Source organism: Pleurodeles waltl, chromosome 2_1 (assembly GCF_031143425.1).
Source record: "Pleurodeles waltl isolate 20211129_DDA chromosome 2_1, aPleWal1.hap1.20221129, whole genome shotgun sequence".
In the NCBI taxonomy this organism is placed as follows: Eukaryota; Metazoa; Chordata; class Amphibia; order Caudata; family Salamandridae; genus Pleurodeles; species Pleurodeles waltl.
The window spans coordinates 691,010,053-691,298,410 of NC_090438.1; the positions used below are offsets into that span (position 1 = coordinate 691,010,053).

At 44.2% G+C, this 288,358-nt stretch overlaps 1 protein-coding gene across 1 annotated transcript; it reads right to left on the bottom strand.

Annotated features, from left to right (window-relative positions):
* Positions 1 to 8,569: 8,569 nt before the first annotated feature.
* Positions 8,570 to 198,343, bottom strand: SPMIP7 (sperm microtubule inner protein 7). The gene is made up of 9 exons (XM_069216922.1): positions 197,424 to 198,343; positions 172,950 to 173,047; positions 120,663 to 120,739; positions 95,322 to 95,460; positions 88,178 to 88,245; positions 61,863 to 61,904; positions 53,165 to 53,269; positions 14,740 to 14,847; positions 8,570 to 8,821 (listed from the first exon to the last, which is right to left on the bottom strand). Exons 1-9 carry the CDS (start codon positions 197,926 to 197,928, stop codon positions 8,671 to 8,673), a joined length of 1,293 nt encoding a protein of 430 aa, XP_069073023.1. The 5' UTR covers positions 197,929 to 198,343; the 3' UTR covers positions 8,570 to 8,670.
* Positions 198,344 to 288,358: the final 90,015 nt, after the last annotated feature.

A 288,358-nucleotide genomic window follows, 5' to 3' on the forward strand; every position in this document is an offset into this window, starting at 1 on the left:
CAAACCTGGAGCCTCGGGGAGGGGACCTACTGTAACGCTGCGCTCTGACGCGGCGTCTCTTTCTGTCCTCGCGGGTGGAACGCGCTAACGATATTCGGAGCGCCGTTCTCCGCGTTTTTTGCCTATGCTTTCTGGGAAGCATATATTTTGTTCCCGGTCGCGCTACACTTACTTGTAGCCTTTTTTCTTCCTTATTGTTGGTGGTGGGTTTTTTGTTGGGCCTTTTGCCTGTCTCTATCCATGTTGTGTCCATCTTGTCTTCTTCGTGTTTTTGTCCCAGCATGCTCTGTTTTTCTTTTATACTACTTCCTTTTTCCTATACTGGTCTAAGGGCTTTTCCCAATCCATGATGGTGTTACTTCCCTTTCCTGTGATGTCACTTCCCTTTTCTCAGTATATAAGTCAGTCAGTCTTGTTCCTCCTTGCGTTGCAAACACTTCCTTCTGGTTGTGCTGTTCGCTCCTGTTCTTTGTTCCTGATTTTTTGCCTTGGGAGATTTTTGCCTGTTCTTTGTTCCTGCTTTTGCCTTGGGAGATTTTTGCCTGTTCTTTGTTCCTGCTTTTGCCTTGGGATATTTTTGCCTGTTCCTTTTTTCCTGCCTTGTACCCTGGATATTGCCTATTTTTGTTTCCTGTTGTCTAGTCCTGTTTTTTCTTGTTTTCCTTCAGGAGTTCCTGTTAGAGGTTTTTTTCCCCAGTGTTGGGGTTTTTTCCCCTCTGGGACTCCTTCTGGAGGATACGGTCTGCTTTGGCGTAGCCTGTCAAGCGGCACCATGGCTACTAGAAGGGGTCGCCCTTATCTGGGAGCATCCAGGACCTGTAGAAGACTTGGTGTATTCGCCAATCCGAAATCCAGAGGTGAGAAGTCCAGCGCAGTACGTGACACTTCGACGCCTCGTCAGGGATAGTAAGTGCTATATAAATACAATTACAATACAATACAATACATTACCCAAGTCTGATGCTTCCACAATATGTGATACAGTGCACACTGCATATGCTGCTCGCAATCTTCCATTATAGTTTGTCAAACAAGAACCCTCTACAAATAAAATCGAATTAGCCAGTTCAAATGGTACATCTCGTACATCTGGTCTTGGCTTGTTGTACAATTCAGTCACATCAATACAATTGTGATCACTATCATCCTCATCATCTTTGCTTGCAAATGGCAAAAATGTAGCAGTATTAAGGGTATTGATTCTCCCAACTTAAACATTGCCTGCTGCTAGGATTCTTTGTTCATATTTGGTTAGTCGGCTGCATGTCAAATGCTAAATTTGAGTACATGTCAGCAAAATCTTAACTAAGTGAGGAACAAGCACAATAAACTAATAAACCATCACAGTCTGTTCACTGTGTTCAATTGCAAGACAGTCTGATAAAATCAATGTTAAACAACCAGGAAGTGATGCGACTACTGGATCTAATGTGGCAGATAAGTTAGCCAAAGGCTGTATCACTTCTCTGTGCTTTTGGGTGAGTGCTGACAATGTACACGTGTCTCTCTCACGATAGAAGTGATAAAAATCTTTCTCCTAAGTTGGCATTCACCGAGTAGGTATGGTACAGAGTGTAAACCTTAGCTTGAGGAAGGTACTCATGCATTTGTCATTGAATTACACCAGATCACCTATATCACTGTGAGTAAGCCTCAATAAAGGAAAGGTTTGGAATTCACACTCTACAGTAGCCAACCATTCCCAGAAACATTCTCACTTCTGGCATGTTTGGAGTATTCATTCTTGAAGAACAGCATTCTTTATAGGCTTTTCTTGCTCATTCCACAATATGGTGTCCTAAATTGATAACTTCTTTTACACAGTACTGCATTTGTGTATGCAGCATCTTATGCCCATATTCTGCAACATGGTTCAAGAGAACAATTGTATCGAACTTACAATCTTCTTTTGTTATAGATGCTAGAATTTTTTTTTTTATGTACTAAACTTGCCCTGAGCTACAAGGAAACTGCAAGCCCTCCAGACTTTTCTTTAGAATCTGACTAAGTATTGATGGACTCCCTGTTTAGCCTTGTGGGATACAACCGCAAACAAGAACTTTATTCAAAAATGAAAATGGCGATCCTCATGAAGAGGAGTAGAATAGGAGGCTTGTCACAATTAAATGACATTGGATGGAGAACCAAATATCAACATACAAAACTACTGTTACAGGAATATCAAAAATATAGTGAGAATAAGTATAGAAGGTAAGTATTTCATTTTTAATCTTGCTTTTACTATTGTTGTAAAATATATAATTTACGGAAATATCACTGAATATAATGTTTTTGATTATATTTTTGATAAACATTCATGACACTTGTGAAATTTAGTTTATGTTTTTAATTTTAAAATAGTTTTATGTCATGTATATTTGATTTTTTTTATATTTATTGTATTCAATTTTAAATGTACTTATATTTACATTTTTAAATAAAAGGATATTTTTAATAAACTTTTTCGTAGCAGGATTTTGGGTTTATGGTGAAGAGGGTGAGGAGATTTCTAAAGTGTACTTCTGTAAATATTTGTTTTTATTTAAAATGTATTTCTTTATATATTTAGTTAAAAAAAATTGTAATATATATGTGAGTTTTTTTACAATGTTTAAATTCTGATATTTTAAGTTCGTTTTTAATTTGTTTTATTTCTAACATTTATTACATACAGTTATTATTTGTTTAATGTTTTGTTTATGTTATGTTATTTTATGCACATTTTGTGTTTATGGTAACTAAGACAGAAATATAAAAAATGTATGAATCAATTACTTTAATAGTCACAATAGAGTGCAGAGAATGAGTATTGAAGATGTATTATATTTAAGGTTTTACTTTTTAAGTATTATTTAATAAATTAATCCTTATGTTACATTAGACTGAGCCTAATACTAATTCCCTAAACATGATTTGTTCCTGAGGATAACACCATACCCGGTTTGCACTTTATCTTTTATCTAATCAGGTTATCAAATATAGTGTTAGCAATAGTAAAGCACCACTGGATCAAGTCCTGAAGAAGACCCTATCTAAATTGGCAAATGGGTCGAAACAGCAACTTTTTGGCATCCTTTTACTCACTCACCACCATGTCGCTATATGGATTACTAGGCCTTCTCTTAGGTTGGACCTTCCTGTAACTGTATCTGCCTCGCAGAGCCCTATCCAGCTATAGGATATTGAGAACTGAAGAAGCCACTTAGTCCAAAGGTAAAACCTTGCATCAGGGAGAGGTGACAAATCATTCAGTCATGCAAAGTATCTTTGGCTGCTGAGTAACCCAGCTTTGTCTGGCTCTGATCTTTTGAAGCAAAAACTAATTGCTTTAAGTTGGTATGTATGATCTGCGTAGTACACTGACACCTGTGTTCTGTGAATCCACTCACTGAGCTGAATTATTCAGAATGGAACATGTGAATTCAAATTGATCTTGGTTACCTGGCCAGTTGCTGAATGAATAGAAAGCTCTGTAGGATAACATGGAGGACAACAGAGGCCTCGTCATTGTAGGAATGAGCCCCAGACTATAGAGACATATAATAATAAAAACATCAAGGGCTAAGAGTTACCCTCCCCATAAAAAAAACACTCATAGCAAATGAAGGCTTACAGAAAGTGCACTGAGTTCTTTCATGAAACATTCCATGCAAACAATCCAACAATAGTTCTCATGCTAACCATATTCACAATCAAAGGATAGAAAAAAGATACACATGCTCACAAAATAAAAGCATTTCACGATAATACACACAATCTATTGCTTTTGTCCTTACTTATTCTCTGTCAGAGGACTTGAGATCTGGTTCAGTCACTTCGTTTAAGTGTATGAAATGAATGTGTTTCAAAGCATATATAGAAATATTCCAGTGAGTGTGAACATGCTGTTGTCAATTTACATGTAGGTACAGATTGGAAGAATATGTAGGGTGGATGTAATTTGCATTGCCTTGCTAAACTACTCTATTTCTTTATCACTTTCTAACAGTTAAGAGCAATGAGAGGCAAGTGCCAGTACCATCACACTTTGCAAAGGCAAAACCCTTGCAATGCTAAAAGATGAAGATCATATTTGCACAAGACTTTGAAAGATACGCGTGACTATGCAAGGTGCACATGGATGGTAATTCTATGACAGCAGTAATATAGGAAATGAAGACACAAAAAAAAGAAAGATAAAGACTTGACTAAAATATATCCATTGGTGAAGGAAATGACTTCAAGATTTTGAAAGCTAAATTAAAAGAAGCCCCAAAATTAGAGGGGAGGCATGGGATAAAAATATTATAAGTATTACTAAAATTAGAGTAAGGCTAAATACAAATACCTGAAATGAGACAATTGGATGTGAGTAGAGGAGTGGAAAGGATAAAGGATGCCAATACCAACAGGAGAATTTGTACAAAAGGCCCCACCCAAGTACTGAATGTGGGTGTGGTGAGTTATGACTCAACTAGGAGTATTGTGAGGGCATTAAGATGGTGTGTAGATTGGCACCTGAAAGAAAGAGGTGGGAAATATATTCTAACAGGGAGTAATATTTTGATATATTTTGTTTAACATTCATTTATATTGCTTTATATGTTTAACTTTTTTAAATAATGTAATGTTATTCAGCATTTTTTCTTATGAGGTTTCATTTTGATTCCCTACCTCTATTTCTCATGAGGTTTCATTTTGATCCCCTAGCTCTCTTATGTTTTTTTGGCAGGCTGTTGCAGTAGCAGTGGTTGGTCTTGTGTAGTGCTGTGCATACTACAAAAGAGTAAGGGCCTCATTACGACTTTGGCGGTCCTGCAGGAAGGACGCCACCATCATTCCGGTGGCGCCCCCCCCCAACATATTTCAATGCTCCTGCCGGGCTGACCGGCAGGAACATTGCACTACGACATTCCCGCTGGGGTGACCGGCCGGAACACTGCTATGGTATTGGCCTCGGCTCCCTTAAGGCACCGTAGCACTACAGCAACCTCAAACTATGCACTGCAAACCACACAGTGCACTTCCTGATGGTGCTGGGCAAGGGGGCCCTTGCACTGCCCATGACATAGGCATTGGCACTGCAGGAGTTCCCTTGTGGCCCCCGCACCAGCTTCCTGCCAGCCTTTCCATGGCAGAGTCCACGCTATGGAAAGGCTGGAGGTAAGTGGGGTTGTGATCAGCAGGGAGGCACTGAGTTCAGCGCCAATGTGGCTGAGCACAACCCCGACCGCTGTCAGCCTGTTGGGATCCATGTTCCCACAGTGACCGGGGTACCCTGGTGGTCCGACTGCCACGGTCATAATGTGGTGGTCAGACCGCCTGGAGTGGGGAAGTCCAACAGTCACTGCGAGTCTGGTGGCCCTGGTTGAGTGTGATATGGAAATATTACCGTGGGACTCCCAGTCGATGTTGGGGAATGATTCAAGCATGTAACATTATGGAAAATCCAATGCTGGAGAACAAGGGGTGGTGGTGGGTAAATCTGATTTACCTTCATACAAAGCAGGAAGAATAGCATGCCCCATCATTGCAAGTTCATATAGTGCATAACAAGGGAGAACAAAACACATTCAAGATTGATCACATGATTGGGAATATGGTCATATCGCAACATTCAAAGCAGTGAAGGAACTAAGGGGCATATTTATACTCTGTTTGCACCGGAATTGCGTCGTTTTTTTTTACGCAAATCCAACGCAAAGCTAACTCCATATTTATACTTTGGCGTTAGACCCGTCTAGCGCCAAAGATCTTGGAGTTAGCGTCATTTTTTAGCGTGGACACCTACCTTGCGTTAATGATATGCAAGGTAGGCGTTCCCGTCTAAAAAATGACTCCAAGGCATGTGCGCCTTATTTAAACTCCCGTGCAAAAATGGCGCACGGGAGTGGGCGGGTCAAAAAAAATTATGTCCAGCCGCTTTTGCGTCATTTTTTAGCGCCTGGTCAGGGCAGGCGTTAAGGGACCTGTGGGCTCAGAAGGAGCCCAGAGGTCCCCTCCCATGCCCCCAGGGACACCCCCTGCCACCCTTGCCCACCCCAGGAGGACGCCCAAGGATGGAGGGACCCATCATAGGGAACTTAAGGTAAGTTCAGGTAAGTATTTATTATTATTTTTTTGTGGCATAGGGGGGCCTGATTTGTGCCCCCCTACATGCCACTATGCCCAATGACCATGCCCAGGGGACATAAGTCCCCTGGGCATGGCCATTGGGCAAGGGGGCATGACTCCTGTCTGTGCTAAGACAGGAGTCATTTCAATGGGGGTTGGGAGTCAAAATAAATGGCGCAAATCGGGTTGAGGCCAATATTTTGCCTCAGACCTGACGCCCCATTTTTTGACGCCCAAGCTCCATTTTCCCCTACGCTGGCGCTGCCTGGTGTGGGTCATTTTTTTTTATGCACACCAGTCAGCTGCGCCGGCTAACGTCATTCCATAAATAAGGCGCCCGCATGGCGCTTTGGAATGGCGTTAGCCGGCGTTAACTTTTTTGATGCACAACTGCGTTGGCGCAGTTGTGCGTCAAAAAGTATAAATATCGCCCTAAGACTGAGATTCAGAGAAAACATTTATAATTTGGTTGGTTAGGGAAGGTATTGCATGAATAGGTTAGTCTTAAATTCCTTTCTAAAATCTATGTTCGGACGAAGAGGAGGTTCTTACTGTTGATAAACATTGCTCCAAAGTCTAAGAATGTATATTGCTAATGTTTAACTTCTTGCTCTTTATTTATTAACTTTCTAGATCACCAGTCTTGCTGAGTTGTGGCATAGCGTGTTCTGGGCAACGGAGGGCTATGGCCAGGGTTTAATAAGATAGCTTTTCCTGATTTTATAAATTGCATAGTGTATAATAAATTAGGTTTTGAAATGGCTGCAGCTGTCATGAGAAGATGCAACGCTCCCTCTGGGTGGAAGGACTGTGCTTGAATTCCTTTTGGTAGGCAGGCCAGCTGCAGGAATTATTGGTTTTAGTGTTACCTGCATCTTAATTGGTCATCCTGTAAGCAGTTCTTTGCTGACTCAATACAAATTAGTGTCAATAGTGTGGAGTTTGACTCAGGTAGATAGAGATTTATCTTTTAGAGGAAGCTCAGCTGTCATCATATCATGTGTTGCTTTTGATCTTGTTGTCTTCAAGGGAGAAATTGGTGTCCGCACTCTCAATATGGAACCAAAAACATTTGCAAAGTGGGTGAGCGGAGTGATGGACTGAAGCCATGCAAGGCCATGTCAGAAAGCCAGGATTAGATATGAGGTTCAAATGCTCCATCATGGGCACCTTAAACTTAGTTGAGGGTGAGTTCAAGTATATTTTGAACATCTTCTTTATATACAGTCATGACATGACATTGCTGAATGAATATCATTGACAGATTGCACTTTGCAGTACAGGTGGGTGTTGTTGGCATATTACTAAAGTGCAATACCTTGATGGGGGGATGGGATCAGGAATTCATGTAAAGATTAAGCACACCATGGGAGAAATTGGAGACATTTGGGACCCAGCACAGAAATGGAAGTGGGTAGAACTGGGCAGAATCAGTCTGGACAAAGTGTTGTCTTCCCAATAAAATTGGAAACTAGAATGTAAGGACAAATGTGTTTGTGCCTATGTGAGATGACAAGGTGTTCAAGAAGCTCCGTAAAAACTTTTGTTGGACTAAATTACGGCTCAATGAGTACCTGAACTAAAGTGTCTGCTTTAGTGTGATCAGTTTGACATTGCCAAAAAGATGAATGCAGTTTATAGCTTTAACTTGATTAGAACTCTGATTAGAAGGTCTGAAGTAGGAGGTAATGATAGAGAGAGCTGGAATTGGGTGTGAAACTGCAGCAATAGAGTGGTAACAGGAGGATTCTTTAAAATGTAATTTGTCAGCATCTTCAACTTTAAAGTCAAAACTATTGAAGCCTCACTTATGATACCTGACAATGTTTCTTGTACCATCTTACGAAGAAAATGAGCCAATAACTAGGCACTCTTTAAATAAGTATCTCGAAGGCCTCCTCTTAAGAGCACTTTGAAAATAAAATCTTCCAATTAATTTGGAGACTTCAATACCTGCCAATTTAGCAAACAATATGTACTGTCACCTTATTCCACATGGACAAACTTAATCACTCCATCGCTCCAGAAAGGCATGTTTGCAAAATACCTAAAAACTGGACAGTATCTCCTTTATTAAACAGAAACAATAACACTGACACAAGGGATGTAAGAGCTTCAATTCACTCACTGGTTTAAATTTTCTAAAGTCCTTGTAAGCAGTTTAAAAACTCAAATTAAATAGATTGGCAAAGATAATAATCTTTTAGACGCTTACCAAGCTGGCGTCAAAATAAGATACAGCACTGAAACATCAATCATAGAAATTACTGATACCTACATGTACATATTGCGCTGTGATGGCTACCCCAAATTAACTTCCGCTTACTTGTTCAGCTCATCACCCCTGGACAGCAAAGTAATAAATCCAAATATTTAATGATTACTAAAAATTAGTTGCCATATTTTTTTTACTGCTGTCTGTGGTCTGTGCGTGTAAGGTTTTTAGTGTAGTGAAATTCAGTAAATGACAAAAATATTATGCAATAATATTTAATAAACCATTTAATTTTATAAGTTCACCATATTTCATAGCACATTTTACAGATGTGGCTGTCTTGAGCACATGGGTTCCCAAGGTTATTTTTCAGTGTCTTCTGTCCATTTTGTGCACAGTCTTACTTCCGCTTTCTCCTTAGCTTTGAAAGGATTTGAAGGAGTAACATTGGTAATCATACGAGAGAATGGTCCCTGGTGTCTGTACCGATAAGAAGGAGACCACGTCCAAGCCCTACAACGAGAAGAGCAACTGCTAATACACATTGTTTCTAACATTCAGTTGAAAATGTATGAGCGTTACCCTTCTTAAACAGTATGAAGGACTGGGCGGAACTCGCAGAGTTTCACACTGTGGAATACTACAAAGTCACATAAAAACTGTGCAAGATTCCCCGGAGTTTCACCAGCAGACAGAAATATGCATGTCATGCTGCTTGCGCTGCAATTTTGCATCAGTAGCACAAGCAGCGCTGAAAAATCAGCACAAATGGCACGATGCAGTGCACAAGAGCATGGGGATATTCAAGTGGATTTTGCTGCACCTCAAGTAAAAAATCTACTCAAGCTGCAGCAAATCTCCTCAAGCAGCAGCCCTCTGGCCGCGCCACTGTTCATGACTGCCCACGACCACCCAAGTTAGAAATTGGCAACAGGAGAAGCCAAGTCTTTCTCACTCTTACATATCTGAACCCTCGCAGGAACAAATTCCACCATGCGGGGATTGGTGGTATTTTGCCTGAACTCCACCAAATCCACCAAGTCCATGGGAGGAATAGTATTAAATAGTGTATTGAAGGGGTTAGGAGGTTTCAGTAACTAGACAGTATTTCTGACACCCTTTTGTTTCAAGTAAAAAACAGCTAGAAATTGTGATGATTGACAATTCACTATGTTTGATGTGTCTTGCTTTATAACATGCACAGAAATATGGACTGTATGATGGGAAGCATGAATACAAAGAATTGGAAATCTCTTTAACACTCTGGTTAGCCCATCAAAATGTGGAAAGGAGTACGGAGCGAGTGGGCATTATTAAAACTGATTGCTTTCCACTATCCATCTTTTACCTCATGTTTATATGACTTAGCAAGAAACCCCATGTGCATCTATTGCATCAAAAACAAGTAATGATTTATTTCTTTTAGTGGGTTGTATTGAACCAACATGCCGCTGTTGAGGAACTTCGCAACACCATGCACATAAACCTGTTCATTTGGCTAACAATATGCTATACATATGGTTAGAGTTGACGGTGAGTTGATCATCTAAAGTGGGAGGGAAGAGTTCACTTACAACACTTGCAGCAGTGGCCTGGGCATGCAATGCTCCATTTTACTATGGTTGGAGACGTTGCTTCCAGTCAGCTTATCACTGCTCAGGATAGAAAGCCATCAGTCCATTTGAGGGGTGGGCTAGTGGTAGTAAGTGGGCAGAGTAGTACTGAGCATTAATAATTAATAATATTGTTACACTTATCCTTGTGATGACAGGTGGATTTCAAGCACTTTCTAGAGCTAACCCAGGACAAGAAAGGCAAAAAGGAAAGCAAAAGCTAAGGTCGTGGAGGCAAGGATACAGAATAATGAAAATGTTCTTAAAGAGTTCAGAGTTTTTATTGGACATAGGTGCTTTTTTGTCTGCCCCTGGTTGCAGAACATATTTATAAAATTGCAGATCCTGTACAGAAGGGTTTTAGCAACCATATCTCTACTGAGTTAACCTGGAAACTGCTAGTAAATTTGCATTTGAGGCTTATATAAGGCTGACCACAGTGCCCAGAAAAAAAGGCACTGGTTTAGGTCATCAACAAGATTACCTCAGATTCAGCTTTCCTTGAATATTTGGTACACTTGCAGCCATTGCTTAGACTTCCTCAACATGAATACATCAAACCCTTTTCATACTTCCCAGTCTCAGATGTCCTGATCAAGAGGAGTTTCAGTGGGAATTCTCGAAAGAGTGCTGAAATCCATGACCCAATCTGCTCTGACGGCTATTTCATATCTCTCTGGCAATCAATCTCAAATTATGACCCCTACAGTCAACGTTTGTTTTTCTTCACCCACATGAATTATCCCGAGCTATGAATATGATTGATACATTAATGTAAAGAAAGACATAAAATCGTTCTAAATTATTTTACATTTTACTGAGAATAGTTGCATATATTCACAATATTTACATTTTTGAAGTCTCTCCACAGCTTCAGCAGTGTGCTTCTGGTTTAGTACCATTTTGGTGACATCAGGAAACAGCACAATGTATTATAATACATGAGATTCTGCAATCCCTTTAGAAAAACTTGTCTATATTTTCTTTATAATAGTAGGTCGACTTTTAAAATGTGCAATCACCTATTATAAAGCAATGACATCAGAATTCATCTGTAATAACTTATTACAGTTGACTTCTGACATCACAATGCCTGATGCCAGAGCCAGCAGCCAAGGAGAAAGACAGGTCAGATCACAGCACTTAATTAAATCACTACTACTCCCTTTTTCTAGCTCTACAGTGACAAGCACAAATAAGATATTTATGGCAACATTTTTAATTATTGCACTTCTTAGGTATTTATAGACACATCAGGATCTTTCTGCATGTTTTTACACAGTACAAGGTATTGCACCTTTAAAAAAAAAAACAGACTTTCTAAAAACTGATTCTATATCTTCTTGCAACAAATACTTTTTTGATATCTTGTAATTGCGCATTAGAGATTCTATTTTAATTCTTAATATTTGCAAATATGCTCTCTCTGGCATATGAAAGAGCTACACACAACAAGGTTTTCAGTGGCGTGTGGTGTGACCATGTATTACAATGACTAAAGTATTCCCTGCCATTCATCAATCAATCAAACAATCAATCAATCAATCAGGATTTATAGAGCGCAGCTAATCACCCATTAGTGAATCCAGGCTCTTGCAGATCCTGGAGGCTTATTCGAACAGCCAGGTCTTGAGGGCCATTTGGAATTTTGGAAGTGAGGTGATGGTCCGGAGGTGCATGAGGCTGTTCCAGATTTTTGCTGCAATGTGAGAGAAGGTGCGTCCTCCACTTCTGCTTTGGTAGATGCAGGGAGTATGGGCAAGTGAAAGGGAGGCACAGTGTGGTCTTTTGTTGGCGGAAGTTCCAGCTGTGGTTAATGTACACAGTCCTTGGTTGTGTAGAGCCTTGCGTGAGTGGGTCAGCAGCTTGATTTGTCATCTCTTCTGTACTGAGAGCCAGTGAAGTTGCCTTTGGTGGGGTGTGATGTGGGTTCGTCGGCGAAGGCTGAGGATGTGTCGTGCTGCACCTTTCTGCATGGTCTGAAGTCTCTGTAGGAGGTGTGTGGTGATTCCTATGTAAAGGGTGTTGTCGTAGTCCAGTCGGCAAGTGATGAGGGCTTGTGTCATGGCACATCTCATGTGCAGGGGTAGCCAATTGAAGATCTTATGTAGCATGTGCAAAGTGAGAAAGCAGGCGGAGGAGATGGCGTTGATCTTTAATTTCATGGTGAGCTTGTTGTCAATGATGATTCTGAGGTTTCTGATGTGGTCGGAGGGAGTGGGTGTGGGTACTAGGTCTGATAGTCAGCAGGAGTCCTTGCATGTGTTGCTGCTGTTGCCAAAGATCAGTACTTGCGTGTTCAGCTGCAGACAGTTGTTCTTCATTTAGTCAGCGATGCTTTTCATGTATCTGTGAAAATAGTTCTGGTGGTGGAGGGGTTGTCAGTGAGTGAGAAGATGAGTTGGGTGTTGTCTGCATGGGAAATTATGTTGAAACTGTGGGATCTGACAATGTTGGCCAGATTGGTCATATATGAGATGAAGAGCATGGGGCCTGGCACTGGGGGACACAACAGGTGATCTCCTTGAGTTTAGAGGTGAAAGGTGGGAGGTGGATCCTCTGGGTTCTTCCGGCGAGGAAGGAGGTGATCCATCTGAGTGGTTCCCCTTGGATGCCGATGAGGTGGAGTCTTTCAATCAGCATGTGGTGGGATATGGTGTCAAAGGCTGCCGAGAGGTCGAGGAGGATCAAGGCTGCTGTTTTCCCTCGGTCAGGGAAGGTTCAGATGTCATCGGTGGCTGTGATCAGGTGATGTCCTGAGCGGAAAGGATGTTCCAGGTGGTCAGTGTGTGGTTGCTGTCAGTTACAGTGGTGGTGTATCTGTCAAGGAAGGGGTTGGGGTTTGAAGTTTCTGTGTATATCATTGCAATCTTGTGGAGCAAGAAGTGGGCAAGGTTGTTGCACAGCTCCTGTGAGTATGTAATGTTGTTTTTGCTGGTAGCTGTGTTGGGGAATCCCTTAACAATGTTGACAAGTTCCTTGCTGTTGTTGACTCTGCATTTAATGCATGTGACAAGGGCTGTCTTCTTTGTTGCCCTCAGCAGCTGGTGGTAGAGGTTCAGGTAGGTCTTGAAGGCTGCACTGTCGGAGGTTTCCCTGCTGGCGCGACATCTCCTCTCTAGCTCATTGCTGTCTCGTTTTGCTGTTCTGAATTCTTGGGTGAACCAGCAGGCCTTTTTGTATATGATTTTCTCTGGATGTTGCACTTGATGGGGATGATGCTGTTGGCGCAATTGATGTTGAGGGTGTCCGCCCAGCTGGTCTCTGAGATTTTGTTCCACCTCTAGTGGGGGTTGCTGGTCATCTTGTAGGTGGAGGTGCAGGGGCTTGAGACGCAGAAGTGAACAATGGAGTGACCGGTTCATGCGAGTACCTTAGAGTTCCATAACCTTATAAAGGACACAAGCCTTCTGCCTTGTTCTTGTATATAAGCATGGAGATCCACAGACAACATCCTTGTAATACACAGCAGAGAGTACTTTATCTCATATATTGTTAAATCAACTTGCCTTCTTCTCTTAGAGGCAGAGGAGACAGCTCCACCCTTTCTGAAAACTTTTATATTTTACAGAGGAATCCCGCACACAACAGGCTCCTTCAGGATTTCTTCTTGGTGTCAAAAGGATTATTTTGGAGGTCTTGGGGTTGGCTAACTAGGCGAACACATAGAACACATCCTTAGCCTATCAATGTTAGTCACACCGCTTGGCAGTATGAATATACATGAAGCTCAAAACATATTTTCTCCTTCCACTGAAATTGCAGTTTAAGATAACAAAGGCAAACAAGAAAGTTCTCTGCTTTTCTTGCATTTACTGTTATCCTTAAAAAACACATTTATAATATAATGAATTTATTTTGCAGTTTCACTTTTTTCTAGTTTTTCACCAAGCACTTCCAATGCATGTAAAAAATGTAAATTAGCACTTGTATAGCTTACTACTCACCCGTTAGGGTCTCAAGGCGCTGTACTCATACCGCTATGGAACCCCTCCTGGCTTTTCCCTGTGAGGCACCCACTCCTGAGCACCCCCAGGGTGAAGCCAGGCATCCAAGCGCTGTTGGGGCTGTTGGGGAGATTAAGCAAGCTATTGCCCAGAGTTGCAGAGTGGGACCCATGAATTAGATTAGGCACCGAGGCAAGAATTATCTGGTCAAGGGGAATTGAACCCAAGACCTGCCGAAGCGGGACTTGAACCCTGGTCTTGAGCCAGATCTCTGCTTCAGGGTCTGCCGCTCTAACCATTGAGCCACACTTCTCCACATGTGTTTACCCATTTATGATTTAGGTTTAACTAACTTTTTCTACAAATATGATGAAAGCATTTGATAGTTTGTAAAGTCATCCTTATCAAACAGGGAGCTAACATAGCTCTTTGAGGACATGTGTAAGAAATTAATCAACTACTTTCAAAATCCAAAGAGTCTCCTCATGTTTTTACATGTGATCTGTTGTACAAATTACATGATGGGTGTTTCAGCAACTTGGCTCTTTGTGTAACTCTTACAGTCCTAGTTGGATACCAAAGCTCATTACTTGCTCAGTCCTTCTTATGAATTTTGCCACTTGCCCATATATAGTAAATGGAGCTTATTTAATCTGTTAATGAGACATGCCTTGTGAGCAAGCATGACTGTGCTAACCTTGAAGGCATGGCAACTGTTTCCTGATGTTAGCAGTCCTGCAAATCAGGGCACTCTAGTGTTTCTTACACTCAAATGCATTTACTGCAATAAGTGTAACCTTATGAAGACAAGACAATTAGGATTCTTACTGAAATATGCATAAACATGTCCAATTATAAAAACAGCTCTTACCCATTTTCTTGCATAGAGACTGTTGCGGATGCTGATGGACGATTAGAATTTGTTGGTTCAGTGGCTAGCCAATGAACCTCACCAGCATATCCAGGAATGTTCGGCTTGCTGAAAAAAGGAAGTAAAAAGGGTGGGTTGGGGGGGTGAGAGTGAGGAACATGTGAGATTAGTAAGGAGCAGAGCAGACTACCCACACAAACCTGAAAAAAAATTGAGAAGATTTACATAAACACTATATGCAGATACATTGGATATAGTGGGGGACCTAGTTTTAGGAAGTGTCATCTAAGCAAATGTTATATGAACTAACCAAGCCCAGAAAATTAGCATAAGAAAAATTACAAAAATGGTTAGAAATCAGGAATTCCTAACCAGTACTTAGCTGCTTGATTCTTAAATCAGAAACCCCCTTTGGTTTTGTTTCTGGTTAAATGTAATGTAAGATGTTTAATCACAATGCAACAAAATTAAACACATTTACTCTTTAGTGACTAGCACATAATAGTTAAAGTCCTTCTAATGTCAACAAGCTGATCTTTTTGAAATGTAATCAGTAGGTCTTTTGTGTGTGAGTTTATAAAATCCACATTAAGGGCCTGATTTAGATCTCACCGGATAGAATACTCTGTCACAAACGTGACGGCTATCTCATCCGCTGTATTACGATCCCCATAGGATATAATGGGATTGTGATACGGCAGACGGGCTATCGTTCACATTTGTTATGGACTACTCCCCTCTGCCAGTATCTAAATCTGGCCCTGAGTGAGGTTTAGTTCAGCTATTTACTTGTTTACGATGGCAAAAGGTGTTTGTCATAACTTCACATTTAAGTTTTGTGTACGTGCAGTATTTACATATCGAGTCACAAACAGTTTCACAATCAGTCAGTTAATAAAATGTAGGGGCCTGAGTCACAAACTGTACTTTGCAGTATGTTCTGTAGTACTACAATAGTAGTACAAAACCTACTACAAAGTGCTATACACAAAGTACACTTTTGTAGTAACTTTCACTTTTGAGTAAATGTACTACTTTTTGGCACTCATAAACTGCACTTTTGTAGTAACTTACGCTTCCGGTGGTAAGTAATGTGTAATGCTGGACTTACTAATAGTGGTACAACGTAGACTGACATCAGCGCTAGAACACTCCAATGGTATGATAATTAGACACTGACACTGGGACAGAGTGAGTGGGACTGTAGCACTGGTCTTCGTATTAGAAGTCACTGACAATGGGACAGGTATTCTCAGAACCTTACATGGATATAAGGGCACATCAACAATATGGTGGAAGGCCAGAGCACTGACCCAAAGACAGACTGATAATTAAACATAGACTGATCGTTGGACAGGGACACTGTGGAGTCAGTGGACATGCTATGTTGACACCAGCAGAGTCACAGCAGGCTCCACCGACATAAAAAGTTGACCTGAGAGCCTGTCTGCAACAAGGTCTTCAAGTCAGAGTGACAGACACCCTCTGCTATTGTTATGCCTTGTCAAATGAGAACAAGTCTTTCCACTTACTCATTTGGAATAAGTAATGGGATCCACAGGTTCCACAAGCATCACACAAACAGGAACAGAAACAGAGGCCTTGCGATCAGCCCTTAGAAACACAACACTGGGAAACAGATATACTTAACACCATGTGACATTCTACCAAGACCACACATCTTTGTACAGTGGAAAAAGGGAATAGAGTTCCAACTGGTGTACATTTACCAGGTTTGGGGCATCTAGTGTTCGGAAGACAAATCAACATCAAGCTTAGTAACTTGAAGTATAATATATCCTATGTGTATACTGTTTCCTAGGTCTTTGGAAGAGGTGTCAGCACTGCTTTCCTATACAAGTGTTTGAAGCCTAAACCCCATACATCTCAACATCCCTCTTCATCACACTGCCCACTGCACCTCATTGCACCCTTGTTACTGCTATGTGTGTTCTAGTTAGTATTTTTGTGTCAGAATGTAGTTTTTTTTTTGTTTTTGCTAGAGTTGTTTCTGCAGTTAATTTGCTTTTTCCATGCATAGGAACCTCTTTATGCCTTTGTCATCCTGTTGGTGCCTTGGCATCATCTCACCTCCTTTTTAGTGAATCTGGTGGACAGTGGACAGTAGTGACACTTTGGAGGAAACCTGCTCTTGTCATTCCTCTTTCAAGGAGAAGGAAAAGGTAAAGGAAATGTGAATTCTTATTAACACCAACTGAAGCAAGGACAGCATCACTCTTTTTTTGCGTGGGATGGTAGTCCTAAACAGAGAAAATACACATCAGGCTCCCAGCATGTCAAGGCTGTTGCTTTTTTCTTTTCTAGAAACAAACTACTGCTTTTCAAGTTTGTTTCTTGAAAAATGAAAAAAAACTATGCCAAGCATATAAATTAAATATAGAACCTGCTTGGCAAAGACCAGAGTGGCAGCTCTACTGAAGGCATATGTGTCCTCACTACCTATGAGGCAACTCTAAATATGGCAGGCAGATCTCTGCCAGAAGAGGAGAGGTAATAGGCCACAGTCATAGTATCTGCTGAACTCACACAGAAACATACCAATATCAGGTCTAGTTATTCATACACTGGGGAGGGCGGGGACGGCCATATCCGAACCCACCAGGAGCTCTGCATCCTAGACATCTCTAGGGCAGGAAGTAGGCAATTGCAGAGAGGCATATACTTCGCTGGTTGAGCCTCAATACATAAGGCTTCTGAGCCAAGCAGACTTATGAGGAGGGGTCTTGGAACCCCAGTATAAGACTATCTCATGTTAGGCCAGCAGTAACGCTACAGCTGTGTAACACTGTGGGGCTTAGGTATGGACTTCATAAATCTAATAGAGGCAGCAGAGGATCCGGCAAGACCCGGACCTCGAGCATGGAGGACAAGGTGGTTAATACTTTGTGCCAATATGTAGAGACATAAGGGCAGCTCCATGTCATGTGTATGAAATCTGCATGTTCGGCAGGACATTTCGGGCAGGCGGAGGATCGCAGAGGATCGATTTTAGCTAGTGCAGCGGAGGTCATGTAAATTCTGCAAATCAATTTGTAATGGACCAATTTATCTCTATGATTTGGGGACACAGTGCGGGTCATAGAGAAACAGGCATACCACACCCTGTCCGACAATGGCCGCCCCACGTCCACCTCCCGGGCCCACTACACCACTTGGTCATGGACAAGCAGTAGAGCAAGACAGGTTCGGTACAGTTTGGAGACTAAGTTTCAGTTGGTGTCAGCTGTGATCAGGTAGGGTGAGGGGGTGAAATCGGCCGGCACAAGCGGATAAGTGGCAATTTGTTTGCACAGTGTACTCTGCAGTCAAGTCCATTGCAGTTGCACCATGAAACCGAGGTCCATCGTAGTTGCACCATGAAACCGAGCATCTCCTGTTTGCAAAAAGACTTGGGCGTCGGGAAACAGATTCCCCATATTGACCAACGTCAAGTATAGCGTGTACCAATTTTTCAAGTGAGAGTTGCAACCACAAGTTGTCCTTCAAGGGAAGTGCAGGGGAGTAGAGCATGATGCTCCCCAGGAGGAGCATCAGCCTGCGCCACACCCAGCAAGGCATAGCTAAGGGCTGAATGTCCATGGGGTCCAGTAGAACACTGTTCGGGAGCAGAGTTTTTAGACAAGTGGGGAATGCTGGGTCCCTTTCCGGGACTGTGTAGGGCTGTCGCGAATCAGGGTGATACCAGAAAGAAGCAAAGTGGCATTGAGCTATTGAATAATACAATTTGAAATGAGGAACACCGCAGCCCCCATGTTTGTATGGAAGCACCAAAACATCCCATAGGATGCGTGGGCGCCAGCCAGCTGAAACCAGTCACGTCAAGGAAGTCCACAAAGTCGCGAAGAAGGAATTTGAGAGGGGGACAGGAACATTTATGAATAAGTATAAGAATCGTGGGAGCACAACCATTTTAAATAATGCAAAGTGTCCCACCAAGGACGGGGGGCAAACCCAGTGTTCAATCTGGGCATTAAGCTTGTCCAGTGCTGGGCCATAATTAAGACATGTTACCTCCTCGCGATCTCTATTGATGTAAACTCCAAAGTATTTGAACTGTTCGTCACACCATGAGAGTAGGGATTTATTTGTGACAGGAGAAACAGCTGCGTTGAGGGGAAATAATTTGGATTTACCCCAGTTAAGCCTGAGGCCTGAGTATGTTCCAAAGTGCAATATTTCTCGAAGCACGGTCGAGGTTGACCGTAGGATTAGGAGGATATCGTCCCCATCTAGAGAGATCAGCAAGGGGCCTGTTTCGAACTGTAGCTCACGATGAAGATGTTTGTAGGTAAATGTCGTACGAGTGGATTCAGTGGTAGTACAAAGAGCAAGGGGGAAAGAGGGAAATCCTGTCTTGTCCCTCTGGAAATGGAGAATGGGGGCGTTAATGTGCCATTTATCTGAATGCGAGTGGTTGGGGAAGAATATAACAGCATAATTAAAGATGACAAGCCACAGGCCATACCTATTTTATGGAGTACAACATGTAGGAAGGGCAATTCTAGACAGTTGAATGCCTTCTCCACATCAAGCAGGGATATTGTTGCAGGGATGGTAGGCGAGACACTATGTAAGGTGGCAAAAACAATCTGAAGCTTAATGGATGTTGACTTATGCAGCACAAATTCCAATTGGGCCGGGGAGATTGTTTTTTTCTAGTAGTAAAGATAAATGGGTGGCTAGCACCATCGCCAGTATCTTAATATCAGAACTGAGGAGAGACAATGGTCTGTAACAGCTGCATAGTGTGGGATCTTTGCCTGGTTTCAGCATTAGGGTAATCACTGCTTCACGAAGAGTGAGTGGCAACTTTCCCACCTCCAAGGCCTCCTGGCACATCTCGAGGAGATGAGGAACTAAGAGCGTTTTAAGTGTCTTGTAAAAGATTCCCATTAATCTGTCCAGTCCTGGTGCTTTGGAGCCATCCAGCACGTCTTTTGCATAGTTGATCTCCTCTTCAGTGAAGGGTGCCCCAAGGAACTGCTGCTGTGGTGAGCACAGCCACACCTTGGCCACCTCTTCGAGGTAGCTCAGCAGGACAGGAGATCAAGAGGGGTTCTGGGCAGTGTAAAGACAGGAGTAGTTTTCAAGAAGTTGAGCGCTCACAGCTGTTGCCCCAGACGCTGTTCCACCCACTGGGAGCCATAGCTTGAGGATATAGGATAGTAACCTGAAGGGTCGAAAGACGCAGGCCAGTGTGCGACTGGGCCATTCGCATTCGACGTAGTTAAGTGCTCTTGCATACTTATCCATGAATTTAATTTCCTGATCCGCAATCTCCTGGAACTCATTTAGCAGCGGGATATGTCATGTAGTGCTATCCCTTCAGATCGGGCAGCATCCTCCCAATCCAGGGCGTCCAGTGCATCTTCGACCCGGCCCATGTAGTGATTGTAGAACACCTGAATGTGTAGATCTGATGATTCCCCTCATGTATGCTTTAAATGCCTCCCATAGTACTGCCCTAGAGGACGCTGTTGCAGTGTTTATGGTGAAGTATTCCACGATGACAGTACGAAGGTTCGCTCGAAAGGCGTAGTCATGGAGTGCCATGGCAGGGAATTGGCAAGGCAGCTCAATGTATTCCACACATGGTATTCAGGTAGGGTGCGCGAAAGATGGGCTGTGCTGCACAGCCAAGGCAGCAGCGATGACGATAATAGCCAAACATCTATCTGCGACCACACGTCGTGAGGGGCAGAGTAAAAAGTGCATAGGGGCACCAATGCCGGAGATAGCCGCCAGGGGTCTCGTAGAGAGTGCACCTCGCATTTGTCCCAAAGGATTCGCCCAGAGTGTGTTTAAGTGGTGGGGTGAGTGGATGTAGTATCTAGAGCCTCTCCCTGCAATAGGTTGAAATCCCCGCTGACTGTCGAATAGTCAGCTGGGTCTCTGTCTAGTTGTGCATGAAGGGTGTAAAAAAACACAGGTGAATAAGTGTTGGAAGTATACAGATTAAGCAAGGCCACCTGTCTGCCCACCAGCACCCCTCCAATAAGCAGGAATCTACCTTCTGGGTCGGTCCCAGTTCACTGATGGTAAGGGGGCAGGTTCCAATGAATCAAAGTGCATACTCCACAAGAATAGGAGCTATAGTTTGAAAAATAGCGGTCGGGTCCCCTATGTTTCGCAAAGCCGCAGTGTGACGTTGGTGGCGAAGCTATCTGCGATCCATTCCTGCTTAAGTCCATGAAGGACTAGCTTCCTTTTGCACTGGTTATTTTAGACCACGTATATTCCAGGATAAAAGCATCAAATCTAAGGTAGGATGTAAAGTTGGGTGGGTATCAGGCATGTAGTTGGTGGGCGAAGTATGAGGGGCATGGTGTAGGCAACAATATGGCGATGTACATATCAACAAAATGGAAAAGTAATGCTACAACAGGTGGTTTACTAACAGTTTTAATACCCCCACCCACACCCAACAAAAATGTTGTCGGTGATATCCCTGAGAATATAAAAAAAACAACAATAACCAATAAATGCCAAAATGCAGTAAGATATGGTGTCAACTATGCAGGGGTTACAACGCTTCAGTGGGAAGGGCCCAACAGTTATGTGTCTAATGCTAAATATACAATAAAGGAGTCCAGGATAGAACTATCAACCAGAGAAACAGTGAAAAGAACCTCCATATCCTTACAAGCAAGATGTGTCCGTCGGGAGGGACCCCTCTATCCACACCTTATGATATAGAAGGAAAGCGCTGCATGTATAGTGCGGGTGAGGTTTTCTTTCGGAACTCAGTACGAGGAGAACAGATCCTGAGTAGAGGCACCGCCTGGAGGGGCGGCCCGGTTCTGGGGGATCCACAGACGAAGATCATCTGTTGTATGTTTTGCAAAAGTCAAGCACATCTGAGGGTTTGTCAAAGAAACGTGGTTTGCCCTGCACATCCACATGGAGTTTGGCAAGCTGTAGCATGTCATATTTGAGCCTAGGTTTTCAGAGGGTGGATTTACCATCCTGGAACTTATGCCTGGCATCCTGCACTGCCACAGTATAATCAGGTTATATGGAAAGTGTGGAGTCCTGATACTGCAGGGGTCTCCTGGGTTCGGAGAATCACAGTGTTGAGGTCTCTGAAATTTATAAGGTGGGTGACAATGGGGCGCGGAGGGGCCACTGGAACAGGATGCACCATCAATGAGGGCAGGCACAGCCCATTCAGGTGTAAGTGACCACTCCTCCCTCCACTCTAGCCCAGATGGCTCAACAGGATATGCAGGCTACACCCCAGCTCCCTTTGTGTCACTGTCTAGAGGAAATTCACAAACAGCCCAACTGTCAGTCTGACCTAGACAGGGAATCCACAAACAGGAAGAGTCACAGAATGGTTAAAGCAGAAAAATGCCTTCTGAAAGTGGCATTTTCAAATGAGCAATCTAAAAACCAACTTCACTAAAAGATATATGTTTAAAGTGTGATTCCAGAGACCCCAAACTCAAAATCTCTATCTGCTCTCAAAGGGAAACTGCACTTTAAGAATATTCAATGGCAGCCCCCATGGAACCTATGACAGAGAGAGGTCTTGCAACAATGAAAAACAATGAAAACTGAATTTGGCAGTATTTCACTGTTAGGACACGCCAAATTCATCAGTACATGTCCCACCTTTAACATACACTGCGCCCTGTCCATGGGGCGACCTAGGGTCTACCTTAGGGGTGTCCTACATGTAAAAAGAGGTAAGGTTGGGGGCGTGGCCAGGGCGACCAGCAAGATGGCCGTCACCTTGTGAGGCTCTGCTGGGCTGGGGGCCTACTTTTCACATTTATCCTCAGAGTGGCATTTCTCAGTGTAGATCTTGGTGGTGGTGGCCCCTGGAGGCTCTGCTGAGGCCGCAGGCCGCCTGTGTGGAGCTGGCGGCGGCTGCTGGCTCTGTACAAGATCGGTAGAGAGGAGGTGGGACTGGTGGCGCACGCGCCTTGCTGGAGTCTGGGAGCTGGGCGTGGCCTGCGGAGCTGGGATCGCGATGTGCCGGGGAGTAGCGTATCTCCCCTGGTGGGCCCCGTTGCCGTCTGCTTGGATTGATGGCCGTGTGGCGGAGGTGAGTGGCGGGCTTGCTCCCCCGGGGCCGGATCAGCGGTCAGATCAGACCGCGGCCTAGAGGGGGGCGGGGCCTAAACTGGGCTCCGGTGCAGGTTCCCCTTCTTCTGTCAGCAGAGAGTGCCATGTGAGGGCTTGCCAGCTGCCTCTGGGGCCTCCTGGAGGTGTGGCTCTGGCCTCAGCTGGGGGTGTTTCTCTCGGCCCTTGAGGACGAGCCCGGCCACGCTGAAGGATATTTCTTGTTGTTGCTGCTAGATTGGGACGCTGGTGGCCCAGCAGCGTCAATGGAGCAAGATTCTGTCATTTGTGGCACAGAATCGCCGGCAGAATCGGCATTGAGTAGGGGGGCGACTCTTTTTACCCCAGCTGGGAGCTCCATTGGCAGTCAGGTCGGACCGCGGGTCCTCTGCTGTGTTGGGGGGCTGCGTGGATTCCACTTGCCTCTGGCACTATATTTGTTTTTTATTGCACCGGTGCTTGTGGCGCGGTGGCTGTCGCGCGGAGTCCGTAGTCGGGAATTGGCTCCCCAGCAGTTGGGGGCTCGGCTGCTGCAGGTCAGTGCATTGAGTGCTGTGCTGTGTCTGGGATTGCTAACTGAACAGGGGAGCTGGGACGCCTTGCTGATAGACGGAGTCTGGTGAAGTAACTGTACCTGTAGTCGGGGTGCAGCCTTTCGGTCTGGTGGTGCCTGGCGGCGCTGCTGCATTCGGTGAGTGGCTGGTGCTTCCTGCTGTGCGGACCCCATACTCTCTGCTTTCCCCTTGAGTCAGCTGTGGTGGGAGACCCAGGCTGTTGGATCTACATAGAGGTGGAGGATGGGAAAGGCGGACCAGAGACAGGCGAAGCCCACCTTTGATGGGGGCAGGAAGAAGGCTTGCTCCCAGTCTGAGGAGTTGCCTGCGGAGGAGAGGGCCCCAGATACTTCAGTCAAGGCTATGTTTCTGGACCTCCAGAATAGTCTTGCTGGTATTGACGCTAAGCTTGACCACTTGGCAGAGCAAATGGACCGGATTATGGCTAGGGTGGATGACCATGATCCTCAATTTGATCATCTGGAAGCGCGTACGTCGGAGCTGGAGGATCAGCGTCGTGATGATGGGGCTGCGTGTAGAGCTTTTTTGCAGATTAAAGGCACTTTCAGCCAGACGGACGCCAGATACTCACTTATTTATCCTGCGTAACAGAGAGTGCAACATGGGGGCAAACTGCATTTCTTCACGAACCCAAAACTGGCAGCTAAGTTTGCTAAAACAGTGCCCAAAATGACTACGACGGGAGGTCCTGAGGCCTCTGCAGCTGGGAGAGATACGCTAAGTGACAATGATTAAAATGATGCGGTGGTGCTGGTTGGGGTTCTCCCTCTGGTGGCTAAATGGGGGCATGTCACTGTGCTATTATTTCTATGTGCCTCTCTGATGTACGATCTGTTAATGGGCCCTGTGCCCCTTCTCCCCCCTCTATTCTGTTTGGGATGGTGGTTGGGTGGTCTGGCTCGCGCCCTTTGGATGAGTCCTTTTGGTATGTCTACTGCTGCGTTTGGGGCTACAGTTTTGAAGTGGGGTGGAATTTCTGCTTTGACCCTATTGGAGGGTCTGCGTGGGTGGGGGTGGGGAATGTTCTGGTCATGGTTTATTTTTCTTTGTTCTTTCTATTTGTTCGTTTGCATACCTCTGGTAGGCGATTATAATGAGATGGTGTGGATGCACGGTTTGTTTGAATGGAGAATGCTATGGTGTATGGACATGTGATACCGGTGCGCTGTCTCACTTGGAATGTGCGTGGTCTGAATGACGGGCGTAAGGTGCGACTACTGTCTGCGTATGTGAAGCGGCACGATATTGATATATGCATGTTGCAGGAGACACATTTAGTGGCGGCGACACAGAATCAGTTGTAGGCTAGTTTGATCGGAGAGTACCATGGGGCGGTGTTCTCTCGCTATGCAAGAGGGGGGCTATCCTGCTGCGGAAGGGACTGCAGTGACACACTCAGAGGGTGATAGTGGACCCCAATGGTCGATATGTCATGCTGAGTGGCACTTTATTAGAAAGAAAATGCAGACTTGTGTCAATTTACGGTCCTAACACCGATGACCCCAATTTTTTTTAGAGAAGTGTGGCAGCTGATTGAGTCGTTGGGGAGCGGCCAATTGATCTGGGGAGGGGACTTCGATGTGATCCTGGACCCTGGGGTGGACCGGGAGAGCCTCGCCAGGATACAACACGACGCTGCGGCCATGGCCCTCTCATTTGTAATGGATGAGGGTGCTCTGGTGGATATATGGTGGGTGAGACATGGGACTGCCAGAGATGTTTGGGTATGCGGGAGGTGGAGCTCTGGACGCAGTCGGTTGAACACATGGCACGTACCCTTTCGGATCACTCGCCAGTCAAGCTGGTGCTGGCAGTGTCAGGAGGTCCTGGACATGCATACTCATGGCGTCTACCGCATGGGACACTGCGGGACCAGGCGTTTCGGGAGAATGTTCATGAGGTAATTATTCATTATTTTGCTGAGAATAGCGGGTCGGTGAGTTCTGCTGGAACTCTTTGGGAGTGGTTATTTGTGGTATTTGCCTCTAAACAGCATGGCGTGTTGAAGATGCTGCGGCGGGATTTGGCTGAACTGGAGGCGCAGATAGTGGAACTGGAACAACGTTTGGTTGTTGATTGCTGTGGGGATACACTAGCGGCATTGAGAAGCACTGTATCACAATATGAGGGGGCTGCTTTGCGTGAGATCTGTTTTTTGGGGGAAACATGCTAAGGCATGGAGGTATGGGGAGGGAGAGAGGGTGAAGCGTACATTGGCGAGTATGCTGTGTAAACCATGGGCCTGTAACTACACTGTCGAACTGTACAGCGCGTCTGGTGAGCGGGTGGTGGTAACGGATGGAGTCCTGCGGGTCTTTACTGATTTTTTTGAGGAACTGTACGCAGAGCCTTCTGGACTGGACGTTGAAGCGGCACAGGACTACTTTTCCGAGATTGGCTTGCTCTAGCTTGATGATTCGCACAGGTCCTATCTAGATGTTCCCTTTTCTGTGGGAGATGTAAAACAGGCGATTCGCAGTCTGCCAGAGGATAAGGCTCCTGGCTTAGATGGCCTAACTCCGTCCTTTTATAAGGAATATGCGGACATCCTAGCACCACACCTTTTGGAGGTTTACGCGAAGTCTATGGAGACTGGGGTTCTTCCCGTCTCTCTCCGTGAGGCCTTGATTGTTACGGTTCTGAAACCTGTTAAGGATCCGTGCAGCTGTGACTCATATTGACCGCTCTCCATGATTAATATAGATAATTAAATCCTGGCTAAGATGACTGCGGCGAGATTGCAGCCCTTGCTCCCGAAGCTGGTGTTACCGGACTAGTCTGGTTTTGTACCGGGCCGGTCTACGCTATATAATCTACGTACGTACTTCGATGTTACGAGCACGGTTACACCTGAGGATGATGCAGTAGCAGTGTTTTTAGATGCTACTAAGGCTTTTGATTCTTTGGCGTGGAAGTACATGTTTTCGCTGCTTGCCAGAGTAGGAATGAGCGCGAGGTTTGTGCAATTGATTTGTTTGCTGTATTCGGAGCCTACTGTAAGTAAAATGAATTGTTTCTGACTCCTTCCGGGTGGCTCGCGGGACTCGACAGGGTTGCCCTCTGTCTCCACTGCTTTTCGCGATTGCAATGGAACCGCTGGCGGCGTATCTGAGACAGCACCATAACCGCAGAGGGCTGGCATTTCGCCAACGGCCCATATTAATATCCATGTTTGCGGCCGATATTGCGCTGTGTGTTCGCCAGCCGCAGAATCATCTTGATTTCCTGCTGGATGAGATAGTGCGGTTCGGCGCTTTCTCCGGAATTACGATTAACTGGTCGAAGTCGGTGGTGATGCCCCTCTCGGTCGGAACACTGCGCTTTTCCTCTAGATACCCTATTGTATGGGCTGATGGTCCGGTGCGTTACCTGGGCGTCTGGCTGAGTGGGGAGGTGGAGACACTCTGGCCTGCCAATTATGGTAAGGCAGTGGCATGGCTGCAGGACAGAGTAGAGGCGTGGCGCTCACTACCGCTCTCGCTAACCGGACATATCGCGATAGCTAAAATGGTGGTGCTACCTAAATTCTTATATTTATTCATGAACTTACCTCTTGTCCTTACTGCAAGCTTTTTCCAGAGGCTTCACTCCGCGCTGATACGGTTGGCTTGGGCGGGTGAGCAGCCCAGAATCTCCTGGGAGAAGATGACTATCCCATTTGAATTGGGTGGTCTTGCTGCTCCAGATTTGGAGCTTTATTATCACTGCACGCAGGCCCACTTTGCACATTTCTGGATACGCCCCATTCGATATTTACCGCATCTTGCACCAGAAAGCGATGCGTTGTGGCCGGACGGACTGTCGCAGGTGATTGGGAACCCGTCTCAGCCCAGGTTGCGTGGGGTGGACATGGTGGTCTATATGGCCCGGGCTTGGACAGCCTTGCTGCGTCAGGATGGTGTACGGGAGCCATTCGCCTAATCGATGACGGTACTTGAAGTAGCGGACGAGCAGATGTTCCGGGATTCTCGGCTGCACGAATTTCTCTGTGCAACAAACTTAACTGCATTGGGCGACTGGTTTGTGGAGAGGCGGTTTATCGCATCGGAGACGGTGCTGGGGGACGGCGGGATACTGCGTTGCATCAGCTGTATTTGCTGCACATTGGCGCGATGCTCCGTGCCCGCTTCCCTGGCTTCCCTGAAACCCCGTTGGCGTGTCAGGGTTTGGAGATGATGTATCGTGCTCAGTCTCCACGCAGGCTCATTACTAAGCTCTATTACTGCTTGCAGAGGGCGAAGATGGACTCTGAGATTACTGCTAAGGTGCAGTGGAAGGTGGACATAGGTGAGGCCATACTTACTGAGGAGTGGAGAAAATGCTGCACGCATATGAAAGTGCTGTCCCCCAATTATAGGCTGCGATTGATCCATTTCAAATTTCTACATTGCTTGCACTACACCCCCCGTAGTTTGCATGGTATGGGTCTGCGTGCGGATTCTTGTTGCGCTAGGTGTAGTGCCCCGGATGCTGATTTTCTACACCTGGCGTGGAGCTGGGTAGAGATGCGTGCCTACTGGATCGCAGTGCTGCCTATGATCGAGGAGATGACTGGTCTGGCTCTGCCATTTACTCCTAAACTTGCACTTCTTGGCTATGTGGAGGAGGTGCCTTTAGCTCATAGGCGGCTGGTGGATCTACTGTTGCTGCAGGCCAAGCACAGAGTGACGATGTGCTGGGGACGTGGGCTGCCCCCCCGAGGATCTGAATGTCTGCGGGATGCCTCTTATTGCCAAGATCAATTAATGATCTATTGGGAGTTGATGCCTGAGGGATCCCGGCCTAGGGACATATAGGCTCCTCTGTGTGCTTTCTTAGAGTCCAACATGTGAGACTGTGGGCGGTGAATTGTTTTCCGCTGCGTGTACCGTAGTTTAGGACCTCGCCTCTGGTTTCCATGTGCTTCAGCAGATGTTCTGGACTGGATGATTGTATTGGTTTTTTGCATCTCCTTTTATCCTTACCCTTTTTACCTTTTACCTTCTGTTGTGGGTAGTGTTTACAGCCCTATGGATGTATCTATTATTATTTTCCTTGCCTTTGGGAGAGTCAACTTTTTAACACTCCTGTGGGTGCCGACACTGGACTCCTTCGTAAGGATAACGGGACTGACTGGCCCATGTAAGTGATCTAAGATGTGTTGATATATGTATTTGTTCTTGGATTATTGGACGGGCATATATAAGGAATTGTTATTGTCCTTCCTGCAGGAGGGGGCTGTCTTTGTTGTCTGTTAAACCTAATAAAAATAAAATTAAAATAAAACAAAATAAAATAAAAAAAGAGGTATGGTTTGGGCCTGGCAAGTGGGTACACATGTCAGGTCGAATTGACAGTTTAAAACTGTACACACAGGCACTGAAGTGGCAGGTCTGAGTCATTTTTTACAGGGCTACTCATATGGGTGGCACAATCGGTGCTGCAGGCCCACCAGCAGCATTTGATGTACAGGCCCTCGGTACCTCTAGTGCACGTTACTAGGGACTTACTAGTAAATCAAATATGCCAAACATAGAAAAGCCAATTACACATACAATTTCACATAGGGAGCACTTGCACTTTAGCGCTGGTCAGCAGTGGTAAAGCGCCCAAAGTAACAAAAGTAACAAAAATAGCAAAAACAGAGTCCAGCACACAGCAACTTCCTGGGAAGCTGAGGCAAAAAGTTAGGGGAGACCATGACAAGGATGCCAGATCTAACATCTATGCTTTGCAACCGTGAAAGTTCCTTACAAGAAATCTAAATAAAAAAGTGTTATCAATGATAGGGAGTATATCAGGTAATAACAAAGTTCATATTCAATATATTGTCCATAACAATTATTACCAGTGAGCATGTCCACTACTGTTTTCTTTAATCTCCTTTCTACGAACCTCCCAGAGATTTATCAATACATTTCCTCTTTCAGTTTTACACTAGGCTTCATTAGCATCACTTTTTGTGTTGTTTGCAGGATGAAAGTCATGTGGATCACTTCATGGGATTCAGGGTCTAAAGCGATCCAATATCACTTCCTGTAATATTATTGAGGTCAAAGTGTGTGTGATGTCACTTCTCTTATCCCTGGCCTTTGATAAACAGGCACACATGGTGCTATGGGTTGTTCCTGATGACACTTACATATGAGTTCAGCCTTGCATTTTACCACTGTCACAAAATGATAAAGGTATGAGTCTTCCCGCACTTCTAGTAACTTAGCATGGACCTGAAAGTAGAACCTTTCTGCCTTGCAGGCTGACTTTTCTAAGGGCAGGGAGATTGATCATCAGGCAGGGGTCCCAGTCAAGCCACTACCACTGATCAAGGTTCTGTGTAAGGAATGAGGAAAGGACACTGTTGGTCCATTGGTCCTGCCTTACACTGCAGGCTTTCCTGTGTCAGTTTCCCAAAAATGTTATTTCAGACAAGGGAATCAACTTCACATGTACATGCCTGAAAGCAATATTTTTGAGGTGAACTACAAGTTGTACACAGTGTACCACCTCCAGTCTAATGTATTGGTGGAGTGTCTTAAAGCATGACGGGTGCTCTGGAAGCCTGATTGAGGAGGATGTGGGTCATTGTGCCTAAATATATGGTGCTAAGGACACTAACCTGTTGTTCCTGCTGCAGGACCAACAAGGACACTACCAGTCCCTCATTCTGTCATGCCAACAACATGCACATGATCAAGGTAGTGTGGCAAGAAGGGAAAATGGGATGAGAACTTCTGTTCTGGTATGTTCTTTAGTGCTATCCTGTTTCTTTGTTCATGGGTTTCAAAATCGACTTGTTGCTATAGTAACATCAATGTTTGATGGGATCCAGTTTTTACTTTAGAGTCTCTGTATGATCCTGAAAGGGTTCTTTCAAATTCTTCCACTCGTTTACTGGTTGTTCAGTCTTACAATATTGCCAATTCCATGGCACTTTGTCTCCAGGTTGTTCAGTCACAACCAATTATTGGATTGCATATCAAGTATTGTCACTTGTCCTTTCAATTCAAGCAGAAAATTGGGGCTTTTCCTATTGTCCTCAAAGTCTAACGTGCTTATGGGCACAGATTATATTGAGTTCTCAAACTACTCAAACTACTGATATCAAATTTCAGACTGCACTGATGTTTTTACATACAGTCGTGCATAAATGAATGACTGACTGTAATGTTTTGATTTCTGTCTTTCATGTAGTTCTTCTCAATATCTTCAGTACTCTAAATGCCTAATATTTCTTTCTTGCAGGTATCCCACAAATTAGTTGACAGGCTGGAGAAAGGAGCAAATTTTACTGGTGAATCCGAGAGAAGATTGCTTCGTTGAAGACAATGCTTTGGTTCCAAGAGAGGACCGAGGATCTCTACATACCTATCGCAGGTAAGGCCACAGCAGATTACACTGAAGCTAATCACTGAGTGCAGCTTTGGCTTTGGCAGCTCAAGGCAGTTGCTTACCATGGAAGGAGCTCCAGGTCTCATGGCAATCCAGCAAGATTAGCTAATCGCACAGGAATCAAGAAAAGAGCTCCCCTAGAAGCATCATGTGATGTGGAGGTTTATGTGGACAACACTGTCTGCTATGGAGCAACGAATTAAAGAGTCCTCAGACTTGATATTTGTATGGAAGGTAGCCCATAGGCAAACCTGTTGTATCTTTAAATGGGGTTTGAAAAATGGGTACAGGCAATGTGTTGATTCTTTGAAAGGAAATACCCAGTAGATCATAGATGAAGGCTATGGCAACACTAACATATACTCTGGCAGGGCTGGGCATGACAGCAAACCCCACAAAGGCCTTCCCACAGTATCCTTCTCTGGATATCAAACAGACCTGGCAGAACAACTGAGGTGCATGGACCTGCTCAGCTCATTCCCATGAGCTTTCTTCTGCCCAGTAGCCTTTACAGGCTATGGTACAGAATAGCTCAAACTGTTTTGTAGTCTAACAGTGTTTTACTTCACATTCGGCCTGACCTTCTATCATTATGATTTTAATAAAGACACAATAAACACTCGGTATACTGGGAGCTAGCATGGTAACTTTAACTCGACTGCTGCTAGATTAATAATCTGAGTGATAGAGAACAGTTTGACATAACAAACTTGGAATTTACTGGTTCCTTTCCAAAGGTGATACAGGAAGGGAGTCAGCTCACAAGGCATGGCCACAGTTTAGCCAGCAACCACTTGTAGTAGCTGCTGCATGGTGCAACTCTCCTTCAGTGTCTGGTGAGAGGTACAGAAGGCCAGCAAGCACTGTATCTACATTCATTGGCTCCTGTGAGCTTCAGCAGGGCTTCAGGCTTACTTCTAACCTCAAAGAGTTTTAAACTCCACATTCTAGAAGTTCTGCCGCACGGTCTGCGCAGGACAGTTTCAACATCAGTATTTAACATGCTGGTGGGAGATCCGCATTATATTTTCCAGTATTTGGCAATTGGGCATGCAGCAGCCACTCCCACCAACAATGCATTTCTTAAGTAAGTAATCTAAACCAACGAGTTAGAACAGTTTTTAGCTCCTCAGAGGAAGTAATGGGAATGCAGGTCAAGCCCTCCTCCCAGTCGGCAATGTGTGTCCTGTTGACAATGTGACACAGGCAGACAAAATCTCGAAAGCACTTTCTCTGAAAGGAAACCTTGTGTGAGCTGAAAAGCTGTAGAGCATAAACAGTGGGGAATCTGTCATCTATTGAAAGCAGCCATACTGATAATAAAAATAATGTTTGTGATCATCTGAGTATAACTGTAATGACACGTGCATCAAAAATGATTGTACACATACACATTTTTAATAAAGAAATGTTGGTAATGTTTTTGAACAACCACATTCTCATTTACTACATGTCACTTAACTTCATTTTGAAGCAGAGACTAGTAGTTATTCTTTCTGGGTGCAGCTACTGCACTCCAAAAGAGACTTTAAATATTTCCTACAGGCAGGATTTAATAAAAGTGGTCAAGAGGGATTTACATCATTGATATTATGGGCCTGAAAAATCAGTTGGGACTCCTCTTTTCTTGCCGCATATCAAGGGTGTTCCTAAGGAGCACCCGGTCTGCAGACAGAGAACTCTTTAGAAATAGGGGACCCATAAACTGTGCCAAAATGCTGAAAATCCACAGGAGTCTGAAGCAAAGAAAAACTGGTTGGGATGGACCTGCTAGATTGATGATTGTGGACTTTCATTGTTACAGCAAGGGTTGACAAGAGATCCTCTAAGTGCAAATGTTACATTGGTACTATCAATAACATTTCATTAATATGAGCATGCCGTGAAGAGTGTGAGTATTGATGGTGCACAACAACAGATTGGAAGGGTTGTTGGATTGTTTTTCAGGGGTTTCTATTTCGTGCATGAATAATTAAAATGAATATGACTTTTAACATTGGGTTCTGCATATATAGGTTGAATTCACAATGGCAGTTAAAACAAATTTTATATGCTGCTTAGACGTGTGTTTATTACTGCGTTATAATTATGCCACATTTTCTTCTTGAAGCCATCTTGAACAAGATGGAAGTCACTCACTCCTGCCTTCCCACCTGTCTGCATCTTCTCCCCACAAGCTCTATCCTGTTTTCTGTCATTTGAAATAGTGTCAAGTACTTGTCCTCTGCCTCCGCTTGTGAGTACTAGCCCATTCATTCACTGAAAGTTTGTGTTCAAGTTTTTCATATGTTAGAGTATCTCCAGGGGACACTGGTAAAGAGGATGCTAAATAAGTTGTTTGAAATGGGATGGTGCTTTTTTGTTAAGGTAATATTTTGTATTTTTCTCTAGATTCTGTTTGCCAATTAGATTATTATTTTTTTCTCAGACTATGAGAATTGTGTATGAGAACCCTTATATTTTGTGGGGGGAGGCAGAGGACTTTCCTCATTTGAGACTTAGAATAATTCTGATTTTGCATATTCTGTATGCTTTTGCATCTGAGAGCGTTTATGGCATTATTTCTGTTCTGCTTACTTTAAAAAAAATGTAATATAACCATTTAACTCTTTATTTATCTAGAACTCAATTACTGAGTAGGCCCCATTATAATTTTTAAACTCTGCTAGTGGATGTCTAAGGGGTGCCCTAACATGCCACTCAATCTGGGGAGAACCGGGTGAGGTAAAAGTTTTGCAGGTCAAAAGTTTCGGAGCGCCCAATTTAGGTGTACAGTTTTGCGTCTACAGTTCATGCCAGTGTCTGACACTCTTCCCCAACCACTACAGCAGCATGAATGGAAATATGCAGGTCATAGTAGATTCTACAAAAAACAAAAAGAGGGCCTAAGTAGTGGGAGATTTTAAAGAAAGCGAAACAATTGTTTTGTGCATGATATTCCCATATAAATCACAAACTCCTAGATGCACAGTTCCACAGAAAAGATAAAAAAGCTAAACCCAATGAGGGAAAAAGAAAAACAGGTCCCTGTGGATATCCAAATTTTTGAACAAGAGCCCACACTCACCAATTGATGACATGCTTCATCATCGGGCTTTGCTCCTCGCCGGACCGGCGCTGCAATGCCCGACGGGCCCCTCAAGGGGGCTCTTTGCCAGAGATCTTTTATTGCAGACATTTGCCGGTGTGTGAGTGCAATTATGTGGGGATTATTAAAAAAAAGATGTTAACAACAACTAGAGGGAAAAATCACAATGAAACAATTTATTGAAAAAAAATAAACCCTCTGTCATAGTTAAAAAACAATGAGTAAGGAGAAAATAGAATAATGTCTACTCTACCCTATTTATATACAATGTCTGGTAACCACAAACCCTATATTCTGGGGATGTAGTGAAGGCAGGATCGGTCACCCCAATACTGCCATCAAGTAGGTCAACTTGTTTCTTGCTCATGTAGTCAGTAAAGATCAGGTGCGATTCATCAGGACCTTAAATAACCTACCTAACCCTCACTCCACTAGTAGATTCTGCCTAACCTACTGTGTCTAAGAAGTGTACAGTGGACCTCCCCAATATCTCTATGCGCCACCATGATGTTGTGTATACATGGGGCATGCAAATGTTGCTGGTGACGTAACAGATCTTTGTGTCCTTCTGTGCTGTCCAAAGGTCACTACATCAGGACCGGTAAGCTATTACGTGGTTAACTACTGAGTTCAGGTTACCTAATAAACTAATCAGCTGTTTCTAGGATAAGGTCTGGGAGTCCTTCCCTTTCCACCCAATGTCAGGCACATTATGAAGAACTGAGTTGCTCGCTGCATGGGAGAAAGAAACCTCACTACTCCTTCCTCATGGGGGGTGCCTATGGAGTGGGGCAGTTGTTATTTGGTTTTGGTTTGGGAGTCAGTTTCAATGCAACAGTGTGCTCATATGTTACCTTCTTTATCCATTGCCCCTTCCATTGTATGAGCAGAAATATAATGTACTTAAATGTTATGTTATTGTTGAACTCGGAACAACAGATTAGTTAAAATTCTTAAATTGCAAGAACAGGAACACTGTCCTCCAATCTGGGGACTAATTGTCAAAAGACACTAGGGGAGAGAGCCACTGAAACCTCAAGGGAAATGTATGGCTCTTGCACACTTCGAGGTTCTCTTGAGCCCTTAATCCCAATGCGAGCCAAGCTTTCATGTTGCTTTTGCATGCCACCCATGCTCCAACCCCATGTGCCAGAAATGAAAGAAAAAGCAATAATCTGTGATGTGAAAAAGGCAAGAGAAAGAGATACCCATTTAGAGGCAAAATTGCACATTGTGAAACTAGAAAACCTGAGCTCAACCCTGATTTCCCTGCTTGACCAAGCTGTGTGATCCTAGGCAAATACGTTTTTGAACCTTCCCTTTCTTCATTATCACATATGAGAGCACCTTGAAATCTGTGACATCATGATGTGCGATGTACAAAAAACTCTCTTGTGTTTGATGTTAGAATATAATGTTGTTTTAAATGGAATGAGAGTCTAGGCCACAAATAGGATGCATTTGACAACTGGCTTGACTCTTATTTCACCAATGGCATTGTTTGTAGGTCAGAGGTGTATCAATGTTTCTAAATTCAAATTTAGAAACTAAGGCCCAGATTTATGAACATTGTGCACTGTGTTCCTGCGCAAAAAGGTTATTTTAGATTACATTTCAGCACAAAACCTGGTTTGTGTTACTTTTGGTCATTAGGCTTTTCATGGGTGGTGCATGGGTGTTTCCAGTTTATAAAGTTTGTTAGCAGAGTATCATATCTCCTAACCTATTCAACATCTCTTTTTTGGGATTTAGAGCGGTCAGTAAAAAAGGGAAGTGGTGAGTTTTCAAATGAGCAAGATTGGAATTGCCAGAGTAGGCGTGTCAATGGTGCAAGTAATGCATTGTGCATGTGATTCATAGTTCAAGTAGGCCTTCTCCAGTTAGAGAGGTAGTCTAAAGTATGTGAGAAGATAATACATTTTAGCTACAGCATTCTCAAATTGGTCACAATTAGTCATCTTGCTGAAAATATCATGTAGTGCAAAAAACAAAGTAAAAAAATATTAATTTGAAATGTATGTATTCGCTGATCTAAGATAAAAGGAATATCCTATCGAGTGCACAGACCATTCAAGTGTAGGACTTTAAAGTGGGTTGTGTGTTCGCATATTGAAAATGTCTACATTTATTACTTTATTCTAGGGATGGGCACAGGCTATGCAAAGTCAACAAGAATTCAATGAAAACATTGTTGGGGCCTAGAGATTCCAGGAGCTCAGAATCATTCTCACCAATTTTAGTTTTGTTCAAAGGCAATATGGATAATAATGATTTCACTATTATCTGGGATGAAGTGTTAGAAAGAGTTGCCAAGAAGTGTTCTCTCAAGATGATAGCCACAGAATCACCTCTATGGTCAGATGATCGATCTGTTAAGTTGGAGGGCAGTGTCTTCATAAAAGAGCCTAGAGCCACTCATTTATGAGGCAAGTGCTTTATTTTATGTTGGGCCCTTTGGTTACATAATAATCTGGTAGGTCTTGTCAAGGCTCTATTCTTCCAGCTTCCCCTCTGCACCAACATTGTATTACATCATTCACACTCAGCATTCCAGAAACCATCTAAGAAATACAGGGAGTGGGGACACACATGATACTACACGCCTCTCTTTCTTGCAAACAACAAAACAAAAAGAGTCATTTCCTTGCATATAAAGTACAGGGACATCCAGTCTTTAACATGTCCAGCTTACACATTCATCTAACCACAATCTGTTATACCCTCCAACACCCGCACAAACACACAAAGACAATAAATAGCAGTCTCAAAAACTCTGTGGTGGGGTCAAAACATAAGGCTCCACACATCAAACAAAGAAACAAAACAACAAACAGGTTGTGACTACTATTGCAAATGGACCAAAACGTTCACATCTTGCGACCTCCTCATATATGAGGACCCTTTTATTCTCTGTCCGCTTACATATAATGATACCATACAACAGACTATAGTCACGTGTCAGCCAGTGCACGAAAACTACGAGCTTCCTTCGACAAAGATTGTTCCCTATGTCTCTACAACTACACATTCAAGACATACTCAAGACATAAACAAATTAAAAATGGAAAGTTTATCCATACATCACCTTAACTCAAAACTCCTTTGACTAGACCTTAAATTAAAACCTGTCATCATGACTACAATCATACACAATAACCCCAGACATCGACTTCACGTTACTAAACAACGCAGGTGACACTGACATAATTCACAGGACTCAATCTTCCACAAACAACACACACAACCCCCGAAGGTCAACAAACACCACCACACACCCACACACAAAAGTCTAGCCCACCACTTCAATATACCCACACCCAGTCACAAAAGCTGGCCAAACCAGCATGCCTATGTAGCTTGCGGAAGAAATTACTTATGATCTGATTTACAGTTTGGTGGAGGGGGTTACTCCATCATAGACCTGATGGATATCCAGTCCGCCATATGACAATTCCATTATAGTACATGGAACTTATAATATGGTGTACGGGATATCCATCACGTTTGTGAGGGGGTTAACCCTCCGCCAAACTCTAAATCAGGCCATTAATCTGCACCCATTACCATTCACAATGGAAACTGCATGAGAAAAAGGTGGGACATCTTCCGAACACCATGATGACAGCCTCTAGTAGAATCATACTGAATAATGATTGCCACAACATTTAAACACAAAGGGCCTGAATTAGAACTCAATGGGCGAGTAAATCCCATTCTATCCTATGGGATTTCGTTTTCAGCAGATGGGATATCTGTCACCGTTGTGACAGAGTAACCCATCTTTTGTTCTAAATCAAGCCCTAAGGCTGTCCATCAGACCAGCATTGCCACTGACACAAGATCACAACACTGGGGAAAGGATGTCCTCCCCTATAACATACTAGAGCTACATTAAACACTATCTGTCAAACACAACACTGACCATCTCCATCATATGCAAACAGAATAACATTCATTATTAAACAATCACATAGGTACTCCACCTCCGTACTACACACCTGTCAAATCTTCCGTTCATACAAAATGATGGCTCAGGCAAAACTAGCTATCACCCACAACTCTCCACATTTTCACTCCATAGAGTACTACCCATTGCAACATCTTGCGTTGTAGTTATCACCCACAATACCACAGCAACTTGTGACAACAGGGTACTCCCTAGTTTTCCCCTACTAAGCAAACCATGGGCTACTCCCCCATGCAACGACTGATAACATGGTTTTACACTACCCCAACTTTGCACATCATGGAGTACTCCCACATATAACTTCTAGCGTCAGGGTACTACTCTTTCCCCAATTCGCACTGAAACACACACATGTGTACTACACACATATGTTTTGTAATGGTTGAACAGCTCTTCTCTACATCTACAACACTTAAACATGCACAACCAGCGTATAACTACACAACAAAACCATCTGCACTCTTTTCCCCAAACTGCTAACTAGACTCCATATAGAGTCGAATGAAAGTGCTCACATAGTACTGCCAAAACAACATGCAGGTGGGATATTTAAACTGCATAACCAATCTTGCAGCACTAATCATTCAGGAAACCACAGACAAATTATAAACTGTAATTTTCAAACAACAGAATTGAGCTTAAACAGAAATTTACAAACCCAACATGCAATTACAAATAAGGGGGAAGGTTTACAAATTTTTCACGCCATGCAAGACAGCAAGAAAAGTTGCTATGCTGTGTTGTGTGAAATGGAAGCAGCAGAAATGTGCCATATCAACTAAGGTATGGTGCATTTCTGATGCCTCCTACCACTGGAGCACTGTGTGTGTCCGGCGTCATCGTGCAAGGGTGTCTGCATTACAGGTTGGATTGTTTTGCGTAGGAAGACACGCCTTCCTGCACAAAAGTAATCTTAAATGATATTTTCCTTTGTCTATATGTGCTGGAAAATACAGCACACATGGAAAAAGGAAATAACGCTCACTGTCTACGCCTCACTGGGGAAGGTATAGCATTTTGACACATTCCCAGGTTTACAAGTCTTTGTAAATATAGGAATGTGACAAAATTCAAGGGTGAATGAATGGGAAAGGCCATACTCCACTCATGGAACGCTTACTTATTTGCCAAGTAATGCAAAGCTGCACTGTGCATTGCCCTGCTTTACTTTGGATTTACTAAACCACACAAAGTGGCTTTGTGGGGCTTAGTAAATAACAAAAATTATTTTGCATCAGTGCTGTGCAAAAAATGTGACGCAACTCGATGCACAGTCTTAGTAAATCAGCCCTAGCGTGTATATGGTTCATATCAATATGAAAAAATTACTAAGCAAACTTTTCCCAAATATAATGAATCTCACAGTTTATGGGAAACAGGGCACATTTCCTAACCAAACCACATCAAATATTATGAACTTCATGAATGCCAAACAATCCACCTAATGAATTAAATGAATGTAATGTGTTAACATCTCAATTGGGCAAATGCCAGGCAGAGGATAATTTGACTTCCTGTGATTTCAGAACACAGTATGCTCTCAAGCATCATATTCTCAAGTGAATCTCCAAAGTCCCTGGAGATAGTCCTATTTCTCTTTACAAATCAACCAAGAGGCCTTGGGTAGTCTTTCGTCAACGTTTCCATACCTGTGCCTATCAAACATCAGTTTACTACCCTCCTTCATGATACCAACGTTTACACAGCAGGCACATACACTCCAACACCCAGGACTGGAATCCAACATATTGCTGAGACTCTCCCACATGCAAGTTGCACTGCTATGCCTCGAAACACTACATGCACTTCTTCCAGTGCTGACTGACCCACAAGAGAAGAAAGTCTCCGTCGGACTTTGCCCTTTTTGCAGGGTCATCTCTAATCTTTTTGCCTCCTTCCTCCTATTTTTTCTGACCTGTTTTTGTTGGCTTTAGGACTCTGGGTAATTTACCAATGCTAACCAGTGCTAAAGTGCATATGCTCTCAGTGTAAATTGCATTGTTGATTGGTTTGACCATGATTGGCACATTTGATTTACAAGTAGGTCCCTAGTAAAGTGCACTAGTGGTGCCTTGGGCCTGTTAATCAAATGCTACTAGTGGGCCTGCAGCACTGGTTGTCCCACCTACCTTGGTAGCCCTGTAAACATGGCTCAGACCTGTCACTGCAGTGTCTGTGTGTGCACTTTTAAACTGCCAATTTGATTCAAACAGTTCTGCAAGGATCTTGCCTGTCCCGTTAAGAGCTCCACCAGCAAGGAGGAGCTGCTAAAGGCACTGAGGACCTGGGTGACAGTCAAGGAGGCTAGGGTGTACGCAGAGGAGGAGGATGAAGATGGGGAAGTGCAGAGTATACACAATGTTGTAGTTGAGGTACCTGTTATACCTGGGGGAGGGTCTCCAGGATAGGTAGCAGTAGGTCCTCTGAGGGTCTGACTCCTGAGGAGTTCCGGGACAGACAGGCAGAGAGGGCTCATAAGTTGGAATCAGAAAAGCTTAGGATGGAAATGGAGATGGAGCAGAGAAGCCTGGATTTAGAGGAGAAAAAGATAATCTTGGCTTAAGAGCTAAGATTGAGGAAGCTAGAAGCCATGAGGGCTGAATTCAGTTCAGATGGTGCAGCAACAATTTTATAATCAGTACTGATGAAGACGTGCACATGCCCACAGACTTGGTGCCCAACTTGAAGGAGGGGGTTTACAGACACCAGGAGGCTCAGGGGTATGAGGTAGCTCTAGTGATACGCAGGGTCCCTGAGGTGGATTGGGGAACTGGCATAGGGAGTCATATTCCTTGTAGTGGGAGGGACACTCTATTGGCTCTAGGTGAGAGCGACAGGGAGAGGAGTTCGCCCCAAGTAGAAGTCCTGGTTGTGGATTGTGGAGACATCCCAGAAGAGTGTGAGTTGAGTGTCAGGGATAGTCAGGTGCTGTCTTACCAGTCTCAGGAGGGTGACGTGGGGTACTTTTTCAAGGCTGAGTCACTGGATGGCTGGGTGAAGGGTAGTTTGGTTAATTCATTTGAGGGGCTTTGTGATGTAACTGCTGGAGAGCATATGTCCCGTCTTTATTACCCAGAGCTACACCAACATCAGGTGGAGTGTGAGTTCTCTGACTCCAGGGACCTTACACTGGAGGAAGACCTCTGGGTGAGTACCAGAGAGTCTGAAGAGGCATTTGGGGGTGCTCCTGAAGGTAGTGGCGTAGGTCTTTTCCAACCAGGTGAGGTGGGAAAAGCTTGCAGTGTCCCAGGTAGGTCCCAGTGTAGTGGAATGGGTGAGGGATCCCATGTCCTTTCTCAGAGGAGAGGGAATGGGTGTGGGCTGAGTCCCAGGGTGCCCAAGATCCAGTTCCAGGTCCTGGAGGGTTCCCCTGAGCGAACACCAGGAGGAAAGCCTAGCCTGTACCATAGGGCCATCTACTGAGGGAGACCCCATATTGTCAGTGGAACCTGGGGCGGGCGGCTGTAGCCAGCGTCCAACCAGTTCTGGTGTCTGGCAGTACCACTCCTAGTGATGGTGTGCAGAACTCCAGACAGAGGGTTGAGGGGGGTTGCGGTCCCCAGTGCAGAACCTGGAGGGTCAGGGGTTAGCTCTGAGGTCAGAGCCTCCCAGAAATGACCTTGGTGATACCATTTCTAGGCTGGGGGGAACCAAGCTCTGCCAGGTGGGCAGCGGTAAGGAGACCAGCACCAGTCTGACTCTCATGTGGCCCTTAGGGAAGGTGTTTCCTTTGTAGGGAGTAGGTGTTCTCCCCACGATGTCCTGGCTTGCCAGGCGGTGATCCAGCCTAAGGGTGGCGACTCTAGGTTGGATGGTCAGATTCAGGGGGTAAGCTCTGACCTGGTGGAGGGTAGGTGTGCTCCCCAGGAAGTCCTGGATTGCCAGGCAATAGTCCAATATGAGGGTACAGACCCAAGGCTGGAGGGTCAGGTTCAAGGTGTCCCCCCTGACCTGGAGGGATGGGCTCCCCTAGACCAGGAATTTAGATTGAACAGGAAGAAAGAAGACAGCACCAAAGAACCTGCCAGGACGAGAACCGAGGTACTGTTGCACCAGAGGCTCCAAGACCCCTGCTTGCTGCACCAGAGTCCCAACAATCGCCACTGCAGAGGAGCTGACCACTGGACTGACCTGAAAAGCCCCAGAGGACCTCCAGGCTTCGCAAATTGCCTAAATCTCCCTCCTGAGTGGAGGCCAATCTCAAGAAAATCAAGCAATCTGCAAAGGACCAACAAACCAATGAGGGTCACTTCAATGAATCACCGCTATCTCTGCGACCAGAAGTCACAGCTGGACCCGATGTACTCCGGCGATGACCAGGATGTGACCCGCATCTGTGCCAAGTTTGGTGGCACTACGCCCTCTAGTGGCCGAGATACAGCAATACCTTGGGTACTGGTCATCTGACGTCAGACCAGCAGAAATCCAGCTCCCCAAGAGCTGAAAAAGGATCAGGAGGAAGCCCCAGTCAAGGGACTTCAGGAACACCCCGAACCTCCAACCAGAGTGCCCCCCTTGTCCTGTAAGCTGCCCTCAAAAGACTCACCTCCGGCTCCAGTGGACTACGTTGCACACAGCATCCAAGACCTCCAAAACTCCCTGCACCTGGCCACGCTGGGCCTTGTATCGCGGGATCTGCTGTGTGCCTCGGGTCCCTAATCCCTTGCGACCTCACCAGCCCAAGGTGACCCCAAGGCACCATCTTTATATCTAAAACTTTTTGAAGTGGCACTTCCAGGTGGCCCTGTGCCAAGAACCTCTCCAACGCTGCTCCTGCTGGAACCGGGAGCTGCCCGACTCTCCAGCTGGCACAGTGTGCCCACCGTCCACTCCGGCCACCCTGCAAGAGAAGAGACTGGTAACTCAACTGTGTGATTTTCAATGCATTTTTAAAGGTGACTGTGCATTGATTCCAGTGGTGCGTAATTACGCACAGAGAGACTAACGTTGCTAAAACGGCAAAAAGTAATAACTTGAAAAGTACTTAACGTATTCTAAAGATCTTGGTCTTAAAATGTACATAACAGTCTGAAGTATTTTTATAAATTCTGCTCTCGAGTTATTCATTGAGTCTGTGTGGTGCATGATTGAATTTGTGAGTACAGCAAATACTTAGCACATCTTCTCGATTAGCCTAACTACTCGACCAGCTACCTTAAAAATTGGAGCATTAGGTGGTCTGATTTTGACCTCTGGAAGCCAACGCGTTGTTGCCTGAACCCTCTGTATAGTGTACCCGATTCTGCACACTACATAGAGGGCCAGCCTCCAACATTTGGTGTATCAGCGGTGTGTTTGTTGATACCACTTTTACAATTGTGTTAACACACAAATAACTCTTGAAATTGTCTTTTAGATAATTGTTTTTGATTTTTCTAACTGACTAACATCTTTTAGATTTTTTTTTAAAGTAATTGTTAGGGCCCTGGTTAGGTCCCTACAACTTAGAAAAAGTTCTTAAAAGTCTTTGCTTTAGTTGGTTATCCAAAAAGGGGAGTTCTAAATTCCAAAAGGGTCCCAACTTTAGTAAGAAATATAGGTGGTCATTCTGACCCTGGCGGTCTTTGACCGCCAGGGCGGAGGACCGCGGGAGCACCGCCGACAGGCCGGCGGTGCTCCAATGGGGATTCCGACCGCGGCGGTAAAGCCGCGGTCGGACCGGCACCACTGGCGGGGTCCCGCCAGTGTACCGCGGCCCCATTGAATCCTCCGCGGCGGCGCAGCTTGCTGCACCGCCGCGGGGATTCCGACCCCCCCCTACCGCCATCCAGATCCCGGCGGTCGGACCGCCGAGATCCGGATGGCGGTAGGGGGGGTCGCGGGGCCCCTGGGGGCCCCTGCAGTGCCCATGCCACTGGCATGGGCATTGCAGGGGCCCCCGTAAGAGGGCCCCTACATGTATTTCACTGTCTGCTGCGCAGACAGTGAAATACGCGACGGGTGCAACTGCACCCGTCGCGCAGCTTCCACTCCGCCGGCTCGATTCCGAGCCGGCTTCATCGTGGAAGCCTCTTTCCCGCTGGGCTGGCTGGCGGTCTGAAGGCGACCGCCCGCCAGCCCAGCGGGAAAGTCAGAATTACCGCCGCGGTCTTTCGACCGCGGAACGGTAACCTGACAGCGGGACTTTGGCGGGCGGCCTCCGCCGCCCGCCAAGGTCAGAATGAGGGCCATAATGTCTGATTCAGAGTCCAGAAACCAGGAGGTCAACCTGGAGCCTTATGAGGCATATAGCTATGACCAATTGAGTAAACTCTACAGACTATACAAAATTCAAACTGGAAAAAGCCCCAATACAGAGAAACTTAGGTTTCTGGTGACCCAGTATGAAACATTTGAGGTGGATGACGATCCTGTGATGAAAGGAGATGAGGGTAGCTCCTCTTACGACAAAAGCTCTATAGCACCCAAAGACACAGGCCTGGAACTTGTCAGGCTGAGCAAAAGACTGGTTTTAGAAAGTCAGCTTTTGGAGACAGAACAGAAGAGAAAAGAGTTGGGCTTAGCACCCATCTCTGGTGGCAGAATACAAGTGTTGAAAGAAAAAGCTTTTAACATCAAACTCCCAAAAGGAATTGTCCCTTCCTTCACTGAAGGGGATGCTATAGTGAAATTGTTTTCTGCCTTTGAAAGAGCCTGTATTGGGTGGGAAATTGAAAAGAAACACTGGGCCACACTGGCGTGGGAGTTATTCTCTGGAAAGTCGAGGTATAGGCTCCTGACACTGAATGGGGCAGATTCTAAGTCCTATGACTTTATGAAAGGTACCCTGATGGAGGCCTTTGAATTTTTCCCATGAAGAGTACAGGATAAAGTTCAGGGAGGTTCAAAAATCCCAGAGCCAAAACTGGGTTGACTTTGTGGACTGTTCAGTAAAAATGCTGGGTGGTTGGTTAGCTGGGAACAAGGTACAAGATTATGATGGGTTATATAATGTATTTATGAAAGAGCATATGTTGAGTAATTGTTCCAATGATAGACTAAATCAACATCTGGCAGATCTGGGTCCACTTTCCCCTCAAGAACTGGGGAGGAAGGCAAACCATTGGGTCAAAACAAAGGTTAGAAAAAACTACCACTGGTAGAGGAGACCAAAAGAAAGAGGCCAAAAAGCCCTCCTACGGGACAGATAGGAGCCAGGGTAAAAACAACAAAGAGTCTTCTCAAGGCCCCCAAAAATCTTCACAGGAGTGTGGGCCCAGAGACTACTCACAGTCCAGGGGAGGGTACAAAGGGAAACATGTTGAACCTAGCAAGGCTTGGTGCTGAGGCTGTAGAACAAAAGGGCACTGAACTGGAGACTCTGGCTGTAAAAACAAAAAGAATATTTAAAGTCAACCTGGAGTAACTGCAGGTGCCAATATCCAGATGGGGTCAGAGGTACGACCTAACCATGTCAATGTCCCCACAGAGGCAACATTAGTCACTGAGGGTGGGGTAGATTTATTCTGTGCTGCCTGGCCAAGTAATATAAACAAATACAGGCAGCACCCTTGATTAATGGGGAGAAAACAAAAGCCTTGAGGGATGAAGGGGCTACCATCACTATGGTGTCTCAGCACCTAGTTCCCTCATCTCAGTTCCTAGTAGGGAGGTCTTATCCTGTCACCAATGCTGACAATGAGACCAAGTTCCACCCCACGGCTATGTTAAACTTTGAATGGGGAGGAGTAGCAGGGCAAAAAGAAGTGGTTGTGGCCTCATCCATCCCTGTAGATTGCCTACTTGGTAATGATCTGGAGCATTCCCCCTGGGCAGAGGTAGAGCTAAAGACCCATGCAGCAATGCTTGGAATCCTTGAGTGGGCTTGTGTCAAGACTAGGGCACAGAGCAAAGTTCAGAGAGAAAAATGAGAGCTGGAGCCTGAAATAGTGGACCAGCCTCCCAAGAGAAAAGGCAAGATGACTGGGGGATCAGCTTCACAACAGATCACATGACAGGACCCCTCTCCTCAGGAGTCACCCACTTTAGAGGGAACTGAGTCTGAGGAGCTTGGGCCTTACCACCCAGAGCTCTTGGGCCCAGGGGGGCCCTCCAGGGAAGATATATGCCAGGGACAAAGAGAGTGTCTCACTCTTGAAGGCCTGAGACAGCAAACTGCTCAGGAGGAGCTAGGGAATGTCAGTGATACCCACAGGGTCTACTGGGAGGAGGGGCTCCTGTTCACTGAGACCAGAGACCTCAAGCCTGGTGCCACCAGGAGGGTGGTTGTGCCCCAGAGGTTCAGAGACTTCCTTCTCACTTTAGCCCATGACATCCCCCGAGGGGCACCTGGACCAGAACAAGACATGGAGTAGGTTGGTTAACCACTTCTACTGGCCAGGTATGTACCAAAAAGTGAAGGACTTTTACCAGTCCTGTCCCTCCTGCCAAGCTAGTGGCAAAGCAGGTGGTCACACTTTATGGTGCCTTTAATTCTACTGCCTGCATTGACATTGACATTGTTGGCACCCTTGACCCTCCTACAGCATCAGGACATAGATATATTATAGTGCTAGTGGATTATACCACTAGGTATCCTAAGGCTATTTCCCCTTAGGACCATCACTTCACCTGCAGTGGCCAAAGCCCTCCTGGGTGTCTTTACCAGGGTGGGGTTCTCTAAGGAGGTAATATCAGACAGGGGATCAAACTTCATGTCTGCACACTTCAAACATATGTGCAGGAATGTGGAGTGACTTATAAATTCACTACCGAATATCATCCACAAACCAATGGGCTGGTAGAAAGGTTCAGCCAGACCATAGAAGGCAAGATTGGAGGACTCCCTGAAAATCTCAGAAGGAGATGGGATGTCCTACTTCCTTGTCTTGAGTAGGTTTTTCACCCTTTGAACTTTTATTTTGGAATCCTGTTAGGGGGCCACTGTGTCTTGTAAGGGAAGGCTGGGAGAGACCTCTCAAAGAGCCCAAACAGGGCATTGTGGACTAAGTGCTTGGCCTACGTTCCAAGATGGCTGAGTACATGGAGAAAGCCAGTAAAAATCTTCAGGCCAGCCAATAGTTTCAAAAGCTTTGGTATGACCAAAAAGCTGCTATAGTGGAGTTCCAACCAGAGCAGAATGTTTGGGTGTTTGAGCCTGTTACTCCAAGGGCCCTCCAGGACAAATGGTCTGGGCCCTATCCCATTCTTGAAAGAAAAGGGGAGGTCACTTATCTAGTGGACCTGGGCAGTTGCAAAAACACCAAAAGGATCATCCATGTCAACCACCTAAAACCTGTGACAGAGCTAATGTGACTATGTTCATGGTCACACATAAGGGACAGGAAGATGAGAGTGAATCTCTTCCTGATCTCCTCTCCAGCAATCCCCAAGATGGTTGTGTGGATGGAGTGATCTTGTCAGATACCCTCTCAGTACAACAGCAGACGGATTGCAGGAAAGTGCTCAACAAGTATGCTGGGCTTTTTTCTCTGACTCCTGGAAAGACAACCTGGTGTGCCCATTATGTGGACACTGGTGACAGCCTGCCCACCAAAAACAAAATTTACAGACAGTCTGACCATGTCAGAGAAAGCATAGAAGGTGAAGTCAAGAAAATGATGGGTTTGGGTTTCATTGAACCATCAGAGAGCCCCCGGGCTAGCCCAGTGGTGTTGGTCCCCAAACCTCACTCCAAGGATGACAAGAAAGAAATTAGGTTTTGTGTGGTCAGATTTTTAACGTTTTGGTCTTGTTTTGCTTAGATAAATATTATCTATTTTTCTAAACCTGTGTTGTGTCATTTTGTAGTGGTTTCACTGAGTTACTGTGTGTGCTGGTAAAAATACTTTACACATTACTTATGAAGTTAAGCCTGGCTGCTTGTGCCAAGCGGTGGACGGGGGTTAACTGAGGGTGATTCTCCTTTACCCTGACTATAGTTAGGGTCCTTGCTTGGACATGGGGTAACCTGACTGCCACCCAAAGACCCCATTTCTAACAGTCTCCATCTATCTGGTGCTATACATTATCACAAGACCTTTGCCAATTTCTTAAGCACAGTAGTAGGGGAAACCACACCATCTCCTCTGGCCACTCAACAGAGGGTGCCATAAAATATGTAGAATGCACAAAGGAACCTCCAAGGAATGCACTAGCCGGTGCCACAGTCAACCAAATTGAGAAATCATATTGCACACTCACCAACAGTTGAATGTATCACTGCCTGAAGCTCCATGGGTGATTTCAGAGTTATGCTTATTGCAAAGGAAGTGTACTGGCTTATCTTATTGTCTCAACATCACTGCCTCCATAGTAGTGTCCTGATAAAACAATTTCCATAGCACCGCCCTTAATTCTAGAACCATTCTCTAGGCCACAACACCTCAGTTTATAACTCCCTTCAGCTGGCTTCTTGTCTTTGCTGGACCTTGCTCACCCTCCTCACTGGGATCTTTCTGCCCAGCAGCCTAAGCAGACAGCATTTGAGTGTGGCCCCAAATCAGTCCCCCATGGTCACAGGGCCATATTACTTCCCACAACAGGCCTCCTCTTCTGACAGAAATGGCTCCCAACTGCCATCACAGTCTTGCTGTATTTTCACACAAGTCCTGAAAAACGTGTTGCCAAAATGTTGACGCTGAAGGGCAGAGTTTTCATAAAAGACTCTGGATCCACTCAGGTAGGATGTAAAATCTTTATCTCATGTTATGACCTTAGGTTACAGCAATAGCAGGTAGGTTCCTTTCAGGACTCCATTCTCCCACCAACTGCCCCTCTCTCCTAGCCCCAACTCCACATCAACATTATATTACATTATTCATTCTCAGCATTCCAGATACAGCTAAGGCATACAGAGAATGGGCACACAAAGGATACTACACAAACCTTATAGAAAATGTTAATACAGGGCAGCACAACCTTAAAAATCACACATCCACGCCATTCAGTAAGCGAAGATTCTGTGATGCATAAGCTATTTGGGGATAGCTCTACAAGAAGCTCACATTCCTCCCAACTACAGGACAGGGCATTTATATCTCTGGTGGGTTGGAAAAGTCCCTTGCATGATGAAAAATGTGCACTAGTGCCATAAGTGGCCCAGCTGCAATGATGTTTAGATCTGATGCTAATGTTTTTTGTCATAGGCGAACACATATCATGCCCATGTGCTATGACACAGGTCTGTCTCATGGATTGCAGTCTTGTTGGACCGGGAGGGGTTCCCAAAGCACTACTGTCAAAGTGGTGAAAGGGTACTTTTTTGCTAGGACTTAAGTAGCATTAGTGTGGTGGTGGAAGCATAGCATGATCAGTGGGAGTGAACAGGCCTTTTCACCTGTGTCACTTGAGTGAGGCCTACAGGTTCACGCATCTAAAGTTCTGTTACTGTGTGTTTAACTCACCCTCGGCCTCATTAAGTTTGTAGATGTGCAGCACATGTGGCCATGCATCTGCTATGTGTATGTGGGCCTGTGACTGTGGGTTCTATTTTGGGAGACCTAAGCCTGACTGGAGGAGCATGTGGAGGTACAGGAATTCCCCCAGACAGATTTGTGGATTGCTGCATTTCTGTGAGCTGGGTGGGACACACATACTGGAGGAAGAAGAAACAGGCTCTTCAGTATACTTCAAAGCGTACTGTTTGATTCAGGAAGAGGCTAATGGACATGGACCTGGAAACATATTAGGAATGAGATGGGACTGATAAGAGAATCATAAAGAGAGGACTAGGGCCCTGGGGTAAGCTTTTGATGCTCATATCACTGTGGTTGACATCCAGTTTGAACCTCCAGTCATTCCCATGGCCTGTGTTGTTGGGCTATCACATCTGGAGTTGCTCCTGCTGTTACACACTGTTTTCTGGAGGAAGCGCAGAGGAATAGGCACTTCGAAAGGAAGTAGACTCTCAACACAGACTTCAAGGATTCAGCCCCAAATCACATTTGGTGTTAAGAAATGGACTATAAGAAGAGGTGCTTGAGGCCTTCAATATTGTCAACTCTCAAGCAGGCAGCTGGGCTGTGAGAGGAGAAGTTCTGCAAGACATCTGACTGTGACCAGGACTGTGAGCCAAGGCCTTCCAGTCTCCTAGCTGGATGAGGGGTCATCACCCAGGAAAATCCGGAAGGCCCATGGGGGAACTTGTTCTGCATATAGCATTTTGGGTGCTGCAACACTTTTGACTTTTTGACGTGTGCAAGTGGGTTGTCTGATAGAATATTAAAGTTAAAAATATTGTGCGGACAGAACATTGTGTCAAAAATACTGAGGACCAAAATACTGAAAAGGTAAGTGCAAATAGGTAAGAAAAGATTTACAATTCTTAACTCCACATCTAAGTACCTTGAAAAAAAAAAAAAAAAATATATATATATATATATATATATATATATATATATATCCAAGATACATATGTGGAGTTGAGTATAGTAAATCTTTGCTTACCCATGAAATCTTACCTTAACAATATTTATGTTCTCAATATTCTTGGCACAATATTTTTTCTACACCATATTTATTAATAGATATTCTGTCCAAACACTAACAGAATGGGACTTTAGAGACTGTCAGCTATAGTGAATGTGGGAAAATCACTACCAGTAGCGAGAAGGAAGTGGGTTTCAGGGATCTACTTACTGAATACTAGAGCCTCGTCCTCAGGGGACTGTGTTTGTTGTTTGTGTATGCTCTATTTTACTGTGTGGTTGCATATAAATAATCCTTTTTTTATAAAAGTAAATCTTTGACCGGACAATCATTATTGTTTTATTGCTTCCATTGATCGTTTTTTGAGGTGTGAGCCTATGTTAACCCCCTGCATCTACCCCCACACAATCAGGAAGCCTTAGACTGCTCAACCCACACACTACTGAAAGTCAACTGCTGACAGGGTACTTCGCCCTGTCGTATAGACCCACAATACAACAACCAATGTATATCCGGAGTAAAAGGCATCAACCTCCAAGGTTGGGCCCTGTAACTCCTGCCCACCCTGTGACCCTTTGAAAGGGGTTCTGACAATCCCTGATTTGGGAGTCACTGCCTGGATATTCACCCGCCAGCCACAGGTAAGCTGGCAATACACTTGCACTGTCTGGTGGACCTCTACCCGACACAGAGGACATGTGATGTATGAATGTGTTCGCTCACCTCTACTTGACACAGAGAAATAGTCCTAGCCACTATAGTGATTAGAAACACGTCACACTACCACCACCACTTAATGTGAAGTACCCCATTAATGGCCTGTAGCCCAAGGTCGACTATGAGGGAGGTCTTGGTGCACCCCTCAGGGTCGCAGCACAGGTTCTGAATCTCACATTGACGGGGACAGGCCTAGACCTTGAAGCATTAGATAGATCTGCGTGACACTAGGGCTAAAATAAAAGACAGGATACCAGTTTCAAATGCAATGAAGCACTCAGAACAGGGATATAAGCACATTTACCAAGCCTGCAATACATCACAAAAACGTTCTTTTGCCTTGTACGATGTTCTCGTGTTCTGTCCTACTATTTTGTTACTTTAGAAATGTACAGAAATACGGTTCAATTTCTGGTCAAAAGCAGTACATTCCTATTAAATGTCAGTGACAAGCATTTACCACTGCCTAATGGGGCTAATATACTGCTGCTCCAGCACCTCAACTACGTATGACACTGGTCAGCCCCAAGCTGTGGCAGAGACCTGACCTTAACAAATAGGCACAATAAGTCTATTACTTCAGATGTAACTGTTGTAGAAAAAAACCCATATCCTTGCCTGGAACGCTCACTTCTCTGCAGCAAAATTGTTAAACACATCTATTCTTCACAAAATTGTAAAACATTTTTCTTCATTGCTAAATTGTTCAAATACTTTATCTGCTTCAATCGGTTTCAAACTGGCACAGTTCTGGACATGCGATGTATGAATGTGCAGGCAGAAAGTCAATGCCTTATTTCCTCCAGCGTAAGGGCATGAGCCACTTTCTTCGGAACCTGAACTGGCTGGTGAGACGTGGCAGCAGTGCTTAATTTGAGCCTGCGGTTGCCGGTGGGGTCCACCGGCACTCATTTTTGGGCACCACCAATTCTTTTCTTTCAAAACTCTCTGATCCAGAACGAGAGAGAAAAACACAAAAGAGGAAAAGTAGGAAGGATAGAAAGAGAGCAAACAGTGACAAAAGAAGAAACCAGGGATCAAAAAGAAACTGCAAGAGTGGGGTAAAGTGCCAGGGAGGGTCTAGTAGTGAATTAAAGAGCCATGAGCGGAATCAAGACAACGCATTCTTAGTATTTAGCACCCCAAACATAGGCAGGCAGCATGTTTCGGAGTAAAACATTGGGCCCAAGCACTTATTTTTTACAAATTAAGGGGCATATTTATACTCCGTTTGCGCCGAATTTGCGTCGTTTTTTTTTACGCAAATTCGACGCAAAACTAACTCCATATTTATACTTTGGCGTTAGACGCGTCTAGCGCCAAAGTTCATGGAGTTAGCGTAATTTTTTTGCGTGAACACCTTCCTTGCGTTAATGATATGCAAGGTAGGCGTTCCCGTCTAAAAAAATGACTCCGATGCTATTGCGTCGGATTTATACTCCCGGGCAAAAATGACGCCCGGGAGTGGGCGGGACTAAAAAACCCGCATTTGCGCCGGATTTTAGCGCCTGGGTCAGGGCAGGCGTTAAGGGACCTGTGGGCTCAGAATGAGCCCAGAGGTGCCCTCCCAAGCCCCCAGGGACACCCCCTGCCACCCTTGCCCACCCCAGGAGGACACCCAAGGATGGAGGGACCCACCCCAGGGAAGAAAAGGTAAGTTGTGGTAAGTATTTTTTTTTTAATTTTATTTTGGCATAGGGGGGCCTGATTTGTGCCCCCCTACATGCCACTATGCCCAATGACCATGCCCAGAGGACAGAAGTCCCCTGGGCATGGCCATTGGGCAAGGGGGCATGACTCCTGTCTTTGCTAAGACAGGAGTCATGTTAATGGCGTCTGGGCGCCAAAAAAAAATGGTGCAAATCGGGTTAAGACGTTTTTTTTGCCTCAGCCTGACTTGCCCCATTTTTGGACGCCCAAACGCCATTTTTCCCCACGCCGGCGCTGCCTGGTGTACGTGGTTTTTTTTCACGCACACCAGGCAGCGCCGGTCGGCTAACGCCGGCTAACGCCATTCAATAAATACGGCGCCCGCATGGCGCTTCAGAATGGCGTTAGCCGGCGCTAATTTTTTTAGCGCTAAACTGCGTTAGCGCAGTTTTGCGTCAAAAAGTATAAATATGGGCCTAAGCACGGAGCAGCAGGCGCTCCCTACTGGAGAAGATGAGTTTAGTTTCATATCCTTTGTAAAAATGACAACTAACAATTCGTTCACAAAAAAATGAATAGATGGGTTAAGACATTCTTATTTTAATGACAAAAATTATAACTTACACGGATGTATTGGAATACAGAGCCGGGGTCCGCATTATTGTGAAAGGAGAGAACATTACGTTTGGATTGTCTATATCTTCTAAATTCTCTGCACCAATGGAACCACTGTAAAACAAAACACATGCAAAAATCATGGGATCGACAATGCCCCAAAATATGTATCATTAGCAGTAAGATGTGAATCGGCCTGTAATGGTCTGAGCACCACTACAATAAGCATTAAAGTGAAGACTCAGTTTGTTGTAAACTCATTTTGGAAATTGTAGTACACGTGAATGCTCGCTTCTATGATGCAGCCAAGATTTTGACATGTTTACTCATACATACATTCCATAAGATATGTCGAGTGTGCAAACAAGTCCTTAGATTGAGTCTATAGTTTCTATTTTAAAAGGTGGCCAATGTGAGATGAGTGTGTCCTAGCGGCAGGTGGCCGGCATAATTCATTCTAGGGAGGCAAAGCATCAGAATAAAACATTTTCAATATTGTTATTTGCCTTGGACTTCTTTCCGGAAATTGAACGCACTTCTACAAATAGCGGTGTTCTTTTGCCATGGTAGGAAAATAGATTTTAATCAATTTTGATTGCGAGGCGGTACTTTCATCACTTTTAGCTACTAATGCACACTTACCTGCGGCTTGCGCCGCTGGTGCGTAACGTTTTTGAAACATCTGCGGCTCAGACTGCAGGCCCGTATTTACAAGGCCTGGCAAAGCCACTTTGCTTGGCTTTTCATGGCTTTGTAGATATGGATTTAGGCAACATAGCGCAAGTCGCTGTGTTTTTTTTGGTTGAGTCTGTTTTACTATTTCAAATTTTTGTAGTTGAAATTACAGCGAACAGGTATACACATTGGTATCATCCGGTTTATGACATTTTTCATTATGATACATGTTTACATTATGCACACCATAAGTAAAAATTATTGAATCATCTTCAGCAAGAGTTATTTTTTACCTGGCAGGTGTACACCGCGTCTCTTCCAATTAATCACCATTCTATGCCTGTAACCTCAGTTAACAGATCTTACATTTCTATTTGCACATAATAACAAAGCAAACTGAAAGGGCAACAGGCCAGCTCTGGAGCAAACTAGTTTCTACCAGGTATGAAGGCATGTGATTACCTTGACCATTAAATAGCAGACTTCCAGTTTTACCAGTAAATCCAGTATGAGTGAAGCGGGGGTCCTAGTGATCCTACTCGAATGGCCCAATATCATGTGTAGTGTGTAGTTTGGGCGGTGCTATCTTATATTGACCAATAGCATCCATGTTTGCGTGTGGTCATGGGAGCATGAGTGAAAGCTTTCTTAGCCCCGACATTTTGTTTATTGAGGTAACTGATCCTCCTTGTGCATTGTCAGTGAGAGGTGTGTGTAAGTCTGCTAGTATTGTTTCTCACTGGCTTGCTATGGGCTATTTTCAGAGACCCAGCGCATCCTTCCTGTGAAGCGCTATGCTTCCCTCCTTTGCCCAAACCGTCACCGATCAGGACCAGGCTTCATAACATGGCACCTCAGTTTTCTTCCATTTTCGGGTAATTAATCTTTTGGCTACGATAAATCCTAGGACAAGAAATCTGGAGATGGCACGGTTATGTTTACTACGGTGGAGTAGTTCTTGTATGCATGTTTGCCAGGTGTTAGTGATTGTTCGGCCCGTACAATGACGTAGCCTATCCATCACTACCCACCAGTAGTCCTGTAGCATGGGGCAGGACCATAACATGTGCAGTATGTCTGCATCCAGCAACTGACATCAGGGGGAGCTCATGTCAGTTCTGCGGGAGAAGCAATTTATTTGCTGTGGTGTCAGGTAAGCTCGATGGATAATACAGTATTGAATGTGGCAGAATCTAGCATTATGTGGCACCCTCTGAAGGGCTCTCCAATAAAACATAACCATGTGAGTGGAGGGGAGGTGTGGTGTCTCAGGTATTCTGCTAGCCAATGCACCAGGTGTGTTCTTGCGCCAAGTACATGCAAATATTGTAATGTCAGGTATGTAGGAGGTTCTTGGTTAATGTCCCCCTAGGCCTGACGCAGTGCTCCAGTGAGAGAGCGGTGTAGGAGGAAGCCACCAGGGGGTATATTAGTACCTTCCCATAATGTGGCATAGGGGAGGAGAGTGCCATTATCGTATAGGTACCCAAGTGTATGTACCCCGGCTGCACTTCAAGTGGCCAGTTCTGATGTTGATGTGATATGTGTTCCACGTGGCATTCCCACTAGTGCTATCGCTGGTGTGTACAGGATCACTCCCTTCATAAGATATAGACTCTGGCGATAACAGCAATACGCTGTTCACAGTAGAGGGGCCTCTGGTGTACAATGTTTTGTACATGGGTGGAATAAGTGGAACAAGTCTGGAAGTGTCCATGCCGAGGTGAGGGTTGCCAAGTCTGCCAGATTCCTGCCAGCAAACCAGCGCGATACCCATTGAAGTTGGGGCGCGTGGTAATAAAGTTCAAAGTTAGGCAGCGCCCTGTAAAGTTTTGGGAGCGCTAAGCGGCAACGTGTACCATGCCATAGGAACTCCTGAAATAAACATTCCAGTGAACGAAAATATGATGCAGGGATATATATTGGGAGATTTGTAAAGTAATATAATAAGTGAGGTAGTGCAACCATTTTAATCAGTGCAACTCGACCTGCCACAGAGAGTGGAAGGGACTTACAGAAGGTCATTTGTGTCCTTAAAGAGGTCACCACCCGTATTATGTTGCCTTCCATCAGGTGATCATCCGTGCAGTATATCTGTAACCGAAATATCTAAATGTTTGCGGTTGCCATACCAATGGTGCCTCAACAGGGGGAGGGCCAGGATCTGGTGTGGTATACAAAAATGGAAAGATACAGGACTTGGTCCAATTTACACGGAGCCCCAATAGTTCCACAAAGGTAGTATGATAAAGATAGGCAAATGTGTGACATCCCGTAAGTAAATGAGGATGTCATCTGCATATAATCATAATGCATACATGCCATCTCCTTGGGGTAGTCCCCATTCCTGTCCCCGCTTCTTAAGTGCCACTGCTAAGGGTTCAAATGCTAGGGCAAAAAGGAGGGAGGAGAAGATTCATCCCAGGCGCGTGCTTCTCTCTGTAGTGATGGAAGGAGAGATCACAGATCCTGTGCGCACTCTGGTCATTGGTGATGTATAAAGTAGCCGCACCATATTTGTGAATCGGGTGCCCAACCCTATTCGCTGTAATTCCCAAAATAGGTACGACCATTCCAGGGAATGAAAGGCCCTCTACAAATCAAGCACTAGACAGACGGCTAATGGCCATCACGTCAGTACGTGTCTTAGGAGCCGAAAAAGCCTACGGATGTTGAACGATGTTGTTCGGGTTGGTACAAAGCCATTCTGATCTCTGTGGACCAGGCCTGGTATCAGTGGTGCTAATTGGTCAGCTATGATCCTAGCCAGGATCCTATAGTCGGTGTTGAGGAGCGCCAGTGGCCTATTGGAGCTGATTTGTGTTGGGTCCTTCAGCGGTTTTGGTAGAGTAATGACAAAGGCTTCTCGGAGTGTGGTGAGCAGCTGCACTAAGTCCAGCACTTCCCATAGAGAAGAAACAAGTGGGGCGTTAACTGTGGGGCATATGTCTTGTAAAATTCAGAGGGCAGCCCATCTAAGCCAGGGGTTTTATTGGTAGGCAGGGCTTTAATGGGAGACTGAATTTCAGATAATGAGATGGCTCTGTTCAACACTGCTCGGTGTTCTAATGACACCTGTGGTAATTGGAGACCCAGCAGGAACGAGTCTATGTCTCCCACAGGGAAAGTGCCAATAGTGCAATTTAGTGTATGGAATGCTAGGTCAACTCTACATGAATTTCATGTTGAGTATACAATAGGGTTCCTGTGGAATCACGCAGTGCTTCGATTGGGTGCTGGGGTCTATCTTGTTTTAGTAGCCAAGCCAGAAGGGAACCAGCCCTTTCTGCTGCAGTGTGAGTTCCAGCTGCATGTGCTGCATAGTTCAAGCAACTTAATTTTTCTAAGGGAGAGAACTGTTCCCTCTATGCAGCAATAAGTCTAGCTAGGTTCTCAGTGTTGTGAACAGCCTCATTTTCTAGGTGTATCAACTTTTGTTCTAACAGGTTCACCTCCTTAGCTTACTGCTTTCGCATGTTTCAGGTTAGCCCCATGCAATGACCATGCAGTGTTACTTTAAAGGCATCCCACTTTGTGGCAGTTGTGTTAACAGAGCCGCTCTGCTATTATTTGTTCAAGATCTGGGGCAGGACTCAGCGCACTTCCCTCATTCCCACGGGTTCCCCTGGGTGCACGCTGCTATTTCAGGGTAGTCCCTTTTTGACTGTCCATACCAGAGTCTTCCAACCATTTCCATGCATCGTCAGGGGGGTCAAAAAAGTGTGTAGTACCTTTTTCCATCACTAGTAGGCATGCTGGAAACAGTACTGAATATTTTAGATACAGTTCTTGGAGTCGCTGTTTAACTGCCATAAATTATCTCCTGTGTCATTGGACCGCTAGTGTATAGTCTGGGAAGAACATGATTTTTGCATTTTCCACCTGTACTTCTGAGCTTTTTTTGGTTTCCCTTTACACGGTGTCCCTGTCACAGTAGTGGAGAAAGCAAATCCCATGGGTCTGGGGTACGTTCCAGCCAGAGGTTTACGAGACGGAACCCTGTGCTTTTTTCAATGGAGAAGAAACTTGACAATGAATCTACAGCAGGTAAGTCACGCAACCAGGATTCTAGATACTGTACCGCATTTCGGCCCTCAAGACCTTCTGGAAGCCCACAACCCAAATATTAGTCCTCCGGGACCTCCCTTCTGCGTCCTCAATCCGCGATTCCAGAATCTGCACTCGATCAGTAAGCGCTTGTAGTGTAGTGTCTATGGAGAGGACTTTTGGTTGCAGTGAGACAAGTGCTTGTTCTGTTGCATTTACCTTGTTTGCAAGTTTCCGCTGGTCTGCGTGTAGCAGGTTAAGGTTGGATGCCACAGTGTCTATTTTAGATTCTAGCGAGGACCTGGTTTGTTCAATGGCAGACAGCACCGCATCTAGCCTACTCCAAAGAAGCCTGTCGCACTCCCTGGTCCTGCAGTGTCATCATTGCCGAGGATGTTGCTTCTCCATAAGGAGTCGCTTGAGAATCAGTAGTCCGGTTTTCCCCATCTTGCTCAGTGTGGTCACTGCACCACTGTCAAGAGGGGTCCACAGTAACAGTCCACACTCTGGGGCCCAGTCGGTCTATTCCCCACTTGTGGTGCCCGAGGGTTGGTTCTTCCCAAAAAGGCCACAGGGACCAGTTCGCACAATCATTCCCTTCCCAGTAGTTGCTTGGGCTATCACAGGGGGTGCTCCTATAGGTCAGGAAACAGCAATTTCTTAGCCCTTCGTTCAGGTCAATTATCGTCACTTATTACAATGTCTGAGCGGTACTGTCTTCGCCGTTGTTTAAATGAGATGTGGCAGCTATCGCGTTGGCCGCAGCCATTAGGGTGATCAGACATCCAGCACCATGAGTCCCCCTCTGTGGTTTTCGCATTTACTCTGTATCCCAGGACCACCGGGTATGTTTTCAATGCCTTCCTTATTCCCAGTGTCCAGGCCCCCTGCTAGGTTGTGATGCTTTCCCAATCTGCCCGTATCTCCTGCTGATTTCAGTTACCTGTAGTACGGCCTTACAGCGGTCGCACTGCGCCACACACCTCATACAGTATGGCAGGCAGTCCTTCGGCTTTAGGCCCCGGAGAATCGGCTCTCCACATCGCTCCCTGGGCCTGTTTCATGTTCCTTCCCTGCGGATGTGGTGACCTCTGCTGCGGCAGCTTCTTCCGGTGTGAGGCTGAGCCCTGTTTAGTCCTTGTCTGCTCGTCCCCCGTATGGGTGCACCACCCCCGTGACTCTGATACACTAGGCCTCAGGTCACAGCCGATCGGTCTCCCATGGTTGTCTCTGGTCGCTTGGGCTGCTACACGGGCCCCCGCCGTCTTGGAGCGACAGAGGATCGCGTTTCAGTGGTGGTCCATGATTATGAAATGTAATTGTGGCGGATAATGGGGTGGCTGAGCGGAGCTGATTTAACTCGTGGCCGCCATGTTTCCCCGCTGGCTACACCCCTGCGCAAGTCGCTGTGTTGCCTTACTCCGTGTCAATGAGGCTGTTCATGGGCGTTGCAGTGGGATTTCCCATGCAATATCCATGGATTTTGATGCATTCCCAGATTTAGAAGGGGAATGTGTCATAGGTCTACTCCTCCCCAGGGGAGGTGTAATGAGGAGAAATAACTTTATTTCTCCTTGTTCATTCCTCTTTCTATGTGTGCTACAATCTGTGGCACATAAAGAAGGAATAAAACACCTCCATGGATTGTTTTTGTGCAGGGAGGTGTCCCTTCCTGCACAAAAATAAATAATTCCTACAACATAGACACCCTTGCACAATGCTGCAAGGGTGCCTGCATTGGCGCATGGTAGCCAACTGTGCCCCAGCGCAGTTGAAAAGGACAGGAATGCACCCTATCTTATAGATACAGTGCATGCCTGTCCTTTTCTTTTGCCGCAGGGCAGCACAGAAAGAAGCCTTGTGGCGCTGCCTTGTGCCAAAATATTGTAAATCTGCCCCTCAAAATATGACAGTTGTAATATCACATTCCTTTGACAAACTGTGTGAAACAGGCAGTGTTAGTACTGAAATAAAGGCAGAGTGCAATACATAAGGGAATGGGGGCCAGATGTAGGTAGGTATCAGATTGCGACTTGCAATTTGCGAGTCATAGCGACTCGCAAATTGCAACTCACAATCCGAGATGCAGAAAGGTGTCTCAGACTCGCTATGGGGTCGCAAAGACCCACCTCATGAATATTAATGAGGTGGGTCGCAGCTTGCGACCCCATAGCGAGTCTAGGCACTCACAGGGATGGTGGCCTGCTGGAGACAGCAGACCACCATGTTCATGACTGCTTTTTTTAATAAAGCAGTTTTTTGTTTCTTTTTGCAGCCCGTTTTCCTTAAAGGAAAACGAGCTGCAAAAAGAAAAAATTCCGAAACCATTTGGTTTCGTTTTTTTTAGAGTAGGCAGTGGTCCATATGCTCTGAAAAAATATTTTTGTGGGCATTCACAAAGGGAAAGGGGTCCCATATGGATAAGGAATGGGAGAAAAGCGAGGACTGAAGATGGAAAGTGACAGGGGAGAAAACTTCAGAAGATCAGCTCCCAAGTAAGGGACAAGGATGGAAAAATGTTGAACATTCTTTCGAGAAAAAAGGCATTTTCAAAAATGTATTCTAAGATGTGACAATAGACATTTATTTCTAAATTTTGAAGAAACAATTTAGGTGAAAAGGATTCACAAATCCGTACTCAACAAATTTGTTTTTCTTGGTGACCACAGACAACCATTCAAGAGCACTAAAAGACACAAATTTCTCCCCATCAACCACCTGGAGCATGTGATCTTGAACCTACAAGGAAGTTGTTGAATCACACTCATGAGTCAGGCTGAGGATACTACACAAACTCTTTTCAGCCACAAGTTATTTAAGTTGCAAAGATAGACAAACATCCCTGTGCATCTTTATCAGGAACCACACCTGACCAACTTCAAATGAGTCTTGCAACCAAACCTACTATAGTATAATGATAAACAAGTGGACGTACTGGGGCAGAAAAACTGTGATGGTGAATTTCCTAGCTTGAGCTGAGTAAACATACTCAAGAACATTGGTAAGTATGAATCCATCGACATGAATTTGGTGCCCCAGCATCAGATTAAAGTTTAAATATTGAAATGCACTTGAACAGACTCCACAATTTTGGCTACTAACATGTCTTTATCTTTCATCATATTTATTTTCCACATTTATTTATTTAATTGTTGTCATGCCAACATGTCATCAAGGTAAATAGATGTGGACATAAAAATAGAAAAGCTAGACTTAACTGTCTATGTGTAGACGGACAATATGTTTGCAAAAAAAGGAGAAACCCTGAATGATAAAACAAGCATAAGGCAGCAGCTGGCTGGCACACTGATGAAGGGTGACTCGAGAATGAGGTTTTGCCCTGGAGACATGAGAATCTGAAGCCCAGGTAGCTATTCCCAAACCGAACACGTGCATCACATCAGGACTGAGGGCTCAGGAGCTACTTTGGTCTAGTTCTGACTCTCCCTGTGCTTTCTGAATTTGGCCACTGCTTGGGCTCTGCCTGGTGAGGCAACACCTAATTAAAAATGGCTTTTGGATACCAATGACTCTAAACCATACGATAATAGCTAACTAATTTTTACAGTCAATTTGAGCCAAATTTGATGTAAACTAAAGTAGAATCCTACATTGTGTAATCAACCATTGGTAGTAGTTTTGCTTGGCCATTCACGTAAGTCAATGTTCTGCTACTGAACATGTGAACTAGTCTTACCTTTGCATTACATTTTTTTTTTTGGGTCACAAAGACCGGACGATTTAGGTGTTTCTGGTTGATAAATGCTCTGCACCCGAACATATAATTGTAAGATAACATTAGGTATTCTATCCAATTCTTCAATCTACTGATAATGGGCTGCATACATCTTGAATGGTAACATTTAGGGTAAGAACTTTAAAGTCTGAGGCTTGTTACTGAAGAATTTGTGAGCACATATCAACAGTACAGAATAATGAGAACCCAGAGTTTAGATTCAGGTATCCTTTTGTTAAGAATACTTACGTGTACAATGGTATTTGATGAACTCGTGGGCAAGGGCTTACACTGTTAAAGAAGAGCAAAAGGGGAACAAAGAAACAGAGGGGAACATGTTAATGTTTGGATAAAATCAATATCCCATATGTAACCATCAAAACATATGTCGGATTATACATTATTACGTTGTAGCACTGCACGGGCAGGGAGACGTCATTTGCAGCATGTTAACGTGGCCTTTCATAAATATTACAAATGTTGTGTATAAATTATACCCATTAGAGGTCTTGCAGGAAAACCCATTAACAGAAAATATTTATAGCAAACCAAAAATAAAGTAAAAATATTAAACACAAAACAAGGCCTTTCTCGTTTCAGTATTTTATTCGGGGTAAAAATATGCTGTACTTAACAAAACTCACAAAATCGGAACTTTGCTCTTGGACTGCTGCCGGAAATGATTGAAGGCAACAGCATTGGAAACCCAAAATGAAATCAAAACAGACACGCAAATTGGTACCCATAATAAGAAACAAACAATGGAAAAGCCAGTAAGTTTGGCTATTTTATAAGTGAAAATAAAGCTATTCCTCAACGGTTGCCAGGTTTATGTTTGCTTTTGTTTGACCATGTGTGTAGGTAAACTGAGAATGGGTGGATGAGTGAGTGCATGCGTGGATGAATGAGTAAGTAACTGAGATAATGAATAAGCATAGAGTGAGTTCATAAATGGATGAACTGTTGAGTGCCCTGATGGATCAACCTTCAGACCGAAGCGTCAGATCGCAGTATTAATATCGTTATAAAACACTAAGGGCCATATTTATACTCCGTTTGCGCCGAAATTGCGTCGTTTTTTTCGACGCAATTTCGACGCAAAACTAACGCCAACTAACGCCATATTTATACTATGGCGTTAGAGGCGAATAGCGCCAAAGTTCCCGGAATGTGCGTCATTTTTTAGCGTGAACCCCTTCCTTGCGTTAATGATATGCAAGGGAGGCGTTCCCGTCTAAAAAATGACTCCCAGGCCTTTACGTGGTATTTATACTCCCGGGCAAAAGAGACGCCCGGGAGTTGGCGTGGCTAAAAACGGCGCATTTGCGCCACTTTTTAACGCCTGCTCAGGGCAGGCGTTAAGGGGCCTGTGGGCTCAAAATGAGCCCACAGGTGCCCTCCCATGCCCCCAGGGACCCCCCCTGCCACCCTTGCCCACCCCAGGAGGACCCCCAAGGATGGAGGGACCCACCCCAGGGACATTCAGGTAAGTTCAGGTAAGTATAATTTTTTATTTTTTATATTTTTTTTTGGTGGCATAGGGGGGCCTTATTTGTGCCCCCCTACATGCCACTATGCCCAATGACCATGCCCAGGGGACAGAAGTCCCCTGGGCATGGCCATTGGGCAAGGGGGCATGACTCCTATCTTTACAATGATAGGAGTCATGTTGATGGGGGATGGGCGTCGAAAATAAATGGCGCAAGTCGGGTTAAGACGATTTTTTCGACGTAACCTGACTTGCCCCATTTTAAGACGCCCATGCGCCATTTTCCCCCTACGCCGGCGCTGTCTGGTCTACGTGGTTTTTTCCCACGCAAACCAGGCAGCGCCGGTCTGATTGCGCCGTCTAACGCCATTCCATAAATACGGCGCCCGCATGGCGCTTCAGAATGGCGTTAGACGGCGCAAAACTTTTTGACGCTAAACTGCGTTAGCGCAGTTTAGCGTCAAAAAGTATAAATATGGGCCTAAGAATTACAACAGCACTGGGCACAGTAGTGCCACGCCAATTATGGGTACCAATATTCTAAAAGTGATTAAAATATATCCTATAATATATTCAGAACATTGCTCCAATGGTAGTCGAAATTACGCAGCAATGTGCACCACTGTATGAAGAGTGCAAGTCTTAACTCACAAATTCCCACCATACGTGTACATATTTGCACCGTCACTCCGTAAGAACTTGTATTGAGTTTTGCACCATCATTCATTAACCCAGCTGCATGATTTGATTGGCTCTAAACATGTGTGGCTTTACTTTTCCACATAATGAGATAATGAAACATGCAACACAGCCCTGGACGTCCATTTGTCGGTGTTTCGTGTGCTGAAGCGTGCCTCCATCATAAGTGCCCAAAGGATTGTTTATATCAGGAGCAGCCTTTAACGCTTGTTATCTGGAAAGCACGGCGCCCTGGGATCAAATCACATAGTGGTGCCATTTCTGTTTTTTCAGTTGTCATGTTGCCGCCCAAATTAGGTATGTTAGTGATGTGAGTGTATAGGCCAAAGCACACAAGTAGTGGGTCTACTATGCTCAGTGCCACTATATTGTTTTAAATATTTTGAGATTAGAGTTTTAAATACCACACCGTTCAGCAGCTTCCCAGTTTCTATTAACTCCTCTGTTAGATGATAGAAAGGGACTCCTTTTCCAGTCACCAATTCAAAATGTATAACTGTGAAATACTCCTCTGCACCAATGAAAATACGAAAGGGGGAAGCAATAAAGCCCGCTGTCTGTATTTATCTTTGTTAACAACCATGGCACACAGCTAAAGTATGGCTGTGGTGGAAAAAAGATAGTGGCTGGTTCCTCTATTAACAATTATAGGCAAAGTCAATAGGTCCGGTCTAAGCTAGATCTATTGGCTTTGTCGAACAAGTTACTTACCTTCGGTTACGCATTATCTGGTAGAGACTCTATCTAGCTGCAGATTCTTTACCTTTGAATTCCCTGGCGTTAGCTTTGAATCCAGAACCTTTTTGCTGAGCAGTACCCTGCACGCACCGTTAGGTGGCATGGTTCAGATCCGTGTGCGCCTTATGGCTCCGCGAGTCACAGTCGCCTATGTAGCCACCACCTTGGCACGCGTACGCCAGTTCTTTTAACCACAACAATTCCACGCCAGAAGCGCAGTCATGGATAGAACCAATATCTGTCTGTGCAAAACTATGGCCCTGAAAAGGGTAAACCCTAAACCTACGAGGCATGTCCGCAGAGCAGCTAGGCATGGACGGGTGGAAGGAATCTGCAGCTAGATTGAGTCTCCACCAGAAAATGTTTTATCGAAGGTAAGTAACTTGTTCATTTGATAGAGACTTCTAGCTGCAGATTCCTTACCTCTAAATAGATACCCAAGCCAGAACCTCCTGGCGGTGGGCTGCGGAATACTACTCCTTACACTAAAAAGGCCTGTAGGACTGAACGGGCAAAGTGCCTGCCTCTCTGAATCTGACTGTCCAGGCAGTAATGTCCAGGCAAACGTGTGCAAAGATGTCCACATTGCCGCCTGACAGATCTCCAGGACTAGTACGCTTCAAGCTAGTGCAGTGGTGGCATCTTTGCCCCTGGTAAAATGAGCCCTCAGGAGGCTGCTTCCTGGCCAATGCGTAGCATATCTTGATGCAGAGAATGACCCACCGTGAAATGGTTCGCTTCTGCACTTTCCAACCCTTCTTTGCTCCAACGTACCCCACAAAGAGTTGGTCATCCATCTGGAACTCTTTTGTATAGTCAAGGTAGAAGGACAATGCTCTTTTTGGGTCCAGTTAATGGAGTTGCTCCTCTTCTTTAGAAGGATGTGGTGGAGCAAAGAAGGTGGGCAGGGTGATGTTCTTACCCAGATGAAATGGGGTCACCACCTTGGGGAGGAAAGAGGCACGAGTTCTGAGAACCACCTTGTCTGGATGGATAGTGCAATATGGTGTCTTTGATGGCAGGGCTTGCATCTCATTCACCCTCCTAGCAGATGTTATTTCCACTAAGAAGGCTGTTTTGATGGTGAGCAGCCGGAGGGGACAGTTTTGCAAAGGCGCGAAAGGAGCACACATAAAAAATGTGAGTATGAGATTTAAGTCCCATTGAGGCATAACAAAGGGCATAGGGGGAAACATATGTACAAACCCTTTGAGGAATCTATGTACAATTGGAGATTTGAATACAGAAGGCTGATCAGGCAGCCAAGGAAATGTCAATAAGGCAGAAAGATAGCCCTTGAAAGTCCCCATGGCAGAATCTTGTTGGGCTAGAGAAAGAATGAAGAGAAGAATATCGGAAAGAGAAGCAGAAAGAGGGTCAATAGACCTTTCTGTACAATAAAATAAAAAGCGTTTCCAACCGCAGGCGTATACCGTTTTAGTGCAGGGCCGCCTGGCCGCCAAAATAACTTTACAGACTTCGACAGGAAGATCAAAAGCCATCAAATGGCGCACTCAATCTCCACGCATGAAGGCGCAGAGTTGACAGGGTTGGGTGGAGAACCTTCCCTTGCTGCTGCAACAGAAGATCCTCTCGAAGGGGCAGCCTGATAGGAGGATTGATGCTTATTTTAAGTAGCTCGGGATACCAGACTCTATGTGCCCAATCTGGAGCCACTAGGATTACTTGGGCCCGGTCGTTCTTGATCTTCTTGAGAACTCTGGGCAGAAATGGTATGGGCAGAAAAGCGTATAGAAGGCCTGAAATCCACTCACAACGAAAAGCATCGCTGAGTGATTGTCACCTTGGAAACTCCAACGCGCAATACTGCTGACATTGCGTGTTCTCTGTGGTGGCGAACTGATCTAAACAAGGCTCTCCCCACTGCTGAAAGAGTCCTTGTGCCATATCCGGATGGAGATACCATTCGTGATCCACTAGGCATCGACGGCAGAGTTCGTCCGCCCTGGCGTTCAGAGAACCTGCCAGGTGCTGAACCACCAGGGTTACACCCTGCTGTTCCAGCCATTTCCAGAGACGCAGAGCCTCTTGACAAAGGGTCCACGACCCCACACACCCCTGTTTGTTGCAGTACCACATTGCGGTGGTGTTTTCCGTGAACACCTGCACTACCTTCCCTTTCACAACAGGAACAAATGCTTTCAATGCTAGCCGGATCGCCTCAAGGTCCAATAAGTCGATATGGAGCTCGGATTCTGCTGGAGAGCAGAGGCCCCTGATCTCCGCCTCTTGCAGGTGTCTGCCCCATCCCAGAAGTAACGCACCTGTCACTAATGTGAGATCTGGTAGGGGAAGAGAGAGGAGTCTGCCTTTGACCCAATCGCAGTTCACTAACCACCACTGCAGGTCTTTTGCAGTTCCCTCCGAGATCTGAACCATGTCGAGGAGATTCAGGTCCTACTGGAGACCCCTCATATGCCATCAGGTATGCTTGACTAACAGGATGCAGGAAACCATGAGTCCTAACAGCCTCGGGGTCTATCTCACTGAAATCCAGGATAGAGGCCGAAACATAGGTATCATAACCTGAATATCCTGGACTCGCTGCTCGGGAGGATAAACCCGAAACTGCTTCGGAGAGGGAGTCAGGTGTGACTTAGGCACGTTTATTGTGAACCCCAGCGAATGCAGGAGGTCTTTCATAATCTGAAGGTGGGTGACTAGAGCCTGAGATGTAGCAGCCTTCAACAGCCAGTCATCGAGGTAGGGAAAGACTGAAATCCATAACCTGCGCAGATGAGCTGCCACCACCGCCATCACCTTAGTGAATACCCAAGGGGCACTGGTGAGGCCAAAGGGGAGCACGGTAAACTGAAAGGGCTCGTGGCCCAACTTGAACCGCAAGTAGACCCTGTAGGTGGGCAGGAAGGGGATATGAAAATACGCATCCTGCAAGTCCAACGCTACCATCCAGTCTCCTTGGTCTAGGGAAGACAAGACCTGAGTAAGAGTGAGCATCTTGAATTTCTCTTTTTTGAGGAAGAGATTGACGTCCCTTAAATTTAAGATAGGGCGAAGACCCTTGTTCTTTTTCGGAATAAGAAAGTTGCAGGAATAACAACTGCTGCCTACTTCTGACATCAGGACCATTTCTATGGCTCCCTTGGCCAAGAGAGACGTAACTTCCTCCCGGAGCAAGACTAAATGATCCTCCATCAGCTGTTCTTTCAATGGAGGGATAGAGGGAGTGAAAGACTGGAAGGGGAGGGAGTACCCCTTCTGTATGATCTGCAAGAACCATTTGTCCAATGTTATGGGCCGCCAGTGATGGAGATGAAACTGAATCCTCCCTCCAACTGGCATGGACTTGCAGAACATACTAGGAGGGCTTGGGCATTGCGGAAGAGGGGGACTGGGTGGTGGCTGACCTCTTGCTAGACCCTCTGGGCCTGAAGGTACCATGAACTCGTCCTCGCACTGGATGCTGTGAAGCTGAAAGACGGTGGCTAATCTATGGTTGGCGTGGTATTGTGCCCCTCCTGAAGCCTCGACAGGGGCAATAGGCAGACTGCTGGCGAACGGGCGCTGAGAAATCCAAGTATCTGGCTGTGGCTTAAGAGTCCTTAAACTGGCCAAGCGCAGAGTCTGCCTTCTCTCCAAAAAAGCATGAACCATCAAAAGGCATGTCCATCAAATTTGCGTGGCCGTCGACCGAAAAACCAGTGGTACTCAGCGAGGTGTGGCGTCAAAGGGCCACTGTCGAAGAAATCGCCCTGCCCAGAGAGTCAGTCGTGTCCAAGCCACACTGGATGGTAAACTCGGCTGCATCTCTCCCATCCTTGACAGCTTGGCTGTGAGTGTCCCGTACGCCCTTCAGGACCTGGGGCAGCACCTGTGCCACTGTATCCCATAAAGTATGGGAAAAACGGCCCAATAGGCAAGAGGTGTTTACCTATCTCAATGCCAGGTTTGAGGAAGAAAACATCTTCTTCCCAAGTTGGACCTGCCTCTTGGATACCCTATCTGGGCAAGCGGAAGGGAAGGCACCATGGGAAGTGGAGGCTAGGACCACCAAGCTCTCTAAGGTGGGGTGTTGGGTGAGGAAACTAGGGCTGTTAGGAGCTGGTTGATAGCGGCGCCCGATTGTCCTATTCACAGGAGCCCCTGTGCTGGGTTTGGACTACGTTCCCAGTAAGACATCTGTAAGGGCTTCATTGAAGGGTAACATTGGCTCCGACGTAGCTACCCCTGGCTGAAGCACCTATGTCAGGAGATTAGTCCTGACTAGCACCGTAGGCAAGTCTAGGCCCAAGACCTCAGCTACCCTATGCACCACCATAGCATACGTTGCTCTCTCCTACATACCAGCATCTGGAGAAGTATCCAGTCCACTGGCTTCTCCTAGATCCACATACCAGTCCTGTTGCTCCAAACCGTACTCTAAAGGGTCCTCAGACCCCTCCCACTCCTCACCTGTGCCTGGCTTTTCATAACAAGCCTCAGGCACTGATCTGGGCCTAATCGGCGCAGTCAAAGTCGGAATCGGCGTCGTACAACGTCTTTCCAGCTCTGGAACATCAGGAATGAGGATGGATCTTCCACCACCAGTGGGCACCGGTGGTGGAGGGATTGTCAACGTCAGGCCCGGCATTGGAGGAGGCCAACTGCGACAATCCGGCACCGGTCTGGAGCCAGTGTCGGATCCTGGGGTCCCCAACAGCACTGAGGCTGAAGCCGCTTGCTTCAAACCCGATGGGGCCCCTGCTGGGTCCATAGACCCACCTGCTGGGTCAGCCCGTTCAAAAACAGGGCGCATGGCTTCATAAAATTATTTTATTTGCACGAGGGTCGCTCCGGCTCCAAGGAAAGGGAGGGCACCAAGTCAGCCCTGGCAATGGCTCTGCAGAACTGTGCTCGGAACGTCGACATTACCGAGATGCCTCGTAGACCAACGGGTGTGACAAAGTTGAAAGTCGTCTGCCGGGCTGGCATGAGCATTAGGGACCGCTCCCTCAAAGCTTCAGGACCATGGCCCGGCAGTTGGAGCATGACTTTGAGTTGTGGCCCCTGTTGAGGCACCAGAGACATACCTGATGGAGGACGTCACCGACATGGCACGATGACAGGCGCGACACGGCTTGAATCCCATCTTCCTAGATGACATATTCCTCGCACAGACGACAAATATCTCCAACAAAATGTCGAAAAAAAGGGTTGCCAAAAAAGGCAAGGGGTAGCTTGATCCCGGACCCGCACTTAACCGGCGCGGAAGGAAAAGAACTGACTTAAGTATGCCATTGTGGTGCCTTTATAGGTGACTGTGACGTCACAGACTACTCTAATGACGCTGACAAAGCCACGCAGAGCCGGACAACGCATGCGGATCCAAACGACACCACCCGAAAGCGCGCGCAGGGTATTGCTCAGCAAAAATATTCCAGATTCGAAGCTAACACCAGAGAATTCAAAGGTAAGGAATCTGCAGCTAGAAGCCTCTATCAGATAATGTTGTTTAGTCATTATCCATCCATCAGCACGGCTGTTTTGCAGCTTGGCTGAAAGTAAATTTTTAAAAAACTCTATGCTGCAGTAAATGCTGGCCATGTCAAAGTGTTTTATTTTTACCTTCATGGTGTAAAGTGCAGTGTGGCCTGTAATTGTATCATATGGTATTGTGTGGTACAGTATGGTATGGCTTGGCATTGTATGATATGGTATGTATGGCCTGTCATTGTATGCCATTGTATGGTATGGTATGGTATGACATGATATGATATGGCAAGGTATGGTGAAGTATGGTATGGTATGGCTTGCCATTGTATGGTATGGTATTGTATGATATGACCTGTCATTGTAGGGTATGGTACGGTAGGTATGGTATGGTACGGTATGTCCTGTCAATATATAGTACGATATTGTATGGAAATCTTTTTTACAATGTACACATTCACCCAAGGGAGAAAGCATAATAGGAGAGGCCAGTCGAGCAAAAAAGCATGTTACAATATAATGTTATTTTCACACAAGAATGTGCTATCCAACATGTAATCGTACAAACATAAACTATAAAAACTTGTACCAAAAAAGCATGTTGTTACAAACTAAACAAGTGATTACTTAGTAGCGACAGTAGAAAACCATTAATATATTTTGAAATAATTCTGAAAAGCAACACTAGCAGCCTGGGGCCTGCTGATGTTGATATAGAGCATAAAAGAGTAGAAGGAAAGAGAATTACAAGGAAAAGGAAACAAACACGAACATGGGAAATAAGCAGGTGAAGGGAACAGTGCAGAGTAAAACCAGGAGCAAGACCACAACACACACACTCTTACTAAGTGCTACAAGTAGAAGAAAAAAGCAGGCCATAGAAGAAAGCACAAACAGTGGATAGACCCTCCCAAAAAAGGTAGCATTACTTGGTCCATGCTCCCGGGACAGAAGAAAAAGAATCACAGAAAGAAAAAGAAGCCAGCATCTCCTGACCAAATGAGACCTTGCAATTAAGACTGACAATGAAGCCAATAAACAGTAAACAATAGGCAGGCTTCAAGCCCCCTCAAGCCATCAAAATGTATTGCAAACAACAGGCATGTGCTGTCTCAGGTGAGACCTAGAAAGAGCCAACAGGTAAAAATAAAGAAAACATGAAAGGTCCCCGTCGACTCAAACCTACCCCCTTCTCTCTAATGAGGAAATAAAATTGATTAAGGTAATGTTAAAACACAGACACATTTTTCATCAGATTTCACCAAGTTTTTCAATACCTATAAAACTTGATAGTAGAGCTTTTAAAGTATGTATAGAGTTGCCTTGAAAATAAGTAGGAGGGCCTTCTATTAAAAAAAAAAGTTTCACAAAAATGCCACCTAATTATAACTTTCATCTGTGAAAAAGAATAAAACGAAACTCACTTGTTAAAAGCAGGAACGAATTGAAATAAAGAATGGAACTTGGGGGACGCAGAAAAACAGGTTTAGAAACCCAAACTAGTGAAATTACTTTGGAGGTTTGAGGGTGGAGAGCTGAGCTTCTCACATGGACTCAGTGAGATAAGTGTGGTGCATTTTTTCAAATATAATTATTAGATGAAATTAGATGGAACTAAATTATTTACCCGCCAGCCTTTTCAAAGAAAACGTTCATTGTGTACAATGCAAAAAAAAAATATATATATATATATATATATCTCACAAAAAAGTCTCGGAATGCAGGAACTCTACACAGCGGTCCTGGATGGGCTCCGAGAAGCCCTAATAAAGCTTCCAACACTCCTTCAAATAACAGGAGACCCAGGACACCTCCAAAGTGCAATTCAATTTATTTCAGCATTAACATGTTAATGCTGAAATAAATTGAATTGCACTTTGGAGGTGTCCTGGGTCTCCTGTTATTTGAAGGAGTGTTGGAAGCTATATGAACGAGTTACTTACCTTCGGTAACGACTTTTCTGGTGGATACATTAGCTACCTGTGGATTCCTCACCTCATGAATACTCCCATGGCGCCAGCATTCTACGGAAATCTTCTTACTAGTCTCTGCACGTCGACGAGGACGTCACTGTCTCGCACGCGACGCCGTCTGACGTCATACAGGCAATAAGAGGTCCTCGACGACGTGCGGACGTCAGTACCAATCATTTTTTACGTGCATGAGAACAACCAGGCAATGCAATGAAAGAACAAAGCAACATCCATTATATTGTAAAAATACACCACATTGTATGAATAACTGTAAATCTTTTTTATGTACATATATATATATATATATATATAAAACTCTTTCTTTTAAAAATATAAACACACAACAAGTATATACATAAAGATATATACACATATACCCATATATATATATAAATATATTATATATATACATCTATTGCACCCTCAAAGATCAAGAGGAGCGCACTCAAGGATTACTTGGCAAGACCATAAAGGCAACGGGGAGGCGGGTGGGACCGTGAGGAATCCACAGGTAGCTAATGTATCCACCAGAAAAGTCGTTACCGAAGGTAAGTAACTCGTTCTTCTGATGGATACAACTACCTGTGGATTCCTCACCTCATGAATAGAGTCCCAAAGCAGTACCACGCCCGGTGGTGGGTGCCTAAATGGTCAAACCAAGAAATCCTGCAGCACTGACCGTGCAAAATGGCCGTCCCTTCTAACCTCAGAATCTAAACAGTAATGTTTTGCAAAAGTGTGAAGGGACGACCAAGTTGCGGCCTTGCAGATGTCGACCACAGGAACACCTCTGGCTAAGGCCGAAGTGGCCGACTTAGCTCTGGTGGAATGAGCTCTAATGCCCTCAGGAGGATCCTTCTTTGCCAAAGAGTAACATATTTTAATGCAAAGAACAACCCACCTGGATAGTGTTCTCTTGTGGACTGCCTTTCCTCTCCTCTTGCCCACGTATCCAATAAACAGCTGATCCTCCAGCCTGAAATCCTTTGTTCTATTGATAAAGAAGCTCAACGCTCTCTTTGGATCCAGACGGTGCAGTCTTTCTTCCTCTTTGGAAGGATGAGGCGGAGGATAGAACGTGGACAAAGTAATTGCCTGAGCCAAATGGAAGGGTGAAACAACCTTCGGGAGGAAAGCAGCCTTGGTCCTCAACACCACCTTATCCCCATAAAAAGTTGTATAAGGGGGTTTTACTGATAAGGCCTGCAACTCACTCACTCTCCTTGCTGATGTTATAGCTATCAGGAAGACTGTTTTTAAAAACAAATACCTTAAGGGGCAAGAATGCATAGGTTCAAAAGGGGACCCCATAAGGAAAGTCAGGACTAAGGACAAATCCCATTGCGGCATAACGAATGGCTTTGGAGGATATTGATTTAGAAGACCTTTCAAGAATCTGATAACAATAGGGGATTTAAATAAAGATGGTTGGTCTGGAAGACATATGAAGGCTGACAAGGCCGATAAATAACCTTTAATGGTAGCCACTGCACAACCTTTCTGCGCCAGAGATAGAGCAAAAGACAAAACGTCCGATAGATGAGCTTGTAAAGGATCAATCTGCCTCTCTCCACACCACGCAACAAATTTAGACCACCTATTAGCGTAGATAGATTTAGTGGAGTGTCGCCTGGCCGCTAATATAACATCCACTACCTCAGGCGGGAGAGAGAAGGAACTCAGGTTGCCCCGTTCAATCTCCAGGCATGTAGGTGCAGACTCTGGAGGTTGGGGTGTAGAACCTGCCCCTGCGACTGCGAGAGGAGGTCTGCCCTGAAAGGGAGACGGAGCGGCGGGCACGTTGAGAGTTGGAGAAGGTCGGAGTACCACACCCTCCTTGGCCAATCCGGAGCTATTACGATTACTAGAGCCCGGTCTTGGCGAATCTTCCTCAATACTCGAGGAATCAAGGGTATGGGAGGAAACGCGTAAAGCAACTGGCCGCACCAGGTCATTTGAAACGCGTCCCCCAATGCTTCCTGCATCGGATACTGAAGGCTGCAGAACAACGGACAATGCGCGTTCTCTCGAGTGGCGAACAGATCTACCCGAGGAAACCCCCACTTCTGGAAGATTAAACTGACTTGATCTGGATGGAGACGCCACTCGTGGTCTGCCGAGAAGTGGCGACTGAGACTGTCCGCACGCACGTTCAAGACTCCGGCCAGATGGTTTGCTATCAAGCAAATCCGATGGTCCTTTGCCCAGGACCATAGTCGAAGAGCTTCTCTGCAGAGAAGGTACGACCCCACTCCTCCCTGCTTGTTTATGTACCACATCGTGGTAGTATTGTCCGTTAGGACCTGTACCGACTGACCACGAAGGGAAGGGAGGAAGGCCTTGAGAGCCAGACGTACAGCCCGTAACTCTAACAGATTGATGTGAAACATCTGTTCCTCTGGAGACCAAAGACCTTTGATCTCCAGATCCCCCAGATGAGCTCCCCACCCTAGAGTGGAAGCATCCGTTATGACTGTGGCCACTGGTGGCGACTGCTGGAACGGTTTTCCTTGTGAAAGATTGTTGCTTGCAATCCACCACTTCAAATCCACAGCAGCATCTCTGGAGATCTTGACAGTACCCTCTAGATCCCCTCTGTGTTGAGACCACTGCCTTCGGAGGCACCACTGAAGAGCCCTCATGTGCCAGCGAGCATGCGTGACCAACAGAATGCAGGAGGCAAAAAGACCGAGCAGACGAAGGACCTTGAGGACTGGAACTACCGCTCCGTTTCGAAACATTGGAACCAAATCCTGAATATCTTGAATCCGCTGAGGCGGAGGAAAGGCCCGACCCAATGTCGTATCCAGTACTGCCCCTATGAACAGGAGGCGCTGAGAGGGCTCCAGGTGAGATTTGGGCTCGTTCACCGAAAAGCCCAGGTCGAACAACAACTGGGTTGTTGACTGCAGATGACGCAACACAAGCTCCGGGGACTTGGCTTTGATCAACCAATCGTCCAAGTAAGGGAATACTGCTATCCCCTTCCTTCTGAGCTCTGCCGCAACCACCGACATCACCTTCGTGAAGACTCGAGGTGCTGAAGTAAGACCAAACGGAAGGACAGCAAACTGGTAGTGTTGCGATCCCACCACAAACCGGAGATACTTCCTGTGTGACTTGAGTATCGGGATATGAAAGTAAGCATCCTGCAAGTCAACAGACACCATCCAGTCTTCCATGTTCAACGCCAAAAGCACCTGTGCTAGGGTCAGCATCTTGAACTTTTCCTGCTTGAGGAACCAATTCAAGATCCTCAGGTCCAGAATTGGTCTCAAACGACCATCCTTCTTGGGAATCAGGAAATACCTTGAGTAAACTCCTTGACCCCTTTCCTGCTCCGGGACCAACTCCACCGCGCCCTTTAAAAGGAGGACTTCCACCTCCTGTTCTAGCAACAGGAGGTGTTCTTGTGAACAATACGAAGGGCGGGGCGGGATGAGGGGCGGAAACTCCTGAAAGGGAAGGGTGTAGCCTTTTCCCACAACACTGAGAACCCAAGTGTCCGACGTAACAGTCTCCCATTTGGTGAGAAAATGCTGTAATCTTCCCCCTACAGGAGAGGAGTGAGTGGGAAATGGTGGAAGCCTAAGGCTGCTTCCCCTGCTGCACCCCGCCAGAGGATGAGGAAGAGGCAGAGTGCTGCTGAGAGGCTCCCCTGGTGCGGACCCTACCCCTCCCCCTAAAAGATCTATAGGGGTGGGAAGAGGCAGGTTGCTGATATCTTCCCCGAAAGGAAGAGGAGGAAGAGCCACGCCCAAATCCACGAAACCTCCTGAAGAATCTGGAAGAGGCCGTGGAAGAAGGAGCTTGGAGTCCCAACGACTTAGCCGTGGCCCTGCTCTCCTTAAAACGTTCCAAGGCCGAATCAGCCTTAGCCCCAAACAGTTTGTCCCCATCAAACGGGAGATCCAACAATGTGGACTGTACATCTGCCGAAAAGCCCGAGTTACGTAGCCAGGCCTGTCTCCTTTCCACCACAGTTGTGCCCATTGCTCTGGCTACCGAGTCGGTGGTATCCAGTCCCGTCTGGATAATTTGGGTCGCAGCAGCCTGGGCATCAGAGACAAGATCCAAAAGACCCTGGGGAAGCTCTGTAAACGAAGAGGAGATGTCATCCATCAGAGCATGAATATACCTCCCCAGGATACAGGTCGCATTAGTGGCTTTTAACGCCAGACTGCAGGACGAAAAAATCTTCTTCGACTGCGCCTCTAGCTTTTTTGAGTCTCTGTCCCCAGGCACCGTCGGGAAAGAACCAGGCGCTGATTTGGACGAACAGGAGGCCTGCACAACCAAGCTCTCCGGCGTAGGGTGCCTAGATAGGAAACCAGGATCAGTTGGAGCCGTCCGATACCTTCTGGCCACGGCTCTGTGAACTGCTGGGGAAGATGCCGGCTTCTTCCACACCTCTAAAACCGGATCCAGCAGAGCGTCATTAAAAGGTAATAGAGGCTCCGCCGCGGCTGAGGCCGGATGCAACACCTCTGTCAAAAGGTTTTGTTTCGCCTCCACCACCGGCAAAGGCAGGTCCAAAAAACTAGCTGCCTTCCGTACCACTGTATGAAAGGAAGCAGCTTCCTCGGTATATTCCCCCGGGGACGAAAGGTCCCACTCAGGGGAAGTGTCCAGCCCACTGGCCGACTCCAGTCCACGCAGCCCATCACCCGAGTCCTCTAGCTCTCCTTCCTCTAGGGCTCGTTGGTACTCCTGCTCCTCTAGTACCCGGAGAGCACGCCTCCTTGAATGCAGTCGTTGCTCAATCCGCGGAGTCGACAACACCTCCGCCGAAGTCGGAGATCGGCGCCGATCTTCCGAAGCCACCGACGCCGCATCCGGCGCCACAGGTAACTTCGGCGCCGACTGAAGAGCAGATGAAACGGATGGACCCACCGGAGTCACAGGCCGAAATCTCGACGTCGACGGGATGGAAATCCCTGGGGCCAATCCCTCCGAAGCCATCGGAGCGGCCACCGGCGCCGACACTGGCGCCGAGCCCACGTTCCCAAACGGGAGAAAGGGCATAAAGGGTGCCGGCCGAAGAGGCGCAGGATCACCCAAAGAAAAGGCCAAAGGCCCAGCCGGAGCACCCCCTGGAGCCATCTGTTGGAAGATGGCATACATCGCATTCAAGAATGCGGAACTATCGGCTCCAGGGGTGGGAAAAGCCGGATACTGGGGTGCCTGACTCGGAGGCGACCCCGACGCCGGCCTCGGCGTCTGCGCCGGAGAAAACACCTGAGGCTCCAATACCTCAATCACCGACGCCTGTCCAGGCGAAGTTGGAGACGTCGGAGAGAGCAACGGCGTCGAAGGATGCGGCGTCACCGTGGGGCTGACCTCCCATGTCCTCCGGCGCCGATCCGGAGACCTGGAACGAGCCTCCCTTGAATGACGCCGAGATTCTCTACGGCGCCGGGAGTCTCGATGACGCCGATGTCTTGGAGAAGACTTTTTCTTGTGATGCTTCTCCTTTGACTTGGCCATAAACAGCTTCGCCTCGCGTTCTTTAATGGCCTTCGGATTCATGTGCTGACACGAATCACAAGTCGAGACGTCGTGGTCGGAGCTCAAACACCAAAGGCAATCGGAATGAGGATCCGTCACCGACATCTTGCCTCCACACTCACGACAAGGCTTAAATCCAGACTTTCTCTGCGACATTATTTCCACAGAGAAAGAGTACGCAGCAAGATATACACTGTAACCGCAAGAGTAACAGTTGCTCCCTCGAAGATAACCGTTTCGAATGCACGGAAAAAAGGGAACTGACGTCCGCACGTCGTCGAGGACCTCTTATTGCCTGTATGACGTCAGACGGCGTCGCGTGCGAGACAGTGACGTCCTCGTCGACGTGCAGAGACTAGTAAGAAGATTTCCGTAGAATGCTGGCGCCATGGGAGTATTCATGAGGTGAGGAATCCACAGGTAGTTGTATCCATCAGAAATATATATATATATATATATATATATATATATATATATATATATATATATGTAAAAGATAGACGTCCTGAGATTGTTAAAACACTTCAAATTGCAGAAAGATGAAAGTTCAAGTCATTAGGGGCCAGATGTAGGTAGGGTTCCTTTTGCGAGTTGCAAATTGCGAGTCCCAGCGACTCGCAATTTGCAACTCACAAAAGGAAATGCAGAAAGGTGTCTCAGACACCTTCTGCGACTCGCTATGGGGTTGCAAAGACCCACCTCATAAATATTTATGAGGTGGGTCGCAGTTTGCGACCCCATAGCGAGTCTAGGCACTAACGGGGATGGTGGCCTGCTGGAGACAGCAGACTACCATGTCTGTGACTGCTTTTAAATAAAGCAGTTTTTTTTTTCTCTTTGCAGCCCGTTTTCCTTAAAGGAAAACGAGCTGCAAATAGAAAGAATTACCAAAACCATTTTGTTTCGGGTTTTTTCAGAGTAGGCAGTGGTCCATAGGACCACTGCCTGCTCTGAAAAAATAATTTTGTGAGCATTCACAAAGGGGAAGGGGTCCCATGGGGACCCCTTCCCGTTTGCGAATGAGTTACCATCCACTTGAAGTGGATGTGATTTGCGACCGCTTTCACAGTCACAAATCAACTCTACATCGCGGTGCAAATCGCAAATAGGAAGGGAACACCCCTTCCTATTTGTGAGTCGGAAACACATTTTGCGAGTTGGTACCGACTCGCAAAATGTGTTTCTGCATCGCGTGAGGCCTTTTGCGCCTCGCAAACGGCGTTTTTCACCATTTGCGAGGCACAAAAAGCTACGTACATCTAGCCCTATGCTCTTCACGGTGTCCGTCCCTTCTTGCTTGTGGAACTATTCTCCCAACATCAACCTGTGAGACTGTTATATTCAACTAATTGATTAGCATTGTAAACTCAGTACAGCGAGCTCCATGGCCTCTCTCACCACTGTATAACCATTAAAGGTTGGACTCATGCAGTTCTCTCTTGTGTCTCTTATGGTGAACCGTATCGGTAAACAACAAGAGCCCATCAGGTGACAATAGTTTACACTCTAGTAAACATTCTGAGCACTAAGTGAAGACAACTAAAAAGGTTTTATTGTCAACACTGGTTTGAAAGTAACTTCTCTTGAGATACGAAATATTCATGTTTTTCAATTTTTTAAAATTCAAAAGTGAAGAAAACATTCAGGTATAAATGTGTGTTGTGGAGCATGCTCTATGAAAAACAAATAGTTGCTAATGTGAAGCAGGTATAGGCCTATAGGCCTTTCAATGGTTAGGAGATGCATTTGCAAGTGGCGCTAGAAACATATGCATGCACAAGTGCAAATAAGTGAAGTATAGACTTCTAATGGCACATTGCAGTGCGGGGTGTATTCCATTTCATACCGAATTTTCTAATTTACCATTCTGTAAAGGTCTTTAAACTCCTGCTGCAGGTGTGTGATTAGGTGGTGGGTGTGCCTATTGATATATGTCACCTATATCAAGTTGTCAATGCTGTTTGCAGCAATGGGGAGGGTCTGTATAAATAGACCTTGACATTACACTTATTTGCAGGATCTTTGTTAGGATCAGTGCCTCTAATCAAACAACTGTGCCAAAAATTAGGTAATATATATAGCAATGGTCTAAGGTGGTAGATCAGATTGGATGTGGTAAACATGACGCCAAAGTAAAACACAAAAAGTATATTGTTGATGATGAGCATGTATCTTGTCAAGAACATGATAAAAGGATGAGGCTATAGTTAATGGAGAACAGGCGTACATCATTTGGACCAAGTTATATACTTGGAACCTGATGCAGTTAGAGATCACTGCTGCTGCAGTGTCCACTAAGAGAAATGTGAATGATCTTACGAAAGGATGGCAGATATGAAGTTACTGATCCAGGAGCAGTTTTGGGTCTCCATCCTTGTTAACACATGTCAATTGGGGCATGGTAACTGATATGACCTGAACAGTATTATGTCAGGAGGCGCTAAATTAATGGTACATGTTATTTGTACAGGTGATTTGTATGGCTTTTGGGAGCCCTGCTCAGCTAAGAATGGATTGTTTAGCTGTCTCAGAACTACAGCTGGCATAAGTAAGCTTTCAGTTGTCAGGTGAAGTGTTTCAGAAATGCAGATGTGCAAAGTTAAAATAGTAAATAGATACTACATAAGTCCACTGCCAAACTTTTGCTCAAAACATTGCCATACAATTAATGGTTTCCTTAATCTAAATTTTGCTGAGTGGTCATAATGTTTTCAATGGTCCCAAGGAATTAGATTAAATATCAAGAGGACTCTTCTACACAACCAGGTGCCTAAACTGGAACCTTGTAGTGTGTCATGATAACAGCTCTATTTACTTGGTCATGGTAGGTGGGTGTGTTTAGACAGGTTCCTGCTGGGTTCCTGCAGGCTACGTTACCATTTTCACTCCATCATGTTTTCTCAGTAGGAGTTCTGAAGGGACTAAAATTCAGTACTCAACCTACTTGGACTATAGACCTTGAAATCCCTCTCACCTTTTCTAGTTTACTTGTCTATTTTAGGGTGCCAAAGCTGTCTCATATTATCCATGATGAGGTGAATGGTATGCTCCTTTAGAATATAAGGTTATGTAGTTATGTTTTATTTATAAAGTGCAGACATTCAAAGCATCATGGCTCAACAAGGCTGAAAATGATCTAAGGTTGCGTGTGTTCCCTTCCGGAGAGGGACTCGTCTGATTGATCAGGGAGCAGAATCAATACAGATTTGCATAAGGCAGGTCACTGTCTAGAGTGAAACAGTGGGCTAAAACGATGGGTGTGTATGATCCCTAACGTTAGTGCTAGCGGTTCAGACTACCTGCAAGCATCAACTTTTGAGTATTTGAGTCAACACCCTAAAAGATCAAGTGATTCGCTAGGTGTTAGTCCCTTGCTTTCTGTGCCATAGATTCCAATCTACACCTCCGTGACGAGGAATAGCAAAGCCGAAATCTTTCTGTAATTGCTTGTGTTCTTTTCTAGAGGGTGTCCTGTCTGGCAGTTTGGGATGGACTGTTTTCAGGGACAGCAGTGTCAGCACTATCAGCATGGTCGTTGAATGTCCTATCTGTAAACATTTGTAAGCATTCCTCCAATGGCCTTGTGTGTGTTTGAGTGTGAAGAATGTATAAGGACAGCACATGCAGTGCTTTTCAGTTTTCAGAGCAGTGTTTAGAAAAATGATGCAGCAGATTCCATTTTTACCTAGTGGAGAATGCATGGGAGCTCAAATACCAAAAAACTAAAATAAAAGCTCAATTGATTACAAACTCTGTCAGAGTTATACATTTCATGGAGGAAGTTGGCTGCCAATGATCAATTGAAAGGTAGCTATAATAGAACTGACACTGCTTTTCTGATATATCAAGGCAAAAATTACTTAATTTCTCCAAATATCATGGGTGTAAGGATCCACTTAATAACAAAAACTGAGTACCCGCCAGTCAAAGTTTTATGTCTGTAAGAAGTCTGCTATCACGGATGTTAGAAATGGGCATACAACAAACATTGCCTGAGGCTGGCAGTACTATTCAGTAAAGAGACCTAAGAGCACTGTTGTGTCAGACGCTGACAGTGATTACATTTCTTTCCTAATGTCTTCAGTCAAGTGTTCACTCTATTACTTTGTGGATGCACAGGTTTCAAGATAGCTCCAGATATGTCTTATTCATTTATTCAGACACAAAATAGCATTCTTCTTCCAGAAAGTAAACAGCCATGCGAGACTGAACCTATGATCATTACTTAAATCTCAAATCTCTTGATTTAATGTGGGGGCTTAGCTATAATCCGTCCTAAGAAATCAATATCGTGTTTTTCATGTCTTGTTCTAAAAAGGTAAACACAGTGCCTTATTAGTGTAGGTTAAAATAAGCACTGCACTAAAAGCAGCAGCAAGACACTGCCTTTTCGGTGGTTAGCCCTCCTCGAGCGCAGCGACCAAGTACAGAAAACATGCGAGGCTCGCTGCGTTTGTGGATTACTTTTTCTCTGTTTTCACAGCTCGATCTCGCTAGGCAGAAGTCCAGTGCTTCGCATACTATCGACCTTGTTACTCAGTTGATTGCACTTTTGCCAACAGGTATTATTAGTGTGAACTGTAGCAGCCCGATCACGCTGTTTTTTTTTATGCAAGAAAAATCCGGTTGGGAGTTTACAACTGTGAACAGCTGTAACTCTGACAAATGTGAGACCCTAGTGCATTGCAAATGCTTGTGTTAGCCTCTTAACAGTAAAGCGAAACCTACAGGTCCCAGAATGCTTTTGCATAACAGCCAATCGTGGCTGACAGTGTCACGTGGGTTGCTTAACCCTGCATGCTTTGAGAGATGTCATTAAAAACACCACCCATACGTGGAACAATAGGAGAAGCTCTATGTCCTCCCCTTCTTCAAAGCACGTGGGAGCGTGTAACATGCCTGCTGTGAAAGGACAAGCCAGGCCGACTTCAAAGAGGTGTTACGGTCACCCGCTGGGTTCAACCGGATGTTAATGTCTAGCACCAGCCTTTCCACTTTTGTGAGGGCAGTCAATAAAATGAAAAAATATATATATATATGTATTAATAAAAAAAATGTTAATAATGAGAAATACTTTGTTGACGCTAGGTGAAGGTCAGATGGTACGAATATATATATTTATTGCTTTAAAGATTGTCTTCTGGTGTGGTGCTGTAACATCAGCGCACATGCAGTTTCATTTAAATACGCGTTTCACCTCCGCACGCAGAGCAAGCCTGGGCAGGGTGAGCAGGTGCCCCTGTGCCAGAGCCACTCAGCACTTCCAGCTTTGCAGTTTGATTTAGCATCATGGAAAATCAAAGCTCAGCAATGAAACGTGCCGCGCCTGTGATGGTGTCACCTGGTCACCCCAAGCCTGGGAATGTTGAAGCCTCCCACATGAGATCTCCGGAGTCTGTTCTGGCCCCGAGAGCCTCTCCGACCAGGCTGCCTCCTTCGTCCTTCATCTGCTGAATGTGTCGGCTGGTTTTAAAGATGTGGCTACAGGAAAGAAGCATCTCTGCCACTTGCACAGGCTCCCAAGGAGCTATCCTTCCAATGTATGCGCATTAAGGCCCATATTTATACTTTTTGACGCAAAACTGCACCAACGCAGTTTTGCGTCAAAAAAATTAGCGCCGGCTAACGCCATTCTGAAGCGCCATGCGGGCGCCGTATTTATTGAATGACGTTAGCCGCCGGCGCCGTCTGGTGTGCGTTAAAAAAAACGACGTACACCAGGCAGCGCCGGCGTAGGGGAAAATGGACCTTGGGCGTCAAGAAATGGGGCAAGTCAGGTTTAGGCAATTTTTTCGCCTCAACCCGATTTGCGCCATTTTTTACGACTCCTAACCCCCATAGAAATGACTCCTGTCTTAGCAAAGACAGGAGTCATGCCCCCTTGCCCAATGGCCATGCCCAGGGGACTTATGTCCCCTGGGCATGGTCATTGGGCATAGTGGCATGTAGGGGGGCACAAATCAGGCCCCCCTATGCCACAAAAAAATAAAATAAAAATACTTACCTGAACTTACCTTAATGTCCCTGGGATGGGTCCCTCCAGCCTTGGGTGTCCTCCTGGGGTGGGCAAGGGTGACAGGGGGTGTCCCTGGGGGCATGGGAGGGCACCTCTGGGCTCCTTCAGAGCCCACAGGTCCCTTAACGCCTGCCTTTTGCAGGCGCTAAAAAACGGCGCAAAAGCGGCCGTACGTCATTTTTTTTGACCCGCCCACTCCCGGGCGTGATTTTTGCCCGGGAGTATAAATCCGGCGCACATGCCTCGGAGTCAATTTTTTAGACGGGAACGCCTACCTTGCATATAATTAACGCAAAGTAGGTGTCCACGCTAAAAAATGACGCTAACTCCATGGACTTTGGCGTTAGACGCGTCTAACGACAAAGTATAAATATGGAGTTAGTTTTACGTCTAAATTGCGTTAAAAAAAACGACGCAATTCCGGCGCAAACGGAGTATAAATATGCCCCTAACATTGCTACTGCAGTGGTACCCGATGCACGCATTCCCGCTGCGAGGCTTAAACTGCCCAGGACTTCTGGTTTGGAAATACAGAGAAGGAATTCTCTTCTTTAGTTTCCAAACGCATCGCCGCGTCGGGGTTACTGATGGCTAATTAAGTACAGATAAAATGAAGAAAGTAGACACAAGCTTCAGAAAGAAACTGGCCGACCCGTTATAGTTGGGGAAAAGTGTCTATGTACTCTGGCCAGGAGTCATAAACACAGCTTCGGGAGCAGGGAAGGACATGGAGCGTGACGCGAAGGGGAAGACAAAAGAAAACGACTTAGAACCATTAATGTTGTAAACTCCAGCCGGACTTTCTTACCACATAAATTGAAAATTAAACATAAAACGGGTTTCACAAGAGCAAGTCGATTCACAGCCCAGGGGCCGCAAATGAGCGTCTGTGTGAAGAGATACACAAAAAGAACAAGCATTTGTAGTGCAATGGGTCTCGCGTTTGCTTGAGTTAGAGCTATTAGCCTTGTAAATTCCTAACTGGACTTTTCTTGCCACTTACATTGAAAATGAAAAGTAAAACAGTTGGCATAAGCAAGACGATTCAAAGCGCCACAATACATTTCATTTCAGTGATACATTTCAGCGAAGTTCTGTTTCCTGTTGTGTGGTTGCTTTTCTCTCATGGTGGCCATCGGCTCACTTATGTGAAACTGTTTTACTTTTCAGTTTATGTGGCAAGAAAAGTCCGGTTAGGAGTTTACAAAGCTAATAGCTTTAACTCGAGTAAACGTGAGACCCATTGCATTGCAAATGCTTGTTTAAGAGTTGGGGCCACTTCCTGCTCTTAAAAAATGTTTGTATCAACATTTGTAAAGGGGAGGTTTCCTATAGTATTAATTCCCATTTGCAAATGATTACCACCTCCTCTGAGGTGTCAGTAAAAAATAAATGTTTTGCAACTGTAATTTGGTCGTGAAACATTCATACAAAACACTGCGAATAAGTATTCGGGGAGGACGCCCTAAACAAGCTCCTTCCAAATACCAATTTGCAAACCCAAAAAGAGGTTTTGTAGCCTGTTACCAAATCACAATTTTGCTTCTCTATATTTAAAAAAACTTTTTGCAGCCACAAATGGCCCGATTCTGCGATTCGGGTCATATGCGACCTCAAAAAAGATCGTGTACATATGGCCCCTAGAGTCATTTATTGACTTGTTATGCTATGCTATGTTTTCCTGCTTTTGAAAAGCACCATTAAAATTAACGGTTTGGTCTCTTGATTCTGTACTCACTAGGGTAAATCTGTCACCTTCTGCATTGTAGGGTTTATTTCGATCCTTAACCAAGCTGTGGAGTTGTAAGTGGCCACGCCTTTCCACATGTTCATGTGGAAGAAAAGTGCTAGCTGCATGGACGTAAATTCACTAAAATGACACGGGCAGTGTTAGAAATGGGGTCTCTAGTTGGCAGAGGTATACACCTTTGTCCAAATAGGGATCACAATCCTAGTCAGGGTAAGTCACACACAATCCAAATTATCCTGTGCCCACCCTCTGCTTGGCACTGAGCAGTGAGGCTTAACTTAGAAGGCAATGTGTAAAGTATTTGTGCAATAAATCAGGCAATAACACAGTGAAAACACCACAGAAAGACACCACACAGGTTTAGAAAAATATAGGAAATGTATCTGATTAAATGCAGGTCAAAACGCTCAAGATTTGATAAGTACTCGTAAAAATATCACTTTTGAAATGATAAAAAGAGTCTTTAGTTCTTAAAAGGAACAATGATCTCTTGCAAGCACAAAGTACCTGGTCTGCATCAAAATTACATGCACAAAGGCAAAAGAGGAGGAGATGCGTGGGAAACGAAGGGTATGCATTGAATTTCCAGGCGCACACAGACGATGTGTTGATTCCTTTCCACGCAGGAAGGGCTTTGTGTGGAATTCCACCGTGCAGGCTTGATTCCTCTTAGCGATGCGGGGTCTTTTGACGCCCAGGGACGATGCATGGAAATCCTGGGCATGCTGGACGAAGTCCCATGTGCTGCGTCGATCCGGTGGGCAATGAGGGGAAGTTTCTGCTGCATGGCTGGCACTGCGTCGATTCCTCACACAGGAAGTCAGGCTGCGTCGTTCCGGCTCGGCTATGCATCAATCTGGTGGGCTGTGCGTCGAAGTTCCAGTCGCAACACTGGTGCTGCGTCGATCTCCACTCAGGGAGCCGGGCTGTGTCATTCCGGTTCGGCAATGCAGTGATTTTCTCACTGCTGGGCAGGCTGTGCGTCGATTCCAGCAGGCTGTGTGCCGATTTTCACCGCACAAGGAGTTTCTTTGCAGAGATGAAGTCTTTTTGGCCCTGAGACTTCAGGAAACAGGAGGCAAGCTCAAACCAAGCCCTTGGAGAGCACTTCTCAGCAGAGCCAGAGGCCAGCATGGCAGAAGGGCAGCAGCAAGGCAGCAGTCCAATACAGCAAAGCAGTCCAAGTGAGTCCTTTGGGCAGTCAGGCAGCTTCTCTTGGAGTGTCTAGTTTGGTAGGGTCAAGGACCCAGTTTATATACCACATGTGCCTTTGAAGTGGGGGAGACTTCAAAGGGTGGCTTAGAAGCGCAGAAGGTCCCCTTTCAGTACAATCCTGTCTGCCAGGGTCCCAGTAGGGGGTTCAGCAGTCCACTGTATGAGGGCAGGCCACTGTCCTTTGAAATGTGTCATGCCCTCCACCCTTCCAGCCCAGGAAGACCCACTCAGTATGCCGATGTGTGCATCTGTGACTGAGCATCCTGTGCTTGTGGTTGTCTGGGTGAAATGCACAAGGGAGCTGTCAACCAGCCTAGCCCAGACATGGATTGAAGGATTTTAAGTGCAGAGAAATACTCACTTTCTAAAAGTGGCATTTCTAAAAATAGTTATATTAAATCCAACCTCACCAGTCAGCAGGATTTTGTATTACCATTCTGGCCATTCTAAATATGCCCTGCTTACCCCTTTCTAATAAGAATATTCCGCTCAAACAGTTTATGAGGGTAGCCCTAATGTTAGCCTATGAATGTAGTGCACTTTACTAGGGACTTACAAGTAAATTAAATATGCTAATTGGGTATGAGCCAATGTCACCATGTTTTAAGGGAGAGAGCATATGGACTTTAGCACTGGATAGCAATGGTAAAGTGCTCAGAGTCCTAAAACCAGCACAAACATGTCAGAAAAATGGAGGGAGGCAGGCAAAAAGTTAAGGGTGACCACCCTAAGGTTGTCAGGTCTAACCGGTAGCATAATTGACATTACCTGCTGAGTCTCTCTCATTACATCACACAATTGACACCTTGTCCTATCTTTCAGCCATCAATAGCCTCCAATTTATTGTTTTACTTATTTATCTGTGTTTTTGTTTATTTCAATTGATTTTATAGCATTTTCATCAAAGCACTTTTAAAAAGCTGAACAAGGTGGCACAATAACTAACGAAAAACTGAATACAAAAAAAAAACAAGAACCAGAAGAATATAAGCTGCGTGAATGAAAAAAGAAATGAATAATAAAAACGTTCAGGTATCAACAATGAAAAGAGATAGAGAAAATGCTCAACCTAAACTGTTGGAGTGAGTGGCCACATAGTAGAACTCCAATTCCCCGGGCAGAGTCCAGCAATTAGGTCATTTGTGAGCCAGACTGAGCAGTCAATCAGTTGGGGTAGCCGATGGAAGAAGCTGCAAGTTATCACTGCCATGTAGGACAAGTTAAGTCCAGCAGTGAAACGCCACCAGACTAAGGACTCACCCAGGTATCCGATGCTCAGTGGCCGAAGCTACAAAAGAAATATGGCTTATAAATGTCTTCCTGGTCTCTGGATCTTTTGATGTCTCTTCGATCTGTGAGAACAGGGGTAAAAAGAGAAGCTGCAGGGGTACCAAAGTCTTTGGAGCAACTGCACCCCAAATTGATGTCCTTGGCAGACTGCAACAGTGGATATGATATTGGTTGCACAGATGAAAACAACAATGAATTTGGAGTTGAACAAAGATAGGAAATGGATGTGGGCACAAAATAATATTTTATGTTAATCAGAGGAGTCACAAGGACAGCTCCCTGGATTTAAACACTGTTTCTTTAAAAAAATACGTTACAGAAAGTTTCTATTTGGTGACAGGGCATTAAGAAATCTTACTAATTGGTATGAAACATGGAAGATAAGATACGCGTTTGTAAAGCTAACAAATTAATATAGAAAGAAGTGCTACTTACAAAGTAACTGGTCTGATGGTTTTGAGAGGTCTTCTTGTTTGAAATCTGTCCCAGAGACCCCCGATTTCCTAAAAAAATTCAAACACGTGAGATAGTAATGATAAAATAGATGTGAACTTTTTTGCAATTCTGTCATGAAAAACACCAATAAAGAAAAATACCGTTCAGATGCACTGTGCTTACACGGTCCTCGATGTCTCTATTCAAATTGTAGCCATGGACGTCCACAGAGGGGGCAAGAAGGGGTGCTTGCCCCCACATGAATTTAGGTACAGCCTGGTGTGAAGGCTCACAGTGCAGCATAACATTACGGCCGACATAGTGTTATGCTGCGTGCACTGCTACGGCCGCGGACCCTGCCAAAAGCAGTTCGGGGCGCCGTAGACTATGCCCCTTCCCTTTTTGACATTGTCAAAAAAGGTCAAAAGATGGATGACATTAAAATTATGGCCCCCACTGAAAAAAGTTCTGCGGATGCCCATGATTGTCGCATTAACTGGGTATGTTCGTCCAACAGCACTTCATTAATGGTGTTTGAATGGATCAGTATTACAAAACAGTACACATCAACAACCACTGCCAGCCAGCCTTATAGCTATGAGAATGCCCCAATCTTTGGGAAAGGGGAAATACTACGGTGAGTAGCTTTAGTGATATTTGTAAATCACAAAAGAGAAGGAATATAGGTGTGGATCCTACAATACAAACAGCATATTTACACAAACGTGTCACTGGATCGACTGGTGTACATGTACGTAATTAGAACGGTACAGGACTTTGCTATGTACAATAATCATTCCGAATGCCTGGCTTCATAAATTTGAATTAGGGTCCTAGGATAAGGAGATACAGCGAATCTATATTGCTCAAGTGAGTTGCTTTTTACAGGTGAACGCAAAGCGCTCTGTCCATTCTGTAATCTCTCTTTGGGCTTCAAACCACGCCCATGTCACGTCAGTCACTTACATTGGTTTGTGGGCTTGTCTTTTAAAATCCGCTTGCTTTCATTTGTGAAGGACATGCATACGTCATGCCTTTTCCGGTGTTTAGCCCACCTCACAGCACCGGAAAACTACTAAAAACATACGAGGCTCGATGGCCTGGGGTCCGGATTACTCTATCTGTTTATTTTCCACGCAGCGAGATCGCGCTGCATTTTACATAGTGGGATCGGCTGCGTTTTTTTTTTCTTTACAACGCTAATAGCTCTAACTCGAGCAAATGCGAGACCTGTTGCACTGAAAATGCTTGTTTTAATTTGAGGACCAAGTACACCTTCCAGCTAAGATATAGGGAGCAGAATCTGTCCTGATTTCAGCCTGGTCTTTTAGTAATGCTGGCAAGCCTAAAAATGGATATTGTTAAAATCAACTTATGTTGTCATACATAATATAAGATAGGCACTGTCTCCTAATTTTAAACGTATTCATGAGAACTGTGCTATGTTGTATGCTTTTCTTAAGAAAGCAGGTGAAAAAGGCCCTTACTTTATAACAGACAAGAGATTACGCCATCTGATAAGATTAGTCCAATTGAATAACATATCAACATTCAATTGGAAGCATGAGGGGGAATTAATTTAACGTTCTTTGAAACTCATTGTTTGACAAAGAAAGAATATGTGATCAGAAATCTGAAACTCTTTACTGGGCTGTGTCCTAACAATTTATGAGTACATCAAATATGAAAGTAGGTGAAGGTCAAACCTTTGCTGAAGAAGCCATCAGCAGATCCTAAATTCTTATCTAACTATAGACCAATTTTTGTGCTTCCAGCCCCGGGCAAAATGTTGGAAAAGTTGCTAAATGCAGAACTCAAGGAATATCTCGATCGTTTAGTAATTTGCACACCATTCAATCAGGGTTTAGACCTCAGCATTCCACCAAGTCAGCCATTGTGGAAGTTTCTGAACCCATAAAGATAACGCCTAACAATGGTCAGAAGCCCATCCAGATAGTTCTGTCAGCAGCATTCAATACAGTGCCACATACTTTAATATTACAGGGCCTTGCCAAACTAGGAACCTGTTGCTGCGCTCTACCATAGTTTCAATCATTTCTTGCAGACAGGAAACAGTGGTATTTATTTCAGCTCAGCAGATAAATTGCTTAAAAACAGGGGTCTTCTAGGCTCATCTCTTAGACCAGCGCAGATTAATATTCACATGACCCCTTTGGTCTCTGTTAGAAATGGGGTCGTTGGTTGACAGTCAGGTTACCCCCTGTTCAAGCAAGGACCCTCACTCTAGTCAGGGATAAAGAGAATCACCCTCAGCTAACCCCTGCTTACCCCCTTGGTAGCTTGGCAGAGCAGTAGGCTTAACTTCAGAGTGCTACGTGTAAAGTATTGGTAACAACACACACAGTAAATTAATGAAAACACTACAAAATTACACAACACCAGTTTAGAAAAATAGAAAATATTTATCTAAACAAAACAAGACCAAATGACAAAAATCCCCAATACACAAGTCAAGTTATCAATAAAAATAAAAAAGAGTCTTTAAGTAGCTTCAAACACATACTAACACTGTTAGCGTGAAAATGAACTTTGGGTGCGTCAAAAATAACCGTGCACGGGCGTGTGTGCATCAAAAATGGCTTGCGATGCGTCGATTCCACTCACAGACAGGACCATGCGTCGTTTCTCAATTCGTCGGGCCAGGGCACGTCGTTTCTTCACCCGCAGGAGAGTGATGCATGGATCCGGTCAGCACTCACAGGTCTGGGCAGGCCTTGCGTTGTTTTTACACAACCAGCAGTACTTGCGTCGGAAATCCAGCCACATGATGATCCAAAAACCACGCAGCGGGGGTTGTGATCTCCCAGCCTCCGTCAGTGATGCTGCGTGTCGTTTCTCCTGCTCAGTGAGTCAATTCTTCAGTCGCGTTTCCGGCGAGCGTCGATTTTCAGCCGCGGAGCTGGCGGCGCATCGTTTCTTCAGCCGCAGATCGGAGTTGCGTTGATCTTTTCCCCACACGTTGCTCTGTGCGTGGATTTCCTCCTCTTAGGCTGCCAACTCCTCCTTTCAGGGTCCCAGGAACTGGATGGGCACCACAGGGCAGAGTAGGTGTCTCTCCAGAGACTGCAGGTGCTGGCAGAGAGAAGTCTTTGCTGTCCCTGAGACTTCAAACAACAGGAGGCAAGCTCTAAATCAAGCCCTTGGAGAGTTCTTCTCAAGATGGAAGGCACACAAAGTCCAGTCTTTGCCCTCTTACTCTGGCAGAAGCAGCAGCTGCAGGATATCTCCATAAAGCACAGTCACAGGAGGGCAGCTCTTCTTCTTCAGCTCTTCTCCAGGCAGAGGTTCCTCTTGTTTCCAGAAGAGCTTCTAAAAGTCTGTGGTTTTGGGTGCCCTTCTTATGCCCATTTTGCTCTTTGAAGTAGGCTTACTTCAAAGGAGATTCTCACTTGCTTGTGAAATCCTGCCTTGCCCAGACAAGGCCTCAGACACACACCAGGGGGTTGGAGACTGCATTGTGTGAGGGCAGGCACAGCCCTTTCAGGTGTGAGTGACCACACCTACCCTCCCTCCTAGCACAGATGGCTCATCAGGAAAAGCAGACTACACCCCAGCTCCCTTTGTGTCACTGTCTAGTGTGAGGTGTAAACAGCCCAACTGTCAAACTGACCCAGACAGGGAATCCACAAAATAAGGCAGAGTCACAAAATGGTTTAAGCAAGAAAATGCCCACTTTCTAAAAGTGGTATTTTCAAACACACAATCTCAAAATCAACTTTACTAAAAGATGTATTTTTAAATTGTGAGCTCAGAGACCCCAAACTCCACATGTTCATCTACTCCCAAAGGGAATCTACACTTTAATCATATTTAGAGGTAGCCCCCATGTTAACCTATGAGAGAGATGGGCCTTGCAACATTGAAAAATGAATTTAGCAGTATTTCACTGTCAGGACATATAAAACACATTACTATCCGTCCTACCTTAACCATACACTGCACCCTACCTTTGGAGCTACCTACGGCCTACCTTAGGAGTGCCTTACATGAAAGAAAAGGGAAGGTTTAGGCCTGGCAAGTGGGTACACTTGCCAACTCAAATTTACAGATTACAACTGCACACACAGACACTGCAGTGGCAGGTCTCGACATGATTACAGGGCTACTCATGTGGGTGGCACAACCAGTGCTGCAGGCCCACTAGTAGCATTTGATTTACAGGCCCTGGGCACCTCTAGTGCACTTTACTAGTAAATCAAATATGCCAATCATGGATAAACCAATCAACAGTACAATTTACACAGAGAGCATATGCACTTTAGCACTGGTTAGCAGTGGTAAAGTGCCCAGAGTCCTAAAGCCAACAGCAAAGGTCAGAAAAAAATAGGAGGCAGGAGGCAAAAGGATTGGGGATGACCCTGCAAAAGCAAAGAAGTCCAACAGTCTCCCTTACTGAATCGTTTTAGCATCACTGTCATTTTTTTAAGCAGGTGCTACTCAACTGAACCTTAGGTAAAGATTCCTTATGCCTTGAATTGAACATTAAGGCCGGTCTTACCCAAGTCATTTTTTGGCTTTAATCTAACCTTCTAAAGTGCAACACAACTGAAATTCTCCTATTTGAGAGAAACAACTCTTTCTCCACCATGAATTGGTGGCCTAATGGACATCCTCCCCCATCCTCCTCCGCCTATAGTGATATTAAGAAATGTAGGGGTTAAATTCAACAGGGATCTGTCATTTTGTCCACAACATTCAATGGTGTCTGCGGCTTGTTTCTCTCTTTTTAAATCACTGAAAAGTTCTCTGATTTTCTGCCTTTAGCAGTTCGTAAAAGAGTGGTTCACACAATAATATTCAAAATTGACTAATGCAATATAGTCTTTACTTAGACTTATTGAAATATTTAATCTATAGACTGTGGGTTGTGCAAAATGCTGCAGCTAGACTTTTGCTCAAGATACCTCATAGGAACTCTGTATGCGACCAATGGGATTAACTCCTCTGGTTGCCTGTGCAGGAAACATACAGGGCCTCATTAAGACAGCCAGCCTTGCAGTCGCAGTCAAGAGCGGCGCTGCTGTGTCGGTCTGACCATCACATTGAGACCCTGGTGGTCCGACCGCCAGGGTTCCGCCATCTCTGTCCGGAATGGTGATCCTGACGGGTTGATGGCGTGCAGAGATCGAACTCCGCAAAGGGGAGTGCTGCATGCAGCTCTGCCCTGTGGAGTACGACCTAGATTTATGCCAGCCTTTCATGGCGCTTTTATGGCGATAAAAAAGCTGGCGGAGAACAAGTGCAGTGGACCACAGGGGGGCCCTTGCACTGCCCATGGACTTGGCATGGGCAGTGCAGGGGTCGCCCTGCCCAGCACCGTCGCAATGTTCACTGTCTGCTGTGCAGATAGTGAACACTGTGAGGGTGCTGGTGCACCCTCAGGCAGCAAAATTACTGCCGGCTCGATAACAAGCTGGAGACAATGCTGCCGCCTGTTTTCCGCTAGGCCGGCGGGCGGAAACCGAGGTTTCCCCCTGCCAGCCTAGTGGGAAACTCCTAGCAGGTTAGGCGGGGAGGTCGCCAAGAAGGTGGCGGCCACCCTGTCAGGAATTTGATGGATGGGCTTTCCCTTCCATCAAAATCGTAATCGGACCCTTAATGTTAAAATCCTTGGCCATCGTCTTTAGAGTCTTTCATCAAACTGGCCCAAAGTCCTCTTTGACAGATTCATTGACTACGGTACACAGAGGGCTGTAATATTCACCAACACTAAGCTTCTGCATGTTCCTAATTTCGGTTGAGTACCTCAGGTGGAAGATCCTTTTCAGTTCTAGGTGCAAAGCCTGGAACTAGCTCCCTGCTTCCTTGGGACAGGAAGATAATGAGTACACCTTTGGAAAGTTATTAAAGTCTTGGGGGCATATTTATACTTGTTTTGTGCCGAATTTGCGTTATTTTTTTTACACAAATTTGGTGCAAAACTATCTACATATTTATACGTTGGCACTAGACCCGTCTAGCGCCAAAGTTATGAAGTTAAAGTCATTTTTTGGATGTGGAAAACTACCTTGCAACAATGAGATGCAAGGTAGGCGTTCCCATGCAAAAAATTACTCTATGTCCTTAGTGTCATATTTATCCCCCCATGCTAAAATCACGCATGGGGCGGAGGGGGTCAAATAATGATTAAAAGCTTGCTTTGTACCATTATTTAACGTCTGGGTCACGGCAGGCGTTAGGGGACCTGTGGGCCTATTCCATGGCCACAGTGACACCCCCACCCAGACCAGTGGGACAGTGGAGGATGGGGGACCCCATCCCAGGTAAGCATAGGTAAGTATAGGTAAGTATTTTATTTTTTCAATTGTTATTGCGGGCCCTGAAAAGGGCCCCCTACATGGCACTGGGTGCAATGGCCATGCCCAGGGGAAACTGGTCCCCTGTGGTGGCCATTGGGGAGGTGGGCATGACTCCTGTCTTTTCTAAGATAGGAGTCATGTAGTATGGATGGTATTGCGTCAGAAAATGACGCTAGGCTGGTTAGAGTAATTTTTTTTACTCTAGTGCCTAACGTCATTTTTTGGTGCAAAACCCCTTTCTCCCATACCACCACCCTCACCCGGCTAACGTCATTTTTTTTTTTTGCCAGCCCACCCTTTGCGCCGGCTTGCACCATTCCAGAAACATGGTGCCTGGTTGGTGCTCAGAAATGGTGCAAGCCGGTGCAGAACCTTTTGGTGCAAAACTGCGTTAGTGCAGTTTTGCACCAAAAAGTATAAATATGCCCTCGGATTGTTTTCCCTTGTGTAGGATTCCTTCATCCTGCCTCCTTTTGCCCAGCTTTCCTGCAGAAAGCAGTCATTATCGGTACTGTACTTGGTATCTCAGACTAGCGCTAGGATGTTTGAGGTAGCAGTGGACTTAATAAGTTTTATTTCATTCATTTTCATCACAGGGCATAAAAGCTACTTTTTGTCCATCAAGCCACTGCAGAATGACAAGTACTGTGTGTTACATTACAATGATCTGCATTACAATAATGTGATAGAGCTTTTAAAACCCCTCCTTGTGTCACTTCCCCACTTCTTCCCATAATCTAAAAAAATCTGAATTAAATATTTTAACAAAGGAAGTCGTGATACTCACCCTACAAGACTCTGAGCAGTATAAATGATTTACTCACTTGCCACATTTCCTTTTTTGAGCCATATTTCTCGACCATCTGGCTATGCCATACAGGATCAGCTGACTTCTCTAGTGTTGAAACAGGCGGTGTGATTTTTGGAGGCAGTTTATTGTCCCAAGAAACATCTGCATATGCCCTAGACAAAATTAACGGACAACTACTTTTATTACATCAAAACAGAAACCTACTTTAGAAACCATAAGACTTTTCTCCCAATGTATGGTTCAATGCTTGTTCACACAAAGTAAAACTTTCGAAGCCAGAAGCCATCTTTAAAATCAAGAGTTAAAGAGACAGACAATTTTGTTGCAACAAATCCGAATACACAAACAACAAAAACAAATCATCGAATAGGTACAATCCTAAGTAACTCACATTCCATAGTTGAGTAAATACAGATTACTTGAATGCCATAACTTACCATGATGCTCTCATGAGTGGTTTTATTCTCTAATACTTCGGATAGTGATATTTTGGGGTCTGTGCCTAGCCTGGTGATGGGCCCTGGTGATACCGTTCCTTTATCAGTTAGGTCAGTGAGGGCTGCACACTCTACATCTCAATCCTCTTTGTCACCATAGTGATGGGATTGCTGTTGAGTAATGACTCCTTCCAGAGACAACGAACTTACAAGTGGCAGTGAGTAAATAAATCCACACCCTAGCACGTTTGATACTGTTTTTAGTCCTAATTAATCTGCACAGAGCTTTGCAACCACAGTGAAAGATGCAGACTACCATCACAAAGTGGTATAATAGTTTAATTGGTGCTAGCAGACTACAATTAAAGCAGTTTTTGTACTGTCTCGTCTTCTATTTTTTATATCCATAAAGAGACTCACTGACACCTATACATTGGGAAAAGTGTTGGAGTGGCACCCCACAGTTTATTATTAGCCAGATATAGACAGATATGGACTCTGCTTTCTAAATCCTGCTTCCAAAGGTTCTCCAAAGGCTTGAATGGAGCTAGCTTCCTGTCAAAAAGACACATGGACATCAAAGACTTCACCTACCAGTGCCTTCGCTCGCTTGCTGAGAGTCCTGACTTGCCAAGAGGTGCCAAATCCAGTTCCTGGGCCCTTGGGAATGAAATCTGGTACATGCACTGAATGTAGTAATTTGTGAACACATGTAGGCCCTCTCCAGGGTTCAATCACTGCCAGCTTTTTGTTGTGTAATTTCACAATAATACAGAGGGTGCCACTTCACAAGCATAGTTCCCTATTTCTACTTTGTTCAGGTTTAAGGCCTTTGTACATAACATTCCATATACTCTTAGTCAAATAGGGGCTCTAATAACAGAACAAATAAAAAAGGGGGTACAGGATAACCATTTGTGTGTTGTTTCCATGTAAAATAAAGGGATATATTTCTCAATAAGAAATGTACACACCTTTGGTCAATCAATCATACAAGTCCGCTAATATCTCCCTATTCTAAAGCATTATTCATAAATATGCACTGTTACCAATATACCAGACACTTTTTCAGCATCTAACACACAAAAGGTAACTATAAATGTTGTAATCTTCTCTTTATAAAATCAGTGGCCTAATTTAGAGTTTGGAGGACAGGTTACTCCGTCACACAAACGTGACGGATATCCAATCCACCTTATTATGATCAGCATAAGATATAATGGAATCGTAATACGGCGGAGGAGATATCCCTCACGTTTGTGACAAAATAACCCCATCTGCCAAAGTCTAAATAAGGCCCATGTCTCATTAATTGCTGTATTGTTAGTGAATTTGACTCAATGAATAAGGCAGGGCTATCAATTGTACATACATTTGCGTCATTGCAAGTTAGTAGGAGAATGTACTGAGGTCACAGAATCCCTTAACTAGTACATGTAATTGTGATGTAACAATATTATAGGTGAACAAATAAATCAATTAGGGATCCACCTGGATCACGCGGTTCACCTTTTTAAAGTGATGTTCTACTCATTATATTTTATCTAACTCTCTACAGTCATGAGAGGATGATTGGTGTCTTCTTATTGAAGTAAAACTTGGCCTTGATGAAATCATTAAGACATACCATCAACTTATAAATGAAATATCTGTGGAACAATGATTTGGCTTTGAAGAAATCATTAAGAGAATCCAGCACCTCATGAGTTAAATATTTATGGCCCAACTTCTTAAAAAGTCCCCAGTCTCCTTTTGTGTAGACCTCTTCCTATAAGCAACAAACGCTTTAACCCCCTGGGTGCCACGGACGGAACGGTTACGTCCTCGGCTGCAGCGCTACTGTACCAAGGAAATAACCGTTACGTCCTGCACCCGGGCTACGGGGGAAGCGCTAGCACTCCCACCCGTGGGCCTCCCACCCACGCCCCCCAGGCAGGGATGGCAGTGGAATAGCTTCCGCTGCCACTCCCGAACCACCCCCAGCTACCCCACCGGGGCATCTGATGATGTCAGCACGCAATCGCACGCTGACCTCATCAGAGGTCACCCCTGACACCATGCTTCCAGCGTGTCTGAGGAGAAACTGATTTGTTTCTCCTCGGGATGGAGGAAGGGGAGGTAAGAGAGGCATGAAAAGGAAATGCTTTTCCTTTCCTTTTCATGTCTCTCTGAGCATTACTGTAGCACTATCGTATAGTGATCATGCTGCAGGAATTCCCACTAGACACCAGGGTGTTTGTTTACTTTTAGTAAACAAACAAGGGGAGCTGTCCCTAAGGCAGTGATCGCTCCCTCTGAGGGTTTAATTTTTTTATGGCCAATGCCACCCCTCCTTGGTAGCAGATCAGCCTATTTTAATTAGGCCCATCTGCTCCCAGGGAGGCAAAAACCTCTAGGCACCAGGGATCTTTTTTTTTTTTTTTTTTTTACAGGAGGGGAGCGACCCTTTAGGCAAGGTTCTCTCCCCTGGAGGGCAATATTTATTTAGGCCATTTAAGCCTCCCTTGGGCCAGATCGGCCTATTTTGGTTAGGTCAATCTGACCCCAGGGGGTGCAGAAACCACTAGAAAACAGGGATTTTTTATTTTTTATTTTACATATGGGGAGCGGGTCACTCCCCAGGATGGCATTATATATTAGGCCATTTCTGCCCCCCCTTGGCGGCATATCAGCCTACTTTAATTAGACCCATCTTGCCCCAAGGGGGGCAGACACCACTTAGGTACCAGGGATTGTTGTGTGTGTTTGTGGGTTTTGTTTGGGGTGGCCACCCCTTGAGCAAGGGTCACTCCCCATGGGGGTACATTACTGATGGCCATTGCTGCCCCCCCCAGGAGCAGATTAGCATATTTTTGTAAGGCCCACCTGCCCTCAAGGGGGGCAAAAAGCCCCCTAGACACCAGGTAAGATTGTTGTTAAAAAAGAGGGTGGGGGTATGGCCACGCCCCCACCCCAACTAAAATGGGGACAAAGTTGGGCAAATGGGGTAATTTCCTCCGATCCACTCCCCGGGGGGGAGGGGCAGGGGGCGGCAGAAAGCCTACTAGATACCAGGGAATAAAAATAAAATAGAGGGGTGGGGGCTGCCAAACAGCATGGGCATGGTTATGCCCCTCATCCCAAATGAAGAGGGTAACAGTCTTTCAGCCCCCCCTACAAATTAAAGCATCTTATCCCAATGGCAAGCAAGAGGACATTTGATTATTTTGGGTTTGACTTTACATTTGGGCTAAGAAAGCTTAACTAACTCCCAATATCATCCCACTTGGAAAGGTGAGCGGCTGCACTTTTTGGACTTTGGGATGCTGCCACCAAGAAAAATGTACCATACCTAAACACATCGGAAAGCTAAACATTTGGACCTGTCCAGGGTGGCGTGCTTCACATGCACCCCAAATTATTTTCTTACGCAGAATGCCCTGCAAACCTCCAACGTTTGTGATAGAACCTTCTGGAATCCGCAAGAATACACAACATTCCTACCACCAAGTATTGTTGCATCTATTCTGATAAAAATTCTGCCCCACTTGTCAGCCTAAAACCTTTTTTTTAACCTGTCATTTTGGACCCACTTTGGTTCCGTCTCAATTTTGACATGTTTATGGCCCTTCCCTGTCACAGGCGCTCGGCCCACCTACACAAGTGAGGTATCATTTTTATAGTGAGACTGAGGGGAACGTTGGGTGGTAGGAAATTTGTGCCGGTCTGGTGATCCCACACAGAAATGTGAGGGAAATTAGATTTTTTAGCTAAATTTGAGATTTGCAGGGGACTCTGAGTAGGAACACACTGAAGGATCCACACAAGTCACAACTTTGGTGTCTAGTTTTTAGAAATGTCTGGGTTTGGTATGTTTTCCTAGATGGTTGCTGAGCCCAGGACCAAAAGAAAGCAGGCCCCCGCAAAAATAGGTACTTTTGTAATAGATAATTTTGATGTGTCCATGTTGTGTTTTGGACCCTTTCCTGTCCCTGGCACTAGGCCTACGCACCCAAGTGAGGTATCATTTTTATTGGGAGGTGTGGGGGAATGCTGGGTGGAAGGAAGTTTGTGGCTTCCTTCAGATTCCAGAACTTTCCAGCACCGAAATGTGAGGAAAAAGTGTTTTTTTAGTCCCATTATGAGATTTGTAAAGGATTCTGGGTAAGTGAACCCAGGGAGAGCCCCACAAGTTACCCCAACCTGGATTCCCCTAGTTGTCTAGTTGTCAAATATGTATAGGTTTGCTAGGTTTCCCCTAGGTGCCGGCTAAGCTAGAGGCCAAAATCCACAGCGGGGCACTTTGCAAAAAACAGGTCAGTTTTCATTAGAAAAATGTGATGAATTCACGTTGTGTTTTGAGGCATTTACAGTCGCAGGCACTATACCTACCCACAGAAGTGAGGTACAATTTTTAACTCTTGAGACTTAGGGGAATGCTGGGTGGAAGGAAGTTTGTGGTTCTCCTCAAATTCCAGAACTTTCCAGCACCGAAAGTGTTTTTTTAGCCACATTTTGAGATTTGCAAAGGATTCTGGGTAACAGAACCCAGGGACAGCCCCACAAGTCACCCCATCCTGGATTTCCCTTGGTGTCTAATTTTTAAAAATGTATAGGTTTGCTGGATTTTCCTAGGTAGCGGCTGAGCTAGATGCCAAAATCCACAGCTAGGCACTTTGCAAAAAACAGGCCAGTTATTATTACAAAAAAAGTGATGTGTTCACGTTGTGTTTTGGGGCATTTTCTGTTGTGGGTACTGTGCCTACCCATACAAGTGAGTTACCGTTTGTATCAGGCAGAAAGCTGGTGGAAGGAAGTTTGTGGCTACTTTCAGATTCCAGAACTTTCCATCACCGAAATGTGAAGAAAAAGTGTTTTTTTCCCAAATGTTGAGGTTTGCAAAGGAATCTGGGTAACAGAACCACGTGAGAGCCCCACAAGTCACCCAGTCCTGGATTTCCATATGGGTTTAGTTTTTCAAAAGTGCACAGGTTTGCTAGATTTCCATAGGTGCCTGCTGAGCTAGAAGCCAAAATCCACAACTAGGCACTTTCCAAAAACACATCAGATTTCTATGTAAAATGTGATGTGTCCATGTTGCGTTTTGTGGCATTTCCTGTTGGGGCTCTAGGCCTAATCACACAAGTAAGGTACCATTTTTATGGGGAGACTTGAGGGAACACTGCATAGAAGAACAAGTGTTATTGCCAATTGTCTTTTTCTACATATTTTCCTTCCAAATGTAAGACAGTGTGTAAGAAAAAAGTCTATTTGAGAAATGCCCTGTAATTCACCTGCTAGTATGGGGATCCCCAAATTCGGAGATGCGGAAATAACCACTGCGACTCAACACCTTATCTTATGCCTATTTTGGAAATACAAAGGTTTCCTTGATACTTATTTTTCACTCTTTATATTTTACCAAATGAATTGCTGTATATCTGGTATATAATGAAAAACCATTGCAAGGTGCATCTCATTTATTGGCTCTGGGTATCTAGGGTTCTTGATGAACCTACAAGCCCTATACATCCCCGAACAAAGAGAGTCCAGCAGAAATAATGGTATACAGCTTTAAAAAATTAGCAATAGGTGGAAAAAGTTACAGAAGAAAACGTAGACAGAAATGGCTGGTTTTTTCAACTCAATTTTAAAATTGTTTTTTTATTTCAGCTGTTACTTTCTGTAGGAAAACCTTGAAGGATCTACACAAATGACCCCTTGCTGAATTGAAAATGTTGTGTCCTTTTCAGAAATGTTTAGCTGCCTGGGATCCACCATTGGTTTCACACCCATTTCTGTCACTAATTGGAAGGAGGCTGAAAGCACAAAAATAGTAAAAATGGGGTATGTCCCAGTAAAATGCCAAAACTGTGTTGAAAAATTGGGTTTTCTGATTCAAGTCTGCCGGTTCCAGAAAGCTGGTAAGATAGTGATTTTAGCACAGTAAACCATTTGCTAATGCCATTAGCAGGACAAAATACATGCTTTCTTCTGCAGCACTTTTTTCCCATTTTCCCCCCATAAAACACATTTTAGCTGTATTTTGGCTAATTTCTTGGGTTCCTCTAGGGGAACCCACAAACTCTGGGGACCCTTAGAATCTCTAGGATGTTGGAAAAGAAGGACGCAATTTTGGCAGGATAGCTTATGTGGACAAAAAGCTGTGAGGGCCTAAGCATGAACTACCCCAAATAGCCAAACAAAGGCTTGGCAGCGAAGGGGTTAATGAATATACTTCATGCCACCTTGAATATATCCCAAATAACACAAACATGTATATTTTCAGTATCTTGAGATGTGAAAGTCTAAAGGTCCACTTATTACTCCGTCTTTTACGTCGAAGTAAATCAAACACTGATGCTTTTCCAGTGTTTCTTTATTAACTTTTATTGTTTTTTCAAATAATGTTTCATATTCAGCATAGCATACATATATTTCACAACAATAAAGCCAGCATGCCATCTGGGTATGCTGACGGGGACAGATAACATTTGCACCATTCCATATTGTACTCCCTGGATGGGGCGATACATATACATGCAGCTGATACGTGTGCAAGCCTTCATTAATTAAATAGCAAGAAAAAGCTTTTTCTTTTCTTTCTTAAAAACTGAAATTGAAGGAAAACAAGAAAACAGCAAACCAAGTATCCCTATAGCAAGTAAGTGTCCACATTTCAAATGCATAGAAAGAGACTGCTATACCATGTCCATTGGTCATATACTTCGGTGCCCCCAACAATGTCTACCGGGTGACAGCTGGAAGCTCACCGTATAGCCTCAAGGTGGTTTGTCATCTGCTTTCCCGTAAAATTTCCAAGTAGTCAACCCATTTTTTGTATGGTGGGTCCCCACTGCTTCTATTCTGGGATTTTGACAACATATCACTTTCCTCATACACACTTAGCTCTCTTAACCATGCCCTCACCAATGGGGCAGAGCAGGACTTCAAAGACATGGTTATCGCCTCTTAGTAAGCACAAAGGAATGAATCTATAAATGTGTTTTGTCTTTTTCATAGGTATCATCAGTCCCAAAATAAGCTGCAAGGCCTCCCTTGGCACCAGTCCACTAGTCAGACAGGATGCACATTCCATAATCTCCTCCATGTAGCTACATATCACTGATTTTACAAAGTGGATTTGAAGTTGGGGTACATGGTAGTTAATCCCCGGTAATAAGGGAACTATTCAGGTTATGTTCAGTAAAGGTTTCAGTAACTTACCTGAGCTCAACCTTTATTTTGTGCCTTAACTACGTATGTTCTGAAGTACGAACATGCGTGGTTAAGGTACAAAGAAGGGAGTTGGCGAAGGAGGACGACGCAGGTGACAACGGGTCGACTAAGGTAAGTGGGGGGTTTTAGGTTTTGGGGAGGAGGTGGGGGGTCAGGGGGTTTTAGGTTTTGGGGTGGGGTGGGGGGCGGGGCGTTTTTGGTTTTGGGGAGGGAGTGGGGGGTCAGGGGGTTTTAGGTTTTGGGGCGGGGTTGGGGGGGGCGTTTTTGGTTTTGGGGAGGAGGTGGGGGGTCAGGGGGTTTTAGATTTTGGGGTGGGGTGGGGGGTGGGGCGTTTTTGGTTTTGAGGAGGGAGTGGGGGGTCAGGGGGTTTTAGGTTTTGGGGCAGGGTGGGGGGGTGGGGCGTTTTTGGTTTTGGGGAGGGGGTGGGGGGTCAGGGGGTTTTAGGTTTTGGGGCGGGGTTGGGGGGTGGGGCATTTTTGGTTTTGGGGAGGGGGTGGGGGGTCAGGGGTTTTTAGGTTTTGGGGCGGGGTTGGGGGGTGGGGAGTTTTTGGTTTTGGGGAGGGGAGGGGGTGGCGGGTGAGGGTGTTTTAGGTTTTGGGGCGGGGTTGGGGGGTGGGGTGTTTTTGGTATTGGGGAGGGTGTGGGGGGTCAGGGGGTTTTAGGTTTTGGGGCGGGGTTGGGGGGGTGGGGCGTTTTTGGTTTTGGGGAGGGTGTGGGGGGTCAGGGGCTTTTAGGTTTTGGGGCAAGGTTGGGGGGGTTGGGCATTTTTGGTTTTGGGGAGGGGGTCAGGGGGTTTTAGGTTTTGGGGCGGGGTTGGGGTGTTGGGGCGTTTTTGGTTTTGGGGAGGGGGTGGGGGGTCAGGGGGTTTTAGGTTTTGGGGTGGAGTTGGGGGTTGGGGCGTTTTTGGTTTTGGGGAGGGGGTGGGGGGTCAGGGGGTTTTAGGTTTTGGGGTGGGGTTGGGGGGTGGGACGTTTTTGGTTTTGGGGAGGGGGTGGGGGGTCAGGGGGTTTTAGGTTTTGGGGCGGGGTTGGGGCGTTTTTGGTTTTGTTAGGGGAGGGGGTGGGGGGTCAGGGGGTTTTAGGTTTTGGGGCGGGGTTGGGGGGTGGGGCGTTTTTGGTTTTGGAGAGGGGGTGGGGGGTCAGGGGGTTTTAGGTTTTGGGGCGGGGTTGGGGGGTGGGGCGTTTTTGGTTTTGGGGAGGGGGTGGGGGGTCAGGGGGTTTTAGGTTTTGGGGCGGGGTTGGGGGGTGGGGCGTTTTTGGTTTTGGGGAGGGGGTGGGAGGTCAGGGGGTTTTAGGTTTTGGGGCGGGGTTGGGGGGCGGAGCGTTTTTGGTTTTGGGGAGGGGGTCAGGGGGTTTTAGGTTTTGGGGTGGGGTTGGGGGGGTGGGGTGTTTTTGGTTTTGGGGAGGGGGTGGGGGTCAGGGGGTTTTAGGTTTTGGGGCGGGGTTGGGGGGGTGGGGCGTTTTTGGTTTTGGGGAGGGGGTGGAGGGGTGGGGTGCGGGATGTAGGGTCAATGGTGCCTATTAGTAATGATTTTATCAGGAATGCCTTCATAACGAAAATCGTTGTTAAGGCATTCGTGGTAAAATCATTAGTAGTAACAACGAGGTCGGTGTTCCGACCTCGTTGTTAAGGCACTAGTTGTTTAGGAAGTCGGTGTTCCGTCGTACAACCATCCCACTCTAGTTTATTACAATAGAGAGTAATTTAATAAACAAAATTAAATAAGTTGAAGCAGATAAAAGTTTAAAGATTTAAATAAAAACAGCACCAAAAAGTGTTATGCACTAACACGGGTCATCTGTTCGAGCTTACCCAGTACCATTGCCTGATTTAAGGCCAGCCATGATAGAGATGAATTTAGAAACCAGGCTTGACCCATTTGAAAGTTTGATTTCTGAAATGGAAGTCATAAATCTAGGCTGTGGCAGAGAAGGGCCCCATAAGACAGGAAAGCGGTCAAATGCAGTCCAGGTGAAACTGTTGACATTTGGCAGGATAGCTACCAGAATGAGAAGTTCAAAATTCACACTCAGGTCTCTCCCCAGATGGATAAGCTTGGCAGCTTCACTGGTGAAGATTTTAACGTTCAGACTTAGTCACTTTTTTGGAGCTCAGATTTCTCCTGTGGGGAAAGACTGCAAGCTGTACACAAACACAGCTCCACAAGGCCAGATACCTTCTCCACAACATCCCAATAAGACAGATTTACTGCTGTGGGAAAGTTAAGCGTGGGAGCAACCTCAATCTTTGGCCCACTGGCAACATGCCTTCGTCAGATTGACTTGGCAAAAAGTTTCTAAGTCCTAGGTTTTCAGGATGTTAGGAGGACTACACTTTGACACAGCTGATGGTCCCAGAACCTCAGGAACAGCACATGGGGGAAATGAGTCACTCCCACAGAAGCTAACAGCAGGATTCCGTGCTCCTGTGCCTAGCCTAAAGGTGTGGCAAAGAAAATGAACAACCTTTCCCCTGAGGTCACTTAAAAACTGGTTCTTTTTATATATATGGTTCTTGTTAAATACCCTTTGGGATTGGTACCTGGCTGACTACAGGAACAAAGGTAGAAGCAGTCCCAGATGTTAGCAACGTCTGTCTGTGACAGGGCAGGCCTCTTAAAGTTCATTATGTTAATTAGGCTCCTGGGCATTGCCGCGATGGATATTCTGACAAGAGAACAGAACATCTAACCCCCCTCATACTTCCCCCCAAGGGTCTTTGTTTCAGCTCTGGGAGCAAGTTCACACCTCATCAAGGTGGTCTTCAGATCCTGGGAGATAGTTGGAAGTTCATTCAAAATGGCTTAAGAGGCTTTAGAAAGGCAAAAGGTGACTTTTTAAAAGTACCTTTTTAGTTTAAATCCATTTCGCCCATTTAGTGTGCCAAGCTTTTATGCTTTGGATCACTTGGCTTTGGCACCTTTATTATATATTACCTATGTCTGACTGCAGTAAGATAAGGGCACTACAATACAGCTAGGGTAATGGGCAGTGGACTGCTTCCGTGTGAACATGTGTGCACATGAATGTGTGTATGTGTTGCAAGCTGCACATAACAGACTACCATTGTGCTCAGCCTGGTATGTGCTCATAGGTAACCTGTCTGTGGCAGTTTTAAACTGCAAATTAAACCTGTCAAAGTACCCCTTTGTGATAGGCCTAAACCTTCATTTTAAGTATTATTAAGTCACCTACATTTAGGCCTTATTGCCCATAAAAGATATTTAATCGTAGGACATGTTGAAATTAATATTGAGCATGTCCTTATAGTGAAATATCCCCAAGAACTATTTTCATTGTAGCACGACTGCCTGCTGCCATATGGAAACACTGGGCTATATTGTTAAATGCATTAAATGCTAAATAAGGATTGGTATCAGCGAGAAGAACAAGTTACTTACCTTTGGTAGCGCTTTTTCTGGTGGATACAATATCTACTTGTCGATTCCTCACCTTTTGAATACTACAATGTACGAGTATTCAACTGACATTTTTTCTTTTTAGCTCTCCACATCGACGAGGATGTCAAAATGGTACAGTTCTGCACACAACTCCATCTAACGTCATCAGAGCCATATGAAATGCTTGCCGGCGTGCTGATGTCAGTTTCACCCACTTTTTTTTACAGTGCCTTTGAGGCGAACGAGTGAACACCAACATCAGAAGCACAACATGTGCAAACACATTACAAAAATGTTATATATATATATATACATACATCCCTATATACACTTACATTCTGAATATAGAACTTTCCAGAAACACATACATATATACTTCATTCTTGGCATAAGCAGACAGGCAACTGGAGGCTGGTTGGACTGACAGAAATCCATAGATAGATAATTTATCCATTAGAAAAAGCGTTACCAAAAGTAAGTAACTTGTTCTTCTGATGGATACATCTACCTGTGGATTCCTCTCCTTTTGAATAGAATCCCAAAGCAGTACCGCACTCAGAGGTGGGTGACTATCTGGCTATTCCAAGAAATCCTGCAGCACAGAACGGGCAAAATGGCCGTCCCTCCTCACTTCTGAGTCCAAGCACTAATGTTTGGCGAAAGTGTGGAGGGAAGCCCAAGTTGCTGCCTTGCAAATATCAACAACTGGCACACCTCCTGCCAAAGCAGAAGTAGTAGACTTAGCTCTGGTCGAATGAGCTCTAATGTCCTTGGGGAGATCTTTCTTTGCCAATGAATAACATATCTTAATGCAAAGAATGACCCACATTGATAATGTTCTTCTGTGGACGGCTTTGCCCTTCATTTTGCCCACGTAGCCAATGAATAACTGATCATCTGTCCTGAACTCTTTTGTCTTGTCCACATAAAAGCTTAGCGCTTGCTGTGGATCCAGGCGATGCAGACTTTCCTCCTCTTTAGAGGGATGGGGATGAGGGTAAAAGGATGGAAGTATGATGGACTGCCCTATATGAAAAGGAATCACCACCTTTGCAGGAAAGCCGTCCTGGTGTTAGCATGGAAAGTGATAAAAGGCGGTTTCACACTTAGAGTTTGAAGCTCACTAACTTGCCTAGCCTTCGTGTTCTCTGTAATAAAAACAGTTTTAAACATAAGGAACCTTAATAGGCAACTATGCAATGGTTCAAACGGTATACCCATCAGGTACTTTAAAACCAAACTGAAAGCCCACTGGGGCATTATTAATGGAGTCGGAGGAAAACTATTAGTCAATCCCTTAAGAAACCTTAGGACTTAAGGGTACTTAAATAAAGAGGGTTGATCAGGTAAACAAATAATGCCGACAGTAGGGACAGATAACCCTTCACTGTCGCAACTGCGCAACCTTGCTGTGCTAAGGAGAGAGCAAATTATAAAACATTGGACAAATGGGCCTTTAAAGGATCAATGTGTCTCTCCTCACACCATTTAACAAATTATACCAGCATAGACATTTGATATAACATCCACCACATCTGGAGGGGAGGGAAAAATAATTCAGATTGCCCAGTTGAATCTCCAGGCTCTAGGGGTGGGGGTGTAGAACCTGATCCTGAAACTGCGAGAGGAGGTCTGCCCTGTGAGGGAGACAGAGCAAAGAGCACAGTGAGAGCTGGAGGAGGTCTGTGTTCCACACCCTTCTTGGCCAATCCGGGGCTATTAATATGACTTGAGCCGAATCTTGGTGAATCCTCCTCAGAACCCAAGGAATCAAGGGTATGGAAGGAAACGCGTAAAGCAGCTGGTTGTTCCAGCTCAACTGAAGTGCGTCCCCCAATGCTCCCTGCATCGGATACTGGAGGTTGCAGAACGACGGGCAGTGCGCGCTCTTGTGAGCGGCAAAAAAGTATATATGAGGCATCCCCTACAACTGGAAGACGTGATGAACCACTTCTGGGGGGGCGTGGCTAGACTGCCGGCAAGATGGCCGTCACTATGTGAGGCTCTGCTGGGCTTAGGGCATAAATCCTGCATTTCCTCTGTCAGAGCGGCAGCAGCCGTGCTCCGCTGACGGGGCGAGTCCTCGCTGGCGGTGGTGCTCCCGTTTCTTCCCGGGCTGATGGAGGCTCTGCGGCGGGCGGCTGCATGCGGCTGAGGGGCGGGCTTGGGCCTGCTCTTGGCCCGTGGCGCTGGGGACGCGCCCCTGCGTTGATGCCGGCTGATTGCCGGCCGAGTCTCCAGAGGAAGAGCTGCCGCTGGCTGTGTACTGGGGCCAGCCGGGGCTGAGGTAAACATTTGCAGCACGCCTTGGCGGTTATTTCGAACCGTGACCCTGCGGCCCTGTGCATTTGCAGGCATAGGCCTTTGCGGACCTGCAGGGGCGCCGCTTTCCCATGCTTGGTGCCGGTGGGCTGTGCGGCTCTGCTGAGCCCGGGCATCTTGGCTGCCGGCGAGGGCATGCCTGTCCCTCGAGGATTTCGTCTGGGGCAGCCGCCCCAATACTATGTGACTGACGGGCCCCTTCTGTTCTACTGGGGGCCCGGACACGACCCTGCTCTGGGACTGGGACTTTCTTTGCCCTCTCTGGCGAGGGTGCTTAGTGAAGGGCCTCTGGGCAGCCCCATCGCCGGTCAGATCGGACCGGGGGGTCGTTTAGGCCCTTTGGAGGCAGGAAGAGCCGGCTTGCACCCTGAGGGGGCCTGATCTGGGGCTGGCCTTGGCCCCACTGGCAGACTAGTGGTAGGCTCCCTATCTTAGTGGTGGACGGAGACTGCCAGTAACGGAGGGGAGGCAAGCTACCTGAGGGACATCGCGCTATTATTGGAGCCTCATATTTGTGGTGCTGCCCTCCTGCGTGTACCTGGTGAGCTGGTTTCCTCTTTTCAGCAATTGGAGGGGAGTTTTCCTTGGTGGGCTCATGGCGGCTGCCAGCATGGGAAAGACGGAGCAAAGGCAGGCGAAAATCTCCTTTGACTGAGGTAGGAGGAAGGGAGGCGTTTCTGCCTCTCAGTCGGGAGATCTTCCTTCGGAGGATGGACCTTCGGACACATCGGTCAAAGCCTTGATATGGATCTTAAAAACAGTTTAGCTGGCATAGATCCTAAATTAGATCACCTAACTGAACAGATGGACTGCATCAAGACCAGAGTGGATGATCATGATGCCCGCTTTGACCAGTTAGAGATGTGCACTTCGGAGCTGGAGGATCAATGACACGGAGAGCAGGAACAACTGCTGCGGATGGAACGGGTGCTGGAGGTTATTCGCAATAAAAATGAAGATTTGGAAGCTCGGTCGCGCCATAACAACATTAGAATGATTGGTCTCCCGGAATCCACGGATATGGGCAGGATGGAGGATTTTGTGGAGAAAATGCTTGCAGACCTATTTCCTGGAGAGCTTTCCAGGATGCTCATGGTGGAGAGAGCCCACAGATCTCTTGGCCCTCGGCCTCCGCCAGGGACTTCGCAGCGACCCATTATTATTCGCCTGCTGAACTACCATGATAGAGATGCTGTGCTGCGGCTAGCCAGAGAGAGGCACCCAGTGATTTATAAGAACTCTGAGCTGAACTTCTTTCCAGATTACACCCCTAGTGTGCAGGCGGTGCAAAGGGCCTTCCTGCCAATTAAACGCTTGTTAAGTTTGACTGATGCCAGATTTTCTTTTATTTACCCTGCGAAGTTCCGAATACAACATGGGGACACATTACATTTCTTTACGGACCCGAATCTGTCGGCTAGGTTTGTTAAGAAGATTCCCCGAGGCCTGCAGCTATGGGGGCGACTGACGCTGGAGTTGAGCGAGCAGACCTAAGTGACAATGATTAACTGATTATGAGTGCTGGAGGACCAGTAGGTCTTGATGATTATCTGGGAGCTTTGTATCTTTGTTTTTCACATTTGACGCTCTGACGCTACACCTGTTACCTGGGCCCTCTGCCCTCCCCTTCCTGCCCTGGTATGGTTGGCGGGTTGGGTGGCTAGTCTACGGCCCTTGGATGAGTCCTGTCACTATGTTGTGGGTCTTTAATTGCGTTCCTTCGAGTTTGGGGGGTGGGTTCTGGTATTGACCTGGTTGGGGGGTCTGTGTGGGTGGGGGGTGGGTCTGTTTGCAATTTGTTCCCTTTCTGTTCTTTGGTCTTTTATCTCTGCTTCCTTTTCCTATGTGCGGCTGGTGGGGTAGGGGGAGTGGTGTGGTGGCATGGAATTTTGGTATTGTTACTTTGGTGGCACTGGCTAGGGTGACGCTTCTTTGTTGCCTCATCTGGAACGTGAGTGGCTTGAATGATGGACGTAAGGTGCGGCTCATGTCTGCCTATGTTAAGCGCCAGAATATCGACATATGCATGCTGCAGGAGACGTACTTGGTAACGACTACGCAGCATCCTTTGAAAGCTGGATGGATCAGTGAATGTCACAGTGCGGTGTTCTCATGGTATACGAGGGGCATGGCGATCTTGCTGCGCAAGGGGCTACATTGGCACACGCAGCGGGTAATAGTGGATCCGAATGGGAGCTTTGTTTTGATGAGTGGAACACTACCAGGCAGGCCTTGCAGGCTTGTCTCGGTTTATGGTCCTAATGTTGACGACCCTGAATTTTTCTGCGAGGTCTGGCGCCTGGTTGAATCGTTAGGGGGTGGTGCTGTGATTTGGGTAGGGGACTTCAACATAGTCCTTGACTCGGAGAGGGATCGGGAAAACTCATCCAGGGCACGACACTCCGCCGCTGCTAATGCTTTGTCGACAGTTGTGAGTGATGGCGCCTTGATTGACATATGGAGGGCGAGGCATGGGGATAAGAGGGAGGGCACATGTGTCAACTACGTGCACAATAGCTGGTCGCGCCTGGATCGCTGGCTGGGCACGTGCGATGTGGAACTTTGGACACAATCGGTGGAGCATCTGGCTCGAACCCTGTCGGATCACTTTGCGGTCATGTTGGAGCTGGAGATGCCGGGGGGGGCGAGCGCCGCCTTTGCCTGGCGTCTGCCACAGGGGGCGCTCCGGGATGCGGCGTTCCGCAAGGAGGTTCGCGAGGCTATCACTCAATATTTTGACGAGAATAGTGGATCAGTGGACTCTGCTGGGACTCTCTGGGAGGCCTTTAAGGTGGTCATCCGTGGTGTGTGCCTGTCGAAGCAGCACAGGGTGTTAAGATCATTGTGGAGGCAAACGGCCGATTTGGAGGCTCGAATTGCTGATCTGGAGGTCAAATTGGTGGCAGATTGGTCTGGTGAAACGCTGGCGGCCTTGCGGTGCGCGGTGTCTCTTTATGAGGAGGCCTCTTTGTGGGAAATTTGCTTTTTGGGGAAGTATGCCAGGGCGAGGCACTATGGCGAGGGAGATAGAGCAGGACGCACGCTGGAGGACATGCTACGCAAACCTGGCCTAGCAGCTATGTTACTGAAATAGATGGGTTGGAGGGTGAGCGCATGGCTGGGACAGAGGGAGTTATGAAAGTTTTTACTAGATATTTTATGGATTTGTATTCTGCTCACCAAGTTGAACAGTGAGGCTGCGCAGGAATATTTCTCCAAGATCAGCTTGCTCTGGTTTGACGATGCACATAGAGCTTATTTTGAAGCACCCTTCTCTGTGGAGGAGGTGAGAGAGGCGATTAGCGGCCTACCCGGTGATAAGTCCCCTGGATTAGATGGCCTGAGCCCTGCTTTCTATAAAGAATATTCTGATATACTAGCTCCTCAATTGTTGGAGGTTTGCGCTGAGGCGATGGAGACCGGAGCTCTTCCCGCCTCCCTTTAGGGAAGCGCTGATTGTTACGATTCTCAAGCCTGTCAAGGACCCCCATAGTTGTGATTCGTATCACCCACTCTCTATGATCAACGTGGATAATAACATTTTGGCCAAGATGATAGCGGCGCGATTGCAGCCGTTGATGTCTTGATTGGTGCTTCCTGACCAGTCTGGTTTTCGTCCGGGGCGGTCGACGATGCATAATCTGCGAACGTTCTTTGCGGTGATGGGCACGCTTGAGGCGGAGGAGGAGGCGGCTGCGGTGTTTTTAGATGGCACAAAGGCGTCTGACTCGCTGGCGTGGACGTATTTATTTGCGCTGCTTAGCAGAGTGGGCCTGGGTGCGCGATTCGTTAAATTGATTTGGTTGCTGTACAAAGACCCTGTCGCTCGATTGCGGATGAATGGCAATATCTGAGACCCCTTCCCGGTTGCCCGGGGGACCCGCCAGGGTTGCCCTCTGTCCCTGCTCCTTTTTGCAATGGCAATGGAGCCGCTCACAGCCTTTTTGTGACAACACCATAATAATAGAGAGGGATGCCGTACCGGCAGCGGCCTATATTAATCTCGATGTACGCTGATAATATATCGCTGTCTGTTTGCGAACGGAGCAAGAACCTAGATGTTCTGCTTAACGAGATTGGTCGATTTGGCGCCTTTTTTGGCATAATGATCAACTGGTCTAAATCGGTTGTGCTGCCTCTTACTGTGGGGACGGCGAGCTTCCTGTCCTGGTATCCTATTGAGTGGCCAGAGCTCCGGTCAGATACTTGGGAACCTGGCTGAGCTGTGATGTTGAAACGCTTTGGTTGGCTAATTATGTAGCTTGGCTGGAAGACAAGATCGAGGTGTGGTGCTCGCTGCCGTTGTCGCTTATAGGGCGCATAGCTATTGCTAAGATGGTCATGCTGCCAACAAATCTGTACTTATTTGTGAACCTTCCACTGGCACTTACTGCTGGTTTCCTGCAGTGCCTCCGTTTGGCCCTGATACGACTTGTCTGGGTGGGCGGCAGCCCAGGATTGCTTGGGAGAAGCTGATGCTGCTCTTTGAACTGGGCGGCCTGGCTGCCCCTGATTTGGAGCTCTATTATTATTGTGCGCAGGCCCACTTTGCGTACTATTGGATTTTCCCTGTGCGCTACGTACCACATCTTGTGCCTGAGAGTGATGTGGTGTGGCCGGATAGGCTGCCGCAGGTCCTTGGGTATTTGTCTCGGCCCGGTCCCGTGGAGTGGATACGGTGGCATGCACCTTTAGGGCCTGGGCGGCTTTGTTGCGACGGTCTGAGACATGTGAGCCCTTTGCTCCCGCGATGCCAGTGCTGGATGTCGCTGATGACAGGATGTCCCGGGACGTGCAGCTGCGGGACTTCCTTGATGGTTTGGGTTTGTCTTCTTTGGGTTATTGGTTTGAGGGGGGAGGCTGATCTCCTCGGAGGCAGCACTTGGAGAGGGAGCCGATAATGCTATGCATCGGTTGTATGTTTTGCGAGTCTATGCGATGCTCCGCGCGTGTTTTGAGGGTCTCCCGACGACTCCGAGGACCTGCCGGGCTCTGGAGATGTTGTGGTGTGTGCAGTCGCCACACAAACTCATTACTAGGCTGTATGGTTGCCTGCAGGAACAGCAAAGGGATATTGCTATGTCTGCTAAAGCCAGATGGGAAATGGACGTTGGGGAGTGCATTTATGAAGACGCGTGGAAGAAATGTTGTGCGCATATGAGAGTACTGCCGCCGAATTATCGGCTGCGGCTTATCCATTTTAAAATTCTGCATTGTTTATATTATACCTCTCGAAGTCTCTACACTATGGGGCTGCGCACGGATGCTAATTGTGAAAGGTGTTGCGCCCCTGACGCTGATTTCTTACACTTGCCATGGAAGTGTGGGGAGGTGCGCGCATTCTGGCTGGAGGTGATGCATGCGATTGCGGAAATTACTGGATTGGATCTGCCTCTTTCCCCTGTGCTGGTGCTGCTTGGACTGGTGGATGGGGTGCTGATGGCTTCACGAAGGCTGGTGGGACTATTACTGCTGTTGGCTAAGCGCAGAGTGGTGATGTGTTGGGGGAGAGGCCAGGCTCCTAGCGGGGCCGACTGACTGCGAGATGCAGCGTTTTGTCAGGAGCAGTTAACAATTTTTTGGGAGCTGGTCCCTGAGGGCTCAATCTGGAGTCTCATAAATGAAATGTTGTGTGCTTCCTCGGTCGGCCATGCACATGGAGGACCCGCTCTGCGTTGCCGCTTGTCTGTGCCATGTTAGTTTGCTGGGATGGATGACTGTGCTGCCCGTGTTCCTCCCTGCCGCACTTCACTTCTTTTGTTGGTTCCTTACCTGTTCTTTTCCCCCCCTGGGAGCGTGGTAACATTTAGCCCTTTTTTTGAGGTATGTTTCTAATGTTAATCCCAATGGCCAGTACGCGATATGTTGGCCGGATCCTGCTGCACTGAGTATAATGTGACTATGTCCCTTTTTACATCTTATTATTGACTGGCCATAAAAGATTGGCACTTGGCCATTGCCGGGATTGTCTTTGTTTGTATTTGCCCTGCTCCTGGGCTTGTTGTTGTATGTTTATTAAACTGAATAAATAAGTTAAAAAAAAAAAAAAAAAAAAAAAAAACACCTCTGGATGGAGACGCCACTCCTGGTCGGCTGAAAAGTGGTGGCTGAGACTGTCCGCATGTACATTGAGAACTCTGGCCAAATGGTTTGCAACTATGCAAATCGGATGGTCCTGAGCCCAGGACCAGAGTCATAGAGGCTCTCTGCAGAGAAGGTATGATCAGACTCCTCTGTTTGTTGATGTACCACATCGCGGTAGTGTTGTTTGTCAAGACTTGAACCGGCTGACTGTGAATGGACGGGAGGAAGGCCTTGAGAGCCAGGCGTATCGCCCGTAACTCCAACAGATTGATGTTAAACATCTGTTCCACTGAAAACCAAAGACCTTTGATCTCCAGATCCCCCAGATGTGCTCCCCACCCCAGAGTGGAAGCATCTGTTATGACTGTGATCACCGGAGGTGAAAGACAAAATGGCCTCCCCTGCGATAGGTTGCCGTCCACACTCCACGACTCCTGTAGGCCCTGTAGAGGGGGTTGGCAGATTGCTGACTCTGGTTGCTGCCTCCTACGAAAAGAGGAGCTATGGCCAAACCCCCTAAACCTACAGAAGGGTCTATAGCTTGAGGAGAGTGATTGAAGACCTAAAGACTTAGCCATGGCTTTACACTCCTATTGTTTGCAGATTGTTCCATGCGCTTTGATTCTCTATCCACCGGAGTCATGGGGGAGGAACCAGGAACAGCCTTTGTATAACAAGAAGCCTGGACCACCAGACTTTCAGGTGACGGGTGCTGAGTGAGGAACTGCAGGTCGCCTGGTGCAGCTCTATATCTCCTGGCAATTACTTTAGAAAATGCCAGAGTAGTGACAGGTTTGCCGGTGAAGCCGGAGCCAGCACTGGGATGTCACTCTGAACATGGCACTTAGAATTACAGATGGATCCGTCCCAAGAGTCAGAAAAAATGGATACTCCTGTGAGGCAGGCCCCCAACTTAATTCTGTTTTTTCAATCTCCTGATCCACTGGAGTAAGAGGAGAGAATTGTGCAGGACTCGTAGGCAATGCCAAGATCTCCACCAAAGACAGCGCAGGTGATATCTCAGCCGACTTCGGCTAAGGAGGTGAAAAGGTGGGACTCACCTCCCAGGTTGACCGGTGTCAAGATTTAGAAGCAGGTGACAAAGACCTCGGGCTAGTCTCTCGGGAAGGGCGACGCCAAGAGCTATGACCCCAACAACTCTTCTTATGCGACCTCGAGGACCTGCGCAACAACAACTTCTCTTGAGGTCTTGATCTTATGCAACCACGCTTCTCTTTTTTAGCCTTTGCCAGGAACAGTTTTGCTTCTCTTTCCTTCAGTGCCTTTGGGTTTGTACTCTGGCAAGAAGAGCATCCCCTGATGTCGTGGTTGGAAATCAGGCACCAGAGGCAATTTTTGTACGGGTCAGTAACTGACATGACCTCCATACTCTCTACAAGGTTTAAAGGCTGACTTCATCAGCAGAGACATTGTAACACGATGAAAACTTCAACAAAGAAGTTCCCTCTAAACAGTGTAACAACAGGAGAGGTAGAAAAAGCAATAGCGTCAAAGGCTCAGAAAAAAAGGGAACTGACATCAGCACACCGCTGAGAACTTCTTATCTCTCCGATTATGTCAGACAGAGTCGCGTGGGAGATGTACCATTGTGACGTCCTCACATGGTGAGCGAGAAAGAAAAGATTTCCAGCGAACGCTGACGTATTGTGAGTATTCAAAATGTGATGAATCAACAGGTAGATGTATCCATCAGAAAAATGCTTCTTCCACTCTTTTGAACTGTAACTTCAAAAACTCTTTAATGTTAAAGTCAGATTTAAAATTATTATTTAAATATTTAAATAGACTCCACTGCCTCTACAAATGCTTAGCACGACAGACAGGAGGCCATAGGTTGTGTGAAGGGCACAGCACAGGAGAAAGCTGGAGCAGGGAGCCAGCGAAACCAGCGCCTCACCTCCTTTTTGAGGTGCTGTGAGGCCTGCTGAAACTGCTCCTGGTGGTGGCATTTATCACCAGGAGCAAAATGAGCCTAAAATGAAAAGAGGCAGTTCAACTGGTCCTGAGTTATGCACATTAAAAACATTTGCCTAATCAGGTGACGGAGCTCTGCCGCCTCATTTAAATTTACCCTGAGGGTGGGCCAGTGCCCGTGGGTGGACCAAGAATAATTTAATTATTTTTCTAGGGAGGAGGTGCACATGAGGCCCTCTCACTTGGCCTGGGGACCCCGGCACTCATGCCAGCATCAACTTAAGGGGGGCCCAGGATCACATTCCATTGGACCCAAGACAAATACCGAGTCCTGGGATCCCACCCCACGACCCAGTAGAATGTGGTCACTCCCTGCCTCAGGACCGCAAGCGAAGTGGGCAAGAAAGATTTTGCTGGCACACTCTCAGCAAGAACATGTCTGGTCATGGGGACCTTGGAGCACCTCCCAAGGCCCCTACTGTGAAATCTGCTCTGGAATGTCCCAGGCAAAACTGGGCATCCCCGCTAAAAAAATAAAGTAAGAAAAAGAAAACACATGGCGTGAGGCCACAGTAACCAAATGACGGTGGGAGAGCCCAAAGCTAAGATGTTCACTGCTCAATAGCTACAGTGCCCCAAAAGTCTCTGCAGGGGATTTTGTTTTATAGATTTGTACCACTCTGTGGTGCCTTGATCTTGGAAGGGACACCACTAACATGTTGGCAAAGTGTTATGGAAGGGCTGAAGGAGTTGCGGCAGTCCCCCCGGAAAGAGGTTAAATACTACTCATAAGTCTTGACGATCATGAAATGCTTGACCCCAGGAGAGTTCTTGACATTTTTTAAACCATTTCTAAGGCTAGAATGTCTGTTCTATATCTCAGGAGTGTAGGGACCTATCTGGCTAGTTCAATGGCTGCATTATATGTAGCCAAATGTGGGATAAACAAGGCTAAGGTACATGTAATGCTGATTTTAAAAGCTTTATTGTCAGTATATTGTTGACAGTGGTTTGGATAAACACGTCAATGGTTTACTGACAAGAATGATTGCATTTAAACCCAATCACTGATTTCAATATTATAATGATAATTTATAACAAATGTTTGTTGGGCCTTTAATGTGATGATCCGCTGACAAAGCCAATAGGCCTGCCTTGTATCTCAAGGCGCTAACTTTTGACAAAGCCAATGGGTCTGCCTTATTTAAAGCGATTCCCCCTATTTTGTGATGTTCTATCTGGCATAGGTAGATGGGTACTATGATTTTGGTGATCATGATCCATAGAATATCAGAATGCCATCAAAGGTATTTTGAATCTGCCTGATTGGATGGTTTAAACCCAGATCTTTGTGACTGGGAGTGAATGTTTGCATTGTTTAGCATTCAACCATCATCTGTTCTTTTTGCTTTTGTCTCTCTAAGTGGGAAGGGTATGCCCAGATGTGGGTCCCGTGCTCATTGCGCCACTGGATTCAAGCTAGCCTAGCTGATGAAGGGTGATACCCCAAAACTATTCCCAGCATGCTTGTTTCCGGTCCAGGGATGACCTGTCTTGGCACTTTGGGGTGGACTGCTCCCAGGGGGAGCTGGGATCTAGACTCATTTGCATATGGCTGGGTCCAAACTGGGGTGGCGTGGTAGGTAAAAGAAAACAATGGATTAAACCCAGATCTTTGTGACTGGGGGTGAATGTCTGCATTGTTCAGCATTCCATCCATCATCTGGTCTTCTTGTTTTTGTCACCCTAAGTGGGAAGAGTGTGCCCAGACATGGGTCCTGTGCTAACTGCACCACTGGATACAAGCTAGCCTGGCTAATGAGAGGTGATACCCCGAAACTAGCCCCAGGATGCTTGTTTCAGGTTCAGAGAAGACCTGGCTTGACAGTTGGGGTTGGACTGTTCCCATGGGAAACAGGGTCAAGACTGATTTGTATATGGCTGGGTCCAAATTGGGGTGGTGGGGTGGCGTGGTGGGCAAAAAAACAATGGATTAAACCCAGATCTTTGTGAACGGGGGTGAATATTTGCATTGATCAGCATTCCGTCCATCATCTGTTCTTCTTGCTTTTATCGCCCTAAGTGGGAAGGGTTTGCTCAGACGTGGGTCCCGTGCTCACTGCGCCAGTGGATTCAAGCTAGCCTGGCTGATGAGGGGTGATACCCCGAAACCGGTCCCAGGATGCTTGTTTCCGGTCCAGGGAGGACCTGGCTTGGCAGTCCGGGCTGGACTGTTCCCATGGGGAACAGGGTGAAGGTTGATTTGCATAAGGCTGGGTCCAAGCTGGGGTGGCGTGGTGGGCAAAAAAACTATGGATTAAACCCAGATCTTTGTGACTGGCGGTGAATGTTTGCATTGTTCAGCATTCCGTCCATCCTCTGTTCTTTTTGCTTTTGTCATATTCTGCACTGTCACTCTAGCGGTAGAAAAATGTGTATTGCATTCCAATAGTGGCATTTAAGTTAGAGGCTTTGTGTACACCTTGTACAATATACTAGGGATGTATACATAAGTTAAACATGACAATAAGGAGTATAACCAGTTCCATGTACTGGGGCCTGGACAGCAGAATCTCACTGCACAGAGTCAAAGAAACAGTATTATCATTCCATACAAATGGGGGTGATCATCCTAAAAGAGGCATTTTGCTACATATGCAAAATACAAAACCAGTAGTTACTGCTATATTTTTGCACAACATGCATCTTTTTTGGACATAAAGAAGCATTTCAGGGTAAAGAAATCGTGTAAAAATACAAGAGCTGAAAATAGTAGACACTCGCTTTCCCTTGCACTCTAGCTAAATTGTGACATGAACAGCACATAACTCCATGATGAGGTTTAATAGCATAGTATGGGGAATTTCGTATTTTAAGCTACTGTGGAATTACCAAATTTATATCAGCCTACACTAAAGTACTCCAAGTGTGCTTTTTAAAACTATAGGAATGCTAAGATCAGATTCAGTAAGTGTATGTGTAAAGATAGAAAAGGAATGTGTTTGCATCCCAAAGTGAAATCGTAGACTATTATTAAAGATAAAATAACAGCACTAAGGGGCATATTTACAAGCCCCATGTGCACCTCAGCGCTGCAGTAACGTCATTTTTTTATGCTACAGCAGCGCTAAACAGGCCGTAAACCTGCGTCGTATTTACAAAGTGGCGCAATGGTACCATTGCACCACTTTGTCAACCCTTGTGCCACAATATACCTGCGCCAGGTATAATGTATGCAAGAGAGGTGTTCCTCCACATGGAGGCCCAAAAAAATGACGCAGTGAAACCTGCAAGATTTTACTGCGCCATTCTAGTGTCATTTTTTAACGCCTTTGGCACTAGTGCTATATCCTATGGGCCTCCCACAGCTTTGCTGGACTAGTGCCGATATTTTGGGTGCTAGTCCAGCAAAGCGCCACAACTACACCAAAAATTTTGGCGCAGTTGTGATAACAAGCGCCATGATGTGCTTATTGTAAATGCGGCGATACTATGGTATCATTAGGGGGGCTCAAGGCAGCTCAAGGAAAGTGGCGCATCGTAGCCGATGCATCAGTTTCTTGTAAATATGCCCCAAAGAGTGATAAACACCTTCAGACAAAATGTTCAAACCCATACGTGATTTTGCCTTTTTTAAACCGGCATCAGTAAATGGAATTCAAAATATCTACGAGAATACAGAGCCAGCAAATTAGTTTCGTTGTGAAAATTTGGGAGAAGAGCTTCCAGTGTCTGGAGCAGCAAGGCACCTGTTAAACACCTATAATTTTGCTCAATTTCCACAGAAACAGCCATAGAGAAACAATAAAGTTCTAACTTTCATGTTTACCAGCCCTGCAGAACAAAGAATGTTTGTCTGACAATGGATGACAAGTTTTTAAAGATAATACATTTTATCGGAATAGTACTAACATCAAAGACAATGCAAATGACTGCATCAAAGTACATTTTATCCCACCTTTGTGTCGTCGATGTATACAAAAAATTTCTGGCTAACTCGTTCTTCCATTTTTCAGCTGCAGCACTAGGTGAATCCTTTAAATGAAATGAGAACAAATTTAGAAAAGCATACTGCAGAACTTTATGATTTACAGTACAATCTCGGGATCCTCTTTTATAAAAAACACAAACATCTCATTCATTCTTTATATTAACAAAAGAACCATAAATGTCATCTTACCAGTGCTATGATTTTGAAAGAAAGTATTGCTGAGTAACTTACATAGTTTATCCCAGCACCAAAATGGCAAGGAATGTGCGTAAACTCAGGGCCATATTTACAAGACCCGTGGCGCAGGGCGGCGAAGCAAGTGCTAGCTGTGCCGCCCTGCGTAAAGGGCAGAAATGCATGTATCTACAAGATACAGCGCATTTCTCACCTCTCCCCCTGCGCTGGCACACAAATTGCTGCCATGCCCCATTGCAGTCACCCTGCACCATGGTGCAAGGGTGTTTGAGTTGTGGGGGTGATTTCCTCCTTCTATGTGTGCTGCAGAATGCAGTACACATAGTAAGAGGAAAGAACTGGGAGAAATATAGATATTTCTCTCATTGCGTCAGTCTTACAACAACAGCTTTTGACGCATTAACAGGTTACAAAACCTTGTAAATCTCAGAATGCATCAAAATCCATAGATGTTACTTGGGAACACCGGTGCAAAACCCATGGAAACGCCTCCATGATGCAAAGTAACTCAAAGTAGCGACTTGCGCTGCGTTGCCTTATTCCATATCTACAAGGCCATGAAAAGCCAAGCAAAGTGGATTTGCGTGGCCTTGGAAATATGAGTCAGCAACTGGCGCTGCCGGTGCATCACAAAAAGTGATGCACCGGTGGCGCACGCTGCTTGTACATATGGGCCGCAATCTAACTCCAGTAACCCCTTTATACATTCAAGGCATGTCTTCCATTCTTAGCTGCTTTTGCAAAGAGGTAAAACCTAAATATAGGCTAAGAACATATGGTTTTGATGACACCTATGTGTGCCTTTAAAAACGCTGAATTAAGACATAACTTACATGTTACTTTAGACCACCAAAATTTGTTTTGCATATATATGTACCACCACCTAGCCTCCTATTCTGATTCTACTGCAGCATTTGCAGAATTAGTAAATATCTGGCAACGTAGTACTATAGGAAATTCTGTAGCACTGCGTTGGGCAAACAGTAAAAAATTGTACTGCACCATATTTAAAGAGATGCATGCTGAGTATTTCAGTGGCTGCACTCGTGGATAAAAAGTAAGTCAACAGGGTAGTGTAGAATGTTTTACTTGTAGTGCGCCCTTCAGTACAAATGTTTATGTTATAAAACTTCCAGAAGGCACCATCCCCATGTAAAACACAGAGGGTTCGTGGGTCACACTCCACTATATCGCCTGTCTCTTATTAGAAAGAGGGTCTATCAGATCTAAAACAGGCCTTATTTTGCAAATGACTGCAACTGATGTATCTGTGTTGCGTTTGCTATTTTGTGCAAACATGTAGTAAATCTGAACCATGGTCTGCTGGAACACTGCACCAACAAGGACACATCTCGGCTAAAGGAACTCTTAACATGATAATTTAGATGTGCCAATGAGCAGTTCGACACAGTGGTAGAGGCAGGCATTGATAATAACCCCTTGGCATGCTGTTGTTATCCAGATTTATGGTAGTAAAAAAAGTGATTTAGATATTTTGGAAGCAAGTGAAAAGTAGTAGTGAAAATAGTTAGGCTGGAGGACTTCTAATTTGCAAACAAACATCTTGCTGAGTATGCTGCATCTTTGTTTACGGTCCTAAATTCAGATGTGCATTCATGCAAAAAAAATAATCAGATGAAGTCTGTGGTCATCTGTAACTCCAATCCCAATGACAAAGTTCAGAACAGAGAACTCTTACTCTATATTTACACATTATGGGCCTCATTTACGAGGCTATAGCCGCACACTGCACCACCAGAGTGCATTTTTTTAACGTTCTGGTGGCGCAGTGTGCCAGCCCATATTTACAAGGCCACGCAAAACCACCTTGCGTGGCTTTTTATGGCCTTTTAAATATGGACCACTTTCACCCATAACACTGTGTGAAAGGGGAGTTCCATGGGTCTCGCTTGGGGTGTTCCCACGCAACACCCACGGAACCAGAAGGAATCTGATGCGTTCTCAGATTTACAAGTCTGGGAATGCGTCAGATTCCTACACCACCTCAAGGCTGGCGTAAGAATGATGTAACAGGGAGAAATAACTTTATTTCTCTCTCTTTTTTCCTCTTTCGAAAGAGAAAAACACCTTTTGGGATTTTTTTGTGCAGGGAGGGGTCCCTTCCTGCACAAAAACAATCATCCCTGCAATGCGGACATCCTTGCACTAAGGTGCAAGGGTGCCTGCATTGGTGCTAGGCAGCAATTTGTGCTCAAGCGCAGGGGGAGAGGACAGACATGAGCCGTATCTTGCAGATATGGCACATTTCTGTCCTATCCCGGTGCCACAGGGCAGCACAGCAAGGCACTTGCTGTGCCGCCCTGCTGCATGGGCCTCATAAATGAGGCCCTTTATGTTTTTTCGATCATGTTTTACTGGGTGTAAATCTTGATGTGGTATGATCTGGCCGGATCCCTCACTTGGGAATATCGGTCCAAAGATGGGTGTTGGACAATGATGAGTAAGACAGACAATAAGGGGAGAAAGATACCAATGAGGATGAAAGTGGGGAGTTTTTAATTGTAGCTGTAATTGTATTCATATAGCACTTACTATCCTTGATGAGGTGTTAGAGCACTTTACGGTGAGTCGCATGCTACTCTGGAACCCAAGGCTAGAGGTTAATCCAGTAGGTACTGCGATCAGTCATGTGTTCCCAGGAAAAATCGCACACATATGCTCCAGTTACTTTGTGATAGATTGTATTAATACCAGTTAGGAGTGATCATTAGTGAGGGCTATGTGGTTTCAGGTGAATGGTTGGTGAGATAGATAGACTGGCAGAGATTAGGTGATGTTAGGTTCCAGGGATAAGGTTTTTAAAGGGAAGAAGTTGAAGAAGTTGTGATCTCTGAAAAGAGGTATCAGTCAATTGCAGAACTACAGTAAGAAAAATTACTGTGGACAGGCATGAGACTCAGAAAAGGCTGTACTCAGAAATAGAAGTAGGCAAAGGTGGAAGGTAGGAAGAGGGTCACTGAAAAAAGAAAGGAGAGTAATCAAGCAGAATTAAGTCAACATCACATTTTCATGCAGGGTTTTAGGATTATAGAGGGAGAAAGCTTTCTAACATAGCAAGCAATTGGAGGACGTAAGCTGTAGAAAGAATCAACATTATACATAGTGCTCCATAATCAGGGCAATCAGCTTAAATGTGTGATTCAGAGAGTACACTTTAAACATTAAGGCCCTCATTACGACCCCTACCAGTCGGCGGTAATTTGGGGAAAGGTACTGCCAACAGGCTGGCGGTACCTTTTCCCAAATTATGACACTGGCGGTTTGGCTCAAGCCAAACCGACAATGTGCTACTCCGGCCTCCAGGGTGGTAACGGCCGCTGGGCTGGAGACTTCAGTCCGTCACATTCCCACCCTCTGTATTATGACCCCACCTACCGCCATGGTTTTCGTGGCAAGCGTACCGCCACGAAAACCATGGTGTCAGGGAATTATTTCCCTGGCATTGATAGGGGTCTCACCTAACCCTATTCAAGAGTATGTTTTTCACGGCTGCGCATGTGTCTAGTCTAGTATATGCATTGTACTCATAAGCGAGGCAGAGTGCTGGACATTTGTGGGTTCCATTTTGAAAGCCCCTGGGCTGTTCCTGTGCGCAAGAGGAGGTTAATGTGCTTTTCCAGACACTGGAAGTGTATCAGGAGAGATGCTGGAGGGAGGAGACAAACAGTGTTAGAAATTGGGACTCTAGTTGGCAGAGGAACGCACCCTGTTCAAGTAGGAACCACAATCCTAGTCAGGTTAAGTCACAACACAACCTAAATTATCCTGTGCAAACCCTCCGTTAGCTTGGTACAGAGCAGGCAGGCTTTACATAGAAGGCAATGTGTAACAGTGAAAACACTACAAAAAGTACTTCATACCAGTATAGAAAAAATAGATAATATTTATCTGAATAAAATAAGTCCAAAATGACAAGAATCCAATAGGCACAAGTCAAGGTATCACTTTTTAGAAGTTTAGGTAAGTCTTAAACCATAGGAATAAATGATTGTATCTTTTCAGCAGAAAGTACTTGGGATGTGTCCAACATAATGATGCAGAGGGCTACAGAGGAGGCAACGAGTCGGAAAGTAAAGCGATGTGTCGACTTTTCTGCCATGGCAGAGGTGATGCATTGATTCTTTCCTCGCTGGCAAGGTGATGCGTCGGTTTCTGGGGGTGCAGCCTTGTCTCCTTTCTGCGGTGTGGAGATATTTTGAAGCCCAGGGATGATGCTGCAAGGATGAAACAGGCGCTGCATCGATCCGGTAGGCACTGCAGCGATTTTCCAAACACAAGAGATGTGATGGGTCGATTTTTGCAGGCATTGCGTAGATTTTCCGACGCAGTGAATTTTCTCCCTTTGGTGAAATCTTTGATGACCCTGAGACTTCTTAGCAGGAGGCAAGCTCAGTCCAAGCCCTTGGAGATCACTTGTGGGGGAAGACAAAGTCCTTCCAGCAGAGTCAGAGAGCAGCAGGCAGCAGGGCAACAAGCAGGAGAGCAGTCTTTCTATAAAAGCAGTCCAGATGAGTCCTTGGGGCAGCATGGCAGTCCCTCTGACAGAGTACAGATGTAGGTCCAGAAGTGTCTGATTTTAGGGGGTCACAGATCCTGTAAAAATACACAAATGTGCTATTGAAGTGGAGACATCAAAGAGTGGTTTTGAAGTAAACCAGTTCCCCTTTCAACCCAGTCCTGTCTGCCAGGAGATCTGTGGATGGTTGTCAGTCCTTTGTGTGAGGTCAAGCCACTAGCCTTTGAAGTGTAAGTGAGGGCCCCTCCACCCTTCCTGGACAGGAAGACCAATAAGTATGCAGATGAATGCAGATGCAGCTGAGTGTCCTGTGTTTATGGCTGTTTGGGTGGAATGCACAAGGGAGCTGTCAACCAGCACAGACCAGGCATGGATTGGAGACAAGCTGTAAGGCACAGAGAGCAGTAAGTGCAGAGAAATGCATACTTTCTACAAATGACATTTCTAAAATAGTAATGTTAAATCCAATTTCACGAGTAAGCAGGATTTCTCACTACCATTCCAACCATACCAAACATGACAATGCGAATCCTTTTAGAACAGAAATTACCACTTAAAAGTATATAAGGGAATCTCAAATGCTGGCCTACGAGAAGAGAAGGCTTCACAACAGTGAAAAACAACTTTGGGTGTTTTTCATTACCAGGACATGTAAAACCTACAAGTACATGCCTTGCCTTTTACTTACACAGCAACCTGTCCTATTAGCTACCTAGGGTCTACCTTATATGTGACTTATATGTAATAAAAGGGGAGTTTAAGGCTTGGCAAGCAGTTTTAAATGCCAAATCGGTGAAACTGCACACACAGGCCTTGCAACGGCAGACCTGAGACATGGTTATGGAGCTACTTATGTGAAACTGGGCTTCTTATGTGATTGCCACAATCAGTGCTGCAGGCCCAGTAGCAGCATTAAATTACAGGCCCTGTACACATGTATTGCACTTCACTAGGTACTTACAAGTAAATTAAATATGCCAATGGGTATGAGTCAATGTTACCATGTTTTAGGGAGAGAGCACATGCACTTTAGCACTGGCTAGCAGTGGTAAAGTGCCCAGAGTCCTAAAGCCACCAAAATCAAGGTCAGAAAAAGAGGAGGAGAAAGGCAAAAAGTTTGGGATGACCCTTTAGAGAGGACCATTGTCCAGCCGACGGTGAAGTGAGGACAAAGGAGACAAGACTCCTATAAATGTGATGAAGTCTTCTCTTTGACAAGGGCTACCGACCAGTATTGCAGTGTGTAGCACTGGCACATGGTGAATGGCAGGGATCAGAGGGTTGCAGTCTCTGTTTTTCAGAGTGATTAGTGTATTTTAGGTAAAACCACCCTTTTGTCCCCTTCCTGGTCGGTGTCTGTATGGCTGTTCATAACAGGTTTGTTCACACCTCTCTGCCTCTGTTGTGGGTGATCCAGGCTGGAGGCTACTCTGTCATGAAGAGAATCACCCCATACAAAAGCTGTGTCTGAAGAACAGGGTAGAGAGGCAATTAAAAATGGAAGCCACCACAGTTCTCCTACCTGTAGAAAGATATTAACACTTTCCTGTGAAACATTCATTAAAAAAAACATTTTAAATATTTGCAAAAGGTACTAGCTGCAAGGCAACCCATCTGCTGTTGGTCTATTGAATGTAGGAATGATACTGCATGCTTGGAACAAATTCATCCTATAGGCATGCATTTTTAAAGTGCCAGGCACATTCTTGGCTTCCTCAACCATAAATCAGTAATTTTTTTAACATCTGAGAAAATAATGCATATTTACAGGATAAGGAAGAAAATATGCAACGCCCTAGAGTCTGTGTAAAAATGCAATATTCAGAAAGCGAGAAAACACAAGACCATGTATACCAGCATGCGTAATGCCAAACGTAGTAGAAAAGGAAAAAAAGCAGTGCTGGGTGCAGGTCTTTAAAAAAATCATCCCAGAGTGTGTTAAGGATATAGCTGTTAAGGAAAGCTAAAGTGTGTTGGAAATGGCCCTTTCTGCAGTGTTTCCCCTGTCAATTTAGCTTCTGACCTCCTGTTTTGATCCTGTACTGAATTTAGTTTTTGATGGCTTTAGGACTCTTGGCACTTTACCACTGCTGACAAGTGCTAAAGTGCAAGTGCTCTCTGTCTAAATTGTACTGGTGAATGGTTTATTCATGATTGGCAAATCTGATTTGCTAGTAAGTCCCTAGCATAGTGCACCATGTGTGCCCAGGGCCTGTAAATCAAATACTACTAGTGGACCTTCAGCACTGATTGTGCCACCCTCAGGAGTAGCCCTGCAAACATGTCTCAGACCTGCCACTGCAGTGTCTGTGTGGGCAATTTTACCTGCCTGTTCAATATGGCAAGTGCACCCACTTGCCCGGCCCAAATCTTTTCTTTTACTGCATGTAGGTCACCCCTAAGGTAGGCCCAAGGCAGCCCCATGGACAGGGTGCAGTGTATTTAAAAGGTAGGGCACATACTGGTGTGTTTTACATGTCCTGGTAGTGAAATACTGATAAATTCATTTTTCACTATTGCAAGGCCTAACTCTCCCATAGGTTAACATGAGGATTCCCTTGAAATATCCTTCAAGTGTAATTTCCTATTGGGAGCAGATAAAGATGTGGGGTTTGCGGGTCTCTGAACTCAAAATTTTAAAATTCATCTTTTGGTGAAGTTGGTTTTTAAATTGTAAGTTTGAAAATGCCACTTTTAGAGAGTGGGCATTTTCTTGCTAACCATTTTGTGCCTCTGTCTGGCTGTGGAATACACTTCTGGGTCAGAATTCCCCCTAGACAGTCACAAAAAGGGCGCTGAGGGGACCTAATGGGTCTTCCGGGGCTAGAGGGGTGGGAGGAGCTCGCACTTGCTCTCAATATCCAAAAAAACAGTCTCCAACCACCTGGAGTGTGTCTGAGCCAGGGCAGGAAAGGCGGGGTCTTGTGCACTACAAAGACTTTCCTTTGAAGTTTGACTTCTTGAAAGGCAGAAATGGGTATAAGAATTGGCCCTCTTCAAACACAGCTTTAGAACACTTTAGGACATTCTGCCAGGGTGAACAGCTAGATGCTGTTGGAGGGACTGCCACTTGCACCTGAATAGGGCAGTACCTGTCTGTCCTTACAAAAAACAGTCTCCAACCCCATGGAGTGTGTCTGGGGCGCACCTTCGCTTCACTGGGCGGCGTGTCAAAACCTTCAGCGATAGACGTTTATAATGTTAACACAGCCCCAAAGGCTGCCTTGCGATCCATACTTTTTATTTATTCATATATACATATATATGTATTTTTTGTTTGTTTGAGGAAAGGCAGAGTCTTGTGCACTACAAAGACTTTCCTTTGAAGGTTGCCTACTTCAAAGGTAGAAATAAGTTCTGCTTTCTCCATTCCATATTATAAATATGTCATCAATGTATCATAGCCATACCAGTGGTTTGATGTTAGAACTCGCAAGTATATAGTCCTCCAGTTTGCCCATGAAGATATTTGCATAGGAAGGAGCCATCCGAGTGCCCATAGGTGTCCCTTGTATCTGCAAATAATGTTTACCATTGAAGGTCAAATTGTTGGATTTAACGATAACTCTTGCAAAGTTGGTAAGCACATTTATTGAAGGTTTTTTCACAGTTCTTTTGTTAAGAGCTTCAGATAATGCCATAAGCCCATCATCATGTGGTATATTGGTGTATAATGATGTAACATCAAATGTAGCCAGAAGAGTGTCATCATCAAATGTGTTGGTTTGGTTTAATGTTTCAATAATCTGAAGAAAGTGACTGGTGTCCTTAACAAATGATGCAAGTTCTTGGACAATGAGCTGGAGGTGCAGGTCAACAAATAAAGATAGTCTCTCAGTGGCCGTATCATTGCCAGAGATGATGGGGCGGCAAAGATTGATCATTTTGTGAATTTTGGAAAGCATATAAAATATTCCAGGTCTTGGTTTGGGGTGAACAAGTATAGCTGCTGTTGTTTCATCAATGAGGTTTAAGCTCCTGTACTTTGCAACCATGTTCTTGATTTCTTTGTTCAAGTCTTCTGTGGGATCAGTTTCTGAAGGTTTGTAAGTGTTGGTATCCATCAGTTGTCTCATTCCCTCCTCAGTATAATCACATATTCAAGATAACCACTGCACCACCTTTGCCTGCCGGTTTATATATATACCTACCTTCATGATATTTTCCATAGTCAATATTCTTGTTACAATATTTTTGCAGCACAATATTTAAAACTTGACATTCTGATAGTATATCTTGCAGGATGCCAAGTCTGCTTAATCTTGTCAAGTCCTAATTCTAACAAAGCCTCACTCTTCCACACCTTATACTTCTGATCTTTTAATGCCTAAATTCTCCCATCATCACTATTTTCGTTGTGTTCCTCATTTTCTCACCCTATTATGCCTTCTTTCTCTTGATCAGGTTAAATTCTGATGATGAAAAATAACTCCCTGGTGCCCAAAAAACGAGAGAGGGTTCTCACAGACTGCCCAAGTTAAATATTGGGTACTTCGCAACACCAACTACTGCCATGGTCTTGTTAACGCTGAATTTTACTAATGAATATTCATGTATTTTGAATGTTGAATTTGCATGGATAATGAGTTAACGTAGAGAAATAATGCACACATTTGAAATTTCGCCTACTTGAGTGGTCGCCAATGTTCACGAAGTGTACTTATTCACAGCTTATTAATGTAAAATGTTGAGCTCATGTTTGGATTAATGTAGTAGTATATCATATTAAGGATTATGTATTTTTTATTAGCTTTATTAACCGTAGGCCTTAATTTAGGGAGGTCTTGGGCCTAGTAAGGCTGCTTAGAGAATTGAGTTGTGATTTTCCACCGTATTGACTAAATGCTCACAGCTGAAATTCTTTCTCATGAGAACTGCTGGCTAGAAAATATTGTACTAGCTAGGAATACAATGTATACCGTAGTATTTGTAAGAATGACCTGCCCAGGAGAAGACAATGAATGCACTGACTGAAGTATAAGCCCCTACAATATTGATACCTGACAAGACAAGCAATGGGAACAGGAGAAGAGGAGCCAATCATTGACATGTGAACCGTGTACTAGTAAATTCATAGATTTGGGGTTCTACTTTCATTGGACTAAGTGCAAATATGTGTTTCTTAAACCAATAGGGACATGGGAAGTAGTTCAGGAACTCTAACTTAGCCAGACTGCACCGAGAGGAGGATACCATTACGCTATTTTCCTTTGACCATGGAGAGAGGAGGCGAGCTTAACTTTCCTTAGCTTTGTTGCCTAGAAACAACATTCTGTATGTCTATTCTTGAGACATTTCTATTCTGAACTTTAATGCTGAAATCTGATGCCTTGCTGAGCGAACTGATGTCCCATTGACAAAGACTGTCCCAGCTTGCTGAGCCATACTGAGGCAAGGTAAAAGACGATGTTATTGATTGTTATGACTATTTGCGTTTGTCCCTAGGTACCAACTGCTACTTTTGATAGAGCCATAGTTAGATGTTTTCCAAATTTGTGTTGACTTAATTGTTTTGCATGAAGTCCAAACATGCTACTCTAATCTGAAGTTTAGTTAGTGTACTCACTGATGATGCTTGCTACATGTAGTAACAGTTTATGTATTTTCTTTGCTGAATCTAAATGTATATCATTTTGTTTGCACAGTTATTCTTGCTATTCATTTGTACTGTAACCTTAGAATGTGTGCTGGCCCACGCTTTGATACGATTGCGATTCTTTAGGCACGTTGGGCAGCCAGTATTGTTTCTGCATGTTCATCATTTGATCTTGAGACTAAGTTATGTGACATTAGCATTGTTAATTTAGGGAAAAAAACATTCTAACTTTTACATAAAGGTGTGGTTATTTATGGCGGTGAGGTCATGGTGTGTGGAAATTACTGACTCGTATTGATTACTGATGTCATTGATTGTTACTGCTATTGATTTTTATTGGTACGGGGTTACATGATGGGAACTACTTGAAGCGCAGTCAAAGGGTCCATTGACCTACAATGCGTTCCCTTATAAGTTAACTTAACATCTGACGTGCTGACAGTCCTCAAACCTGTACACTGCTTGGAAAGGTTTGTGGTCAATAGGACAGAAGGGGACAATATCAGCCCATTTAAGTATGCAGATCATGCAGAAGACATGATGGGAACTTTTTGGAAACCGAAGTTCCTGTTCTAACAGGCAGCTTAGAGAGATGGGGCATGTGTCTGTCTCACTAGTTAATACAGTAGTTGTTGTAGAAGTGTTTTCCTGATTTTCTTCACCTCCTTGACGTTCATTTTGTTTATTTCCAGCTGGTAAACACAAATGTTTGTCTGTCATTTCTACAGGAGCTACCTGTTCTGTTTAGTGAGAGGAATCCGAGGATGAGGCGGCTTGAAGACCACTGTGAGGACACTTCCGCTGACGTAATGCCATGGGAGCAGCTAAGGAGGGCTCTCTTCTCTTGCCTGGAAAAATAGCAAAACAACCTACAGCATAAACGTTGAACATACCACCGGGGCCAACTTAAGCGCTGGTGGTGCCCGGTGCAACAATCTTTTTTTGTGGCCACCCCAGATCTCCTCAGATTATCTCTCTACAATCCGGAAAAAAGTGCCCCTCAACTGTCCATTGCCGCTCTCTCACAAACATTCCATTTGTGTTAAGGAGCTAGTAAAGGCTAGCTTTAAAATCCACTCAGCTATCCACATAATATACAGGTTATTGCCAAACACAGCGCCCTCCCTGAGGCCAGTGACCCTTTTCCCGTTAGCGCCCAGTGTGGCCGCACCAGTCTCACTGCCCTAAAGCTGTCCATGCATACCACTGTAGACTGACCAGAAGTAGTTTGTACCTTATATTACTGTAATGCACTTGTGATGTTTAAAGCACTTCTGAATCTGTTTGTAAAAAAATTGCAATACATTGTATACATAAGTTATAGAGTGAAGTACAAATAATAGACCACACCTAATTGTTTGCTTCTTGTGCATCTTCTTACAGTCTTTTAAAAACCATATGAACATCCCATTTATACAAAATGATTTTCACCTGTGCATGGCTCTGCGTGCAGCAGAGTGAAAGTGACATGTGGCCTAGATCATGCTGTTTTCTATGGACATGCACAGCAATCTCTTCACACAGCTCTCAAGTTTTGAAAATTCTGAAGACTGAGGACAATTTAGGGGCATATTTACATGGAACTGCTGCACCACAATTGGCAGTGTCGCGCTGCATCAGTTCTGAAACACAAGGATGCACAGTATTTACAAAAATACAGCGCACCCATGTTTTCTCAAGCGCTGGGGCTACATTTAGCTGCCAACGCAGGCATCCTTGCACCACAGTGCAAGGGTGTCTGCGTTGAAGGGAATTATAGTTTATGTGCAGGAAGATGTCATTTTCTGCACATAAACAATCTACAATGGCGATTTGGCACTTCTATGTGTGCTACAGACTGCAGCACACATTGAAGTTGCAAATCGTCATTACTGAATGATTGCTTATGTGCAGGAAGGGAAAACCTTCCTGTACATAAAGAATCATTCATGGACTTTTGCTCTATGTGTGCTGCAGAAAGCAGAACACATAGAAAAAGCTAAAACAAGGAGGAATAAAAGTATTTCTACTTGTCGCGCCATACGAACGCCATTCCTGGGGTGGCATTATTTTTTGGCGCTGCCTCAGATTTACGATTCCTTGCAACTCTGCAGCAGTGTCAAAAGCAATGGGTGTTGGGGTGGAACGCCCACAGCAACACCCATTGCACGCCCCTCTGACACAGAAAACTGCGTCTGAGGGGCCCATATTTACAAGGTTGTGTTAAGCCACAAAAAGTGGCTTAGCGCCGCCCTGGGAATATGGGTCAGTGCACAATGCCACTGGAGCGTCGCTGAAAGTGACGCTCTGGTGGCGCTAGAAGCATGTAGATATACCCCTAAGTATTTTTTATGACGTTACAAACCTTGACATCAAAAAATAAATAAGAACTGACGTTAGTCAAGTGATAAAAAATAATGCAAAATGACAAGCATATCACCAAAACCTCACTAGAGTAGGCCTAGGCCGAGGCCTCTAACTGACAAAAGCTGTGGAACAGCTCTACACTGTGCCCAAAGAAGCTCCTCCCATCAAATAAAGAAGCATGTAGGACAGTGGCGTAACACCAAGTGATGAGGCCCCAACGTAGAATGTAAAGAGGAACCCCTTAGTTGGCCAAATCTCACAAATGTTTAGGCACATATTTATACTTTTTTACGCAAATCAGCGCCAGGGCAGATTTGCGTCAAAAAGTTCACCGCCGGCTAATGCCATTCCAACGCGCCAGCCGGGCGCCTTATTTATGGAATGACGTTAGCCGGCGTTGCGGCCTGGTTTGCGTCAAAATAAATTACGGTAACCGGGCATCGGAGGCGAAGGGAAGACTGGGGATTGTGCGCCAAAGAATGGTGCAAGTCAGATTAGAGTCACAAATATTGGCTCTACCCTGACTTGTGCCATTTTTTGACGCACAACCCCCATGGAAATGACTCCTGTCTTAGCAAATACAGGAGTTATGCCCCCCTGCCGAATGGCCATGCCCAGGAGACTTCTGTCCCCTGGGCATGGCGATTGGGCACAGTGGCATGGAGGGGGGCCCAAGTTAGCCCCCCCCCCCATGCCACTTAAAAAACATTAATAATAATACTTACCTTCACTTACCTGCACTCACCATGGATGGGTCCCCCCATCCATGGGTGTCCTCCAGGGGTGGGCTAGGGTGGCAGGGGGTGTACCTGGGTGCAGGGAAGGGCACCTGTGGACTGCTTCCAAGCTCTCCCACCATGGAAATTAGCCCACAGGTCCCTTAACGCCTGCCCTGACCCAGGTGTTAAAAAACTGCGCAAATCCAGCTGGGTGCCATGTTTTAAGGTCCGCCTCCTCTTGTGCGTCATTTTGACGCCAGAGGATAAATAAGGCGCACATGCCTTAGAGTAATTTTTTGCACGGGAACGCCAACCTTGCATGTCATTAGCGCAAGGTAGGTTTTCACGTACAGAAAATGACTCAAACTCCATAACTTTGGCACTGGACGGGTCTAGCACCAAAGTATAGATATGGAGTTAAGTTTGCGCTGAATTTGCGTTAAAAAAAGACACAAATCCAGCACAGAGTATAAATATGGGCCTTATTGTCCTTTGGCTAAATGCCCCCCCTCCAAATGGTTGACCACGCCTAAACTGAAGGGGCAGCTGAGATCTGCTTTAAGTCCCTGCTGTAGGGGTGCTCTCCCTAATGAGATTTTACTTGCTGAAGTTTATTTTGCTCCCAACCCGCACTCTGTCAATGCAGAGGTTTAACAGAGATGCATTTAGAGGTCAGGTTCTAGCCCTTCCCAGTTTGTGTGACATTTAGCCAACTGTGGGAGTCAGCTCAACCTGACCTCCAAATTTGCGGGTCTCACTCACAATAATTGAGATAGGAGGTCAGTCCCACTGCTGAAAACGAAGGGGCATATTTACAAGCCCCTTGCGCCACACTAGTGTTATTTTTTTAATGCTAAAATGGCGTTAAGGAGGCTATGCCTACACCAGGCATAAAGTATGCAAGGGGGTGTTCACATGCAGGGAAGCCCATAAAATGGTGCAGTGAAATTTACAAGATTTCACTGCTCCATTTTTAGCGTCATTTTTAACACCTGTCTGAGGCGGGCGTTAAAGTGACGCCGCCATTGTTTTCAATGGGCCTCACGTGAGTTTGAAGGATTAGCGCCATCATTTTTTGGCACTAATCCTGCAAAGCGCCACAATAGCTTCAACATTTTTGACGCTATTGTCTTAACGTGCGCCATGGTGTGCCATATTGTAAATACAGCACACACATGGGGGCATATTTATACTCCGTTTGCGCCGGAATTGCGTCGTTTTTTTTTACGCAATTTCGACGCAAAACTAACTCCATATTTATACTTTGGCGTTAGACGCGTCTAGCGCCAAAGTCCATGGAGTTTGCGTCATTTTTTAGCGTGGACACCTACTTTGCGTTAATGAGATGCAAGGTAGGCGTTCACGTCTAAAAAATCGACTCCGAGGCATGTGCATCGGATTTATACGCCCGGGCAAAAATCACGCCCGGGAGTGGGCGGGTCAAAAAAAATGACGTACGGCCGCTTTTGCGCCGTTTTTTAGCGCCTGCAAAAGGCAGGCGTTAAGGGACCTGTGGGCTCTGAAGGAGCCCAGAGGTGCCCTCCCATTCCCCCAGGGACCCCCCCTGTCACCCTTGCCCACCCCAGGAGGACACCCAAGGCTGGAGGGACCCATCCCAGGGACATTAAGGTAAGTTCAGGTAAGTTTTTTTTGTTGTTTTTTTTGTGGCATAGGGGGGCCTGATTTGTGCCCCCCTACATGCCACTATGCCCAATGACCATGCCCAGGGGACAGAAGTCCCCTGGGCATGGCCATTGGGCAAGGGGGCATGACTCCTGTCTTTGCTAAGACAGGAGTCATTTCTATGGGGGTTGGGAGTGAAAAAAAATGGCGCAAATCGGGTTGAGGCGAAAAAATTGCCTCAACCTGACTTGCCCCATTTCTTGACGCCCAAGCTCCATTTACCCCTACACCGGCACTGCCTGGTGTACGTCGTTTTTTTTAACGCACACCAGACGGCGACGGCGGCTAACGCCGGCTAACGTCATTCAATAAATATGGCGCCCGCATGGCGCTTCAGAATGGCGTTAGCCGGCGCAATTTTTTTTGACGCAAAACTGCGTTAGCGCATCTTTGCGTCAAAAAGTATAAATATGGGCCATGGTGCCATGGGGGGTGCAGGGCACGGAAGAAAAGTGGCGCATCAGGACTGGTTTATTAAAGGGGCAATCCGGAGAATAATGTCTCAATATGTTTCAAAGAAACATCATAAAAGGAAAATCCTGCAATGTCCATCCCTGCTAACGTTTTCGAATAGGCAGTGGGACATTTAAAAAAAAATAATCGGGAGAATGTATTTCCCCCATTGACTTCTTTAGAAGCATAGGACATTTTAAGGGGTAGACAGACAAAGTAAACTTATTTTTGGCCTTATAAATCGGGAGTCTCGCCCCTGAATTGTATTTATTGACTTGTACGACTCTCCTTTGTTGGAGACTGCTAGCAATGCATGGCTAACCGAGGAGAAATGTTTTTCCCCCAGCGTGGTCCCTTTAAGTTCAAACTTATGTATATGTAAACGGGGCCACACCAAGAATGTAAAAACGTATGCTCACAAAACGTGCTCACTAACGTTGCTCTCATGTTAACAGTGGCCTTGAAGAGTAAAGAAAATGACAGACGTACCCCAACTTAATTATGAACATGTTTACGGCTTCCTTTTTGACAACACTGTCATATAATTTAGACTTTTATTTTACAAGTCCAACACTGCCACCATGTGGAAAAACATTTTAGTGCAGTTTTTCTATGCAACCATTTACAGGATATTGTAAAATCTATTTCGCTCTCTCATGCCTCTTTAGCTCTGTGATAGGCATAACGTCTGGAAAAGTCCGAAACAGAAAAGAAGTGGTCACAAATCAGAGGTATTAACCCCATTAGTAAAACTCCTCCCTGACAAACATGGGGTCAATTTTACAAGCCCCTAGCGCCTCCTTGCGCCGCTCTAGCATATTTTTTTTTGACGTCAAGGAGGCTTGGGCCCATATTTATACTTTTTGACGCTAAACTGCGCTAACGCAGTTTAGCGTCAAAAAGTTTTGCGCCGTCTAACGCCATTCTGAAGCGCCATGCGGGCGCCGTATTTATGGAATGGCGTTAGACGGTGCAATCAGACCGGCGCTGCCTGGTTTGCGTGGGAAGAAACCACGTAGACCAGACAGCGCCGGCGTAGGGGGAAAATGGCGCATGGGCGTCTTAAAATGGGGCAAGTCAGGTTACGTCGAAAAAATCGTCTTAACCCGACTTGCGCCATTTTTTAACGACGCCCATCCCCCATCAACATGACTCCTATCATTGTAAAGATAGGAGTCATGCCCCCTTGCCCAATGGCCATGCCCAGGGGACTTCTGTCCCCTGGGCATGGTCATTGGGCATAGTGGCATGTAGGGGGGCACAAATCAGGCCCCCCTATGCCAAAAAAAATTATTAAAAAAAAAAAAAAAAAAATTACCTGAACTTACCTGAATGTCCCTGGGGTGGGTCCCTCCATCCTTGGGGGTCCTCCTGGGGTGGGCAAGGGTGGCAGGGGGGGTCCCTGGGGGCATGGGAGGGCACCTGTGGGCTCATTTTGAGCCCACAGGCCCCTTAACGCCTGCCCTGAGCAGGCGTTAAAAAGTGGCGCAAATGCGCCGTTTTTAGCCACGCCAACTCCCGGGCGTCTCTTTTGCCCGGGAGTATAAATACCACGTAAAGTCCTGGGAGTCATTTTTTAGACGGGAACGCCTCCCTTGCATATCATTAACGCAAGGAAGGGGTTCACGCTAAAAAATGACGCACATTCCGGGAACTTTGGCGCTATTCGCCTCTAACGCCATAGTATAAATATGGCGTTAGTTGGCGTTAGTTTTGCGTCGAAATTGCGTCAAAAAAAACGACGCAATTTCGGCGCAAACGGAGTATAAATATGGCCCTTATTCTCCACGACAGATTTACAAAGTGGCGCAATGCAAACATTGTGCTATTTGGTAATCCCTCGCGCCACATTATGCCTGAGTCAGGCATAATGTGGCGCAAGGGGGCGTTAACCCGTTAGGAGGCCCAGAAAAATGACAGTCAAATTTACGAGATTTCACTGTGTCATTTTTCCTGTCATTTTAAATGCCTGCATGAGGCAGGCTTTAAAGTGACACTCACACTGTTTCCAATGGGCCTCCCGACACGTTGCTGGACTAGAGCCATCATTTTTGGTGTTAGTCACCATGTGTGGCACAATAGCGTAAAAATGTTTGACACTATTGTGTTAACGTGAACCTTGGTGTGCGTATGGTAAATACGGCGCTACCATGGCGACTTTAGGGGAACACACTTCCTTGTAAATATGCTCCATGGTTCTTTGTTAGATACTTCTGAGGTCTGTTCTTCTACATGACACCAGTCTCCAAAGTTACTTGTCAGAATAGTCCTGTTACACGAGACCCAAAAGGTACATGGGGCATATTTACAAGAAAATAGCGCATCATAAATGATGCACCACTTTTCTTGTACCCCACTGGCACCTAACGACACCATGGTTGCACCGTATTTACAATACGGCACACCATTGCTGTCATTTGCACAATAGCGTCAAGATCTTTTACACTATTGTGGCGCTTTGCTACACTAACGTAAAAAATGTTGATGCTAGTGCAGTAAAGCACATGGAGGCCCATTGAATATAATGGGTACATCATTTTAATGCCTACTATCATCAGGCTTTAAAAATGACAGAAAAAATGACACAGTGAAATGTTGTAAATTTCAATGTGCCATTGTTTTTGGCCTTCCTGCACCAGGATGCCATCTTACATATATTATGCCTGACGCAGGCATAATGTGGCACAAGGGTTTACAAAGCGGCAAAATACAAGCATTGTACCACTTTGTAAATATGGCGAGGCAGAAAAGCCTTAGTGTAAAAATGCTATTGTGATGCTAAGATGGCGCAAGGAGCTTGTAAACATGCCCCATAGAATCAGTGGCGTAGCCTGGTAGTAAGATTTTGAGGGGAGGGGACATGGATGTCAATTTACCGAAATGCCAGGCATATAGGAAGTGACATCACATGCCTCTGTCCCCTCACTTTCGCTCATACACATACATACAATTACACACTTATGTAAACTCTCATATAAACACACTCTCAACTGCAAACACGCACACCACATACACGTAAAACCTTTTTTTTACTTACCTCAGCTGCCATAGAAGCTAATATGAAGCTAATTGTACTCCATTTTGATTGCACTAATAGTGAAAAATACATTATTATTCACTATTAGTGTAATAAAAATTGACAGAAAATAGAGACTGGAGCCCCTACCGACGGACATAAGAATGAGCTACCCCTGTGTTCCTGGCACTGATTTTGCCACCTCTGGGGCCATGGGTCGCAAAGTCAAGTATTGTGCTCTTCAGATTTTACAACAATCATGTTTAATGACATTAAATGAAAATCAGGGGGCATGAGAGGAGCTAAAAGGGCAGTGGAAAGGGAGATGAATACGGATTGGTAGGGGTCCTAAGGGAGAGAAAACAATGGGCCTCATTTACTAAGTATTGGTGCAGGGCAGTGCTGCAAGACTTTTTGCCACATCGCCCTGCATCAAAACAAAAGAGCAGGTATGCGCTGTATCTATAAGATACAGATCATTCCTGTCCTTGTCCCCTGCGCTGGCAAACAAATTGCTGCCTAGCACTAACGCTGTCACTCGAGCACCGGGGTGCAAGGTTGCCTACGTTACAGGGATAATTGTTTATGTGCAGGAAGGGAGCCCTTCTTGCACATAAACAATTATAAATGGTGTTTTCCTCTTTCTATGTGCTACAGAATGCACCACACATAGAGGAAAAAGAGGGGAGATTTTTATTTATTTCTCCCATTGCGCCACTTTTACGCCACCCCTGAGGTGGCATAGGAATCTGACGCATTCCCAGACTTGTAAATCTGGGAATGCATCAGATTCTGACAGCAACACCCATGGACAGCTCCTTTCATGTAGTGTTATGTGCAAAAGGGGTTCATATTTAAAAGGCCATGAAAAGCCACACAAGGTGGCTTTGATTGGCCTTGTACATATGTGTCTGCACATTGCTCCACTGGAGCAACAAAAAATGATGCTCTGGTGGTGCAGTGTGCCACTTGGGCCTTGTAAATAAGGCCCAATATTTTGTAATAACGACCAATTTTACAGTTTTTTAAAACAGTGGCCCTCATTTACAAGAATCTGATACATCAACAATGTGTCAGATATATTGTGCCTGTAGCACATCCCCTGACGACCCCATTGATGCTCTGTATATACAATACAGAGCTCCATGGGTCACATTTTCACAGATGCGTCAGAATTTCTGACACATCTGTTGGCAGCAAACTGATGCATTGCTGGATTTGCATCATTAAACTGATGCAACTCCAGCAATGCGAGGAGAGCCCCATCGGAAAAAAGCCCTGCATCAATTTTACACCTGCTCTGAGCAGGCCGTAACATTCTGAGGCAGTGAAGTTGTTGAATGACGCAGTGAAAAGTTGAAAATTTTACTGCGTAAGTTTTACGTGGATTTTTCCAAGGGAACCCCCTACCCTGCATACATTTTACCAGGCACAGGTAAAATGTGATGCAGGACTTTACAAACTGGCACACTGGGTGCAATGCGTCAGTTTGTAAATATGGAGCAGTGTACTGCACTGCTAGCCCCACTGCTGTGTCAAACAAATGATGCAGGGGTGGCACAAAGGGCTTGTAAATGAGGCCTAGGAAGGGAGCCAGTGTATGTGAGTTTTTGTCTGTGTGTATGTGAAAACTTCCTGGTGAAATCCAAAATACACCTCACCATACTCAACTGAAAGCACCTGTACTCAACTCTTTATCAGTATATACATTTATAAGGGAGTGAAATACCCAAAACACCCCTCTCCCCGAAGCTATGCCCCTGCATAGAATGCATCGTTGTGTGTATACGGGACATAAGAACTGTGACCTTGTTACACAGTTTTATCAATTTTGCCACTCACTCTTAACCATTTTACACTTTAACAAACAGGCATAGACAAAAGAAGCAGGTGTGGCCTTTTGCCAAACTGGTGTGAAGGTTGGTTCCTTAAGCATGTTTATTTTGGGCACAGGCTTTAAAAATAAAAACATGAAAATAGACATACCACCACGTAAGCGTGTGTGCTATACGCGTGCAATAAACATTTTACATTTAAAAAGTAACCACTGCTTATACATTTAATAGAAAAAAAACTGCTTCTTAGCAGACACATTCACTTAGAACATGTATAGAAATCACTTTTACTTTTAATGCATATCACAGGTGCAAACAAATGTTTCTATTGTCGATGAATTTCCGTAAACTGAAAAAGGAGATTAAACACAAATGTTTGGATAAAAATTTGAAAAACATTAATATTGGGAAAGAAAAAAAGACACTGAAGAAGTCATTTTTTTCATTCAACTGGGTTCAGACAGAATTTGAAGTAGAGGAATCACAACTATGAAGGCAGATGAGTGATTCTACACTATCGAAACTGTCTCGCTTCCTCACATTGCCTAGTGACCAATTTATTTGCAACCACTGCCCTGTGACTTGCTGTCCAATCTCTCTATCAAAACAAAAAAGTAATGGATGGATTAACTGTTAATCTCAGCCACTGCTAATTACTCTAGGCCGCAATTATGCCCACAGTTAAGTTGTTTTTGCTTACCATGCCATCTCAGACAGAGACCATCCACATGCAAATCAGCCTCGGTCCTGCTCTAATAGTTATAGGCAGCCCAAACCTATAGACTGGTCTCCTCTGAACAGGAAACCTGAGTGTTGGACCTGGCCCTTTTTACAGGGTCATTCCCCAAACGTTTTGCCTTCTCCTCCTTATTTTTCTGACCCTTTTTGTCTGACATTATGACTCTGGGCACTTTACCACTGCTAATCAGTACTAAAGTGCATGTGCTGTCCCTTGTAAACCTGGTATGATTGGCTTATACCTAATTGGCATATTTAATTTACCTGTATGTCCCTTGTAAAGTTGTTTCTCTATACCCATGGCCTGTAAATTAAATGCTACTAGTAGGCCTACAGCGATGCTTGCCCCACCCACTGAAGTAACCTTTCAAACCTGTCTCAGGCCTGCTAGCGTAGGGCCTACGTACACAGTTTTCTGCCACAGGGACCTGGCATCTAAATTTACTTGCCAGACCCAGACCTCCCCTTTTACTACATGTAAGTCACCCCTAAGGTATGCCCTAGCTAGCCCTATGGGCAGGTTGCTATGTATGTAGAAGGCAGGACATGTGCCTAGTAGTGTGGCCTGTCCTGGTAGTGCCAAACATCCTATTTGGTTTCTCACTGTTGTGAGTGCTGCCTTCTCATAGGATTGTATTGGAAATGCCCTGTCTTATGTGTAGGGGGTATTGTCTGATTTATGAGGGGTAGTGTAGACATGTTTAGTATGTTTGTAATGGCAGTGAGAAATGATGCTTACTGGTGTAGGTGGATTTTTTTATTATCATTACAGAAATGCCACGTCTAGAAAGTGAGCATTTCTCTGTGCTTATGATTCTGGTGTTTCGCAGCTTGACTACAATCCACGTCTGGGCAGAGTGACAGTTGGGCTTTCTACATACATTTCAGACAGCCTGTACACAGGGAGGGTGGAGGTGTCACAGAGGTGCATCTGCATACTGAATAGTCTTCGTGCGCTGAGAGAAGGGAGAGGCGGGCACACCTGCATTCGTAAAGGCTGTGCCCTGGCCTCACACAGAAGGGTTGTTTACCCCCAACTGATGTTTGGAGCCTGTGCTGGAGGAGAGAGGGGACACTCCCACAACCAGTTGCAGCTGGTTGAAACCCCCACTCCTCTCCATTGGAAATGCTTGACAAAACTGAGTCTAAGTACAGGGGATTTTTCCCCACAATGTAGACATTCTTGGGACACTAGACACTTAGGATTCACCAGGATCCACTGCTGCTGCTGTGCTGACTTGTGACCTGTTGGGTCACTAGGAGGATCTGCCACCATCGGCATCCCTTGTGCTGGCCTGTTGTTTTGGGCCTGGTAGCCCTGTGCTTCCCGCTCTTCTGCATCCAGGGGAAGGGTGCTGTGGCCCCTGGCCCCTGCAACTGCTGACAGCACGAAGAGTGCGTCAGCTGGAACCTCCATAGCACCTAGGGAGGCGCCTTTGCTTGGAAACTTATAGCGCCTCAGGAGTGCTTCCCCCGTAGTGCTGAATTGCGTGGTGAGTGCTTCTGGTGTTCTTCTCATTTAGTGCTTTGAAGCGCTTCGCAGTTGGAAATCACTGCCGCAGCCCGGGTGTTGTTACTACCAAGAGCATCACCCTTGCGGTTCATCAAGTGTCCCCGGGGCGAGGCCCGCATCACCGCCAAGGCCTGAGAGGAGTTCAAACAACAGCTTTGGGTGCGGGTGCCTTAAGGAGGAAGCGAGGCGCCGGGATCTGGAGAGCTTGCAGTGCGTCCCCTCCCTATCCCCCTCTACGTGGAGTCACGGCCTCGAGAGATCCCCCTCGGCCTGCCTCCTTGCCCCTGACCACTACCGAAGGTGACGCGGCCAGGCAGGAGGGCAGGAACACAACCCCGGGAGCCATGTGGCTCGGGATATAGATGTATAGATAACCCCATCGGGGTTAAGCTACTTTTGGCCCCCTCCACCTCCAAGGAGGGTCAGTCGTGACCCGAGGGGGGGCCCAGAATGTGTCAGCGCCTGTTTCTGCACAGGCCCCATGAACGGCCCCAATGCCCCAATACCCCAAAGCTGAGGGGGTGTGTACCACCCACCTCCCCTCAGGATCAACACACGGCCCCCATTTTGCGCAGAGAGCGCCGGGGGGCCCGCCTGTTCACATCACAGCACTAGAGGTGCCTTGGCAGCATAAAAACAGGTACTGGCACAGAACATATGACTTCAAATGTTCCTAATAGGGACATGGTGGATTATGATGTTAGCCTGTGTCTTTTTGCACCATATATGTGCTGTTGTGCCTTTTTGGAGCCGGACATACTGTTATGTGTTAATTACTTGCCATATGGTTTTATGATGTTCCTGATTTAGGCATGTATGATACTTTTATGACAAGTGCATTTCTTTCTTCCTGTGATTCCTGACTACTGCTTATGTTGCAGAATACTGAGTGCCTATGTCATCATCATCAACACAAGCTTTATTCGGTCAACATAACCATCAAAAGCATCATCATATACAGTCAAAATACAGTACAAAGTCCAAGAAAATATAACAAAAATATAACATTATATAACCATCTTATAAAATATAATCACAATCATAAATTTTTTAAAAAGATACTGTATGCAAAAAATAATCCATAAGAACTACTATTTTAAAAAACAACTACGTATGTGCCATGCAGCCACAAGGAACTTGCTAACTGCCTTAATGAAGGGCTTAGAAGTATCGCTCCTTAAAATCCTCATTGCTATGCAACACTGATTCAGGCCCAAGGCTCGACAGATAGTACGAATCCACTTTGAGCGTGCAATAGAATAAGCAGGGCAGAAAAACATAAAATGCTCCACCGTTTCTGAGTTACCATAATATACGGGACATAAATCGGACAATGGAGTAGACCCCCAACAGCTTGAAAATGATAACAGTGGAAGAATCCCAAACCGAAAACATGCATACAACCCCTTCCCACGCAGATCAGGTATAAAATCAAAATATGGTTCAAACTGGGGACCCCACTTAAAATCCATAAAAGAGTTAGTGAGACGTCCATTGGAGTTACTACGGATTAACTCCGTTCTTACATAGGACCAATAAGTTGATTTCAAAACAGAACTGTGAGTTTTTTCCAAGCTTTGGGGATTTTCCCCAAAACTAGTCAATCCCAGTATATGAAACCATTTAGACACATGTTTAACCCATGGGATGGAAGTTACATTCAGTCTCTTTAAAAGATCAAAAAAGGAATCCCTGTATATAGAAAGTTTGGGAACAGTCCAAATCCTTATCCAGTAGAGTAGAGGTCTTAAAATTATCACATCCGTTTTACGTTTGAACCCAAGATCCAAAAACAGTGGTATTAAAGGGGTACTACGCGGGCAAGCAGTTACAGCCCTGGCAAAATTATTTTCTCCCGCAAGATAGCGGCTGCTCAATGCTGAAGAAGCCATACACTCTTGCCGATCTGGTCCTCCCAATGCAAATTACTTGATATCCTCACACCTAAGTAATCTATTGAGTGAACTCGAGTCAATAAAGACCTATCAAAGTCAATGGTGCATCTCCCACGGGAACCCAGACCAAGCACCATTAACTTAGTTTGGTTAGCATTCAACTCCAAACCATAATCCAAACAAAAAGATTTAAACTTATCAACAAGAATTTGAAGACCTATTGGAGTCTTAGAGAGTAGGAGTGAATCATCGGCAAAGAGTAAGGGTTATCTTGGATGTGTAACTTCCATGCCCTGACTAGAGTGGGTGGGTTCTGCCTAGCTTAGGTGCATACCCTAGCCAACCAGAAACTCTGTTTCTAACACTGAGCAACCTCAGACCAGTTTTGGCCTATTTGGGCACCGTCAAACAGTGCAGTTTGAGTCCTAAGGCACAGTGAGCATGGGACCCAGGTATGGGCATACACATGATGCTTAATGGGTTCCTCTGAGGAAAACATAAAAGTTATCAGTAAGTTGCTGGCCATGCTGCAACTTTCCCATTTTCCAATATATTATCAACTTGCAGAGCAGGAAGAGCTGCCATGACCTGTCCATGCCCCATGGCTCTATCTCATGCAGACTGGGGCTGGTGTGAATAGTTTTCCATGGTTGGTACTGATATTCAGTCTAGTCCTGCCTATGCTGCTAGTACTACCACCATGTCCTTAGCACTGTTCATCTCTGCAAATCCCCAGCAAATCACTACTTCGTTGTTGCCCCCTGCCAATTTCTTTCACAAGACACCTGCACTGCCCACAGTGCTCTGCTTCTGTCATCTTCATGCCTCTGGTAATGCCTCTCTCCATCAATTTGGTGCATTTGGAATGCCAAACTCATTTATAGACTCACAGACAATGCACACTCTCTCAGCAACCTCACTCACAGATACATGCTAACTGTGGTACTGAAAAATTCTGGACCCGTGTTATAAACATCGTCGTATCACAACGATTTTGGTATCAGCAGACCGGGAATGATTAGAATAGTATGCACAAGCATTGTATTCATATTCGGGTAACGAAATCACCCGAATATCAGAGTTTCCGTCTTGAACCCTCGTGTTCCATTTAAACGACAGCCATTTTGTGATTGCCCTCACATAGGCCAATGTCTAATGCTGAAAACGAGTCTGAAGGACACGTACACCTTTGCTGACTCCTCTGTGACCTGGGCAAGCTGACTCCACTGCCTGAAGCCAAACATGTTCGGCCAGTTTCTTTCCCAGTGGCCGAATGAGATTAGTATCAAGGCACAACACATCATAAACCTTCCATCACACACAAACCATGTCTAATCTTACACACACCTGTCCCTGTTTCTTTCTTTATGACTTGCTTTACAAGGAGGAGGTGCCCGTTTATATTGGGGGTCCGTCGATATCTGATGAAAGTACTAAGCCTTGCCGGGTAATTGATTGAGGGCTGGACAAACTGAAATATGGGCTTGTCATCATAAACCTGCTATTTCTTTGTAGTGAAAATATGTGAATGGTCAACTGTAATCCTGTTAAAACCCCAAAGGCTACTCACATGTTGCCTCTCCAGCTTTTCTCATTTGTTTAGGAATGTGACTGGTACAGCCCCTTGCATGCCTAGGGCATAATAAATGATATAAAAGGTCTGAGCTAAGACCATTTCGGGAGACTGCCTCTTTCAGTTGCTATAGGTCAGCTTCTGGGAGACGTAGTCTCACTCATTTGAGTTTAATAAAGATGTCTTTTCATATTTCAGCTTCTTTGCCAAGTTCTTTGTTATATTACCCTGAGAATGAAAATCTCTAGTACTTCATATGGCGCAGCCAACGCGGGGCTCATCAGAGAAGTGACTTTCTGTGGGAGTGATCTTGTCAGGAGACTGAAATCTACTGAGGAGGACAGAACAGGATTCTACCAAGAAGGTACTCTGTGCGCAGGGATTCTGGAGATTCTTTGATTATGCAGCCCAGTATATTTCTGATCTTCCTGATTTTGATCTTCCACATGATGTCACCCCTGACTGAGAACCTTTTTGGCGTAAGTAAAAAAAAAAAAAAAAAAAGACTGTTAGGTCATTTACAACTTGGCAATTAGAATTTGGACAACTATTTGTTTGGTATAGCTTTGATAGGTTTGTATAGGTTTGTATACGCGAATTGCAATTTGTGTAGGCAGGTAATGAAGAGACTTTTTCTCCATCTGCTTTAGTTGAAGTATAAGTGGGTCGCTCCCAGTCCTTAGTTCTTTGGTCCTTTGGTTCTTAGTTTTTGGTTCTTGGTTCTTAGTATTGGTCCTTAGTTTTATTTGAAGATTGCAATTTTCAAAAACCGAGGGTCTCGTACATTTGCGAGTGTATCGATAGAGATAGCCCCTTGAAGTTTGAAGCTCGGTTAGTGAGCGAAGATGCCTAATCGTAGCAAATTTGGTACTTGGTTTGGTTTTTGGTGGCAACAGGGATTCCCGATTGGAGGATTCATGTCTGATACCTCCGATTGGAACTCTAACTTATGAGTTCTATTTTAAACACGGCGGGGGCCCCATCACGTTTAATAAAGTATGAGTCCGCTATTCTTGGAAATAAATGTCTGTGAGGCTGTTTTTGCAGTTTTTTGGAACACTATTGAGAAAAGTGTTCTTTTCTCTTGTAAATATGACTTACAACTAGGATCTGCAAACGGTTCTGTAAGTAAATTGCGACTGCGCTATTTATGAAAAATGGCTAAAGCGCACTGTATTGTGTGTCCTGAGTGTTTTCTGTTTATATCTGAAATGAGCTCAATGTGTGTTTGTGGGTCTTCTTGATGTTTTCAGTTTGTTAAGTAAAATGTTGGTTAATTAATATTAAGTAGAAACTTAGAAAAAATCCAGAAATGAACCATGTAATGTGCTAACATAGCTATATGTTGCTCTTTAATTTATAGAATGAGCAATTGTGCACATATACAAAACTGCCGTTAAATGCTTAATAAATTAGAAAACACATTCAATAGATATAAATAGGGCCCCAAAAAAAAAAAAAAAGAAATTATCTATTTTTGCAAAAAACAAAAAAAAAATGTACAGCATTTTTCTTAAATGCATTGTATTAGATGTTCACAGGAAAACTTTTCAGCTGCAGTATATTTGATTGGAATGTTCAATTCAGCCAGCACTTTCCCAGTTAAACACGGGTGGAATTTTGCATAACCTTCCTTTTAAATGAAAGTGGCGCAAAAATGTGACGAATTTCAAGTTAGGCTTATGCGCTTAGGCTTGTGAGTTAATGTATCCCAAATAATAGGCAAAGGGATGCAGCTTGCTTTTATATGTGGAATTATCACAAAAAAAATAATAATTGGGTTTTTAAAAAAAAAGAAAATTATTAATTATGGAAAAATTATTTTAAAAAATAAGTGTCTTTCAAAATCGTTTTTTAATATTTATAAAGCTTAATACCTATACTATGACCTCCTAGCATTAAAATTTAATTTAAGTTATGTTGCACCGCTAAAATGACATTTGTATGTGCAATTTTCCCTTGGCGCACGAGCAAACAAGCTCATTTCTATAAAGTATAAGTTAATATTTTCAATGGCTGACTCATGGATTGTGTAATAGACATTCTGGTAATGCATATTATGCAAGAAAATTGTAGGATATTGATTTTTTAATGCCTAAAATATCAAAGTCGATTTTGGGCAAAAGCACTGTTTAAACTGCATTTTCTTTCATTCAGAGTACTTTTTAAAGTGTCTCAGGCTTCAGTAAATGCATACATTTAGGTTTGATATATATTTGCAGGTTGTGCCTTCTTATGATTCAATGAGTCAATGTGCCAGTACAAAGGCTTGTTTTAATATCAAGGTTGAAGGTTCTAACTTCAGCTGGGCCTACTGAGACGTTCATTCATTCGAGGTTGATGAAATATGTACCATGGCATGGGATTGCAACAAGCATTTATTCTAACAACTGGTATGTGTATTATTAAGGTTTGTGAATTATTCACAGTAAATGTAGTTTAATAATCTGGAAATAGAGATAAATTTTTTTAGCGCCTAAAAAGGAAAAATTATTTTTTTAAATAGAGTGAATTATTGCAGGTTAGAAGGAAAATAGGAAGGCCTACTGTCTTTGACAGATTCAGAGTGGCAGAAGCTAGGAGAGCTACAGAGGCTGGCTCAAGTCACGCTGCTGAGATGCTATCTTTAGTTTTCCCATAAACAATGGAGGAGGCTGTCATGTTGACACTTGTGACCTTTTAAATTAGGGCCTTGTCTCTGTGAAATGCAGAATGACCCTGCGGGCCTCTAAAAGTGGGATTTCTGGTTTCTCCAGAAGAACATCAATACAATTAAAGAACTTAATTCCAAAGGGAGAATATAAAAAAAGGGGTTTCTTCCAAGGTCCCAACATCATGTTAAATGCTCTGCAGAACTGATACATTTGTGTCTCCGCTCTAAAAAAATAAAATGATGCCTGCTAGTTGCTTTTATTTGACAGAAAACGAAGTGTTGCATTAAGTCTTAGACAGAAAATAAGATGCAGCCCTTTTCTAAAATTTTGAAGGCTACATGCCTTAAATGATTTGCCAATTAAGACTTATTTTTCACAGTGGAAATTGTAGGTGCCAAATTAATATGGAGTGTCAGTGTAACAATTTTTACTTTTAGAAAGGTAAAACTAAGGTGGCTTGATGTTGCGAAGTAACTGACAAGAGGGTAACAGTTAAGTAATGGAAATTTATTTTCGTGTATTCAGTCCTATCATGAATTGTTCTTAATGGTCCTGTATGTTAGAAGAGAAACAGTAAAGTTATATTTGACAGCAGATTTCCATTGCCTGGTGATCTACTGTCAAAAGGAGGGTAAGGATTTTAAACCTGACAAAATAAACAGGCCCAAATATTGGGTTTTGGGCTGCAGGTTTACAGTGCATAAAGTACATGACATGGTGTTGTGTGTCACCGCTTATTCACACATGCTATTGTTTTGTCTATGCTTTTTGTGCTTGATACACAGCAAGTATATCTGATGGCTTGACGTTTTGTGCGTTTTTATTATTTTTTATTTGTTTTTTGCATGTTTGTTGCTGCTTTTGATGCTATTACAAGCTCCCCTGTGTTGTGAGGGGATGGTCATGACGATGCCCATCGCTACGCAACAGTTGGTTGAACTTGTTCTGGTTACTAAATTCCACAGATAATGATATTTCATGCTGTGAACATAAGAGACAACACTTCACCAGTGCATGTCTATTTGGCTATAATGGTATTGAAGGAAAATAAAAAGAGATATACAGGATCAAAGTGTGTCACCTGCAGTTAGTCACGTTACTGCCCCTTCCCTTAAAGGAACAGGCAGCCCTACATTTATGTAGCCTTGATTGGACCTAAGGATGAAATTATAGATCTGTGACTCAAGGTGGCCTAATTTCTATATTACATTAGTTAATGATGTTCTGTTTCCTAAGTAGCATATGGCTTTTGTTCCTTAAAAGAAAACCAGGTTTTCATTTTTCCTGAAGAAGGAACTGAAACATTAGCTAGGAGTACCGTATATGGTGTAGTCGCCAACGGTAGAGTTAAAATTTGTGTAACTTTGGCCTTTGTGTATCACCCGTACTCTCGGTGTTGTGTCACATGCCTGACTATCACCCAAATAATTTTTTGTTCTTCCTATAGATTTTTTTTTCTTTTGTTACTTCCCCTGACCAATGTCGCATCATGCTTAGTTATTTAGATTTTAGCTATGTCCTAGTCCCATTTCTCTTTTTCGAATTCCTTTCACCAGTCAGCCCTTTTATTATTATTGATGTATTGTTCAGGTTCACATTTCCAGACTGCAGTGATGTACCAGGGACCCCCATGTTATGTATAATTCCCTTTGGTATGACCAGACTGGTTTTCAAGAATTTGCCTTAGGCCTGCTTCAATGTTTTCCAGCCTGACTGTCAGGGTAGCGATAGACTGGTTAACTGACTCAATATTATAGTAAGACAAGTTTTCCATCTCAATAGGAGATATCTTATGTTTACCTTTTTGAACATGACAAATTTTCAATGTCTATTTTAATTTGGTTTTCGGTTCCCTTCTGTTCCTGTTACTTTAATTTTTGGTGGGATCAGATGTGTCCTAATCATGCAAATGTCAGGACCCTCTACTTCTTGTCTTTTTGTTTGCACATTTGACTATTAGCCTGTGTATTGCATAGTGCACCTGATGCACAGTTTTTAAAGGAAGGTTTCTACATATCCCTGATAATCGGTATCATGTGATTTCTCTATTGAGATGTTCTAAGATAAGGAGGAACACCTAGACTTAATCATTGAGGAAAATATGTGTTTACCCCATTAGACAATGCCACTGTGTGAGGAAATCCATTCAGATAGAATTCTCATGTAGCTATAGATGGAAGAGAATAATGGAAAGAACCCAATTAAAGATGCTAGAGACCCTGTTTTGCCCTTCTGCCTTTGTCTTTGTATTTTATGCCCTTGGTGTATGGCTACTCCTTTGAAGATTGCAGACCACCTGCTTGCAGTCCCCTTGTTAAAAACCATGAACTGTTTTTGTACTAAATTGAAGGAAACTAACAACTGTGGCACATTTCCTACGTCACTAGATTCTGCGGGTATCAAGTCATAATAACCTGCAGGACATTGATTTAAGCCTAATTCCCATCAGTGACAGCTACAGATGAAAGACGGACGTCTTGGCCCTACAGTCTCAGCACCCAGAAAGTAGCAAAGCTGGACAGCGATCGCCAGCGCATGGTATCGTACTTGCTCCATCAGACGGCGTTGGACATCACAAAACCAAAGTTTCAGTGTAAAAGAGCTAAAGAGAAGGATTCCTGTTGTTGATGGCAGAGCTGTTTTGAGGTTTCATTTCTCTACCTGTCATGTGCTGGTAACCTCTGACAGTGTGCAATCCCTTGAGCCCCTTGGCCTGAGTTTTGGCCACACCCCCCCTTTTCTTTGCTCCAACGGAAGAAGGGCAGTGCACCGGAGATTTCAAGTTTGGAAAAAGACACTATATTGTGGTGCCCATGAAAGAGCAGCTTGAGCGTCCTCTGACACTAAATAATGAGTGTTGGAGTCTGAAAGTGCTGCTGAGCTTGAGCTATTTCCCAATTAATGGTGCCTGGGTCTGCATGAGATGATTTGTGCCCTTGATCAATGAAGAGCACATTTTTTGTAGTGTCTGCCACAGAGGAGAGACACTGGTGCATTGCTTTAAGATATTGGGACTTTCGAGTGAGCTGTGGGTGTTTGCCAGGAGGGCACTCCAACTAAGCAGTACTTTTCTCACGAAGAGGCCTGAATTGAGAGGCCCATGCGAAAGAAAACAACAAAAGAAAATTTGATGGACAAAAGAAGCCTGCCAGAGAGGTTTTTTTTTAACTGACTCTGGGCATAGTTGGTTTCACAAGGGGTTTCCGTGTGATTGTATAGACTAGGTGTTAGGAGACTGATTGTTTTGCTGGCATTGTTTTAAAGTACTATTCTGTTTAGTAAAAGCAGAATAAAGTCCATTTTCTGTGGAAAGTGTACCCCCTTTTCACCTTAGAGCATTGATGAGAGTCACCACTGTTCCACCTGAACATACAAAAATTACTGAAATGCAGAGGAGCCCTAAAAATGTTACTAGATAATTTTAGGATTTGCTTTTTGGTTAGGGTTGTGAAAAATGATTATTTCATTTGTAATAGTGGTCACTACTTTTTCCCGTTGTCTATATGTTCTTAATAACGTGTTTTCTAGTGTCTTTTAAACATGACGTTGTCATTTATGGGTGGGATTGTTTTTCTCTACTCAATTGACTTCTGCACCCACTTCCCAACCTATGTCTTTTCCTACTATTGTTTCTTTGCACTCTTTTCACCCTTTTCCTGAACATGAGCAGGTTAGAAGATCAGAATTCGTAAGCAATTCTTTTGTACAGCTTCTGCATCAACACTAGTTAGTAGTGAACATCACTAATTGTTGGGTGTGTGATCTTATGCCACCTACTGCAGATAGAGGTATTCCTTATTTTGTCCTGCCATATGTGGCCTTTTGTGCTACTTCATGTTCGAGGAGACCTGTCCAGAGAGAGTTACCAAGTACTAGAATTTTGCTCCAGCAACATCTCAACGACTTTATGAATATAGACCTGGACTCAGATTAGCGTGAGTATAGGTCATTGCCTATGTAAGGGCAAAAGGAGGGTCTGTGGTACTGAAAAATTCTGGACCCGTGTTATAAACATCGTCGTATCACAACGATTTTGGTATCAGCAGACCGGGAATGATTAGAATAGCATGCACAAGCATTGTATTCATATTCGGGTAACGAAATCACCCGAATATCAGAGTTTCCGTCTTGAACCCTCGTGTTCCATTTAAACGACAGCCATTTTGTGATTGCCCTCACATAGGCCAATGTCTAATGCTGAAAACGAGTCTGAAAGACACGTACACCTTTGCTGACTCCTCTGTGACCTGGGCAAGCTGACTCCACTGCCTGAAGCCAAACCTGTTCGGCCAGTTTCTTTCCCAGTGGCCGAATGAGATTAGTATCAAGGCACAACACATCATAAACCTTTCATCACACACAAACCATGCCTAATCTTACACACACCTGTCCCTGTTTCTTTCTTTATGACTTGCTTTACAAGGAGGAGGTGCCCGTTTATATTGGGGGTCCGTCGATATCTGATGAAAGTACTAAGCCTTGCCGGGTAATTGATTGAGGGCTGGACAAACTGAAATATGGGCTTGTCATCATAAACCTGCTATTTCTTTGTAGTGAAAATATGTGAATGGTCAACTGTAATCCTGTTAAAACCCCAAAGGCTACTCACATGTTGCCTCTCCAGCTTTTCTCATTTGTTTAGGAATGTGACTGGTACAGCCCCTTGCATGCCTAGGGCATAATAAATGATATAAAAGGTCTGAGCTAAGACCATTTCGGGAGACTGCCTCTTTCAGTTGCTATAGGTCAGCTTCTGGGAGACGTAGTCTCACTCATTTGAGTTTAATAAAGATGTCTTTTCATATTTCAGCTTCTTTGCCAAGTTCTTTGTTATATTACCCTGAGAATGAAAATCTCTAGTACTTCATAACTGACTCTCAAACTCCAGCACACTCACATACACAATCTCACATCACACAATATGTGAGAGCAAGTTGAGGATGCAGGGTACAAAATATGAGGGGAAGAGGCAATTCACAATACCTTTCATCCATTTCCAGTTAATCTAACTCGCTAATGCGCTCATATACACAGGGCCTCATTTACAAGGCCAATAGAGCAGGGCGGGGCAGCAAGTGACTTGCTGTGTTGCCCTGCGCCACCAGGAAAGGGCAGAAATGCACTCTACAAGATACTGCACATTTCTGTCCTCTCCCCCTGCGCTGGGACACAAGTTGCTGCCATGCACAAAGACAGGCACCCTTGCACCTGCTTTGTGCCTTCGTTCTGGAGATGTTTGTCTTTGTACAGGAAGGAACACTCACCTGCACAAAAACAATCACAAGAGATGTTTTCCTCTCCCTATGTGTTCTGCAGCACACAGAGAAAGAGTAAAAAACGGGGAGAAATACATATATTTCTCCCCGTTGCGTCACTCTTACGCCACCCCTGAGGTGGCAAAGGAGTCTGATGCATTCCCAGACTTGTATATCTCAGAATGAGTCAGATTCTGTAGGAGGCGGCCTGGCTAATGGTGGGTACCTGATGGTACTCACACCTTGTGCCAGGTCCAGTTATCCCTTATTAGTACATTAGTAGTGTTCTAGCAGTTTAGGCTGATAGAGGTAGCTATAGCAGAGCAGCTTAGGCTGAACTAGGAGACATGGAAAGCTCCTACTATACCACGTATATCACATAGCACTATATCACAAGAATCACAATACTCAGAGTTACTAAAAGTAAAGGTATTTTATTTTAGTGACAATGTGCCAAAAATATCTCAGAGGATATACTCCCCAAGGAGGTAAGTAAAATACACAAAATATACACACAAACCAAAATCAGGTAAGTAAACAGTTAGAAAAGTAGTGCAAACACTGCAGAATACAATAGGATGCAATAGGCCTGGGGCAACACAAACCATATACTAAGAAAGTGGAATGCGAACCACTTAGGGAACCCAGGCTGAGTGTAGTGTGTAGAGGGTCGCTGGGAGTGTAGGAAAACACTAAGGGTGTCCAAGATACCCCACCCCAAGACCCTGAAAAATAGGAGTAAAGTTACCCTACTTCCCCAGAAACACACTAAAGTCTTGATAGGAGATTCTGCAAAGACAACAACTGACTGCAAAGCATTGAAGACGAATTCCTGGACCTGAATACCTTTAAAGGAAGGGGAACAAGTCCACGAGTCACACAAGTGTCCGGGGGGGGGGGCAGGAGCCCACTAAACCCCAGATGAAGTAGCAAAATCGCTGTTTCCGGGTGGAAGAAGCTGAAGATTCTGCAACAACGGAAGATGCCACAAACTTCTCCTTTGCACAGAAGATGTCCCACAGCATGCTGGAGGATGCAGAGTTGTTTCCACGCAGAAATACTGCAAACAAGCCATGCTAACTGCAAAGGTTGTGGTTGAAGAAAATGGGTGCTGCCCGGGCCCAGGAAGGACCAGGAGGTCACCCCTTGGAGGAGGAGACAGAGGGGGCGCTCAGCAGTAGAGAGAGCCACGCAGAAGCAGGCAGCACCCACAGAAGCACTTGAACAGGCGTTCAAGAAATCTGAGCATGGCGGTCGTCTCAACACTACAAAGGAGGGTCCCATGAAGCCGGTGGTCAACTCAGCAAGTTGTGCAATACAGGACAGAGTGCTGGGGACCTGGGCTATGCTGTGCACAAAGGATTCCTTGCAAAAATGCACAGAAGCTCTAGCAGCTGCAGTTCACGCAGTACACAGGATTACTGTCTGGCGTAGGGAGGCAAGGACTTACCTCCACTAAATTTGGACAAAAGGACCACTGGATTGTCGGGGTCACTTGGGTCCATCTCCTGTGTTCCAGGGACCACGCTCGTTGAGATGAGAGGGGACCCAGAGGACCGATGAAGCAGATGTTTGGTGCCTGCGTTAGCAGGGGGAAGATTCCGTTGACCCATGGGAGATTTCTTCTTGGCTTCCAGTGCATGGTGAAGGCAGACAGTCCCCAGAGCATGCAACACCAGGAAACAGTCGAGAAAGCCGGCAGGATTAGGCGCTACAATGTTGCTGGTAGTCATCTTGCTACTTTGATGGGGTTTTGCAGGTGTCCTGGAGCTGTCAGGGGTCAATCCTTGGCAGAAGTCAAAGAGGGAGATGCAGAGGAACTGAGGTGAGCTCTTGCATTCATTATCTGAAGAGAAACCCACAGGAGAGACCCTAAGTAGTCCTCAGAGAAGGATTGGCCACCTAACCAGGTAAGCACCTATCAGGAGGGGTCTCTGACTTCACCTGCTGGCACTGGCCACTCAGAGGCCTCCATTGTGCCATCGCTCCTCTGCATTCAAGATGGCAGAGGTCTGGGACACACTGGAGGAGCTCAGGGCACCACCCCTGGGGTGGTGATGGACAGGGGAGTGGTCACTCCCCTTTCCTTTGTCCAGTTGCGCACCAGAGCAGGGGCTGGGGGATCCCTGAACCGGTGTAAACTGGCTTATGCAAGGAGGGCACCATCTGTGCCCTTCAAACCATTTGCAGAGGCTGGGGGAGGCTACTCCTCCCCAGCCCTTAACACCTATTTCCAAAGGGAGAGGGTGAAACACCCTCTCTCTGAGGAAATTCTTTGTTCTGCCTTGATGGGACTGGCTGCCCAGATCCCAAGAGGGCAGAAACCTGTCTGAGGGTTGGCAGCAGCAGTAGCTGCAGTGAAAACCCCAGAGAGCTAGTTTGGCAGTACCCGGGGTCCATGCTAAAGCCCGGGGGTTGCATGGGATTGGCACCGCAATACCAGATTTGGCATGGGGGGACACTTCCATGATCTTAGACATGTTACATGGCCATATTGACCTATATGTAGTGCACGAGTGTAATGGTGTCCCCGCACTCACAAAGTCCGGGGAAATTGCCCTGAACAATGTGGGGACACCTTGGCTAGTGCCAGGGTGCCCTCACACTTAGTAACTTTGCACCTAACCTTCACTGGGTGAGGGTTAGACATATAGGTGACTTATAAGTTACTTAAGTGCAGTGCAAAATGGCTGTGAAATAACGTGGACGTTATTTCACCCAGGCTGCAGTGGCAGTCCTATGTAAGAATTGTCTGAGCTCCCTATGGGTGGAAAAGAAATGCTGCAGCCCATAGGGATCTCTTGAAACCCCAATACCCTAGTTACCTAGGTGCCATATAGTAGGGAATTATAGGGGTGATCCAGTGTGCCAATCAGAATTGGTAAAAATGGTCACTAGCCTGCAGTGACAATTTTAAAGACAGAAAGAGCATAAGCACTGAGGTTCTGGTTAGCAGAGCCTCAGTGACACAGTTAGGCACCACACAGGGAACACATTCAGGCCACAACCTACGAGCACTGGGGCCCTGGCTAGCAGGGTCCCAGTGAGACACAGAAAACACACTGACAAATAGGGTTTTCACTTTGAGCACTGGGGCCCTGGCTAGCAGGATCCCAATGAGACAGTAAAAACATCCTGACATATAGTCACAAACAATTCAAAAGTGGGGGCTAACAAGGCTAGAAAGAGGCTACCTTCCTACAGATTCCTTCAGGTTCCATGGGTGTTGCATGGGAACACCATAAGCAACACCCCTTTCATGCAGTGTTATGTGTGAAAGGAGCCCATATTTACAAGGCCATGAAAAGCCATGCAAGGTGTCTTTGCGTGGCCTTGTAAAAGTGGGCTGGCACACTGTGCCACCGGGGCGTAAAAACAATTACGCTCCGGTGGCGCAGTGTGCTGCTAGGGCCTCGTAAATGAGGCCCTCAGTGTGTGAGCTCACCAACTCTCCTGCATTCAATTAGTGAAATTAATGAGTAAAGTGAATGAGTAAGACATGTTAGTCAAGGATGTGAGCCAGAGGAGATGAGACACAAGAGCAGGCCACTTTCTTTTTAATTCTCCCAAACGTTAGAGAAATTGGATGGCTAAGGAAAAAACAATAAAGGTATAAGTGATGTCTAACAATAACAGTAACTTAGGCAAGTCAATAGTTTGCAATGATTCTGATTATTTCACTGGTGGTGGATAGAGAGTTGGTTAAATTAAAAAGGGTGACTACAACTCTGAACAGTGAATGTTTTGGAGATCTTTAGTGAATCAACTACAGAAAAAAACACAACAAATGAGTAGAAGTGAACTATTCTATTGTAATATTCTTTGCTTATGTTACTGCCTGCCTAACTTATAGTGGCTGAAACAAGGCTGAAAAACTAGGCCACCACTCAGATTGAGAAGGTCATGTGATGTATATACAAACTGCAATAGAGCTGACGAGATACACTTTGCAAAGGTTTTCTTTACAAAAGTCTTCTTACTTCTACTAATTGCCATCTTGAGAGGGATTTTTTTGCACAAGCAGGGTGAGACACTAATGTTCTATCTGTCTGCCCAACAATGAGTACTTAAAGACAATTCTGCCTAATTGTCAAACCGTTCCCCTGTTTTAATGTTATTTCCCACTGCTTAAAATCTCGAATAGTTGGTGCTTCTATTTTTTTTAAACTTTATTTTTCCATTTTTTAACTCTTGGTACATTCTAAACATTGCATCATAACCACATTTGCACACATCGGCCGGTCTCCCCCATACTACTTCATGATATTCCATCTCAGAATTAGTTGGTATCCCAAATTCAAAAGGTACAATAGGTGTACATCATACATAATCATTGCGTTCCCCGTGACGGTGCAAATACTGTTTCTCGTAGCATAGCCTTCCCCACCGCTATTCCTGAGTACCCAACGAGACATCCTGCCCTGTTTCTTCAACCTCAGCAATTCTTATTAGTATCCCCTACCATATCTGTATATCCTCCTCACGGTGTTCATCCCTTCTAACCTGCCATAAGTGTATTTCTTCTGCTAATACCCATTCCTTGATGTCTTTATGTCAGTTCTGTATGTTGGGCCCTCGCGCACTCATCCAGGTAATCGCCACTCTCCACCTGGCCAACACCAGCACCAGCTGCATAAATTTCCATTCCATTTTTCTACCGTTTTTTCTCTTGACATCCCCCAGAAGGCACTGAACGGAAGTTCACTCGATTCTCACCCTCTTCCCAACTTCACTTACATTTTGGACCACAACCTCCCAGAAGCTTTGTACTGAGTGACAATCCCATTCTCAGTGTAGGAAGGTTGCAGGTCGCACATTGCAGCGTTGGCAACTATCATGCCTGCTAGAATCAATTCTATGGAGGGAGGCAGGAGTGACATATATGCGATGGATGTAATTAAAATGTATGAGTTTGAATCTAGCGTTACAGGTCCCCTGTCGGAGCAAGGCACATATTGCCTTTCACTGTACCTCTTCCAACGGTGCGTTCAGTTCACTGTCCCACGCGACTCGAGCCCAGAGGACATGCTTAGGCGTATCTGCCACCATGGCCTTATATATGTGTGATAGAAGATGTTCGCCCCCCCCGTATTCCAGTAGTACCCTAAACAATACCGAAGAGGGCGGGCCCTCCGGGCGAGTGGGCCATATCTCTCAGGCTATATTAAGTATACTTGCATATGTCAAGAACTGTCCCTTGTTCAACCCGAAGGTATCCCGTGTCGCCTCAAAGGTTATAATGGTCTCACTGGGGTAGAGGTCCCCAAGGATAAGCACCCACCCTCTTGCCAAGGTCGAGCATCCACAGTGGAGGCCAAGTGTCAAAACGCTGCAAGATCCCAGAACTCAAAGTCCTGTGCAAAGGGTGTGCAGCGCACAACTACTTTCACCGCCCGCATCCACAGCATTGCCGTGTGTTATATTAGGTATGGAAGTGATTGTTCCCCTTTGCCCCCCGTATGTAGCAGCTGTGTCAGGGTTTCGCACCGGGTGTCATCTCTAAGTAGGGTTTTTTCCCAATTTTCACCCTCCGTTAAGCAGAGCGCTGCATATTGTAACTGGGAGGCTAAATAATAGTACTCTAAATTGGGTAATGCCAGTCCCCCCTCTGCGAGTGGGAGATGAAGAGTCTACCATTTCACCCTGAAGCGGCCCCCTGCCCATACCAGAGACACCAGCAATGAGTGCAGATGCCTGAATACCGAGCGAGGGAGTGTGTCAAGCAAATTTTGCAAGGTATATAAGCATTGAGGTAAAAATACCATCTTTGCGACCGCTACTCCCCCATTATTGGTAATGGGAGGGTGTTCCAAAAGCGCACTGAGCTTTTCCAAGCATGAGTGCACCCTCTCAATGTTGAGTTGATTGCTGCGTTGGGCTGTGTGGGCCATTATAATCCGAGATATCGGAAATGGTCAGTCTCCCATTGCAGGGGCATGATCGGAGGTGCACCCGGTAGGAGCCGCGCTAGGTTCCCCAGGGGGAATATGAAAGATTTATTTTCATCAATTTGTAGGACAGACAAGTGCCTGAAGGTCTCCAGGCTCTTGCATTAATATAGGGAGTGAGACTCTGGGATCTCTCAGGTAAAAAAGCGTATCATCAGCATACAGTGACAGCAGGTGGCATGTCCCACCCAGCCAAATGCCCCACCTCTCCATGTCGCGCCTAAGTTTACATGCCAATGGTTCCAGGGCCATTGCAAAAAGCAGTGGCGACAAAGAACATCCCTGCCGCGTCCCCCTCCGTATCTTCAGTGTGTCTGAGCACTGTCCCCCCATTCTGACCCTCGCTGCCGGTTCGGTGTAGAGGAGTTTGACCCACCGCTGAAATTGAGGTCCCACCCCAAAGGCATCCAGGACCCGGAGGAGGCAAACCCAGTTGACGGTATCAAAAGCTTTGACTATATCTTCGGATACCAGTGTTAAGTCCTCCTCACTGTCCACAACTCCATGAAGGACATGCATAAGCCTATGAGTGTTCATAAACGTATTTCGTCCCGGTATGAACCCACACTGGTCAGGATGGACCAAGTGGGTCACCTCAGTGGCAAGTCACGTTGTAAGGATTTTACACAGGACCTTTGCATCGAGGTTAATTATCGTGATGGGGAGTAAGACGCCGGATCAGAGGCGGCAGTCCCTGATTTGGGATCCTTGTATACGGCCAAAAGCAGCAGAGCGAGTACCATCGCAAATGTGTGATAGAGTCCCGGGCTCCTCCCCAATGGAAGAGATTTGATGGCCACCTTCACTTCCTCAAGAGTAAGGTCAGCCTCCAGCACCTGTACACTCGTCTCATTCAACTGAGGGAGACGCACCTCCGTTAAATATTCCCCTAATATTCCTGGGTCTGGGTCCCCCGGGTTCTCACATACTCCCACAAGGTGATCCCTGAATACTGTGACTATATCATGTTGTGTGTTCGCTTCTTCCCCCCATGGGTTTGTGAGATGGAGTACTAAGGAGTGCAGCTATTCCCGTTGGAGGATCCATGCAAGGAGCCTCCCGGAGCTGTCACCTTTACGGTGAAGGAGTTGGCGCTATGATTTTTAAAGTGTAGTGTTCAAGCCTATCTCTGGTTTCACTCACCTGACGTAGCAGGTTAACTTCCTCCTGTTGAATGTTGTGCCCTCGCACTGCGCTTTGCTGGCATGTTGTCAGGACATCCTCCCTGTCAGTCAGTTCTGCTTGGAGTGTCTTCCACACTCCACACGTAAACCCATTTAGCCTCCCTGGAGCACGGTCTTACATGCTTCCCATTCTGTCGCCCGCCTGTGTGTGGACATCCAATTATCCTCCATGTAATCTGTAATTGTGCTATTGTGTCTCTACCCACCGGATCCTGAAGAATCCATGAAGGGAGCTTCCAGCTATACAAGGTTCAGGAGGGACAGCCCCACTGAAACCCACACATCACAGGGGTGTGGTCCGACAAATATCTTGTAAGGTGAGATACCCTCTGGGCTTTGGGGGTGGTATGTTGGGGGAGCATTATACGATCGAGCCAGCTAAATGTGCCATGGGTATTCAAATAACATATGCATTCCCTGCAGTCTGGGTGGGTGTCCCTCCAAATGTCTGTAAACCCAAGGTGTGACATTGTGGTCTTTAAATCTGTTGTCATTCTTGGCTTGGTACCCTGTCTGGGGGATGTCTGTCCATGTCCCCGTCTGTAATGCAATTAAATGTCTAATACTTACACTTTAAATTTGATGCTATGCAATCCTCATTATGCCCCACTGAACAGAGATTTACATATTAAATGAGCAATCTAATCCTCATCTTTTAATTTTAACTAAACATGGCTATCCCCCACCATACTGTATCTCCATCATAAATGAACTGGTTCCAACATGTTTTCAAGTTGTTGTGGCTGACCACAATAATAAAGTGCAGATTTAGTAGCGGTAATTTATCAAGCCTCTATTGCCCTAATCAAGAAGAAGTATGTAATGTGTCCACAAATAGAAAAGCCGATATCCATGCTAGATTCTTCAGACACACTACTTACTTTTCTTTTAATAGTCTCCCTCAAACTCTGCTCAAATTTGATTCAGTTTTTGAAGAACTAGGAGCACTCACTGTACAGAAAAAAACTGAAGATTAGGTGATTTTAACTTGTGGCTTGATGCTCCTATAAAACCTACCTAAAAATTTAAAATGTTCTACAAACCTTTGGTATGCAATTTATGTCAACATGTTACTCATAAACCAGATCTTTTATTCGATCCTAATTTTTTACCCACTGGGAAACACTTGAAGTAAAAAAAAAACACATTTAATTCACTAGCCAGACCAGTTATTAGTTCAATTCTCTCACTCAATTCCCGTACGATCAGTAAAGGATCGGCATTCAGAAATCACACGGGGCATGCTTGGAACACTGTTTGTCCTTTAAAAACTTAACAAGAGATTTATGCAAAGAAAGAAAGTTCAACCAAAGATTCAACTTCATCCGTTTCACGTCCTTTATTAGAGAATTTAAAGATGTTAATCATGTTCATTTTTACTGAGATAATCCCAGTTAATAGAAAAACATCTCAGAAGTAAATTTTTACTCCACAGAGCAGAACCGCTGGCAACATTCATATATAATGCTAAGGCTAAAACTCAGGGCCATATTTATACTCCGTTTGCGCCGAAATTGCGTCGTTTTTTTTTACGCAATTTCGACGCAAAACTAACGCCAACTAACGCCATATTTATACTATGGCGTTAGAGGCGAATAGCGCCAAAGTTCCCGGAATGTGCGTCATTTTTTAGCGTGAACCCCTTCCTTGCGTTAATGATATGCAAGGGAGGCGTTCCCGTCTAAAAAATGACTCCCAGGACTTTACGTGGTATTTATACTCCCGGGCAAAAGAGACGCCCGGGAGTTGGCGTGGCTAAAAACGGCGCATTTGCGCCACTTTTTAACGCCTGCTCAGGGCAGGCGTTAAGGGGCCTGTGGGCTCAAAATGAGCCCACAGGTGCCCTCCCATGCCCCCAGGGACCCCCCCTGCCACCCTTGCCCACCCCAGGAGGACCCCCAAGGATGGAGGGACCCACCCCAGGGACATTCAGGTAAGTTCAGGTAAGTATAATTTTTTATTTTTTATATTTTTTTTTGGTGGCATAGGGGGGCCTTATTTGTGCCCCCCTACATGCCACTATGCCCAATGACCATGCCCAGGGGACAGAAGTCCCCTGGGCATGGCCATTGGGCAAGGGGGCATGACTCCTATCTTTACAATGATAGGAGTCATGTTGATGGGGGATGGGCGTCGTTAAAAAATGGCGCAAGTCGGGTTAAGACGATTTTTTCGACGTAACCTGACTTGCCCCATTTTAAGACGCCCATGCGCCATTTTCCCCCTACGCCGGCGCTGTCTGGTCTACGTGGTTTTTTCCCACGCAAACCAGGCAGCGCCGGTCTGATTGCGCCGTCTAACGCCATTCCATAAATACGGCGCCCGCTTGGCGCTTCAGAATGGCGTTAGACGGCGCAAAACTTTTTGACGCTAAACTGCGTTAGCGCAGTTTAGCGTCGAAAAGTATAAATATGGGCCTCAATGTCTTATTCTGGCTAAGAATAATGCTTACAATTAAAGACGAAAAAAACGCTATTTTACAATGCGCTTGACAAGGGCTCCTAATCTTACAAAAGAGTTATTTATTTAAAATTATGGATGAACTTCAGGAACAGGCAATTTGCAATTTAAATATGCAGTAATCAGCTGCTTTCATGGAACAACTTTCACATTTCCTTTTGGATAAAGTTAGGAAAATTAGAATGGAAATCCAGGCTGATGGGACCATTTATCCATCATGCCTCAAGGACTACAAACAGCCTGAATTACATACAGCTATTTCAGAACATCACCACTTTCCTTCTTACTTCAGACACTTTGCTTTAAATAGCCGAAACAGAGCTCGTTTATTTGATCCACCAAACCTGTTCATCAGGCTCTCCATCTGATATTTGCCCCTTCTAAATAAATACACGTGCAGCAATTAGTTCTATTTATTAGTAAAGAGATCAGGACAGTGTTTTCTAATCTTTTGCATGTGATTAAATACCTGCAGGCTGGAAAGAAGCAATAGTACTCCTATTACTAAAGAAATCATTTAGAAACGCATAAATGCTGAGTAATGTTTGGCCCATCTCCTTTTCACTTTTATCCAAAAGTTTTGCTAAAAAATAGTCTTCTCGCAACTGTAGGAATTAATTAAATCAAATGTTATCCTGGGTCGCAAGCAGAGAGGATTTGGACCAGGTCACACCACCAAACTGGTTAGATGACCTCCAAAGAATGATGGGCACTAGAGATAGGGGAGCCCTAATGTTCCAGGATATTTCAGTGGCTTTGATACTATTGATCACATCATCTTATTAAAATGGCTGTTTGATATAAGTATAAGAGGCGCAGCACTAATATGATTGAGATAATTCCTAATACTGAGAACTCAAGAAGCGTCTTCCATCTTTTCTTTCGTCTTCTAAAGACATGAAATGTGGAGTGCTCCAGGGATCTATCATCTTTCTGGTGTTAAATAACATTTACATGTGGCCTTTGACAAGGCTGGTACATTATGTGGGCACACAATTTTTCATGCATGCTTATAGCTCCCAATTTATTCTACAGGTTTCTCCAAATTGCAAAACAGACCCACACACTAACAGTATGACTGTGACTCAATGATGGATGTAAAAAAATAGTTAACGTTAAATCCTGAAAGTTCCTTAAGTTGTTGTTTCCTGTAACATAAATCGGATTTCTCTTTTATGGTCTACTTGCAAGGGCCCTACATAAATTCCTGCAAAGTCCACTCAAAAGATGAGGCTATATATTGACAAATGCCGTAATGCTAAACCTCAGTAGCCAGCAGCTCTAAACTCTGCTTCATTTTTATTTAAAAACAAACTAAAAACAGATCTTCATATTCCTGCATCGAAATCCTAGAATCTCAGTACTGAATGCTATCATTCACTTAAGAATCGATTATGGAAATGCAGAGCTCTTAGCAGTAGCAAAAAAAGCATTTCATGCAAATGCCACTGGTTCAAAAAAACTAACCTTACGTGTTCTAAAGAAACAGTGTGTGGTGACAGCAGCGAGAAGAGAGTTGTATTGGCTTCCAATTCATGCCCCTATTCTTCACCATAGTACAAAAGGCAATTTTCTTACAATTATCCAGTTTTCTTAGCCAAACAATTCCAAAGGCATAAGTTGTCCAGAAATTTAAGATCAGACCACCAATTCATTCTACAAATGAGAAGAACCAGTGGCGGCTCCTCCGCTATGACGGAGGAGCGTTGCTGACCCGCCAGCAGCAAAAGATGCAAAGCTTTCACAAGGAAGGGATAATAAACTATGTTTATTATCCCTTCCTTGTGAAAGGGGCAGGGCCATGGAGTGACGAGCACCGAGGGGAGTACACTGTGCACTCCCCTCACAGTGCATGTGTGTTTGGCTGGCCGTCTTAGGCCAGCCAAATACACATGCGTAGTGTGCTCTCTCCACCCTGACAACTGTGTTGCTGAGCTGGAGAGAGCCTGCACAGGCTCCCAGTCTGCCTGGGCGTGAAGCCATTCCTGATGCTGAGCAGCATCAGGATTGGCCACAGGGCAGGCTGGGAGGCTGTGTCTGCACTACAAGACTGAGGAGCGGCGGCGCAGGAGAAGCGGAGCGGAGGTAAGTTTTTTTAATTTTTTATTTAAAGTTTATTAAATCCACCCCCCTGTCCCCACATGCGCCGCCCCACCTCCTGTAATCACGGCCAGCCACGACTGACAAGAACTCAAACTATCAAATTTGGAGATGGATATTTTTCTGTGGAAGCAGCAAAAGCCTAGAATATCTTATCATTCTCTCTCTCTCTCTAGAGCGAACTATTTGTCAACAGTTTTCAAAAGGCCATGAAACCTTTTTTTTTTTTATAATTAACAAACTTCTACAATAAAACCCCAATTTCACTTTCAAGAAACCCATGTGATGAATCTCAGTCTTTACCATATATACTAATACTAATATTAGAGAGAGAACATACCGTTTGTTCGCATCCATTTCATTGTAATGCATTTTCTAAAGGGTATTTCTCATGGATTACGATTACATTGTTTTGTCATTTCATTGTAAGTAATATAATGAAAACATTTGTAACTAATAATAAAACAGTGATATACATTTTTAGGTTAGGGTAAGGGGTGAGAGAATAAGGACAAGAACATTAAGGTAATATGATAAGGGTCCATGGGGAAGTAGTATGTGGTTAAAGGTAAGAGTGTATGGGGTAAATGGGTAGGTAAGGGCGTAAGGGGTCAGGAGTGTAATGATAAGGAAGTAAGTGCAAGTATGTAAATGGTGCAATGGTAAGGGGTAAGTGTAATGTGGGTAGGAGTTATGGGCATACAGGTATTACAGGAAAGGGTAAGATTGAGGGTTTAAGGAGATGGAGGTAAATGGTTATGCGTAAGCAGGCAAGAGCCCAAGTGGTTAATGGTAGACCGGTAAGAGGTTAAAGGTGAGCAGTTACTGGTAAGGTTTAGGATAATGTTAAGGAGAGGGGTAAGAGGTTAATGATAAGGGATTAAAGGTAAAGGTTAAATATATGGGTAAGGAGCAGCAGCTAAGTGGTTGGGGGTAAGAGGCAAAGGGCTAAGGGATTAGGAGTCATAAAGTAGCTAAAGATATAGGAATGAGGATAATTGGTAAGGGCTTAAATATATGGATAAAGGGTATGGGTAATGGGGTCGGGCTAAGGAATAATGGTGTATGTGTATGAGAGTAAGCAGTTCAGGGTAAAAGTTAAAGGATAGGTATAAGGGATTAACGCTAGGGACAAGAGGAAAAGTTTAAAGATGTTATAAGTAAGGGAATAAGGGGTTGAAGGTGAGAAGTTGTGAGTAAATTTAAAAGGTTAATAGTAAAAAATTAAGAGTAATTGGTCAAAAGGTTAGGGATAAAGCATTATGGTGAGGTGTACATGAAAGGGTAAGGGCAGAGAGTGGGTAAGGAAGTATGTGTAAGAAGGGAAGGTGTCAATCATAAGGGATCACAGTAAAGAGTTAAGAGTTAGGGGTTAGGGATAAGGGGTTATGGGGACATGGGGTTAGGATTAAAGTGATAATGGCAATGGGGTAGGTTTAAAGGTTAATGGTAAGATGTCAGGGAGTAGGGAGTTATGGATAAGGGTTTATGATATAGAGGTAAGGTAAAATGGAATTGCACCTGTCATAGAGTTCATGACTGAACAGGGTATCTTAAAAGATACGTTTGGGAATCCCTGCAATTTACCTGTGATGGGATTGCTGAAACCAAGCATAAAATAGAGGGTAGTTCAAGACCTGAGAAGGGTGAATTAAACTGGAATCCCCTTTTGTCCTCTGGAACCGAATCCTGCTGTGATATTTTTCAAAATTATATGTGATGCTGAGTGGCTTTCTGTCATTGATCTGTATCAAACATTGTTTTCCATTCCCTTAAAAGAGGATAATAAGTTCCTTTTTGTGTTCTGATTTTTAGGAAGAACTATGTGTGGTGCTGAGTCCCACAGGGGTAGAGCGAGAGCCCCTCAAACATTAATAAGATACTCAAGAAAAACGTGGAAACACTACAGTTGCCACGCAACTCGTTCTGGTCCAATACATTGACAACATGTTGGTAGAGTCAATAACGCAAGACACAGTTGCTTTACTGAATCATTTGGCAGAGAAAGGACACGAATTTCCCCTACAAAATTGCAGTATTGTCAGAGGGAAGTTCTGTACCTGGAACACAACGTTGACAGAGGAGTGAGAAAAGTCTCCCAAGAACGTATTTCTACAATCTTGAGACTGAACTTCCTACAACTCAAAAAGATGTTAGGATGTCCCTGGAAATGGTAGGCTACTGTTGTCAGTGGACTGCCAACTTTTCTCTTGAGGTAAAACCTCTACAGAGACGTACACACAATGATTTGTCTGATCCGCTACTCTGAGGCAACGTATGCATCTGTGTCATCCTAGAGTTCAAAGAGAAACTCTACCACACACCAGCCCTAGGAATGCCTGATTATGGAAAGGACTTTCATTATACTACAAAGAGCATGAAGGGTCCACATTGTCTGTTTTGACACTGGCCCACGGGAAAGCAAAACAACCAATGGTTTTCTTCTCTGCAACATTTAATTGGGTGGCCATGACAATGCTATATCTCTAAACGCAATGGGCACAGTTGGAGCCAGAATCCAGCTGTGCAAGGACATTGTAATGGATTACTCCCTTATTGTGATGGTCTCTAATTGATTTGAGATTTTGCTTACCCACACTCGAATGCAGCACATGACAAGCAGCAGACTCACCAAATAGAAACAAGTTATTTTGGCAGCTGAAATGTATCTTTAAAAGGGATGCAGTGTTCTAAATCCTGCCTAACTTTTAATAAACCTTTATTGTTTAAAACCTGAACCACTCTCTGTCTTCCTTGTGGGTCCTAATATGCTTCAAATTGTTTAAATGTATTGATTTGTTGACATCAACCTCAGTTGCAAACTTCCATTCATCAATTAGTGCTTTATGGGCCTCAAATTTGCCTAAACGAAAACATTAACACTGTTAAACATGCCAGCTCACTAAAACAGCTATACCTTCTCTGCAGGTATCGGACACTATTTAAGGAGAGACTGAGTGGATGCACTTGCACGTAAAACAAAGGCTACTAACTAGTGTTCTGGGTAGCTCTTGAACCAACATTGAGCTCAAATGATATTTCACAAATGAAGCTAGTAGACACAGACTGATAGACTTTCTTGATTACAGAGCTTTCACCATTGCATATGTGCATGTTTATGTCATTCCTGGAAGTCTAAGCAGTTTCAGATCAACAAGCTAAAGATGGGGCAGACATGCACTATTAAGAAACAACTCTGGATCTTGCAGTCCCCCAAAAATACTGCTGCCCTATATCCAAAATCTCAAGGAAGGCATATATGGACACTAGTTACCAAGTCACATAGAGGCATTCTCCTGATCTGAGCACTGTTCACAGGTAATGCTGGAGATAGTTAATAATGTTGTTAGGCAAATGGTAAACTGTGTTGGTATCTTGGTGCTAACAAGTCCCTGTGGTTTCAGGACCATAAGTCACTGAATCAAGCTGCCATCTTTTCTATCCAACCAGATTTTTTGTAAATCATTTGTTCAACTGCATTAAGGTAACTTGATGTGTGCCTAATGTGCTTTGACGTGTAGCTCTGTAAACTGATTACACTATAATGTTTACACTGTGCCACTTTTGAACTACAAGATGTTTTCAACCATCACATGGTTCAATCTATTTGCAGACTGTCTGCACACCATCAAGGAGTGAATGTACCAGAATTAATTGAAGTAAATTCTATGTTAGGATTGGTGAAAATGTATTTTTCCTTTAATTTGCTTAACAGCTAGGAACCAACATATGTGAAAATGGCAAACTATATTTGCCAGCATCCTGAAAATTAGTTCGGAATGATAAGAACAATCAACAGTCATACTCTCATAACCATAACACACAGATAAGCTTTAAGAAATCCATCCACTTTGTCTTTCTTCGTAGTGGTGCTTCTCTCGTCTGCCAGCTCCTACCTTGAGGGGAATTCTTCCTGCAGGAGGCTACTGGGTACTGGGCTGAGAGTAAAAGCTTTTAACAAAATGATTTCAACTGTACAACAGCGATTTCTTGGGCCCAGCTCCTGGTCATCCTTTGAGAGGCTGCACAGCCCCACTTATGACACTGTCAAACTGTGAATGCGCTATGGTATACCTGGGAGGTTGGGCAGGTGGGCAATATTTATCTTGCTCCTAGGTTCAGAGCAGAAGCAGCATAAAGGGCCTCATTTACAAGAAACTGATGCATCATCATCGATGGGTCAGATTTCATGCGCCTACCGCGCATCCCGTAACAACACCTTGGATGTGCTGTATTTACAATACAGAACTCCATGGCGCACGTTTTCACAGAAATTCACGTTATTGGAAATTCTGATGCATCTGTTGGCGTGTCAGTGACGCATTGCTGAAGTTGCATCGTTAAACTAACGCAACTGCAGCAATGCGAGAAATTCCCATTGGAAAAAGCCCTGCGTCAATTTTACACCTGTCCTGAGCAAGGAGTAGAATTTTGATGCAGTGAAGTCATAGAGTGACGCAGTGAAAAGTTGTAATTTTCACTGTGGCAGTTCTAGTGACTTTTTCTGAGAGAATGCCTACCCTGCATACATTATACCTGGTGCAGATGTATTGTGACATAGGGCATCACTCAGTTGCTTTTCTTTTTATTATGCCAAACTAATTTCCATGATTCTGGGAAATGTAGTTTGCCACGTCTTTTTCAACATATTTTGGTTTATGGCTGCTGAGAAAAAAAATGAAGAAAGAAGATGTATAATGCTTGCCCCTGTCTTTAACAGAATTTAAATATTTCTTCTCATTAGCTAGGAAATGTTATATTCTTTGTCAAATGGAAATAGCAATCAGCTGCGAATGACCCCTAAGAGTATAGGCTCCAACTTTTGACCCTGGCAAAACTGAAAAACAATGAGTAGTCCTAGTTTCTGATTTAGCTTCAATAACACAAGTGGTGAATAGTTAGGGCACGTTATTTCACCTGAATTTACTAAACAACTTAGAGGCATATTTAATGAGCCCCTAGCGCCACCTTAGCGCCGCCATAGCGTAATTTTTTTTTATGCTACGGTGGCGCTAAAGTGGCATTTTCCCCACACCATATTTACAAAGTGTCGTAATGCATGCATTGCACCACTTCGTAAACCCTTGCACCACATTATGCCTGTGCCAGGCATAATGTATGTTAGGGGGTGTTCCCCTGTTAGGGGCGCGAAAACATGGTGCAAGGAAATCTAAGAGATTTCTTGTGCCATTTTTTTCGTCACTTTTAATGCCTGCTTAGAGCAGGCGTTGAAAGGGGGCATACAATTATCTATAATGGGCCTCTATGTAATTTGCAGGAGTAGCGCCAAAATTGTGGCGCTACTCCTGCAGAGTACATCAATAGCGTCAAAGTAATGACACTATTCCCCCCTACCCTGCGCCATGATGCGCCATATTTTAAATACGGCGGACACACATGGTTACGGTAGGGGGACACTAAGGGGCACAAGGAAAGTGGCACTGCATTAGGTGCAGCACCACTTTTCTTAAATCTGTCCCTTAATGTTTACTTACCTACTCACACTGAGTTAATACAGGCTCTGGTAGTACTGCTACAGTCACTTTCAAACTATGCCAAAAACATCAAGTCTACAGAGGCTGAAGAAAGTAGCCTTTGTTCGTTGATAAGGACAATTTATTGAGAAGACAATCAATATTGGACCTAGACTAGCAATGAAAGAAAGAGTGGAATTTACAATCCCACTCCTTGGCTCTTACGTCTTACCACAAGAAAGCCAATCCCCTCATCAGCAAAAGGCTTGTCTTCTGTGAATTATTAAGGAAACTGCATACACTTCATTTGATAATTTCCTAATAAGCAGGGCCTGAGACTGTGTTGTGGGTGGGGCACAAAGGCAATCATTTTTTGCAACCAGCACTTATTTTTCCTCATCAGACTTTGACCAAGAGCAAGAAAAAGAAAAGCACTAAAGAGGGGAAAGAAGAAGGAAGAGAAAAATTGAAAATTAAAATAGAAATCAAGCAGGGATAAAAAAAGAACCTGAAAGAGTAAAAAAAAGGGCAAGAGGTGCCTGTTGACGGATGAAACAAAGAAGACTACACAGTCTTAGTACTTGGTACCTCCGACATTCGATAGCACCAGCTATGCCAAACTTTGGGACTGGCATTTATTCACTTACACATTAAGCACGACCAATAAGTACAAGTTTTAAAAATAAGAAATATTTTTATTCCACAATTACAGCCCTTTCAGACTTAGAATAAGACATGTTTTATATATGACAACTGTCAATCAGTTTTTATAATTAAAGCAAGTCTTCTTCTGTTATGTCCTAGTAGCCTGCTACATACTTACAAAAATGCTACGTAGTTTGAACTATGTCTGTTAAACTAATACATAAAGCAGGAGCAATCTGAAAGAGAATGCAAAATATGCACACTGCACGACAGAGTTTAAGCACCACTGATATACCAGGACTACTCCAAGCAGATGCAGTAAAATAAAAGTGGGTAGGAAAAAGCAACTACTTCATTTTGAGCATTGCACTTCCACTAAGATTCTTTCAACAGGTGCAGTAGCTGAAGACTACTTTTTGAACTAAAATATATTACCTTTAATGCAGGGTCGACATCAAATGAAATTTTCTGAATTAAATTATTCATAGGACCATAAGGTCTACGGGGAATCACTTTCTCTCTGCTGGTCCAACCTGAAAATTGGCAACAACATTTTATTAGTTTGAGGCAATTTCCAATTAAAAATGCCAGTGGCCATGTAAAGCTTGACACAATAACATGCCTTGTTTATTATTATTATTTTCTGGGTTATCTTTTTGTGTTGAGGGTTGTTCACCAAATAAATAATTCCAAGAACATCACAATGCAAAAGAATTAAGCGAAAATTAGCAACCAAATGTATACAGAAAATGCGTACTGCACATTCTGCTGATACACACCACTGGGGACAGCATATGAAACACCTTACACTTCAGTTGCAGGAGTCACCTGTTTTGCCTCGTGGCATCTTGGTGTCCCTGTTGGTGTCAATGTTCACCTTGCTCAGGTAAAAAAGGCCAAGTTGGTTCCAGCTGCTGGCCGGTGCTCACACACCGCCATATAAGATGGACCCTATGTAAATTACCTTGAGCAGGATTTGTGAATTGCTGGTACTTGGATGTCAATTCTTAATTAAACTGTGTTGTTGGATTGGTTTAAATAACCCATCAACACATGCAAAAATGACTTACAATAAAATACGATTTAAAATCCTAAAGTAAAACTAAGATATGTACCAGGGTAACTAGATATACAGAAATCATGTAGTGGTACAAACATAAAACATCGTACAGACAATTTAATACATGCAAGATATTAGAAGTGTATTTTACTCTTAAATACCAGATGAGTAAAGATCACTCGATGACTCAGTAGTTTATTTGTATATATTTTCTCCTCTGAAACACGCAACTGCTGTATTTAAATGTGTGAGCACGGAATACTGAGGCAGCTAATCCTAAAGCCATCTCGGGCCTCTTTAATTCATTTACAGCCACCCCGTGCTCCTTCAGCTCACTCTTTCAGCTTTCTGCTTTCTCCCTTAGTGACGCCTTTCTGTCTTTCTTTCCTCCGTCTTCCCTATATGTGTCTTTCGCTCGCAGTATTTGCCTGATGCAGAAAAATAAGTGTTGGTCCGCAAACATGAGTGCTGGTGCCCACCCTCCGGCAACCACCAACTCAAATTAAGCAGTGACTACTAGTGTCCGTCAGGGGAAACATCCTGAACAACTAGGTGTAAACCACTACTTACCTGAACCACTACTGCTAAACAACTAAAAAGTCTCTACAACTAAGTACTGAACAACTACTGTCTAAACAACAATTGTGCCTGAATAACAGTTGCCAGAACAACACATTTTAAGGTAAGGTTTTTTTTTTTTTTTTTTATGGTTTATTAGTTGTTTAGAATATATATATATATATATATATATATATATATATATATATATATATATTAGTTGTTCAGGCAATTGTTATTCAGGCACAGTTGTTTAGATAGTAGTTGTTCAGTACTTAGTTGTAGAGACTTTTTAGTTGTTTAGCAGTAGTGGTTTAGGCTATAGTTGTTTAGGACCTAGTGGTTCTGTCACATATTCCTCAGCAGCTTGTGATGGATGGGATGGTTTAATCAACTTTATTATTTCTTTAGAAGTTATATTGAAATTCATTTTTGAATAGGTAAGTGGAGGATAAGTAACTGAAGATGTTTTAACATAGGTGCCTTTGATATATGCTTCCAATTTATCAAACGGGATAAAATGGTCACTTGCCAGTCTAATTGCAGGTTGTTTCACTAGTGTGGCTTTCCTCATTGCAGGAGTGGGTGTTAATGTCATATCTAGGTTTATGAATAAGGTCCTTACTAATATGTTGGTGGAAAATGGCACTCAGTCACAATGGCGACAGAGTACCCTTTCCACCAACCTGAATTTCCACCCGCCTAATTTAGAGTCAGGTGGACCTTCAGTTTGTCCATGGCGTAGACTAGTTTGTCTGTGCCACTTAAATATACCTCCCATGGTCCAACGGAGTAAAGTCCGTTGGAAGTCTGGCCACATGTCCACCTGCTTTGTTCAACCTGTCAGCCTTATGGTGGTCTTCCCCTCAACTTTTTTGCCTTCCCCATCCAATTTTTCAATCACTTTTGCTGGCCTTAGAACTCTGTGCATTTTGCCACTGTTAATCAGTGCTAAGGTGCTTGTGCTCTGCTCTCTAAACATGGTACCATTGGCTCATACCCAATTGGCATATTTAATTTACTAATAAGTCCCTAGTAAAGTGGCACTACTGTGCTCAGGGCCTTTAAATTAAAATGCTACTAGTGGGACTGCAGGACTGATTGTGCCATGCACTTAAGTAGCCCTTTAAATATGTCTCAGACCTGCCTTTGCAGAGCCAGTGTGTGCAGTTTTTAACTGTCATTTCGACCTTGCAAAATAAACCTTTTGCCAGGCCCAAACCTTCCTTTTTAATACATGTAAGTCACCTATAGGGTGGGCCCTGGACAGCCCAGAGGACAGTGTCCATTGTATTTAAAAGTTAGGACATATACTGTCAAGTTTGACATGCCCTGGTAGTGAAAACCTCTTAAATCTGTTCACTACTGCAAAGCCTAGCTCTCCAAAGGATAACATTAGAATTGCCTTATTGCATTTTTTATGTGTAATTTCCATTTGGGAAGCTCATGTTTGGTGCCTCTGGAATCACAATTTATGGTGAAGTTGGATTTTAAATTGCAAACCTGAAAATGCCAGTTTTAGAAAGTTAGCATTTTTTTGCTTTAGCCTTTTAGGGCCTTTAGCTTGTCTCTGGTTACATGACTGGGTGTACCAGACATTTGAACTTTGTGTATTCCTCCTAGAAAGCCACACACAATAGGGAGCACCGGTGTGCCTGGATGGGCCATCACTGGCAGGACAAAGGATGGGAGACTTAAACAGGCTGTGTCCTGCCTCCACACAAAGGAGTAACATACGCTCTATAGTTAGGGAACTAGGACAGTGAAGGCAGGATGCCTTGGGACTGGAAAGGGAAACCTCTAGAAGTTTCTCCCTCACTTCAAAGGCACAACTGGGTATAAATACTGGACCACAGGCACCAAATCTTCAGTACACTTCTGGACCTGTAGATACTCTGCCAGAAAGAAGAACTGTGCTGCTCCTAAAGGACTGCCACTCTGCTGGACTCCTACTTTGCTGCGCTGACGAAGGACTGGACCTGCATTGTTTGAACCTAGAAACCAGAGTGTTTACAAGGGTTAGATGGTTGACCTCCTCATCAAAAGCCTCAGGGCCATAACAGGCTTCCAACAACCTTGCAAATGAAGATTAACTTTGGCATCTGTGAGTCTACCCTGCCACGTGGGGCCACCCCAGTCCAGGATTCTTGAAAGAGGGCTTTTAAGGTGCTTTAACAGCCTCTGTGGATCCAGTGGAACTGATGCATCTCCTCTGCTGCGCTGTGAAACCTCGAGCAGAACCAACGCATTTCTGCTACTGTATGGATTGGACCCATCGCAATTACCCACATTGCCCCCACAATGCCTTCAGAAGCTCCACTGTGTGACACATCTTGAGCGCAGGCTCTTGCATCCCTCGTCGACTAAGGCCTCAATAACAATGCTAGATTCTTCATTACAGTCTTGCAGCTCCTCAGAACCGACACATCTACCCGACTGTGCACCACATCTTCAAAGTCGGACTTAGCATTGCAAGCCTCATCGGCAGAATCTTCGATGGTGATGCAGACCCTCACATCGCAGCCTCATCATATCTCAGAACCAACGCATCGCTTTGGCTGCGCAATGCATCTTCAACGCAGATCCACGCAATGTTCTGCAAACCAGAATTTAAGGTGCTCTGTTCAGCAGGCTTAAAAGGGTCCCTGTGGTCGGCCCTCACTCCATCACAGTGGAGCTGATCTGGTGAGTGTGTCGTGTCCGGTGCAACCAGTTTACAAACACCCCTATAATCGTTTCCTTTAGGGGGCATGAAGCTGGCATGCAAAAATCTTGCAAAAACATTCAAAGGACTTTAACCCAAGGTAGCTGGATACATCCTGAATTATATGAATTCTGCACATAATAAATCATTACACCTTAAACCTCTACTGGTAATCAAATTAAGCATTCTGTTCTTCCCTTGAATGCACATGTATGCCACTCTCACCTTTATCGAACTTAAGTTTCACTAATATAAAATTAAATTAAACTTAAGTTTTACTTAGTAATGCGCCTATCTGATATATGTAATGTGATACACCCATTGTGAATTTGATGAAATTCTACTGTGTATTTCCCTTTAGAACTTGTTTGGATTTCCCCAACGTTAGTTAAGTTTGCAAGATAATGCAGGTCAAGTATCACAAATGTCACATGCATTGTATTTACATCACTGGCTGACAGAGGAATGGGGGCTATGTCGTCATTGAACTATTGGTTGCAATTCATAAAGTAGGATGTAGATAGGAATTGAGGAATGACATGGTTAGAAAAATGTTTGGGAGGTTAATTATTGATCGAGGTTGGACGTAAGCGTGAAATGTGCAATGATGTGGTTCATTTTGGGGATAATTCCTCTTGCGATGCAATACTGAGTGATGACTGTACACCAAGTAAATACCAATACCTTAAGGTGCGGTATTTGCTGGGTAAGCAAACGCCACATCATTGTGTTCAATGCACCTCAGAATGGGGGATAACATTGTTTGCAGCGGGTTTAATTTGGCCTGTGCCTCAATTGACACAATAATTATGTTTTGCAGCTGCTATAGGAGGACATTGTGTTATGCGGTCAGAAATTATGTGTATGCAAGCAAGCACCGATTGCATATTTATAACATATTTCATAAGGAAGCGTATTCCTGCTTCTCTTTTTACTGAAAACGAAATACATACAGATAGCATAAAAGAACATAATAAAATATTTTGACGAGTGAAGTAATGAGTATCAAAGGAGTAAACTGTTTCATCCAATATTCAACTGTTCAAAAGAGATGGCTGACAAAAATTTAAAATAGCATCCAGCTAGTAGTGTAAAGAAAGATATTTATGTAGGAGGCAGTAAAGTGGTTCATAGCATATGAAGGGGAAGACCCATGCAGTGATGGGTAGAATAATGGAAGAGTTGCCGTAGCCACCAATGACCAGCCGTTTTTTATCTGTGTCACATTCATTCTACTTTTCCAAGGTTGTAACCAAATAAACGAACTGAGTAAATCTGTACCATTGCAATAGCCATATACAGGAAATGTAATGATGTCCTGTGAGTCCAATCCTGATTCTTAAACCTTAGTGTCATTAAGATAGAAAAGCAGTTATATCGACTGTACTGTAGCTCTTTACCTCCAACCTTACTAAGACTACATCAGTGCCATATATTAGACAATCTGTGCAATGTGATTATTTGCTTATTGACATATTTGCTATCAATTCTGTGGGGTCTGTTACTCCTTCCAGTGTATGGTACGTTAATTTTTAGCTCTAGTTCAATTGACTTTTGCCTGAATTTAACCAGTCCTTCTATTAGTTGTGCACTCCTTCCCTTCTTGAGATTAAGTACTCTTCACTCTCTTTGCTTCTAACCTGTAAGTTTACATAATTTTTCACTAGTCTGATCTTGCCCTCATCAGAAATCTTGTACAATCTCCTATGGTGGCCCAAATGGGACCGGATTTACTCCTGCAATTTGGCATGGAATACACAAAATATTTTCGCTGCACCTTATGGACAAGCCAGGTGAGAGAAGAGTCAAATTTATCACAAAAATCAAGAAGACTATAAATATTAAGAACAATAAACAAATCCTTATCCACCTTTATCTACCATCCATATTTCTATTATGGGTTTCCCCCACAAATTCAAGGACCACACGCTTATTTACATGGTGTGGTGAATGGTCATAGAATAGAGCCTTAACACAAAAACCTGCCTATATGCTACATGGGGAAGAAAAAAAGTATTTTTCATGTACTTGTTGATAAGCCCGGAGGTCTTGAGTGGGCATCAACTTCCCATTCTAATAACGGAAATAAGTAAAAAGCTGGAGTAAAACCCCATATAATATTCTTCACAAACTACTGATTCATTGGCCCACTTAAGGAAAATTTGTAATTTTGTTCTTTGACGTGAATGATAGTTCTTCACTATCTAGGAACCAAAACTCTGAAATCAGTCCATTACCCTGCAACTCACCAGTGTTAAAGGCTTAGAGGGGATATCCATTCTCAGAGCAACAGTCAGTGTGGAGGCCAAACGAGAAGCCACCCATTAAATCACCAGAGATTATTAATCTCCTGAGTAACTAAAGCCACACTGAACTTCATAGTTCCCTGAAAAAAGGATAAACACTAATCCCTATACTATTCTCCTGAAACCAACATTTTCTAAACAGAGACTTCACTTAGCGATAAACACTAACATTGCTCCACTCGATGATAGTGGCCATTACTAACATAACACAGCACATTTTCGAGCCACATCATAGATGCACTGCAATGACTCCGCAGGTAGGCTTGCCTACCAGTGCCAACAGGCTGCTTTAAAATTGCTCCAGTCTCACAGACTCTCTTATCTAAGAAGACCATGGAAGTGGGTAGGCTAATTCTGCTTCTTCTCCTAAACACAAAATAATGCAACTGGCTTGAAGTGCCATAGGACATTTATTAGACTATTTCCGTGGCAGTGTTTTTCAAATAAATCTTTACCCTAAACTGTGTATCTTAAGCTGTCTGTAGCTAGGGACGCTGCTCCATGGTAATCTATATGGGCCCGATCAACTGAGGAAACAGGTAATATAGAAACTAATATCTCACAAACTGTGACCTCACCCTATAGCATGTATGCAGTGACCATGTGTACTGTATGCTGTTGGGTTTTGTCCATTTACGGACGGTGTCACGAAGTGAGGCGACCACGGTAGTTTATTCATTGTTTATACCCTGACAATTTATACCAAATGTAAAATTGCAGGTCACTGGAACAAACAGAACATTAACACTCCAGTATGAAGAGTTATGATATACACAACTAGATGTGCATTTTTTAAAAGGGTAAAATCAAAAAATGTCTCAGGATAGGGTACCGTAACAGAAGATTAGGGGAGACACTTGGGTCTGAAGAATTGCCACTGACTCGTCTTGCGCAAGACAGTCAAGAAATATGTTGACAGCTTTGTAGAACCCTTTGCTTGTCATGCCCCTAGGAGTTCACACAATACTTTTTTTATCTTATCATGGACAACCATGGGTAATAAATACAAAATTCAGCAACCTACAACTAATTTTACTCAAGTCACCTCCCCAGTCTACTGCACTGCCTCCTGACAAACACAAGTGAAGGGTACCTATCCTCATGTCTGGTGGACATCAGCTATAGAGATCAAACGATCTCTGGGAAAGAGCCCCCTAAAGGGGCCCATTGGGTATGAGAGCACAGACTCGAGGAGGAGCAGGGCCCAGTGATGAAGCATGCCACTTCGATGGATGAGGGTCTGTACAACCTATAAAGAATGCTCCCAGTGACCTGCATTGTCAACACACAATAATATAGTGAAGCAGGACTGGCAGAACAGCACACATTTCTATATTTATTATTTCTATCCAGAGTGTTACATTAGAAGGCTAATAAAAGTCAGGTGCAAAGTTTTTAAACTTCTGTGTTCTTAGGTTTTGGGTGCTTTAGATTGGAGAGTGCATCATCACTACCTGCTGTGAAAGCTATCACCTTCAACAAAGACTGGGTGTGCTCTGCAGAAAGAGAAGTATGTGTAAAAGGTATGTGTAGAAGGCATGTAGTTCCAAAATACCAACAGTGGGTTCCCCTGTGTGGAAGACCCAAACGGCCCAAACGAGGCCACTGGGTTCTAAATCTAGTTTTTACATGAACATAGGAGGCAGTACTCTGCAGAATACTCAAAGAAGTACTGAGATCCAGGGTTGATGTCCTTGACAGCTGTCCACCTCCCACAGGTTCAGGGCTATGGGCTGAAGTGCATGCCAACTTGCTGGAAGAGCTGGGGGACAGCTTGGTGCCTGGAATCATGTCTGTCCTGTTGATAATGGGCAATGAGTTGCTGACTCTGCAGGAAGAAGACTGCTTGAGGACAAGAAGCTCAGCCCCTGTATGCGGAGCCTCTTACAGCACAGAAGAGTAGAATGAATCGAGGGAGTGTAACCTGGATGACCCAAATCTAGAACTGGATTTCCCAGCCTCCCCATATATTTCTGGACCAAATATCTGAATATCAGCACCGTCGACAGTCTGAAAGTGCCTGAAGGTGCCTCCGTTAGTGCAACCTTGGTGTTCCAATTTGCCAGTGGGAGAGAGTACAATTGTGGTGACTCTGCCTGTAGCTGACATCAATGTTGGATGACATGTGACCAGTGATAGAGCGTTCCGTATTAGTAATTTACCTGTATTTGGACGCTCTTTTAGGCCGATGAATCTTTTGGCTAAGTGGGACCCACGACACCCTTAATCAGTCAATTTTGTTAAATCAATAATCAATAACGAACATAAGCAATACCCTGATCAACATAACACTTGACAATTAGTCCAGAATACATTTCGGCGAACCCTGACCTTTCAGTCAGGAATAACCACACCAGTTTATTCAAAGTTAGTGAATTTATTTCCCTATATTAACAAAGCTAGCACAATATTGATGTGTCTCAACATCAAATGATAAACATAAATGAACATTAATAGCTGTCCATAACGACGAAACAGATGCAATCTATGCAGCATTTGAATAACAAGGCATTCGATGATAGCAATGCAAATCACTAATAGTATTATCTGTAATGAGCTAATTGCATACATTTAGTCAGCATAACAAGGTCTCAAATTGCATCGTGCAACAAAAGGAATCCTCATCTAACCTCAAATTAGCATCGGCATGTGGGACTTCATGCAAAACAATTTAGCAACATTAATTTGGAAAAACTCCTAACTAGGGTTCTTATCAAAAATCAGCAGTTGGTTACCTAAAAGAAACACAATGCAATTGTACAATTTCCTTTCATATTTACCAATTACGATCAGCATACAAGGAAGTCTTCGTCTCACAGGTACCGTTTCTCGATCAGCATGGGACGGGGCAAAGGGGCAGGGGTGGACGGGGCAATTGCCTCACGGCGGCAAAATAAAACTACTATTTCATGCAAAAGGGATCAAAGTTAAAGTCTCTAGGGCAAGAATCATTTAAAGTCTCTTTCTCTCTCGATTAGAGAAAGCATCAGAGTCTCTTTCAAAATGGCGTCGCAGCAAGGTGGGCCATAATAGCTACGAAGTCTGCAAAATGGCGGGATGTCTAATAATGGCTACTTTCTTCTCGTGCACCTGGTTTTTATAGACAACAGTTCAAGTCCAGTAGGGTCTTCCATTGGAGGGTTCATAGGTTGACTTCAAATTGTCCAATCAAAAACGACAGTTCTCAAGCTTTTACTTAAGCATACATTATCCTTGGAGATGGGTACGCAAGTTGCAACATTTTATACCAATTAACTCACTTTCAGAGCTTCCATTGTCCGCACCTGCAGATTGACCTTGGAGTAAGGAGAGAAATATGCCAGGCTGGCACGAAACCTTAAGATAAGCATGTGAACGATCTCAGTGGAAAAGTACAGCTTCAAGCAAAAATACACGTTTATTAGCACATTGGAAAAATACGAGCATCTAAACCGTGAGACCAAGCAACTAGGCCGAAGCCTCCACTAAAGTAATGCTAAGCTAAAGCATTTCAAGCAAGCAAATCATAGCACACATTTACGATTATGTCGGATTAGTGCAATTCTAATACACCACGTTATATAAAGCACGCTTATAAATGTTGGCAAACTACTCTAAGGGCACATTTTGTCCCCGTACAATCTTTATTAGTTCGGTTAAAGTCACACATGATTATTGCAGTACTACGTTTAAGCGCTAATAAATGAAACCCTTCATTTTCTGCTTCATCAATCCCTCCTCTGATGACTACTTGTCATCACACCAAATCATGCCCACAAATTTGATTCCATTAAAATTCTGTCAGTTCTCTTTTCCTTTTAATTCCCCTAGTTTTCGCTTTGTATTCTTCTGCCATTCTTTTCATTATTTTCTCTTCCTTCCGTCTTTTAATTCTTTCCATTATCATTATTATTCCCCTTTTTATTCCCCAAATTCCAAAAATGCAAATTAGAACTATTAGAATTCCCTGTATTATTTTTAGCAATATTCCATTCCAAATTCCCCCAATCCAATTTCCCACTGAAGCAAGTCCTTTTCCAACCTTCTCCCACACTCCTGGTTCTTTCAATTCCTTCAAATCTGCACTCTCTTTTGTTAGATTAGCAAGCATAGTTTTAATTTTCACACTGTTATCGGGAATATACGTACAACAGTGTCGTGCACCAAGCATTTTGCAAACGCCGCCATCCTTTGCTAAAAGAATGTCTAAAGCAAGCCTATTTTGAAGAGTCATAGCTCTTTCCGCTGCAAGTTCAGCATCTATCAGGATTATAGCACCTGAAAACTTTGTCAACATGTTGTCCACTATAGTAGACAACTTTCTTATTTTGATGGAATTCAGCACAACTCCCAATGAAGGAATCATGGCTCCAAATATATCTCCTACCACAGCAGCTGCGGTCTCTCTTTTCTGGATACGATGGGATCCAGATGTCTTTTGAATCATCGATAAGTCATCCAGTTGATAAACCTTTGGGAACACTATACCCAAATAACATCTCCCCACCATCCTTTCGGAAGACGATAATAGGCATTATACCCGCAAATGTAATATACACCTGGAATGACAGGGTCAAGTCCGTTCATCATGAATGTCCATTTGGCCTTAAAGATAAACGTATGTTTACACTCACTCGCTCCTACGAAAATGTTGTCATAATAAGATTCACCTTGATATATACAAAATTTCCCTACATGCCAAGCATCTAAAGCTATTCTCCCTTGTGTTTTTATTGCAGCAAAATCATAATTATCTACTGAAGCCCTCTTATGTAGCTCCTTTTCTAATTTCGCATTCATTTGTGCCCTTGTATCATCTGTGCGATCTAAAAAGCTTATTTCTACTGCAGAGAGCGAGCAGGTAAGGTTTTCCCTATGAGCGTGAGCCGTTTCAAAAGGTAGCATTGGCTCGAAAAATTCCCTCATTATTTTAGCATCCCAATCTTTAGCAATCTGGCTTAGCTGCGCTATTATAGGAACATATGCAAAGGTAACATCATAATTCGAGTAAAAATACTGTATGTTAGTTTGACCATAAAATCTAGACATTACTATACTACATGTAATCCCGTATGTAAGAGGCATGTGGTGATAAGTCACCCCTTCCTTTACTGATGTCGGTATCTGTGTACACACATAACAATCTTTCGCATCCATAGTCTCAACATATTCTGTTAGCAAGCGATAGAAAACATTATATGAAAGTTCCTTCTTATCATGCAAGTGTCTCTCATCTAATTCTAGTCTTTTCAATGCGGTTAGTTCAGTGACAGTAACAGGAGCAAAAGTAGGAGCATCAATTTTCTCATTCTCACCCCTTCCATGCATTGCAAGCACTATTGCCATTATTATTAGTACACATGCAATTATCAAGCCTATACACACATATTTACAATATTTCTTTCTACTGTTTTGCGTCATGATCTGTATAGAATCAGAGAGCCAGAAGCACCTATAAAGAAACTATTTAGCAATTCAGTTACAAAGCTGAACGAGCGCAATGTTCACACCGTCTTCTTCAAGAGGCCAGTCACTTATCGGTTAGCAGCATTTGTCTCAATTCGGTAATAACTCAGTCTTTATCAGTTCAGCAAGTCTCTCATCCGGTTTAGCAATGTCTCAGCTGGTTGTTTGCTTCACGTTATATTGTACCAAGCGATATCATTTATCACCCTTTCAATCAACAGAGTCCATAAAACTTTTCTTTTCTATTGGTATCTCTTCTTCTTCGTTCTCGAGGCTTAGAGATACAAATTCGTCAGTCCAATCGTCATTGACTGCATAGGCCCATTCTGGACCGGAATATCTCCTGTTTGGTATCCTTTTCCTTTTCTATTTTGCTTCTCTTTTCGATTCTGCTTCGCTGGTACTTTCCTCTTTGGCCAAGTCTTTCCCTTCACTTTAGGTTGGTACCACGACAGACACTTCCTTTCTTTTCTCTTTCACTTTTGGCCTTCCTCCGTCGTTCAAACTTTCTTCAGTCCTTTGTTTTACTGGTGATATACTTAGTCTCCTCTTTGCACCATGTCCATTTGATGGACCTGCAACCCTTTCTGTGGAAGTTTGAACCTTTTCGTTCTGTCCTGCCTTGTCCCCTCCTTCTGGGGAATCAATTACGTTTTCTTTTTCTTTTTCTGTATCGTCTGCTTCTGGGAAAGCCCTCCTCTGATCAGGCTCTCCTGCTTTTTCACCTTTTTCGAGCCCTTCGTCACCTTTACTTTCGTCAGGCTCTGTATCACTTTCAGCTGCTTCAGGTTCTTTGTCACCCTCAGCTGCTTCAGGCTCTTTGCTACCCTCAGCTGCTTCAGGTTCTTTGTCACCTTCAGCTGCTTTGTCGCTGTCTGAACTTTCTCCTTGGTCTTCCCCAAGTGAGTTAGTCTCTTCGTTCTCAGAGAATATCTCTCTCTCTCCTGTTTCTGCCTGTTCGCTTTCAGTTCGGTTTTGTTCTGTCTCAGCACTCAGCACTGTTTTATCAGTCACTGGCAGTTTCAGCGCTTCAACTTCCTCATCTGTGGGACACAACACTTTCTTTGTGTGACTGGCGTGAATCCAGTTGGGAACCCCCGCACACTTCACAGCGGTAGTTGTCGTCAGGATCACTTGGAAAGGGCCTTTCCAACGGGGTTCCAGACACGACTTCCTCACGTGCTTCTTTACCACGACCCAGTCACCTGCTTTCAGTGCGTGTCCTGGACCTTGGATCGGTGGTAAGGTGGTTGCTTCCACCTGGTGAGAGAAAGAGCGAACCACGTCAGCCAGACCCTTGCAGTAGTCTAACACCATATCATCTGTAATATTCAAAAGCGCGTTTGCGGGAACTGCAGGAAGTCTCATGGCCCTGCCCATGAGGATTTCGTGCGGAGACAATCCAGTCTTTCTATCAGGGGTGTTTCTCATTGACATTAGCGCCAAGGGCAATGCGTCAGGCCATTTCAAATTTGTCGATGCACATATTTTCGCCATTCTTGATTTCAGTGTACCATTCATCTGCTCCACCAGTCCTGATGCTTCAGGGCGATAGCTACAATGCAGTTTTTGCTCAATGTTCAGCGCTTCGCAGAGTAACTTTATCACCTCGTTATTGAAGTGACTTCCCCTATCTGATTCTAAAGAGATCGGGAATCCGAAACGTGGTATCAACTCTCTCAACAATAGCTTTGCAACTGTAAGGCTGTCATTTCTACGTGTGGGGTATGCCTCAATCCAGTGACTAAAAATGCACACAATCACCAACACATACTTTAGACCTCCATGCACAGGCATCTCAATGAAGTCTATCTGCATCCTACTAAATGGGCCACTGGCTCTGCCAATGTGGCTGGCGTTCACAACTGTTCCCTTTCCTGGGTTCATCTGCTGGCAAGCGACACATCGATGGCAAACTGCTTCTGCAGCTTGGCGAAATCTGGGATTAAACCAATCAGTTTTGAACAATCTTATCATGGCATCTCTCCCTAGGTGAGCTTGCCCATGATAGAACCGCGCAAGCTGTGATAAGAGACTGTTTGGCAAAACAAATTTTCCCTCATTTGAAACCCATAACTCGTCTGGTCTCTTTATACACTGTGATTTAATCCAGGAATCTCTTTCGTCCTCCCTGACGTTATTCTGTAATGCTTTTAATTCATCTATTGTATCTACGACCTTTAAGGCAAATGCTTCAGCTGGTTCGAGTTCTGGCTCACTTATCGAATTCCATTCATCCCTGAGTAATATACAGTTCAAGGCACAAAATCTTGCAACTTGATCCGCATATGCATTTCCCAGAGAAACATAGTCCTGTCCTTTTGTATGAGCACTACACTTTACCACTGCAACTTCGGCTGGCATTTGAATGGCATGTAACAATTCCCTTATTCTCTCCCCGTTTTTCACTGGGGATCCTGAAGAAGTCAGGAAACCTCTCTGTGACCATAGTTGTCCAAAGTCGTGCACAATTCCAAACCCGTACTGACTATCAGTGTAAATGGTGACTTTCATCAATGCAGACAGTTGACATGCTCTTGTAAGGGCTACAAGTTCTGCTACTTGTGCAGAATAGACTCCTTGAAGCCAGCCCGCTTCCAAGACACCTGTTACAGTACATACAGCATATCCTGCTTTCAAAATTCCCATCCCATCTCTTAGACATGAACCATCAACAAAAACAATTTGGTCATTTTCATCAAGCTTAGTATCCTTAATGTCAGGTCGAGGTTTTGTGCAAAATTCAGTCACCTGAAGGCAGTCATGCTCGACGTCTTCAGCGTTCTCAATTTCAGCATTTTCACCAGGAAGCAAGGTTGCTGGATTCAACGTAGTGCACCTTTTCAGCTGCACGTTCGGTGAGCCCAGAATTATCGTTTCATACCTTGTGAGTCTTGCTCCGGTCATGTGTTGCGTTCGGGAGCGGGTCAAAAGTATCTCAACTGAGTGAGGGACCATGACTGTTACTGGGTGTCCCATCACTATTCCTTCACTCTGAGTGAGGCTGATACCAACTGCTGCTACGGCGCGCAAACACCCTGGAAGTGCTGCTGCGACCGGATCCAAAGTAGCTGAAAAATACGCTACTGGTCTGTTTACGCCACCATGGGCTTGAGTCAAGACAGACAAAGAACATGCATCACGTTCATGGCAAAACAATGTGAAAGGCTTTATGTAGTCAGGCATACTTAAAGCTGGAGCCCTGCACATGCATTCTTTCAATTCAATAAAAGCATCCATCTCATCTCCTTTCAGCTCAATTTGATCCAATGCATCCTTCTGGGTCAGTTTCAGTAAAGGCTTCGCTAGAGTTGAGAAGTTGGGAATCCACTGGCGACAGTAGCCCACCATTCCCAAAAACGTCCTCACCTCCCTCCTTGTCTTGGGTGGACTCATTTGGAGTACACTTGTAATTCTTTCCTTCATTATTCTCCGTGACCCTTTCTCTATTTGGTGACCCAAGTATTTCACTTTCTTCTGACAGAACTGCAATTTGGAAGGAGACACCTTGTGTCCATTCCTTCCCAAATGGTTCAACAGAGCAATGGTATCGGCTGTGCAGCCACTTTCTGTCTTTGATGCAACCAGTAAGTCATCAATGTACTGTACTAGGGTTGACTCGAACAGCAATTCTAATGCTTCCAAATCTTTCTTTAAAATCTGATTGAAGATGGACGGTGACTCAGAGAACCCTTGAGGAATTCGACACCAACTGTACACTCTGTCTAGGAATTTGAAACAAAAGAGGAATTGGCTGTCCTCATGAGGAGGCACAGAAAAGAATGCTTGTGACAAGTCGATGACTGAGAACCATTCGGCATCGCAAGGGACTTGAAACATTATCACAGCTGGATTTGGTACGACAGGGCAACATTTTACTATGATGTCATTTATTTTCCTCAAGTCCTGCACAATTCGGACCTTTCCACTCGGCTTTATTAGTCCCATGATTGGTGAATTACATGGACTGCTTAACACTTCTTTCAGTACTCCCTGTTTTACAAATTCGTCAATAAGTTGAGCAACTTTCATGAGGGTATCTTGTGCCATGTGGTATTGTGGGGTCTGGGGAAAGATTGCATTGGGCTTTACAGTCACTTTCACTGGTTCCACTCCTTTCATCAATCCCACCTCTTTCCCTGTCATATCCCACACTTCCTTTCCGACTGTTTCCCGTAATTCAGCTGGAATATCTTCTTCAGTTATCATCGGGAAAAGACAAATCAGAGGATACTCTTCATCGACAGTTTCCATCTCATCCCCCTCTACACTGTCCTCTTCGTCCCCATCACTGCTCGTCTGAATTTTTATTCCCTCGTTCGAACACATAATCGAACAACCCAATTTGCACAACAAGTCTCTCCCTAACAGTGCTATCGGGCTTGAGTCACATACCACAAACTGATGCACCCCTTGATAGTTACCAATGCTGACTGGTACCGGATCTGTTATTGGGTTCGTCAGGTGCCTGTTTGCTACTCCCACCACTTGAACTGTCCTCCCTGAGAGTGGCAAATTTGGTACTTCACTGCTCTTAACAGTTGAACGTGTGGCTCCTGTGTCAACCAAGAATGAAACACGATGACCCATTACTCTTCCCTCTACGTACGGACCCTTTTGATCAACTTCCAAGGATGCTGCAAGCACACAATCTCCTTCTTCTTCTGAACTTTCACTCTCCCATACATTGTTTATTCCACTCTCACTGTGTAGTGGGAACTGTTGTACTGTGCCATTTGTACTCATTACCTGACCCGAGACCTGTGGAGGAACCATCACTTGCTGCTGACTCATTGGTGCCAAAGGTATTTGCATTTGCTGATTAGGTACCATGGGTAACTGCTGTTGCATTGGCTGCATTTGCGTCATCTGCATACGGGGCATCTGCATCTGCTGTGGCTGCATAGGTTGTAATCCCTGCAACTGATTTACGGTCTGAAAATTTGGGTTTGGACCTCTCATTTTCGGTCCCCTCATTGTCTGAAATGCATTGACATCATTGTTTTGCTGACCAACACCTGCACCTGCACCTTCCTGCACCACCATCGGGCACTCGCGTTTCCAATGACCGACTATTCCGCACACGTGACACGGCATCACCTTCTTCATTGCCTGCACACCATTCACAACAGTGTTCAAATCCGGACCATTATTCACAAAACCTCCTCTGCCTCTGCCTCTGGCCTGTGGCTGAAACGCCATGTTTCCCTGCAACTGCGGCTGCGGTTGCGGTACCTGCTGTTGGAACCCTTGCATCCCTTGCAAACCTTGCAGACCTGTCTGGGCTGCTTTAAGCTGCATCATCATCACTTTCTCCTTCAACCTTTTCTGTTTCACTTCAATTTCGTCACTACAGTATTTCGCATAATTCAACACCTCATCAATCGGTTTCGACTGCCAACAAATCAAATGCGACTTTATCATCTGACTTATCTCTGGTCTCAGCCCTTCCACAAATCTAAACACAAAATGAAGCATGTCCTTCGCCTCTATTGTTTCCGTGCCACTGTAGTTCTTGAACGCCTTCAACAACCTCTCATAGTAACTATGAATCGACTCTTTGGGCCGTTCGATCGATCTTCTGCCAATCCACATTTTTCGCGGCAACCTTCGTCTTCAAATGCTCAATCACCTTATAGTACAGGCTCATCACCATAGGTGATGGTGCACCCGTCTCCCTGTCTCTCTCTGGTTCACTTGTCGGCCAACCTACAGCTCTTTTGCAATCCTCCCACAAATCTGCTGGAACCACAATCTCAAAGAGGGTGTTCAGGTCTTCCCAGAGACATTTTGCAAGCTTCACAAACCTATCAGTCTGTTGATACCATTCAATCGGCTTCTCTCTCAGTTTGGGAAAATCATCCGTAAATGACTGAATGTCGCTTCTGTGCCATGGTACATGTATTAATGTTCCCCCTGCTGTCTCCCTCATTGGTAACATGGTTACTGCCTCGCTACTCTGTGGTCTTTTCTCGTTGAGCTCTGTAGCACTGTCCCTCCTCTTCTCCTTTCTCTTTACCCATCTGCTTTCCCATTTGTCTAAGCACCTCCACACTTGTGCACTCTGCAGCAATTCTCTAAGGTGCGCCTTCATACCTGCTGACCTCATGTGTTCAAAATCTGTGGTTCCAAAATCCAACCTGTAGCTCCTGCTCAAGTGTTTTGCTTTGTCTATATCCACCCCGTTTTTGTCAGCTATTTCCTGCAAGCTTTTATGTACCTTATTCACTTCTTTCGTAATCCTGGGACATAGATACCTCAGCTCTTCTTCCGAGTAGGACTCTAACCTATTCACGCCCATAGTCCCTTCCACCAATTCTTGTGCTTCCATGTTCAACCTGACCCTATTCAGATAGTCTTCTCCCTTCCCACTGGCTGAACTTTGTGTGGAATTCAGACTGTTGAACCACTGTGTCAGCTGTTGCGCATTCAACCCCATAAGTGTAGCATTCACATCGACTGCCATTGATGGTTGCGGCAACTTTTCAGTATTCGATGACAGCGGTATCATCAGTGGGGAACTCGACCTCACCAGTATTGACTGAGCACATATGGGACTAAACTCCATCAAGGATCCGGGTCCAGTTGGCTGAGCCGCTATCGGAGTTATCCCTGGAGTGTTTTCTATGCACCTCCTTTCTGTCCCATTCTGCAGCATTGATCCCTGACCGCTCATACCTTAGTTAGGCTGACTGTACAGAGGTACTGGTGGACCTACAGTAATGGGTAGTGATATCGCATCTGGGTTTTGTCCATTTCCCAAGTTCTGAGACATGTTCATTCCCACACTATGGGTCATCATTGCCGGCATGCCCATCTGACTCCCCGTCATCTGAGCATGTGCATTTCCCCCCTGCATCTGCTTTTGAGGCATCAGAAACTGAGTTGATTCGGCTTGTGCCAATGTCGGGTTGTGACCATTCTGTACTCCCCTTACGGTTGGATCTAGAATCATTCCTGCACTGTTGCCACTGCTATAGTATCCTGGGATCTGCGGCTGATAATTTTCTGCTGGTTTCAACATGGGCACATCTGGATATATTCTCCTAACCTGCGGTATCTGCGGGGTGAACAGTAGACTCGGGTCTTTAGATCCCGATGATGCTCCTGAACTCTGACTTTCATTATTCTGTACCGATGCCGGAGGGGCAGAACTGGTACTTGGACCTTGTCCACTCTCTGCATAAGGTGGTGGACAGTCGTTCAGCAATTGCATTATTAACTCCTCATCCTCTAACTCCTCTTCTCTTCTCAACTTTTCCTCGTCCTCTCTATCCTTGGAACACCTCCTGTTTGTCTTACAGGTAGCTTTCTTACCTGTCTCCTCTTCTTCCTTAGTAATTGCGGGAAACAATTTTATCCCCTGCAGTACATCTGACCTCCACACCTTCTGTGCATTATCCCACCTAGCGTCCGCTAGTGTCTTTTCTACCTTTCTTATCCTGGTCTCGAACTTATTTTGCTGTTGCTGTCTAGCCATCAGTTCCCAAATTGCTAGAGCCTCAAACTGTGCTGGCCTTGGAGGTACCTTCATGTCGTACATCGTGAATCTCAAATTCTCTAGTATCCTTATATTGAATGTCCCATGGATCGGGAATGCTACGCTCCCATGCTTCTCTGTCAGCTTGTGCCATTGCTTTAGCCAAAGGCACGGAGCTACCCCTTTTTCCTCCATTACAATGTAAGCTGGTGTACCTTCGGGCGGCGTCTCCTCTCCTACGCTCGCTTTAATGTAAGACTCCCCCTTCATCGCACTCCTTAATGCTTTAAAAAATTTCATTTTCTCGTCTTTTATTTCACAAAATTTGTACTCAATAGGTGACTTTAATTCCCGGAATACTCTTCGCTTGCCTTTCCCCTTCCAATCGAGCCCCACGGACTGCGTCCAATCCGTGCGCGACCCTTCTCTGCAACCAACCTATCCCAGCGCGGCTCCTAGTGACGTCACACTCACACACACTGCGGCTAATCCTCCTTCATTCAGCTCCTCTCGTAACAACTTCTTGCATATATCGCGAGCTACCAAAAATAAAACAGATCTGTCGGTTTACTACAGGAAGGGTAATACAATCGCTTCAGGACCTTAGGGATTTTTCACTAGCCTCGGCAGTTATTCCATCTTTCTCGGTCCCCACTTTCGCAAGCAAATCTGACCCGCAGACCTACTCTCAACTTGTCAATGATCTATTCTAGTGCACTTAGAATTTTGTCAAAGCCCGAAGTCGAAGTTCCTTTCACTCCCTTAACACACGTACCGACTCGTTGACCACGCCCGATCAACCTACTAAACCGCCCAGACCACAACATAAAACAACATACTCCGGAGTCTCTTGACCTCGCAGGGCCCGTCTCAACAACAACAACCACGTGGACCTTTTTATGCACAAAGCGCCACACGCACATGAAGTTCGACGACTTCCCTACTCTCACACTCGGAGTCGCACCTCCGCTATTTCTATGAAGTTCGACGACTTCTCTACTTCTACACTCGGAGTCGCACCTCCGCTATCCTCTATAAAGAAAAAATTCCTCGCAACCTTTTCACCCAATCTGCGGCAATAAGCTGTGCAAGCGCAAAACCCTAATTTCACTCATACCATCACTAGTACCGCCAACGCCGATTCCACACCTCCATTCTCTTCATTCGCAAGCTCCGAGATCCCGGGAAAGTCGCGGTGGACCTAGCCCATCATCATTCTGTCAATCAGTTTTATCCAAGAAAAATCTAATTCAACTTCTCGAGTGGGGTCTCAAAAGTCGAAACCGTTAATTCAACACCATGTACTTTAAGAGTACGAGGTCCCAAAAGACGTAACCGTCCTCTGCTACCATCTACTGATAGAGCGTTCCGTATTAGTAATTTACCTGTATTTGGACGCTCTTTTAGGCCGATGAATCTTTTGGCTAAGTGGGACCCACGACACCCTTAATCAGTCAATTTCGTTAAATCAATAATCAATAACGAACATAAGCAATACCCTGATCAACATAACACTTGACAATTAGTCCAGAATACATTTCGGCGAACCCTGACCTTTCAGTCAGGAATAACCACACCAGTTTATTCAAAGTTAGTGAATTTATTTCCCTATATTAACAAAGCTAGCACAATATAGATGTGTCTCAACATCAAATGATAAACATAAATGAACATTAATAGCTGTCCATAACGACGAAACAGATTCAATCTATGCAGCATTTGAATAACAAGGCATTCGATGATAGCAATGCAAATCACTAATAGTATTATCTGTAATGAGCTAATTGCATACATTTAGTCAGCATAACAAGGTCTCAAATTGCATCGTGCAACAAAAGGAATCCTCATCTAACCTCAAATTAGCATCGGCATGTGGGACTTCATGCAAAACAATTTAGCAACATTAATTTGGAAAAACTCCTAACTAGGGTTCTTATCAAAAATCAGCAGTTGGTTACCTAAAAGAAACACAATGCAATTGTACAATTTCCTTTCATATTTACCAATTACGATCAGCATACAAGGAAGTCTTCGTCTCACAGGTACCGTTTCTCGATCAGCATGGGACGGGGCAAAGGGGCAGGGGTGGACGGGGCAATTGCCTCACGGCGGCAAAATAAAACTACTATTTCATGCAAAAGGGATCAAAGTTAAAGTCTCTAGGGCAAGAATCATTTAAAGTCTCTTTCTCTCTCGATTAGAGAAAGCATCAGAGTCTCTTTCAAAATGGCGTCGCAGCAAGGTGGGCCATAATAGCTACGAAGTCTGCAAAATGGCGGGATGTCCAATAATGGCTACTTTCTTCTCGTGCACCTGGTTTTTATAGACAACAGTTCAAGTCCAGTAGGGTCTTCCATTGGAGGGTTCATAGGTTGACTTCAAATTGTCCAATCAAAAACGACAGTTCTCAAGCTTTTACTTAAGCATACATTATCCTTGGAGATTGGTACGCAAGTTGCAACATTTTATACCAATTAACTCACTTTCAGAGCTTCCATTGTCCGCACCTGCAGATTGACCTTGGAGTAAGGAGAGAAATATGCCAGGCTGGCACGAAACCTTAAGATAAGCATGTGAACGATCTCAGTGGAAAAGTACAGCTTCAAGCAAAAATACACGTTTATTAGCACATTGGAAAAATACGAGCATCTAAACCTTGAGACCAAGCAACTAGGCCGAAGCCTCCACTAAAGTAATGCTAAGCTAAAGCATTTCAAGCAAGCAAATCATAGCACACATTTACGATTATGTCGGATTAGTGCAATTCTAATACACCACGTTATATAAAGCACGCTTATAAATGTTGGCAAACTACTCTAAGGGCACATTTTGTCCCCGTACAATCTTTATTAGTTCGGTTAAAGTCACACATGATTATTGCAGTACTACGTTTAAGCGCTAATAAATGAAACCCTTCATTTTCTGCTTCATCACCAGCAACAGTTGGTGGAGACGCTTCTTGTTGTCTGGGCAGTGAGATCACCTGAGTCTGTGCTGCTGCTTTGTCAGAACCTCTGCATTCCTCAACCGAAACTGAGAAGAGGAGGGAGGATGCCCACCCACACTATTCTTTGAACCATGAACGGGACCACTCGCGCAACTGTTGTCTGCAGGACTCATGGTCAAGACTGTCAAGCCCATGGTACCTCAGGTAAACCAGCCCAAGTGAACTCAAACACTGACCATATTTCTATCATTAAAGTAAATTGGTATTTTCTTCTTTATAAATTGAAGGCCTGGGATAAGTTTTTAGCAGTGGAACATGATTAAACTGGCCTGTGAGTCATAGAACCAGCAAGGCTGCTGGCGCATGACGGAGTGAGCTCACACCTGTGCCATAATTTTGCCTAATCGTATCCTGTGTGATTATAACCCTGTAGAACCTATATTAGAATCCTGCACCTCAGGGACCTTAATTGTGCAGTGTTATGTTTTGGCAATAACATATGTAGTCTCTGTTTCTATGGAGAAATAATTGGGCTGGACAGCATTTCTTTTCTCTGTTGTATACTTGCGTTCTGAGTCTCTACCCCAAAACTACGTCCCCGAGAAGCTTTTGACAGCTCACTTTTGCTACCCCAAAATTCAAGTGTGGAAATGGTATACTTGGAACCAAGTATTAAAATGGATTAGGCCCTTGGACATCCACTGCAAAAGGTTCCAACCCCCACAATTGAGGCTAAATAACCCCTGCTTGCACACTGACCCCCAAAATGAATTTTGACATTCACTTACTAACACTTTTATTTTCTACATGGTCACATATCATCCTGCATTTATACTATAAAGGATATAGCTCTTTCAAGGCAAAAGCCCAAATTGCGTTTCTTGGTGTGTCATTAATCCAAAACTCCAACCAATGTAAGCCTGCTAGTATATAATGAATTTAGGAAAATGATGCTGATGTGATGTCTTGGAGCTTCAAGTATTTCCGATAGGGCTGCTTTATCGGATCCCTGTGCAGGAGAACTCCATAATTTAAGACAATGACTCAATGTCTTAGAACTAATTTCAATCAAAATAGATCATGAAATAGATACATAGAAATTAGTACAACTGCATATTTTGGTATCACGAGAAGCCGTTTCAGAAAATAATCCTCAATAACGGTCAATTCTGCACAATTTACGTGACTCCCAGAGTTCAGCTCCATAGGCAGCCCTGGTGATAGCTATAGCACTGAACACTAGCAATCCTGGCTTTATTGATCTCCTTTCAAACCTTGTGGAAAACCTGTCAAAAGCACAACCTGTTTGGGACAATAACGGCGCAGTCTGGGACAATCAGACTATTTTGCATGATATTTCAATCAGAACCCCAAACTGTCGAAGTCAGGCACCAATTCCATTGCAATCTGATCAACAGAATGTTTTGGACTCTATTAATTGGCTTTATTTATTTTAGTTAGTGTTTGGGCAATTTAGTGTGGATGGTTTGGTTCGGTAAATACAAATCTGCATGTAAAGAAGCATAACCAATTGACAACCAAAGTCTGAAGCACAAAAGACTGCATTCAGTATCGCAAAGCCAGTGCCACCGAGTTTGCGAACGCAAATGCTGAATTGTTAATGCTCAGAAGGGCACTGCGCTTCGCACTGGACATTACGGTGCACCACTGCGAGTCTTAAGTGTAATACGACGACAAAGGGGAGTTCCACCCCTCCTTGCAAATTACAATGAAAAATACATATATTCTTTGCAACCACGTTTGCAACTGCTATGCATGCAGTGAGCTACCTTCAGGCGGCAACCATTTATACTCAACTTGTACAGAAGGTCAATCGCACACCGTGGTCTTATGTGCCACTCCATGCCGTCCACAATGCCGCATTCCTAATGTACCACTGTTTGTGGCACTGAACGATGCTATAGGGATTGGAATGCAGGCACATTGGGAATGGCAATGCTGGGGAGGAGGTTTCCAGTCTCACACTAATAGCAATCCAGATCCTCCCTGAAATAGGCAGCTTGTGACTTTCGCAAAATGAAACTTTGAGGTGTGAAGGCTTTGAGCAGCCCTCATACTGCAAAGGGTCATACCGCAAAGGGTCACATAGAAATGCCGAAATTTTGAGCAATCAGACAGACTCTTTTGAAGATAAGGCTTTGCCCAATTCGGCGAAACAGTGTTGAGTCTTAAGCAGTACTTGGGCAGGTACAGTTCGGCACTGAGGGCTTGCAATTCCTTAATTTGAATTTGCACTTCCCAGCACTGCTACAATACATATAATAGGAGAGTACTAGCACTTCTCAGGAGCAAATAGTGAGTACCGGGCCTTCTATATTTCCACTGAAAGCACTAGTCTGAAGTGAATAACCTTTCCATAAAAGGGTGTTTTTTACGATGCTTGCTTACCTCCCAGCCTGGCTCTGAGCATTGCATCAGACACGGAGGTGGAGGTCCACTGTTTGCCTCCCTGATGCAAGAGCATCTGCCGTTCCTCCTCTATCGATGACTGGGCTCTGCAGTGCGGTGGCGCGGTCTTCACTCTTCCCCGTAGGCCTTCGTCAGCACTTGGAACAGCAGTGCTCTGGCCAGACCCCACCTCCACTTCCCCACCTGGGGCCAGACCACCGGAGACAGGGTCCAGCAGGGATGAATCATCGCGCAATGGTGCCAAGCTGTATAGGCCACGTCCTGCATGTGAAGTTGCATTAGGGTTGAACTTGACGAATTTGGTCTTGTCCGGTCCAACTTGGAAGCTGGCGAAGTCGTGGCGGTCCTCGGGACCCTGCTCGGTGGGTAGGCCGGTCTGCCGCAGGAAGCGCCCCCTGTTCAGGCCTGGGACAAACTGTGGATCCACTGTAGGACTGAGGCTCATTCTCCCCTCGGGCACGAGGGGGCCAGGGGCTAAAACCATGACAGAGGGACTGCCAGGGCCTATCTATGGATAGATACTCTTGGCGCTCCGTCAGGCAAGACCTCACACCCGATGACGAGCACACACTTTACACACCGGGCAGATAGGAGAAACAATATATATATATATATATATAAATGTCCTGTATCACCTCAAGGGCCAGTTAGTCAAAAGCGGCAGCTTCTAGACAAACAGAAAGAGTATTCAAATGACAAACTTCACATTGGTGAAGGTTATCACAAAGCATCTGCACGGGACGAAAGAATGGAAACAAATATAGCGAGTCCTTCCATGAGGACGAGGACGATTAATAAGTAAGGTACCCTCCTAAACGAGACAGAGATATATTACTGCAAACATGTCTCAGTCTGCTGTTGACAAGGAGGCAGGAAGTGCCAGAGACGAAGAGAATTCTGCAAAGCGTCCTTGTCGCCAGGCAACCGGGGAATGGAACACTGACAGTGGATAATATGAGACCACGTGCTCTTAGCGAGAGAGGGAGCGCGCGCGCGCGCGCGAGAGAGAGAGAGCGAGAGACTGCACACCTACATTACGTAGGCACGGTAGAAGACGCAAATATATTTTGCGACACGCAGCCCTCGGGTACAACGCGGGCTAGGGCGCTATCGTTTTACAAGCTTCAAATGAAAGTTTTTCCAGCATATTCTTTCAGCAATAACGCGTTCGTACTTCTTCCGTTTGAAACTGCTGTAAACAGCAACTGTTAATATTACTCAATTACACCGAGTTGGCCGTGGCGAGATTCAGATTGTAATCTCTCGCTCCTGACAAACGTCAGGAGCGAGAGATTAATTTACTGACCTCACTGGTTACATTCCAAACGCGGCTGGTGGGTACGTGAATATATATTTTACATGCAAATACGATCACTCATCTGTGCAAAGAAACTATAGTTAAAACAATACCAATCTTTGGATGCCTTTGGTAAGAAAGCACCATCAACATACGTCAGTGGGTTGATGACTGTTTCGTCTGTAACCTGCAGGTCTCCCCCGTCAGTCGAAGTAGAGGGGTCACTCTTCCTTACTTGCTTACTAGTCACCCTATGCTCCAGTGACTGGATGGAAAGCAGATCAATGGATTAACTGTGATGAGATCAGGGCCAACAGAAAAGACACCAGCAAAATTCGCCAATAATCACGTAAAAAACATTGGCAAAGTCAACAGGTCACGCCAATGTAAGAATTTACATTGGCTTTGCAATGTGTTTTAGCCATATTGTACACCAGCGTGGCTGCTGTTCAGCCTGATTAAATGTTAGTGACATAGAGTGGTGTGGTGTGTTATAGAGTGGAATGGCGAAGAGTGGAGTAGAGTGTTGTAGACTGGAGTAGCAGAGTGTGTTGTGTATTGGAGTGGCTTAGAGTGGACTGGCGTAGAGTGCATTGGCATAGTGTTGCAGAGTATAGTGGTGTTGAGTGGCATAGAATTCAGCGGTGTACAATGCAACGTTTTAGAATGCAGAGCTGTATTTAGAGTCGTGCATAGTAGAGTGGAGTGGAATATAAAAAAACATATAATTACCCTGGGCCTAAGTGGTTTACACATAGAAATGGGAAATAGTTTAAGAAAATATTATTTTTGCAAGTTTTTCAACATGAATTTGTATGTAATTATGATAAGCATCTTACTGATGGTAAATGTCTCTGTCATTTCCATGCTTTAATATTATAACATTTGTAAAGTGGTAACTATTGCTTTAGAATGAGGGTAATAATACATCACTCCATATCAGTCAAGTGCAATAATTATGTAGTGATTTAATTACCACAGTCTTCATATTTTGAGCCAATTTAAATGTGATCATTGGTGCACCATCCCAATTTCTATCACACTGTTTTAGCTGCTCCTTGTGTTGCAGAAACCACCACTTGTCTGAGTCTGTTACTTGAACTCTACTTTTTGAAGCTCTGCATTATTTTTCTTATAGATGCTTAGTTTTTTTTTTTTAGTTTAATAATGCTTTATTGAATAAGTTAGCATACACTGGTACAATAGAATAAATACATTTGCAACCAGAAGAAAAAAAAAGGATTAATCATAATCATAAAGATAATTATATCTATAAGAAACAATTTGTATACACAACCAGACTGTAATATTGTACTGTAGAATAATAGCATTTATTTTGTTATGTTTTAGTAAAGAAAGAGAAGAGAGAAAGGAAAGAAAGAAAGAAAAAGTAAAACAATGCAAGTTAAAAATCACATAGTTACAATAAAGCAACCATTAACTATTAACAGTAGTATGTAAAGTCCTGTGTTGCGAAAGGAAAGAGGTGAGGGGAAACCAAAGTATGTCCCTTTTAATTAACAGTTGAGTAGTATTAGCATTTGCTCGATCCATTCCGTGATTATAACAGATCAGATTCCACCAAGTTACAACAGACAGTTTCGTAGTATCTTTCCAATTAGAAGTTATAATTTGCAGTGCACCAGCAATAAGCAAATCAGCCAATTTACCAAGCAGTGGTTGGGAATACCAAATAGATGAAGTACTACCCAAAAAAACATGTAATACATTGAAAGGTACATTGATGGAGAACATCTGATTAACTTTATCCCAAACTTGTTCCCAAAAAGTATGAACTGCAGGGCACTCAAAAAACATGTGCATATAATGATTGTTTTCTTTAGAACACGACCAACACTTGCTATCTGTAGTAAGTTTAAATTTATAAAGGTCTACAGGAGTATAGTACAACCTATTGTAAAAATAAAATAACTTTTGGGTTGTAGATGCTGAACGGGATGTTGTATGGAGTTTTGACCATATTTTTTTCCATGTAGATATAGGAATGCTTTGATTGAAATCCTGCTCCCATGCTAATTCTATTTTAGATTTTGGTCTCACAAGAGTGGTATGTGTAAGGGTTCTGTATATAAAAGACGCCGGGACTTGTGAGGAAAAATTATAAGGTTGGGAATTAGGCTGTTTAGAAGAGGGAGCCTCCAAAGATCGAGACAATAAGTTATAGAGGATAGCATAGAGAGTTTGATATTTCACAGCGTAATAAGTGGAGATATGAAATGTCCGTTGAATATCTTGAAATTCAAGTACAGCATTATCTAGAATTAACTGATCTAAAGTTATAATGCCTTTGTGCATCCACTCTTTTCATACAAAAATTCTATTATGAAATTTAATATCATTATTGTACCATATAGGAGTTTGCCTAAGGTTCTCATATGAGGAGTGAGAGGCAAGAAGTAATGGTCTGGCAATAGAAATAGACGGAGTTATTATCGGAGAGAAAAGAGATTTAGGGGGTTTTGAAAGCCGAACTGCATCTCTAAATGTAAATGGTGTAATTTGTGAGTGTTCCAATTGACTCCATAGAGAGGTCCCTTTATGAAAAGTTGGAGAGAGGGACAACCATATTTGTTTTAAAACAAATGCAGAGTCATATCTTCTAAGGCATGGCAAATTTACACCTCCATTGTCTCTATGTTCCTGCAATTTCACGAGAGATATACAAGATTTACGTTTGTTCCATAAAAATTTAATAAATAATGCATTTATAATTTTTAAAAAACTAGAAGGAAGTTTAAAGGGAAGCATAGATAAATAAAAACATCATTTTATTCGTGGCCAGTCGTCCCCACCAAGTTAAATAAAGAGGATACCATCTATCAAGTAATTTCACAATCCTTGACTCTGCCTCTTTGAGATTAGTTCGAATAGTGTCTTTAAGAGAGTTGGAATAGGATATGCCCAGGCATTTGATATGCTTAGAGTTCCACGTAAACCCAGTATCTTTAAACATGTCTGGTAGACAATAAGCATTTAATGGCAAAACCTCTGATTTATCTACATTAAGCTTATAACCTGAGACACTTGAGTATTCTTGTAATAATTTAAAAAAAATCCGGAATAGTCTTGTGAGGATTAGAGATAAAAAGTAAAATATCATCAGCTGTGAATTTAATCTCAGTATCTTTGTGCTTGAAACCATAAAAATCAGATGACTTACGTATTTTCTCTAGAAGGGGCTCAAGGGCTAATATAAATAACAGAGGTGATAGAGGACAACCTTGTGTAGTACCTCTGTGTAGGGGGAAGTAATTAGATTGTTTACCATTGACTAAAATTGATGTAGAGGGTGAAGAGTATAAAAGTCTAGTAATTTTAATAATATGAGGACTAAACCCATGCCATTTTAATGCTCCAAACATAAAATTCCAACAAACTCAATCAAAGGGTTTTTCAGCATCTAGAGTTATGGCAGCTATATGATCCCTGGACTTAGAGGCAAGATGGATAATATTGAGAAAAGTTCTAGAATTACCTGATATGTATCGCCCCTTAACAAAACCTGACTGATGAATGTCTATTAGGTCTGGGATAAAATGATTAATCCGTAAGGCTAGGACTTTTGCAAAGATTTTACAATCAACATTAATAAGGGATATAGGTCGGTAATGACGACATTTGGATAAATCCTTATCTTTTTTAGGAATCAAACACAACATAGCTTCAGAAAAAGTGCCCTTTGCTTGATCTTTTGATATGAAATATTGTATAAGTGTTAATAGCTTAGGAACTAAAATAGATGCAAAGGTTGAGTACAATTCTGTTGAAAAACCATCTGGGCCAGGAGCCTTATCTTTAGGAAGCTTGGCAATGGCATTTTTAATTTCTGCTTCAGATAGGTCAGAGTCTAATGGTGACAAATCTACTTTTTGTTTCGAAGGAATTGAGTAGAAGAAGGCATCCACTTCAGTCATATTAGGAGTATTTTCGGGAGTATATAATGTGGTATAGTAGTCAGTAAAGCATTCCAGGATTTCTGAATCTTTAGTGTGTCTATTTCCAAATGTGTCTGTGATAACAGTAATTTTAGACTTTTGTTTTTTGATCTTTAAATAATTTGCCAATAGTTTACCTCCTTTATTTTTCCCCCGTAAAATTTGGAATTTATTTTGAGTAGAGTTCCACATGCACTTTCCAAGGAATGCTCATTGTATTGTAGTTTAACATCAATCAACCTGGATAAGGTGTCTGGTTTATTAAATGAGAAATATTCATGCTCAAGACATTTTATTTGTGTGAGCAGTTGAGAGGAAACTTTAGATTTTTCTTTCTTTTTAATGGCAACATAATCTATAATAAAGCCTCGAGCAGTAGCTTTAAATGCATCCCATATAAAATTCATCTTAGTATCCGAAAGTAAATTGTGCATAAAAAATTCTTTAGATAAAAAAATGATCTTGCAAAAAAGTGTTATTAAACCTCCAGCGATTAGAAAAGGAGGAATTTCCTGGAAGGCTCATATCAATTATTACTGGGGCGTGATCTGATAAGAGAATAGACCCAATATCAGCATGTGAAATTGTTTGTATAACATTTTGTGTAGCAAATATATAATCTATTCTAGAATATGAGTGATGTACTCGAGAATAAAACGTGAATTCTAGTACACCTGGGTGAGCAATTCTCCATACATTACGTAGACCTCTGGAGGAGATTGCTTGATAAAATGTTTTTTGCATTTTATTAGGTATATAACGAGTTTGGGGGCGACGATCTATAAAAGGATCTATAAGTTGATTGCAATCACCTCCTACCACAAGATTTTCAGAGTTACAAGATAATAATAAAGAAGAAAAATTCACCCAAAATTGAGGCTCTACTCCAGTTGGACCATAAACATTGCAAATGGAAAACAGCAAACCATTAATCTTAACTGTCAGTAAAATCCATCTTCCTATATCATCCTTAGTCTCCTCTACAACTTGTACTTGTAAAGATCTATGAATCAATATTATTACCACATTCTTATTATGAGCTGCAGAGGAGCCAAAAACATGACCAACCCAATTTCTATTCAAACTTTTAAAATCCTGCTCTTTAAGATGGGTTTCTTGTACAAGAGCAACTTGACAATTCAATTTAGAGAGATGCTGGAGCACTCTTTGTTTCTTAACTGGATTACGTAAACCTTTAACATTCCATGAGATGATTTGAAGATTGGTCATTTAATTAGTAGAAGACATTTAGACAACAAAGCCTTACCGAAACCTAAGAGACAAGCAACATGTGAATCATAGAAGAAGGTGGAAAGGAAACATATGAACATATATCTAAATAAGATTGCGTGTTGATGCCAATCTTGCATTGTAGGACGTTAGAAATGATAAAGGTAGAAAGAAAAGTAGAAATAGAAAGAACCAGAAAGAGAGAAAAAGAAAAGGGTAGCAAAAGCACCCCATTGATAAAAGAAAGAAAAGATGATGAGAGAGCGTAGTTTTTATTACATATTATAGACGTGAAATGCTTATGATTAACAATGCTACATTAAATAAAATATTCATTGATATATATACATTAACATAAATGATTTTATGTGTGTAAACTAATGTCAACTATAAGAAATAATCGTTCATAGATTGCTAAAACTGTGCCCATTAAAACGTATAAAACTGCATTCATTATAACTCGTATATCTTAAGTTAGCATGAGCCAAGCAAAGCTGTGTAGCTCTCATATTAAAGCGTATTCTTCTGTCTCTTCAGTGTGCTGACTTGTAAAAGACCATGACCCAGCGATTGTTCTTTTCTTCAATAAGTTCGCAACAGTACCAGATATTCCCATCCGCATGCTAGCAGCTTTTAGTATAAAATTATGTGCTTCGAAACATTAATGGACACTTCCAAGGACGATGGAGCGAGAAGAAGAGAACTTGTGACCTGATATGTATAAAGACAATGAAGTAATCCCGGATGAGCCACCTACGAAAATACGTCAATTATGATGACCAATTAGAACATAAAGTTTTATCAAAAAATGACAAAATGCATTACTTAATGTATAATTTGATAGGTTAACAATTGTGGGGTGTATTGACTGACCAATATAATTTTGGGGGAATGAATCACGAAAAAGGGATAAAAACCCATGACACAGGAGACAAACGGTCATTAGGTAGGGAATGATATCGATTGCATCTTGAAACTCTGTCACTCTATTTGGTGACTTGAGACTTAGAGAAAACTATCTTTGCCCATAGACTGCCCCTTACACTTTTCTCCTTAGGAGGAGAGTGTCTTTGCCTTTAACTTAGATAAACTGTTGGCAATCTAACTGATGTCCTGAAGACGAAGACTGATCCTGAATGCTGACTTAATCAGAGGAGGGTAATTATAAAGTTGCTAATGAAAATTCATTTATTTGCCTTTTCTTTCTAGGTACCAACTGCTGTATGTTTTGATTAGAGACCTTAGTTAGATGTTTTTCAAATTGGTGTTCAAATTGTTTTGCATGAAGCCCAACATGCTAATGCTAATTAGAGGTTAGACGAGGTACTCATTTTGACTGACAAACCGACGTGACTGACGTGATGCTATGCTGAACTAGTATCTTAGGACATTCGATGTATTCGATGTATTATGATTTCACTTATATCCATCTGATTATCTATGCTACTGTTCTATGCATTATTGAAAGCTTATTATGATTATCAATTTGTGACTGTGCTTATATGCTTCCTGGCTTTGAGATTGATGCTTTTACTATTAGATTGTAATCAATAGGGAATAAAATTCATAAAACTCCATTAAGGTGTGGTTATTCGTGACTGAAAGGTCATGATTGCGCCGAAGGTTTATTAATGACTAAAGTAAGATATATTTTGGTGTTAACTATTGACAATGTTATTGACGTATTGATTGATATATTGATCAGTTATCTCGTCCTACGGTGTCTCACCACTGGGCCCAAAGATTCATCGTCCTAAAACGAGTCCTGATGTGTATAAATTGACATAGACGGACGCGTTAGCAGTTCTGGTAGCAGAGGATGGTTTGGCCCTTGGGGGCCCTAGGACGGAGTTTTCATTGTTTAATTGTTTTCTTGTGATAATACAATTTGGAGAAATGATGAGTTGCTAGATTCGCCATGGCTTTCCCGGGATCTCGGAGCTTGAGCTTGCCTAAATGAGTTGGGAATGTTCTCGGCGCCATAGTATGTGTGGTTAGGGTCTTTGCGCTTATTAAATCTTATGCACTTTGCAGGTGATTGTGAATATTTGAGTGCGATTAGGCCAAATTAAGTGTTGTTTAGAAGGAGTGGGCGTACTCCACGGCATGAGAGTAGGGAAGTCGACGTACTTCATGTGAATGCAGCGCTTGTTGCTCAAAATTATCCACGTGGTTGGTTGTTGTATACGGGCCTATTGAGGTCTAAGACTCCGGAGTATGATGGTTTATGTTGTAATCTGTGCGGTTTAGTAGGTCAATCGGGCGTGGTTGACAAGTCAAGTTTCGAGTTATGATACATGTGTGAAACCTTCGATGAAGATTTGACAAGTTCTAAAGTGCACTAGAAGGAGTCATTGACAAGTCGAGAGTAGGATTTGCAGGTCGAATTCTGCTTGCATATGAGGGAACTGAGAAGGAGAAAGTAGCGGCCGAGGCTTCAAGTGAAATCTCTGTAAAGTTCTGAAGCGAATTTGTTACCCTTCCTGTAGTAAACCGACAGATTTGTGTTGTCATTCAAGTGCTAGCAATAACTCGCATTAGTTTGTATGAGTTGTGAGGAGTTAGCGAGGTGTGGAGAAGCCGCAAGACTTTGTCAGCTGCAGTGTGTGTGAGTGTGACGTCAGTGGTGCCGCGCTGAGATAGGTCAGATGCCGAGAGGGGTCGCGCACGGATTGGCTGCCGTCCGTGAGAGGCAATAGGTTGAGCAAAGGGTAGGTGAAGAGTGTCCTGGGAACTAAGCAGTTTTCTGATTAAATATAAAATAAAATGAATTTTGTTAAGGCATTTAAAAGCGCTTTGAAAGGAGATGTGTATATTGTTGCAACTGATGGGGAACCTACACCACCTGAGGGTACACCAGCTTACACGGTTATGGAGGAAAAGGGTGTTGCACCGTGTTTATGGATAAAACAATGGCGCAAACTAACAGAGAAAGAGGGGTGTCTAGCGTTTCCGGAACATGGAACATTTAATCAAAAGGGGTTAGAAAATTTGAGGTGGATGTTAAGTACGCAGAAACCACCTCCTCGACCGGCACAATATGAGGCTTTGGCAATTTGGGACCTGATGGCTCTTAAACATAGACAAGAAAGATTTCACAGAAGATTGACAAGGGCAGAAAAATCCTATGCAGAGGCTAGGTGGGATAATGAGAACAAAATGTGGAGACGAGGAATAGTGGATGGGTTAAAGCTGTTTCCGGCAATAACCCAGGGAGAGGAGACACAGGGAAAGAAAGCTTCTTGCAAAACTGACAAAGAACCAGGCAAACACAAAGAGAATAAAAGATCCTGGGAAGAAGAGGACGATTCAGATGATGAGGCGTTTATGGATAGATTGTTACATGATCGTCCACCACCATATGCGGTGAACGACAGTGCACCAAGTACTAGCTTGGATCCTGGGAACCAGACGAAGGAGAAGGGTGTTACTGATACAGTGCAGACTAGCGATACAGCTTTGATACAGAATGGTGTCAGTGTACCCACTGCACCAGACTCGCTGATACAGTTACAGCCTCCACCACAGATAAAAAGAATTTACCCCGATGTCCCAGTACTCGAGACTACTACGAACTTGGTGGTACCGCCAGACCCGATATATACAAAGCCAAGGTTAATGCAGATTGAGTCAACTCCACAGTTAGTGTCCCAACCGCCACAACTGATACCTGGGTATAACCCAGTAGCGGGTCCTTTGAAAGAACCTGCACCAGGATTATTAGAACAGACCTATGGTGTCACCGCTCCAAGAAGCTTGGGATCAGGCCAGACACCTGCCGCTATATCACTACCTATTACTGTTGGTCCCCCAGTACCATTATATGCACAGGAGACAACAGGGACACGCGAACAGGGGGTTATAACTCATGAAACGATAAGAGGAGGGCCTATTATAACTCCACAAATAATGGCCCAGGGAGGACAGGTTTGTGAACAATCAAGACCCTTAATGGACCTCAGTCCAATAGGGGCACCTCTTGAGGCAATGCGACAAGCAGGGTTGGGAGTCCTGACTCCCCAAACTATGAGTACAAATACCTCATACACTCCAATGATACATGCAGGGAACATTTCACTGCAGGGTTTTACAGTACAACAGTTAAATGAGTGGTTAGAGAAAACTTGCACATCACAAAAGACTACAGCGACTACAATCGAACCTGAGAAAGAAAAACAAGATGAATACCTTAATCTAGTACGACTAGGAGCAGAAGCTGCTGAATTGGTGGATGGAACAATGGGAGTAAATAGGTTAGAGTCTTACACTGAGGCAGAATTAAGGTACTTATGCCCTAAAATTACCAAAGAGGTAGGCAAAGTACACCAGAAATTAACGAACTTGGCAGACAAATACAATATCGACATTGCAAACACGAAACATTTGAAACGGAGTTACAGATTAGATTTTGACACTAAGGATTTTGAACACATGAGATCTGCAGGCATGAAGACACATTTGAAAGAGTTGCTGCAAAGCGCACAAATTTGGGGTGCACTAGAGAAATGGGAAGGCCGATGGGTAAAGAAAAGAGATAAGGGAAAAAGAGATAGTCCAGGATCTAATGAAACAACAGTCACACCAAATTTAGAGACGGTGAAAATCCTACCTATGAGAGAAACAGCTGGTGGTGTTTTGGTGCATGTGCCTTGGTCCAGGGGAGACATTTTGTCCTTTATGAATGATTATCCTAGATTAAGAGAAAAACCGATTGAGTGGTATCAACAGACAGATAGATTCGTGAAGCTTGCGAAATGTCTCTGGGAAGACTTAAATACCTTGTTTGAGATTATTGTTCCGCCAGACTTGTGGCTCGAGTGTAAGAGAGGGGTAGATTGGCCCACAAAGGAACCAGCAAGGGATAAAGTGACTGGAGCACCTTCTGAAGAGGTGATGAAATATTATCATAAAGTAATTGAGTTTTTGAAACAAAAGGTGTCGCCGAAGGTAACTGATTGACAGAAAATCGACCGGACCTCTCAAGAGGTTAAAGAGTCAATACATGCATATTATGAAAGGTTGTTAAAGGCATTCAAACACTACAGTGGTACTGAAACAATTGAACCGAAGGACATGAATCATCTTGTGTTCAGATTCGTCGAAGGGCTGAGACCGGAGGTCAGCCAAATGATTAAAAATCATTTGATTTGTTGGCAAGCTAAACCGATTGATGAAGTATTACAGTACGCGAAATACTGTAGTGACGAAATTGAGTTGAAGCAGAAAAAGTTGAAGGAGAAGGTGATGGTGATGCAGATAAGGGCTGCACAGGCTGGAATACAGGGAAATGGTGTTCAGCAAATGATACAGCAACAACCGCATTTGAATGGTGTGTTTCAGGCACAGCCGAGAGGTAGAGGTCGAGGGTTTGTGAACCGTGGTTCGGATATGAATAATGTTGTTGTTCAAGGTGATGGTCAAGGAGTGAAAAAGATGTCACCATGTCATGCGTGCTGGGGCGTGGGACATTGGAAACGGGATTGTCCGAATATAATGCAGGATGGTACAGTTCAGCAGAGTATTAATGCCGGTACACTGCAAAATTCACGAGGTCCAAGAATGAGACACCAGAATCAAAACTATCAAAATAATTTGGTGCAAATGTCAGGGGTGCAACCTATGCAGCAAATGCAAATGCCGCGCTTCCAAACAGTGTCAGTACAACCAATACAACAGCAGATCCCTATGGTGCCTAGACAGCAAATGCAGTTACCCCTGGCTCCGATGGGACAGCAACAGGTGACGCTTCCTCAACAGGTCACAGGTCAGGTAACAAGTCAAAACAACACTGTACAACAATTCCCATTACGAGGTGAAAATGAGATGAATAAGGATTGGTCAGATGACAGCTCAGACAGTAAAGAGTGCAGACTCGCAGCATCCTTAGAGGTAGACCAGAGAGGCCCATATGTGGAGGGAAAAGTAATGGGCTATAAAGTCTAATTTTTAGTCGATACAGGAGCTACACGCTCTACGGTTCGCAGTGCAGAGGTACCAAGATTACCTCTCTCGGGGCGCACTATACGAGTGGTTGGTGTGGCTAACCAGTACCTGACTAATCCAATCACTGACCCAGTGCAGGTTGAAATCGGAAATTTTCAGGGCCTGCATAGATTTGTTGTATGCGACTCAAGCCCAGTATCCTTATTAGGAAGAGACTTATTATGCAAAACCAAATGTTCGATTACCTGTTCCAGTGGTGGAATAGAGGTACAGACAAACAGTGATGATGAGGGAGATGAGGGTCAACTCATAGAAGAAGGAGGAGAGATGAATGAAGATTACCCTCTAATTACTCTTTTCCCAGTGTTTACCTTGATCGATCTACCTGCTGATCTGCAAGGATCGGTAACAGAGGAGGTGTGGGATTTGACTGGAAAGGAGGTTGGATTAATCAAGGGAGTAGGTCCAGTCAAGGTGCAAATAAAGCCGAATGCAGTGTTCCCACAAATGTCACAATATCACATGACTCAGGATGTCCTTATTGAAGTGACACAGATAATTGCGGATTTTCTCAGACAGGGAGTTTTGAAAGAGGTCCTGAGCAGTCCGTGTAACTCTCCAATTATGGGTTTGAGAAAGCCCTGTGGGAAAGTTCGAATTGTGCAGGATTTGAGAAAAATAAACTAAATTGTGATAACATGCTGCCCTGTGGTTCCCAACCCAGCGGTAATAATGTACCAGGTTCCTTGTGATGCTGAATGGTTTACCGTAGTAGACCTATCACAAGCGTTTTTCTAGATACCACTTCACGAAGACAGACAGTTTTTGTTCAGTTTCAAATTCCTAGATAAGGTGTACAGTTGGTGCAGAATTACTCAGGGGTTTTCTGAGTCACCATCCATCTTCAATCAGATATTGAAGAAAGATTTGGAACCTCTTGTGCTGCCTGACAATTCGACTCTTGTACAGTACATTGATGATTTGTTGATTGCATCCAAAACCAAAGACAGCTGCAAATATGATACCATTGCATTATTGAACCATTTAGGGAAAAACGGACATAAGGTGTCACCTAAAAAGCTGCAGTACTGTCAAAAAGAAGTGAAGTATTTGGGGCATCTGATTGAAAAAGGGTCCCGAAGAATATCAAAAGAGAGAATAACAGTTGTTTTACAAATGAATCCCCCAACAACAAAGAGAGATGTCAGGATGTTCTTGGGAATGGTGGGCTACTGTCGCCAGTGGATACCCAACTTCTCGATAATTTCAAAACCATTAACAAAACTGACAGGAAAGGAAGTTAAGGATGAACCATACACAATCACATTGACAAAAGAAGAGCTTGAGTCATTTATAGAGCTGAAAGAGTGCATGTGCAGGGCTCCAGCATTAGGAATGCCTGATTATGAGAAACCATTTTTGTTGTTCTGTCATGAACGTGATGCTTGTTCTTTGTCTGTTTTAACACAGGTCCATGGAGATGCAAATCGCCCTGTAGCATATTTTTCAGCTACTTTGGACCCTATCGCAGCAGCCTTACCGGGTTGTTTGCGAGCAGTCGCAGCAGTTGGTCAAAGCCTTTCACAATGTGAGGGCATAGTCATGGGATACCCTTTGACAGTATTGGTTCCACATTCTGTTGAAATTCTGCTGACACGAACTAAGACACAACACATGACAAATGCACGACTTACCAAATATGAGACAATTATTCTGGGGTCACCCAATGTCACATTGAAAAGGTGCACTGTGCTGAACCCGGCAACTCTACTTCCCAATGAGAATACAGAAATAAAAGACGGAGAAGAGTTTGAGCATGATTGTCTGGAGGTGACTGAGCTCAGTACCAAACCTCGCTCAGATATAAAAGATACCCAGTTAGAGGAAAATGATTGCATTCTGTTCGTTGATGGGTCCTGTCTAAGAGATTCAACAGGAACCTTGAGAGCTGGTTATGCAGTATGTACCATATCTGGTATAGTCGAGGCCTCCTGGCTCGAGAAAGTGTTTTCTGCACAAGTGGCAGAATTGATAGCTCTCACAAAAGCCTGCCATGCTGCTGTAAATCTGAAAGTCACAATCTATACAGACAGCAGATACGGATTTGGAATTGTACATGATTTTGGTCAACTCTGGTCACAGAGAGGGTTCATGACATCCTCTGGTTCACCAGTGAAAAATGGAGAACAAATAAGAGATTTGTTACATGCGATTCAGTTGCCTCTCGAAATTGCCGTGGTGAAGTGCAGTGCTCACACCAGATCACAAGACTTTGTGTCAATGGGGAATGGTTATGCAGACCAAGTTGCCAGATTTTGTGCATTAAACTGTATATCTTTTAAAGAGCAGTGGGAACTGTTACCACAACCTGAGAATGACACAACCTTAAGTCTAGCATTACGAGTGGTTGATACTTTAGACGAATTAAAGACATTACAAAGCCACGTTAGCAAAGAAGAAAAACGTTCCTGGCAGAAAATGCAGTGTGTACAAAGAGCAGATGATATTTGGGTGTCAGAAGAGGGAAAACTGGTTTTGCCAAACAGTCTTCTGTCACAATTTGCCCGATTGTATCATGGGCAGGCACATTTAGGAAGAGATGCCATGATCAGATCATTTAAGATTGACTGGTTCAATCCAAAATTCAGACATGCCGGAGAAATTACTTGTCAGAGGTGCGTCATCTGTCAACAGATGAACGCTGGAAAAGTAACCGTGGTAATTTTGAGCCACATTGAGAGAGCTGGTGGTCCATTTAATAAAATACAAATGGATTTCATTGAAATGCCTGTTTGCGGAGGATTGAGGTACGTGTTGGTGATTGTGTGTGTTTTTAGCCATTGGATTGAGGCATATCCCACACGTAGGAATGACAGTCTTACAGTTGCAAAACTACTACTCAGAGAATTAATACCCAGGTTCGGGTTTCCGGTTTCTATAGAATCAGATAGGGGAAGACACTTCGACAATGAGGTGATTAAACTTCTGTGTGCCGCACTCAACATTGAACAAAAGCTGCATTGTAGCTATCGCCCTGAAGCCTCAGGACTAGTCGAGCAGATGAATGGTACTTTGAAATCAAGAATAGCAAAAATGTGTGCAGCAAAAAACATGAAGTGGCCAGATGCATTACCTCTAGTGCTGATGTCTATGAGAAACACGCCAGATAAGAAAACGGGATTGTCCCCACATGAAATCCTCATGGGCAGAGCAATGAGGTTACCGGCGGTACCTGCAAATGCACTAGTGAATATTACAGATGATATGGTGTTGGATTACTGCAAAAGTTTGGCTGACGTGATTCGCTCTTTCTCTCACCAGGTGGAAGCTAACACGTTACCACCAATCGGCGAACCGGGACACTCTCTGCAAGCTGGAGATTGGGTGGTTGTCAAGAAGCACGTAAGAAAATCGTGTCTTGAGCCGCGTTGGAAAGGGCCATATCAAGTGATATTGACGACCACTACTGCTGTGAAGTGTGCCGGGGTTCCCAACTGGATACATGCCAGCCATACAAAAAGGGTAGCGTGTCCTGTTGAAGAGGAACTTGAAAATTCCGATACAGCAACTTCAAGAGGAGAAGTCTCAGAGTCAGAGATCAGTCAAGAAAGATCTGAGACTACAGGAGAGCCCGCTGAGAACAGTCGTGTTCCTCAAACTATCAGTGAGTTCGAGAGAGGGGACGAAGTGCCAATCTCAGTGGAGGCAGCAGGAGAACAAAGACAAGGAGAGGTTCTCCCAGAAGCAGACGAATACAATTCAGAGTCTAAATACAGTGTCGAACAAGAAGGAGAGAGAGACGAAGAAGTGGCAAATTTAAATCAGAACGAATCAGAATCTCCTGAACAAGTTCCAAGCCTATCAGGAGAAAACACCATATCACAAGAGGAGGGTGCTGTCCAAGGTACTGAAGGGAAACACCGAAGCAAGCCGAACAGAGGTGACAATTGGCCAAACAAATCACACCTTAGAGTAAGAGAAATAGCAAACGAGACAATAATAGAGGAAAGCAATACCTCACAAACTGACGATCTGAGTGAAGGAGAACAACAAGGAGAACGAAAAATAAAAAGAAAGAGAATAGCAAACCGAAGATATACAGGTCCTGAATGGGCATATGCTACAACTTCTGAATGGCAACAAGAATTCTTAGCATTCTGTTTTGATCGAGAAATACCAGGCCAGTACTACGGTACCTGAAGAATATATAACAAGAAAACTGAGATAAAAGATCGAAATTGTGAAAGCTGAAAAATAATAATCAAGAGTCTTAAGGAAAGAAGAAAAAGAAAAAACTACCGGAAAGTGACATTAAACCTGGATTTGACTTATAGAAACATAATTACGACAAGCTGCTAACCTGAATTGACGAAAAGGGTCCTGGAGTGAGTGAAGACGCTGTAAAATACGCAGAGAGAGAGTTTTGCTGCTCAGAGTTGATTGTTGATCTGCTATTCTGATTCTATACAAACATGGCTTATAGTAACAAAGGAAGTAAAGTGTGTGGTTGGTTAGGACTTATGATAGGTGTTGTATGCGCAATAATGATTGTGGGAGTGATTGTGGGGATGCCATGGAGAGAGAGTGAAACTATTAATGCAACTTTAAAACCTGAGACTACTACTACAACTAATAAACTATCACCATGGGAGAAATTTGAGCAAGACACAAGACATCTGCATGAGGGAACTAATGCAAAAGGGGAGCTTTCTACTAATGTTTTCTATCGCTTACTAAATGAGTATGTGGGAACTATGGATGCGAAAGACTGTTATGTATGTACTAAAATTCCTTCATCTGTGCAGGAGGGAGTTACTTATCATAGCCTCCCTCTTACGTATGGGATCAGCTGTAGCTTGATACTAACAAGATTTTATGATCAAGAGCATGTGCAATATTTTTATTCAAATTTAGACGTTGTGTTTTCTTTTGTGCCTGTTATTGAATTCTTAAATAAGCTAGCTAAAGAGCATGATATAAAATTAGTTAGAGGATTCTTTGAGCCAACACTAACATTTGGAACTGCTTATGCACATCGCAATAATTTAACATGCTTACTGTCTCCTGTAGAGAAAAGCTTTTTAGATCATACAGATGATAGACGCAAAGCATTAAAAGAAAGATTAGAAAAAGGTTTAGAAAAAACGCACTTATGCAAATGATTATGCTTATACTGCAATTAAAACACAAGGCAAGTTAGCTATAGATGCATTACACGTAGGTAGACTCTGCATATATAGACCGAAATCTGATCAAGATAATTTGTTTGTAGGAACGAGTGAATGTAGGCATGTGTTTTTGTTTCAGAGCAAATGGACCTTTATGTTAAATGGACAAGACCCAGCAATTCCTGGAATCTATTACATCTGTGGGTTAAATGCATATTACCGTCTCCCTAAGGGATGGTATGGGACATGTTATTTGGGAATAATATTCCCAAAGATCTACCAGATTGATGACTTAAAACAAATACCTGAAACGTCTGGATTACAACATACCAGACAAAAACGAGAATCAGTGGCGGCTGTCATTGGTGACATATTTGGAGCTATAATCCCTTCAGTGGGGGTTATCCTAAATTCTATGAAAATTCAAAAGTTGTCTACTATTGTGGATAACATGCTGACAAACTTTACAGGAGCTATACTTCTGATGGATACTGAACTTGCTGCAGAAAGAGCTATGACTCTTCAAAACCGGCTTGCTTTAGACATTCTTTTAGCAAAGAGTGGAGGTGTGTGCCAAATGCTTAATGAACGTCATTGCTGCTCATATATACCTGATAACAGTTAGAAAATTAGAAGCATGCTTACTAACCTGACTAGAGATAGTACAGATTTGAAGGATCTAAAAGAACCTGGTGTTTGGGAGAAATTTGGAAAAGGAATTGCCCGAGTGGGAAGCTGGTTTACCAACATTTGGAATGGGGTACTTGCAAAAATCATGATGGGACTACTAATTGTTCTGATTTGTTTATTGGGATTTTGGGGAATATGCAAGATTAATGATAAAGTGAAAAGAAATTGGACTAAAAGAACCAAAAGAAACGAAGAAAGTGAAAGAGAGAAAATGTTCAATGAAATATGGGAAAGCTCACATAAAGGGAACGATGTTGAAATGCGTATTATGCGCAAGGTGAAAAATTAAGACCAAAAGATTTGTGATGACGAGCGTCATCAGAGGAGGGACTGAGAGAGCGTAGTTTTTATTACATATTATAGACGTGAAATGCTTATGATTAACAATGCTACATTAAATAAAATATTCATTGATATATATACATTAACATAAATGATTTTATGTGTGTAAACTAATGTCAACTATAAGAAATAATCGTTCATAGATTGCTAAAACTGTGCCCATTAAAACGTATAAAACTGCATTCATTAGAACTCGTATATCTTAAGTTAGCATGAGCCAAGCAAAGCTGTATAGCTCTCATATTTAAGCGTATTCTTCTGTCTCTTCAGTGTGCTGACTTGTAAAAGACCATGACCCAGCGATTGTTCTTTTCTTCAATAAGTTTGCAACAGTACCAGATATTCCCATCCGCATGCTAGCAGCTTTTAGTATAAAATTATGTGCTTCGAAACATTAATGGACACTTCCAAGGACGATGGAGCGAGAAGAAGAGAACTTGTGACCTGATATGTATAAAGACGATGAAGTAATCCCGGATGAGCCACCTACGAAAATACGTAATTTATGATGACCAATTAGAACATAAAGTTTTATCAAAAAATGACAAAATGCATTACTTACTGTATAATTTGATAGGTTAACAATGGTGGGGTGTATTGACTGACCAATAGAATTTTGGGGGAATGAATCACGAAAAAGGGATAAAAACCCATGACACAGGAGACAAACGGTCATTAGGTAGGGAATGATATCGATTGCATCTCGAAACTCTGTCACTCTATTTGGTGACTTGAGACTTAGAGAAAACTATCTTTGCCCATAGACTGCCCCTTACACTTTTCTCCTTAGGAGGAGAGTGTCTTTGCCTTTAACTTAGATAGACTGTTGGCGATCTAACTGATGTCCTGAAGATGAAGACTGATCCTGAATGCTGAATTAATCAGAGGAGGGTAATTATAAAGTTGCTAATGAAAATTCATTTATTTGCCTTTTCTTTCTAGGTACCAACTGCTGTATGTTTTGATTAGAGACCTTAGTTAGATGTTTTCCAAACTGGTGTTCAAATTATTTTGCATGAAGCCCAACATGCTAATGCTAATTAGAGGTTAGACGAGGTACTCATTTTGACTGACAAACCGTCGTGACTGACGTGATGCTATGCTGAACTAGTATCTTAGGACATTCGATGTATTCGATGTATTATGATTTCACTTATATCCATCTGATTATCTATGCTACTGATCTATGCATTATTGAAAGCTTATTATGATTATCAATTTGTGACTGTGCTTATATACTTCCTGGCTTTGAGATTGATGCTTTTACTATTAGATTGTAATCAATAGGGAATAAAATTCATAAAACTCCATTAAGGTGTGGTTATTCGTGACTGAAAGGTCATGATTGCGCCGAAGGTTTATTAATGACTAAAGTAAGATATATTTTGGTGTTAACTATTGACAATGTTATTGACGTATTGATTGATATATTGATCAGTTATCTCGTCCTACGGTGTCTCACCACTGGGCCCAAAGATTCATCGTCCTAAACGAGTCCTGATGTGTATAAATTGACATAGACGGACGCGTTAGCAATGACAAAAAGCCAAGAAACTTCAGTCATAATTGTCTTAAAGAGAAGAAAAATACTTTGCATGGGAGAAAAGGAGGAGCAAGATAAGAAAAAGAGTCCAATCAACAACAGTACCCCCGAGGAACTACAATGATTGTATAACAAGAGAGAGGAGAGACGAGGAAACAAAATAAATACATTACAATATGAACAACTGAAGACGTGACTTACCAACAAGGGAAAGATCACTATGATGTCGAGATATACAGGAATATAGACACAATCGGAAACGGGACTTTCTCAACCTGAGATTTCAATGGTTCCAATATCTGTAAAGAAGAAATAGATAATTTAAGAATTTCACATTAACCGATCAAGTCTTGCTGAGTTCCATTGCCTCCCCTTTGTGAGTATATATAAACTGTTTCAGATCATAGGGATTTTCAAAAGTAGTTGTTCTGTCCTTGAAGGTGAACCTAAAAAAGCAAGGGTGAATTAGGCCAAATCTAGCATTCATAGATCTTAATGCTGGTCGGAGATCCAGAAATTCCTTCCTTCACTTGGCAGTCTCCGTGGCCACATCCTGGCTAAAAAAAATCTTTTGGCCCGACCACAACAGTTTTTTACGTTGTTTGGCGGCAGTCAAAACAGTCATTAAATCTGAGTACTGTAGGAAGTAGGCGATAATTCTTCTCGGTTTTGATGGAGAAGAGGGACCAACACGATGGGCTCTCTGGATGTTGAGAGCAGTAGTATTCTGAAGACCAACAATCTTTGGAATATGAGTTTGCAAGAATGTTATCAAATCTTGGCCTTCTGAACCTTCCAGAATGCCATAAATGCAAAGATTATTCCACTGATTGCAATTTTCCAAATCTTCTGTCTGTTTTTTAAGTAGTGCGACTTCCTTAGTCAAGTTATCAACTTTAGTAGTAGTATCTTGTATGTCACTAATCCTCTGTTCCACCTCAGAAAGTCTAGAATCCAGACATGACCATTTCTCCTCAATTCGCTGTAGCGCAATATTCGTCACCATAACAAAAGGCTTTATGAGCTTGAGCTCATCCATAATGTCATTCAATGTGAGGGGCAACGGAGACTTAGTTGGAGAGGATGAGTCTTTTTTAACTCTTTTGTGGCCCCCGGAGTCTTTACGACCATTAGAGTTAGAGACAGAGGATACAGATAATTTGGAAGTATGAGGGGCTTCCATTTCAGCCACACAGTATATATTTAGTACAATAGTTTAGTTAAATATTCCTGTAACGCCAATTAAGTCACCTCAGAGGACAAATGTAAACAATTTTAGAATAAAATCCAGAATAAAATGACTATAACAGCTTCAAGAGTGGCATCCAAGAGTGTCTAAAAAGTATTAAGATCTCCACATTAATTCAAGTAGCCAAAAGACAAAAAAAATAAATATTTTTTAGGAAAAAAAAAAAAATCCTCTCAAAATGGCAGCCGCATTCCTGTCAGAAACGGAGCAGTAGGTTAAAAAGATTAAATTCTGTAAAACACCACAGTTTTAAAAGAGAAAAAACTCACCATACTGCTCCTTGCTTGTTCCAACATCCAATTCTGGGAAAAAAAGCAGCCAGCTGTCAAAAACTTCTCCCTCCAATATAAAAACGTCCTCGGCAGCTCGGGAGCGTTGTTATCGAGTGGCCATCTTAGCTGCTCCACAACTCTCAGAAAACCATAGATGCTTAGTTTGAAGATGATCTATGACCATTTAGGCACGTGTTTGGGATAAAGTAAAACTGATCTAGTTAACTCACCGTTAGCAAGTCATCTATGTCTTAAACTTTCTTAAAAGATACCACTGTCTAGACGCCCGAAGTCTGTCATTCATCCTCTGTCTGATTACTCATTATGGCACAACATATTGCAGTACTAGTGAACATTTCAGATATACGACACTCCTGGCCTGCAACTCTTGTGCAAATTGAGTAAAATTAGAGCTATGTAGGAGTCTAAAACCAACAGTGACATACTAGGGTGGTTACTAGGCAAAAACAATGTGCAGAAGAAAATTAGGTAATAATTTCACACATGATGTAAATAAATTCCCGAAAATTACACACAGTATGCTATGGAACCTAGGACAATGTCTCTGCACAGACGTTTGTACAGGGGGATGCTCCTGAGTACCAGTCACGTACAATACATAACTTATCATTTATTTTCTGTAGTAAAGATTGTTTAGTGTTATGGAAATACACTATTATTACTCTTTGCACAGCTGATGATATAATGCAATTTGTCATTGTCCATGCAACACAACAGTGATGCTGATGCGGTTCAACTAATTTATGTGACCGGGGACCAAGGGACTGTTTCTAACAAGCTAGGTTGAATAACCAGCCCTAAATCATCTAGGATTGGAGTTTGTGTGACCAGTACTGAGGTGGTTGAGGACTATGTGTATCAATGAGGATCGCCTTTTAGCAGATGCTTTTTCGTTATCCCTGAGTCCTAATGATGGTCTCGTGGACTGTATGGCTTTGAGAGACCGAAACGTCGACTGTTGGTCTTCTCTAATCACAGTAAATTCATCATATGTGATGGTGTCCAAGAAGTGGAAGCTTGAAGATAAGGACACATAGGACTATATTTATATTTTTTAGCGCGCATTTGCGCCGCGTTTGGACGCAAAAACAGCGCAAACTTACAAAATACAATTGTATTTTGCAAGTTTGCACCGCTTTTGTGTAAAAAAATTACGCAAATGCACTGCTAAAAAAGTATAAATATGGGCCATAGTCTTGGACTTATGATTTGAAACACTTGAAATTAGGAGCAAGCTTTACACTTCTGCAGCTATTTTCGGACTGCTGAAGGGGAAGTGTCAATGCTATGTTTGTGTACTTCTGTTGTATTAGCTGGTCAGAATGAGTACTTTAAGTGTATAGGTTTTTGATATTGTTTATTTATGTATAATAAAATTAAAATGTGTTTTTTAATTTTTGCACAATATGCTACATATGACTAAATTTGTGCATTTGATATTATTTCTTAATTAAAGTTTGGTTGGATCACTGCGGTGACCATCACTAAATAGTGGTAAATGTGTGTAAAAATAATTCCTCCTGGAACATTTGATTTTGTATTGTATTTTACCCAGTTCCATGTGGAAAATTGGGTTGCCCTGTTTTTCATTAACAAGTGGACCTGCAGCTCTAGTTCTGCGACCCACTTAAGTAGCCCTTCTAACATGTTTCAGGTCTGCCTTTAGTTTAAAGAGCCTGTGTGTGCAGTTTTAAGCTGCCATTTTGACCTGGCAAAGTAAACCTTTTGCCAGGCCCAAACCTTCCTTTTAAATACATATAAGTCATCCATATTGTAGACCCTAGACAGACCCAAGGGCAGGGTGCAGTGTGCTTAAAATTTCGATATTTCCTGGTAGTGCAAAACTCTTAAATTAATTTTCACTATTGAAAGGCCTTTCATTTCCATAGGATAATATTATAGTTGCCATGTTACATTTTATAAGCGTAACTTCCAAATGGGAAGAGATAAGCCCTTTAAATTTGGTGTCTCAGGAATCCTAATTTAAAATCCTAGTTTATGGTGAAGTCAGATTATAAATCCCAATTCTGGAAATGCCACTTTTAGAAAGTTGGCATTTTCTTGCTTTTGCCATCTGGTGCCTGCAGCCTATCTTTAGTCACATAACTGTGGGTGCCTGGCAGTTATGCTTTGTGTATTCCTCCTACACAGCCACACACAACGGGTGCTTAGATGTCACTTAATGGCCCGTCACTGAAAGGAGGGGATGGAGGAGATAGGCCCAGCCTCACACACACCTAAATAGGGTGTGTCCTGTCTCCACATAAAGTGCTGCATACACCCTGTAGTTAGTCAGGAGCCACAAAAGGGAGTGCATGGAATCTGTGCACTTAAAGCATGCATGCCTTTAGAAGATTCTCCCCACCTCAGAGGCACAACTGTGTATAAAAAAGAACTTCAGACATTACCACTTCAGTATACTTCTGAACCTATGGCTACTCTGCCAGAAAAGAGGAATATTGTGCTGCTGAAGGACTGCTGCTCTGCTGGACTGCACTCTACTGGAGTCTTACTCTGCTGTGCTGACCTGCTGCCAACTGCCCTCTTACCTGGGAGAGGAGGAATGGACCTGCATCTCTTGAGCCCAGAACCCAGAGTGACTTCAAGGGTTAGTTGGCTGGCCTCCTGATATGAAGCTTCTGGGACATAACAGGCTTTCAACAACCTGGCATTTGTACCTGGACTTTGCCTTCTTCTTCTATATCTCTACCCAGCCAAGTGGTTGCACCCCAGTCCTGGACCCTTGAAAGAGAGGCTAAGGTGCTTGCCAGCAGAACAACACATCTCCTCTTCCAATCGGCGCATCCCTGAGCAGAACCAAGGCATCTCCTTTGTGGATCGGTGCACCCTCGAGCAGAAACAAGACATTGCTGCTGCTGCATGGTTTGGGTCCTTCATGAAGACCAGGATCACCTCTTCAGTTCTCAGAAATGATGCATCACCCCAAAGGCGTAGTGCAGACACGGCCCAGGTCTTTGCACTCGTGACACAAGACTCCACAGCTCCCCAGAACTGACGCATCGCCAGCTGCGCACCACTACCCTGACACCGGACTTTGCATCGCAAGAATTGTTGATGGCATCCCTGCCAATAACTCAACAGGAACTTACACCACAGCCTCACTGCATCTCAGAACCAATGCATCACTTCAGCTGTGCACTGCATCTTTGACACAGCTTCACGCAAACCTCCACAACCAGATTTAAGGTATTTTGTTCAACAGGCCTAATTGAGTCCTCCATCCTGGTCGGCTTGAACTTGTGACTTTGTCCTGGTCCGGCGTGACCAGTTACCCCCTGTTGATCCTTCATGCTTTTATATGCTATTCTATAGTTTATTCATAACTTTGGTTCTACTGATTGGATTTTGGTCAATTCAGTTTTGTTATATTTATTACATTAAGCTCCATTTGTGTAACCTGGTGTGGAATAATTTTTCTGTGGTGATTTCACTATTTTACTGTTTGAAGTGTTGGACAAATACTTCACACATTGCCTTCAAGTTAAGGCCTGACTGCCCTGTGTCAGCTAGCAGGGGGTTTAGCACAGGTTAATTTGCGGTTTGCTTGTGCCTTACCCTAACTAGGATTGTGGTTGCTGCTTGACCAGGGCTTGCATTCCAATTAACCAGTGAGCCAATTTCTAACATTTATATATTTTGAAAAATCTGTAATGAGCTCATCGGAATACAAAAGAACTAGAAACTGAAAACAAGAAAACGTAGTGATTTTCAATGCACTGTAATGAAAACCTTCACAGCCAGACGCAGTAGCGCTGGAGCAATAAAAAGAAATTGTGCATGCATGAGTGTCAGTCCACCCTTAGACAATGAGAGTGTCCTTGTGAGTGCTATTAAGCTACAGGCAGTGCCTGAAAGTGGCTAGTATCCAGCATGCCTTCACAGCTTCACCACATACACCCAAGGCAGATTACTGGTAACAAGGACTTCAGACCCGCACTGCTGCTTGCTGAGAAGGTACGCCCAACACCCATGTGCTGTCACAGAGGAAGAAGTTCCAGTAAGGAGAGCTTACCTCGGTGGTACCTTAGCAGGAGCTGCTGCAAGCCTGGCTCAACCTTTCCGCAACCTTGCGACTCATGCATCAGCTGCCCCATAGGGAAGATGTGGATCGGGCACTACAAAAAAACTGATGGAGGCATGACATGTTTGCTGTTTCTGCATTATTCTGGAAGTGCATTTCAACCCTCAGATCAATGCCAACAACTAATATCTTTTACTAAGCCACGCCCAGCAACAGAGACTGAATCCATGAGGCAGTGAGGGAATGAATCCCATTCTCTGACAGCTTCCACACCTCACTGAGAGAACGTACATGCTCAACTGATGATCAAAAGAAGGAGCTAAGAGTGCAGATGAGTTAAAGCTACCAGGTAGAGCATCCTGCAAAAGCCATGAACGCCCCTTGAGGCAAACATGAACTCTCAGAGGTCTTTGATATTTGTATGCTATTTGATGGATTCTGCCTGCCTGTGATCAGTCAGGGTTAGTGGCCATGGGTGCTGAGAAGGTAATCAACTCAATTTATTACAAAGGGTAGTACTGAATGTTGTAGTTCTATACCTGGAATTTGAGGGCCAGTTATTGAAACCTTGGATGGGAGTAAGGTTCTACACCCTGCAAAAGGATAATGCTTTGCAGTCTGTCACAACTTGGAAACAATTGCTTTAAAGGTAGATATTAATGTGTTGACCCCCACACTTGATGTCAGTCACCTTCTTATCGAATTGGGAATATCCTAATCTGTGTCTCTGATGGCAGTGAATAGTATTAGAGTCCATTTTTCCAACATTTTGCTGTTGAAGGGAGATGCCCTTTATCACAGACCTGGCATCAATGACAAGTTTATTTGCCTTGGTTGGCACAAAATACTCCATGGTTGGATCCTGTGGCGGTTACTAGAAAGACTTTTTCATGCTGCTCCGAGTAAGATCACTTGGTCATATAGGTCAAGGATGGCCAAGTATGGAATGAATCTTTCACAGTAAGTGGCTGTGCAAGGAAGCTGCAAGACATCTGTGCCATCTGTTGTGGTTTGGATGACTTGATGTTTTGTACTTTCTTGGGACGTACACATACCTCTTAACTGCAGAATATGTATTCATGATAGTCATGTGTCTTTGAGGCATTTACATTTGCTTTTCTGAAATGTCTGCCTACATTTTGAAATTATACTGCTTTTAGTCTGATGTGGTGTTCTGCATGTGAATCTATTCATCACGTTTTCTAATTTGACAACGTCTTCTAGGATTGGGTCCTTGAACTTGGGGAGATCACAAAATGTAGTAATTTGTATTACATACCTGCTGGCGTCGTAATGTTTTAACTCATTGAGAACGCACACTCAGATTGAGTTAAAAAAAAAACTTTGCTTTTCATTAAGATGTGCAAGTAGTACAATGATGGTTGGGAGCAGGTGGCACTCTTTGTTAATCATCTTAATTGTGGGATATCAAGTGAATGCATATTCTTACTACACCAGAACGGTTAATCTTGTTTGTGGTATACGGCCTCACAGTGTCGTGTCCGATTCCTTCTCAATTACCCTTTTATCCTCCAGTTTTTTCAGTTTGTCCTCAAACTGTGAGTGAACATGGAAAAGGACTCAATGATGTCTGAGTCTGACTATTCTCACCATGCAGTCAATCTCTGGATGTACTGATATTGTCTGGAGGCAGGCCTGAGAAGAGAATACTTGAAGAGGATACCATCGATGTAGCACATAGACATGTTTGTAGAAAAGGGGTTTAGGGGCAATGCTTCTGCATTTAGGTGGCTCATTAAGATGACAGTGCAAAATATGTCTGTCAGATGTTCATCCTAAAGTTTTGTATTAGTCTCATAATTGCCCCTTAAAGAGGTGGCTCGGTGCCACCATGATATGCCTCTGTATGCAAGCAGAGGTGTGAAATTCCTATAGCTTGACACACAGAACATATTATTTGGGGGTCAAGGACAACAAGCTTCCATATTTTATTTTGTCCTTGGGACAAATAGGGCCAACCACCTGCAGCACAAACCCTATGGCTGCCACTTTACAGTAACACATAATGGATCAGGTAAGTGCACTGTCTGCATTTACGGTAATATTTGTTCCCATATGTTAATGCTGTTCAAACTTCTATTTATGGTTCATTAATGCAAAGCCTTTATTATTAGGGTGAGAACTCAAAGGAAATGTCGTCAGCTCAGACTGCACTACTGATTGTAGATCCAGTATAGGAATGTATTCACAAAAGTTTGCAAAGAGTACAATATGAGCCTACGTCTATTTCTCCCAGAACACCCTCTGATTAGAAGTAAATATTTGCAGAAGCTTGAAAGCAAGACTGACGATTCTCTGTTTTCAAAATAAATGTTCACAAAAACATGCATCTAGGAAAAAAAATGTTTTGCTGAACTACTGTGAAATTTTAGATACCATTATTTTGAAGCATCATTTAGTAAAATGTGTTGATGCATGCTAGTATTTCTAAAAAATATTCATAATGGAACCAGTTTCAACAAGATTATGGGAAACACTGCAATAAATAAGCATGGGCAAGCCAATAGGTTCAACTGGTTATCAGCCTTTCAGTTTTGTCAATCCGTGTCTTCTTTTGACATTTATTATAATATTGCAAACACTGGCAAAAAGCAAAAATATTTTTTGGTCTTAAAAAAGCACACAATTGCCACAGTAGTTCCTGGCACTGAACAAAACTACATTGTGTGCTGATATGGTCCTTGAGAGAGAGTACAATGCTATCACTCATAGTGAAGCCAGTCAATAGATAGAGAGAGGGAGAGACAGAATTTGAATAACAAAAAAAGTTCAGGGTTAATGCTAGATCTAATTAGGCACTGTTAGAAATGGGATGTTTGGTTGGCAGTCAGGTTGCCCCCTGTGCAAGCAAGGGCCCCCACTCTAATCAGGGCAAAGGAGAAACACACCTGGTTAACCCCTGCTCACCCCCTTGGTAGCTTGGCACACACAGGCAGCCTTAACTCAGTTGCTGTCACAGGGCCGCAGGTGCTGCAATTGCGTTAGATGTCACGGACGTCGGACTTATGACACTCCGATCTCAGCAAGGTCATGTAGGATTAGCGGCTGTGACGACGCAAGTCGTTGGGGTCATCGCACTTCTGCGAGGTCCACAGCTTCGGGCCAGGTGGCATTGCGGTTTCCATGCAGCAGCATCCTTGGCAAAGCCGCATGGCATTGTCCAGCATCGTTAGACAGGAATTTCTCCAGAAATTCACTTCCAGGGGCCCAGGAACTGGAATGGCACTCTTTGGCAAGCTAGAATCTACGGCATGCAGACCCAAAACTGGATGGTGAAGCATTTGCTGTGCCTGAGGCTTCAAAACAGGAGACAAGCTCTACTCCAAGCCCTTGGAGATACCTCTCAAGCAGGAATGCACAACAAAGTCCATTCTTCATCCCCTTTCACAGGAAGAAGCTGCAACTGCAGGATAACCCAAGAAATCACATTCACAGGCAGGGGCAGCACTTGTCCTCAGCTCTTCTCCTTGACAGAGATTCCTCTTGATTCCAGAAGTGATCTTGAGGTGATCTAAAATCTGGGGCTTTGGGTCCACTACTTCTACCCCTTTCTGCCTTTGAAGTTGCCCAACTTCAAGGAAAAGTCTCTGTTGATTACAAGATCCTGCCTTGCCCAGGCCAGGCCCCAGTCACACACCAGGGGGTTGGAGACTGCACTGTGTGAGGGCAGGAACAGCTCATTCTGATGTAAGTGACCACTCCTCCCTCCACTCCAGCTCAGATGGCTCATCAGGATATGCAGACTACACCCCAGCTCCCTTTCTGTCACTGTCTAGAGGAGATTAACAAACAACCCAACTGTCAGTCCGACCCAGAGAGGGAATCCACAAACAGGCAGAGCCACTGAATGGTTTAAGCAAGAAGATGCCTGCTTTCTAAAAGTGGTATTTTCAAAGTAACAATCTAAAAATCAACTCCACTAAAAGATGTAATTTTAAATTGTGAGTTTAGAGACACCATACTCTATATTTTTCAGTCTGCTATCAAAGGGATTCTGCACTTTAAGAATATTTAAAAGCAGCCCCCATGTTAACCTATGAGAGGGATAGACCTTGCAACAATGAAAACCACATTTGGCAGTATTTCACTGTTAGGACATGTAAAACACGTAAGTACATGTCCTACCTTTAGCATACACTGCACCCTGCCCACGGGGCTACCTTGGGCCTACCTTAGCGGTGCCTTACATGTATAAAAAGGGAAGGTTTAGGCCTGGCAAGGGGGTACACTTGCAAAGTCAGATTGGAAGTTTAAAACTGGACACACAGACACTGCAGTGGCAGGTCTGAGCCTTGTTTACAGGGCTACTAATGTGGGTGGCACAACTAGTGCTGCAGGCCCACTAACAGCATTTAATTTACAGGCCCTGGGCACCTCTAGCGCACCTTACTAGGGAATTACTAGTAAATCAAATATGCCAATCATGGAAAACCAGTTACACATATAATTTACACAGAAGCACTTGCCCTTTAGCACTGGTCAGCAGTGGTAAATTGCCCAGAGCACCAAAAACAGCAAAAACAGAGTCCAGCACACAGTCAAAACATTAGAAGCAGAGGCAGAAAAGACAGGGGAGACCACGCCAAGGACGCTAGGTCTAACAGGCACCCTATTCTTAAAGAAAGTCACAAAAGTGCACCCATGGTATATGTTCTTGCATTAGTGCACATTACAGAAATGGTACTTCTAATAAATATTTGTGAACTACATTATAGAGCAAGCAAATAAGTATGTGTAGACCCGCTCATGCAAAAATCTGTTGAGCGTTTACAAGTTCACTTTCCCTCCAACTAATTTTTTCCAAAATGTTGCTTCTGCCCTTGTCAGGAATACATTTCCAAGCTTTCTAAGTATAGGGAAAGATTAGAGAAGAACTGATGAAAACCCCTAAAACATGCAAGTTAGTAGGTTTGCACAGACTCAAAAGTGCATTACAACCCTGGAGCTATTGCTTACTGCTACCTCCAGCCCCCTTATGTACATCTGGAGACAGGCGGCAAAAAAAGGGTATTGCTAGTATTCAAGCCCTGGCATATTCAGAGCGGCTACAATCAGAGCTTTTATATAATGAGATTGCTGCCATAATTTTTCACTGCTCTGCATGGCACCAAAGGGTCAAGAGGGTTTTGTCACAGGACATGTAGATTTATGAAGCAACCTATCCTATGGAAAAGTAGATTGTTAAATTCAACACCCCTGTGTAAGTCTTTATCTTGGTATGCTTTGGCCTTGGTTTCGGCTACAGATATTGTGCTTTGTGCATGGCAATTACTATTATTTCAGTGATGACGACAGTGTCAAGTGATCTTGCACTTCGCTTGGGACTGCTTTAGCTTTGCATTTCGACCAACAAATGAGCTCACAGAAATGTTCTACTTCCCTGCTGTTAGGCGGCAAGGATCTTGGTGCCTGATCCCTATTTTCATAGTCTGGGATGATGTGTATATTTTAGTGCTGACTATCCTACTAATGGGTAGAGAGTTCCAGATAAAGTTGAGGCACACACAATGGCAAAGTGGTTCACTCTACCATGTTCTGCACCAGTTTTTTTTGGGGGGGTGGGAATTTGTCCATCCCATGTGTGTAATTACTGCACTGTCTATAAGGTTCCCTTGGAGGCCTACATCAATTCACACCCCCGGGTGTCGTTGTTGGGTAATGTTTGACTCTTGCCCATTTGAATGTTATCCTGGTGTGCAAAGGAAGCATTGCATGGCTCCTTCTTTATCTTAATATGTGCTCACATTGATTACATCTTCGAGGCATGTTTTTAGACCTGACAACTGTGGCGTGATATTTACACACACATTTTTCCTTCACGACTCCTGTTTTGCTGACTTCGTTTTTGTTGGCTTTAGGACTGTGAATTTTACCGTCATTAACTAGTGCTAAAGCGCTTGTGCTCTCTCCTTCAAACATGGTAAAATTGACCTACTCCTAATTGGCACACTTATTTTAGTTTTAAGTCTCAAGTAAATCGTCCTATGTGTACTCAGCATTTGCAAATTAAATGCCACTAGTAGGTCTGAGCACTGATTGTGCCACAAACTAAGGTAGCTTTCTAAAACATGAATTAGGCCTGCTACTACAGCCTGTAGTGTAGCTTCAAACTTTCATTTTGACCAAGCAAAATGAACCTTTTGCCACGCCTAAACCTTCCTTTTTATTATTCATCACCCTTAATATAGGCCCTAAGGGCTCACAGGCAGCGTGCACTGTATTTAAAAAGTAGGACATGTTTGCTGACATTTTACTAGTCCTGGCAGTGGAGTTGTTTTTCACAGTTGTAAGGCCTTACTCTCCCACTAACACTAGGTTAACTCATTACATTTAATATGTGCTAACTGAGATAAAAATCAGGAGCAGGTAGAGATATGCTGCTTACACTGAAATGAATTGTAATTCGAAAACCTCTTTAACCCCATTGGAGCGGGTCACGACCAGTGGCCAATGCCAGGGAGGGGTTTTAAAAATCCTCCGGTGCAATGCATAGGAGGATTTTTCTTTTTTTTTTTTTTACCACAGGAGACGCGGAAGAACTTCAATGTCTCCCCCCACCCCCAACCACTCCTCTGTAACGTCACACTTTTTCCCCACCGGAGGATCAAGAAGCAGGTGACTAGATGGGGAAAAACAGGCCAAAACGGCTTCCCTGGATGCCAGGGAGGCCTCGGTGGAAAAGGGAGAATCTCCCCTTTCCAACAATGTCTTCTTCGATCAGTTTCCTGGCCATGGCTGCGATTCATGGCCAGGAAATGGCCTTAGGCACCAGGGATCTTGTTTGGGGTGGTCGGCCCCATGTAAGTGGGCACCCCCCCCATGGGGGCACAATTTCAAAAAAAGATCTTAGGGTTCTTCTGGGGGGTGATCACACCCCCAGATGGTAAAATTAATGTTTTTTATATTATTAAAAAAAAAAAACATGGCAGGTCATCCCTTCAGCCCTTCCTACATGGGCCGACCCCGGGGGTCAATACATCATCATTTTTAAAAAAAATGGTTTTCCCTGAGGGGCAATTGTGCCCTCCCACCCCCTCCAGGAAATATTTATTTTTAGAAATTGAAAATGTTGTCTGACCCCCTAGGGGTCATTTTTAGGGGCTAGCGCAAAGCGCTCTGTCCCTGGTGTGATCTCTCTGTGGGCTTCTAACCACTCCCATGTCAAGCCCATCAGTTTGGTTGGTTCGTGGGCTTGCCTTTTAAAATCAGCTTGATTCAATTAGTGAAAGGAATGCATAGATAAATGGATATTTGCACTTTTGCCAGTTAAATGGATAGTTGCACTTTTGCCGACACGTTTCACTGTGAGTGAACTTCTGTTTCCTTTTGTGTGTTTGCTTTGTGCTCAGTGGCCTTCGGCTCGCTTCTGTGACGCTGTTTTACTTTTCAGTTTATGTGGCAAGAAAAGTCCGGTTAGGAGTTTACAACGATAATAGCTTTAACTCGAGCAAACACAAGACCCATTGCATTGCAATGCCATGGGGTCACGATCGGCCCCAGGGAAAGCACACGTATAAAAAAAAGAAGTGATGTAGAGAGTCGGTCTCTCTCTCTCTCTCTATATATATATATATATATATATATATATATATATATATATATATATATATATATCCCCTTCTGTGCCCAGGACGTAATGGTTACGTCCTGAGGCACAGTGCTTGTGTGCCCAGGACGTAACCATTACGTCCTGGGCACAGAGCCCAGAGGGAGCGCTAGCGCTCCCGCTGTGGGGTTACCCCCCAATGCAGGGATGGAAGGGGAAGCCCTTCCCCTTCCACCCCGACCCCCCCACCACCCCTGTGACATCAGCGCGCAAGCGCGCACTGATTGTCACAAGGCCTCCTCCCATCGCAAGGGTCGCTCCCCTGGGGGGCACATTGTATTTAGACTATTCTGACCACCTGGGGGCAGATCGGCGGATTTTAGGTCAATCTGTCCCCAAGGGGGACAGAAACAACTAGGCACCGGGGATTTTTTTTTGCACCAATGTCACGCAAGGGGAGCGACCCCGTAGGAAAGGGTTGCTCCCCGGGAGGGGTTGGGGGGAATTTATATTAGGCCATTTCTGCCCCCCCTGGGGTCAGATCGGCCTATTGTTATTAGGCCGATCTGCCCCCAGGGGAGGCAGAAACCTCTAGGCGCCTGGGCAAATTTTTTTTTTGTGTTTTGTTTTTGTTTGTTTGTTTTTTTAGAGATGGGGAGCGACCCATTAGGCAAGGGTCGCTCCCCTGGGGGGCAAATTGTATTTAGACCATTTCTGCCCCCCTTGGGGGCAAATCAGCCGATTTTTCATCAATCTGCCCCCAAGGGGGGCAGAAACAACTAGGCACAGGGATCTTTTTTTTTGTGCTAATGTCACGCAGGGGGAGCGACCCCATAGGCAAGGGTCACTCTCCAGGGGGTTGGGGGGGCCGGCTGATCTATAGGCCAAAATCCACAGGTAGGCACTTTGCAAAAAACACTCTGTTTTCTGTGAAAAAATGTGATGTGTCCACGTTGTGTTTTGGGCCATTTCCTTTCGTGGGCGCTAGGCCTACCCACACAATTGAGGTACCATTTGTATCGGGAGTCTTGGGGGAACGCTGGGTGGAAGGAAATTTGTGGCTCCTCTCAGATTCCAGAACTTTCTGTCACTGAAATGAGAGGAAAAAGTGTTTTTTTGATCGAATTTTGAGGTTTGCAAAGGATTCTGGTTAACAGAACCTGGTCAGATCCCCACAAGTCATCCCATGTTGGATTCCCCTAGGTGTCTAGTTTTCAAAAATGCGCTGGTTTGCTAGGTTTCCCCAGGTGCCAACTGAGCTAGAGGCCAAAATCCACAGGTAGGCACTTTGCAAAAAACACCTCTGTTTTCTGTGAAAAAATGTGATGTGTCCACGTTGTGTTTTGAGCCATTTCCTTTCGTGGGCGCTAGGCCTACCAACACAAGTGAGGTACCATTTTTATCGGGAGACTTGGGGGAACACAGAATAGCAAAACAAGTGTTATTGCCCCTTGTCTTTCTCTACATTTTTCCTTCCAAATGTGAGGCAGTGTGTAAAAAAGACGTCTATTTGAGAAATGCCCTGTAATTGACATGCTAGTATGGGCACCCCGGAATTCAGAGATGTGCAAATAACCACTGCTTCTCAACACCATATCTTGTGGCCATTTTGGAAATACAAAGGTTTTCTTGATACCTATTTTTCACTTTTTATATTTCAGCAAATTAATTGCTGTATACCCGGTATAGAATAAAAACCCATTGCAAGGTGCAGCTCATTTATTGGCTCTGGGTACCTAGAGTTCTTGATGAACCTACAAGCCCTATATATCCCCCCAACCAGAAGAGTCCAGCTGAAGTAACTGTATACTGCTTTAAAAAATCTGACATCGCAGGAAAAAGTTACAGAGTAAAACGTGGAGAAGAATTGCTGTTTTTTTCACCTCAATTTCAATATTTGTTTATTTCAGCTGTTATTTTCTGTAGGAAACACTTGTAGGATGTACACAAATGACCCCTTGCTGAATTTAGAATTTGGTCTACTTTTCAGAAATGTTTAGCTTTCTGGGATCTAGCATTGGTTTCCCACCCATTTTGGTCACTAACTGGAGGGAGGCTGAAAGCACAAAAAATAGTAAAAATGGGGTATGTCCCAGTAAAATGTCAAAATTGTATTGAAAAATTGGGTTTTCCAATTCAAGTCTGCCTGTTTCTGAAAGCTGGGAAGATGGTGATCTTGCCACCGCAAACCCTTTGTTGATGCCATTTTCAGGGGAAAAACCACGAGCTGCCTTCTGCAGCCCTTTTTTCCAATTTTTTTGAAAAAAACAAAATGTTCACTGTATTTTGGCTAATTTCTTGGTCTCCTTCAGGGGAACCCACAAAGTCTGGGTACCTCTAGAATCCCTAGGATGTTGGAAAAAAAGGATGCAAATTTGGCGTGGGTAGCTTATGTGAACAAAATGTTATGAGGGCCTAAGCGCGAACTGCCTCAAATAGCCAAAAAAAGGCTTGACTTAGGAGGGGGAAAAGGCCTGGCAGCGAAGGGGATATAGATATATATATCGCTTCTTTACATGTGTTGTTTTCTGGGAGCCACGATCGATCCCCAGGGAAACCAGGTATCCCCAGGGAATCCCCAGGGAAACCCCACATATATAAAATATATATATATATATATAGAGAGAGAGAGAGAGAGAGAGAGAGAGAGAGAGAGTAGAGAGGGATAGGGTCTCTCTTTGTAGAAATAGATCTGTCTTTTTTCTAGTGGCTGTTTTGTCACCATAAAGTAGCAAAGTAGCGCAGATGTTTATATGCCTGCTGCAAAGGATATACATGTATTTAGCTGAGTGGATTAGTAAAGTTAGGCATAACTTGTGTGTGGAGGGGGGCTATGGAGATATGAGGGGCACTTTTGCTGGGTGGTACTCAGGGAATTAGAAGAGGAGGTCATGGGAGGCAGAGCACCAACAATGACTATCACACTGCCACCAGCACTAAAGGCTGTGATGATGGGTATGTGGTAAGGTGAAGTAACAGTTGTCTTTTTTGTTTTTTTCAGTGTCTTCAGAGAATCTGTTGAATCGGAGAAATCAACTGTAAAAACCTGCCCACCTGACCATAAAACAGGTCCAGAAACGAACCTGTCTGACCAGCCCATAGACACTGTCTGATTGCCCTATAGGCCAATCTAACCCTGCCCTCGTTTGGCAGGTGTCATTCTCTTTTCAATAATATACGCTCTCCTAAAAAGCAAGATGACTTCATAAATTGATCTTCTTTTCAAACCTGCCACGCTTACAAATGTTTGCCTCTTAAGTATCTGGCCTTACCCTAATTCCAGACTCAACCGTTTGACAGGTATGCACATAAGGTAAAGGGGAAATTAACTTCCCCAAGATGTATTTCCTCCAAATCTTCCTCGCAGGTGTTTCCAAATATTGGCTTATATAAGCTGATGATATGACAATGGAAAGTTTAGTCAAAGTAAAGCGGGGAAGCATAGGATAGGACTTTTTTCATTGCTCAAATAAATATCCAGCAGAAAAAAACAGGGAAAACCCAGAATCTGGCACCATCTATGATATTCCTCTAGTTTATCTGCCTTTTTATTAAGGAATATGACATTCATCCTTTAGAATCTATAAATATTACATACAGCACGAGCGTTTGTCCGGAAATCACATGACCTGTGGCATAACGAGCCATTCTGACTCTCCCACCGTGTGACAGGTCAGACATGTCTGTCAACCTTTTTTAATGAGTTTCAAACAGCATCATTTCGTGTTTGAAAATAATAAATAACAACTATAGGGTAAAAGCTTCTCGTTTTACCTTCTTCGTAAGGGTCTCTGCTATAGGCACACAGAAACTGGGATAACTGAGGTACCTATTAGATTTGAATTAGTAATATGTGCTTCAAACTTTTAAATAACCTTGATAAAAAACATTCCATACGTTCCGCCTTTCCAACGTTCCGCTCCCTGACGTCAAAATAGCTGGGTTATGTGACGCCAACAAAGTGGGGGTTCGGAACCTTTAGGCCTCTTGTGGCCGGCTCTGCTGCTACCCGCGTTCACAGGCCATGGACCCTGAGGGAGCCGGTCCCATCCCTCGTCCGTTCCTGCGACTGCTCCAGCTTCGTCGCCGCCGCCCTAAGCGCGGGCTCCTGCTGTTCTTGCTGGCGCTTGGCCTCAACCTGCCCGCAGGTAAGTAAAACCGGGCGTTGTCAGCGTGTAGGGGAGCAGTCATCTTCAGTAGATAAAATATGAAGACGCCAAATTGACCTAGGTTGGCAGATGCTGCAAAACGAATTTTGAGTTAGACTTTTGAAGAAATTGTCATTATTTGTAGTCCTTCGTGAGCACATACAATATTTGAAAAGATGCAGCTGTTTCTAGAGCTTGTAACGAAAATATAAATGTGTAGGTTTGAAAGGTGAGGTACTCACTAACTTAGAGTATCTGTTTGCTATCGAGGAGTGCCCTTACCCTCAAATAGCTGCCGAGCTGAAAAGTGCTTGTGTTTTTCCTTTCAAATTAAGGAAGTGAGGCTACGTAGTCAGCACCTGACTGTACCTTCATATCTAGTGCACTGGTTACAGCACAGGCAACAAATCAACAGGGTGAGCTGAGCCAGAGGAGAAGGTCTAGCTTGGCTTTAAGAGCCATGCAAGAGCGATCCCTGAAAATGTTCCTCATGTAAATTGTACGAGAAAATCCACAAATATGATAAAGACTCTTCAAAATTAACAAAAGTGTTTTTTTTACCGTACGGAAGCCTGTCAATCAATCAATCAAGATTTAAAAAGTGCGGCTAATCAACCGATGGAGTATCCAGGTGCTTGCAGGTCCAGGTCGCTTATTCGATCAGCCAGGTCTTGAGGGCCATTTGGAATTCCAGAAGTGAAAGGATGGTCCGTAGATGCGTGGAGAGACTGTTCCAGGTTTTTGCTGTGATGTGAGAGAAGGAGCGTCCTCCACTTCTGCTTTGGTTGATGCACCGAGTATGTGCAAGTGAAAGGGAGGCAGAGCATAGTCTTCTCGATGGTTGGTGGAAGTTTAGAAAGTGGTTAATGCATGTGGGTCCCTGGTTGTGTAGAGTCTTGTGTGCTTGGGTCAGCAGCTTGAATTGGCATCTCTTCTGTATGGGGAGCCGGCGGAGTTGCCTGAGGTGGGGTGTGATGTAGGTTTATCGGGAAAGGCCAAGGATGAGTCTGACTGCAGGGTTCTGTATGGTCTGAAGTCTCTGGAGGATGTGTGCAGCGATTCCTATGTAGAGTGTGTTAACGTAGTCCAGTCGGCTGGTGATGTGTGCCTATGTCATGGTGCGGCTCATGTGTAGGAGTAGCCACTTGAAGATCTTAGAATGCGCAAAGTGAGGAGGCAGGGGGATGAGACGACACTGATCTGTGATTTCATGGTGAGCTTGTTGTCAATGATGATTTAGAGGACTCTGGTGTGTTTGGCGGGAGTGGGTGTGGGTCCTAGGTCTGATGGTCTTCAGATGTCGTTCCTTGTGTTGCTGCTGTTGACAACGATCAGTACTTTTGTCTTGTCTGTGTTCAGCTGCAGGCAGTTGCTCTTCATCCAGTCAGTGATGCTTGTCATGCTTTTTTAAAATTGGTTCTGGTGGTGGAGGGGTCGTTGGTGAGTGAGAGGATGATTTGGGTGTCATCTACATAGCAAATTATGTTGAGACCATGGGATCTGAAAATGTTGGCCAGCGGGGTCATATATGCCTGTCAGAGCGTGGAGCGGAGGGATGAGCCCTGGAAATACCCCATGTGATCTCCTTGGGTTCGGAGCTGAAAGGTAGGAGGTGGATCCTCTGGGTTCTTGGGGGAAACTGGCACTTTGCTGCAGTCCCCCTAACCCTTCCCACCCCCTTCCCCACACATACACACTTTTTGCCTGGCTTCTGGATGCAACTTGGACTGGAGTGCTCTGGGATCCTGCTAACCAGATTCCCACTGCATGTGTTCTTTCCCTAAAAATTGCAAAGGTAATTGAGAACACCTTTAGATGCTACTATAAGTCACTAGTAAATGGCACTTAGGCACTTGGTACCCAGGACATGGGATACAAAAGGTAGGCCCCTGAGGGCAGCAGCACTGATTGTGCCACCCTCCAGGGCCATGCACCCAAATACACCCAGTACTTCCATTACAGGCTGGGGGTCCTGGTGCAAGCCTAAAACACAAACACGACATGGCACATTGCCTGCATGTCCTGTCCACCATACACTGCACACACTATGGATAAGACACCCCTCTGGCTCTTCCAGCCCTAAGGCAGGGTGCACCATATTATATGTGAGGGCATAGCTGTATGAGCAATATGCCCCCACTGTGTCCTTGCCAAACCTGGAACTAGTGAGTGGAGAGTGCAGCCACTTTAATACATGTGCTGGACACTGGTCAATATGCTTTTTCCCAGCTACACAATGGGCACTCTGTACCCTGGGAGGTTTTGTATTACACACCTCAGAATGATAAAACCAAACCAGTACCAGTATTGGATTAATCCCTAAATGTACCCAGGGGTCACCTCGGAGGTGCCCCCTGCAAAGCTAACTACCCTGGCATGGTTGCTGACTAGTTATATCCAGCCTGCCACCTTCAGACACCCAATCTACAAACCTTGGGGAAGAGATCCATCCCTCTGGTTTGTGGAACAAAGCCCTTCCTGGGTGGAGGTGCCAACACCCCCTCCCACATAAATGTGCACTGCCCTGGCGGCAAGCTTCAAAGGGCAAACAGCCTTTGAAACCCGACCCCCAGGCCTCCTGCTAGCAGTAAATGGTAACCCCGTGCACACCCCCACTTTTGGCTGGAGCAGAGGTGTTGCTCCATTTCATTTACCTTCATCTTTGATGGAAGGAAAATAGCCAATCAGGGATAGGGAAGTGACCCTTCCCACAGGAAGAGGTCACTTTAGTGGGTGTAGCCACCCAAAGGTAGGTGGCCCATTAGTCGCTGCCAGGTTGCCCCTAAAACACCCACTAAATACAGTATTTAGTGGACACCCCTAGACCAGAAAATCAGATTTGATGGACAAAAGAAGACCAGCAGCAAGAAGATTCAAGGCACGAGAACTGCGGACATGCTGCAACAAAGAAAAGGTGCCAAACTCTACCTGCTACAACAAGGACCCGACAATCACCACTGAGGAGCTGCTGGACAACTAGAAAAATTCTTTAAAAAATGCAGAGGACATCCAGGCTTCAAAAATTACTACAGAACTCCTTCCAGAGTGGAGGTACCACTCTACAGCAGCAAAAAACTAGCAAACCAGTGAGGGTCACTTCACTGACCAGCTGCAAACTCCTGAACTGGAAGTCACAGCTCTACCTAATGACACACTGATGACCGCGAGGACAACATCTGCAAATGTGCCAAGTTTGGTAGCACTGCGCCCTCCAATGGTCAAACCGTACGAATACCCTGACGTCAGACACCAAGAGAACCAGCCCGCCAGGGGCTGAAAAAGATCCAGGATGAAGCTCCAGTCGAGGGACTTCAGGAACACCCAAGACCGTCCACCAGAGTGCCCCTGTTGTCCTGCAAATTACCTTGGAACCAATTTAGTTCCTGATCCGGAGGGCATCCTTGCGCACAGCGCACAGCTCCTGGCTCACCGATTCGCTTTGCACCTGGCCATGCAACAAAGAACCTGCTGTGCCCTAAGGGTCCCCTACCCTTTGTGACCTCGACACTCCAAGGGAAGCCAAAGGAACCATCTTTAAACTTACCTGTGCAGTGCTTTTCCAAGTGGTCGCCTGCAGTGGCCTTGCACCAGCTCCAAAGACCTTTCATTGCTGCTCCCGCTGGAAGCGGGAGCCACCCAAACAGTGTGCCCACCGATGACCTCAACCAACTTGCAAAAAAGAACTTGGTAAACTAACTGTACGATTTTATATGTATTTTTAAAGGTGATCTTACATTGATTCCTACGGTGCGTAATTACGCACAAAAATACTATTTCTATGAAACTTCAAAAATTCATATCTCAAAAAGTACTTAACCAATTTTGATAAACTTGGTCTTAAAAATTGCATACAAACCTGAAGTATTTTTATAAATTTGTCTCAAGTTATTCCTTTGAGCGTGTGAGTTGCAGGATTGATGCTGTGAGTACCACAAATGCTTTTCACATCTCCAAAGTTGGCCTAACTGCTCGACCAAGCTACATTAAAAATTAGAGCATTAGGTGATCTAGTTTTTACCCCTTTAAACAAATGTGTGGTTGCCTGGACCCCTGCACAGTATGCCTAGCTTTGCATACTACATAGAGGGCCAAGTTCTCCCAGTGAGGAAGGAGGTGATCCATATGAGCGTTTCCCCCTTGGATGCCAGTGTGGTGGAATCTTTTGATCAACATGTGGTGGGATACAGTGTCGAAGGTTGCAGAGAGGTCAAGAAGGATCAAAGCTGCTGTTTCTCCTTGGTTGAGGAAGATTCGGATTTCGTCAGTGGATGCAGTCTGGGCAGTTCGGTGCTGTGATTGCTGAGAAAACTGGATTGGGAGGTGTTGAGAAGCTGGTTCTGCTCCTTCTATGTCATGAGTTGCTTGTTTATGATCTTTTCCAGCACCTTCGCTGGGAATGGGAGCAGGGAGATTGGCCGGTAGTCTTTGGGTTCGATAGGGTCAGCGGAGGGTTTTTTGAGAAGTGGCCTGACTTCAGCATGTTTCCAGGCCTCAGGTACATGTTGCGGTGGTAATAGAGATGTTGAGCAGGGGGACTGAGTTCCTGTTCGATCCTTAGTTTCCAAGGTTGAACATGTGTTGTGGGCATGGGTCTTTGGCAGCTCTTGAGTGGATGGATTTCATGTTGGAGGTGATATTCTGGGTGGAGAGGATGTGCCAGGTGCTTAGTGTGTGGTTTGTGTTAGTTAAGGTTGTGGCGTATCTGTCAGGGAAGTCCTTAGGTGTGGGTTGGGGTTCAAAGTTTCCGTATATGGTTGCGTTCTTGTGAAAGAAGTGGGCGAGGTTGTCACACAGCACCTGTGAGGGTGTGATGTTGTTGTCGTTAACAGCCAGGTTGGAGAATTCCTTAACATTGTTGAAAGGTTCTTGGTGTAGTAGGCGCTGGTTTTGATGTGTGCTGTAAGGGCTGTCTTCTTTGTTGCCCTCAGCAGGTGGAGGTAGAGGTTGAGGGAGGTCTTGAAGCCTGCTCTGCCGGTGGTGTCCTAGCTGCCCCGCCATCTTCTCTCTAACTGTTTGCTGTCTTGTTTCACTGTTCTGAGTTCTTGGATGTACCAGCTGACCTTTTTGGAGGATTTTCCCTGGATGTTGCCCTTGATTGAAATGATGCTGTCGGCACAATTGGTGATCCATGTATTAAAGTTTTTCACTCCCTGTTTGAGGTTGATGTTGGTAGCGGGTTTGGAGGTATTGAGGGCGTCCACTAAGCTGGTCTCTGAGATTTTGTTCCAACTCTGGTGGGGAGCGCTGGTCATCTTTGGGTTGGAGGTGCGGGGGCTGAAGATTGGTCCATGTGAGGTCTGTGACATGGCTGTATTTGACGTGGTTGCTGGAGGTGAAAATGCGGTCCAGCATGTGTTCTGTGGTGTATGTGGGGTCGTGGATGATCTGGGTCAATTTAAGTCTGCTCGTACTGTTGAGGAGGTGTGCAGTGTTGTTGTTGGGGTGCTGAATGTGGAAATTTAGGTTGCTGAGGAAGCTGTAGTCCTTGGAGTCTAAGGCCTGGGGCACAATGAAGTCTGCAATGGTGTTGCAGAAGCTGGAGTGCAGGCCTGGGGATCAATATGCCAGGGTGCCTCTGATGGTTGTTTTGTCATTTGTGTGAAGTTGAGATGTTCCAATAGGATGGTGGTGGTGCACTATATGGTCTCTTTGTGGATGATGGCTGTTACTCCTCCTGGCTTTGTGCAGTCCAGGTGAGTGATCTTATATCCATCGGGGATCGCTGTGGCAATTTCTGGGGCGGATGTGGGGTTGAGCCAGGTCTTGTGAGGGAGACAATGTTGGGTGCAAGGGTGGCGATGAGGTCCCATAATTTGGTGGAATGCTTGCATAGTGAGTGTGTGTTGGGAAGGGTGCGTGCGAGTTGGTGTTTTTGTTCAAGTGTTGTCTGTGGTGTGTTTGGGGTGGGGCTAGTCAGTGGGCTGGTGTTTGTGCTGTGGCAGGTGAGTGGCAGTCAGTGGAGGTGAAAGGTCCTAACATGGAGCGTGGGTCGACGTGGTGGCAGTGTTTGTTGCTGCATCCAGGGTCAAGGGAGTAGAGCTTGGAGATGGTGTATCTTTGGCTGTGAGGGCAAGCGGTTATGGTGCTGGGCGTGGTCCAAGCACAGACTGGCATAGACATGCTTGCCTTTAGCGGACCAGCAGCTTGCCAGCGACGCACCCCCTGCTCGTGTTCACTATGCGCTTCAGCCTGCAATAACTAGGTCCTGGGGTGGGCAGGGCTTTTCTTGGTGGGAAGAGCAGTGATTGGGAGAACCCAGTCGGGAAAACCTCGATGGAAAAACCCAGGCAGCTGTGGTGTCACTGGATCAGTCTGGAACAAGCAGGAACTGGAAGTCACAGTCAAATGGCAGGCTAGGTATCCAGGTGCCTACTGATGTGGTTGCGCTGCGACCTGCATTAAGTAGGTGTACGAGGCTGGCCTGGCTTATAGTGGGTACCTGATGGTACTGACACCTTGTGCCAGGTCCAGTTATACCTTATTAGTAGATTAGTAGTGTCCTACAGGCTTAGGCTGATAGAGGTAGCTATAGCGGAGCAGCTTAGGCTGAACTAGGAGACATGCAAAGCTCCTACTATACCACATATATCATATAGCACTATAACATAAGAAACACAATACTCAGAGCTACTAAAAACAAAGGTACTTTATTTTGGTGAAAATATGCCAAAAGTATCTCAGAGGATATACTCCCTGAGGAGGTAAGTAAAATACACAAAATATACACACAAACCCAAAACAGGTAAGTAAACAGTTAGAAAAGTAGTGCAAACACTGTAGAACACAAAATAATGCAATAGGAGACAATAGCCTAGGGGCAACACAAACCATATACTCCAAAAGTGGAATGCGAACCATGAATGGACCCCAGGCCTAGTGTAGTGTGTAGAGGGTCGCTGGGAGTGAAAGAAAACACTAAGGGTGTCCAAGATACCCCACCCCAAGACCCTGAAAAGTAGGAGTAAAGTTACACTACTACCCCAGAAAGACAGTAAAGTCGAGATAGGGGATTCTGCAAAGGCAACAACTGACGCAAAGCACTGAAGACGTATTCCTGGACCTGAGGACCTGCAAAGGAAGGGAACAAGTCCATGTGTCCATGGGGAGCAGGAGCCCACTAAACCCCAGATGAAGGTGCAAAAGGGCTGCCTCTGGGTGGAAGAAGCCAAAGATTCTGCAACAACGGAAGGTGCCAGAAATTTCTCCTTTGGTCAGAAGATGTCCCACAGTGTCCTGGAGGATGCAGAGTTGTTTCCACGCAGAAAGACCGCAAACAAGCCTTGCTAGCTGCATGAGTCGCAGTTGATAATGGGTGCTGCCCGGGCCCAGGAAGGACCAGGTGGTTGCCCCTTGGAGGAGGAGACAGTGGGGGCGCTCAGCAACACAGAAAGCCCACGCAGAAGCAGGCAGCACCCGCAGAAGTATTTGAACAGGCGTTCAAGTAATCTGAGCACGGCGGTCGTCTCAACACAACAAAAGAGGGTCCCACGAAGCCGGTGGTCAACTCAGCGAGTTGAGCAATGCAGGACGGAGTGCTGGGGACCTGGGCTGTGCTGTGCACAAAGGAATCCTTGCAAAAGTGCACAGAAGCTCTAGCAGCTGCAGATCACGCAGTACACAGGATTACTGTCTGGCGTGGGGAGGCAAGGAATTACCTCCACCAAATTTGGATAGAAGGACCACTGGAATGTCGCGGTCACTTGGATCCAGCTCCTGTGTTCCAGGGACCACGCTCGTCAAGATGAGAGGGGACCCAGAGGACCGGTGATGCAGAAGATTGGTGCCTGCATTATCAGGGGGAAGATTCCGTCGACCCATGGGAGATTTCTTCTTGGCTTCCAGTGCAGGGTGAAGGCAGATAGCCCTCAGAGCATGCACCACCAGGAAACAGTTGAGAAAGCCCGCAGGATTAGGTGCTGCAATGTTGCTGGTAGTCGTCTTGCTACTTTTGTTGCGGGTTTGCAGGCTTCCTAGAGCAGTCAGCGGTCGATTCTTGGCAGAAGTTGGAGAGAGATGCAGAGGAACTCTGGTGAGGTCTTGCATTCGTTATCTGAAGAGAAACCCACAGGAGAGACCCTAAATAGCCCTCAGAGGAGGATTGGCTACCTAACCAGGTAAGAGCCTATCAGGAGGGGTCTCTGACGTCATCTGCTGGCACTGGCCACTCAGAGGTCTCCATTGTGCCCTCCCACCTCTGCATTGAAGATGGCAGAGGTCTCGGACACACTGGAGGAGCTCTGGGCACCACCCCTGGGGTGGTGATGGACAGGGGAGTGATCACTCCCCTTTCCTTTGTCCAGTTTCGCGCTAGAGCAGGGACCTGAACCGGTGTAGACTGGCTTATGCAAGGAAGGCACCATCTGTGCCCTACAAAGCATTTCCAGAGGCTGGGGGAGGTTACTCCTCCCCAGCCCTTAACACCTATTTCCAAAGGGAGAGGGTGTAATAATTGTCTGAGCTCCGTATGGGTGGCAAAAGAAATGCTGCAGCCCATAGGGATCTCCTGGTACCCTGGGTACCTAGGTACCATATACTAGGGAATTATAAGGGTGTTCCAGTGTGCCAATCAGAATTGGTGAAAATAGTCACTAGCCTGCAGTGACAATTTTAAAAGCAGAGAGAGCATAAACACTGAGGTTCTGGTTAGCAGAGCCTCAGTGATACAGTTAGGCTCCACACAGGGAACACATAGAGGCCACAAACTATGAGCACTGGGGTCCTGGCTAGCAGGATCCCAGTGACACAGGCAAAAACAAACTGACACACAAGTAAAAATGGGGGTAACATGACAGGCAAAATGGTACTTCCCTACAGTAGGGCCCTGGGTGGGCGGGGCTTGTGTTTTTTAAAGCCTGTCACTTTAGCACAGCAGTTTCTACTACTGCATGGAAAGCCATTTAATAATAGTGATAATTTTTAAACTTGAACTGTGAAATATTCATTCACTGTGCCCCTCCACCCTGGCAATGCCAATAGTGAAGTCATGTGCCCCCTACATGTGACTTAGGGCTAGAAGTGCAAAGCAAAACAAATGTCCGATTTGCAGAAATGTTTTTCCCGATGTACAAAGCCCACATTGCGATTTGATAATTTCTTACCGAATCGCAATTTGGGTTTTACGATTTTGTATTTGGAAGGGGCATGTTGAGGGTGTCCTGTCCTAATTCCAAAACACATTGGTGTGTAGAAATGTTTTGTGACTTAAATGAGGTTGCAAAACATTTGCAATTCACCTCCAACTCAAAGTTGAAGGTAACCGATTCGTAATTCGAACCCTTGCCTCTTCCCTTTTGACAATGGTTGCAACAGACCACTGCCTGCTCTTAAAAAATAAAGCTTCATAGTTTTCTTTTTGTCTTTTTCAACACATCCATTAAATAATGGGTTGGGTTTGCAAAAAAATGATTGCTTTATTTAAAAGCAATCACAGACATAATGGTCTGCTGACTCCAGCATGCACCCATACCGGTGATGGCAGCAAATCGTAGTAGGTTGCAGTTGTGACCTACCTCATTAATATGCAAGAGGTAGGCCTATTCGTGACCCTCTGTGAATTGCTAAATGAAACTTGCTGAGCTTCATAAATAGGCAATAGTGATTTTCTAATATATATTCACAAAAAATTGCAATTAGGTAATCACTATTCCGATTTTCGTGCCTAATATCTATTATATCAGACATAAATGTTTTTTTGTACAGCATACCTCCTGAACTCACATATTTGATGTTACTTTAATATGTGATCATGAAGAAAAACGCACATGGAAGCCAGAATTGATCCAGTGATTCTAGTTTCTCATTTTGTAATCCAGTCACTAGATCGATATCTCTTTCACTGGTGCATGACATTACGCAGTGCCTGGCAGCAAGAAGCCACTTGTAAGGACCACAAACCTTGTCAGGGTAAAACACAAAAGTCACTAAATTATCCTGTGCTTAACCCTCTGGTAGCTTTGCACAAAGGCATTCAATCAACTGGAAATTTCAGAGTCAAGCGAAGAGTTCCGTTCACCGTGGAGGAGGCAGAGAGTAGCAGGAGGAGCATCTCAAATTGTCATCGTTGTAGCATGGAAAGCAGGCCTGGTGTTGGAGACGGTTGTCGCAGTAGTGCAAAGGGCCAGACGGGCGTTGCAGATGGCTTATGCTGAAACTTCACAGTGGCGATCACTGTGGGCTGTTGTTTGTGTAGTGCAAAGTGTGGCACTTGCATTGCCAGTTATCACAGTTGATGCGAAGATCAGGTCTCACCCGAGCTTAGTGTTGGTGGTTGTCACAGGCGGCAAAGATTTGGTGCGAACGGGCCAGTTCGCAATCGCAAGGAGCCCAACTTCAGAATTTTCTTTAGGAGTACACTCTGATTCCAGCCAAGTCCAGGACTTTGGGAGGTACCTCTGGGGGATCAGGGACTCACTCCACCATAAGCCAGAAGGGCCCAAACCAATCCAGTCACAACAAGTCAGCTGGCCAATTGCAGGGAGGCCTCTGAAGCTTGTTGTGTTCCTTTAACTCACCCAGGAGGTCAGCCACCTGACCCTTGGAGTCACTCTGGGTAGTCTGGGATGAAGGTAAGCAGGTCCAGACTTCCTTCTCTGACAGCAAAGCAGCCCTCAAGCAGATATTGTACACTGCCAGCACTAGTAAAACCTCAGCACACGTCCTCATTTTTAAATAAAATATACCCTGCCCTATTACCCTTTTCTAGCCTACCTTAGAGGTGACTTATACACTTTAAAAAGGAAGTTTCAGGCAAAAGGTTTATTTCACCAGCTCGAAATGATAGTTTAAAACTACACTATAGGCTGCAGTGGCAGGCCTGAGCCATAATTTAAAAATGCTACTTTAGCGGGTGACACCATGAATGCTGCAGTCTACTAGTAGCATTACATTTACAGGCCCTGGATACATTTAGTACAATCTACTAGGGACTTATATGTAAATTAAGTGTATATGCCAGTTGTACCATGTTTTAAGGAGAGCACACAAACACTTTACCACTGGTTAGCAGGGAAAAATACCACAGAGTCCTAATGCCAGCAAAAACCGGTTCAGCAACAGCGGGCAAAAATCTGTGGGTGAACGTTAAAAAAAGACAAGGTCCAACAGGCTGCATGTAATAAATCTTCAATATCTTTTTGTCTGAAGAAGATTCTAGGTAAGTAGATTACTGGTTGGGGGCGTGAAACCCTGCTTGTTTGATATGGGGTCCCTTTTTGGCAGAGGTGTACACCCTTGTCCAAGTAGGGACCACAATCCTAGTCAGGGTATGTCACACACAATCCAAATTATCCTGTGTTCACCCTCTGGTAGCGTGGCACTGAGCAGTCCGGCTTAACTTAGAAGGCAATGTGTAAAGTATTTGTGCAACAAATTATGCAATAACACAGTGCAAAAAAACACAAAAATACACCACCACACAGGTTATGAAAAATATAAGATATTTATCTGAGTGAATTAAGGTCAAAATGATCAAGATTTTATTAGTCAAGTTGAAATATCACTTTTGCAATGTTAAGAAGAGTCTTAAGTCTTTAAAAAGCAACAAATGTCTCTTGTGTGCACAAAGTACCTGGTATGTGTCAGAATTACATGCACGGAGACCGCAGAGGAGGGGATGCATGGAAAAAGGAAGGTGTGCGTCAGATTTCCGGGCGCACACAAACGATGCGTAAATTCTTTTTCATGCGGCAAGGATTTTGCTTCGGATTGTGGCGCGTAGACTTGAATTCTCTTTGCGATGTGGGGGTCTTTTGACGCCCAGGGACGATGCATGGAAATCCTGGGCGTGCCGGACAAAGTCACAGGTGCTGCGTTGATTCCGGTGGATGATGCAGCGGAGATTTTGTCACACGGCAGGCGCTGCATCAATTCCTCACGCAGTAAGTCGGACTGCGTGGTTCCGGCTCAGCAATGTGTCAGTCCTGTGGGCTGTGCATTGAAGTTCCGGTCGGGACGGTGGCACTGCGTTGCTCTCCACTCGGGGAGCCAGGCTGCATCATTCCGGAGCAGCGATGCAGTGATTCTTTCACCGCTATGCAGGCTGTGCATCTATTCTGACAGGCTGTGCATCGATTTTCACAGCACAAGGAGTTCCTTTGAAGAGAAGAAGTCTTTTTGGCCCTGAGACTTCAGGAACAAGAGGCAAGCTCAATCCAAGCCCTTGGAGAGTACTTCTCAGCAGAGCCAGAGGCCAGCAAGGCAGGCGCAACAGCAAGGCAGCAGTCCTTCACAGCAAAGCAGTCCAGGTGATTACTTTGGGCAGCCAGGCAGTGCCTCTTGACAGGTTGCAGGATCTGGTTCAGCATATCTGTCCCAGGAAGTGTCTAAGTTGGTAGGGTCAGGGACCCAATTTATATACCCAAAAGTCCCTTTGAAGTGGGTGATACTTCAAAGAGTGGTTTTGAAGTGCACAAGGTCCCCTTTCAGTACAACCCTGTCTGCCAGGGTCCCAGTAGGGGGTTTGGCAGTCCATTGTGTGAGGGCAGGCCACTGTCCTTTGAAATGTAATTGTCAGGCCCTCCACCCTTCCAGCCCATGAAGACCCGTTCAGTATGCAGGCGTGACTGAGCATCCTGTGTTTGTGGTTGTCTGGATGAAACACACAAGGGAGCTGTAAACCAGCCCAGCCTAGATGTGGATTGGAGACAGGCTGTAAGGCACAGAAGGATTTTAAGTAAAGAGAAATGTTCACTTTTCAAAAGTAGCATTTCTAAAATAGTAATATAAAATCCCTCATCACCAATAAGCAGGATTTTGTATTACTATTCTGGCCAAACTAAATATGACCTGTTTACCCCTTTCCGATCAGAATCTACCACTCAAATAGTATATGAGGGAAGCCCTAATGTTAGCCTATGAAAGGAGCAGGCCTCACAGCAGTGGAAAACAAATTTAGGAGATTTCCACTACCAGGACATATAAAACACACACAGATATGTCCTGCCTTTTATCTACACAGCACCCTGCCCTCTGGGTTTCCTAGGGCCTAACTTAGGGTGACTTATATGCAGAAAAAGGGAGGTTTAAGGCTTGGCAAGTACTTTTAAATGCCAAGTCAAGGTGGCAGTGAAACTGCATACACAGGCCTTGCAATGGTGGGCCTAAGACATGGTTAAGGGCTACTTATGTGGGTGGCACAATCAGTGCTGCAGGCCCACTAGTTGCATTTAATTTACAGGCCCTGGGCTCATGTAGTAAACTGTACTAGGGGCTTATAAGTAAATCAGGTATGAGTCAATGTTACCATGTTTTAAGGGAGAGAGCATATGCAATTTAGAACTGGTCAGCTGTGGTAAGATGCGCAGAGTCTTAAAACCAGCAAAAACAGTGTGAAAGAGTGGAGCGAGGTGGGCAAAATGTTGGGGGTTACCACCATACGGCTGTCAGGTCTAACACTACTCAAGCAGCATCCACAATTCCTGTTGGTGAAGTCACAATCAAACCCCAAATTAACCTTTGCTTAACCCCTTGGTAGCTTGGAACAAAGCATTCAGGTTTAACTTAGAGGCAATGTGTAAAGTATTTATGCAGCACTTTAAACATTAATAAAGTAAAAACACAATACAAGAAAAATTCCACACCAATTTAGAAACATAGAGTAACATTTAATAAATTATGTGAGACTATAACGAGAAATATGTAGTCAGTAGAACCAGAGATATTTAGTTTTAAAGATTTAAGTGAAAATAGTGCCTAGAAGAACAAAGCGGCAACTGTGGTTAGCTCAGGTCCTGGTTGTAGAGAGATCCCACGTCAATGATGCGCCATGCAGCAATGGTTCTGCGGTGCTGGGAGAGACAATGTGGAGTCTGCCTATGAGAATGTGATGTGCAGCAGCTGCTCTAAGGAGCTGTGGGGCTGCGTTGCTAAGTCCTACATCAAAGATGCGTTATGCAGCAGGGTTTTCAAGGAACTTCTGGACTGTGATGTGAAGCCCTGTTTTGAGGAAGTGTTGTGAAGTGACAGTTCTGAAGAGTTACGAAGCCCTACCTCAGAAATGTATCATGCAGCATTGGTTTTGATGCCTTACTGCAAGGAGAAGCGTCTCATTGTTCTGTTCTGCCCACAGTACCGCAGCTGGACTGGCAGAGCACCTTCAGGCCCACTTCTAAGGGTACAGAACTTGGGTAGTGTTATAAATTGTTTTTCTGGTTGGCAAAGGTATGCACCCTGTCCAAGCAGGAACCACAATGGTAATCAGATAAAGTCACAAGCACACCCCAAATTAACCAGTGCTGGCTACCTGGTAGCTTAACAGAGAGGCGTCAGACTCAACTTAAGAGGTAATGGGTTAAGTATTTGTGCAACACTTGAAAAGTAAAACAGGGAAAACACCGCCTAAAAAGATTCCATACCTTTTTAGAAAAATAGAGCTGAATTTAATGGACAACATAAGACCAAAATGACAAAATTCCAATAAGTAGAACCAGAGGCATGACTTTTTGAAAGAATAAACTGAAATGTAGTGCTTAAAAGCATAAAGTGCCAGCCCGGGCTATCTGGTCATGCTTGACTGGTTCAAATCTGAGAGTTCAGGCAGAGTGCAATGGAGTGCAGTTTGGATACAAGGACCAGCCTTGGCCTGCTGAAAAAGTACCTTATTTACGTTGACATCAAGGAAGATGTGAGGAGCAGGAGAGGTGATGCGTCGTCATCGATCCTTGGGATGGAGGTGATGTGTTTTCTCCAAGCTGTGCAAAGTCAGAGATGGGTTAGAAATGGAGGTGATGCGTCACACTGATGGCGATGCGTAGCACTCGATCCTCACAGCAGTGGTGATGCTTCAGCAACAACGGAGATGCACCTGTTCCAAGCGGTGCAACAGCATCAAGGTGAGGTTTCTGGTTTAAGCAGCACTTTAGACCCACTGCCACGGGCCCAGGGCTGAATTGGCACCACTTGATGAGGCACGACTTACAGATGGTAGAGTCCAGGCACTGTAGCAGGAAACTTGGAAGTCTTTTGTGTCCCTTAGACTGCAGAACACAGAAGACCTTTGGTCGGCATATGTTGCCCTCCCCAGTTCCCCAGCTCCCCTGCTGCTGCCACTGCTGCTACTGCCTCTGCCACCGGATCGAACTTAGAGCCTGCTGACTCAGTTTGAGGCACTCCTAAACCCACAGGCTCTTGCCTGCATCTCATCCCTGTTGGCCTAGTGGCCATCCACAAGTAAGTATCCTCTTGTCTTTCTCTGCCTCTCCTTACTCCTGCTTTCATACTCCTGCCGTTTTTACCTCTGTCTTCACTTAGTTTTCATTTTTTCTTTTTCTGTCTCTTCTGCGCTTCTCTGTCTCTCTGTTACCCTTTCCCTCCTGTGCCGCTGCTGCCTCTGCCGCCCTGCCCCCATGCCCCCGCGAAGCACCTTTCCACGGCCTCCCAGCTGAACAAACCCACTGCCTCCCTCCCCTTCTTAATGGCGCCCGCAGTGCGGGTGTACAGCGGGAGCGCGGAAGGCCCGTCAAAGGCAATCCTGTGTGTGCCCGTCTGAGCCTGGACCGCAGCCATTGCCAGGAACCCTGGATCTTCGGTAAGCCATTTCCTGGCCACCCTCAATTATAACACCAATACCCTCCATCGCCTTAACACCGGACTTCTCAGCGCCTGCTGCACTGCTTGTCCTATGAACACCTTTGGACTTTTTCCTGCCGGAACTGAAACCTCAGCTTCGGTAAGCCATTTCCTGGCCACCCTCAATTATAACACCAATACCCTCCATCGCCTTAACACCGGACTTCTCAGCGCCTGCTGCACTGCTTGTCCTATGAACACCTTTGGACTTTTTCCTGCCGGAACTGAAACCTCAGCTTCAGCCACAACAATCAGATGGAACACCACACACCCGGAACCACCGACACCCACCACAGCCTAATCAACTGCCTCCTTCTGAACATACGCTCCCTCCATAAGCACGCCACTGAAATCTGGGACCTGATCAACTCTGCCCGAAAAGACATCGCATTCCTTACCAAGACCTGGACCAACTCTACCTCTGGGCCAGACATAGCCATCGCTATCCTGGATGGATACAACATCCTCAGGAAGGACCAGCCCTCTCGCCTGTGCGGAGGACTGGCCATTGTACACAAGTCCTCGCTACACATCACGGTCAACATGGAGGAACACTGCACCACAATGGAACACCTTCACTTCCTGATCCATGCCAACCAAAACTCCCTCCGTGGCACCCTGGTCTACAGACTGCCCGGCCCCCCGCCCAGCATTCATCAACTCAATTGTAGACATCGCCACCCACCATGCCCTGGCATCTGCAGACTACCTCCTCCTCAGCAACCTGAGTTTCCACCTCGAGGACTGCAATGACCGAAACACCACCTCCCTACTCGACAACCTCACCATCCTCAGCCTCAGACAAATGATCACCACGCCCACGCATGCCGGAGGACACACACTGGACCCCCTCAAGCAACCGGATTACCATCAAGAACATCTCTACCCCCACTACACCAACAGCCGCATCTGGGCCCCAGGGCGAAATGGACCTCACCTCCTTCAGAGCTGCTACCCACCACCGACATACTCCTCGACATCTCAGCGTCCTTAGACACTGTCTTCCAAAGCACCTTATGCTCCAGACTCCACGACGCAGGAATCCGCAGAAGAGCCTTGCAATGGATTCACTCCTTCCTCTCCGGAAGAACACAAAGTCAGGCTCCCACCCTCCACATCCAAACCAACAGAAGTCAGCAGCAGAGTTCCTCAGGGATCCTCCCTGAGCCCAACGCTTTTCAGCTTCTACATGGCCCCACTTGCAGCCATCGTCAGAAGCCACGAAATGAACATCATGTCATACACTGATGACACACAACTCATAATTTTCCTTACTGAGGACCCAGACAAGGCCAAGAGGAATTTCCACACAGGAATTGAAGCCGTCGCCGCCTGGATGAGAGAGAGCTGCCTCAAGCTCAACTCAGACAAGACCTAACTCATCATCTTCAGAAACTCCACCTCAGCCTTGAATGACTCCTGGTGGGCCACATCACTCAGCGCCCCACCTTCTTCAACTGACCATGCCCGCAAACTATGAATCATCCTCAACTCTTCCCTATCAATGACCCGACAGGTAAACACGGTCACATCCTCCTGCTGGCACACCCTCTGCCAACTCCGCAAAATCTTCAAATGGATCCCAGTCGACTGCCGCAAGACAGTTACCCACGCCTTAATTACAAGCAAGCTCAACTAGGGCTATGCACTCTACGCTGGCGCCACAACAAAAAACATCAGAAAACTGCAGCTCATCCAAAACGCTGCCACCAGACTCGTCCTGAATCCCCCCGCCAGGAACATATCTCCCAGCACGTGAGGACCCTCCATTGGCGCATAGTGGAGAAACAAATCACCTTCAAACTACTCACCCACACCTACAAGGCCATTCACAACATCGGACCAGCCTACCTGAACCATTGCGTTTCCATTCATAATCCCACCAGACCCCTCAGCTCCACCCAGCAGTCACTAGCCACCAACCCACGCGTACGGAAGACCACTGCCGGAGAAAGGTCCTTCACCTACCTTGCAGCTAAGAGCTGGAATAACTTGCCCATGCAACTCAGACAAAGCCCATCACTCACCATCTTCCTCAAGAACCTCAAGACTTGGCTCTTCAAGTGAGGCCCAGACCCTCCCCCCAGGGCCTTGAGACCCTCACGGGTGAGTAGCTGCGCTTTACAAAAACGGATTCAACCAATCAAATAATAAATACTTTATTTTAACCATAGGCCATAAAAGCAGTAAATCATAAAACATCAATATATTAACAATGTAAGACAGTGATCTGTACAGCTCATAGCACATAAAACCTTCCAATTCCAGGGCCCTCTCTACATTACAGGTATTTGAGTTCTCTCTCTACCACACTCCTAGTAACAAGGAACAATAGATGTTAGGGTACTGTGGAGTAGTGAAATTCATGTGATCCCATACACTTTTAAAGCACATCAGTATTTTTCGCAATTTGTGCAATAATCTTAATAGCTATACTCTTAAATCTTTCTCACAAGGCCTTCTAATTCCGTGGCCTTTTATTCTTTACAGTTATGTAGGTGCACTCTCTACTGTACTCATAGGCTCGAGTGACAAAAAAATCTTAAAAGTGCTGTATAATAAAATTCATATGGTCCCATGCATTTTTAAAACACATCAATAGATTTCACAGATAAAAAAGATAATAGTTTTCATCATTTGGGCAATGATCTAAATAGTTATGCTTTTAGGGCATTCCGATAAGGTCTTCTGGTTCCAAGCCCTCTATCTGCAAGTATATGGGTTCCCTCTCTGCTAGTCTCCTGGAGTCAAGGGCAATAGATCTTAAAGTGCTATGGTATGATACAGAACATACGATCCGTTACATTTTAAAACGCATCAATAAGTTTCACAATTTAAATGATCTATATAACTATGATCTTAAAACATTCTCATAAAACCTTCCAATTCCACGGCCCTCTATATCCTGCAGGTATAGGAGTTCACACTCTTCTATACGCCTAGGCTCATAGTATCATGAGGTTCATTTGAGTCCATATATTTTGAAACATATCAATAGGTTACAAAGTGTGTACAATGATCTAGACAGCTATACTACTGGCCCTCACAGGGCTTGCTTCTGCAGAGAGAAGGATGAGGTATCCATTTGTAATCTAAATTTCCATGCCCACTACATGAACCTGAAAACCACAAATGTAATTACATCTCGACTTTCAGTTTTCATGACCCTCATAATCTCCCAGTGATGTTTTGCACCAATAGCTCTACATAAGGGCAGTATCCATTTTTTCCGGGGTCACTCATACAATGGACAAAAGAAGAAAAAGTGCACTTCAGTCTCATCTTTATAGGAACAATAGGAGCACTGGGAAGACATGCTTCTGGCCTTATCACACTTTACCGTATAGGATCTCAGTGGCAGCACCCCATATCTGAATAGGACACAGAGCCGCTTCATCAAGGCCTAATAAATCACTGCTCTCAGATGGAATTACTTTGATGGCAGGGGACAGGTCCAAACGGAGCCAGGCCAGTAGACCTCCCAAAGCCCTCCCCAAAGAAGAGGGGGTGGCTTCTACACTATATGTTATAAACCCAGATCTATCTACTGGTTCTGTTGCCCAGGTCTCCTGTAGGAGTATTATGTGGCGCTGATCTATAAAGCATCCCCAATCTGGGTCTGAGAATTTAGCTCTTAGTCCAGCTATATTCCAGAACAGTAGTTTTATTTGTTCCCCCTATGGCAAATCTTTCTCTAGTCTTTGTATTAAATCCTCAGTGGCCTGCTCTTACCTAGTTATGCGCCCCCCCCCACACAGTTGAGGTTTCCACATGATGTTCTCGGGAGTGTCAGTAAACCCTATCAGGGTTATCCCCTCTGTGCGGTCTCGTTCCTCATCAATACTCCTGTTGAGGGGCACTACCTTCCTTCTATTTCCCTTTAGTCAATTAATCTCATTCAGGTCCAATTCCTGGCCCGACCAAGGGGGATTTATCCGGTGCGTCTGATCTTTTACATAATTCTTCTAGTGTATTATTTATTACACCTGCCAGTATATTGAGCTTCTCCAATTTAGTGTGTAAGTCTTTTGCTAGTCGCCCCATTCACTCTTGGAGGCCTACTATTTCACCATTGAGGGAATGTAGTTGTTCGCCTATGATGTTACTACCTACAGTAGATGGAGCATTAGATGTATCTGGAGTCCCTGAGACAGTGGGTTCTATTGCCGGGATGCCCAGTATCTCATATCTCTTTGAACAATCTATACTTGGTATAGATGAAGTTATTAATATTTCTTTATCCTCAATGGGAATATTTTGGGCTGTTTCAGGTTGTTCCATAGGTATTATTTTAAGTCCAGGGGGTACATTTGATCTTAGGGGATGTAGGGCTTTCATGGTTAAATTGCTTAAAGAAGGGTCTGATGCCCTTATAGATGTGTTTTTTACCGTCTTTTTCTGTGCCAGCCCTTTGATCGCCTTATGTGGGCGTTTGTCTGTATATACAAGCAACCCTTCGACTTCCTCGATTAGTTAATCAATTTCTGCTAATGTACAGTTCTCTGCTGAATTTCTCAAAATCTTCTTTTTGGCACCCCTGTTCCCTGAGGGCCATTTTTTGCCTTCCGCTTCACCATCATGTCAGCCCTTAATCAGTCCTGGGATCCTCGTGTGATTATTCAACTTAATTGGGTTTAGTAGAAACAGGAGCACAGGCTAAATTACAGACACAGGGGAATGTAACACTAAAAGAAAAACACCAGCGATGCCTACTTGATGATAGGTGTTAAGGGGGTCCGTCAGGCTCCGACGGGTGTGGACGGGCCTGCCCTTGGCCCAGGTGCATCCCACACTGCAGTTGTCCCCCTAGCGCTATATAGCACTCGTTGGTGTGATGAGTGGGAGCAGCTGTTGCAGAAAATGGCCGCCTCCTGGGGCCAGAGAGCAGTTGTGGACATGTAGTCCCCCTCAAAGTGTTTAGCTTGTCCCCTGTTGTGGTTGTCTCCCTAGTACTATATAGCGCTCGTTGGTGTGATGAGTGGGAGCAGCTGTTGCGAAAAATATCTGCCTCCTGGGGCCAGAGAGCAGTCAGGGACATGTAGTCCCCCTCAAAGTGTTTAGCGTTTCCCGCGCTGCAGTTGTCTCCCTAGTGCTATATATCGCTCGTTGGTGTGATGATTGGGAGCAGCTGTTGCGAAAAATGTCTGCCTCCTGGGGCCAGAGAGCAGTCTGGGACACGTAGTCCCCCTCGAAGTGTTTAGCACGTCCCTTACTGTGGTTGACTCCCTAGCGCTATATAGCGCTCGGTGGTGTGATGAGTGGGAGCAGTTGTTGTGAAAAATGGCCGCCTCCTGGGGCCAGAGAGCAGTCTGGGACATGTAGTCCTCCTCAAAGTGTTTAGCTTCGAACTGATTGATTGATTGATTGAGCTGGCTCTTAGAGTCACTCTTGGTGTTGAGTTCAAGTGATGTCGGTCTAGTCCTTCTCACCCACGCAAGGAGGGCAGCAGGCAGCAGGTCAGCACAGCAAAACAAGTGTCCAGCAGAGTAGCCAGCGCAGCAGAGTGACAGTCCTTGTAGCAACATAGCAGTCCTTCTTCGTGGCAGAGTAGCCATATGCCCAGATTATACTTAAGTGATGGTGTCTGTGGTCCAGTATTTATACTTTGGTGTTCCTGTTCTGGAAGGTGGGAGAAGTTTCTAGACAGTGGCTTGAAGCGTTTTAAATTCCCTTCCTCCTCTGCCCTGGTTCCAACCTGGCTAGAGTGACAATACAGGGTCGTTAAGCCCTTTGTGTGTGGAAAGGGAACACACTATTTGGGTGTAAGTGTGGGGCTGTGGCCAGCTCCTCCTTCCCATCCTACCTAGTATAGCCCATCAGGATGTTGGTGGCCAGTCAGTCACACCTAAGATCACTGCAGGCACACGGGGCTAAGAACAGGAAAATGCTAATATTGCTCTGTAATAGGTAGCATCCTGTAGAAGGGACAGAGACAGTGCTTGGCAGCATTGTTACTGGTACTCATGCAGAGGTTAAATAACTGCTTCCATATCAAGATAAGACACTGCAGGCAGCCCCAGATGTAAGTGCAAGATGATTTTAGTTGGACAGTTTATGCACCAGTACAAAGGTTTTACTTGTGCAGCATCCATTTTGAAAAATGTGAGCATTCATTGCTCCCTGAGTTCAGATAGCCAGGCACGTCTCTCTTCAGCTTTACTCATCTGGATACGTGTTCTCCTTGTTGTAGATTTCCTTGTTTGAACAGGGGAAAGATGAGGATACCACAGCCAATTAGCGTTATGATGATTGGAAACTCTCTAAAAAGGCTGGAGAACAGAGAATGAAGAAAATTACAGAATTGGTCCAAAAACTGTTTTAAATCCATTCATCAGACCAGATACAGTGTTCTTAAAAGGATGTATAATGCCATTTGTCATAGATAAATTGGGTATTGTTTGTACAATGTCTGAAAAATAAATTGGGTATTCTGTGTCTAACATCCTCTGAATTTGTGAAGCAGTTTTGATTGTCCGTAGATTATAAACTTCAACAGCTGAAGTCAAATGGACTTCTTTTTGTAACAGAACAAACAATAGCTTCTTTAAATCATCATAACATGGATTTCATGCTTGTACTTGGGTAAGGGATGTTTCTAATGACATTTCTAGGCAGAGGATACAAGGTCCTTCCACAATACTGTTTTGTTTCTGAAACTGTTATCAGGTATGGCTGGCTGAGTTACAACCCAAAGCAAGTAACATTTGTTACAAATAAATGAGACCCGTTATTCAAAAGTTCATGAACTGTGAGGATGGATGCAACAAGGGGAGCAGCTCAAAAACAACATAACCCTGGCATCAAAGCACTAAACATTGCATTAAATGATTTGGTGTCACAATGAAGGAAGTGTCCAAGGGCATTTTCTAAAATTTGCTGTACTGACACAGTGTTGTGTGTTTTCATTTGAACAGATGTGGGAAAAACAACATTTTCATGAATGGAACAACTGTGAATTGTGCATGATTTCATACCAGCCAGTGGGTTTATATTTTTGACAGCCGTGAAAGTAAAGGGTTGTAATGGGCAATTAAATTATACTGTGTAACTACATAATACGTTAAGTGTCACTGACTTTAAATGGTGCATCTTTAACTTGGTCTATACTTAATAGGGTGTATGTTGAGTCCTTCTTGGCCATTTGTTTAGCGTAAGCATCTAATTATATGGTTCGAATAGGGCTGTTTCATTGAGAAGTTGCCAAAGCACAAAACCTGATTTAAGTGTTTGTAGTGCCAAATTAAGTTGTATAATTGTTCTTAACTGAGCCTGCCCGTATTGTAATAAATTCAGGCCTCCTTTCAGATCTAAGTCTGAGGACAAAATGTGATTTAATTGGTAAACTCATTGTCAAAGCATGTGCATTCCATTGTCTATAACTTTAAAAATGGTTTGCACTTGTTCTTGATCTATTTGCCTAATTCCTACTGCAGCTTCTTTCTCTGAACATTAATTGTATTAATTGTAAATGGAATATATACTAGTGGCAAGGACTGTTTTATTTCTTTTAGGTCACAGCCCCTGGAGAAAATCAGGAAAATATATATTTCCATTAATTAAGGAAAAATGTTCTTTAACAGCTGAAAGACTAGAGTGTTCCAGCATCATTGGCATAGCTTACCTACACTACGGGCCTCATTACGAGGCTGGCGGTCTTGAGATCCCCAGCCTCGCAGTGGCAACCAGGACCTCCGCTGCTGTGATGGTCTGACCACCAAATTAAGACGCTGATGGTCAGACCACCAGGGTTCTGCTGTCTCCCCCGGGATCGGCGATACCGACAGGTTGACAGTGGATGGAGGTTGCAATCAGCTAAGGCGACGCTGCATGCAGTGCCGCCCTGCTGATTACATGCTTGTTCTCCACCAGCTTTTATGGCATTTTTACCACCATGAAAAGGCTGGTGGAGAATAGGAACAGGTCCCCCTGTCCAGCAGCATCGCGTGCAGACGGTGAATATTGCGATGGTGCTGGTGCACCCTGCAGGCGACAGCATTGCCGAGCCGGAGACAATGCTGGTGCCAACTTGCCGCTAGGCTGGTGGGTGGAAACCTCATTTTCCGCCCATCAGCCTAGCGGCAAACACCTAATAGATCCAGTGAGGTGGTTGCAACTACCGCGGCAGCCACCCTGTCAGCAGTTTGGCAGACAGGTGTTCCCGTCCACCAAACTCATAATTAAACCTATATGTGGTAATTACTGTAGGTGTCTATGAATTGTATTGTGAGCCACAACAGTAATTTTTGGCCCACGAGTGTTTGAAAGAAAACGCTGCATACAGATATTAGAATCATAAAGCCTTAAGGCCAAATTTCCAACAGGAAATTGGGTTGAATTATTGGTTTCATTTTGTATCATAGCATTTAGGTCTGAATCAGACGCATTCATTTACAAATTGACAAATATAAAACATGGTCAGTTTGACTTTTTGGAATAGAAGGTTTATTTAAGTCCTTCATGTTCCAAATGCCAGAAAAGTAGTCGACTGGATAGTTTTGTTTAGAAAGATTATTTCTTTTGGTACTATACAGGCTCAAAATAGGGATTCTCTGCCTTGGTCTGCCAAAATTTGGATTCCTGAATACGTTTTTAGCAACAGTTGTTTTCCAATACTCATATCCTTAAATAGCCAGGTTTTGACAAACCTCAGTAGAGTAAATCAGCTTGTAGGTAGTGATTACATTTGTTGGACACTACTGAGGCTTCTGTGTAAAATAGAAGGCTGAAGGGTGTGATATGTCAGCACTCTGATAGTAAGGGAATTTCTTTAAGAAATTAGAATTATTGTCCGAGGATGGTGGCCTACAATGTTTCCACTGTTTGTAATTGCGGAGTTCTCTAGGATAGCTAGTTCTGTGTATGAAATAGTGTCCATAATGGTGATAACAGTAAAATTCTTTGTAATTTGCAGAATTCAAATAAAAATCTCCGTTATTCACAGTAGCATATGTCTATAAATCAATCATCATTGTTTTAACAGTTTAAATGTCCCAACCATCTGAAATAGAACATAACATAATTCAATGAACCTTTATTATAAACGGCAATTGCAAAATTTCAGTGGTCGCCATAATCTTATATGGAACTTTGTCCCAGGCTATGCCCTCAGGCACAGGATAAGCTGTAATGTTTGCAGCATGGAGACCTCTTCAGGTTCTGTGGGATGAGGAATTGGGCTGTAGTTCATGAACCACAGGTGAGGCAAATTGTCTTGCCTGGATGAACTGTCCATTTAGTAGCAGTAGAACAGCAAGTGTCATTGACAACCAATGATGAAAAAAAAAGTCCCTAAAGTGATCTAGACATAGGACCTCAGAGGAATCAAATATTTGTCACGAAACCACTGACAAGCACGAAACAGCCTCTGACAGTGAGTGACTGTAAAAAGGGTTGAAAAGACTCCTGTGAAATATCCAGGGTCCTTTTCAATGTTGTTGGTGTATTAAAGCTCTCAAGAGGATACCAACTCAAATGACATTGCCCCGCGTAGAATTTCATAGTAAACCATGGAATTGCATTGGACAGTAGCCACCGTCATATTGAAAGCATTAGCTTTGTTGGTTGCACTCATTTTTCTGTGTAGCGTGTTAAGCTGCAATTTCCCAGCTGAGAATTCAAGCTAGAAATGTTATTGCTTTTTGTTCAGTGGTAGGATTGTCAAAGTAGGGAGAGATACTACTCTGAATCCTTCCTAGTGTCTGTGGGAGGTCTGCTGTAGAGGACTGGCCACATAGTGCTTTTTTTACATGGTCAACACCTGTCTGGTTCTTCTTGAACCAGGGAGAGGAGGCAGAATAACAGTTCTGTTGTTTTTTACCATAAGAACAGTGTTGGGTGATCTATACGATGACCCAAAAGCTTGCTTGTCAAGGTCTCCAATCTTGGGAACCCACCCTTCAGCAGCAATGACAACCTTCTCTTCACAGGTGGCGGTGTCAGAGTGTTTTTTGTTAGGCAGCTTGTATCTGACTTCTTGGATATTCTGCAAAACATTCAAATGATTCTCCAAGTCAAATTTATGATCGTCCGCCACCTTCCCAGAATTATCAAAGTCAGGCACACATAAAGGAATTCCGAAGATAACCTTGTATGTAGTGCATATTCGCAATACTCTTCTAGGCAAGTTATTTAATGCTCTCTGAACTTCATACAGATTAGGGTATCAACTAACACCTGAATTTGCCACCCTAGCAATCAAAGCTTGTTTAATCAGTCCTCTCCACAATGACAAGGGCCTTTTGACAGCAGAAGGCTTAATCTGTTGACAAATGTCACACTGCCTTACATAATCACAAGTCTGGTTATTTAAACTAGGCCACCAGTAGCTTTGCTGTAACATTGCTACAGTTGTATTGATTCCTGCATGTGCAGATGCCAAACCCCCTCATGGGCTTCTTTGATAAACTTTAATCTAGACAGAGTATTAGGCATTATTCTCTCTCCCGCTCCTGGTATCATGACTACACTAAGGTTATTTGAATTAAGGGTGTAGGGGTATTTGAGAGGAAAACCTGCAGTAGGTTTTCCAGCTTGCTTGGTTGCATTTATGGCAGTTAAAAGATCTGTGTCAATCTTCCTTTGAGATCTGGTTAAGACTACTACTCGATCAGTCTGAACTGCAACTTTTGCCACTAGGTCAGCTGCACAGTTCCTTGTAGCACACATGCCATTACACTGATGGCCCAAAGTGTGCTTTATATGGACCAATGGAAGCTTATCTTCTACGAAAGCTTCCTTCCCCCAAAACTGTTTATTCCTTATAGTGTTTCCCTTTGAATCTGTGAATCCATTCAACCACCAATGCTGTAAGTTGACATTATATCCTTGCACACAAAAAAATGAGTCAGACATGATTAGTGTGGGGGGACCTATGAATCAGCCTTTTGTAATGCAAGTAGCAGGGCATGTAATTGCAGTACTGGTACCCAAGATTTTAGTGTGGATACGCTGTAGGATTAATTCACCATCCTTCATTGTACCTTGTACTGCCACATAGGCTGCAGAATATTTGTATTTTGTTCCTAATGCAGGTTGGGCAGAGCCATCTGTATAGAAGATGCTCTGAAATGACTTAGTGGGTAAAGTGGCTGGAGTCAGAGCAACATTTTGTTAATTTTGAAGAAAAGCTTGTGTACGAAGAGAGGGGCTTATACTGAAACTTTACATCCACTGCACTTAAAAAAGAGGCCAATTGTACCCATCTCAGTTGTAGGGCATGAGCATTAGGTATGCTTGCATTTGTCGCAGCTTTTTTTCTGTTATGGGAGAAACAGTGATGATATGTTTTCCCTGTGCCGAAGGGCACATTTTTTTAAGATAGCTGTTTGCATAGCCGTCAAGATTTTTTCAATGGAAGCCAAATGAGCTTGAGAAAGGGAAGATAAATGAGATTTGTAAGCAATTGGTCCTTCATTGTAGGACACATAGGTGCAACCCTAGTGACTAGGTATGACTCTGGTAACGGGTGGTTTTATTTTCCCTAGTTTGCAAATATTTAGCCTCAAGCATGTCGGTTTGTAGAGCTTGCAAGATATCAGTATTCGCGTTCAGCCACTGCTTGCATGAAATCAGGTCATACAAGGGCTTCACTATCTCTGCGTAGTCAAACAAATAAGTACGTCCAAAGGTAAGAAATTCAAACAGGGATTGCAAAGTTTTCAGTGTGTCAGGAAAATGCAAGGTAGCACATTTCTGAAGAAAGTCTGGAGCTAAACCCATGTCCTCACTGGTAAACTCATATCCTAGAAAGGTCACTATCAGATAGGCAATCTTAATTTTTTTTAAATTAATTTTGTAAATATGTAATGTTAATATGGTCATCACTTTGTCTACCCTAGTTAAGTGTAGATTGAAATAATCATTAGTTAGGTAGATCTCCTCAATGTATGACTATACCTCAGGATCTGGACATAAAATCTCCATGATTCATGCTAAAAACAAGACAGGACTGTTCTTGTAGCCCATTGGCAAGCTTGGGAATGATAAACGCAAATCGTTTAACTACTCACTCTCAGGTGCTCTGTTCTGAATGGAGAACCAATGTGAAATATCCAGAGTTTAGATTTTTTCCATACCACATTTGTCATTAAACCTGTGCCATGGGTGTTTTGTTCTACATATGTTCTTGTCTGCAAATTTAAATTTCTAGAGTCTAAGACTAATCTATAGGAGCCGTCTGGTTTAGAGATGAGTAAAAGGGGTGTATCCATTGATGATATACGAGGTGCTTTTATGCCTTGTTACTACAGCTGATCTAGTACTGCTCTCATACCATGGTTTGTTTCTGATTTCAAAGGGTATTGAGCTTACAGTTGTGGTTCACTGTGAAAGGTAATAACATGTGGACTAGAGTGTTCGTCCCACCCGCTTGATTTCCATGCAAGGTTGGAGCATGTCTCACAGTCCATTCACTGTCATAAATCTCCATGACATTCTCAGATATTACAGGAGAGAAAGCAACCTTTATGACTCCCCCCTCCTCCGTGGTGCTTCCCTAATAAAGTCTAGAGGCCAGCTTTCATCTGCTAGGATGATGTCATAATCATCCGATAATAATGTCCAGAAAACTGTTTTAATTATACTTGGTATGTCCCATTCAATTTGTATGTTTAAGCTGTATACTCCATAAGATGGATTTAAATGTTGATCAGGAGTTTCAATCTGTATGAAGTCATCAGTTGGATTAGCATTCAGAAACCTTTGAAGCATCTGATGTACTATTGTGACTTCTTCAGCGCTGTCTAGGAGCAGTCTTGCCCGAGTCCTGCTTTGCACGACGATATGTGACGGACTCAGACTGAGTTTTAAAAAGTCCTCCTACTTTCTTTTTTTTTACTGGAGTTTTAGAGTCCAATCCTTTCTCTTCCCTCTTTACACTGATGCCAGACTCACATCCTCCTTCACTTTCCCTACTGTACTCCTCTATTCTTCGGTACTTGGATCATCTGCCCCTTTCTTTTTAATCAAAGCCTCAATTCCATTTTTAGATTTTAAATGGGGCTTAACAAGTCGAGTACTCAAGGTATCTCTAACTACAGAGGTATAAACTTTCACAATTATTTTTAGTATATTCCGTTCACAATTTTGAACTGGAACTGCTTGTGGGGCCAAACGATTTTGCTTTTGCAAATGGTGTGAATCACAAAATGTCACCATTTGCAAATGCAAAATTGCCTTTTATGATTTATGAAAGGAATTCGCAGTACAATTTTAAGGAATCACAAAAATAACGATTCCTTAAAATTGTGACTCCATTTAGGGAATCGCAAATTGCAATTCTCTAAATAGGAAATCGCAAATAGGGAATTCTTATTTGCAATTTCCAAAGCACATGTATCAAGCATTTCCTAAATGCGAATTGGGCATTTGGGAAATGCAATTACCACCAAATCCAATTCGGTGGTAAGCATGTGCAATTTTTTAAAATGCATTATAAATGCATTTTTTTTAAATGACATGTAGCGCACAAATGCCCTTATGGTATGTGTGAGCTTCACATGTCCGCAAATATTTTTTTGGGGTGCATCAAATGGGGCCTTAGGCCTCCAGCACCCTGGGGTTTGCATTACCTAATTTGCGAATTCCTGAATGGAATTCACAAATTAGGCAATGCAAAACCATTCGTAACTATGGCCTATTGGGATGAATGGAGTCCTATTCCCTAATTGCGATTCGGTAACAGCAATTGCGAATTTTAAGAAATCGCTATCACGACTCGCAAATTTCATAAATATTTCTTAAATAGTGATTTCTTAAAATTTCACTATTTAAGAAATGCAAACCAGGAGTTTGATACATCTGGCCGTTAGTCTCTCATGTATGGCCAGAATTGAAGCCTATCCCTTAATATCACTTAGGGTGATAGAGGACACATTAGAGAAGTTCCATATTAATGTAGTTCCTACATTCAGTGTTGGTACAGCTCTGTGCTCAATTTGTACATGTCTAAGTACTTCAGGGAGGACTGCCAATGAAAGCATATCTTGCATACTAGTGTTAATGTAAACAAAGAGGCTTTTCCAGATGTTACACTCTTCTACGGGAAGCACCTTTCCAAGAGGGAAACTCATAGTCAGTACTCTTAGTTTATCTTGTGGGCTAGTGTATGGATACACTGCTTCTAACTGATTGGTCTTATGAGCAATCCAGAAAGCCATTTCATCACACTTAGAGAACACTTTTCCCACGATAATGTTAATAGTCTGTGGGCTGATAGTTTGTATTTGTGCATGAGTGGCAGGCCTTGCTGCAGTAGCAGGTCTGGAGCTCAAAGTACATTGTACAAACTGCATAAGGCAACTGTGTAATTTAACATCCCTACCAGCTCAGCTTGTATGAGGTTATCAGGGTGAGGAACAGGAGTATAGCCAGCCAAGACTTGCCACGTAGACCCTTCATTGCTCAGAGGCCCTAAACAGACATTTCTGTGTGTGTGTGAAAACTGAACACCAAACCATTTCTGGCGTTCTTGGTAAGTTAAAGGGATTTCCAAATCTTGGTAAGCCCTATACTATGCAGACGGATCTACTGCTGTGTATCCTTGAAACTGGCCTAAGTCAGCATCAATAGGCTTAAACTCCTCCCATGAATAAAATGTCTCAAAGGGATATGCTGGATATGCTGGATATGCTACTTTTGCAAAAGTAACTCCCCCTTGGCCCGCCCTCCTCCCCACTGGGGATACCTCTAGATTTGAGATGCCAAGTAACTGGTTTCCTGCAATTGACCTCTATCACAATAGGTGATGCCATAATGTATGGATTCAATTGAAAACTGGCATCAAAGATTCGAAAACCCACAGAATGTTGAATAACCTTCTATGATTTAAGCTTGGCAAACCTACAGAAATAGGTGCTTCCTAATCCCCAGTAGGAGATAACCATGATTTCTGCAGACATCTCAGTATTGACATATTAATGGTTCACATGCATGTGAATAGTGAAAAACTACACAGGGAGTGACCATAGGATATGAGCCCCACGTTAGCGCCAACTGTTACTTAAGTTATCACTCTGGCATAACTCTGTAAGGTGTGCGTTCTCTTCCAGGGATGGCACTGGAGCTGTTGGTCCAGTGCACCAGCAATGACTGCGAGACAGGTTATTGTAGCTCGCAAAACACTATTTAATATACAATTGAGACAGAAGATTTGTTATTGGGTTACTAGCAATCTCAGGATGGGATTAGTGGCATCATGGAAACAACCATGAACATTCTTTCATTAGTTACTGTATCACACACACACACTGTACTTAGATGAATGAACACTTAATTCAAAAGTATTTATTGGTACATGAACAATCTGTTTCTCTGTACATTGAAAACAACTACACAGAGTATTTTAAAAATAACAAAGAGGGACATTATAAATAACAACAATAAAAAGAACATTTCTTGTGTTCTTAAAATGTCACATTCAGCCTAAGACCCTAATGCCTATTTCTGTGGACTGATATGCACTATAGTAGAAGAGCATGGAAGGCAGATCAACCTGCGGTCTAGAGTTTCTTAGGGAGAAGAGACAAACTGCTTACCTTGTTGACAGCCAAGGCTGTCTTTGTCAGCAGAGGCATGAAAACAGTGTTCCCAGTGAAGAGCAAACACATGCTGCAGTAGCATTTGGTCTGTCTTCCTCCGGGGCTTGGTTTTATCAGCTTCAGTCTTAAAGAAAGATGCAGCATCTGTGAAGTGTGCTGGCAGTAGGGCTCTGGCAGAATCTCAGGTAATAATCTGGTTGAAGGACCTCTCCTAACAAGTGGTCATGTGGCATTCCATAGATACCAAGGCCCAGATGTAGTCTTTTAGCCGCAAAACTGCCTAAACGCAGTTTTGCAGCAAAAAGTATAGCACCAGCTTGCGCCATTCCACAGCGCCAGCCTGGTGCCATATTAAAAGAATGGCGCAAGACAGCGCTAAACTTGGGCTAGTGTCTTAATAAACTATGCTAGCCGGTTGGGGGTGGCGGTAGGGAAGGAGGGGGCTGTGCGTAAAAAAATGATGCTAGCCTGGTTAGAGGCAAAAAAATGCATCTAACCAGACTAGTGCCATTTCCCGGTGCACAACCACCAAAAACATGACTCCTGTTTTAGGAAAGACAGGAGTCATGCCCACCACCCCAATGGCCAGCACAGGGGACAAGTGTCCCCTGGGCTTTGCCATTGCACCCTGTGCCATGCAGGGGGCCCCAAGTTAGGGCCCCCGATGGCACTTTAAAAAAATAAAAAAAACATACCTATACTTACCCTACTCACCTGGGATGGGGTCCCCTATCCTCTGGTGTACCTCTGGTGTAGGTGGGGGTGTTCCTGGGGCTTGTGGAGGGCAGCTGTGGACCCATTCCATGGTGATTAATCATGGAAATGGGTTCACAGGTTCCCAAACGCCTGGTCTGACCCAGGCGTTAAATAATGGTGTAAAGCAAGCTTTGCACCATTATTTATCCCTTTCTCCCACCAGTGCATCAGTTTAGCACGAGAGGATGAGTATGGGGTATGGGGATAGCACAATTTTTAGGGCCGAGCCTGTGTCGCATGTGCTTGCGCATGCGTTTCGCTAAGCGAGACGCTTTAGGAATTAAAAAGGGCTCGGAGCCCCGTCCACGTCACGTCAGTGTCTTTCATTGGCTCGTGGGCTTGCCTGTTAGAATCTGCTTGATTTCATTAGTGGAAGGCACACATACGTCATGCTTTTTCCAGTGGATAGCCCTCCTCGAGCGCAGCGACCAAGTACAGAAAACATACGAGGCTCACTGTTTTCCGTCCGGTTCGTGGACTACTTTGTCTCTATTTTCTCAGTGCGATCTCGCTTGGCAGAAGTCGAGCACTTTACATAATATCGACCCTGTTACACGCCTAATTGCATTTTTTCCGGTTATTGCACTTTTGCCGATAGGTTTCATGATGAGTGAAAAGTCCGGTTAGAAGTTTACAATGCTATCAGCTCTAACACGAGCAAACGTGAGACCCGTTGCATTGCAAATGCTTGTTTAGTTGGGAATGCCTACCTTGTATCTCAATGACGCAAGGTAGGTGTGCACCCATCCAACAAATGGTGAAAACTCCTATATTTTTACGCTAGATGTGTCTAACGTCAAGATATAAAGATGGAGTTAGGTTTGCGCCGGATTGATGTAAAAAAATGACGCAAATTAATTGCAATTGAAGTATAAATATGTGCCTCAATCTAAACAGAAATTAGCATTTCTGACATAAGTTTAAGGATGTCTGACATAGATTATGTGCATCTAGGTGTTCCTCCCAGACATTTCCTTATGAACATATACACTATTTGGTTATTTGTCTGTATGTGTTCTCATTAAAGCTTGACAATGGAAAAAGTAGACAATTGACCCAAACGAATGTTGTATCAAGTGTTGTATCTATGTCATCAATTGATTGGCTTGACTCTTTCACAGTAAGATATTATCTGGCCTTATCTTAGTAAGATAAGGTCAGATAATACCTGCGTTTAATGACGGACATCAAAATGATTTGGCACAAATCATGTGGTGTTCCATTGTTTAAGAATGAGAAGATGGTGACCTTCAGTAGCCAAGATTTGTTCGGTACCTACACAAGATGAAGTTAGGTCTTAGGGGCTACATGCTCAGAATTGAAAGTCAGCACTTATTAAATGTAATAAGGTAACCCAATGTTATCCTATGGGGGTATTGGAAAATTAACTTAAAAGATCTTCACTTCCATCACATGTAAAAGTTAAAAGTCCATGTCCAAATTTTAAAATACACTGCCCCCTGCCCTCTGAGCTGTTAGGGCCAACCTTAATGGTGACATATGTATTCAAAAGGAATGTTTAGGTTTGGCAAAAGGCTCATTTTGCCAGGTCGTAATGTGAGTTTAAACTGCACACACACAGCTGCAGAGGCAGGCCTGAGACATGTTTAAAGGGTGACTTAAGTGGGAGGCTGAGTCAATGAAGCAGGTCAGGCCCTGGGTACATGTAGTACCACTTTACTAGGGGCTCACAAGTACATTAAATGTGACGTATGGGTGTAAGACAATTTTACAATGTTTAAAGAGGAGAGAGCAAGCACTTTACCACTGATAAACAGCAGTTAGGGGTGCAGAGTGCTAAAGCCAGCAAAACAAATTCAACAGAAACAAAAATCTGAGCGAACCGCAAGGATGTAATGTCCAACAAAGATCTGTATGAAATGAAATGAGATATTTATAAAATACACTGTTGCTCAAAAAAGAGCACCCTGGCGCTAATTCAGATATTGGACTAGTTACTAAACCTACCAGAGGAAGGAACGTAGGATTTAAAGACTAAGATCCAACCCAACCACAAGGTTATTTGGTCGCCTGTTTACATATGTCATCAGGTAAGCAAAATAGCCAGGTTTTCAAACATTTCTTTCTCTCAGGGAATCTCAATGATCTTGGAATCTGTTCCAGGCTTTAGGTCCCAATACAGCAAAGGATTTGTCTCCTATAGTTTTAAGCCTGTAAGAAGGAATAGCTAACACATTTGAATTAGAGGACTGCAAGGTCCTTAGGGTCCTGTGACGTGTGAATCATCATATAGGTCCTTCACTGCTATACCTTTCCCCCCTTTCTATGCCTTTTTTGGTTATTTGTGGTAGTTTGTGCTTAGGCCTCCATAACTTTTTGTCCACCTAAGGTATCCTCGCAAAATCTGTGTCCTTTTTTTCAAACCTCATGGGAATCCTAAAGGTACCCAGGGTTTGTGAAGTCCCCTGGAGGGGACCAAGAAATTAGCCAAAATATAGCTAACTTTTGTTATGTGGGGGGGAATAGGAAAAAGTGCTGCAGAAAAAAAACAACTGTTTTTTCCTGCAAATGGCATCATTGAGGGATTTGCAGTGCTAAAATCACTATCTTCCCAGCTTTTTTTAACAGACAGACTTAAGTCAGAAAACCACATGTTTCAACACAGTTTGGCATTTAGCTGGGACATAGCCCATTTTTCCTATTTTCTGTGTTTTCAAGCCCCTTCCAGTTAGTGGTAGAAATGAGTTTGAAACCAATGGTGGATCTTGGAAAGCTATACATTTCTGAACAGTAGACATCATTTTGAATTCAGCAAGGGGTCATTTGTGTAGATCCTTAAAGGTTTTCTTATAGAAAGTAACAGTTGAATAAAAATATATTTAAATTGGGTTGAAAAAAAAGCAATTTGTGTCTACATTTTCATCGGTAACTTCTTCTAACTATGGCAGATTTTCAAAAGCAATATACTGTTAAGTCCGCTGGACCCTTCTGGTTGCGGGTATTTATAGGGCTTCCAGGTTCACCAAGAACCCAAGGCACCCAAGCCAATAACTGAGCTGCACATTGCAATGGGTTTGCAGCAACGGTTATACAGCAATTTATGTGGTGAAATATAAAGAGTGTAAAATAGGTGTCAAGGAAGCCTATGTATTTTCAAAACGGGCACAAGATATGGAGTTCAGAAGCAGTGGTTATTTGTACATCTCTGAATTTGGGGGGCACCCATACTAGTGTGTGAAATAGAGGGAATTTCTCAAAATTACTTCTTATTCACGCACTGGAAGGCACAAATGCAGAGAAAGACAATTGGCAATAACACTTGTTCTACTATTCTGTGTTCCTCTAAGTCCCCCCTTATGAAAATGGTACCTCAGTCGTGTGGGTAGATCTAGTGCTCACAACAGAAAATGGCCCAAACACAACATGGGCACATCACATTTTTCCACCGAAAACTACCCTTTTTAGCTCAGCCGGCACTTAGAGAAACCTTGCAAACCTGTAAATTTTTTAAAACTAGGTATCCAGGAGAATCCAAGATGGGGTGACTTGCCTTGCTCTCACCAGGTTCTGTTTCTCAGAATCCCTTGCAAACTTCAAAACGTGTCTAAAAAATCACATTTTCTTCACATTTCTGTGATGGAAAGTTCTGCAATCTGAGAAGAGCCTCCATCTTCCTTCCACTCAGCATTTTCACTAGTCGTCTGATAAAAATGGTACCTCACTTGTGTCGGTAGACCTATTGCCCGCAACAGTAAATGGGCCAAAACGCAATGTGGGCACATCACATTTTTCCACTGAAAACTGACCCTTTTTACTTACTGTGGACTTTGGAACCTAGCTCTGCCCGCACCTAGGATAAGCTAGCAAACCTGTACATTTTTTAAAACTACACACCCAGGGTAATCCAGGGAGGGGTGTCTTGTGTGGCTGTTACCAGGTTCTATTACCCAGAATCCATTGCAGCCCTCAAAATATGTCTACAAAAATAATTTTTTCCTCACATTTCTTTGATGCAAGGTTCTGGAATCTGAAGGAACCACAAATTTCCTTTGACCCAACATTCCCCTCAGTCGCCCTATAAAAATTATACCTCACTTGTGTGGGTAGGCACAGTGCTCACAACAGAAAATGGCCCAAACACAACATGGGCACATCACATTTTTCCACCGAAAACTATCCTTTTTAGCTCAGCCAGCACCTAGAGAAACCTTGCAAACCTGTAAATTCTTTTAAACTAGGTATCCAAGAGAATCCAAGATGGGGTGACTTGCCTTGCTCTCACCAGGTTCTGTTACCGAGAATACTTTGTAAACCTCAAAATGTGTCTAGAAACACACCTTTTCCTCACATTTCTGTAATGGAAAGTTCTGGAATCTACAGGGAGCCACAGACTTCCTTCCACCCAGCATTGCCCCAAGTCTCCTGATAAAAATGGAACCTTACTTGTGTGGGTAGGCCTAGTGCATGCAACAGGAAATGGCCCAAAGCGAAATGTGGGCACATCACATTTTGGTAGGTTTCCCTAAATGGCCGCTGAGTCCTGGACCAAAAACGTAGGTACCACCCTTGTGAAAACAGGTTGATTTGTGATAGATAGGGAAACATCTGCATTTTTGGTCTCGTACTCGGCAGCCATCTAGGGAAACCTACCAAACTCAGACATTTCTGAAAACTAGACACCTGAGGGAAACCAGGGGATGTGGCTTGCTTTGATCCCCTATGTTTTCTTACTCAAAATCCCTTGCAAACTTCAAAATTTGTCTACAAACATCAAATTTTCCTCACATTTCTGTGCGGGAAAGTTGTGGGATCACTGCGCCAGCACAAATTTCCTACCACCCGCTGTTCCCCTGGGCCTCCCTAGAAAAATGATAACTCTCTTGTGTGGGTGGGCGGGCCAAGTGCCTGTCACAGGGAAGTGCCAAAAACATGTAGATTATCCTTTTGTACCCACTTTGGTTCCCCCTCAGTTTTTCATTTCATAAATTTTTAGGCTGACTCTGCTTTGGGCACACACACAAGTGAGGTATCATTTTTATCGGGAGACCAAGGGGAATTCTGCGTGGTAGGAAATTTATGCTAGTTGAGATCTTACAGCTTTCCCACACGGAAATGTGAGGACAATGTAACTTTTCAGCTAAATTTGAAGTTTGCAGAGAATTCTGGGTAAGAAAACACTGGGGGACCCACACAAGCCACACTGCAAGCCAAGTGCCAGTCCACGCACACTGCCAGATATGCACAAATTCACACACACCACCAGAAAAGTGCCAGTGCACACACAGCCAGCCAAACACTAGTACACAAAGACCATCAGCTGAACTCCAGTTCACACACACAAACTTTCAGTGGTATCTAGTGGTTTTCTGCCTTCCCTGGGGGCAGATGAACCTAAAAATATTGCTACTTTGCTCCCAGGGTGGCAGAAATGGCAAAAATGTACACCCAAAAAAAGGGAAGCGGTTCTTGCCTATGGGGCTGCTCCCCAACATATCCATAAACATATCCCTGGTGCCTAGTAGGCTTTCTGTCCTCCGCATGGGCAGATCCGGTGTAATAACCACCATCTGCCCCTCCACCCCCCTGGAGGCAGAAAGACTGTGCCTATTTTTGGTTAGGGTGAGGGCATTGGGATGCCCATTCTGGGCAGTCCTCCGCCCCTACACAAAGAAATAAATAGTCCCTGGTGCCTAATGGACTTTTTGCCCCCCGGGGGGGCTGATGCCCATATTCCCCCCCCCCCAGGGGTACAAAAAGACTGTGCCAAATGTTTTTGGGAGGGCAGTGAGGGCATTAGCTTGCCCATTTGGGGCAACCCCTGCCAACTCTGGTGGAAATAAAATACTCCTTGGTGCCTAGTGGGCTTCCTGCCCATATCGGAGAGCAGATCTTGCCCCTGTCTGCTCCCCAGGGGGTTCAGAAAAAGTTTACTTATTTTTTTGGGGGCCATTGCCAAGCCCACCACCCGTGCTCTGGCTAAAAAAATACTATGTGATGCCTTGTAGGCTTTCTGCCCCCCCTCCCCCCGAGTGAAGGCAGATTAGGGGTATTGCCTCCATCTGCCCCCCAGGGGGGCAGAATGACTTTGCCCAGTTGTTTATATATATAATATATATTCCCTGGTGCCTAGTGTGCTGTCTGCCCTCCCGGGGGGGGCAGATTGGGGGCCCCCAGGAGGGGGGAAGACTGTGCCCATAATTTTGGAGGTGGGGCATTGACATGCCGATAGTGGCCTGTCCCCGTCCCTATTCGAAAAAATATATATATAATCCTTGGAGATCACCGTGCTTTCTGCCCTGCCGGGGGGTTGGGGTTGCAGAAAGACTGTGGGTCCCATTACGAGGCTGGCGAGGGGTGCAGAAAGACTGAGGGCACCATTACGAGGCTGGCGGTCTTTCTACCGCCAGCTCCGTTGTGGCAGTCAGGACTACTACTGCTGTGGCAGTCCGACCGCCATATAAAGACCCTGGCGGTCAGATTGCCAGCACCACCGGATCCATTATCCTGATGGCCTGGCGGTTGCAAAAGTTGCATGCAGCGCTGCCCTGCGGATTACAACCTCGTTCCCCGCCAGCCTTTTCATGTTGGTTTGACCATGAAAAGACTGGTGGAGTACAGCTGCACGGATCCCCCTGCGCAGCACCATCACAATGGTCACTGTCTTACATGCTGAGAATGAACATTGCAAGGGTGCTAGTGCACCCTGCGGGCTACAGCATTGCGGCCAGTTCGATTACGACCCTGAGACAATTCTGTAGCCTGTTTCCCACTCGGTCATCGAGCGGGAAACTCCTAATAAATCCGGCGGGTGGGCACGAATATGGCAGTGGCCACCCTGTCGGGAGTTTGTAGAACAGGCTTTCCCGTCCGCCAAACTCAAAATTAGGGCCTGAGTGTTGTCAGAAAAAGGGGGAGCTAAATCCCTTGCCTTGTGATGAGAACGGAATGGTTCCACGCTGCACACACCTGATTCGCAAAGCGATAAGGCACGTTTAGAAGGCTGACAAGACATTTGTTCAAAAGCAGCCAATTTGGGCTTAAGGTAATAAGGGCCATATTTATACTTTTTTAGCGCTGCATTTGCGCCGCTTTTTGATGCAAAAGTGGCGCAAACTTACAAAATACAATTGTGTTTTGCAAGTTTGCGCCACTTTTGCTTCAAAAAATGACGCAAGTGCGGTGCAAAAAAAGTATAAATATGGGCCGAAGTGTACTGCTGGAGCGGGGGGGGGGCAAGGAAAATTATCTGTAATAGTAAGATCTCTCCCAGAGGCTTTGGGTTGAGGAAATTACTTAGTGAATTGGTATTTTTTAGGGTTATAGTTTAACTTTAAAATTTCAAATTTTCATTTAGTTTTATTATTAGTTGTAGTGGGTTATATTTTAGTAACGGGTAATTGGGCATGTAGGGGTATAGGGCGAGTAATTAATTATAAAAAAATAATATTTCGTGGTAATCAGTTTTTAATTGTTAATTAATTATATCATTTATTCTTAATGATTTGAAAAATGTATTTCCTATTTATTTCACTTATACTGTACATTATTGGTGTGTTGGGTATTTAGCAGTAGAGGGTGGGAATTCGACTTGTAAAAAATTTAAAATAGCAGAATACAGTGAGTATTTAAATGAAATTAAATGTTTTTACTTGCATGTTATTTTTTAAATTATTTCACTATTAATTATGTATATAACCTACTTTTATTAATTAATTGTTGTGTAACTTTTGTTGCATTTTACTAATTTCAATATTATGTTTGTTCATTAAACATTTTTTGATACTGTTCTTTGTTTACATGAGTAGGTCGATAAGGAAATAAAAATGTATTATTTTTTATAATAATGTGTAAATCATGTAATTGATTAACTTTAATCTAATTATGTATAATGTTTTTCTATGTATTATTTTTTTTATGTATTTTATTTTATGATGTTTGTGCGAATATCTTTTTGAAATTACATTTGTTATTTTAAATTAATTACTTCTATTTATTCTTTTAAATTAAATAGATATGTGAAGATGTATTATTGATTTTCTTTTATAGTTAGTGAAGTTGATATCATTAGGTATATTTTTAAGCTATGTGTTAACATTTATATTATATATAAATATATTTATTTTTCTTTATTTAATTTAATTTTTAACCCCTTTGATGTCCAACACTTTCCCTACTGTTGCACTGACTAAAGTAGGAATAGTAAATCTAACCCCCTGAAGTCTAACACTTTCCTTACTGTTGTTTATATTGGAATGGGAATAGTAAATCTTACCTCTCTGAAGTCCAACTCTTTTTTATATTGTTTACCACAACATTGTGTCATTGATCCAATCTAGGACATGCATAGAATGCATTATACACAGGAAACAAAGGTAGACCCTTCAAATCAACTCTAAAGGATAAGCACATTAACACTAAATTTAGATGAACTATGCAAAACGTATTTCCCCTTCTGCAATGGTCGTTCCCGCTCGGACCCTGATCTTCACCCTACATTTAGGCGCGGAACACAGAAGAGCCAGATAGATTATATTTTGCTTGACATCCGGCTGTGGGGCTATATGGTTGACATGAACATTGTAGAACATGAGGAAAGTGACCATGAGCCATTGATTTTACCTCTTAGGAATCTATTACCCCTACTTGAAGTCTCTTGTCTCAAGACCCACGAGCAACAGCTCGCATTGACCAACAATAGACGAAATGTTAGATGGGAATTCCTGAGTACCGACACAGTCACCCTGGCATCTGTGTACAGACAGTTGGCTGATCACATGGATCGTATACCTCAGCTTTAAGAAGATAGTGGTGGGCTTATAGTAGCCCACACACAACTATTTAATTCTTTAAAACATCTTTTTACTAAAGAGTCTGCAAAAGAAGTTAAAAAGAAGTGCAACGCAGGGTGGTTCAATGCTGCATGCAGGGAAGCACAGCACAAACTATTGAGAGCTTTAAGAGGAGGTCAATCAGACCATATAAGGGAAGCCAGGAAAGACTATAAACAGGAACTAAGTAGAGCCCGTAGGAGATGGGATGAATCTAGATGGGTTTCACTCTTGGAATCTGCTCAAATAAATGACACCTCGAAATTTTGGAAACTGGTGGCTGATGCCAGTGAAGAACCTAATCGTTCGCCTGGTGCCTCAATTCTCCCCGTAGAGTGGACAGATCACTTTTCCCGATTATATTCTGGGATCACTGGTGCTACTACCAGGGAATTGAGTCATATCATGATCATTGAGACCCCCAAAATTGAATTTACCCTGGCAGAAACCAAGGCTGCGATCGATTCACTGAAATGGGGTAAGGCCCCTGGCCTTGATAAAATCCCAGCCGATATATACAAGACAAGCCCAGATATATGGGCCCCATATCTGAACCTGATTTCCAATGCGGTTGCTGCAGGAGCACCTGTCCCGAGCTCCTGGATGGGAGCGGAGATAGGTCCCATCTTCAAGAAAGGCAGCCCCTCTAACCCTGCCAACTACCGCCCAATCTCCTTACTCGACAACTTTCAAAAACTTTTTGCAAAGCAAATTTTGTCCCGTCTAGAAGAATGGATTCTGGTAACCAATGCCATTTCCGATCTGCAAGCAGGATTTAGGCCAGCAGTTAGTACCATAGATCAGGTGCTAAGATTTGTAACAATTAAATGGAAGACTGTGGAAGTAGGAGGGGGCAACCTCTTTGTAGTTTTTATTGATCTTAGAGCCGCGTTTGATCTGGTCCCCAGAAACCAGCTATGGCTGACATTAGCCAACATGGGTATCCCACATGGTCTCTTGAAACTTATCGCCCGATTACACGAGAATACTTACGCACAAATCGGTAAGGACGGTGACTTAACAGAACCAGTGGCTATTGAGAGGGGAGTAAGACAGGGGTGTGTTCTGGCCCCTACCCTTTTTCTTCTATACATAAATAACTGTATTAAGTATTTAGTAAATTGCACTAATGATTCCCCAAAGTTGGCCGGGATTAAAGTTCCATGTCTACTCTATGCAGATGACACTATCCTCCTGTCTAAATCATCCATGGGAATCCAGAATCTGGTCAACCAGTTCTGTGCATTCTGCAGAGATTACGGGTTAGATATAAATGCTAAGAAAACCAAACTCATGATATACAGCGCCACGAACAAGAAGCTCAGAGCAAATATAAAGATGGATTCAATTCACCTGGAGAGGGTAACGGAATACGATTACCTGGGCATTAGACTATCTGATAAGGGCAGCTGGGACGCAGCTATAAGGAAAGGGGCACTAACCACCAGCCAAAGATGTGGAGTGATAGGACGTAAGGCTAGCACTGCAATAAGCCCCCCTCTGACTCTTATCTCCGAAATTTACAAAGCCCAAATCCGTGCCGCTGCCCTATATGGAGCGGAACTTTGGGGATCTCATAGTCAACTGGACACTCTCCAAATCTAAGAAAATAATTTCCTTAGACACATATCCAGACTAGGGAAGGGCATGCCGATGCTCCCCCTAAGGCTGGACCTGGGTTTAAATAGTATTAAAGATACAGCATATTTAAGACCACTTCTGTACTGGGTTAAACTATGGAAAACGGAAGAACTTGAACCCTTTAGGACAGCAGTCAAAGAACTATTTTCACCTTGCTATGGATGGGAAAAAGTACGTTGGTTAAGGGAGATGAAAGCAGCTTGGGTTAAATTGAATTTATCCCATTATTGGGAGAATCCCGAGATGATTCCTGGTAACGCTAGACTCCTGATCAAAGACCGATATTGGGGAAAAATCCATGAGGAATCTCTCGGCTCAAATGGGTTAGGTCGGCTGACAGCAGAGTTCCTACTGGTCAAGCACGAACCTTTGCCTGAAAGCTTCCTGGATCTCCCTATACGAGCCCGTGCCCGCTCTTTACTACTTCAGTTCAGATACGGAACATTGGCAGTCAACAGCTTCCCGGCTCGCTGGTCGACCAATAGTCCTTTGTCTGACAAATGTATAAACTGCCATCTATGCAAGGAAACTCCTGAGCATGTCCTATTTTTCTGTCCTTTGTACAAATGCCCTAGAGGGAAGTGGATTATCCCTCTGTGCAAAACACTGCTAACACAAAACCGAAACAGTGTATATAGAATATGTAAATATGACACTTCAATGCTGATAGTGAGCTCTGTTTCTAAATATTTGGCAGCAGCATGGACAATCCGCAGTAGGATCATTACAGATCTTAATACACTGGTTGAAGAATGGTCTAGAAGTTAGCGGATTAGCACCCTGTTATAATAATAGTCTGGGATTTTAAATATAATTATTAGTGTGATCTATTGAGGATATAAGACTGTATCTCTGAGCATGTTGTCTAGTGGGTTACCCCAATCGAAGTGATTTACAGTCCCCTAGCATATATTACTTTATAAATGGCAAGATGCAACTTATTCGATCAATTTACTTAAGAGAACTGACCAATTTAGGGCACCCTTTTCCACTGGTTGACTCCTAACTTTTGCAAATAGGAGCTATTGTATGTAGTTTTTATGATTTATTTTATGTATAAATCTGTTTTAGAATAGTTTATATGTTTTTAACAACTGATTCGCGTTATCTTTGCACTTAGCGTCTTGCATAGGTTAAGATTTAGACACTATTTTAAAAGTCTTGTCTTAATTATTTATGAAACTTTTTATGTAGCTCTATGAACCTTTTTTATAAGCAGTGTACTAACTGCTAATGTCTCTTTTCTATGTGATGGTTTATGGTTTTTTATCTTTTTGTATGTATGACTATTTTTAACTTCTCAAATGGTCTAAACTTGGACCGAATAAACCATTGATTGATTGATATTTCCCCTTCTACTAGGTTAATTAAAAGTAATCCTATCTTATTTTATATATACGTTTCTTCAGATTTCAGCTTACAAACTACATTCATCCTCAGTGCTTTCACTGGTAGAGGCTTATGGTACACAAACCTGTGACAGCATCTTTTGCTGCAAGCAGTACTGTACAACATATGCATAATCTTGCAATAACATTGGCCTCCTCGCTGTTCTCAGTGATACCTGTAAAATGACATTTGTGGTAAGGAGATTCAGGGCTGGTTTGTAATTCCAATTGAACTGCTAGAAGTAAGGGATACCCCCAACTTAGGCTATTTTTCAAGTGTTTAGTTTTTGTTAATGTTAATGTGTGGTGTTTTTTCATAGTTTCCTTAACCTTTTGAAATTAATGCTTATTAGTGTTTATTCAGCTGTCTAACACCCAAAATAGACATAAATTATGTTTTTCCAATGTTTATAAAATATGTTGTTGTTTTTTTGCTCAGTTTGTTCTAAAATATTTATTTAATTTAAAGGATAATAATGCATATCTTCCCATTAGCTGTGTGTTCAATAGACTTATGTTAGACTGCTTAAGCATAGAAAGATTGTTTATCACACTCTGACTCACACTTCAGTACCCTCTATCACTTCTCTTTATCTTTCACACTCACTCTGTCAGGACTCTGCCTGTTTACAGGACTATTACTGGATTTAAAAATGCAAGTGTGCTATACCCAAATGGTTTAACCTATCCCTGCGCACAGTTGGGGGTCAGTCATCTACTCCTTACTGAATATTATGATATTCTAGGGAAAGTCAACCCTGCCAGCAGCATAGTGCCTTGTCAAACCTTTAAAAGTTTAAACTACACCTGATTGAAGCTTTGAAGTCTGAATTCTAACACATGTAAAACTTGATCCTTTAGGCATGCTTAACACTGCTTCTCTACACTAATTATGAATACATTAAGGTGGTACTGTTGTATGGAGATTCATAGTTGTTAAGTGTCTTCTTGACAAATGTCTCACTTTAAGTTTGCCCTGACCTTTTAACAGACATCACATTGTATTCTGGAACTTGAGATTTTGCTGTTAACATTATAACAACGAGCCCAACAACTCCTCAGTTAAGTGCAGGTAAGAAAAAGACCAGGAGTAGTTGAAGGTCTCACACATAATAATGGGACACCTTGGAGCTATGGATTTTGTTGGTGGAAATAATATTATCATGCTTTCACCACTATTGCATGTGCATGTTGAAAACACTTTTTTCACAGGTCCATGTCACTACACCTTGCAGTGAATGTTGAAAGCCTGGAGTGTTTGGCAGGTGACCTGTTATTAATACTGGCACATTAGAAGGGGGGACAATGTATCAAATGTTTTTACCTATTCTGTGTCTACAGGTAAATGTGATAGTACAAATTGGCCATACATTTTTTAAGCAATTTCACCAGCCTGCGAAAGAATTAAACAGTGCCAAAAGATCAAATATGATTTTAATATTCCCAGATACTCTTCTCTACGGTGTATAAAATATTTAGATCAGTCCTAACTTATGCTTCTAGACCATTCACCTTTAATCAAAGCAGACCAAACTGGAGGAAACAATATTTTAGTGACATCCCTAAATGATAACTCTCAAGCAGAATAATCGTAGACCAGCCTTTCCTGCTGCTACCTTATGAAACAAAGTTATATTGTGTTTTCCCTTTCAGAAATAAATCAAAATGATTAATTCTCTGAGACCTTTATTTCTTTAAATTAAATTGTATTTGGCAGTTTTGCAGGTGTTTATCAGTATTCATATGTTTACAATGATGTGTCTGTTTCCTTTCTGGTGGGTTTTATCAGTTTTTACGGGTTTAAACCTAAAACAAGATAGCCTACCCATACATTGGCTGGTATTTCTTTTTATGTGTCATAATATTTCTCCTTTTATTTTCCTTTTTAACTGAAAACCCATTCCATTTTGACAAAATATTATTTTCCTTTGAACCTTTGTGACTGGGCTACATCCTGATTCTTATTGCTCACCAGTATTGATCAAACTCTCATCCTGGGGGACAACAATCATATAAATGAGGAGATGTTCAAAGCTTACTCATAATTGTTTCAAATGCCTTTGCACCCTCTTCAGAGCATTCAAACACCAAATGTTTCTTTAATAACATTCTTTTCGGTTATGTTTTATCTGAGGAATTATTTTAGTAAAACATAGCCAATCAAAAAAAGGAGCTCAAATCCACTTTATTCTTGGAAGCGGTTACCTTTTGGGTGGCATGCAGAGGTTTTCTCATGGGCGCAATGCTTCTCTTCAAAATTTCTTGTCACAAATTCATAATACTAGCAACAGCACTTTTACCCATAGAGAAGTGCAACTTGAGGTCCCTCTTATCAAGAATCTTTACTACTTCCCCCACACACCTGTCATGTTCTTCTTTGGTTTTCCCTTTTACTAAAATATCATCTTGAAAGTTCAAGACCTCCTTTAACCTCTCTCAATAATGTATGCATTCATTCTGGAAGAATGTTGCAGCACACACCAGCCCAAATGACAGGTGCCTGAATTGGAAACATCCAAATGCGTTTATAAAAGCAGTCGAGGGCATGCTGCTATAATTCATGGTTCTGAAATATGCTGCAGAAGGATCATGTGTACTGGGCCATTCAGCATGTCTCTTTCCTTCACTCTATGCTGAGATCACTGATGAAAATATATAAATGATGTTAAGAGATAAGTAGATATCACTAGCTGTAATATTATTTACCTTAGTATTACCTTACTATTTGAGCAGCTCACAATGACTAAAGCGGCCAGCTACCCTCCTGATTCATTTGGTTCAATTATGTTCCCAATCTTGAGCTTTTCTCATTCCTCCTTCCCCTCATTCATAAGTTTAAAAGGCACACACCTTGCTTTATGAATTTTTGGAATAGCATTGTCCTTGTGCTTTAGCCATTGGACAAAACCATAAAGTTTCCTAATCCTTTCACTAAGAACACTTGCATACTTCCTTAACATTCCATTTTTCTCCTTCTCTCCAGCAACCAGTGCCTGTTTTTTACTGTTTGGGTCCAAAATGTTGTGAGCATCCCATTGCCCCCCCAAATGACAATAGCGAGACCAGTTTCACAAATCAATCAGAGGTGTGAGTGACTGTCTGAATATGGGCCTTTGAAATGCCAACAATCTATCTACTTATAGCTTTTTTAAATGTCCACTCCAGTGCATTATGATAAACTGCTACAAACTAAATTTTTTTTAAGTTCCCCTTTTATATTTAAAAACCAAGAAGATATAAAGCATGAGTGTGACTGAATAGTTGAAGAAACCATATGTGAAACTTTCAGAAATAAAAGGTGTTCCACAGTTGTAAGAGACAATGCTGCATTGTATAGTGAGACTACTTGTTGGACTTTTTGCCTTACGCAGGGTCATCCCCAGTCTTTTTGCCTCCTTCCTCCTGGTTTTTCTGACCTCTTGCTGTTGGCTCTAGGACTCTGATCACTTTATCACTGCTGACCAGTGCTAAAGTGCAGGTGCTCTCCAATCTAAAGTTGGTATGATTGGCTTATACCTAATTGGCATATTTAATTTACCTATAAGTCCCTTGTACAGTGGTATCTCTATACCCAGGGCCTGTAAATTAAATACTACTAGTGGGCCTGCAGCGCTGCTTGTGCCACCCACTGAAGTAGACATTCAAAACCTGACTCAGGCCTGCTAGCGCAGGGCCTGTGTGCACAGTTTTCTGCCACAGGGACCTGGCATCTAAACTTACTTTCCAGGCCCAGAACTCCCCTTTTACTATATGTAAGTCACCCCTAAGGTACGCCCTAGCTAGCCCTATGGGCAGGGTGCCATGTATGTAGAAAGGCAGGACATGTGCCATATTGCATGGCCTGTCCTGGTAGTGACAAACAGCCTAACTTGGTGTCTCACTGCTGTGGGTGCTGCCTTCTCATAGGATTGCATTAGAAATGACCTGCCTTATGTGTAAAGGGTATTGTCTGATTTATGAGGGGTAGCGTAGGCGTGTTTGGTATGGTTGTGATGGTGATAATAAACACTGCCTACTGGTGTGGGGAGTTTTTTTATTACTATCACAGAAATGCCACTTCTAGAAAGTGCGCATTTATCTGTGCTTATGACTCTGGTGTTTTGCAGCTTGACTCCAATCCACGTCTGGGCAGAGTGACAGTTGGGGCTTTGTGCATACTTTTCAGACAGCCTGTACACAGGGAGGGTGGAGGTGTCACAAAGGTGCATCTGCATACTGAATAGTCTTCCTGGGCTGAGAGAAGGGAGAGGCTGGGCACACCTACATTTGTAAAGGCTGTGCCCTGGCCTCACACAATAGGGTTGTTAACCCCCCACTGATGTTTGGAGCCTGTGCTGAAAAGAGAGAGGGGGCACTCCCAGAACCAGTTGTAACTGGCTGGAACCTCCTCTCCCTACCATGGTAAAACACTGTAAGAACTGACTATAAGTACAGGGGAATTTTCCCCACAATTTGAACATTCTTGGAACTTGAAACTGGACACTGAACGCTGATGAATGGACTCACCAGGAAACCACCATGGACTGCTGCTGCTGTGCTGACCTGTGACCTGCCTGGTTACTAGGATGAACTGCCACCATCTGCACCCCTTGTGCTGGCCTGTAGCTGGGCCCACCAGCCCTGTGCTTCTTCTTGTTTTACTGTTCCCAGTGGCAGGGTGCTGTGGCCCCTGACCCCTGCTCCTATCTTTTCATTAGCGCTTGGGGAAAAGCGCTCTCTCCGGAATTGATGCTGGAATCACCGCCGCAACCTGGGCTATAAGTATGGCCTTAGCGCTTTGAAAAGCGCTTCCTGGATGCTCCAGATCACCGCCGCAGCCCGGGCGCCCTTTATTTACAAAGCGCGAGACTCGTGCATCTTCTAGTGCCCCTGGGGCACAAAGAAAACCTCCTTGCCGAGATCTGGAGCAAGCGTGCTCCTATCGGCGCCCCCGGGGCGAGGACCGCTCCGTGGAACACCCCCGGGGCACCGGCAGGTCCTGCCTTGGGCCAGAATGACGTCAGGAAGGGAAGGGAGAGGAGGACGCCTCTCCCTCACCTGCGGGAGCCCTGAAGGGCTCTCCATTCATTGCGGGCGGGGTGGAAGCCTCATTGGAGGCTCCTCGTGCCACTAGGCTCCTTTGTTGGCCCCCCTCATGGGCCTGTGCCATTTCTGAGGTCTCCTCTCCCAGAGGAGGGCCGGCGGAGGCCGGGGAGACCCCAGGAAATCACGGGCCCCTAAAAGGGGCCCGTTGTAACATGGAGGGGGTGCGTGGCGCCCCCCTCCCTTCAAAAGCAGTTTGGCTGATGTGGGCCCCCCTCGTGAGGGCCGGTGGAGGCCTAGGAGGGCCCCCAGTGGTTACGGTCCCCAGAGGGGCCCATTCATGGACAAGAGGAGGTGCATGTTGCCCTCCTCTGACCCCAGGAGATCACGAGGCCCCCGTTTTGTGCAGGGAGCGCCGGGGGCCCCCTTGTTTCCGTTTCTTAGGCACTGGAGGTGCCTCTATCATCTACCAGGTATTTCAAAGGGACAATATATATCAGGAGTTCTTATTAGAGACTTTATTGCATTATATATTGCCTACCTGTTTTATGATGTTTTTGTGTGCATATGCAAATGTTCCTTTTATGGACATGCTTGCTAATATGTTTTCCTAACTTGCCATATGTTGTCTAATGTTCCTACTATGGGCGTTTTATGATATTCTTATGACAAGTGTTCTAATGTGATAACGTGTTCCCTGACTACTGCTTATGTTGCAGAATACTGAGTAACCTGTGTCTTATGTGTGACTACTGCTAATTTGCAGAGTAACTAATGTGTAACGTTCTGACAACTGCTAAGGTAGCAGGATAGTACTGATATGTGATGTTTGGTCTGATAATGGCGTTGTGTACAATACAGTATATTTTCATATAATCTGGTGTTGTGTTTCCTTTGTGGTGGGGATATTGCGTCACGTGTGTGTGTGTTGTGCAAACGCTTTACTCATTGCCTCCGGGTTAAGCCTGACTGCTCGTGCCAAGCTACCAAGGGGTGAGCAGGGGTTGTCTTGAACGTGTAACTCCCTTGCCCTGACTAGAGTGGGTAAGTTCTGCCTGGCTGAGGTACATACCCTAGCCAACCAGAAACCCCCCTTCTAACACTACTGATGGACAGTGACTGGTCACTTGGCTCCCTTGAAGACCAAGTGCAAGTCATAATTGTCTCAAATTACTTTAGTACACATGTTTTCACAAAAACTTGAGTTCCCTTTACTCCTTCTTTGGTTTTGCACTCTTGTAGCACTTTTGTACTTAAAAAGCAATGTGGGCCATCTTTTGCCCTATTTTATAAGAGGCCTTTCTCTTAATTTATAGTAACTACTGTGGCATGCCATGACACTCACATGTGCCATCTTCTTCAATTCACCTTCCATTTTTATTTATTTCTATTTTTCTAATTTATCCTTTTATTCTTATTCAGGCAGGAACTTTCCAGCCACTTCCTGAGTTAAGATAATTTCATTTTACTGACCACCCTCCGCCCACCATTTAGCCCCTTTGTTCACAATGTGATCATTCTCTCTTTTAGGGTTGCTTTAAGTTCCACGTAAAAATCCCTATTCCGAAGAAGATCTTGCCAGTTAATGCACCTGAGAAAAAAAACAATAGTATTTTTGAGAGTTGGACTGTTGCAGTGCCCATGTTTGATATATCCAGGGAACTCTATCTTTTTCACATCTTTTTGTACTTGACATTTCCTTTTTCCACACTGTGATTCACTGAACACTGCAACCTTATCCAATTATTTTCAGTTGCATCCACAATTGTATAACTTTTTGTATGAAACCATTGTTACGTATATGAAAATTATTCTATAGAAAGTTAGAAAGAATAGTTCCTTACATAAAATACATTTTTTCGTACTTGGAGCAGGTTGAGGTTGACTCTAAACCTTTTTTTGCTGTACCAAATTGATTTTGAGATGTAGCTAGTAAATGTGCATACATATTTAGATTTCATATTTTGTTTTAAATGATAACCTTTGACTGTGGCCTTCATTACAAGTTTGGCGGTCTGTGCACTGCCTCGGCAGTGGTGGCGGTCTGGCCACCATCAGCTTGGTGGTTGGAGCACTGTATTAAGAGTCATGTGGACCTTTGGAACAAAGACTGCCGCGGTCCTGCTGAGACCGCCAGGCAGTGCAGACCACCACGGTGACGAGGCAGGATAAACAGGCTGGCGGAGCTTGTGTGTCCAGCGAACATATTATGAGGTTGCACACCTCCAATGTGACCTTGGTGGTCCAACCACCACGTCTCAACAGACGTAAATGGAGAGTATAAGGGGAGCAACTCGCCTGCAGGCAGCGTTACACGTCCTGTGCCACCATGGAGCCCATCACACAAGTCCTGCTGCTGCTGTTGCCAATCAAAGGTGCGCAAAATTCACTCCACAGTGGACGTAACCGACTATAAGTACACCTACCTACCTGTGTTATTACGCTCAACAACAGATTGTCACGCCGTCATCCACATGAGATGGGGGTCAAGGTATGGATACCAATCACACTTGTCATTGTGTATACAGTCGGAGTCATTCACAAAGAAAAAAACATTCACAGCCATTAAACGCCCTCTTTGTGCAAGTCACGAACACTGCACTACAACACTACACAAAAACACACTTCTACACATCTTAGGGACAGTGAAGTGTGCACAACATTGTGTCACACAACACCAACAACACATCCACCAATACATCTGATACCCTCACATTGCACACTTCATGGACTCCCATCAGCTTGGTGGTTGGAGCACTGTATTAAGAGTCATGTGGACCTTTGGAACAAAGACTGCCGCGGTCCTGCTGAGACCGCCAGGCAGTGCAGACCACCACGGTGACGAGGCAGGATAAACAGGCTGGCGGAGCCTGTGTGTCCAGCGAACATATTATGAGGTTGCACACCTCCAATGTGACCTTGGTGGTCCAACCACCACGTCTCAACAGACGTAAATGGAGAGTATAAGGGGAGCAACTCGCCTGCAGGCAGCGTTACACGTCCTGTGCCACCATGGAGCCCATCACACAAGTCCTGCTGCTGTTGTTGCCAATCAAAGGTGCACAAAATTCACTCCACAGTGGACGTAACCGACTATAAGTACACCTACCTACCTGTGCTATTACGCTCAACAACAGATTGTCGCGCCGTCATCCACATGAGATGGGGGTCAAGGTATGGATACCAATCACACTTGTCATTGTGTATACAGTCGGAGTCATTCACAAAGAAAAAAACATTCACAGCCATTAAACGCCCTCTTTGTGCAAGTCACGAACACTGCACTACAACACTACACAAAAACACACTTCTACACATCTTAGGGACAGTGAAGTGTGCACAACATTGTGTCACACAACACCAACAACACATCCACCAATACATCTGATACCCTCACATTGCACACGTCATGGACTCTCATCAGAATCAACACACATATATACATATGGATGTATCATAGAACACAAACACCACTCCCATTAAACAGCCCTGTAATGGACCCACACATCACCCACATTGCAGCACAATGGAAGGACAATGGGATGCACAATAGTCAAAGAGACAAATTTTCGAATACCTTCACAATAGGGATGGGGGCATCAGGAGTGCTCAGGGAAGGATGCTACACTGGGACATATTACACTTTGCAAACGCCCCTGAACCACCTTTGCACTGGAACTGACCCAACATGTATCTCAGGGACAAACATTTGCAGAGACAAGTGAGATGCCTATCTGCAGAATGTGGAAATGCAAGCCAAGAAAGCAAATACAACTGCATGGGACATACATCTAGATGAAGGAGCTGCAAGGTACATATAGTAAAATGGACACATGCAGAGTCAAATGCAAAGGAAGCTAGCACAGTTGAGCACCTTACATGTCTGCACAAGGAAAACTAAAGCTTACACACATGAGATGAAGTTACACTCCATATCGGGGGGATAGGTCTAACACCATTCATGCTGACATTAGACCACACAAGATTAAATACTTACCTTACCAAACATGACACAGTGCAATGACACCACAATTGCATTAACAAACACATATCCATACAGTCAACATCTACCCTTGGCCTTTGTGACACCAGCACTGCCCACAAAGTCAGATATTTAAATCAGCAGAGAATGGAGCAGCAATCATGGTGAAACACACACTACTCTAGGCAGACAACACAGATTACTCAGGAACAACATAAAGTTAGAAAAGGAATTGCAGGACAAATGTGTACCAAACTTGGGTTTATTAAATAGAAAATGCACAATAGAAAAGGCCATTGGCTAGTCCATGTTAAAGTTTCTGCACAGTACTGTGCCCACACTTGACTGCTTTCACTGCCAGAGAACCTCCACTAGAAGGGACATCAAGTGGGCAGGCAGGCACCTCAAGGATCAGTGTTGGGGATTTGGGATGGATGGGTTTGGGAGGAGTGGTCTGTTTCTTAGGGGGGTGGGTGTCTTCTTGGGGGGGAGTGGTATGGGTGCTTGTGGGGGACAGTTGTGACAAGGGAGGACTTGGATATAGATGGGATGGGTTGGGATGTGGGTTGGGCCTCTTGAGTTTTGGAGGGGGGTTGGAAGGAACAGGGGAAAGGGCAGGTTTGAAAAGGAAACTTTCCCTTGGAACACCGGATTTGGAGGTTGAGGGAGTGGTCGTCTAGTGTGTGGGTGTAGATATCTTGGGTGTGTGTCAGGTATCCTTCTGTTTGAGTCGTGTCTGTTGCATGTGTGAGTGTCGTCATTTGCATT

Bases quoted from the DNA above. Each gene is read 5' to 3' on its own strand.
- SPMIP7 (XM_069216922.1), bottom strand. From the start codon at position 197,928: ATGGTTTTAGCCCCTGGCCCCCTCGTGCCCGAGGGGAGAATGAGCCTC. The intron at 95,461-120,662 runs GTGGGATAAAAT...AATTTTGTCTAG, and splicing joins TATACATCGACGACACAAAG to GGCATATGCAGATGTTTCTT. The intron at 8,822-14,739 runs GTAAGAGCTGTT...TTCTCGTTGTAG, and splicing joins GTCTCTATGCAAGAAAATGG to GGCTTGGACGTGGTCTCCTT.